The 237610-nt window shown below is 44.6% G+C and overlaps 3 long non-coding RNA genes and 1 pseudogene across 6 annotated transcripts, besides 9 other annotated features; 3 read left to right on the forward strand and 1 right to left on the reverse strand.

Annotated features, from left to right (window-relative positions):
* Positions 10537 to 10643, reverse strand: RNU6-500P (RNA, U6 small nuclear 500, pseudogene; annotated as a pseudogene).
* LOC105377732 (uncharacterized) lies at positions 33391 to 172836 on the forward strand. Of its 2 annotated transcripts, XR_007059057.1 has the most exons (18): positions 33392 to 33551; positions 92303 to 92697; positions 93731 to 93831; positions 99478 to 99953; positions 111987 to 112342; positions 115657 to 115751; positions 117872 to 118120; positions 125802 to 125880; positions 132651 to 133691; positions 138916 to 138978; positions 139091 to 139340; positions 139537 to 139666; positions 141479 to 141544; positions 145091 to 145232; positions 154298 to 154441; positions 154601 to 154775; positions 155800 to 155993; positions 171800 to 172836. It is a non-coding gene; the product is annotated as an uncharacterized LOC105377732 (long non-coding RNA). The 2 variants fall into 2 exon arrangements; XR_001743001.1 differs by lacking the exons at positions 99478 to 99953; positions 111987 to 112342; positions 115657 to 115751 and having other exon boundaries at positions 33391 to 33551; positions 92303 to 92563.
* Positions 61019 to 61520: an enhancer, noted in NCBI's record as "H3K4me1 hESC enhancer chr5:172839619-172840120 (GRCh37/hg19 assembly coordinates)". NCBI's record gives its function as "activates a minimal SCP1, AML or CMV promoter by ChIP-STARR-seq in naive H9 embryonic stem cells {active_cell/tissue: H9 hESC(naive)}" and the evidence as "EXISTENCE:reporter gene assay evidence [ECO:0000049][PMID:30033119]".
* Positions 103180 to 104379: an enhancer, noted in NCBI's record as "P300/CBP strongly-dependent group 1 enhancer chr5:172881780-172882979 (GRCh37/hg19 assembly coordinates)". NCBI's record gives its function as "activates an origin of replication core promoter dependent on BRD2, BRD4, P300/CBP, MED14 and CDK7 cofactors, with strong dependence on P300/CBP, by STARR-seq in HCT116 cells {active_cell/tissue: HCT116}" and the evidence as "EXISTENCE:reporter gene assay evidence [ECO:0000049][PMID:35650434]".
* Positions 117779 to 118048: a silencer, noted in NCBI's record as "fragment chr5:172896379-172896648 (GRCh37/hg19 assembly coordinates)". NCBI's record gives its function as "represses an EF-1alpha promoter that drives an FKBP-Casp9 reporter gene in an ReSE screen in HepG2 liver carcinoma cells {active_cell/tissue: HepG2}" and the evidence as "EXISTENCE:reporter gene assay evidence [ECO:0000049][PMID:32094911]".
* Positions 141599 to 141762: a silencer, noted in NCBI's record as "fragment chr5:172920199-172920362 (GRCh37/hg19 assembly coordinates)". NCBI's record gives its function as "represses an EF-1alpha promoter that drives an FKBP-Casp9 reporter gene in an ReSE screen in HepG2 liver carcinoma cells {active_cell/tissue: HepG2}" and the evidence as "EXISTENCE:reporter gene assay evidence [ECO:0000049][PMID:32094911]".
* Positions 147104 to 147770: an enhancer, noted in NCBI's record as "H3K27ac-H3K4me1 hESC enhancer chr5:172925704-172926370 (GRCh37/hg19 assembly coordinates)". NCBI's record gives its function as "activates a minimal SCP1, AML or CMV promoter by ChIP-STARR-seq in naive H9 embryonic stem cells {active_cell/tissue: H9 hESC(naive)}" and the evidence as "EXISTENCE:reporter gene assay evidence [ECO:0000049][PMID:30033119]".
* Positions 165876 to 166627: an enhancer, noted in NCBI's record as "OCT4-NANOG hESC enhancer chr5:172944476-172945227 (GRCh37/hg19 assembly coordinates)". NCBI's record gives its function as "activates a minimal SCP1, AML or CMV promoter by ChIP-STARR-seq in naive and primed H9 embryonic stem cells {active_cell/tissue: H9 hESC(naive and primed)}" and the evidence as "EXISTENCE:reporter gene assay evidence [ECO:0000049][PMID:30033119]".
* Positions 172837 to 191678: 18842 nt separating the features above from the next.
* On the forward strand, positions 191679 to 203936 carry LOC105377733 (uncharacterized). Of its 2 annotated transcripts, none has more exons than XR_941247.2 (3): positions 191679 to 191814; positions 193533 to 193617; positions 203735 to 203936. It is a non-coding gene; the product is annotated as an uncharacterized LOC105377733 (long non-coding RNA). The 2 variants fall into 2 exon arrangements; XR_941248.2 differs by lacking the exon at positions 191679 to 191814 and adding an exon at positions 192123 to 192386.
* Positions 192771 to 193270: an enhancer, noted in NCBI's record as "H3K4me1 hESC enhancer chr5:172971371-172971870 (GRCh37/hg19 assembly coordinates)". NCBI's record gives its function as "activates a minimal SCP1, AML or CMV promoter by ChIP-STARR-seq in primed H9 embryonic stem cells {active_cell/tissue: H9 hESC(primed)}" and the evidence as "EXISTENCE:reporter gene assay evidence [ECO:0000049][PMID:30033119]".
* Positions 204696 to 205424: an enhancer, noted in NCBI's record as "NANOG-H3K4me1 hESC enhancer chr5:172983296-172984024 (GRCh37/hg19 assembly coordinates)". NCBI's record gives its function as "activates a minimal SCP1, AML or CMV promoter by ChIP-STARR-seq in naive H9 embryonic stem cells {active_cell/tissue: H9 hESC(naive)}" and the evidence as "EXISTENCE:reporter gene assay evidence [ECO:0000049][PMID:30033119]".
* Positions 217151 to 218350: an enhancer, noted in NCBI's record as "MED14-independent group 3 enhancer chr5:172995751-172996950 (GRCh37/hg19 assembly coordinates)". NCBI's record gives its function as "activates an origin of replication core promoter dependent on BRD2, BRD4, P300/CBP and CDK7 cofactors, and independent of MED14, by STARR-seq in HCT116 cells {active_cell/tissue: HCT116}" and the evidence as "EXISTENCE:reporter gene assay evidence [ECO:0000049][PMID:35650434]".
* LINC02995 (long intergenic non-protein coding RNA 2995) lies at positions 228037 to 233471 on the forward strand. Of its 2 annotated transcripts, NR_027108.2 has the most exons (4): positions 228037 to 228085; positions 228632 to 228778; positions 231681 to 232311; positions 232513 to 233471. It is a non-coding gene; the product is annotated as a long intergenic non-protein coding RNA 2995 (long non-coding RNA). The 2 variants fall into 2 exon arrangements; NR_027109.2 differs by lacking the exons at positions 231681 to 232311; positions 232513 to 233471 and having other exon boundaries at positions 228632 to 230015.
* The last annotated feature ends 4139 nt before the right edge of the window (positions 233472 to 237610 follow it).

The following is a 237610-nucleotide window of genomic DNA, read 5'->3' on the forward strand; positions in this document are numbered from 1 at the left end:
CTGAGACAGGCATGATGTGCTTGATCTTTCAGACATTTGTTTGAATGGTAGCTACGGCTTCAGGGTTGTCATGCTTAGAACTGCATCTTGTTCATGGCTACCTAATCACGTTGGGGGTTCCCGCCCAAGTGGCCATCCCTTGGGTATCTCCAAGTTGTTCCAAGTGGAAAAACCACAGCTGTGCCTATGTAAATCCAAATAGCTCAGTAGACTGTGCAGAACAGCGGCATCCCGAGGACACCTCCCTAGTATAGGCTAACCGCTTCCATGTCCCTGGTGACATTTTGCCACACGGCCCCGGGGCCACAGTGAACATTCACTTAAGAAGTCTCTGCCTTGAGCTAGAGAACTTTTCAGTTGTAACAAAAGCCAAAGCCTTCCTGGGATTTTCTGTTAAAGACCCATCCATAACCCTGTTTTACCTCTGCTAGGATGTTTTGGAATTGACAACCCTCATGCTTTCTCTTTTAACCAAAAACACCACCCTCGTTGGTGAGTGAGGCAGAATGAATGAACACAAGGAGGGCATTGCAAATGACTTTTGAAATGGCAAAAATTCTTTTTATTTTGTCGTTTTTATGGAAAGGTCAAATAATTGAAAAAAAGAAGTTCTCGATGTTCTACTAAGGGTTTTCAAAAAAACACACTTTGTTGATAAAATATGAACTGTTTGAGAGATTTATAAGAGTCTAAAATCCTGCATAGCCCTTCAGAATTCGAAGCAGCAGGAAACCACTGTGATATTTTTAAAACAAGTATTTATAAAAGTAATTGGGTACTCTTGATGTGGAATAAGGAGGGGAGGAAAAAAAAACTGCTAAGGAAGCTATATTGGACTTGACATAAAAGCGAGGTATGTAATTTGGGAGCAGAACGGAGGGTGAGGAGCGTGTACACACAGTACCTGTGGGCCTCTCTGGTTCTGAAGCGCTAGAGGCAGGAACAGAAAGCCACGGGCGGCTGGCCCAGGTGGCCGCCTCCCTCGGTGCTGGGAGGGAGGGCAGCTCTTTGAGGCCTGAGGGAGGTGTGCAGGTAGGGCAGCTCATGTCTCAAACCCCTGTTTAAAACTCTGAGGCGCTCTCGAACTGATTACATGCAAGCGGGACAGAAAACACATGTTTCTGAGAACATTTTGGTTAAAATTAAAAATGTGGCAGGGACCGTGCCAATAATTTACTTGAGAATATCCGAACCAGATGTTGCTAGCCCGTAATTCCGAGTAATTTGCCAAAATTATGTATTTACTTTAATCCCAGAGATGAAGTTAAAATATGCACGGTTTTTGTTATTTGTGATGCAAAAAAAAAAAAAAATCTAATATGACTTCAGCTATTACTGGGTGGAGAATGAAGGATGGTCAGGATGTCTATTAACGAATACTTGAGCGTACACTGCGTTGACCAGACGGCTATCAGAAACAGATCCTCAAAAAGTAAAATACCCTAGGAGGTTTAGCAAACATTGTTGGGTAGGATGTTAATTCGTGAAATGACAACCTTGCATTAAGACAGCGTTTCTACTGGTGACAGAGCTCTAATTCCTAAGTGGCTCCCACTCATCATCTTGTTTGTGTGATGCCAAACATCTGGGTGAAAATGGAAAAAAATTCAGTCAGCTGTCTGGATTCCTGTTCTCTGTGGAGCCAAATAATTGAAAAGTGGGGCTAGTTGGTCAGTAGACAACATGTTTTTGTTCTAATTTGGATGTTCTTCATCTAGCTAGATTGAGACAACTTCGCGTAGTGCATAAGCATGAAAGCTCTGAAGTTAGATCGACTGGGTTCAAGTCCTGGCTTTGCCACAGATCAGCTTTGTGATGTTGAGGTGGTTATTGAGGTTCTCTCTTCTTAGTTTTCCTATCTGTAAAATGAGTGCAATAATAGTGTCTACCTTGTAGGGTTGTTGTGAAGATTAAATGAGTTAATAGTCATATGTAATACAATATCTAACTGCAGTAAGTGCCCTCCGTAAATATTAGCCATCTCCATTCTTCATGGTATTTGAGACCTAGGGAGGGTGGTCCTTGTCATTGCATTTATGACTTTTGTTTCTTTTGGCAAATGAGAAGTGTTACTTGGTGAGGGGGAGAGTTTATTTGTTTATTTATTTATTTATTTATTTATGAGACACATTCTTGCTCTGCCGCCCAGGCTGGAGTGCAGTGGTGCAATCATGGCTCATTGTCCATTGCAGCCTCGATCTCCTGGGGTCAAGCAATCTTCCTGCCTCAGCCTCCCAGATAGCTGGGTATAGAGATACTCACCTCCATGCCCGGCTAATTTTTTTTATTTTTACATTTTTCATAGAGATGGGGTCTTGCTGTGTTGCCCAGGCTCGTACCAAACTCCTGGCCTCAAGCAGTCCTCCTGTTTCAGCCTCCTAAAGTGCTAGGAATACAGGCATGAGCCACCATGACCAGCCTTTGTTTTTCCCCCTTTTAATTGTGGTAAAATATACAAAACATAAAATTTACCATTTTAGCCTTTTTTGTGTGTGTGAGAGACAAGGTCTTGCTCTGTGGCTTGGGCTAGAATGCAACGGCACTATCATAGCTCACTGCAGTCTTGAACTCCCAGGCTCATGCAATCCTCCCACCTCAGCCTCTTGAGTAGCTGGGACTACAGGCATGAGCCACTATGCCCTGTTAATTTTTAAATTTTTTTGTAGAGACAGGGTCTCCCTAAACAGGCCCAGGCTGGTCTCGAACCCCTGGGCTCAAGTGATCCTCCTGCCTCAACCTCCCAAAGTGCTGGGATTATAGGTGTGAGCTGCCGTGCCCAGGCCATTTTAGCTATTTTTGAATGTACGCTTAAGTAGCATGAAGCACATTCACATTATTGTACAACTATCACCACCATTCATTTCCAGAAGGTAATTTATTTTATTTCAACAATTTTTAAACAATTTTTATTTTTTTTGTAGAGATGGGTCTTGCTATGTTGCCCAGGCTGTCTCAAACTCCTGGCCTCAAGTGATCCTCCCACCTCGGTGCCTCAAAGTGCTGGGATTATAGGCATGAGCCACTGTGCCCAGCAGAATTTATGTGTAACATAAAAATATCTTTGGAGCTCCTGGCTGGCTATCCACAGCCTCAGCTTCACCCCTGTCCCCTCTTACCTAACTATTACAGTGGCCTGGTGGTTGGGCTTTCTGCTCACCTCTAATCCCTGTTGTGTCTGTAAACCAGTCCTTCTAAAATGCAAATCTGATCTCCGTTAGCCTTAGGGTCTTTCCATTCTCCACCCACACCTTCCCTCCAGAAGTAGGCTAGGCCTCATTAGTAGGGCATTTAAGGCATTTAAAATTTCAGTTCTTGGCACACAGGCCTCAAGAAGTGTGGGGAGTTCTCTGAACATGCACTGCCTGAGGGATAAAGGATCCAGGAATCATGCCTGTTTTGCAGACGAGAAATGGTGACATCTCCAGCCTGGGATTCCACCCTACTTAGGACGGGGTACTTTTCCGGGCAGCCTCATTGTGCATAATTTGATTAACACCAAGAGCCAAGCAGCATTCTCTGATTCCAAGCACCTGCTCGGGGATAGTCCTGCCATGAGAAATGGTGCCACCGAGTCTGGGTGTGGGAGATCTTGGTTCTACGGCCTCTGCCCCGGGTTTGTCGAGGGACTTGACCTTCCTGGGTCTCTATTCCTCATCTCTGAAAATAGAAGGTTGTTCTTTGCTGGCTCTGTGGGAGTGGATGAAGCCTGCGAGGCAGAGGGGTGCTAGCCTCCCTCAGAAGGGTAGAGAGGGATGGTCAGAGGGAGAAGGAGTGGAGTCCTTATTCACCGCTTTGCTTGGTGAGCAAACTGGCTCATGTCACCTGCTGACATTCAGAAAATGTGCATCCCAGGGCCTGGTCCAGAGCAGCTGTCAATGAGGCGTCTATGGAATGAAGCCATGATTTGGGTCCTCAGCGAAGCTTTCTGCAGTCATCCCTCAAGTTCTAATAATCAGCTCCCTCAGGCCCATATCCGCTAGCCCATCATACCTTGCATTAGCTATTCACAGCCTGCTCTTGTTCTGTAATTTACCTTCTTGGGGAAAGGACACCTTTCTTCTAGATGTTAAAAAACAAAATAACCTAAATGCTCAGTAGGTTCCATTCCTGCAGTGTGTTCCCCATTTCCTACACTTGGCTCCGTTAGTTTGGAAATGATCCCAGGGCTTTCTGGCTTTCAAGATTGGACAAGGATCTCCCCGGATGGTAAGAGTACAGGGAGAAACTTCTCTAGTTTCCCTCCCGGCCATCTGTGGGGAGGTTGCTCTTTAGTGATCTTCCCCATTTGACCTGTTTTCTGGGAGATTCCACTGTCACACTGAGTTGGAGTCTCCCAAAAGCTGCCCCTGGGAAAGCTTTGCCGGTTGCCTTGAGTCGAATAAAGGCTGCAAAATGACTTGAAAAAAATACTTGCAATATGCTTTGAAGTTATTGATGATGCTAAGATTAGACAAGGAAGATCCCTGCTTGCTAAAAAGATTTATCAGGTTTTGCTTTTCTGCTATTTCCAAGAAAACCTCAAAAAGAGGGATGGCCTCTCATGGGGACATGAATGGTACCACCTGAGGGAGAGGTGGCTGTCATCACAGCAGGGAAAGGCCAGCTCCAGAATGTGTGGGTCAAATTTTTCGCTTGAGCAGGAGGTGGAGTTGGAGATGGGCTGCCTTTGCTGCTGCCCTGCCTGGGCCGGTCTGTGCTTGTCATTTACACCCTGTGCATCTTCAGGGGACGGGGAAGTAAGGGAAGCTTTCTTCTTTTAAATCTTCTAGTAATTTGAGGAAGGCCAGTCGTCAGACCAGGAGAGTTGTCCACTACCTACGCCTCTGGCAAATGCATCTGCCTGCCTGCCACAGCCCCGCTTGCAGTCAGTCAACAGCTCGTACTGAGCCCTTCTGTCTGTGGGGCCCTGTGGGCGCATGAGGAGATGGAGGAGGAGACATTGCTGTTGTTTCCAGCACGGGGTTCAGGGCTGGCTTCTGGGAGATTGTTTATTTCTTCTGAGGAATTTTGCTGGCAATTAGGCCAGGTTGCTTATGGGAAAACACAAGTATGTTGGTGATGGTCTGAACAGTCATGCTTCTTATGGGTGTGGCCACTCATTGTACTTGCACAGCCATGCACACCCACGCACACACACACGTGGACACATACACATGCAACCATACCCCCTGCATGCAGGTACTCATGTGCACACACGTGTGTACCTACATGCAAGCTGCACACATGCACAAATGCTCTCATGCACAAGCGCGAGTGCACACTCACACAAACATGCACATATGTGGACACACACTCACCATGCCCCTCTTTAATTAAGCAGAGGAATACAAACATCAAACAACAGCTTATTTATAGAAACAAGAAACCTAGCAGAAATACATAAATAAATGCCAACATAAAATCTTATACTTTTCTCTCTACTCCTTAACTATGAATACTTCTTCATCCTATTTGTCATTCTGTTTTGAGAAGAGAGACCAATACTTCCTCTCGCTTTTACTTTGGCAATGAAAACTGCCTTCGAGTCTCATTCCTGCTCTCTGCCTGCACAAAAGCTCTGGATCTGCCTTCTCGGGAGGCAGCGGCCTTTGATGGTTAAACTCTCGGCAGCTGGTCTCTGAGGCCAGCTCTGATACTTAGTAGTGGTGTAACCTGGGGCAAGTCACCTAACTCTTTCTGCTTCAGTTTCCTTGCTTGTAAAATGGGGAAAATAATATCATTGCCTTTTCGGGATGTTGTGAGGATTAAATGAATGCTGAGTCCAGTGCCTGGCATGTAGTATCAGATAAATACTAGTGATGATTCGTTTTCCCCTGGCCCTGGTCATTCTCTGGAGAGATGCTTCTGGCTGTCTTGGGTCATCGTCCTTCTGTGCTCATCCCTCCCGTATTTTAGGAAAGAAGTTATCTTTCTTTTCCATGTGATCAGGGGAAGAAGGTGGCAGCAAGATTAGACACAGGCCGCATGATTCTTTTCTCCCATCCATAGACTTCTGTCTACCTGACTGTCAGCTCTGATTTTTACCCTTTTGAGCTATAGCTGGGATTACTCCTAATTTGCAGCACATGGTTCCTTAGCAACCTTCACTAATATAGGATTAGGTATAAAAATACTTTTGGTTAGAATTTTAAACATCTTCATTTATTATAGACCATTGCTTTTAAAAAATCTTTTATTTCCCCTCTCCTTATTACAAAAGTAATGCAAATTCATTGTCAAATAATTAGAATCCCCAGATAGTCAGAAGGAATAAAAGCCCGCCTTTCGCTGGCATCTTGATATAAATTCTTCCAGTTTTAAAAATGGTGATGCATATATATTTGTACAAAATGGGAACTGTTCTTCACATCCTTTTTGTAAAAAGCTTTCCTCTCATTTCACAATGACCTTGAGTCCATGATGTTTTAAAATGATTTCTAAAAGAATATAAAGTTTCAGCCGGGCGCGGTGGCTCACGTCTGTAATCCCAGCACTCTGGGAGGCCAAGGCGGGCAGATCACCTGAGGTCAGGAGTTTGAGACCAACCTGGTCAACATGGCAAAACCCCGTCTCTACTAAAGATACAAAAAATTAGCCAGGCATGGTGGCACATGCCTGTAATCCCAGCTAGTTGGGAGGCTGAGGCAGGAGAGGTATTGCTTGTGAGGGTTCAGCCTTTATTCAGACATGCTGGGGCCCTGTAGCCAACAGGGTGAACATGAGAACAGCAGTGGCAGGTGGCTGAATGGGTTCTCAGACTGGCAGCACCAAGCTGGAAGGGACTGGGATTCATACCCGGATGTTGACTGCCTGCACTTGGCCAGTGCTGATCACAACACCCTTCAACCCCAGCAGGAGTAGGCACCTCTTTCTGAGCACCCAGGGCTCCTCCTGTCCTATGTGGAGACCATTTCTTTATTGTATTAGTTTCCTATTGCTACTGTAACAAATTACGACAGACATAGTGGCTTAATAACACACAAATGTATTATCTTACAGCTCTGCAGACTAGAAGTCCAACACAAGGTTTCACTGGGCTACAATCAAGGGGCTAGCTAGCTGCATTCTTTTTGTTATTTTTATTTTTTTTCTTTTAAAGGCCATTGGTTTTGGATCTTTTTGGAGACTCTCAAGGGGCAATCTAGAGGCCACCTTTTCCAGCTTCTAGAGGCCGCCTGCATTCCTTGGCTCATGGCCGCTCCTTCCATCTTCAAAGCCTGCCTGGGTGTGTTGAGTCCTCTTCACATTTGAATCACTCTGATCTCCTCTTCTGCCTCCCCTTCTACTTTTAAAAACCTCTGTGATTCCACTGGGCTCACCTGGATAATCCAGGATAATCTCCCTATTTTAAGATCTGTTGATTGACACTCTTAATTCCATTGGCCACCTTAATTCCCTTTGCCACATAAGGTAACATAGTCACAGGTTGCAGGGATTAGGATGTGGACATCTTTGGAGGCCATTATTCTGCCCACCACATCTATTGCCTTAAATTGTGCTTTCCATCTCTCACTGTTAATACATCTCAGGTGGAGTGCTTATGGCTCACCTACCTGCCCAGATGTAAACTCATGACAGACTGAAATTGGGTCTTGTTCTGACCTGAATTGTTCATGATTTCATCTTCAAACCTTAGCTACTGATACCCCAGGAGGTATGGGAGAACTTTCCAAGGGCTATGTGGGCAAAGGTGGCTTCAAAGGAATTCCCTATGTGTCCTGTGCTAACACACGTCTGCCTGAGAATGTGCCTGTCGTGGAGGCTGGTTCTGTTTTTGCCTCCTACTCTTTCCAGACGTTTTTCTTTCACCTTAACAAAGAAAGACCCAGCCCTATCTCCCTGGAAGTACCAAACAGTGACATTCAAAACACCGATGTCTGCAAAGCCTCCATGTCCCCCTCAACCTGATTAAGACATATGTTTTCAATAGATTGTATGTATATGTTTATTACTCATATACCAAAATTTGTAATATGTTTACATTGCCTTGATCAAATGTATACAAATAATGGTTACAATGATATTCAATCCAGAGGAAAATTATTAGCACTCAGATCCTAATGGTCCCGGAGGTAAAAAGGAAACTAGAATTTCAACTTATATACATTTTTTTCTTGCATAGAATTAGGATAACAATGTGATTATAAAAGACTTACTAGCACAAAATTATATTAGAACAAATAAATTTGATTTCAAAGAGGAAAAAGGAAAAATGTAAAATTTTATGACTCATAAAGAAGAGTTTGTTCTTGTATTTTTTAAAATAGCTGATGGTGAGTATCAAATTACTATGGTATTTAGATTCCATTGGAAACATTTAAAAGAGTAATGTAACAGTTTTATTTATAAAATGTCAATATTTACAATACAGTGGGAATTGCATCGTTCATATTATTTAAATTTATGTTAATTTTAGATGTCAACCAAAAATGTGCAAGGACTTACTTAGTGTATCAAAATTCTTTAGGAGGTAACATGAGCTTAAAAGTTTGAAGACTTTAACTTTTAAAGTGAAAAGACTGCTTTATGGGACCTTATGCACAGTAAGTGCTTAAAAACGTTTGTAGTTGAAGTTTGTAAAACATTAGGATAAAAGTAAGTTGGTCAAAAAAAAGTATAAAGTTAGAAAGTTTTAATATAGAAGATTCTCTAGTGATCCCTTAGATGTGCTCCCTTTGATAGCTCATGAGCATCTTTGGGGACTCTGGGATTCTAAGAAATCTTTAACTTCCTTTCTTAGTCGGAGACGTTGATGATTGGCTTAAGGCAGTAGAGATTGGCTTAAGATGTTGATGATGGGCTTTGCAAAATCCCTGAAGAATAGTACTCAGGAAGGGAATGGAGATTTTGGTTGCTCATTCATCCATCCAACCAACCAACCATCCAACCAACAAACCAACCAACTACCCAGTCAGTTTCAAAGAGTGCTAGGTCCTAGGCTAGGAGCCTGGAGGTAGAGATTGGAGGGGAGACAGGAAGTACAAAGTTGAATTATGTATAGTTCCTTCCCTCAGGATCCTGCAGGCCATAATGAAGTACATAGCATCTTGGCCTTCCCTGGCTTCCCCTGGAGACACTGTCCCTTTCTGCTTTACTCCATCCTTTTTAGGATTGTGTCTGATCGACAAAACATGTTTCTGGTAGAAGGGGATTTTGCTGTCTATGCTAGTTGCATTTGGGAGCAGGGTCCCAATGTGGCAGCTACTCCTCCCCTTCCCTGCATATGTCTGTGAGGCCTCCTGCACCCTCCCTCACCTATGCTCCTGGCCGCCTTAGGTTGTTGATTCCTCGTTAGCAGGAGTGAGTCCATTTTTAGGAGTGATGAGTGGATGGAAAAATGTCACCAGTCACTCATGACAGATGTCGCCAAAGCTTAATTAAGACTAGACGAGACGGTTTCAGCTCAGTAACTTCATAGATGGTGTAGGAAGAATGCCTGATCATAGAGCAAGGATTCAGGGTCTCAGGCAAGATTTTAAAAATCAATCTGTGTCACCTTCATGCAAAGTGGTCTGCTCCACATTACAGGGGGTGCAAAATGTACAAGATGTAGTTTCTGTTCTCATGGAGGTTATCATTAAAAGTTTGCATGTGAAAAGAAATGTATAAGATATAAAATTGTGTTTTTACTCCTGCCTCAATATTCTCTCTCTCTGTCTCTCTTCTTAGGCTCTGTCTCTCTCTGTCTGCTAAGGGACCCGGCAGGGCTCCCAGGCCATGTATCTGATGGAGTAATCCTTGGGGAGAGGGGATGGTGATGAGTACTTGAGAGTAAAGAACCACTGGAGAGAAAAACAGAACAGGTCCAGGAAGTGGGCGTGGGGCATGAAGGAATCAAAAACCTTATTGTAGGATTTTGGGAGCAGTTTTGGTGGGGAGTTAGTCAAGGCCAGGCATGAGGAAAGAGGCTGCTGGGGGCTCTGTGGGTGGGAAGAGAAGTGGAGAATGAGAAGAGTGGAGAAGATGGCTTGATTAGGTGTTGGTATGGGCTGTGAATTAGACCCCCTTCGGTGTTCTAGCAGGGGTGCTGGTAAAGACTGGAATTGCTCACATTTAGGAAGACCTCGCTTCCTAAAGTGTTATCAGACTGTGTTAGTCTGCTAGGACTGCCATAACAAAGTGCCACAGACTGGATGCCTTAAACAACAGAAATTTATTGTCTTACAGTTCTGGAGGCTGGAAGTTGAAGGTCAAAGCATCCGTGAGGCTGTTTCCTTCTGAGGGCTGTGAGGGCAGGCTCTGTTCCAGGGCTCTCTCCTTGGTGTGTAGATGGCCATCTTCATGTTCATGTGGAGTGCTCTCTGTATGCATGCTTGTGTCCAAATTTCTCACACCAGACATATTGGGTTAGGGGCCCACCCTACTCTGGTATGACTTCATCTGAGTTAGTTACATTTGGAATAACCCTATTCTCAAATAAGGTCACACCTGAGATTCTGGGGCTAGGACTACAATTCAGGATTTTTTGTTGGGCAGACATAATTCAGTCCACAACACAGGTATACTCTGGACCACATGGTGCCCTAGCTTGTATTTGGGTTATTGTATATATATATTTTTTTAATGTCATGCTTCATGAATTTTTGTGTCATCCTTGCACAGGGGTCATGCTAATTTTCTCTGTATTGTTCCAATTTTAGTATATGTGGTGCCAAAATGAGCACTATATATACATTTTATTAAATGAATTCATGCATATAACAGGGTAAATGATTCTATGCATTTGTTATTGCTAAAGCTACAGTAAAAGCAATAATTTCTGGTTTAAATGAAGGCTAGCTATGCTATTTGAAAAACCTTCGTGATGAAATGTGAATTTCCTCATGTTATTTTTATGCTTCAAACCCTCAGTGCCTTTCCCTTGCACTTGAGGTAAAATGCCAGCTGCTTGTATTTAAAAAAAAATTAAAAAAATGCTAAAAAAATATTTTCTGTAGAGACAAGGTCTCGCTGTGTTGCTCAGGCTGGTCTTGAACTCCTGGCCTCAAGCAATCCGCCCACCTTGGCCTCCCAAGGTGCTAGGATTTCAGCATGAGGCACTGCTCCTGGCTGCAAAATGCCAGCTTCTTACTGTGGCTTCCAAAGCTTTCAGGACAGGCCTCTGCTCACGTTCCCAGCACATCTCAGGCCATTTTATTCGCTCTGCTCTTGCCACACTGGCCTTTTTTTCAGTTTTTGTAAACTCAGCTGGTTTCGGGGCCTTTGCACAGACTGTGCCCTCGGTCAGCAACGCTTTCTCCCTATGCCCAGTTCTCCCCTTCTCTGCATGTTGTGATCTTCCTCATTCTTCAAGTTGTGTCTTAAGTCTTACCTTCTCAGAGGCCTTTTCTGACCCCTCCACCTAAAGTAAGCTACCCCATTATTTATTATCTCCTACAATGTAGTGAGTTGAATGGTGCTGCCAAAAGATATCTCTACTTGCTGGAACCTATGAATGTGACCTTATTGGAGAGAAAGGGTCTTTGTAGATTCAATTCAATTAAGGATCTTGAGATAAGATCATCCTGGATTATTTGAGTGGGCTTTAAATGCAATGACACATGTTCTTACAAGAGACAAACAGAAGAGAAACACCTGGGGAGAGGAGAAGGCTGTGTGGCATTGGAGGCAGAGGATAGAGTGGTGCAGCCATAAGCCTGGGAGTGCCTGCAGCCACCTGGAGCTTTGGAGGGAGCATGGCGCTACTGACACCTATATTTTAGATTTCTGGCCTCCGGAACAGTGAGAGGATACATTTCTGTTGTGTTAAGCCACCCAATTTGTGGTAATGTGTGAGAACAGCAACAGCAAATTAACACACACAGCACTTTGTTTTTTCCCTCCATGTCACTTATGACAACTTACTTTCATGTCACAGACTTGGTGACTTGTTTACTGTCTGCTCCCAGCTCCCTTTTAAAAATTATTTTTATTTTTTTGAGACAGGGTCTCACTCTGTTGCCCAGCCTAGGGTGCAGTGGCATGATCAGGGCTTACTGCAGCCTTGACCTCCCAGACTCAAGTGATCCTTCCACCTCAGCCTCCTGAGTAGCTGGGGCTACAGGCATATGCCACCTCGCCCAGCTAATTTTTGTATTTTTTGTAGAGATGGGGTCTCACTATGTTGTCCAGGCTGGTCACTTACCTGGCCTCAAGTGATCCTCCTGCTTCAGCCTCCCAAAGTGCTGGGATTACAGGTGTGAGCCCTTCTTTAACATGCAACACACTGTCAATTCTGGGCTTTTCCATTCCCTGTTGCATCTGTGGTGCCTAGCACAGTATCTGACACAGAGCAGATGCTGAAGAAATGTTTGTTGAATGAATGTCTCCTTGTTTTGAAGCATTTAAGAAAGCATCATTTTCTGGGGAGGCTTAGGTACACTACTTGGCTCCTTGTGGGTGGAAAGCATGCTTTCCAAGTGCTTGACATCCCCTGAAGGCTGCTACTCTTTGTCAGGGGTATAATCATTTCCTCTGAAATTGAGCGCACACTTTTAATTTTCTTTGCTAATTCTTTCTTTATGGAAAGGGAGACATTCAACTTCCTCAAGGTCCTTGTCCAAATGGCCTCGGACTCCGATGCCAGTTAAGGGCAGCTCGGCTTGGAGCCTGGAGATAAAGTGCAGGAGGCCCAGGCACATAAAGTTTCAGCAGGATTTGATGCCAAATAAAGGACATTCTCTGCAGAGAAGGGTAATTGCTCAAGGCTTTGTCTAATGTTAAGGCAGAGGGGATGGACCATTTCGACTGGCTTAGCATTCATGATAATATATGGTTCAGGACTCAATAAAAGGGTATAATTCTATGGAGGGATTCCACTGATCTCATAAACCACGGGAGTGTAGCTTGTCAGCAGAATACAGAGATTGGGTTACCACTGAGCTTGTCAACAGGGACCACTGCTGATCACTTCAGAGAAAGAATTAGTACAGGGCTCCTCTACACTGCATGCTTAGAAAATCAGTGCCTAAATAACTTCATGAAATTTATTAGAAAGACAGTATGTATGTTTGGTACTGTAGTACCAACGTATACCAAGGGTCATAGTGGAACAGTTTCATTACATGGCATTTGTTAATGAAGTTTATGTACAAAAATCTGCCGCTAGAGATGCCATAAATAAGCAAGTGGATGTTTCCCAGAACTCTGAGTGAAACAGCCTTTTCTTTTACCCAGGAATAATGGCAGTAAATGTGAAAAGTGGCATGGTGTAAGACAATAGGGAATAGTGGAGACTGTGGTCAATCAGACAGTGCATATCTTGCTTAAACTCTGGGTTGGCCAAATAAAACATGTCTGCAGCAAGTGTGAGATATTGACTTACTTGCTTATCTTTCCACTGGACGAGGGATTCACAAACTACAGCCCTTGGGTGAAAATCTGTCCTGCCACCTATTTTTAGAAAGTTTTATTGGAGCATGGCTATGCCTGTTTGTTTGCGTATCGTCTACGACTGCTTTTGAGCTATGGCAGCAGAGTTGAGTAGCTGTGCAAGAGAACAAATGACCCTCAAAGCCTAAAATATTTGTCATGTGCCCTTGTACGCAAAAAGTTTGCTGACTCTTGTACTGGTCTATGAAGTTCAGAAGGCTGCTTGGCACATATCCTAAACTCAGTAATTATTTGTTTATGTTCAAGAGGGGATTTTATATTATCCACAATAGGAACTGTGGGTTGCTTACCCAACAGCCATTCCTCCCTCTTCCTTGCTAACAGGGTCAGCCATGAGTTTCAGGGCTGTGGGAAGATGGGCTTCTCCCCAGTCCCAGAGGGTGAATCTTGATTAGTTTAAGCCAATGGTAGTTATCCCACTCCTACTCATTCTGAGGTTTAGGCACAGTCTTGTGATGGAATTGTGGCCATAGAGATGTGAAGGGAAACCTATGGGGGGTTTCTGAGAAGGAAAGCCTATGAGTCAGTTTCACACTTTCCAAAGGGATCTGAGGGGTACTGCCTTTCCTTCTTTTGCCTCTGGACACTGTTGAGCAGGGATGTGAGGGTTGCAGCAGCGACAGCATCTTGGGACAAGCCCAAGGCCAAAAGCCAAAGAGCTGAGGATGGCGGAGTACCAAGATAGAGCCTGGGTCTTCAATGACATAATAAAATTCAAGTTAACCCATTCAGCATCTATCCTACTTTGTTTTTTTTTGGTTGGGTAAGTGTCCTTATTGCTTATTCACTTTTAATTGGGCTGATAAGAAGATTGAACCCTAAAAAATTAAAAATGTTGTTGGATATTTTTGCTCTCTTTCCTTTGGGGTTTCTGACTTTCATCCTTGTTTACTAGGAAGGCCTCCCAAAAATGTTATGAAAATGTTTTGTATTTTCGTTTTATATTGTTTTATTTGTCCTTGTAGAACTTCACTCTATCAGGAATTAATGGTTTTATATGGTGTGAGGTAGGGATCTAACTTTATTTTTCTTCTAGCTGCAGTAGTTTTTTTTTTTTTTTAGTGCATGATGGTGAATGAAATCCGATGCATGAATAGAATTTTCTTTATTTTTTCTTCTTTTTTGAGTTTTAGTTTAGATTCAGCAGTAGATGTGCAGGTTTTTTATGAGTAAATTATGTGTCACTGAGATTTGGTGTACAAATGATTTCATCACCCAGGTAGTGAGCATAATACTTGATAGGTAGTTTTTCAGTTCTCACCCTCCTTTCACCCTCCAGCCTCAAGTGGGCTCCGGTGTCTATTGTTCCTCCCTTTTTGTCCATGTGTACTCAGTATTTAGCTCCCACTTATAAGTGAGAATATGTGGTATTTGGTTTGCTGTTCTGCATCAATTTGCTTAAGATAATGGCTTCCAGCTGCATCCATGTTGCTGCAAAGGACATGATCTCATATATTTATAGCTGCATAGTATTCCATGGTGTATATGTACCACATTCTTTTTATCCAGTCCACCATCAATGGGCATTTAGGTTGATTCCATGTCTTTGCTATTGTGAATAGTGCTGTGATAAACATGTAAGTGCACGTGTCTTTTTGGTAGACTGATTTATATTTTTTTGGGTATATTGCAAGTAATGGGATTGCTGGGTCAAACAGTAGTTCTATTTTAAGTTCTTTGAGAAATTCCCAAATTGCTTTCCACAGTGGCTAAATTGATTTACATTCCCACCAGCAGTGTATAAGTGTTCTCTTTTCTCCACAACTTTGCCAACATCTGTTATTTTCTGATTTTTTAATAATAATAATAATTCTGACTGGTATATGATGGTATCTCATTGTGGTTTTGATTTGCATTTCTCTAATGATTAGTGATGTTAAGCACTTTTTCACATGCTAACTGGCTGCATGTATATCTTCCTTTGAGAAGTATCTGTTCATGTCCTTTGCCCATATTTTTGTTTCCAACTCTTATTTTGGGTTCAAGGTATACATGTGCAGGTTTGTTACATGGATTAATTGAATGTCCTGGGGGTTTGGTGTACTGATAATTTTGTCACCCAGGTAATCAACATAATACCTGATAGGTAGTTTTTCAGTTTTTATTCTCCTCCCACCCTTTACCCTCAAATAGGTCCCAGTGTCTGTCGTTCCCTTTGTGTCCATGTGTACTCAAGGTTTAGCTCCCACTTATAAATAAGAACATGTGGTATTTGGTTTTCTGTTCCTGAGTTAATTTGCTTAGGATTAGGGCCTCCAGCTACATCCATGTTGCTGCAAAGGACATGATCTCATTTATTTATAGCTGCATAGTATTCCATGGGGTATATGTACCACCTTTTCCTTATCCAGTCCACTGTTGATGGGCGTCTAGGTGGATTCCATGTCTTTGCTATTGTGGATAGTCTTTGCCGTTTTTTAGTGGGATTCTTTATTTCTTGTCGATTTAAGTTCCTTATAGATTGTAGATGATATGCTTTTGTCAGATGCATAGTTTGCAAATATTTCCTCCCATTCTGTTGGTTGTTTTTTTTACTCTATTGATAGTTGCTTTTGCTGTGCAGACGTTCTTTAGTTTAATTAGATCCCACTTTTTAAAAAGATAATATGTAATTTTCTATACTGGAGATGAATATGACAAGATTGGTTTCTTCTAGATATCTTTGAAAATGGCTAACCTTACTGATAGTTTTTAAGTGCAATGGTGATGCAACTAGATTGTTTTCTAATTTCCAAAAAGGAACTTAAAGTAACTTGAAAGTCTTTAACAGAGGCATCAATTTTAAGACAAACAATATAATGTGAGGAAAATACTAACCCTGCTAAGTATATCTGATCTGGTCCATCCCAAGAAAGATTGAGTTAATTCCTGGTGCTGATTAGGAATGCTAACAGAAAAAAAGTCAGAGTAAAAATGTATCAGCATCTTTCACTGTGTTGATTTTAAAAATCAAACATAATTAGTACAGGGAACACTTAAATCTTCTTAAAATTGGGGCTAATATTTCTTATCAAATCTAAAACAAACATGCAAACAAACAAACAAAAAACCCTTGACTGGTACTTGGTAAATTAAAAGCTACCTTCAATACATTGAAATGCTAACTTGGAGAAGATATTTGCAATACATACAACAAAGGGTTGGTGTCATTAATATGAAAAGAGCACCTACAAATCAATAAGAAAAGAAAGTAGAAAAATGGGCAAAAGACATGAACAGATATTTCTGAGAAGAGGAAGTGCAAGAAGCCAATCAACTTATGAATTCTTGCTCAGTATCATTAGGGTCAGGGAAGTTCAGATCAAGACCTCAATGAGGTTGCCCTCCACATCCATTTAGTTGGGAAACATGTACCTTATACATAACCAAATTTACATTATAATTCTAACTGTGCACTAACTCGTGGTACATACAAAGTAAGAATTAAATGTTTATTGTTTTGTGTTATATGTGTGTGATATTTCTAAAACATAAATTAAAAAAAATCATAAGGTAGCACTACCTGATATCAAGAGTCTTACCATAAAAAAGACCGATGTTGACAAAAATATTTGAGGACATCAAACTCTGATGTTCAAATAATAATTTTTTTAATCAAGTAAATATTTTTTGAAACTTTCATTTAAAAACGTATTCCTACAGACATTTCCTTTTTCCGTTTTAATTGTTAGCTAATTGACTTTGGCCAGATGCTCATTTGCTAAAGGGCCTGCATTTGATTTGAGCAGCTCTTCACCATTACTCTCCCAAATTCATGACTTCTTGCATCTTTGGGAATATTGTCAGTGTCACTTTGCATTAAAATGATATTGCATTGTAGGCATTTCATCTTCCTGTTGAGCTTGGCAAAGAATGTGATTTAGAATTGCTGAGATTAGAGGGATGGGAGGAGGTTGGCAGCTGGAGAAGCCCAAAGTTGCTTTTGTTTGTGTCTGTCTCAGTCTCTCTCTCTCTCTCTCCTATTCTTTTTTCTTTAGAGACAAGGTCTAGCTCTGTTGCTTAGTGCAATGATGCCATCATAGCCCACTGCAGCCTCAAACTCCTGGGCTCAAGTGATCCTTCTGCCTCAGCCTCCCAAGTAGGTGGGTGCATGCCACCATGCCTGGCTAATTTTTTTTTTTTTTTTTTTTTTTTTTTTTTTTTTGAGACGGAGTCTTGCTCTATCCCCAGGCTGGAGTGCAGTGGCATGATCTCAGCTCACTGCAATCTCTGCCTCTCGGGTTCAAGAGATTCTCCTGCCTCAGCCTCCCAAGTAGCTGGGGCTACAGTCGTGCGCCACCACGCCGTGCTAATTTTTGTATTTTTAGTAGAGATGGGGTTTCACCATGTTGGCCAGGATGGTCTTAATCTCTTGGCCTTGTGATCCACTGACCTCAGCCTCCCAAAGTACTGGGATTGCAGGCATGAGCCACTGTGCCTGGCCTGGCTAATTAATTTTTTTTTTTTTTTTTTTTTGGTAGAGATAAGGTCTTGCTCTGTTGCCCAGGCTAGTCTCAAACTCTTGGCCTCAGGTAATCCTCCTGTAATCCCAAAGTGCTGGGATTACAGCAGGAGCCACTGCACTTGGCCAGTTTTGTCTCTCTATCAAGCATTTCCCCCTTTTTGGTAGTAGCACCCTGATTTTCTTGGGGTGACCTACTCTCAACTCTCAGTCCATGAGGTTTGACTGAGGTCACTCCTATCTCCAACTCAAGGGATGGGCATGTGTCCCAGGCACTTCATCTCCTTGGCCACAGTGATGAAATAAATCCTTGGCTACAAAGGAGCCCTATTAGTTTTTTTTCTTAATTACATTTTTAACTGGAAATGGGTGATTTTATTAGTTTCCTATGGCCGCTGAAAGAAATTACCTCAATTGATGATTTAAAACAACACAAATTATTCTACATTTCTGTGGTTAGAAATTCTATGTGAGTCTCACTAGGCTAAAATCAAGGTATTGGCAGGGTTGAGCTCCTTCTTCAGGCCCTCTGGGAGAATGTTTCCTTGCCTTTTCCAGCTTCTAGAGGCCACCTGCATTCCTTGGCTCACAGCCCCATCCTCCATCTTCAAAGCCAGACTGGGCAGGTCAAGTCCTTCTTACACAGCATCTCTCTAACCTCCTCTTCTGCCCTGGCTCTTGTGGTTGCAGTGGATCCACCTGGATAACACAGGATACTCTATTTTAATATCCACTGATTAGTCACCTTAATTCCCTTTTGCCATATAAGGTCACAGAATCACAGGTTCTGGGGATTAAGACAGGGATGTTTTTTGTAGGGGTAGGGGAAGGAGGTGGTCATTTCTCTGCTTACCACAGCAATTCATTCAGCTATTCTAACTTGATGTAAATGGTACTTAAAAACCATGCATTTTCCTTTGCTTTAATTTTGTGCTAATTGAGAAATCTTCTGTATTTACAGATGTAACACTGAAGATGACCTAAGAATTTGTTTATGATGGGCATCATTGAATGTTAGGGCTGTTGCCCACACTCCTTCTACTTTGCACTCCTGTTCAATTTGGGCTTTTGAGTGGATCTATATACCTGTACAGACAACTGATTCTGGTCTTTAGACTTCTCACATCACTTATGATAAATCCATCTAATGGAATTAAGGCTTTTATTAAACCTCCCATCAGTTTGGTTTGTCTGAATTGATTTCCCCAGTCTGCTAACCCCGTTTTTGGTAACAGCACCCTGATTTTCCTGGGAAGAACCACATTTCCCCAACTCTCAGTCCACGTGCTGTGACTGAGACCACTCCCATCTCCCACTCTAGTGGTGGGCATATGTCCCAGACCTGGCAAATCAGAGCATTTGCATTTCCCTGGTCACAGTGATTGGTTCAGAGATGGGCATGTGACTGAATCCAGGCCAATGAAATTCCATTCTGTGACTTTTGATAGAATTGTTGGAAAGCAGGGCTCTTCCTTTTACCAGGGGTTGCTGAGCTGCTGGCCTGTAAGCCTGGACCTCTCTGCTTGTGGTCATCTTGGTTGCCACTTGGGGAGAGCAGATCTGAGAAGAGAGCCAACGCAGAGATAACAGTGTGCTGTCACAAAGGGAGATGGTTTCTTCTTGACATTTTTTGAGAACTTTTTTGAGAGGTTTTCATGCTCCACTGCACTTGGGTCCTTCCCCCATAGTCATGTGTTCCATGCCAGCCTGCTTCTGCATTTGTGATCTATCAAGAGGTGATATTATCACATGTGTAAGAAACTGCTGCCTATCCTGATGGAAACCTGTCCACATCAGTCAAGCAGGTCTACTGGGAAATATTTGCTCCATCGAAGGGTGGATGAAACTTCACTCACCCTCGGCAGGCTTGTTCAATCCCTTCAGAATGAAACTTCAGAGTAGAAGATGACTGGGAGCCAGGGCTAGCATGGAAAGTGTAAGCCTTCAGAGAGGGTTAGAATAATTACTATGTGGGTCCCACTTAGTAATTGAGATGCAGCTCGGTAAGAAGCCAGGACACATGATTGGGCTTTCTTTCTCTTCTTCTTTTACCACATTTTGTGCCATTGAACATGGCCAAAAATAGAATAAGAACGCCAGCATGGTGGTTGTGGATTTGGGGAGGAAAACAGACAATTTAGCAAACACTTATCTTGACCTTCCAACATGCAAAGTGCTGAAGGGAAAAGTGGGTAAAACAGGTTAGGCTAGGTTTTGCTGCAGTAACAAATAGTCCTTAAGTCCCAGTGAATTTTAACAACAAAGGTTTGTTTCCTACTCAGACTCCATGCCCGTTGGGGGTTGACAATGATACCCAAGGTGACAAAGCAGTCACCAGCTCCAAAGTGGTCAGTCAGCATCTCAGAGGGCATAAGAACTCTAGGGGCTCCTGTACTGGCAATTAAATGATGCATGTCACTTTCACTCACAGCTCATGGATCAGAACTAGGCCCGCAACTATAAGGGATCCAGAAAGAACATTCTTTTCATGTGTTGGGAGGTGGAGGCGTTGAAATAATTGGTGAGAAGCACTCATGAGATCCATGAAGTTCTGGCTTTGTCTTTGATGGAGGGGGGAATAAAATGTAAAAGGGGAATAGAATATGGAAGTGGGTAGAGAGGTGTTGGGGGGATGCTGGGGGTGGAATGAACAGGCCCCAGGTCCCTTGAGTCTGTTGTTCAGTATGCTGAACTTCAAGTTACTATTATTGCTTAAAAATGCAGAATTCTTGACTCCACCGAGATGAGAGTGAATTAGAACTGTTTTCACAAGACCCCTCAGGCGATCTGCATGCATATTAAAGTTAGAAAAGTTCTAATGTGTACACCAGATGAGAATATATTAGGTGGTTCAAGGACATCATTTTATTTTAATAATTATTTGTTTTATTATATTCTCTCTATAAGTGATACTATTTCTTTCATTTATGGAACTTATATGAGATAGAACAATTTATTTCACTAAAATTTAGTCAGTTTAAAGAAAAATATTAAGTAAATTATAGTATAGTAAGTCACCAATACGGGACGGACGAATTGTTAATGATTTGTTAATGCTCGAAGTTTGGGAAACTCCACCCCACTGGAGATGTCCCAAGCTTCCCCTACCCTGGCCTTCCTACCTCCCAGATGCCCTGGTTCATCAATTCTCTGTCCACTTGCAGCATGGTGGCTGTGGCTTTGTGGTGACCACAGCTGGTCACCTGTGACCAAGCTTCTACAGTTGCCAGGTGGGAAGAGGCAGCACAATGACACACCTGGAGCCTGTGCTTGGAAAGGAAAGTGGCCATTCAGGTTTAAACTACCTGGTGGGTGAGGAGGAGGTCATTTATTTGCAATATCAGGCCTAATATGTTTTAAGAAACGGAATCATCCAGCTAATTTCCTCATTTTCCTAGTTACGTGTATACTTAGGTGTGTATGTGTATACAGCCTGAAAACTCTGTGTTAAAGATTATCAGACTAAAATCTCAAGTCTCAGATGAGAACAACAATGTTAAGAACATTCCCCTATCAGTTTCCATTTTAAGCTGATCCATTAGAGACAGTGCCTTTCCAAGTCCTTAGTGGTGGGCGACAATGGCGTCATAAGGTGATGCCTTTGGTATTATTCCTCATGTGGCAGGCAGAATAATGCTCCCCCTAAAGCTGTCAGTGGTCTAATCCCTCAGACTTGTGGATATGTATGTTACATGGCAAAAGAGACTTTGCAGATGGGATTCAGTTAAGGATCTTGAAATTGGGAGATTGTCCTGGCTCATCCAGGTGGGCCCCATATAAGCACGAGGGTCCTTATAAAAGGGAGGCAAGAGGAGATGTGACATTGTCACATCTCCCAGGCAGACAGGAGATGTGACCATGCAAGCAGGGGCTGGAGTAATGTGCTTTGAAGATGGAGGAAGGAGCCACTAGCCAAGTGCAGACAGCCTCTAGAGGCTGGAAAGACAAGGAAATTGATTCTCCCACAGCCTCCAGAAGGAACACAGCCTGGATAACACCTTGACTTCAGCCCTGTAAGGCACATTTTGGACTTTTGACCTCCAGCACTGCAGGAGAATCAGTTCATATTGGTTTTGTTTGTTTGTTTGTTTTGAGATGGAGTCTCGCTCTGTCACCCAGACTGGAGTGCAGTGGTACGATCTTGGCTCACTGGAACCTCCACCTCCTGGGTTCAAGCAATTCTGTCTCAGCCTCCCAAGTACCTGGGACTACAGGTGCCCGCCACCATGCCCAGATAATTTTTGTATTTTTAGTAGAGACGGGGTTTCACCATATTGGTCAGGTTGGTCTCACACTCCTGACCTCAGGTGATCCACCTGCCTCGGCCTCCCAAAGTGCTGGGATTACAGGCATGAGCCACTGTGCCCGGCCATTCACGTTGTTTTAAGCCGCTGGGTTTCTGGTAATGTGTTACGGCAGCATAGGAAACTATCATACCCCAACATCCACTGCAGGGGGAAGGTTGCAGATGCTGACTCCAGCAGCCAGTGGGAACAAGCACAGAACCACTTTCTAAGTTAAGAACCCCCAGGCCCCCTCCACCAGATGGCTAGGATCCCATGAGTCTCATTGGCCAAGCTTCCACACCAACATCAGTATGATAACCTGTGCCGCTGAGTGCCCTTCACAAGAAAAAGTCATTTTAGCACAGAAGTCCGTTTTAATGCTATAGATGCCATCTAGATGAAGGACAAGGGACCAAAGGATCTCTCCTTTTCAAAGACCTTGTTAGCATAAAACAACCATTTAAATTACTCCCCCAGCTATGTCCAATTATTAGCATCTCCCCACCGGGCAGTGGGAAGGGGATCCTAGCTTCTTGCCTCAACTCTAGGTAGGACTCTGGGCTTTTAGGCAGAGGCATGCGTGGTGGCTTCCTAATCCCCCAAGTCTCCTGGTCCCATTTTGCAACATTTTTTTTCATGTTTATTCATGGACCCAGAGGTGGAAGGACATCTATTTCCTGCTTTCTGACAATGGTCTGAGACCTGCAGCAAATAAACTCACAGTTCCTGTTTATAATTCCTTAATTATAACAAGCAAAACTTTGTTCCGGGGCTTTTTGCTGCACAGAAACTCAAGTTTGATTTTCCACTCTGTCCTTCTTAGCTGTGTGACCTTCAGCAAGTCACAAGACCTCTCAGAGCCTTGTTTCCTCATCTATAAGATAGGGATGAAATTCCAACTTTGAAAGATTGTCGTGAGGATTAAATTGTCAAATGATACCATGTACGAAAAACTTCTTGTTCAATGACTGCTCAATAAATAAATTGGGGCTGGGCATGTTGGCTCATGCCTGTAATCCTAGCACTTTGGGAGACCAAGGGGGGAGGATTGCTTGAGCCCAGGAGTTCAAGAACAGCCTGGGCAACATAGGGAGACCCTGTCTCTATAAAAATTAAAAAATTAGCTGGGCATGGCTGCACACCTGTAGTCCTAGCTACTCAGGAGGCTGAGGTGGGAGGATTGTTTGAGCCCAGGAGTTCAAGGTTATGGTTAGGTATGATTGCGCCACTGCACTCCAGCCTGGGCAACAGAGAGAGACCCTGTCTCAAATAAATAAATAAATGGCAACCACTCTGGCACTTTTCTCCTGAATTAAATGTGGTGACCTTGTAATTTTTATTAAAGTTTTGACTTAAATGACATTTTTATAAGATCTTTTTTCCTGGATTCCTAGGCAGAGACATCACCCTGTCCTTCCTGTCCTCATGTGCCACAGTGGGCAGTTTTGGTTGAGGATCCAGCATCCACTCCTCCCTCCTCCATCCCAACAGAATCCATTTTCTGGTTTCCATCCTTCCCCTGAGAAGCCCCTGTGTCCCTCTGCACCTGAGCCCACCCCTACCCTAGCAATGGACCTGACTGGCTTGAGGGATTCCCAATTCCCTTGAGCCAATCAGCATAGTGTTGGCCCAGCAACTGGTATTGGGTAAGGTTGGGTGTGTGGCCTAAGCTGCCCCACTGGAATGAAGGTACTGAGTGTGCAGTACTCTCTCTCTCCCTAGATGTAACAAATATACAAATCTATTTGCTGCAGACTGCCATATGCCACAATGGAGAGTCAGACTGAAGTGCGGAGTCAATGTGTGCAGGAGGGCTGAGCCCAGAGCCACAGATAGCACCCTGATCATACCATACCTGAAGCCTACACCACCTCCCTATTACTTGAGAATGGGCATCTTCTGATTGTTCAAATCAGTTTGCATCAGGGACAAGCTAGAGGACCCTCTGTGGAGGAATTATTCTCCTCTATGTAAGTGAGCATATGCTATATAAAAATGCTACGCTCTGTATTGTTCTCAAGCTTACAGAGCACCCTTTGAAGGGTCAGGGCAGGCCTCACGACTGCAAGACCAGTTGAGTTTAAGGGAAAAATTTGGGGCAAGGATTATGCTTTCTCCTCAAGGAGGTAAGACATCCATTGAAGATAAGACAATGAACCCTGGGAGAGTTTCAATGGGAAGTGAAGTGAAACACCAACCTCATTTCTACCAGAACCACTAAATCCCCTGTGAGAGGTAGCAGGGCAGGAAGAAGACTCATTCAGAATCTGGATTCCAATCTAAGTCTGGATTCTGACTCCCTCACTCCCTAGCTGCATACCTTTAGACAAGTCACTCAGTCTCTCCAATTTACCATTTATTGAAATGTCTTTAAATATCTCTTATATGCCAAGCACTGTTATAGCTGCTGTCTGTGTATTAGCACACTTAATCCTCATGCCCACAAGGAGGGCACCTTTTACTAACAGGAAAACAGACTCAGAGAGCTAGATAACTCACCTAGAGTCACAGAACAGCACAAGTAGTACTGGGATTTAAATCCAGACAGTGGATGCCAGAGACATCTGGTCAACCCCACACTACACTGCCTCCAAGCTTTGAGGAAGCAGGGGTCACCAACCACATCTAAGCAGGAAGCTGAAGGTGAGTGGCAGAGAAGCTTCAATACTCAAGGCCCCTCTGTTCTTTTAACTCACTTCTTCATGTATGTCCAAAACCGTGAAAATGTATGTTCACATTTCCATTTTACAACATAAACATTTGTTAGGGGCCTCCTAAGTCAGATGTGGCAGGGAGGTGAGTTTCCTTCCCTGCAGTTGCACTTCCCAGTTCTTTTAACACCATTAAGTAACACCTAGACACACTTCCATTAAGGCCCAGACACAAGAATAGAGATCTCTTCCCGAAAACTACCAGGCGAGGCTGAGGGACCAAGCTCTTTCTTCAAAGGCTCTGGGTCCCCACACAGGTCATGTGCCTGGTCAATTCCAACCACAACCGTTCCCTCCAGCTTCAAGCTGACCACAGCCAATCAGCCTCATGCTGCAGACCAGCAAACAGTCCCACACCTGAAAGGGCAGCTCCGGCCAGGTCGTCACCTCCAGTGGAAAAACAAGACCATGGGATGCTGGGCCCAACTTTATCATGTCTTAATCCAACAAACAGGATGAGTGATAGAGGGTCTGCCTACCTCATACTGTTTGAGGAGGACCAAGGAGAACACTATTAAGTGTTCTACAAATATGGTGGTCACATGATTAGTAGCAATTTCAAATTCCTTCTTCACTTTTTAATGCCAATGACAAAAATGGGAATAGGCCAGGCATGGTGGCTCATGCCTATAATCCTAACACTTTGGGAGGCCAAGGCAAGAGGATTGCTTGAGCCCAGGAGTTCAAGCCCAGCCTAGGCAACATGGCAAAACCTTGCCTCTACAAAAAAAGTTTAAAAATTAACCAGGTATGGTGGCACATGCTCATAATCCCAGCTACTTGGGAGGCTGAAGCAGCAGGATCATTTGAGCCCTGGAGATTGAGGCTGCAGTGAGCCATGATCACACCACTGCACTCCAGCCTGGGTAATAAAGCAAGACCCTATCTCAAACAAACAAATAAACAAACAAACAGGCAAACAAAAAAAGAGGTCACAGAGAGCTAGTTAGCTTCTTCTGTCAATGAGGACACAGTGAGAAGACACCATCTATGAACCAGAAAGCAGGCATTCACTATTCACTGAATTTGCTAGAGTCTTGATCGTGGACTTCCCAGCCTCCAGAACTATCTGAAATAAATTTCTGTTGTTTATAAGTCACCCACTTTATAGTATTTTGTTACAGCAGCCTAAACAGACTAAAACACAAACCGTGATATTGGGACATTACTTAGGCTTTGAGGCTCTCAGCCTCTTTGTCTGAAACCTTGGAAATAGTGATACTCATGTTATGGTTGTGAGAATCCATTTGGACCTAAAGTGCTTTTGTGAACATCTTTTTTTGTCTAAGCAGTCATCAGTCACTCCCCTTCTTCCAGAAGCAGCTCCTTGCCTTCCCTCTGGTGAAGTTCCTACCACATTCAGTCTTAGTGGGGTTGCCAGTTGAGGAGCCCTGGCCTTCCCTTCTTTGCCAAGGCTGCACAAAACCCAAGCCATGCCAGCAGCCTCTCTGCTGGGAATCTGAGACCTGCATGACATGAAGAAAGGAAACAATTGGAGCTGAAGAGGCTGTGGTTTGGTCCTGCTGTTGGGAGCTGATCTGATTTCCAGTGGGAGGCCTGATTCTTCCATTTTCCCTCCAGTTCTGTGAGCTTCCCTGGAGCCTTCTGATGTCACCTATCTTTGACTGTTGCTAACTTCCTAAGCGACCTAATGAAATGATCCTAGAGCTCAGCACAGGAGCTTACCTGATACAAAATACACACGCAGCAAATCAGCTCTAGTAAAGCAGATTGAGTGACACATTCAGGTGACCCTGAAGCCTGTTTATTCCACCCACAACCTCCCTCGCCACCTTTCTGCCTGCCTCCATATGAGTGGTGTCCTTTCTATTCCCCCTCTACATTTTATTTCCCCCTCCATCAAAGACAAGGCCAGAACTTACCCACCATGGATCTCTTGAGTGATGCTCATTAAGCATTTCCAGTTCTGCCCTCTTCCTATACATGGAAAGATTGTACTTTCTGGACCTCTTATGTTTGGGGGGGCCTAGTTCTGGCCCATGAGTTGTGGAGTGAAAGTGACATGTGTCATTTAATTGTTCTTATCCCATCTGGGATGCTGACCAATCACACTGGAGATGATTGCTGCTCTATCAGCCTGGGTACCCCTATCAAACCACAGGAGACATGTATTCTATATAAGAAATAAACTTTTGTTGTTAAAAGCTACTGAGGGCTGGGTGTGGTGGCTCATGCTTGTAATCCCAGTTCTTTGGGATGCTGAAGTAGGAGGATTGTTTGAGCCCAGGAGTTTGAGACCAGCTTGGGCAACGTAGCAAGACCCCGTCTCTACAAGAAAATGTTTTTTAAAAATTAGCTAGGCATGGTGGAGCACATTTATAGTCCCAACTACTCAGGAGGCTGAGGTGGGAGGATTGCTTGAGTCTGGGAGGCTGAGGCTGAAGTGAGCTGTGATTGTGCTATGGCACTGTAGCCTGGGTGACAGAGACAGAACCTGTCTCAAAAACAAACAAACAAACAAATAAAAAAACCTACTGGGATTTAGGGATTATTTGTTATCACAGCAAAGCCTAGCCCAACCTGACTGATACACGCGCCACACTTTCACCCACTTTCCCCTTCGGCACTTTGCATGTTGGAAGCCCATGATAAGTGTTTGTCAAGTTGTGTATTTCCTCTCAAATATACAATCACCATGCTAGTGGTCTTCTACTATTTTTGTCCATGGTTGGTGGTACAGAATATGGTAAAAGAGGAAGAAGAGAAAGAAAGCCCAATCATGTCTTCTTGCTCCTTATTGAGCCATGAGGATGTGTAACACACCCTGGGAAGTGCTGTAGTGGTGTCCTGAGGAGGATGGGGCTCTCAGTTGTAGACGAATATCCCATCATTCAAGAGGGCACTCAGTCAGCCAACAAGTGCTTGGCTTGCACTCTGTGTTGGGTGCTGGGCTAGGTGTAGGCACTCAAGGACCCTCCAGGAGCCCTGAGTCTAATGGGGGAAAGTGTGGGTAGGAAACTGACCATCTCTACTCAGCACTGTTAAGGGCATGAGCCAGCTGGCCCGGGAGTAGAGAGGTGGGAATGACTAACCCCAGTTTAGGAGGCTCAGGTGACATTTGATTCAAGTCCTTAAAGAAAACAGGCCTTACCTAGGCGAAAACCAGCTTGGGAGCTGAGCAAGAAGCACCAAACCTGTTGATGGGCAGAATTGTCGGCTCCAGCTCCTCAGGGGCATTAGGCAGCAGACTCCCTGGAACCACTGTGCTCAGAAAGTGTGTGAGTGCTTGACAAGTTACTTCTTCCTGTGCTTTTTTATTGAGGGCTGTGGATAGGGGCAGCTGAAGAAGCACATTTCCACCAAGGATTTAGAAAAGGGAAGAAACTTCATCTAACATGATGCCAAAAGAAATGGGAACAGCCAAGGTTTGCCCCATGGTGTTTGGAGGAAGCTAGGGTCCCCAGGAGCTAGGAAGGTGTGGGGTTAGGACTTGAGGGGTGAAGAGTATGTGAAATGAAAAGGCTGGAGTGTTGCCTCGGCTTCAGGAGGGGCTGAGGTCACATTGGAATTACCATTTTAACAGAATGCCATAGCTGAGTGACAGATCACAGGGGTGAGGGGCTTGTGCCAAAAGAGGAGGCACCTCTTATTTTGGCAGACTCTGGAACACCCCTCACAGGAAACCAGTTTACTTGGGAGAAATTACGCCTTCTTCTCATTTTGTGCACAATGAACGTGAATAAAACGTGAATAAAATGATGAGGTTAACATTCTTTATTACTATAAATGCCAATAAACATAAAAAACATGCTCAACCTAGTCAGTAATGAGGGAAATCACGGGCAGTGATTCATACTCGAATTTGTGCAGGACGTACTGCAACCTCTGTCGTGTTCTTTCCTGCTGGATTTGAACCTGGGAGGATATAGGCTGACATTGGTGCCGCCATCTTGCCACCAGGAGGGGACAGCTTGTCTGAGAATGGAGCCACACTAGAGAAAGAAGAGGTAAGAGGTGGAGAGAGAGACCATGGCCTGACGGTGTCATTGGAGCCCCCGAATCAAGCTGTACCAGTGGCCAGTACTCCCCTGGACCTTTCAGTTATGTGAGCTAAGTTTGAATCAGATGCAGATCACTGACAAGAGTTCTAGCCAATACAAATGCACTGATGGAGGAGCAAACGCTCATGCATCTGTCACTTACTGAGTGTTTACTCCACACTGTTCTAAGCACTTTATATAGATTGCTTGATTTAATTCTCACCACAAGCCTATGAGGTAGGTAGGGCACTCTTATTTTCATTTTACAATCAAGGAAACTGGGGATATACACATATGGTTTAAAAACTTTGCCCAAGATCACACAGGCAAGCTTGGACCTAGATGGTCTGACCTCAGAGCCTGCCCTTTAAACCTTATCAGAGCTTTTGGGTCAGGCCATGAAGGGTGGGTGCTTCCTCTGCAGTTGATCAAGGCTGCCTTTGCCTACAGGTTCGTGCTTTATCATAGCCAGTGGAATCCTGGACATCGAGTCTGTGGGAAAAATCCACAAGATATTTTCAGATTCATTGTCTTTCTACATTTAGAAGATGATGGTGATTTTCCATCATGCAGTACAATGATATGGGATTAATTTGGTAATTCAATGTTTGTTGTGGGAAGGAATAAATTGTTCTCCATCACTAGGAGATTTTTGTCAACTCACTTTGAAGTTGGAGAAGCAAGATGCTTGCTTGTTCAATGTGGCATCCACTTCTACTTTGTAAGTTCATATAATAGCTGCTGACGGTGTTTCCCCATTTGCATTCCCTGAGAAGATGTTATTTATTGTCCCTGATGCTAGAGGAAAAAAATTAGGTCACTGCCTCACGCATCTTCCTGAAACCATCCATAACACGTGCTTCATCAGACAGAGAGAGGCATTTTTTGAAGAAATCATAACCCATGCTAAGTGTTTTTTCTTTTCTTTTTTTTTTTTTTTTTTGAGATGGAGTCTCGCTCTGTCGCCCAGGCTGGAGTGCCATGGTGCAATCTCGGCTCACTGCAAGCTCTGCCTCCCGGATTTATGCCATTCTCCTGCCTCAGCCTCCTGAGTAGCTGGGACTACAGGCGCCCGCCACCACACCCGGTTAACTTTTTGTATTTTCAGTAGAGACGGGGTTTCACCATGTTAGCCAGGATGGTCTCGATCTCCTGACCTCGTGATCCACCAACCTTGGCCTCCCAAAGTGCTGGGATTACAGGCGTGAGCCACCGTGCCCAGCCTGAGCCATTCTGTCTTAGCCCAGCTTTTCTCTAAAATGGCTGTGTTCTCAAATGTTTGCAGGTAGCATTCTGAAACAATGTTGAACGTGTTCCTTATTCATGAGATGCTTAACCTGCAGCCCTCTGAAACTGTAACATCATCATGTTTTATGAAGTACTGAAGTCACACTTGGCCCCTGAAGCATTGATTCTCTGCAGCTCGCCTCCTTCTTGCCATGAGGGGAACATTTCCAAGATGCTCAGGGTTCACGCTGCCCATCACACATAGTGTGGGCAGACAGACTTGTGCATAGAAACCCTTCCGTAAGCTCCATCTCAAATACTGATGTCTTGTGGATGACACTGTAAAAACGTCACTGATCTGCTTCATTTCTGCCATATGATATCAATGCGGAGTAAAGAAATTTTTGTTTTTTGTTAGGGGGAAGTTATAATCCTTTTGAAATGACTTATTTTAAAAAAATACACAGAACATTAGTATGCGTTTTTTTTGACTCATAATGCACCCAATGCACCCTAAAATAATGTAGAATTTTTATCCTTTCTAAAATTAAAAAAAAATCATGTTACATGAAAATCAACTGTTAAAGTCTCTTTGGAAGGACATGCAACATTTATTCTCAAAATATTTAACTCCAGGAGAGAGAAAACATGTATAGGCTTTGGAGTCAGACAGACTGGGGTCAAATCCAAGGGTTTTACTTAGTGGCTTTGGGGCTTTGGGCAAAACACTCCGTATCTCTGAGCCTCAGTTTCCCTTATCCATAAAATGGAGGAAAATAATATCTATGTACAAGGGATGAAGAACAGTATAAGTATCTGAGACATAGCTGTTTTTCTCTTTTTTCTTTTTCTGTTTTTTTTTTTTTTTTTTTTTTTTTTGAGAGGGTATCATGCTCTGTCACCCAGGCTGGAGTGCAGTGGCATGATCTTGGCTCACTGCAACCTCTGCCTCCCAGGCTTAAGTGATTCTCATGCTTCAGCCTTCCAAGTAGCTGGGACTACAGGTGCGTGCCACCATGGCCTGATAATTTTTGTATTTTTAGTAGAGATGTGGTTTCGCCATGTTGGTCAGGCTGGTCTCGAACTCCTGACCTCAGGTGATCCATCTGCCTCAGCCTGCTAAAGTGCTGGGATTACAGGCATGAGCCACCATGCCTGGCTGAGATGGCTGTCTTTATTATTACCCACCCTTGTGGATTTTCTCCTGGATAAGCTTCCCATAGGAACTTAAGGATCAACTTTAGGCCTAAGGTGGGGAAGCACGTGTGAGTGCTTGAAAGGTCACCTCTTCCGGCACTTTTTTATTGGAGCAGCTGAAGAAGTACATTTCCAGCCAGTATTCAGAAAATGGGAGAAACTTGATCTAACAGGATGCCAAAAGAAATGGGAATCGCCAAGGTTTGCTCCACGGTGTTTGGAGGAAATTAGGGGCCCCAGGAGCTAGGAGGTGTCAGGCTAGGACTTGAGCGGTGAAGGACACTGGGAGCAGTCATTTGCTTTCAGAAAGATTCCCCTTTAAGCTGTAAACTTCCCTCATTCATTTAAAACATGACTTCATCATTTTCATGCCACTTTGGGGACCATATTCCAGGTAGACCATGAAGTCTGTTTGTTGGGGCCCTGACAGACCCAGAAGAGACTGAGCTTCTCTTGAAAAGCAACTTTTTTTTTCCTTTTTTTTTTTTAGAGAAGTCTCACTCTTGTCCCCCAGGTTTGAGTGCAACGGCTTGATCTTGGCTCCCTGCATCCTCCACCTCCCGGGTTCAAAGGATTTTCCTGCCTCTGCCTCCCAAGTAGCTGGGATTAAGGTGCCTGCCACCATGCCTGGCTAATTTTTGTATTTTTTAGTACAGACAGGGTTTCACCATGTTGGCCAGGCAGGTCTCGAACTCCTGACCTCAGGTGATCTGCCCGTCTTGGCCTCCCAAAGTGCTGGGATTACAGGTGTGAGCCACCACATCTGGCCGAAAAGCAACATTTTAAGGTAGAAACCAGAGTGCTGCTGGCTCCTGGGAGGAGGTGGAGGAGCAGAAGAGACCTGGAGGAAAGAGGGGAGAGGAGCAGGCTTGGAGAAAGGGGAGCCTTGGAGGGCAAGGGTATCCCTGAAGGTCACCCTCAGCCGAAAGGCTTCCAGTGGGTGGGCGAGGACAGGAGAGACGGAGCCCTAGGGCCAGATGAGAAAGGCCCCACACAAATGGTTAAAATATTGCTCAATTCTATTATATCATGAAAAAATGGCAGTGACCAGAGCTGCCTGGATTAGGAAAAAAGAGTGTAATTCCATCTTGGGGCTTCTGGTGAGTTGAGCTTGTGGTTCTGTGGTTTATGATGTCACCAGAACCCCTGGATGGAATTACAGCCTTTTAATTTACAACTTGGTAAGTGGGGAGACTGAGGGTCCATCATGCCTGCTCAAAACGTGGCAAGGACTCAAGGGTCAAGGTTGGCCTGGGAGGTCAAGTTCTGGGGACTGCCCCCTTGGACCTTTACTGGGTAGATAGCCTTGGTAAAGGCATTTTTCTCTTCCATCCTCAGTGTCCTCTCTCCCTGTTTCCCTATCCCTCCCTCCTCATTTCCCTGAGTTGCACAGCTTGATTTTCCCATAATTTATTTTATAAAAAGCCCAAGTTAACCAGATTCCTCTGGCCTTCATGCTCATTTAGCTCACAGTTCAAACCTTTCCATCTCAAGACCCACCCAAGAAAGGCTCACATATGATATCTCTGACTTCTGAAGGAAGAACCCTACCATGAAGCGGGTGGCTCACTTCTGTCTTTTGCTCTGTTCCAAACCTCCCACTTGACCATACATGCCAAGGTTTGGAAGTGATGGAGATTGCACTTTAGCTCATCCAGTGACCCAATCTCTGTAGATGAACGTTTGTGGCCTCCTGAAACATGGCAGCATGTGCACCCCCTAGCACCTTTGATTTTGTGGCTTCTCAGCCTCCCTTTGTTCACCAACTTTTAAACATGTTTTCTGAATATGTACCAGAAGGCCGGGGCTGAGATCTGGGGGTGTAATGGAAGGCAAGATAGATGTGATCACTGCCCTCATGAAGACTCCCCCCCAACCACGCCTACCTGCCATGGCCAGCTGGGTGTTGCAGAGATCACAGAGTTCATGTGTCCAAGTCTGTATCTCCAATGCTGCTCTTCCACAAGGGGCGCCCATTCAGTGGATGCTACCATCCCTGCCTAGCTGCTCAACCCAGAGATTTAGGAATGTCCTGCCTGACTTCTCCCAGTCCCTCAGCCCCATCTTCCAATCCATCAATGAGTTCTGTCCATTCTACCTCCAAAATAGAACTCTTCTATTCTGGACCACTTTTCTCCATCTCAAGGGTATCATTTCACTCCACCAGCTCTGACTCACTGCAGCAGCCTCCCGGAGGCACCTCCCACTTCTTTATTTTTCCCTCCCACCCAAGGGTTCTTGAAGAGAAGTCCTCTGACCAGCAGCCTGATCACCTGGAAATTTGTTAGAAATGTAGGTTCCTGGGCCTCCCGAGACTGACTGCTCAGAAGTTCTGGAGGTAAGAACAAGCAGTCTTGGTTTTAACAAGCACCCAAGGTGCTTGGGATGCAGCTCATATTTGAGAACATCTTCCATTCTTTTTCTTTTTTTTCTGAGACGGAGTCTCATCCTGTCACCCAGGCTGGAGTGCAGCGGTGCAGTCTTGGCTCACTGCAGCCTGCGCCTCCCAGGCTCAAGCGATTCTCCTGCCTTAGCCTCCCTAGTAGCTGGGATTACAGGCGTTTGCCCCCATGCCCAGCTAATTTTTGTATTTTTAGTGGAGACAGGGTTTTGTCATGTTGGTCAGGCTGGTCTCGAACTCCTGACCTCAGATAATTCACCTGCCTCGGCCTCTCAAAGTGTTGGGATTATAGACATGAGCCAACGCACCTGGCCCCATTCATTTTTGACACAGGCAAGGTACTCAGCACCTTTTACACATTCTCTTATTTATCTCCATTTTAAAGTGGAGGAAACTGAAATCTGATCTTACAGGATACATTAGACTGTATAACTTTCAAGCTGAAAACCCTTCAGGAACTTCCCACTGCGCTTGGAATAAAACTCTTACGCAGCCTACATGATCCTGCACCATCTAGCTCTGGCCTCTCTCCCCGGCTTCCCCTGGAGAGATGCTTTTCCTTGGGCTCATCTGCCTCCACGCCTTTTCACCTTTCAGTTCCATGAGTGCACAATTCACCTTCCAGCCTTAGGGCCTTTGTGGACACTGTTCCCTCTGCCTGGAACACTCACTCTCCCTTTATTTTACATGGATAATGCCTTTACCTCATCATTCAGATTTATCAAAAATGTCACCTTCTGGATGACATTATAATATATTGCAAATTATATCGTCTGTTGGATGTTCATCGTGCACATTAGCATTTTAAAGCCCCTGATAAGTCCTGCAGTAAAGAAGCCTGTTTAGTTTGGTCTCATTTGGCATTTTCCAACTCTTTTTGACCAGGCACTAGTTTTACCTAACACCTATGACTGCCTTTTGATTCAGGAGTGCTGAGTCACAGTTCTCTCACCTCCACTGAGAACATGAGGTCATAGTCACCTCTTTTTCTTCTTGGCACTTGCAGGTTTCTATACGGTGACTTCAGAGTCCGTGTTTCCCTGTATTTGACAACTGTAAAGTAAACCTGGAGCCTTACAGCTAACTTTCATGTTGGTACAGATTTTCTGTGACTAGATTCATTTACTCTGCCAGCAAATGTTTTTCAGGTACCAAGGTACAAAGTGTTCTGTGAGGCACATTTGGAGGCAAAGAGGTGAATGAGGGATGGACACTTCCTTAAAAAGCCCATGGGTTTATGTGGGAAGAGTACATGCAAACAAATCACTAAAAAGAGGTAGAATGGCCAGGCATGGTGGCTCACGCCTGTAATCCCAGAACTTGAGGAAGCTGAAGTGGGAGGATTGCTTAAGCCCAGAAGTTTGAGACCAGCCTCAAACAGGGTAACGAGGTGAGCCCCTGTCTTTATTTAAGAAAAAAAAAAAAAGATAGAATGAATAGCAATAAACAGATGCTCCATGTCAGCCCCAGGATGGGCAAAGTACATGCTGTCTAAGGCACACACAAATTCCATGCATTATACCTAATGCTCACTGCAGCTCTGCTGTAGAGGGGCTATTTTCCCTTTGTACAGATACAGAAACAGAGAGTCGGAGAGATTTGTCTTTTGTTCTGTATCACACTGTTAGTGAGTGATGTTAGTGAGTTCAAAAGTTTGAACCATGTCTGGTTCAGACTCTTCTGACTCTGAAGCCCAGGGTCTTTCCAAATACCTGTGCTGCTGCCATTTCCTGACCAGGTTTCTCAAGGCCTAAATCCAGATAGTCTCTGAGACTGTCAAATATTAGAGTGGGCTCTAATATTTAAATAAGTACTATCTCAGGAAAGCTGAGCTGTGATTCTTGTCACTGATGGGAATTGAGAAGAAGACTTTAACCTTAAAAAAGTTATTTTTTTCCTGTTCTTTTAGGTTATCTTTATTTTATTTGTTTTTTTTTTAACTTTTATTTTAAGTTCAGGGGTACATGTGCGGATTTGCTACATAGGTAAACTTGTTTCATGGGGGTTTGTTGTACAGATTATTTCATCATCCAGGTATTAAGCCCAGTACCCATTAGTTATTTTTCCTGATCCTCTCCTTCCTCCCACCCTCCACCCTCTGATAGGCCCCAGTGTGTGTTGTTCCCCTCTATGTTTCCATGGGTTCTCATCATTTAGCTTTCATTTATAAGTGAGAACATGCAGTGTTTGGTTTTCTGTTCTTGCATTGGTTTGCTGAGGATAATGACCTCCAGCTCCATCCATGTCCCTGCAAAGGACATGATCTTGTTCTTTTTCATGGCTGCATAGTATTCCATGGTATATATGTACCACATTTTCTTTATCTAGGCTATCATTGATGGGCATTTAGGTTGATTCCATGTCTTTGCTATTGTGAATAATGCTGCAATGACCATACGCATGAATGTGTCTTTATAACAGAATGATTTATATTCCTTTGGGCATATACCAAGTAATGGGATCACTGGGTCGAATGGTATTTCTGTCTTTAGGTCTTTGAGGAATTGCCACACTGTCTTCCACAATGGTTGAACTCATTTACACTCCCACCAACGCGTATAAGTGTTCCTTTTTCTCCACAACATTGCCAGCATGGTACTTTTTGACTAAAAAAAGGTTATTTCTAATTGCCTGAGCAATTCATAAATATGTTCTTTTTATTAAAAATAAAAACATTTTAGATAAGCAAAAGTACTCTGCTATCCTGGTCTCCTCTCTTCTGTGACAAAGGTAAACTATGTAATCAATTTGGTGTGTGCTTCTCCAGACCATTCTCTATATATTACTTAGCGCAAATGTAGGCAATATGGGAAATATCACACAGAAAGATTTACCTTGTAATTTTTCTTCTTTTGCTCAACAGTGTATTTTGGAGCTCTTTCTATGCTAGCATGTATAGCTACATCATTTTTTGTTCCCAACTTTTTATTTTGAAACAGCTTCTTATTTTGAAACAGAAAAGCTGCAAGAATAAGAATGGTTAGAAGAATTTTCAAATACCCTTTCTTCAAATGTAATATTTTGCCCTATTTGCTATATGTATGCATATGTATGTGTGTATGTATGCATATATGTATATTTGCATATATGTATTTTAATATGTGTGTATGTATATTTTATATATCCATCACATATAAATATAAAATTTAATTTTCTTTTACAAATTATTTGAGAATAAGTGGCATACGCTATATTCCTTTCGTAAATATTTCACTGCATAATTCCTAAGACTAAGGATGTTCTTTTTTTTTTTTTTTGAGACTGTTTTGTTTTCTGTCACTCAGGCTGAAATGTAGTGGCATGAGCATGGCCCACTGTAGCCTGAATTTCCCAGGCCCAAGTGATCTTCCTGCCTCAACCTCCTGAGTAGCTTGGGCCACAGGCATGGGACACCACACCTAGCTAATTTTTAAATTTTTAGTAGAGATAAGGTCTCACCATGTTGCCCAGGCCGGTCTTGAATTCCTGGACTCAAGCCATCCACCCACCTTGGCCTCCCAGTGTTGGGATTACAGATGTGAGCCACCACATCTGGCAGGATATTCTCTTAAAAAGCCTTAACAGTTGTCAACTACTCTAAATTCAATATTGATATGCTACTTTTATTTCATTTATAATCTAAATTTTATTTTTGTCAGTTAATCAAATGAGGTCCTTTATAGTATTTGTATTCCTCCCTCTAATCTAAGATGCCATCTAGGATAAGATATTGCATTTAGTTGTCATGTCTCTTTGGTTGTCTATTAATATGGAACATTTTTAGTCTTTGTATTTTATGATATTGACACTTTTGAATATAGTCTCTTTTAATAAAATTGGCGCTTTCTTATTTGGGGTTTTGTGATGGTCTCTCATGATTAGATTGATGATGAGCTTCAAGGTAGGCACTTTCAGCCGGAATATTATATAGGTGATGAGTTCTTCTCAAGGTACTCACTCACAATGTCTGTCTGCCCCTCGTTGGTGATGCTAACTTTGATCATCTGCTTGAAGTGTTGTCTGATTTGTTTACCATATAGTCACTGTTTTTTTCTTTTTACAACCTCAACCAATATGCAGTCTGTTGGAGGATACTGAAGGTCATGCTAATAGCCTGCTCCTCATCACCATTTCTCCCCAGATTTAGCATCCGTTGATGATTCTTGCCAGATCCAAACTTTATTGTGATGGTTGCAAAATGATGATTTTCTAGCTGTAACATTTCTTCCATGTGTACCAGTGGGCTTGGCATTCTGCTGTAAGGTAGAGTTCTCCCTTCTCTCTTACGTATTTGTTTACCCATTTATTATGGACTCAGGGGTTCTGATTTTTCAATGGTCTGTAATGTTACTATCCTTAATTATTGTGGTGCTCAAATTGTCCGATTTTTGGCCAGTGGGCCCCCGCTTCCCATGTCCTTAGGGGATGTCCTCATCATTTTTTTTTTGGAGAACCTCTTTCCTTTTTGGCATTAAAAAATGTTCCAGGCCCATCTTGTATCTGCCCTGCCTTCACTCTGGAGTCAGCTGTTTCTCTGAGGAGCCCTGCTATTTCCTTCTTTTCATAGGAAATATTATCATACACCAGGATCTGCATGCTAGCACACTCATTGCTACTGGGTCTCATTGCTTTTACCTACTATATTCTATTTAATGACTTCCTGGCATTTCATAGAATAGCTGTGCAACTGTTTATTTATCCATTGCTCTATTAATGGATGCTTAAGTTGTTTCCAATTTGTCCCTATTTCAAGCAACTCTCAGTGAACATTTGGTTATACACTCTTTGTGTATTTATGCTAGGAGTATCTATCTCTCCAAAGATAGCTGATGAGAAGTGGAATTTCTTGATCATAAGATGTATATGTTTAAAATTTTACTTGATAGTGTCAATCTCTTCTCCACAGTGGCCCCACCAATTTAGATCACAGCAAGTAGGACATGAGAGTCCTCATCTTTCCAGACACTTTCTGATGCTGAGTATTACAAACATTTTGTTTTTACACAACCCCAGGGGTGAAAAATGTGGGCTGATTGGCCTCATGTTCATTTTCCACATTGTAAGAGAGGGTGAGGATCTCTTCCTGTGTTTATTGCCCCTTTGTCTTCTTGCTGGTGGGAGGAGAGGAAGCTTTGTGAGGGTCGGAACGGTAGAGCCAGACCTCACTAGATGGGTAGGCTTTTAGGAAGTAGGCAAGGAGGGAGGCTATTTCAGATGTAGGAAATGACAGAGCCAACCACCAGGCAGTGAAGGCCAAGTAGCTGTAGGTTTTGGATCCCCCACTTTCCCGGGGTGAGGCCTGCTATTTTGTCCTGGTGCCATTGCTTTCACAGTCTTCTCTATGACAAGCTTTGCAAGAGGCCTCCAGGAATGGGAGAACTACTCCCTGGGCCTCCATGTAAAGTAATACAAGAATTCACACCCATCTTCCTTGTCTGAGAGAGATTAAATTGTGGGCTGAGATAGTCAAATGTTTTTCTTAAGGCAGTGAAAGCAACTGTGTTCACCAAAAATTGGATCAAGTGAGGGTGCAGCCAATGAAGGAAAGAGTACAGAATAAATGACCTGTGGTGGGACAGGGACTGATGTGGTCAATGACATGAAACAGACAAAACCTCACCCACAAGTGATAGATGGAAACCCAACACAATATGGGCTGTAGCGATCAGGACCATACGAGAGGCTAGCTCTTCATTTTGGCTAAATTGTCAGAGGCTTGGAGGAAAAGCAAGGTGGCATGGCAGAAAGGACAATAGAGGTGGCTCCAGGGTCTTGATGAGGTTTTGCCAAGAGACAGGTGCAGACAATTTACTAAGCTATAGGCAAGGCTTTCTTTCATAGCAAAAATGCCTTTGTGGGAAGAAAGAGCAAGAAGAAGGGGATTAATTTAGAACACGAGGGATTTAGGTCAGAGATTTGAACTGACTGAGGTAATCCAAACCAGTGATTTGTCAGGGAGTTTGTGGAATGTCCTTCTCTTCTTTGAAAAAGGCGTAGGTTCTTTTCTGCTGGAATGAACTGGAGGAGTCCTGTATAAAAGACCCTCCAGGCTTGGATTCTCTGCCAAGGCAGGGCCTCCGTGGGTTGACTGCAGATGTAGCTGTTCTTGGCAGACCTGACTTGCCGCTCACAAGTTCACGTGCTTTCTCTGTCAAAGAAGGTTGGGGAGCCTCGCCAGCAGGACTCGAACCTCTCACAGGATAAATGGCCTTTGGGGCTGCAGGCATATCTGGGAAAATGGTAAAGGTGTTTTTTTTTTCTTTCTTTCTAATTGTTATCTCAACTTAATTTTCATACCAATACCATAGTGAACAATGATTATATATCATCATCCTAATTTTCCTCTTTTTTTATTCTTTTTTTAAAATTCAGAGTCTTGGTCTGTCACCCAGGCTGGAGTGCAATAGTGCCATCTTGGCTCACTGCAACATCCACCTCCTGGGTTCAAGTGATTCTTGTGCCTCAGCCTTTTGAGTAGCTGGGATTACAGGCGCACCCCACCACACCTGGCTAATTTTTGTATTTCTAGTAGAGACAGGGTTTCACCATGTTGGCCAGGCTGGTCTCGAACTCCTGACCTCAAGTGATTCGCCCGCCTCATCCTCCCAATGTGCTGGGATTACAGGCGTGAGCCACTGTGCCTGGCCCTTTTTTTAACCTTTCAATATGAGAACATTTAAATTTGCAAAGTTGAAAGTCTAATACAATGACTACTGTGCCACCCACCACCTAGATTCAACATTTTTCTTCTATATCTTTTATCTCAATATACATTTGTGTATGTGTGTGCGTTGCATATACAAGTATGTATATCTAACTAAATATCTATGTTTTTTCCTTTTGCAACTTGCAAACATTATGACATACTTTACCCCTTCAGGAGACAGAAACCATACCTGTTATTTGAATGGAAATAATTTACTATAATGATTTGTTAATTAGGTATAAAGTTATTAACTACATAACTGAAATAGAAAAAGAGAATGCCTTAGATTCCTTAGAATTACAGAGGAAGCAATTTTTATGAAGTAGCTACCATCCCTAGGGCTGAGGAGGGACCCTATGTTGCTGAAAGTCTGATCCTTGAGACTGAGCAGCTGTTAGTCTGGTGCTGGTCTCTGATCTGTGGGGCTGGGCCCCAGACCTCTTGAGAAAGGGGCTTAATTCAGTGGCTGCTACAGGAATGAAGTGCCTCTGCCAGGGTGAAGCACTGTCAGGTGACAGAACACAAACAAACAAGAAGTAGGAAGAAGCAAACCCTTTCCTCCCCTTTAGCCTTGCAGCCTCTCTCTAGCTCCCACTTTTGGCAGAGCCTATCACATGGTTTGCAGAGTCCTGGACCCAGCATCACAAGGTCAAGTATAGAAAGGCAAACTTGGAGCAGAAAGATAATATTTTAATAACTGTCATGAACCATAAATTCTTTGGTATGTGTCTCCTAAATTAAGAATATACTTCTACATATAGACAATAATAGTCTCATGCCTAAGAAACAGCGATTTCCTAATATCAAATACCCAGTCCGTGTTGCAGTATCTCTAATTATCCTCCAAGTGTTTTGTTATGGCTGAGATTTTAGTGTTTTAGGATGTGAAACCACTCATGTTTCCTGCATTGCATTTACCTGACATACCTCTTCAGTCTCTTTTGTTTTAGAACAGTCTTCTACTCCCTCCCCTTTTAAATACTGATGATGAAAGGCTGGGCCAGTCGAGTTGTCCAAAGTCCTATGGTCTGAGTATCTGAGTGTTTCTTCATGGTGTTGCTTTATCTGTTCCTCTATCCTCAGTATTTCCTGTAACCTAGAGGTTAAGTCTTGATCAGATTGAGTAAGTTCATTTATTTTTTTGTCAAGAATTCTTCATAGGTGGTGGTACACACTTCATTGCAATGTATATATTAGCATATAAATTATATTATCATATTTGAATATATTTATTAACTTCAGATATACTTTTGTACCCCTGGGAACAAAAGCCAAACAATTCTTATGGAAAGAGAGGGAAGAACATCAGTTTTCACTGTAACAGGTGTTGCCAGTTAGTTCTGATAGAACTTGCCCTGGTCCCCAAGCACTGAGCCCTGCCCTGCTGTCCTCGTGCATCATCTGGAGATGTTCTGTACTATGTACGGGAACCTCTGCTCATGTAGACTGTGTTTTGTCCCCCTGAGTATCCTGTTTTACAATCCTCCAGGTCTCCCACTTGCTCTGCAACCTACACTGTGGCTTGGCTCTCCACTGCCTTGCCCCTGAGTGTTTTGCTGCAGAGCCAGTGTGATGAGAATGGTCTGTTGGTGAAGGGGGAGTTTTCTCTTCTTTTCTTATCCCTGGTTGTCATTTTTGTGATTTCTTTCTGGAGCTGCCTTGTAAAACCTTGCCCTGTGTCATATTTTCACCCCATCTATAATCATACCTTTCTCACCTGAGACTCTGGTCTGTCTCAGCATCACTGATGTGTTCTCTGCTTTGCTGTTCAACACCTTGGATCTTAGCCATCCTGACTTCCCTTTGGGATCACTGAGCAAAGCCCTCGTTGATGATGTTGGATCCTACTTCTGGGTTTTATTTTCATCATCAAATCCATTTCACCTTCTCATGGGCATGAATAGAAGGGTCAGGCAAGCTCAGCTCTGAGCCCAAGTAGCAGAAGAGTTGTCAGTTTAGTTTCTTACCTTAGATGTCTGCAGGGGTCCAACAGGTTTAGGGAAGTTGAGGACGACCAGATGATGTGGTTTTGCTGTGTCCCCACCCAAATCTCACACTGAATTGTAATAATCCCCGTATGTCAAGGGTGGAGCCAGGTGGAGATAATGGAATCATGGGGGCAGTTTCTCCCATACTGTTCTCATGATAGTGAATAAGTCTCATGAGATCTGATGGTTTTATAAAGGGGAGTTCTCCTGCACACGCTCTCTTGCCTGCTGCCATGTAAGACATGCCTTTGCTTCTCCTTTGCCTTCCACCATGATTGTGAGACCTCCCCATCCATGTGGAACTGTGAGTCCGTTAAACTTCTTTCCTTTATAAGTTACCGGTATGTCTTTTTTTTTTTTGAGACAGGGTCTCACTCTGTTGCCCAGACTGGAGTGCAATGGCGTGATCTCGGCTCACTGCAATCTCTGCCTCCCAGGTTCAAGTGATTCTCCCGCCTCAACCTCCCAAGTAGCTGGGATTACAGGTGCGTGGCACCACACCCAGCTAATTTTTGCATTTTTAGTAGAGACAGGGTTTCACCATGTTGGCCAGGCTGGTCTCAAACTCCTGACCTCAAGTGATCCACCAGCCTTGGCCTCCCAAAATGCTGGGATTACAGGTGTGAGCCACCGTGCCTGGCCTGGTATGTCCTTATTAGCAGCGTGAGAACAGACTAATACAAGACTAATACTTCAGATATGTGAAAATCAGCAGCTCGAGTTCAAGAAGAAATAGCAACTGACCCCCAGTTTCTGTGTGATGGGGAGCCCATGAAAAAAAATACTATAAATTCTTTGCAGCTCTTCCTATCAAGAGGTGATGTCTGTTTCCCCAGACTTTGAATTGGACTGATCTTTTATCTTCCTTTATCCAATAGAACATTAATGAAAGAAAGGTAAGCAGAGGCTCAAAAAGTGCCTGCCTATTGGGGCTTTCCCCTCTCCTGATGATGGAAGAGCCCACGTGAAGGAGCTGAGCTGGCTGCTGGACAGGCCACATGGAGGAGAATCGAGGCATTCCACCAGCAGCCTGTCAGCCTCTGGCTGCAGCAAGTAGTATGAGTGAGGCTCGGCAAAACTGGCTGAAGAAATGCTCAGCAGAACCCAGCCCGAATTGCTGACACCCAGAATTGCAGCTAATGTATTATCATTGTTTTAAGCCACTAAGATTTGGGGTGGTTTCTTACACAGCAAAGGCTCACTGGTACATGCTCCATCTGAAGCGGGCAGCTCCCACCCAGTGGCAGCCTAGAGATGCCATGCTGGAATATGGCCCCATGTCACCATGTCTTCCAGTTCTTTTCAAGACAAGAGACAATTCAAGATAATTTTTATGTGATGCATTCTAACTTTAAATGATAGTACTAAAATTAAAAAATTTAAAAACATTCTAGAGGTCCAAAGAAACAACTGGGGGCTGGATTCCATCTCCCTCAGACCATCCCTCTTCTTGCTACTGGGTCCAGTGTTTGCCCCGATTATTCTCCCTGATCCAGAAAAGTGGACTTTGGGGGATGGGGGTGGGGGACACATGAGCAAGCAGCAGCCTCTAGAAACTGCCAGCAGAGGGCTGGACGAGGACCCAAGGCTTCATCGGCTGTGAAGCACTGAGTCACTGATGGACATGGTGACTCGATGGGAATGCTTCTAAAAATGTCTTTCAGGAGGGATTTTTTTCTTTTCAGACAAAATACCACCTCCTCTCAGCTTCTCCCCAGTATAGCTCATTCCTCTACAGGGCAAATCATAAATACTGTACTCCCCCCATATCTGTCTCCCTCATTAGATTTGGGGGAGCTCCCGGAGAGCCTCATGGGGAACTTGTTTACTTTTCCATCCTGATGCCCTGACTGGTGACTTGGCAGATGCCTGGAATGTTCTTTTGCTCCCCCTCTCCTTGTCCTCTCTGACAGTTCTTGACATAAGGCAGGCTGTGTGTCACAGTCCCAGTCACCTTTCTTTGGAACCCTACATCAGAGTCAGTCACTGGGCACAAATGTTCATCTAGCTAAGGAATTCGAGAAAATGGAATTTTCTCACATTTTTTGTCAACTTATGGAAAATCAGCTAACGAACCAAAAAAAAAAAATTTCCAAAACCAAACGCAAAGGTCCCCCACATGTTCAGTGTGTCAGAGGCAAGCTCTAAAGAGGGGGTGTCAGGCCAGCTCTCTGGCCTAGGGACAGCAACACTTGCCTCTGCAGAGCCTCTGAGCTGTGACAGGCACAGGGCAGTGTGATATAGGCCTCTGGAGCCAGATGATTGCGAGCTGGGAGTGCGAGGTTTTACTGGGCCTTTGCAACCCGGGCCAGCCTACACATCTGGATGATTATGGAAGAATAATCCACAAACTCGTGTCTTGTCTCCATAACACTCTGTATTCCCATTGAGGCAACGAGTGCCAACATGCTTTTTCCATTTTCATTCACATCTTTGATCCCTCACAGTCTAAGACTTGGCATGGATGGGCAGGCCAGGAAAACGTTGAGCAAATGCTGTCAGGCACCCTCAGGGAGGCCTGAGGAGGAACAAATGTGCCCGGCAGGGCTACCTCTTGGCTCTGCCTGGAAGTTCCTCCCAGCAATGGCTCTCTGTCCCCAGTGGCTGGAGAGATGGCCGTGTCTTGGCAGGCGCTGGGCCTGGAGCTGGGTGGGAGGCGCGTGGTTTTCCTCTCTCCACTAGGGGGTGGGGGAGTTTGGATGTTGGCACAAGGCTGCCTGCTTGCATTAGAACTCAGCCGGCAAGGAAAGCAGGCGGCTCAAAGACTGGGTCAGCCTCAGGGACTGGATGGGGATGGAGCTTTCAGAGGAGTGGCCCATTGGAGGCAGTCTGGATGGGCATTTGGGTCTGGCCCAGTTTGGTCCAAGGCGGGCCAGGGAAGGCAGCTACTCTAGCCGGGACCCCTAGCAGTCCTGACCTCTAGACCCATCTGCAGGCCATCTTCCCTCAGTGACAGCTCTGTTCCTTGTCATAGGCCAGCCGGAAAAGGTGGCTGGGCACTGGTTGGAGGCCAGAGGGATGGACTTCCTCTTGTACCACACCGCGACATGGGGCTTGAGGCTTTCTTTCCCACGGCAGGCAGGGGAGGGGGGCACCAGGAAGTAGGGTGACCTCTGTGCTATTCCCCAGCCTCCTTGCCGCCTGAATGTCCTGCATTAGGAATGTTATTCCTTTGAGTAAAAGTGTGCATGCTGCCCTGGGATCTCCTTTAAAAATGCTCTCTGAGAGAAGAACATTACGAAAGGGCTGTCATAGTTGCCTTCGTGGATGCATTGATCACACCGCCTGTTTCCCCTGGGCCTTTTGCTTGAATTGGAGGCCAGAGAGAAAGGCTCAAGAAATGCAAAGCACAAGAAATGTTTGGAGGTCTGGGGCCAGCGGTGAAGGGGACAATTGAGGCCTCTTGGCAGTTTTCTGTGGAGGGAAAAGTGGAGTAGAAAGAGTATTTCTAGAATGAAAGAGGGAGCTGAAGAGGGAGGGGACAGGGACATTGAAAAAAGATCCTATAATTTAATCTCTTACTGTTTTTCCGCCTGAGCTCCTTGAATTCTGAGCCGAATTGTTAGTCTGTCACTCTTCCCAACTTCCTTGTCATTTACTGAGGGATTGAGAGAAGGATGCAAACTTAAGTTAATCTTAACTTTCTGAGTCTTGATTTTCCTGCTGGGGAAATGGAGAGAACCATTAAATGAGGTTATGAAGGGAAGGAAGCAAGCACGGGGTCTGTCAGGAACTTCTGGTTTCTCAACACCATAAAAGAAGATCTAGAGTGTCTTCCTTTACCCGGATGTGGAATAGTACTAAAAATAAGAATGCTGCAATTGCTGGGAGGTTGCAGCATGGGCTCTGGTGAGAATAGAAAGACAGGAGGATGCTGGCTGCAGCCTGCAAATTGTCAGCCAGTTGTGCCAGATGTTGTCATCCGCGGAGAGTGGGGAAGAAGGACCAGGGTGGCTTCTGAGCTTTTCAGGTGAGTGGCCCCTTTTTATTTTGTTTGAGACGGAGTCTCGCTCTGTTTCCAGGCTGGAGTGCGGTGGCATGATCTCGGCTCACTGCAATCTCTGCCTCCCGGGTTCAAGTGATTCTCCTGTCTCAGCCTCCGGAGTAGCTGGGACTACAGGTATGCAGCACCATGCCCAGCTAATTTTTGTGTTTTTGGTAGAGACGGGGTTTCACCATGTTGGCCAGGATGATCTCTATCTCTTGCCCTCGTGATCCGCCTGCCTTGGCCTCCCAAAGTGCTGGGATTACAGGCTTGTGCCACCACGCTCAGCCGGCTCCAACTTTTTTATTTAGAGGCTGGGTGGGACCCATGAATGCCCAGGCTATAAGCACACAAGAAATTTTTTGAAAAGCTAAAATAGTCAAGCTATATACAAATACCACTTTTGATGATTTACGCTCAAACAAATAATTTGAGGAAGCCACAATCTACCAAAAGTATAAAAAGCAAACCACACAGAAATGCAAAATGTTCCTCCATGGGACAAACAGGATGTTTGCTTTCCTATGTGCAGTTAGGCCTTACCATTCTGTGGGCTGGATGCTCTTCCCAGCTCCAACTTTATGAAGTGAAAGAAGGGCCAAAACACCTATGGATCTATTCCTACATTATTTAAGACACCTTATAGAGAACAAGGAAAACAACAGGACAACCTGCGTAAATAAGATGTCAGGGCAAAGAAGTACAAGGGTAAGAAAATAAGAAAAAGCCAGAGGTAGAGTTGTGCACAGATATTTGAACCCTCAAGTCCTGCCCAGTATATAAAGGTAAACTACAAGTTTGGTTGTGAGCTTACTGGTGGCCAAAGCAAAGAGGGAAATATGATCTACAAAAGGACTCATGCTGTCCATCAACTTAACACAAGCCAGCTCACTTAGGAGAAGCACAATTCCTACTGGAACCAAGGCTGGAGAGATTTCTATGCCGGGTTTTCCTGGAGGAAACTGTGTGTGATGAAGTCAAATACTTCCTCACCATAGCTCCACAATACATGGGGCAATGAATTTCATATGCCTTACAAAAAAAAATCTCTTAATGGAAGCAGGTCCCTCCAATAAAACAACTGTACAAGGACCCCAGACACTCTGGCCCAAACATTCAGCTTTTTCATGATTGGATTTTGCCCAAAGGTAAAATTTGGACAGTGTGAAACAGTAACTTGCAAGGGAGTCCTGTGGGATAAGAATATGTGCGATGTGAAGAAAAGACCAAACAAAGGTAGGCAGGATTTTTTTAAAAACTGCAAGCCTTCTTAGAATCTGTCATGTGTGAATGCATTCATGTTTCTGTGATTTACTGCCTTTCCAAAGCCTACATGACTGAACAATCCTGTGTGTGTCTGTAGCATCTTGGGAGCCCAGTGGAGATGGGGGTCTAAAAGCAAGGAAAGGACCCACAAATCCAAAGCTAGAGCCACACAGTCTTGTTCCCTAACGACATCCTTACCTCAAGCTTGTCTTTGAAAGGAATGCTGGTGAGTGTCACCTTAGAGAGTACTCAACTGATGCAATGGTTTCTGTATTGGTTATAACTTTCCTAGGACATACAAATGAATAAGATAGATAAATTTAGAACTACTTTAAGAATAAGCATTCAATGAGGCCCCACCTAAAATGGTCTTGCATATGTTCAGTGGCAAACCTGCCTACCACACTTGGGAAACCGCCTTCTAGATGGAGGTGTGGACTTTACCTGTCCTTCCCCTAAGCCTCTGTGGATTTAGGGTCTCATCTCTGAGACATGATAAGGATTGGGCAGAGGAGAAGTCAGTGACTGTATTCTATGGCCCAGGCCATGGATTACCATGGTTTTGGGCATGGCATGACCATGTTATGGATCAGTTAAGGGCTAATCCATCCACTCGGGCCTTCCATGGAGTGCCTAATGGAAGAAGTTCAGGGAAAGAACCTGATGTTGCTTGACCTGGCTAGATATGAGATAGAAAAAAAAGAACATTATTCCCAATGTCTTAAACTTCCCAGTGGGTCCATTTCTTTTTTTCTTCTCTGTTTACATTTATTTTTTGTCTTCTTGAGGGGTGATTTCCAGATGGGATCCTTCAGGTTGCATGAGAATGAATCAGGTTCATAGCCTATCATATCTCCAGCATTTCCACCCGTTTTGTGGCCAAATGTTTGGAAATGTTTGCTTTCTAAAGACAGCTGTTCATTTATCTTTTTCTTCCACAAACATATAGTCAATGCTGACCATATGCAAAAAAGGAGTGAGCCAGTGCACACAAAGATATACAAAAGTCATTTAGAAGTTACATAAATCTCGGTATAAATAATAGAAACTAGATTTCCAGCCAAAAATGGAAAACATCATGTATTTGACAAAGAACATTTATACAACAAATCTGATTCTTTTAGTATAGTGATTTTTAAACAATTTACACTCAATGGTTGTTGCTTACCAAGCCAGGTAATTAAATATATCCTGATAGGACAAAGTGATGTAGGCGAGCTTTTGTCTTTCTGATGCCTGTCTTTTTTTTTTTTTGAGATGGAGTCTTGCTCTGTCACCCAGGCTGGAGTGATGCAGTGGTGCAATCTTGGCTCACTGCAACCTCCGTCTCCAGGGTTCAAGCGATTCTCCTGTATCAGCCTGCTGGGTAGCTGGGACTATAGGCACAAACCACCATGCCTGGCTAATTTTTTTTTTTTTTTTAAGTAGAGACAGGGTTTCACTATGTTGGCAAAGCTGGCCTCGAACTCCTGACCTCAAGTGATCTGCCTGCCTCGGCCTCCCAAAATGCTGGCATTACAGGTGTGAGCCACCACGCCCAGCCTGATGTCTGTCTTATATTCAGTTCTCTCACGTGCTCTGGTCATAAAACCTTGCCCTGTGTTTTCCTTTATACCATTCCTTAGGACTAAAACCCCTCGTACCCTGGCATAGTCATTCAGCAAACATTGATTGCCTGTAGTGTCTCAGCATCTTCACAGTGTTCAGCACCTTTGCACTGGACACATTTTCATCTGATCTCTAGGGGTCTTCTGGAACCCACCTCTTGCACAAAAACTTACCCTGGGGAGCTTTTCTATTTAGCTTTTTGCCAAGCAGGCCACTAAAAGAAAACAGAACATCCCCTTCCTTGAGATTTATGGTTAAGAAAAGTTTAGTTGCGATCATTTCCAACTGTGCTTATCTGTGTCTGAACAGTCTATGATTTGGTTGGTAGGAAATGTGCAAAAAGTGGGAAAATATTCTCCATGGCGGTTAAAAGCTAGTGGAGATAAATTAAAATCCCATTATTAAGTTAAAATATGGCATTAGAAATGAAATTTTATTTACTTATTAGGTCAAAGATCAAGAGGAACTATTGTCTGGATCCTGGGGAAGATCAGTAATGCAATCATAGGAAATTTGGTTGTAATTCCGTTGTGTGGACAATCATTCGATGACAATAGAAATTCACATATAGGTGAAAACATTCTTTCTACCTTGCCTGAAGGACTTGAATGAAACAAGGAGACCCTTTCCAGCACATTGATGTGTCTCACAAGCAATAATTAATGAATCTGCCAATCATTTTTCACTATTTCTGGAGGTTAGCACTGGCTTGAGAGACTATCTCTAGAGACAGAGAAGAGGTATTAGTGGAATAATTCATTAATGTCCTGTTTACACTGTTCTCATTGTCCAGTTTTCCCCTTCAGTGAGATGTGTTGTCCTAAAAGTTTCAGTCCTGTGGCCTACATGTTTTGTGCTGGACTCCATGAGATAGAAAATACTTCTGGTTATGGGTCAAAGAGGTGTTGGACTCCACTGAGAGAGAAGATACTTCTGGTTAAGGGTCAAAGAGATGTTGTGAGAGAAACTTAGTGAAAGCACTGACAACATTATTCAGCCAGTGTTTACTGAGCACCTACTATGTGCCAGGTGTGCATACACATGTGTGCGTGTTTTCTTTTTTTTTCTTTTATTATTATTTTACTTTAAGTTTTAGGGTACATGTGCACAATGTGCAGGTTAGTTGCATATGTATACATGTGCCATGCTGGTGTGCTGCACCCATTAACTCGTCATTTAGCATTAGGTATATCTCCTAATGCTATCCCTCCCCGCTCCCCCCACCCCACAACAGTCCCCAGAGTGTGATGTTCCCCTTCCTGTGTCCATGTGTTCTCATTGTTCAATTCCCACCTATGAGTGAGAACATGCGGTGTTTGGTTTTTTGTCCTTGCAATAGTTTACAGAGAATGATGATTTCCAATTTCATCCATGTCCCTACAAAGGACATGAACTCATCATTTTTTATGGCTGCATAGTATTCCATGGTGTATATGTGCCACATTTTCTTAATCCAGTCTATCATTGTTGGACATTTGGGTTGGATGTGTGTGTGTTTTCTAGCACCAGAAGAGTTACACCAGGCACTGAGGATCTATAATTCTCCCTCTTTGCTATTTTATCTCCTTCCTTAGCATTGCACCTCAGTATTTTGCAGCTTGCAAATAGCATTTGCTCTTCAAGACTATCCTTTTCCTTCTTTGGAAATCTAAATTTCACACTGCCACAAAGCAATGTCATTGGATAACCAAACTATCCTGTAAAATCTGGCTTCAGCCATTCCACCTTGAGTTTTGACAATACATTATTTTTTTTTCTAGAAAAATAAGGGAGCAAGCTTATTTTCTTATTTTCTGTGGGTAAGAGTAGGTTATGATTTTAGAATGTTGTCCTGGTCCAACGAGTTTTGCAATGCAATTACCTCATCTGTATGAACTCAGATCCTGTGGTCTTACAAAAAGAGGCATAAAGATTAATTGGAGGGGTTATTTGGAACAATTGATACTACTTTATCTTATTTGATATGTCCTTGGTTCTTAACTTGTTGATTTAAAGATGTTTGTTTCCTAATTGATTATTTGAAAATGATTCTTAGATGCATTTCTTTTTCTTTTTTTTTTTTTTTTATTATACTCTAAGTTTTAGGGTACATGTGCACATTGTGCAGGTTAGTTACATATGTATACATGTGCCATGCTGGTGCGCTGCACCCACTAATGTGTCATCTAGCATTAGGTATATCTCCCAATGCTATCCCTCCCCACTCCCCCGACCCCACCACAGTCCCCAGAGTGTGATATTCCCCTTCCTGTGTCCATGTGATCTCATTGTTCAATTCCCACCTATGAGTGAGAATATGCGGTGTTTGGTTTTTTGTTCTTGCGATAGTTTACTGAGAATGATGGTTTCCAATTTCATCCATGTCCCTACAAAGGATATGAACTCATCATTTTTTATGGCTGCATAGTATTCCATGGTGTATATGTGCCACATTTTCTTAATCCAGTCTATCATTGTTGGACATTTGGGTTGGTTCCAAGTCTTTGCTATTGTGAATAGTGCCGCAATAAACATACGTGTGCATGTGTCTTTATAGCAGCATGATTTATACTCATTTGGGTATATACCCAGTAATGGGATGGCTGGGTCAAATGGTATTTCTAGTTCTAGATCCCTGAGGAATCGCCACACTGACTTCCACAATGGTTGAACTAGTTTACAGTCCCACCAACAGTGTAAAAGTGTTCCTATTTCTCCGCATCCTCTCCAGCACCTGTTGTTTCCTGACTTTTTAATGATTGCCATTCTAACTGGTGTGAGATGATATCTCATAGTGGTTTTGATTTGCATTTCTCTGATGGCCAGTGATGCTGAGCATTTCTTCATGTGTTTTTTGACTGCATAAATGTCTTCTTTTGAGAAGTGTCTGTTCATGTCCTTCGCCCACTTTTTGATGGGGTTGTTTGTTTTTTTCTTGTAAATTTGTTTGAGTTCATTGTAGATTCTGGATATTAGCCCTTTGTCAGATGAGTAGGTTGCGAAAATTTTCTCCCATGTTGTAGGTTGCCTGTTCACTCTGATGGTAGTTTCTTTTGCTGTGCAGAAGCTCTTTAGTTTAATTAGATCCCATTTGTCAATTTTGTCTTTTGTTGCCATTGCTTTTGGTGTTTTGGACATGAAGTCCTTGCCCACGCCTATGTCCTGAATGGTAATGCCTAGGTTTTCTTCTAGGGTTTTTATGGTTTTAGGTTTAACGTTTAAATCTTTAATCCATCTTGAATTGATTTTTGTATAAGGTGTAAGGAAGGGATCCAGTTTCAGCTTTCTACATATGGCTAGCCAGTTTTCCCAGCACCATTTATTAAATAGGGAATCCTTTCCCCATTGCTTGTTTTTCTCAGGTTTGTCAAAGATCAGATAGTTGTAGATATGCGGCATTATTTCTGAGGGCTCTGTTCTGTTCCATTGATCTATATCTCTGTTTTGGTACCAGTACCATGCTGTTTTGGTTACTGTAGCCTTGTAGTATAGTTTGAAGTCAGGTAGTGTGATGCCTCCAGCTTTGTTCTTTTGGCTTAGGATTCCCGTGGCGATGCGGGCTCTTTTTTGGTTCCACATGAACTTTAAAGTAGTTTTTTCCAATTCTGTGAAGAAAGTCATTGGTAGCTTTATGGGGATGGCATTGAATCTGTAAATTACCTTGGGCAGTATGGCCATTTTCACGATATTGATTCTTCCTACCCATGAGCATGGAATGTTCTTCCATTTGTTTGTGTCCTCTTTTATTTCCTTGAGCAGTGGTTTGTAGTTCTCCTTGAAGAGGTCCTTCACATCCCTTGTAAGTTGGATTCCTAGGTATTTTATTCTCTTTGAAGCAATTGTGAATGGGAGTTCACCCATGATTTGGCTCTCTGTTTGTCTGTTGTTGGTATATAAGAATGCTTGTGATTTTTGTACATTGATTTTGTATCCTGAGACTTTGCTGAAGTTGCTTATCAGCTTAAGGAGATTTTGGGCTGAGACAATGGGGTTTTCTAGATAAACAATCATGTCGTCTGCAAACAGGGACAATTTGACTTCCTCTTTTCCTAATTGAATACCCTTTATTTCCTTCTCCTGCCTGATTGCCCTGGCCGGAACTTCCAACACTGTGTTGAATAGGAGCGGTGAGAGAGGGCATCCCTGTCTTGTGCCAGTTTTCAAAGGGAATGCTTCCAGTTTTTGCCCATTCAGTATGATATTGGCTGTGGGTTTGTCATAGATAGCTCTTATTATTTTGAAATACGTCCCATCAATACCTAATTTCTTGAGAGTTTTTAGCATGAAGGGTTGTTGAATTTTGTCAAAGGCTTTTTCTGCATCTATTGAGATAATCATGTGGTTTTTGTCTTTGGCTCTGTTTATATGCTGGATTACATTTATTGATTTGCGTATATTGAACCAGCCTTGCATCCCAGGGATGAAGCCCACTTGATCATGGTGGATAAGCTTTTTGATGTGCTGCTGGATTCGGTTTGCCAGTATTTTATTGAGGATTTTTGCATCAATGTTCATCAAGGATATTGGTCTAAAATTCTCTTTTTTGGTTGTGTCTCTGCCCGGCTTTGGTATCAGAATGATGCTGGCCTCATAAAATGAGTTAGGGAGGATTCCCTCTTTTTCTATTGATTGGAATAGTTTCAGAAGGAATGGTACCAGTTCCTCCTTGTACCTCTGGTAGAATTCGGCTGTGAATCCATCTGGTCCTGGACTCTTTTTGGTTGGTAAACTATTGATTATTGCCACAATTTCAGAGCCTGTTATTGGTCTATTCAGAGATTCAACTTCTTCCTGGTTTAGTCTTGGGAGAGTGTATGTGTCGAGGAATGTATCCATTTCTTCTAGATTTTCTAGTTTATTTGTGTAGAGGTGTTTGTAGTATTCTCTGATGGTAGTTTGTATTTCTGTGGGATCGGTGGTGATATCCCCTTTATCATTTTTTATTGTGTCTATTTGATTCTTCTCTCTTTTTTTCTTTATTAGTCTTGCTAGCGGTCTATCAATTTTGTTGATCCTTTCAAAAAACCAGCTCCTGGATTCATTGAGTTTTTGAAGGGTTTTTTGTGTCTCTATTTCCTTCAGTTCTGCTCTGATTTTAGTTATTTCTTGCCTTCTGCTAGCTTTTGAATGTGTTTGCTCTTGCTTTTCTAGTTCTTTTAATTGTGATGTTAGGGTGTCAATTTTGGATCTTTCCTGCTTTCTCTTGTAGGCATTTAGTGCTATAAATTTCCCTCTACACACTGCTTTGAATGCGTCCCAGAGATTCTGGTATGTGGTGTCTTTGTTCTCGTTGGTTTCAAAGAACATCTTTATTTCTGCCTTCATTTCGTTATGTACCCAGTAGTCATTCAGGAGCAGGTTGTTCAGTTTCCATGTAGTTGAGCGGCTTTGAGTGAGATTCTTAATCCTGAGTTCTAGTTTGATTGCACTGTGGTCTGAGAGATAGTTTGTTATAATTTCTGTTCTTTTACATTTGCTGAGGAGAGCTTTACTTCCAACTATGTGGTCAATTTTGGAATAGGTGTGGTGTGGTGCTGAAAAAAATGTATATTCTGTTGATTTGGGGTGGAGAGTTCTGTAGATGTCTATTAGGTCTGCTTGGTGCAGAGCTGAGTTCAATTCCTGGGTATCCTTGTTGACTTTCTGTCTCGTTGATCTGTCTAATGTTGACAGTGGGGTGTTAAAGTCTCCCATTATTAATGTGTGGGAGTCTAAGTCTCTTTGTAGGTCACTGAGGACTTGCTTTATGAATCTGGGTGCTCCTGTATTGGGTGCATAAATATTTAGGATAGTTAGCTCCTCTTGTTGAATTGATCCCTTTACCATTATGTAATGGCCTTCTTTGTCTCTTTTGATCTTTGTTGGCTTAAAGTCTGTTTTATCAGAGACTAGGATTGCAACCCCTGCCTTTTTTTGTTTTCCATTGGCTTGGTAGATCTTCCTCCATCCTTTTATTTTGAGCCTATGTGTGTCTCTGCACGTGAGATGGGTTTCCTGAATACAGCACACTGATGGGTCTTGACTCTTTATCCAACTTGCCAGTCTGTGTCTTTTAATTGCAGAATTTAGTCCATTTATATTTAAAGTTAATATTGTTATGTGTGAATTTGATCCTGTCATTATGATGTTAGCTGGTGATTTTGCTCATTAGTTGATGCAGTTTCTTCCTAGTCTCGATGGTCTTTACATTTTGGCATGATTTTGCAGCGGCTGGTACCGGTTGTTCCTTTCCATGTTTAGCGCTTCCTTCAGGAGCTCTTTTAGGGCAGGCCTGGTGGTGACAAAATCTCTCAGCATTTGCTTGTCTATAAAGTATTTTATTTCTCCTTCACTTATGAAGCTTAGTTTGGCTGGATATGAAATTCTGGGTTGAAAATTCTTTTCTTTAAGAATGTTGAATATTGGCCCCCACTCTCTTCTGGCTTGTAGGGTTTCTGCCGAGAGATCCGCTGTTAGTCTGATGGGCTTTCCTTTGAGGGTAACCCGACCTTTCTCTCTGGTTGCCCTTAACATTTTTTCCTTCATTTCAACTTTGGTGAATCTGACAATTATGTGTCTTGGAGTTGCTCTTCTCGAGGAGTATCTTTGTGGCGTTCTCTGTATTTCCTGAATCTGAACGTTGGCCTGCCTTGCTAGATTGGGGAAGTTCTCCTGGATAATATCCTGCAGAGTGTTTTCCAACTTGGTTCCATTCTCCACATCACTTTCAGGTACACCAATCAGACGTAGATTTGGTCTTTTCACATAGTCCCATATTTCTTGGAGGCTTTGCTCATTTCTTTTTATTCTTTTTTCTCTAAACTTCCCTTCTCGCTTCATTTCATTCATTTCATCTTCCATTGCTGATACCCTTTCTTCCAGTTGATCGCATCGGCTCCTGAGGCTTCTGCATTCTTCACGTAGTTCTCGAGCCTTGGTTTTCAGCTCCATCAGCTCCTTTAAGCACTTCTCTGTATTGGTTATTCTAGTTATACATTCTTCTAAATTTTTTTCAAAGTTTTCAACTTCTTTGCCTTTGGTTTGAATGTCCTCCCGTAGCTCAGAGTAATTTGATCGTCTGAAGCCTTCTTCTCTCAGCTCGTCAAAATCATTCTCCATCCAGCTTTGTTCTGTTGCTGGTGAGGAACTGCGTTCCTTTGGAGGAGGAGAGGCGCTCTGCGTTTTAGAGTTTCCAGTTTTTCTGTTCTGTTTTTTCCCCATCTTTGTGGTTTTATCTACTTTTGGTCTTTGATGATGGTGATGTACAGATGGGTTTTCGGTGTAGATGTCCTTTCTGGTTGTTAGTTTTCCTTCTAACAGACAGGACCCTCAGCTGCAGGTCTGTTGGAATACCCTGCCGTGTGAGGTGTCAGTGTGCCCCTGCTGGGGGGTGCCTCCCAGTTAGGCTGCTCGGGGGTCAGGGGTCAGGGACCCACTTGAGGAGGCAGTCTGCCCGTTCTCAGATCTCCAGCTGCGTGCTGGGAGAACCACTGCTCTCTTCAAAGCTGTCAGACAGGGACACTTAAGTCTGCAGAGGTTACTGCTGTCTTTTTGTTTGTCTGTGCCCTGCCCCCAGAGGTGGAGCCTACAGAGGCAGGCAGGCCTCCTTGAGCTGTGGTGGGCTCCACCCAGTTCGAGCTTCCCGGCTGCTTTGTTTACCTAAGCAAGCCTGGGCAATGGCGGGCGCCCCTCCCCCAGCCTCGTTGCCGCCTTGCAGTTTGATCTCAGACTGCTGTGCTAGCAATCAGCGAGACTCCGTGGGCGTAGGACCCTCTGAGCCAGGTGTGGGATATAGTCTCGTGGTGCGCCGTTTCTTAAGCCGGTCTGAAAAGCGCAATATTCAGGTGGGAGTGACCCGATTTTCCAGGTGCGTCCGTCACCCCTTTCTTTGACTCGGAAAGGGAACTCCCTGACCCCTTGCGCTTCCCAGGTGAGGCAATGCCTCGCCCTGCTTCGGCTCGCGCACGGTGCGCACACACACTGGCCTGCGCCCACTGTCTGGCACTCCCTAGTGAGATGAACCCGGTACCTCAGATGGAAATGCAGAAATCACCCGTCTTCTGCGTCGCTCACGCTGGGAGCTGTAGACCGGAGCTGTTCCTATTCGGCCATCTTGGCTCCTCCTCCCCTTGGATGCATTTCTGCACCGGGCATTTTTTATTAACAAATAAAACATTTTAATTACAAGAGGAAAACATAAAAATTGCCTGTAATCAGATATTTAAAAATTAAAAGCAGATATATATCTATATTTATTTATAAAAGTGGTTTTATATTATACATGCCATTTGTAATTAGCTTTTTCCCCTTAACAATATATCATGAAAATTTCCATGTTGTTTCATTTTTTTTGTCTATCAACATTTTAATAGCTGCATAGTTATTCCCTGTGCGTAGTGCCATAATATATTAAGTCAGTCCTTCATTGTTTAGACAGTGAGGCTATTTCCAACTTTTTGCTTGTATAAACAATGCTTCACTGAACACCTAAATGCATGTATCTTTAGCCATGATGATTTTCATTAGGGATAAATGCTTAAAAATGGAATTGCTATGACAAAGTTTATGCATATTTTAGAAGTTATTAGTAGATTTTGCAATATTGCCTTCCCAAAAGGCTTTACCAATTTACCCTCCTAGAACAGTGTATGAGGTTGTTTTCCTGTCTGGCCTCCTATCAACAAGTGCTTAAAAAATTTTAAGCATATTTGCTGGTTTGATAGGCAAAAATGTTATTTGACTTTTAGTTGGGTTTCCTGAATTATTAGTGTGAATGAATGTTTTCATGTTTATTGTCTATTTGTGTGTCTTCTTTCATGAATTGCTTATTTACATCTTTTGCTCATTTTTCTATTGGAGTGTGGTTTTTCCCTAAGTGTTTTTTATATGTTAAGGATAATAAATATCTACTATCTTTTATATTATAAACAACTTCTTCTCCTAATATAGTTTAAGGTAATTTCCTTTTTTATATTCAGAAGTTTTTTAATTTTATGCAGTCAAATCCATCATCATTCCTTTGTGGTTTCTGCCTTTGACATATGCCTAGCCGTGTATGTATGTTGCATTTTAGCCTTTTATTTTAAACATTATAAATGCAATGCACAGATCCTCCTTATGAAGGAGCCAAACGGGAGATACAAGTGTAACATAGAAAGCAGAAGTCCTCTCCCCTGCCCCTACCTCTGCATTCCCATGCCCCAGAAGTCCCTACCGTTAACATTTTGATTGCCCTTAGTCTTTAAAACAGATGTATTTGGTCTTTGGCCAATGGAACAATCTTTTTCACTGGCTCATGCTTTGAAGGTGTGGACTGCTGATGGTTGTGGCTTTTCACCCGACCTCTTTTCTATCAGCTCCTTATTGTCCACACTGCATTCTTTCTTCAGGCCCTGGGATTGGCGTGGTCCGCATATGTTTGGAGCTAGGGTGAGAGACTCTCTGCAGATAGGCTTTCTGGTTCCTGCTCTGGGACTCTGAGTGTCGCTTGTGTAGCAGCTGGGAGAATGAGATCAGGAAGGCAAGTCCAGCCGGCTCAGCCCCTCTCTTCTTGGGGCACGAAGTCTGGTTGCCTTTATTTTTGTGTGAATCAAACTTTCTAAAAGATGATACCCATGTGGACACTCCATGCCCAACCAAGTCAGGCTGTCGAGAGCCACACCTGACCTTGATTGTTGGTGACCCCAGCCCCTCTAAGATGCCTAAGGCCACTCAGGCAGTGGGGCCAGGACCCAAGGCCCTGTCCTTTCAGCTGATAGTTTCAGGATGTATTATTATAATGGATCAATCCTTGAAATGCTTTCATCAACACCACAGGAACTAAATGCTCTGAAATTTTCTGATTCATCTTTATGGAAGGTTAAAATAAAAATAACATTTTTTCCCACCACATTGAACAGAAGCCAGTCTCCAACCTTCACACGGTGTTCCTTAGAACAGGATTACACACTCCACTCGAGGGAAGTCAAATGCTCCTCTTCCCTCTGCGCCTGCCTGATTTGCTTTCCAAATCAAGAAGTTGGATAGAGTGAAAGGCTGGTTTCATTTGCAGAACATTTTGGCATCTGATTTTTGTTCCTGTTCAGTAGTTTTAGAAAATATACGGGTTCAGCTCAGGTTCAAGCTGGTCTACTATTTTTTTTTTTTTTTTCTGGAAAAAAACACTTTGGTTTGTTCCACTGTGTTTGGTAACAAAATTAATGTTTGGGCCCAGCTCAGGGTTCAGTGAACGGGTGCGGGTTGTTTTGGTCATGGATGGACAGTGAGAGCTCTTGATTGGGACTGGATTTCTTCTGCTGCAGGGGTGAATTGCTCGTCTGTTAGCCAGCCGCCCTCCAGCTCCAGAGTGTGGCCTCAGAACTCCCTGGATGACGCCTCACCTCCTGGCCAGATGGTGAATGGGGCTCTGTGTGGAGGGGATGCAGTCTGGGCAGAGCAGGCAAAGCTGGGAGGCAAGTGGCATGTTCCTTGGGATGCTTCCCCCACCAACTCACAGACCTGGGCTGCTGGGAGAGGCAGCCCCAAATGCTATTTGACCCTTCCTTTTGCTGGAACTGCATCTTCTGGAGATCTGTTCACCACAGACAAATCCATTGGCAGGTGTCCGGAAGGAAGCAATATAGAACAAGCAGCCCTGTGCCAGGGCCGTGTCTGTGAAGCAGAGCGGTATGATGCAGAAGTTTGTCATCTTCAAGAATCCCTGTCCTGGCGCACCTAGCCTGGTGACCTCTGCCAAGTGACTTGTTTCCTTCAAGCTTCCATGTCTTCACCTCTACGGTGGAGAGACTGAGCTAATAACTGTCTTCCACCTGCAAGATGGAGGTGAGGACCACATAGGAGCTGGCACGTAATGGATTTAGCATAGTGCCTGGATTATGGTGAAGTGCAACAAGCTTAGCCACTCTTGAGTTTTGAGGGACACACCACACATGCATGAACATATGAAGGTGGTATAAGAACCAATAAGTGCACAGGTGAATAAATGCTGCAGGAGTTCAAAGCAGGGAGAGAGGGCTTCCCTAGGGTTCCAGGGAGGGCAGGCATTCTGGTGATTTGAACTGGGCCTCAAAAGAGGATTCCATTGAAAGGAAGGTGAAGACAAACCTAGCATGTTCTTCTCAAAGCTTGGGAAGAGATCTATGCATCATATACCCACTGCCTTTGTTTTAGATGTTGAAGGCCTTGAGCAAAGTCATATGTCAAATTAGTAGCAGAGCTGGGGCTAGAGGCAGTGACTTCTCTTGTACTTTTTCCATCACACCTTGCTGGCCATTGGAATTTCTCTTAGTCACTATGCGTTTGTTTGCAAGTGACAGGAAAAAAACTCAGTTCACACCGGCTTAAGCAGAAAAGCAAAGAAAAACAACAGCAGCAGCATCCCAACAATAACAGAGAAGAGAACGTACTGACTTCTCCCTTGGACAGACTCTCCCACGGGGGCTCCTGGCATCTCCAAGCTTACCTGCTTCCAGCCTCACATCCAGGAGAAGGAAAGCATCTCGCTCCCTTCAAACAATCCCATGTCAAACAATCAAGTCTCACCAGCCTGGTTGTGCTCACGGGCCTCCCAAACCAATCACTGTGGCGAGAGTTTTATTTATTTATTTTGTTGTACTCTGATTGGCCAGACTTCGACCACCCGCTCACCCTTGGAGTCTTCAGAATGACACGGTCTGGGGTGTTCTTACTGGTAGAAGAGGGAGTGGCTTCTGGGCAGACAAAAACAGCAGTGCCCATTCAGTGTGGTCACAAGGTTTACACACTTCTTGTGGAGAAGGAGCAGGAGAGGGACCACCACCAAGAGGTGAGAGGCTCCTTTTCCCTCTGAGTTCTGAGTCAATGCTTAGCTAGTGGTAGCAGAATAACTATACAGTTTGCCCGTGCCCCCGGGAACAGAAGAAGCCGGGCGCCCATTGTGTGGTCCTGGCACATGCACTATGGGGCCGATCCAAGATGGGTCTGGAGAGCTGCCTATTAGAGCTCTGGGTCAGTGAACCACGGGAGTTGAGTTGGTGACTGTTGGAGATTCCAGAGGCAGTGTGGTGAGACAAAGGCAAGCTTGATGAGGGGAGGAGTCCACGAGCATGGTGTAGGCAGGCCTAGGGGCCAGGTTCAGAGCCGGGATGAGGAATTGCATGCCTGAATGACCCATGGCATGTGGCTGTTTTTCCCCTGGGCAGGGAGCCAGCTTGGCCCCGGTGGCCACTCTGGGTGGTGGTGGATATCCCGGAGACAGCTCATTCCCCGCTTTGGGGCTGCCGGGAGAGGAGGGAAGAAGAGCCCGCGTGGTTGTATGTTGTCTTCGGAGTGAGATGGAAAGCACGGGTTGGGAAAGGTGACCTGCAGGCACACCAGCCCCGGGCTGTGGGGGGGATGCTCAGAGCCCACCTGGCTTCGCCTGTTTGCAGCTCCTTTCTTAAGACATGTTCTGCAGAGAGATGAGGATTTGCACGCGGCTGATGTGTGGAGGAAGTGCTTCCAGGGAAACAGCGAGGAATGGGAAGCAGCACAGGGCAGGGGAAGAAGCCAAGGGACGCCTCAGCCGGAGGCCCATGAGGGTCGCTTCAGTCTGATCCTGCAGGGGACTCTGGAGTGTTAGCTACTACTCAGGGCTGGTAGAGAGCTGGGCTTTCATACCCCGGGATCGTCAGGCATTGGCTGAGGGCCACCCCAGAGGACTGTCAACTCCCAAACGCTTCTCTCAGGTTCAGACTTTTGGAACAAAACACATGGAAGGTGGGGGATGGGTACCGGCAACAGCAAATACACTTTCCTGGGTGAGGGGATGGTGGGGGGGTTGGTGTGGAGGGGACATTGGATGAAGCAGGGACACTCTCTGCTCCAGGAGTTTTTTTTCTGGTCACAAAACTTCACCACATGCGTTCTGGCTGAGAGCCCATGGGCAGACTTCTTCCCCATGTGGATGAGTCTAGAGAACACCCAGGTCTGTATCTCCAGGGCCCCTGTATTAACTGCATCTAAGAAAACTGACCTAAGCACAATGAGCTCATCACACTGAGCAGGACAAGGGCAGGCTGGCTTCAGGCATGGCTGCACTCAGGTGTCCAGATGGTGTAGCAGGGGCTCTGTTTCCTGCCTCTGCTTCCCTCTCTGTTGGCTCTGTCCTCAGGCTGGTGTTCACCTCATGGTGGGGGGATGGCCGCCAACAGTGGAAAAAGAGAGTAGAGGTGACCCTTGAACAACATGGGTTTGAACAGTGCGGGTCCACTTACATGTGGATTTAAAAAACTAAAAGTTCCACCGAGCGTGCCTGCCTCTTCTGCCTCTCCTTCCACCTCCTCCACCTCTTTTGCCTGTGTCACCTGGGAGACAGCAGGACGAACCCCTCCCTCTTCTTCAGCCTACTTGATGTGAAGGTGATGAAGACCTTTGTGATGATCCACTTCCACTTAAAAAACAGTAAATATATTTTCTCTTCCTTGTGATTTTCTTAATGACATTTTCTTTTCTCTAGCTTACTTTATTGTAAGAATACGGTGTAGGCCGAGCACAGTGGCTCACGCCTGTAGTCCCAGCATTTTGGGAGGCCAAGGCGGGCAGATCACCTGAGGTCAGGAGTTCAAGACCAGCCTGGCTAACATGGTGAAACCCCATCTCTACCAAAAGTACAAAAATTAGCCAGGTGTGGTGGCGCCTGCTGGTAATCCCAGATACTCGGGAGGCTGAGGCAGGAGAATCACTTGAATCCGGGAGGCGGAGGTTGCAGTGAGCTGAGATGGCACCACTGCACTCCAGCCTGGGAGACAAGAGTGAGACTCTGTCTCAAAAAACAAAAAACAGAAAACGGTGTATAATACATAGAACATAAAAAATATGTGCTAATTCAACTATTTATGTTAATGGTAAGGCTTCCAGTTAACAGTAGGCTATTGGTAGTTAAGTTTCTGGTAAGCCAAAAGTTACGTGTACATTTTCCACTGCATGGGCTGTCAGAGCCCCAACCCCTGCGTTGTTCAAGGGTCAACTGTGCTTTGCTTTTAGGTCTTCAGCAAGGGCCATGGAAGGCACTCTGACTGGGTCACATGCACATCCCTGAACTAATCTCTGATGCTCTGAGTGACCAGGCCTGGTCACCTTATCTGTGCACTGTGTGTGTGTGTGTGTGTGTGTGTGCGCGTGTGTGTGTGTGCATGCGTGCATGTGTGGCACTTTCCCAAGGAACATCAGGGCTGTGTGACTAGAGGAGGAGACTAGATTAAGGTTGGGTCCCAGATGGTTATACCACAAGGGTCTCATGTCCTCCCTTAATGCTCACGGTGCCGTGTCCCTGACCTCAGAGGCTGACCTCAGATCTCAGGGGCCAGAGTCTCCTCTGCATGCACGCAGTGGATGTTGCTGTGCGCATTCATTCACTGTGCTTTTCCATAGAGGATTTCAATAAAAATTAACAAAATCACATGTAGGTTCATTATAAACACTCAAACAGCATATAAAATATATAAATTCGTAAATATATAAGATATAAATATAACATTTCTAATATACTATATGAAGCATATTTATCTTATATTTATATAACTATATATTTATAAGTATTTATTTATATTTATGTATAAATGTCTACATTTATATAATTATAATTCATATTATATTTATTTATATTTACTACATAAATGTATATATTACACATAAATATTGATCCATGTTCACTATATATGCATAATATAAAATAGAAGTGCAAAGCACTCATAATCCCAACCCCATAGAAAATTGGCTGTTTGTATTTTTGAGACTATAGCTCTCTACATACCCCTTCCACCATCTCAGTTACCCAAATTTCCGCCTCTTTCTTTAATAGCCAAATAAAATCACTGCACCCCTGCCTTTTGTGGCTGCAGGAAAGCCCACCTCCCCTGACTGTGACTTAGCACTTCCTCCTCCCACCTCCATGTGTCCATTCCAACACTTCCTCCCTGGTGCCTGTGACATAAGGGGCATGTGTAGGCGCTTCAAGTGCGTTGTTGACCAACATAGGCTGAGATGTGTGCTGGTACAGAGCTTACATTTTGTGGGGATTGGACAGTTAACAATGAGCAAATAAATGACCTGTCTATTACCAGATGCAGGGTGTAGGGACTGAGATAGGCGATGGGGCAGCAGGTGGGAGCAGTATCTAGGGGTTGAGGGTGGGTCTCTCATGGAAGGTGAGATTGGAGCAGAGACTTGAAGCGGGGAGGTGGCTGCCTAGGGGAAAAGTGTCCCAGGCAGAGGGAACAGCCAGCGTGAAGTCTCTTGTGTTGGGAACGTGCATGGAAGTGTGTGTGTGGAAGGAAGGGAGGCAGGGCCACATGGTGGGGAATCTTGGAAGCTGGGAGGGCATGGCTTTAACGAGACAAAAATGGGGAGCCACAGGCAGGCTGTGCGTGAGGAGAGATGACTCTGGGTTCCCACATGAGGCTGCTCTTGGCTTTCTCCTGCTCCCCAGCCCCCAACGTTATCTTCAGCCTGGGCAGGGCTCCCTCCATTCCCCATGGTGGGCCACAGCTGAGGCAGACAAGGTGATGTAAGGACTCAGGGACCTTTATCACCATGTAAGCAAAGTATGGGCCTGCAGGTATGGGTGTGTAAATACGTAGATGTGTACACAGAAGAATAAGGAAGGACTGAGGAAATCCAGAGCTGGGCTGCAGCAGGAATTGGGCATGTGATATGGTTTGACTGTGTCCCCACCCAAATGTCATCTTGAATTGTAGCTCCCATAATCCCCACATGTCATGGGAGGGACCTGGTGGGAGGTAATTGAATCATGGGGGTGGGTCTTCCCTGTGCTGTTCTGGTGATACTGAATAAGTCTCATGAGAGCTCAGGGTTTTGTAAAGGGCGTTTCCCCTGTAAACACTCTCTTGCCTGCTGCCATGTAAGATGTGCCTTGGCTCCTCTTTTGCCTTCTGCCACAATTGTGAGGCCTTCCCAGTGATGTGGAACTGTGAGTCCATTAAACCTCTTTTTCTTTATAAATTACCCAGTCTTGGGTATGTCTTTGTTAGCAGCATGAGAATGGACTAATACAGCATGTAAGGGGAAACCTCCAAGACTGGCTTCTGTACTATTGCTTGTATCTTGTAGAAGGTTGTATTTTTGTTCTAACTGTGTAATGCTCAGGCCCTGGTTGTGGGGCTGTGGGCAGGGGCATGTAATAGGAGCCTCCCCCAAAGGGTGCTCTTGTGGCTGCTGCTGCTGGACATATTTTGGCTCCTCCACTCCTAGCTGAGTTCCTCCTGCCTTCTTCCCTCCATCTTAGGGTCCTCAAAATGTCTGTGGAGTTTCCAGGCCAATGGACACTGCTGGCCACAAAGCTTTCCTCCTCCAGGAAGAGGCTCTGTACTTGATTTTGCAGCTTGACCAAACTTGTTCTCTCCAGGCTTCCACCACACCTGCTACCACCACCACCTGACTTCTCTCTGTCCCTCTCTCTTCTTTACCAATTCCACTTTTGACCCTCTCTGTCTCTTTCTCTCTCTTTGAGTTCCAACTTCAGCTTCTTGCACCAGCTGCTGACCCTCTCTGTAAGTTTTCTTGTTCACATTCACTAAGACCAAGGATCAAAATAGTATGGTACAGTTAGCCAACCCTTGTTTCTAACCCAGGCCACGTGGTAGATCAATAAATTAGCTGAAGGGGGAAGAAAGGTGCCAATGTGCTATTTCAGCTTGTGGGATGGCGTGTGTGACATCCAGTTGTCGTTCCACACTCTAGGTGTCCAATGACCTGCTTACATGTTTGGGAAGACAGATATAAGTCCCGTTTCCTGGGGGAAGTGCTTTGATTTTTACCTGTAGCTACTGTCCAAAGAGTCTGTTGCTTTTTGTGATTTCTTATGCTGTACTTCAGGTTTCCATCTGTTAGTCATTCAACAAATATTTATGGAGCATCCAGGCCTTGTGTTAGATGTTGGAGATGTAGAGACAATCATAACCATAGTGCTGGCCACTGGGAGAAACATACTCATAAGCTGTGGAAAGTTTCCAGGAGAAAGTTGTTGTCATCCTCATCATCAACATCATCAGGGTTGTCATCATCATCATCTTCATTGTCATCTTCATCATTGTCATCACATCATAATGAACTTTATTCTGTTTTCAGAATTCCATATGCATAATTCACTTAATCCTTGCAACAACTCTATGAAGTCGATACTATTATTACCCCTATTTTATAGATGAGGAAACTAAGCACAAAGAGATTTAATAACATGCTCAAGTCAGACTGCTAAAAAAATGCTAGAGCCGAGATTTGAATGTCAGTGGTTTGATTCCAGAGTCAGAGAAGTAGCTATGGCCATCAGTGCTTTACTGCATCATTTAGTGTCCTGATGAACCTTGGTTTTATGAGACATTAATAGACATTCCAGAAGGAAAGGTGGGGTAGTTAAGCAGTTGAGAAAATGCTGGGCCAAATGAGGGAAACAAGTAGCTTTCTTTATTGCAGGCCTTCTCAGAAGCTTTAATTTGTTAAGTTATTAATTTCTAAAGGCAACGGTTTCTAAACTTAGCTGAACAGGCTTTCAGGGTTGGACACACCTATCAACATTGCATGGAGCTGGTATGTCACGGAATCCAATATAAGGAAGGCTGTTTTGTGGCTTGTTTTTCCTTGCCATTCCTACTTGTTTTTTTACTTCACCTTTCTATGACAACTGCATGGGCATCCTAATACCACTCACTCTACTCATGTGACCCACCCAGTGTAGGTGGGTGGATTTCATGTTGAGGATGTTCTGACACTCCATCCTCAATGGCGTTCGTTGTGTCAGTAATGAGGCTGGTGTGGAGTAGAGCAGACACTGAGCTGGGCTGGTGGGGTGGCATATAAGGGCAGGAGGGCACCAGGAGGCCAGCTAATAAAGACCACGTATGGTCTGCTGAAATACCACGTGACAAAGCAGGGCCGGTGTCTGGAGTCTCAAACAAGGTGTGGGGTCCAAGCTGAGGTTGATCTTCAGAATCCAGGCTGGGGCCAAGGGAGCAACTGACTGTCCGTCATGTCTGCAGGGCTGGCCCAGGCAGTGGGTTTGTCCATCCACATTAATTCTGGCCATAGCAGCTTTGCTGTTGATCTTGACTTTGGTAACTTCCCTAGTGGGCCTCGCAAGGCCCAGAAGATTTTTGCTGGTCCCTGCATGAAGCAGGAATGAAGCAAGACTCACATTTTTTATTTTGAGTTGTATTTATAGAAATCCTTCTGGAATGATCTACATGCCTGGTTTCTTATGACCTTCAGAATATGGGAGGCAGTTCATGGGGCAGGAGTTTAAGCCAATGTGTGTTCCTGACCTGGTGAGAACTAAACTTAAATCAGACTAGTGGTCCAACTTCTCAGAATCCCAACTCAGAAAAAAAAAAAAGTAAGATAATGAGTTTTAAAGGGAAGGGATGTGAAAATGGAAACTCTTTAAAAATAGGGCAGTGGCAGGATTGTGTGGGGGTGTGGATTTGTAGTTGCTGGAAGACTCTATGGGAGGTTATCAAATGCACTCATCCTCATGGCCTAGATGGCTGGTGGCCTTCCGAAGTCCATTCTTCCTTTTCAAATAACACTGCTGCCTCGCTGAAAAGACTTCATGTCCCAGCCTCCCTTGCAGCTAGGTGAGGTGATCTGACTAGATTCTGTCTGATGACGTGTAAGGAGTATTGTGTGGTAATTCCAAGAAATGTCCTTGAATGAGAAGGAATAACCTTTACCTACTCTTTCTTCATCTGGGTGCTTGGAATGCAGACATGATGCCTGGACTTCAACAGCTGTTTTAGACCATGAGGTGACCTGCCAATAATGGTAAATTTTGAAGACAGAAGGTGACACTGTGGGGCCAGCATACCAGCCCAGGGCTTTCTACCTCTGAACTTCTTTTATGTAAAGGAGAAATAAATTTCTGTCTTATTTAAGCTACCGTTATTTGCAGGGGGGCTGGCAGGAGGGAATTTTGTTATATCAGTGAAACTGACACAGCCATAATTTCTAACCAAGATGGCTTGAAAAACAAAATTCTGGAGACCTGAGGTCAGAGTGGAAACCCTGAAGTGGAAACCCCAAAGGCCTCGGGGTGGTGACAAGCTCTCCTGATGGGCCCAGGCTGCAGCTGCTTACTGCCTTTTTATCCTTCTATTTGGCTAAATCAGAGAAAGAGATGGACATAGGGTGGTGGGGAGAGGAAGCTATGACTGGTCCTAGTGAGGCTGGGCTGCCAAATGTCTTAGTCTGAAAAGGGAACAGGTTTCATATGGACAAGATGGAAGAACTGCTTGTTCCCTCTGGAAAGTTCTATTAAAATGACCAACCCAGACACACTTTAATATTAATGGGAAATTCCTCTCGTTGTTTATGAAATCATTTTAGAGTTGATTTTAAAAAGAGAGGAGAGAGGGGGGAAAAAGCTGTTTGTTAGCTCAACGAAGCCCCAGACAATTATTTATAGATGCATCTGAGTGGCTTGTTTTAACACGGAGCAACTGTCTGAAAAGACTCCACTTTGACACCAGTAAGCACCCCTGGCACCAAGAATAAATTTATGAATGTCTTTTATGAGAGTCAACAAACTAGACAAATAAGCCCACAGACCGTCTTCACTTCGAGAACCAGAACAAAGAGTCGTATTCGTCATTGGCTCTGGGCAGGAACCACGCCAAGCTGAGCAGCCCTCGCTCAGGCCGGATGTTCCCCTCCAGCTAATGTGATTTCTTTGGGCACTGCCACGGTGGCAGGCAGATGCCTGGTTTATTTCCATTCCTCCGCTTCTCTGATTTGTTTGGGTGGCTAAATATCTCTTTCCCAGGAGAACATCTGCTCTTTTAAAAATGGAAAAAAGCAGGAAGACCTCCAAGCTGTTGGGCAGGAACTCACCCTCGAGTGAGACCGACCAGAATCTCATAAAACGTTTCTTCTGGGGTCCCCGCCACATCTCAAGAGAGGGCCCAAGCAGCTCCTTTAGGGGTCCTGGAACCCTACCCGCTTGCATGTCCTTCAAGGCAGTTTGAATTCTGTGCTATGACGCCTGAGGCTTAATAACTGCTTTGGCCAAGTTTAGGTCATTTTTCTTGATGTCTCATTTATAGATGTCTTCTTACCATCACTAACACCCATGGTTTGGTTGGAAATGAATCCACAGCAATGCAGAGGTGCAACAAAAATATGGTGGAAAAACTTCTAACTTGGTAGTTAAAGGGAACTTAAATACTTCTGAATGAAAAGACTCTTTGGGGAGAAATAATCTTTTTTTTTTTTTTTTTTTCTGTAGAGATGGGAATCTCACTATGTTGCCTAGGCTGATCTTGAGCTCCTAGCCTTAAGTGATTCTGCAGCTTGGTCTCCCAAAGTGCTGGGATTACAGGCATGAGCCACTGCACCCAGGTGGGGGGCTGGGGGCTGGGATCATCTTTTAGAGCTTCTTCCCTCCCGCTTCTCCTTCCATTTTCCCCAGGAGATCTCAAGGGGCCAGTGGGTGCTCAATAGCGCTGTGACTGTGTGGGGAGCTTCTGCAGCCCTCCTTTGTACCCTGCTGTGGCGCAGCTGATGGGACCCAGTCCCTGACATCCTGCACGTGTCCTGAATGGAGGTTTTCACTTTTCCTGGTCTCTTTGGGGCCACAGAAGCACCCACTACTGACATCAGTATTTCTCCATTTCCTTGGTGGTGAGGTCCTTGTGTTTGGACGCAGGCTGGTCCCACTGTGTGGGCCTCTCTGGGTCTGCTGGTACTGGCAGATCCTGTCTCCCAACCAGTACTCAAGGGAGCCTCTGGGTCTCCTGACCACTGCCCACTAGGAGCACTGTCTCAGCCTGGCCTCTTGGCCTAACCACGACACGTGGCTATTTCTATTTTGCTTGGCCATATGATGTTGTAGCAGGGACATTCTGCGAGATGGTTTCTGTATTAGTTTGGTAGGGCTGCTGTAACAAAATGCTACAGAGTGGGTGGCTTAAGCAATGGTAATTTATCTGGAGGCTGGAAGTCCGAGATCAAGGGGCTGTCAGGGTTGGCTTCTCCTGAGGCCTCTCTCCTTAGCTTGCAGGCTGCCACTTTCTTGCTGCCTCTTCACACGGTTGTCTCTCTGCATGTGTGTCCCTGGTGTCTCTTCCTCGTCTTATAAGGGCCCTGGTCCTACTGGGTTAGGGCTCCACCATTAAGGCCTCATTTAACCTAATCATGTCTTTAAAGACCTTATCTCTAAGGATGGTTCCATTCTGATATCCAGGGGTTGGCCCTGAATGTATGAATTTTGGGGGAACACAAATCAGTTTGTAACAATTTCCTTTCCCTTGATTTATCTGGGGGTTCTTCTTGCTTGCTGGAGCTCTCCCTCACCCATCTAGCCAAGGTTCAGGAAGGGGTATGGTTGCTGGGTCTGCAGAGATCAGGCTGAGGGTGAGACCATCACCCCACCTCCTCCACCCCTCTCAATCTCTCTGCTTCCTCCGAGCCACTCTCCAGGCCAAAGGGGCTCTTCTTTCTTTCTGTGGGGGAGAGAGCTCCCCTCTTGTCAAATCCTGCCTTTTCTCCAACTAGTGCATTCAGACTAGCACGCAGTGTTCTTTGCAAGGGAAGCACTTTGGAGTCTAAAAATCCCTTTTCTTAATGAAGCCTGACTTTCAAAACTATTTTTTTTTGCTGTTGCCATCACAAATCTTATTTGAAATTCAAAGCTCAGCCATTGCTTGGCCCTCTGAGGCAATGAATGGTTGGGGAGCTGTAGGGTGACTTGATTTACAGGAAAGAAAAAATCATTTGATAGGATATTTTCAGAATTATTATTATTTCTGCATCATGGGTCATGTGATTGATGAATATACACAGCAGAAATAATTCTGAAAATATTTTTTATCTAGTTTAGACCTTTTAGTTTCTTTTCTTTTCATTATAAAATGCAATACGTGTTCATCTGAAGAAATTTGGAAAACAAATTCAGAGGGAAAAAAATTATGCTTAGACTTAACATCCAAAGACAGGTACTGTTATCATTTAGCCTGTTTCCCTCCTATCTTTCGTTTATGAATTTTTGGGGTTACTTTTAATTTAATTTACATATATTTAAAAACTGGTTATATATATGTTTATATATATGTTTATTTATATATACATATATATATTTTATATATATGTTTATATTTTTATATTACATATATATATTATATATATATATTTTTTGAGACAGAGTTTCACTCTTGTCGCCCAGGCTGGAGTGCAATGGCGCAATCTCCACTCACCACAACCTCCGCCTCCCGGGTTCAAGTGATTCTCCTGCCTCGGCCTCCTGAGTAGCTGGGATTACAGGCACGTGCCACCACATCCGGCTAATTTTGTATTTTCAGTAGAGATGGGGTTTCTCCATGTTGGTCAGGCTGGTCTCGAACTGCCGACCTCAGGTGATCCACCCGCCTCGGCCTCCCAAAGCGCTGGGATTACAGGCATGAGCCACTGCGCCCTGCCAAAACTGGTAATATTTTTAAATGATTAAAAATAAAAACAGCATACAGAGAGACATACAGTGAGCAATCTCACAACCATTCCGATCTCTGTCCACTCTGTTCTTCCCACACCCTGTAAGGAATCACTTGTACTAGTTTTTTTGTGCATCTGTCTCTCCAGAGTTTCTTTACCCAAATACAAATGGAATAGACACTCTTACTTTTACCCTTTCTTATGCAAATGGTATTAGAAGTATGGAGCGTTCTGCACCTGGAGAACTTTCCAACAGGACCTCTTTCATGGCTTCTTGCGGCCTGGATGCTAAGTTCTCTAGCTCCCTAGCTGTGATACTTTGGGCAACATCTTTGCCTATCTAGGTCAAACTTCAGCTAATGCTTCTTTTTTCTTCACTTGGTAACAAACTGCCACACCCCAGCGCCAATCACGAGTGTGGAGACGTGATTCAAGTTGGTACTGCCAAATAACTGCCCTGGTGACAGTTATCTGTCCCGGGAAGGTCTGTGAAGCAGGTTCACTGTGCACTGCTTACCAATCTGTCTGAGTCCAGAGAGACAGAACATACTCATATGCAACAAATTATGTGAAGTGGATCCACTATTTATAGGTAGGCAGCAAGGGACACAGAAGCCTAGGATTCATTGTGAGTTGGTCTCCCAATGCTAAGAAAGCTCCCTGGGGTGGATGGAGTCTGAACGGTGCATATCTGAATTGCACTGTAGAATAGGGACCCTGTAAGGACACCTACCCGGGTTACATACCACAGGGTTACATGACTCACTGGGCTAAAGTGTTGGGGGACATTCTGTTTCTAGGGGAGGCTGGACCAGAGCCCAAGATGTTCAGCCAGTCCCTCCGTATCTCAGGGTGTTACATTCTCAGTACATTCTATAGTTATTCATGAGATCTACCAGCAAGAGTGAGCAGAACTCTTGAGTGGGTTGGTCCAAGGCCACTCAGAACACTGTCCTGCAGTCATATGGTTCCAGATGGCCAGGACATTCCTCCTGGTGCTGGTGGGAATGCCTGCCTCTTGCCTCTGAGCTTGCTGTGTTGGCATGAAGTGAACTTGGGGCTTCTCATGGTCATCTTTCCCACCACATGGAGAGGGCCCATCACTAGTAGGAAACATGTAGCTAACATTCAGAGAGAAGCAGAGAAGAGAGATGCAAAACCCCAGCAACTCACTGGTGTCCTAGATTCAGTCCTGTCTAGTGAACCACCCTTTATCTAAATTATGGGAGTTTGGGCTGCATTTCTGCCACAGCTGGGAGAGACCTAGTTTGTATCAAGTTCTGGGAAGCCCAAGCCCCATGAGAAAGGAGGGGAACTCACTGAGAGGTGGGAGTTAAGAGCGCAGGCTCTGGAACCAGACTGGCTGGATCCACGTGCTGGCTCCACCACTTAGCATGTGGTCTCGGACACACCATGCAACAGTTCCGTGTCCATTTTTGCACCTGTGGGGTAACGTGACATGATTGAATGAGTTGGCATGTCAAATGTGTAGCCAATATAAGGGTCACGGTGAACTGCTTATAAATGCTATTACGTTGTTCATCTGTTCACGTTTCACAGATGTCACTGCCACTCTCCCCAGCTCCATCTTCATCCCGCCGAGTCCCATCTTCCTTCTCACCAGCCTGGTATTTTTGAACGTACATTTGAATTGCAACAGTCGGCATCAAGATGGTGGGAAATAGCAGTTGAGATTTCTCAACTAGAAGATTGAAAAGTCTAAGGCTGGACAAACAATCAAACAATGAGAGGTAGTAAAGTAGAGCAAAATTTTAAGGATGAACTGAGAATGTACAGCCCTAGCATGCAAGAGGCCATCTTTCCTTCTTCAAGAGTTCTTTCTCATCAGCAAGAACCTCTCATCAAGATGGCCTCCCCAATAACTGAAGAGTTATTGTGGTTGTTTTTAAATCCCTCCATTAGTTTGCTAGGGCTGCCATAACATATTGAGTGACTTGAGCAACAGAGATGTATTTCCTCACAGTTCTGGAGGCTGGAAGTTGGAGATGAAGGTGCTGCCAGGTTTGTTCCTCCTGAGGTCTCTGTGCTTGGCTTGTAGATGGCCATCTTCTTCCTGTGCCTTTACATGGATCTCTCTCTGTGTGTGTCTATGTTCTAATCTCCTTTTCTTGTAAGGACACCAGTCATTTTAATTAGGCAAATGAGGTAATGAGGTAATCATCTGTATTACCTCATTTTACCTTAATCACCTCTTTACAAGACTTATCTCCAAATATAGTCACATTCTGAGGTCCTGGGGGTTAGGCCTTCAACATAAGGAATTTAGGGGGACACAGTTCAGCCCATAGCACTCATGAAAGGGGCTTTTCAGTGCTGCTCCAGACTTCTCAGCCTTCCCCTCTCCTGCTTGGTAACCCCTCTCCTTGTTCCTGAATCCCAGATCGACACCACACTGCATGGTGTTTTGGTAGAAGCAGCTACAGGGTTTTCATCAGAGTCCTAGGACTCTGGACAACATGAACAGTATGAAAAGTCCTTCTGAATACGGTGGGTGTGGAGATGAAGAGGTGTGGGTGGGGTTATTTTGGGACTGTTTGTCTTTTGTCTGCACATATTAAAGGCTGGCCTAGTTTAAAATGTGGCCTTTCTTATTTTTTTTTTAAATTGGAGTTTTGAAGTAAGTGAATGATGACAGTGTGTGCATAGGAGTCTGTCTTGGGATAAAAGAAGTCAGTGGACAGTCACAGAACTGGGTATGGATGGTCTCAGAATGCTGAATAAAAGGCATAGCAAGATTCTTGGCCTTCTATTTCCTAATGCTCTCAGAATATTTTTAGTTGATCTGTCATCTTTAGCTTAGGGCCATAGGATAGACTTTATGTCATTTAGTTTCATCACCAGGAGAACAAAAATCGTCGATTGTGATAGCAACACATTGAGAATATCTGATGAGTAGCATCTGTCTGTCCTGGTTGCTGGGATTGCAGTCTGTACATGAGTATGTAGGGCTGGCACCATGGGTCTTTGCGTGCTAATTTTCCCTGACATCGTCCTGCTGCACAGCCTTCCTTTCCCATATCTATGATTTTATTCTCTTTTTATTATATTGTGCATACTTTTATAAGCTTTCTTCATATCCTTTCATCCATCTATTTATCCACACAGATGTATATGAATTATTTGGAGTATATTTTCGTGATTGTTGGAAGCAGTGAAGCTTCAACCTTTTAATGTGGGGTTGGACCCCATTAATATGCCATCCAGGTTCAACCATGTTGTTGTGGTGTCCTGCTATCTCCCACCCCATGTGTGATGTCGATCTGGGACTCAAGAACAAGGAGGGGGTTACCAAGCAGGAGAGAAGGCTGAGAAGTCTGGGGCAGCACTGAAAAGCCCCTTTCATGGAGTGCTATGGGTTGATTCATGTCCCCCTAAATTCCTTATGTTGAAAGACTAACCCTCAAGACCTCAGAATGTGGCTGTATTTGGAGATAAGATTTTTAAATGGCAGTCTCTCCTTTTTTAAAGGCTGAATAATATTCCACTTATGTATACCAAAGTACCTTTATCCATTTGTCGGTGGATGGATACTTAGGAGGACATTATGCTGACACAGAAAGAAAAGTACTATATAATATCATTTACTTGCAAATCTTTTTTTTTTTTTTTTTTTGAGATAGTTCTGGCTCTGTTGCCCAGGCTGGAGTGCAGTGGTATGATCTCAGGCCACTGCAACTTCCACCTCCTGGGCTCAAGTGATCCTCCTGCCTCAGCTTCCTGTGTAGGTGGGACTACAGGCATGCGCCACCACACCCGGCTAATTTTTGTATTTTTTGTAGAGATGGGGTTTTGTCATGTTGCCTAGGTTGGTCTCAAACTCCTGAGCTTAAGTGATCCTACTGCCTCAGCCTCTCAAAGTGCTGGGATTACAGGTGTGAGCCACCACTCCTGACAAAAGTCAAATAAGTACAAAGAGAAAGTAGAATGGAGGATAATAGCGGGAGGAAAAGGAGAGAAGTAGGTTAAAGGGTACAAATTTGCAATGAGGTAGGACACCTTAGTCTAGAAATCTAATGTATAGCATGAAGCCTATAGTTAATAATACTGTTTTATAGACTGAAAATTTGCCAAGAGAGTAGAATTAATAGATGTTCTTACTGCATGTGCGCGCACACACACACACGTGGTAACTATGGAACGTGATAAGTATGTAGATTTCACTATTGCTATCACTTCTCTATCTACCCCCCCACATATATATAAACACTATTTTGTACACCTTAAATATATACAATAAAAATAAAGATGTGCCATTCAATTGTGTTTTGCTAACATCTTTCAGATTACAATTAAAAATAAAAAACACAGTGCCTTTTTAAAAGGACAGGTGTGTTTTCTTTGGGTTTGAAAACATACTATGTGTAGATAAGGACACATTCACACCTTTGAGTATAGGTATATATGTAATTGCACAAACATAAATATAGTGCACAGTTTTTATTCAGAATTCTGTCATTTGACATGATTAGGACATATAGGATATTCTTATTAGTTTAATATTCTGGTTAATAATGAATTGCTTTTTATGTCATATAAAAACTATCAATTGAAACAAGAATGCAATAAGGCATCTAAGTCTAAAATTAGACTGCTCATAGTGGGATCTTTCTTTTAAATTCAAGAAGTACTTCAGTCCTGGGAATGATGGTATATAACTATGTCAATAGACAAGAGATAAATGAGTTAATCTTGAGCTTTAAGTTAGGGGAATATATACCAGAAATTGCAAATGTGTGTGGTTTGGAGGATGCATTTTATAGGGATGGCATGATGTTTGAAATTTTTTTAAATTAGGTGCCAATTTTTAAAAATTGAGATAATTCACATAAAAATCTAGATTTCAGGTTTCTCTTCAGAAATCACTGGGCCAGGACTCCAGAGGCCCTGAAGGTCTCTCTGACCTGCCTGGTCCCCATTGGCATTTGAAATCACAGTAAAGCATGCTGTATTAGTCTGTTCTCACATTGCTATAAAGAACTACCTGACACTGGGTAATTTATAAAGAAAAGAAGTTTAATGGACTCACAGTTCCACAGGCTGTACAGGAAGAATGGCTGGGGAGGCCTCAGGAAACTTACAGTCATGGCAGAAGGGGAAGAGGAAGGAGGTACGGCTTACACGGCCGGAGCGGGAGGAAGAGAGAGAGGTGTGAGGTGCCACACGCTTTTAAACCACTGGATCTCTTGAGAACTCATTCACTATCATGAGAACAGCAAAAGGGAAATCCACTCCAAAGATCCAATCACCTCTCACCAGGTCCCTCTTCCAACATTGGGGATTACAATTTGACATGAGATTTGGGCAAGGGCACAAATCCAAACCGTATCACATGCCTTACCAGTTTATTGCAAATTCCTAATCAGCAATGATTAAATTATCATACGAATTCACATTTTACATCTATTTGTACTTTTTATTTTTCAAAACAGTTTCAAACCCATTAGCTCCTTGTTGCAGCCCTGTGGGGTAGGCAGAGCAGTGGTACTACATTCATTTCCCAGAAGGAAAAATTAGGGTTCCTGGACAGGCAATGGCACCCTCTACGTTTAAGGGTCTCTAACTCTTTTCAGGAAGCAGTTTGGAGCTTTGTCACCCATGAATCTATAAAGCCTCTTTTGAGATTATACAGATTTTTTTCCAAAATAAAAATATAATTACTGTTTTTTTCTGGTTATATAAACAATGCATTCTCAAAGTAAAAAGTTTAATGAGTACAGAAATGTATAAAAAGAAAGTAAAAACTACCCAAAGTATCTCCACACAAGTATAATTACTGTTAATTTTGGTGAACTCACTTCAAAACTTCCCTCTAAGCACATGTGAAGATGTTCAGTTATGTAAGTGTGCCTAAATATTAATGATGCAGTTTTGTAATCTGCTTTAAAAAAAAACTCAGGAATACATCACAGAGAGCTTTTCATATCAGTACACAGAGATGTATCTAATCATTTTAAAAGTGACATTGCATTTCATTTTAGGTACACACTGAGATATCTTTAACCAGTCCTCCATGGCTAGCCATTTAGGGTGCTTCGTTTTTTTCCATTATAAACAAGGCTGTAATGAACATCCTTGAATATGTATCTTTGTCCACTTGCTCAATTAACTCATAATGGTAAACTACTCGTTTGAAGCTGTGTTCCTGTGCACATTTAACCAACAACAACTTTGGAGATAATATCTTTCAACAGATCACGTGAGCTCTTGGATTTGGGGGACAAGTTCTTATTGATGATGTCCTAGTGTCTCCAACTACAAACTGTGTGACTATAGGTATTAAAAAAAGAATTCCAACAAATCTTTATTGGCCATCTTTTATGTGCACCAAACAATACTATCCTGGAGATATAAAGGCAAATGAAACACAATTCTAGCCCTTCTTGAGCTCACCCACTGGTGTAGGAGCATTCTTGCATGTATGTGTGTGCACACGTGTGCATGCACACACTGTGCCTCCTGCCCCCCATCAGTTAACTGTAATACAGCATGGTAAGTGCTGAGCTTCCAGGTGAATGAGTCAGAAGGCAAAATGGATAATGATGCCTGGAAAAGTCAGAGGAGATAACATTTCTGCTAAGCCTTGAAGGAGGAATAGGATTACACCAAACAGAGACAGAGGAAAGGCATTTTGGATGGAAAGACAACCTAGCAAAACCTGGAAGTTCCAAGGTTTTGGAAGGCAAGTTGGGTATCCTGATGTAGCCATATCTCAGCAACGAGAAGTGAAAAATCCCCCTGAGAAGTGAGTCTGTAACGTTCCCTTTGCTTCAGCTTACTCACTTGTGGGTGATTCATTTGCCTATTTCATAGGGTTGGAGGGTTAAAAAAATCTAATGGATGTAAGGTGCTTAAAATGGTCTCTTGCACATAACTTACTAGGTACTCCACAAATGTTACTATGATGGTCATTATCTGTTCCCTTCACAATTTCATCTTAGCCCTCCTTTCAGACTTTGGCTTTCTAACAGTTCAGTGGCCTTCTTGGGCAGGCTTTGTGCGTCGCTCCTGTAGGTGAACCATCTGGGCCTCCTTCAGCCGTGTTGCTAACCCCCTTGAGAATTCCAGGCTCTGAGGTGGAGGGAGAGAGGGCAGAAGCTCACACTCTTTGGTTTTAACATTCATACTCTCCAAAGCCTGTTTCTGTGCTGAAGACTCTTAAACATCAAGCTGGGCTTCTAATTTGGAAATGTGGAAAAGCTGTATAATTTCACACATTTTCCATGAAGTGCTGTAAATTTCTAGGCCCAGGCAATAGTGCTGTGTCAGGGTGATGAAATGGAAAAAGCTATTGGTGTGGGACACTTTGTTTTGACACAAGCCACAGCCGTGCCATTTTGGACACATTCTTCATCTCCCTGGGCCTTAGTTTCTTGATGATGTTGATGATGATGATGATGATGATGATCCTAATGATGACAGTGATGATGAAGAATATCTACCACAGTGAGAAAGGCACCTGCCAGGCTCTAGGTCATTTAATCTTATTTCATCTCACAACAATTCTGTGGGGTTGGTATTATTATCCCCATTTTTCAGATGAGCAAATGATGCCTCAAAGACTGTAACTCAACTTTTTTGAGATCTTATGACTAGTAAGTATCAAAGTCGAGTTCAAACTTGGGGCTATCTAACCCTGAATATCAGTCATCCTCATTACCCCCTCCCTATGATTTTTTCTTCTAGGAAAATGAAGAGATTTGGTGGGATGATCTTGAAGGATACTTTAACCTCTAAACTCCATGGTCTATGGAAGGGCTTCCTTTCTCTCTTCAAAGGTTGTTGATGTTATTGAATTGATGTTATTGTGAGATCTTTGTCACAAACATGTTGTTCCAATGTACCTGGTGGAGTAGAACAAGTTGGTGTGCACAGAGGGTGGAAAGTTGGTGTCATGGGCATCTATATTTATTCCAACCCAGAAGAGGAAGGGTGGAGTGAATAGTGCCTGTCTATGCTTCCTGGTGCCAGGTGGGATTAAATTCATCATTGGATTTGGGATGTTTTGTCATTTTTGGTTTCAGCCACACCTTCTGAGCTAGTTGCTTTTTATAGACAAGGGAACCAGGTGTTTTCTGCAGACAGAGAGGCTTCATAAGCACCCTGGGGCCAGCTCAGATGCAGGAAGGACACTGGCTCCAAGTGACCCAGGTTGTTGAGCCACCCAGTAAAGAGAGGTCAGCAGCTGCAGCTGTCCCTGGCAAGCTGGGGACAGTCCTCAGCCTGAGCAGAATGGATTGACCAGCTTAGAAGAGAGGGGTTGATTTATAGGAGGGTCTTTAGTCCTGGCCTCTGGATTCACAGACCTGAGTTTGAATCCAAGATCTGCTACATGGCCTAGCAAAGTATCCTGGATGCATGGATATGGATGTGTCTTCTAATGGAAAAAAGGTGTTTACAGCTCTCAGAGTGTCAATGGGACCAACTACACTTCCCCATATCTTTTTAAAAAATTTTATCTATTTTTAAATAATAATAATAAAGATTTCTTTTTTTTTTTGCCAGACATGGTGGCTCATGCCTGTGATTCCAGCACTTGGGAGGCCAAGGTAGGAGAAGTGCTTGAGCCCTGGTTCACTACCAGCCTGGCCAGCATGGCAAAACCCTGTCTCTACAAAAAATACAAAAATTAGCTGGGCATGGTGGTGCATGCTTGTAGTCCTTGCTACTTGGGAGGCTGAGGTGGGAGGATCACCTGAGCCTGAGAAGCCGAGGCTGCAGTGAGCCGTGATTGCACCACCCCACTCTGGCCTGGGTTGACAGTGAGACCCTGTATCAAAACATTTCTTTTAGAGACAAGGCCTTGCTGTGTTGCCCAGGCTGATCTTGAACTCCTGGGCTTAAGCAGTCCTCCCACCTTAGTCTCCAGAGTAGCTGGGGCTACAGGTGTGTGCCACCAAAACTGACTTCCTCATTTCTTGAATTGAGGTGTAACATGTATATAAAGTATGACTTTTTGTGGTAAAATATACATAACATAATATTTAACCATTTTAACCATTTGTAAGTATTCAATTTGGTGGCATTAAATACATTCACGGTGTTGTGTAGTCGCTACCGTTATCTATACCCCCAATTTTTCCATCATCCCCAACAAAAACTCTGCACTCATTATCAGTAACTTCCCCTTTGTCCCTATCCCCAGGCCCTAGTAATCTCAAGTCTACTTTCCGTCTCTATGAATTTTCCTATTCCAGATACCTTGTGTAAGTGTAATCATGCAGTGTTTGCCCTTTGGTGTCTGGCATATATCATGTATAATGTTTCCAAGGGCTGTCTGTGTTGCAGCATACATCAAAATTTCATTCCTATTCATGGCAATAATATTCCATCGTATGTAGAGACCACATTTTGTTTATTTGTTGATGGACACTTGGGTTGTTTCCACTGTTTGGCTCTTGTGAATAATGCTGCTGTGAACACTGGTATAGGAATATCTGTTTGAGTTCCTGCTTTCTATTCTTTTGGGTATAAACCTAGGAGCCTAGGAGTTTTGGAATTCCTGGGTAAAGTGTACCCATCTAAAGTGTTCAACCTGATGCATTTTTTCATATGCTTACACTTGTGGAACCACTACCTAGATCAGGCTATGGAAGATTTCTAGTACTCCAGAAGCCTCCCTTGAGCTCTCCTACAGGCAATCCTTGCCCTCTCCCTGAGGGGACCACAATTCTTCCATCTTCTCAGCCTCAGGCTCCTTCCATGGGCCAGGCTTGGAGACTCATGGAAGGTTAAACAGGTCAATGGACTAAAGGGACACAGACACATACACACACAGACACACACAGACACACACACACACACACACACACACACACACACACACACACACACACTTGGTCTCTCTGTAACCTTGTAATCCAAAGAAATGCTTTTAGTCCATATTTTCATTTGGGCTTTTTTGGTTTCTTGTCTTCTGAGATTGTTTTAGAAGACACAGTGATTCCTGACTTCTTAGTTTTTCAAGGAGACTTGCATGTCTAAGAAAGTAACCTTGCCTGGCTGGATTTTGAATTCCTGGGTCTGAAATTGTAATGCTGATAAGAAGTGAACCACTGAAATGAAGGAGTTTCCCCTTGTAAGAGATGAGAAGGCACGTGGTCACCTCCTGCAGGACATCGGTCAGTCTGCAGCACTCAGGGGTGGAGGCTTCTGGGTGCTGGAGCTGGAGAAAGGAGCCCTCAGGAATCTTTGGCTGAACCTCGCAAGGCCCCTTAAAGGGAGGGGTAGGTTGTGAAGAATACAGAGGAGCAAAATGGGGACCAGGAAGTGTTGGGGACTGAGGAGGCCCTGGGGGCTGTGACCAACCCCCGCTGCCACTGTCTCTGCTTCTTGCTGAGTGTCTGCTCTTTCCCCCTCACTACTCTCTGGAGGTCTTCATCCTCTGTTCTGTGTATCTCTTCTCTGATACTTCTGCTCACTCCCAGGTTTGGCTTTCACATGGTTTGGATGCACCCTGAACCCCCATCACTCTACTCTTCCTCCCAGACCCTTCCAGCTTGGCTCCCACCAATTGTTGCCCATCATCTCAGTAAGCCCTGGTTCAGATTCCTAGTACAGGAAATGTGGCTGGCCCAGTTTCTCTTCTCATGCCAAGTCGAGCCAGAGGCAGCTGCTTGGCCTGGAATGGGCTGCTTCTGGTCCAAGCCGTTTTCCTGCTCCGTGCTTTGGGGAGAACATGCTCAGCCTTCTGCCTTTGGGATATAATTCCCACTCCACAGTGGAGGCAGCAGAGGCCAGAGAGGTCAAGTGATGTGCCTATCCGTGTCGACAGATCAGGTCAGATGTTGATGGTGGTGGTTAGAGGTGGGGTGGGATGAGTGGAGTAAATGGGGAATGAGGGGATTTAGGATAAAGTAGAGGGCAGCATTATTCTCATTATGATGAGTTCCATCTTGCCCTATGTTACATGGAGTTCCTCCTGCCCCTGGACCCCCATGGTTCTCAGTGAATTCCCCATCACTCCCCATCTCCCAGTGCAGTTATTATACAAAGCTCAAACCTCCCGGAGGTATGTGTACATTCCAGTTCCTCCACATCCTCCCCAACCCTCAATATGGTCAGCTTTAAAACGTTTAGCCATTCTAACAGGTAGTGAGCCCCTCTAATTCCTCACGTTGAAATGATTCAATGTACTTAAATTTGCTTCCCACGTGTGTTTACTCTAGCACTTGCTTTTATTTTTAGATGATGATGATTGCCCAAAGTAAGGTGATCATGCATAAAATCAGTAAGACATTGTGCTAGGAGTCTTTTCCTTGCATATGACAGGAAACTCAACCCCAGTTGGATTAATCATTAAAGGGAATTTGTTGATTTGCTTAAATGAACATCCCGGGGGACTTCAGGAGCACCTTGATCCAGAAATAATGTAACCTAGATGAAGAAACTCAGTCCCGTTTCCCCTGGCTTGGCTCCAGGTTCATGAAAATTCTCTCCTCATTATCACAAGATGCTTACCTATGGCCCTCGGGGCTATGGTACTTCCAATTAATATACAGCAGGGAAGAGACTATCCCTTTCTTCAATCATTAAACAAAATCTTGGATTTTGCTCTTACTGGACCAGTTTAGGGAGCATAAACCAGCTCTGCACCCACCTCCTATGAACGGGACAGTAGGATTATACACATTAGCATTTTTTTTTTTTGAGATGGAGTCTTGCTCGTCACCCAAACTCGAGTACGGTGGCACCGTCTCGGCTCACTGCAACGTCTGCCTCCTGGGTTCAAGAGATTCTCGTGCCTCTGCCTCCAGAGTAGCTGGGATTACAGGCACACGCCACCATGCCCAGCTAATTTTTGTAGTTTTAGTAGAGACAGGGTTTCACCATGTTGGCCAGGCTGGTCTCAAACTCCTGACCCCAAGTGATCCACCCGCTTTGGCCTCCTAAAGTGCTGGGAGTACAGGCGTGAGCCACCACACCCAGCCTACACGTTAGCTTTTACCCAACGGCTTTTACCCAACCCACATGCCCTACAGTAGAGCCAGAGGGGGGCACCTGGGGAAGGCATGGGGAGGGGTAGGTGCTGTAAAAGTCCATTGCTGCTACCAAAAGACAGAACGCACACTGGGCAGTCCAGGACAATCCATCTCTACTGAGGACATTGAGTAGTGTGGAGCTGGACCGGGTCCCTGTCCTTTTGTCCACTTAGCTTGCTGGATGAAAGGGCACCTTTTGAACGGAAGGTTCAACTGGAGAAGTCTCTGAATCAAGGAAAACGGCTTGCCCTGTCTGGCTTGCTGAAATGCTTCTCATTTTCCTGCTCGGGCCCAGACTGGGAAGTCCAGCCAAGCCCAGCGCTGTATCTCCCCCACTGCTTCATTTCTTTCCAATCAGACTCTTTTGTTTCCTGGAGATGCAGTTGCTTTGGCTACCAGGTTGAGGCTTTGGCCTCGCGAGTGTGGATTTACAATCATCCTCCCTTCAGTTGCCTTCACGGAGCTGTGATTTGTCCGTGGCTGCCTGTGAGAGGATTCTAATCCCTGTGGAGCCTGTGACACTCTCCTGACCTCCTGTTACTTCATGGCCTCGTGTGGGCTCCCCGAGGTAGCTCTGCTCCTCGAGCCCCTCCCTCCCAGCCCAGCTCCCGCCGCACCCGCGCCCTCACCCTGGCTCTTCCGCTCTCTGCTGCTCCGTCTTACTGCAGCTCTCAGGGAATCGTATTCCCTCTTGACTCTGTGCCCTGCTTCTGTTGCTCTTTTCTTTCTTTTTTGTTTCCTCCACCCTCTTTTTTGCTCTGCCTCCTTCTCTTTCCTTTATTCTGGCTTCCGATGAGAGGGAGGGCCTGTACTTTTTCCTGGTTTTGGTTTCAACGTTTCACATTATGGATGGGTGTTCCTCTTATTTCGTTTCCATCTTGAAAACTTGGCCATTTGTGTCCCGCTGGATCCAGACACTGGAACACTCAGACATTTCTTGTCCTTTTGTGAGTGGCCAAATGGCTGTGAGACCCAAGTCTCGTGGATCGAACTCTGGATGTGGAGTCAGGACACCCACATTCTAGGTTCGATCCCATAGTCCACTTTCCCTCTCCCTGAAAAGGCAAGTGGTTTCATTGACTTTTTTTTTTTTTTTTTTTGAGACAGGGTCTGTCTCTGTTGCCCAGGCTGGAATGCAGTGGCACAATCATGGCTCACTGCAGCCTCGACCTCGTGGGCTCAAGCGATCCTCCTGTCTCAGCCTCCTGAGTAGCTGGGAACATAGGCGCAGCTACCACTCTCAAGTAATTTTATTTACAAATTTCTTTATCGAAACGGTTTCTCACTATGTTGCCCAGGCTGATCTTGAACTCCTGGCCTCAAGCAATTCTCCCGCCTCCATCTCCCAAAGTGGTGAGATTATAGGGGTGAGCTGTTGCACCCGGCCTTCACCAAGGTATCTGAGATATTTGTGGAGTGCCCCTGGTGTGCTTACAGCATGTACCAGGCTCTTGGGAAAAGGACACTCAGATGAATCTAAACAAGCTGTCCTCTTGCCCTTGGGGGCTTTGCAGTTGTAAAGCACTGAGTCAGAGACACTGAGCTCTCAGTGCACTTTAGAGCAGCACTTGGGCCTGTGGAACCCAGGGCTGGGCAGCTTCTGATGGATGCTACACACTTCATTTGCAAGCTTGTCTGTTCCTCCCGAGACCAACCTCGATCATGAGCTTGATATCATTGCTCCATCTACTCGGTGAGGAATGGGAAGGCTCAGAGCCTTGCGTTGACTTCTTCAAGGCCATAGGTGGAGATACAGCAGCCAGGCCAGCATTTGAGCCCAGGCGTCCCTGCTCTGCCAGTTCATTCCTCTTTTCCAATTGACTGTGAATTCCTACCATCTACTCTTTGGCTTCCATATGACCCATTTCTTTTATGTTTGTGGAAAAGGAGGTTGAGGGAGACAAGTGTGTTTAAAAAAAAGTAAGAAGGATTGGAGTCTAAAAAAAGCTGGCCCAGACCTGCTGCTGCTGAATGCGGATGTTGTCACAGCCCAAATTCCTTAGGGGAAAAGGGATGACTGAGTATTACCAGCATCAAGATTCCGTTTTTCTTATGTGGGTGGTGGGACAGGGGGTGTCTTCTCTATAATACACCTGCATGTTCACGGAGGAAATAGTCACTGATTTATATTTACTCTGTGTGAGCCACACAGCAGTGAGAGCACAACAAAGATTGGGCTAAGTGATTTCTTTTCTTGAGCTGCCTCCACCTAGGGTGCAACAGTGGCTAGTTACAAGAAAGGATACAGTCTTTATCCTAAGGAATATAAGTAATAATAATAATAGTAAACACAGGGCATCCTTCATGTGCTTTTGTGTGTATTAACTCGTTGTTAGAGCACCCCTGAGACATAGGTTTTGTTAACATCCATGTTTTTTAGGTGAGGAATCTGAATCAAGAGAGGTTAGATTTCTCCTTCATGAGCACACAAACAGTAAGTGGGAATAGGGATTGGAACCCAGGCAGGCTGGCTCCGAAGTTCACCCTCTAAGCACAGCCACACTCTGCTTCTCCCAGTGCCCCCAGACACTCAGAAGACCACATTCGCTCCCATTAGGGGGTCTGATGAGGCCTTTTGGAGAGATATTTAAGCTGGCCTTGCAGGAGAGGAAGGAGGATTTCCCTCTATGGATAGGTTGGGGGAAGTTACTCCAGGCCTCAAGGCTGGGCTGGAACAGTGGGAAGCCCTTTACCTCCCAGTGGTGGGAACTGCAGCTTGACATTTAGTTTCTCCAAATAACCACACTGTCTCATGTAACTGTGATGGAGTTAGCAATCATAAATAACCCACACCTCTAAAACATCAGCTTTAGCAAATGTACATGGAATCCCAGAAGCTGATCCTATGACATCTCCAAAGGCATTTCCATCATTGCTTCTACAGTTCTTGCCCTTCCATTCCTGGGAGAGACTTTGCGTTCTTTTGGGGTAAGACAGGAGATGTATGAGGGCTTGGTGAGTTTTCACTCTGCGCTTGATTTGGTACCCTCTGGGGTACTTATATTTACGTTTTAAAGGCCAGAAGGTCTGAGATCTTTCTGCCTCACTTCCTGAGGCTGTGGAGGCCTCCCTCAATCCCTCCTGCGTGCATGTGTGGGTGTAACATCTCCTCTGTGCTATGCCATGTGCTGGGCATATGGATGGAAAGACAGTCCCTGTCCACAAAGAGGTTGGAGTCCAGTGGCGAGGGCATCAGATACACAGATTATCCTGGGTCAGTGTTGTACCCATTGGAGGTGTGTACCAGGTGCAGACAGATCAGGGGCCAGGGCTGGCTTCATGTTTCTTGGGGGTCAAGAGGCTTCCAGGACAGTGAAGTGTGCCCTGCTCACCAAGGACAGACGGGCAAGGTGGAAGCATGTGTTCCAGGAGTTGCAGCCTCAGCATTGCTGCCAGCAGGCTGTGAGGTGGGTGACAGATGAACCTGAGATGTCACTCATCCTCAAAACCTCAGTGAGGCAAACCCCAGGCGAGGAAAATGCAGGTTCTGATGATCACTCAGGGTTCTTGGGCCCTGGTTTCCCGTTCATTGTCCAGATTTTAGACTTCTCCCTTTCCTCTTTCTCCCTGCTGGCCTGCAGCCATTGCAAAAGCTACAGCAGAAGCTCAGCCATGGTGTCCTAAATGCACTGATTTCTCCACGCGTTCAAAACATGTTTAGGAGACTTTGGAGATCCACTAGGAAGGAGGCTCCAGAGGGAAACAAATGCATATTTTGTCTTATTTTTGGTAAAACTAATTACAGAGGATGAACCATTAGAGACACATCCTGTTGTGTTCTAAACAGAGCCAGTGCCCCCAGAGAGCCTCTTCACAATTGCCAATAGCCATTTTCAATTATATGATAGATTATGATTGCATATAGTCAGCATGCTATACAATAGGTCTCCGGAATGTATTCTTGTTTAACTGAAAGCTTGTACTCCTTGGCCAACACCTCCCCATTCCCTGTTTACCCCAAACTCACACCCCCAACCCCTGGCAACCATCATTCTACTCTTCTATGAGTTCCACTGTCTCAAATTCCACATATAAGTGAGATCATGCAGTACTTGTCTTTCCATGTCTGGTTTATTTCACTTAGCATAATGTTCTCCAGGTTTATCCATAGTTGTTGCATATGACAGGACTTCCTATTTTAAAGCAGAATATGATTCCATTGTGTATATATGTGTGTATATATTGTGTTAGGCTGTTTTTGCATTGCTATAAAGAAATACCCGAGGCTGGGTAATTTATAAAGAAAAGAGGTTTAATTCACTACTGGTTCTGCAGGCTGTACAAGAAGCATGGCACCAGCAACTGCTCGGCTTCTGGGGAAGCCTCAGGAAGCTTCCAATCATGGCAGAAGGCGAAGGGAGAGCCAGCATGTCACATGGTGAGAGCAGGAGTGAGAGAGAGGGGTAGTGGGGAAGTGCCACACTCTTTTAAACAATCAGATCTTGTGTGAACTCAGAGCAAGCTCACTTATTATCAAGGAGATGGTGCCAAGCCATTCATGAGGGACCTGCCCCCATGGCCCAATCACCGCCCACCAGGCCCCACCTCCAACATTGTGGATTACAATTCAATATGAAATTTGGAGAAGACATACATCCAAACCATATATCTATATATATCTCTATCTATCTATCTATCTATCTATCTATCTATCTATCTATCTATCTATAGAGAGATACCAAGTCTCGCTCTGTCGCCAGGCTAGAGTGCAGTGGCATGATCTCGACTCACTGCAACCTCTGCCTCCAGGGTTCAAACAATTCTCCTGCCTCAGCCTCCCTAATAGCTGGGACTACTGGTGCACACCACCACACCCAGCTAATTTTTGTATTTTTAGTAGAGATGGGGTTTCACTATGTTGGCCAGGATGGTCTCGGTCTCTTGACCTCATGATCTGCCCACCTCGGCCTCCCAAAGTGCTGGAGTGCTGGGATTACAGACATGAGCCACCGCACCCGGCCAAACTGTATTTTTATACACACACACACACACACACACACATGTACACGCACACCCATATATATATGTATAATTTCTTTATCCATTCATCTGTCAATGACACTTAGGTTGTTTCCATATCTTGGCTACTGTAAATAATGCTGCAATGAACATGTAATGAACGTGGGAGTGCGGATATCTCTTCAACAGGCTGATTTCTTTTCCCTTGTATATAGATCCGCAAGTGGGATTGCTAGTTCATATGATAGTTCTGTTTTTAATCTTTTGAGGAACCTCCATGCTGTTTCCATAATGGCTGTACCGATTGACATCCCCACCACTAGTATACCAGGGTCCTTTTATCTCCTCTGTATTTTCTAAGGTCAAACACCCTTCATCATTGTGTTGCACATAGAAAATAACACCATGGCCGTCATTTTCCCCCCAGTGACTATGCAGTCTTGTTTCACATGAGGAAAACATATCCCTCCTATTACCAACATGTTAAGCTTGTTCTGTATGAGGTGATAACCCTGGCAGGGGAGTTTGTCTCTTTCTTGGGCTTATTTCCATTATGAAGAAGTCCCCCCATTGACTCTGAAGGCTTCCAGTGGTTTATCCTTGAGGCCCACATTTCTGCAAGGCTTATGGTTAACTGTCTGCTCTGAATGAATATCCTGTCTGCTCTGGCTCCAAAATATACCTCCAGTCCCTCTATATCCTCAACTATGTGTGTCCCTCTCTGTAGCCATCTTCCTGGTCTGGGACACTGTTACCTCTCCCCTGGACTCCTGCACAGCCTCCTAGCTAGCCTTTTGGCTGGGTGATCTTTGTTCCTTTGTCTAAGACCCTTCAAAGACTTCGCTGTGCTGAGAATGAAATTCAGGCTTCTTGCCTCCTCCTGTATGGCTGCACTCCTCACCCCTGGCCCTTCCCCACCTTCTCACCTCCCCACTTGTCTCTTGTGCACTCCTTTTAGCCACAGGGCGCCTTTCGGCTCCTCAGACACTTTGCACTTGCCATTCTTCCTCCTGAAACACTCTTCCCCCAGCTTGTTGCAGGCTGACTTGCTTTCCTCTTCTTCCTCCCTCAGCTCAGCCTGAGCTGAAGGTTGAGGTTTTCTTTGGCTGCTGTATAGAATGGCCTCCCCCAGTGACTCTCTGACACATCATTTCGTTTAGTGATGTCTCAGCTCTCATCAGAGTCTATGTGTGCTTGTTTCTTTATGTGTTTATCTGTTATCTGTCTCCCACACTAGAATGCAAGCTCCTTGCAAGCTCAGCCTTACCTGCCCTATTCACCGTGGTATGACCTCTTGTCTAGCAAACATGGAATGCACTCAATACACATTGATCAGACTGGTGGGTGGATAATGGGTGATGCAGTAGAGGATTCCTGACAAACACTGATGCCAATGGAGGGGAAGCTAATGATTCTCTTGGTCAGCCACATCACAGGATACCTGCTGGCTCAGATTCCAAGAGGGCAATATGAGAGCAAATATCACAAGCCTGACATTGCAAATATACCCTGGTTGTATAAACCATGTGCAATTTTTCATGCCATTAATTATATAAATAGTACATGTTTATTGAGTGTGTAGTATGCATTCAGCTTTGGCAGTATAATAAACTACCACAGAATCTCAAGGGCATACAGATCCTATGTCTGCACGTTGGCTGGGGTTTGCCTGTTCTATGCAGGGCTTGGCTGGGTTGGGCTCTGGGCTGCAGGGGGGATCCAGGGCTTCTCTATGTGATCCTTATCCTTCTTAGACTAGCTGGTTCCTTGAGCTGAGGAAGGATCATAAGAGGGCAATGCCAGTTAGGCAGGTCCATTTCAAACCTTTGCTAACATCTCATTGGCCAAAGCAAGTGACATAATCACATCCAAAGTCAAGGGCAGAGAAGGCTCTTCCATGCTCCCTGAGGCCATGGCAAGGGTGTGTGAACCATAACACCACCACCACCACAGGGGAAATGGAGAAATGAGACCAATTCCAGTCTTTGTCAAGTATGTCATTTAGCCCTCCAACAACCTTACCGGGGTTATTAACCATATTATATTACTATTATATATTATGTATTATACTATATGCTATAACTACACTATATCAGTATCTATTTTGCAACGTGTTATGCTATAATTATCCTACAAGTGTATATTACATATTACACTATACTACTAATAATATAGTATATATATTATACTATAAAATATTATTTTTGTGTGATCATGCAAGGTCTTAATATTACCTTCATTTTGTAGATAAAGAAAGTAAGAATGAAGAGGTGAGGAGACTTGCCCAGGGTTGCAGTCAGGAGCAGAGCTGGAGTCTGGAGCCAAGATGTCAGACTCTAGGGTTTCATCAGAGACCCTTGTGATGCTGCTTCCCATGATTTTGATAAAAGAAGCAAAATGCCTCCAAATTGGGATGTAGGAAAAGTTGGCTGCTGGTGTCCTTCCATCTCAAATTCAGATCCTTCACTCTGCCTACTTCCTGGGCATCCTCTGGCAGCCCTCGCTCTGGTCTTTGTGTAAAGGCCTCTTTCCTTTCCATTAAAATTACACAACCAGAGTTCCATGCCCTCTGCATCTCTAACAGCCTTGAGAATCAATGGCTGCTAGTTATTTTCCCAAGAGAGAATTTGTTTGCATTTTTAAGACCCCCTATCCAAAGGCCTAACCAATGTGGGAATTTGAGACACCGAGCAGGCTCAGGGGGAGGTAGTAGGAGACAATGAAGCTTTTTGGAATCTTTAATCACTTTGAGATGGGAAGTCTATTGAATAGAGAGTCGAGATTTCCTTAGCATTTAGTTCCTGTTAATCTTGGTGGCGGGAGGTTGGGATTTGGGGAGGGAGGGAGAGAGAGAGCAAGAACCCTCAGGACTGATGTTGTGGGTGAACATACATGGATATGCAGTTACATAAAGGCATTCCATACCGAGCAGAGGATCTGCTTCAGTTACGATGGAACGTTTCAACTCCATCATTTGGCATGTTCTGTAACCAGAGGTCTTTCAGCACAAGGCAGGCTGGTGGGAATGGGATCTGATTTGAGGACTTAATGTCATGGCCTGTTCTGTGTGTATGTGTACTTGTGTGTTTGTAGAAAATTCAATACTTAATTGTATGCTTCGTCTGCTCACCACTAATTTCTAAAAGAGACATTCCAAAGCCTTGGTTACATTCGCTCATATCTCATAAAAGCCATAACTTGACTGCGGGTGCCCAGAACTAATCCTGTGTGGAGACAGGGGCAGCTGTCACCTGGGAGGGTTGGAGGTTCCGGAAGACCCACTGTCCTGAGAATTACCACCTCCCCAGCATCCATTTCCTTTCTTCCATCCTGAAGGGACTCCAAATTTCCCAGCATGTGGTTTGAGTGACCCACCTCCACCCCCAGATCTAGAAGTGGATTGGTGGAAGGCCGTTAACCTAATTCTTGCTACAGCAAACTGGTTTAGGAGTGGAAGTGTGGTGTGAGTGGATTAAAAAAGAGGCAGCCCAAGATTATGGAGAAAGAGAAACTCTTCCCCCTTCAGATATGAATGAGGATGAACCCTGTTAGTTCTCTTGTGACAGTGAGAGGAGCTGCCTTGACATAGCAGCTGACACTGGGAAGGTCCACAGAGAGATGGAAGCAAATGAATGAATGGGAAGGTCCACAGAGAGATGGAAGCAAATGAATGACTTGGAAGGTCCACAGAGAGATGGAAGTAAATGAATGTTTAGTGAAAATGTTTAACTGGATCAGACCCCACCTGAAGCCTGTTCTACCTCTAAGATCTTTCATTCTCTTTATAGGTTAAGCCTGAGTTTGGTCTTCTGTTACTTGGAACTGAAATAATGTGCATTGACACACCTAACAAGTCAAAGTATTGTCTTTTGCTGGTCTGCTCTGGTCCTGGAAACATCCACTGATAGAATCACTGGTCTGGGACAAATTGTGGTACCCAAAGACCTCAGGAAGCACTTAGAAGCATTACTCCTGAAGTCCCATTCGTCCCAAGAAGAGTTGCTGGCTGGAGGAGACAATATGTAAACATGTCATGACAAGATGGTGTGGTGAGTGCTATGTTGGCATGTTGGAGGCAAGCATAGCCATGCTCACAGTGAGGAATGACTTAGGAGCGCAACCACAGCCCCATGCTACCTTCCACCATTTGGATAAAAGAAGGAAAATGCCTTCAAATTGCGATGTAAGCTCTGTCCAGAGAATTTAGGGATGGTTTTACCCAACAGGATTTGTGAGGCATCGACCACCCACCAAGCACTGTTCTAGGTGGTGGAGTCACTGCAGTGAGCAAAACAAAGTCCTTGTCTGCATGGATCTTTCATTCCAGTTGGGGTGGGTAACAATAAACACATAAGCAATAAGCAATTGAAGACAGGAGAGAATACAAATGGCATGAAGAAAAATAACACTAGTGAGTGATTGAGAGCAGGGCAGAGGGAAAACCTGTCTAGGGAGGTAACGGAGAAGAAGAGACCTGAGGAGGGGCGCAAAGTGAATCACAGAGCCACGTCAGAGAGGATGCTCCAGGCAGAGCAAATACAAGAACAGAGGCCCCAGAGCTGGGACCACAGGTTTGATATTAGAGGCTGGGGTGGGGAGCAGGGGTAAGGCAGAGTGAGTGAGGGGCAGGGAGCAGATGAGTTCAGAGGGTTAGTGGGTGCCATGTCCTGGGGCAAGGTCTTCAAGGCCATGGTGAGGACCTTGGATTTTACTCTGATGAGTAAGGGCCTATGGAGGGTTTTAAGGCATTGCACAATTTGAGGTATGATTTAACCCTCCCACCCTCCTGCTGCCATATGAGAGCAGACTCTAGGGAGGTTTAGTGGGTTGACTGGCGGGTCCCCTAAAAGATATGTCCACATCTTAACTCCCAGAATCTCTGAAGGTGACCTTATTTAGAAAAGGGTAATTAAGTTAAGAATCTCGAGATAAGGTCATCTTGGATTATCTGGATAGGTCCTAAATCCCGTGACAAGTGTTCTTACAAAAGACAGAAAAAGAGAAGATGGGTGGTAAGAGAAGGCCATGTGAAAATGGGGGCAGAGATTGGAGTCTAGTAGTCACAAGCCAAGAAATCCCTGGCACTACCAGAAGCGTGTAGAGGCAAGGAAAGAGACTCTCCTAGAGACTCTGGAGGAATCAGAGTGCTGCTGATGGGTTAGTTTCTGATTTCTGGCCTCTAAAACTGTGAGATAATAAATTTTTGTTGTTTTAAGCCATCAAGTCTGAGATAATCTGTTATGGCAACGTAAGAAGCTAATACAAGATGCAGGAGTGAAGCAGCGAGGTCTGGAAAAAAGCTATTGCAAAAATACAGGTAAGAAATGAAGCTACCTTGGCCTAGAGTGGGAGCAGTGATGGGGCAAGAGGCTGTCCCACTGTGAAGGTAGGCTTTGCTGAGGTATTAGATGTGGGGTATGAAGGAAAGGAGTCAAGGAGGACTGTGACATTAATAGTGTCAGACTGAGTAACTGAAGGGTGGAATTGACATCTGAAAGGGGGAGACAGGGAGAATCAGGTTTGTGTCGGGGAAGGACAGGTGTTTGAGTTGCTTATTAGACACCAAGTGGCTATGTCGAGTAGGTAGGTGGATATGAGAGCCTGTTACCTGGATCAGATATATACACCTGGGTAACACAGGCATAGTGATGGCACGAAAAGCCAAGAGCCTGGATGAGCAAGCCAGGGAGTGAGAGTAGACACAGAGGAGGCATAACAGGGAAGGAACACTTGGATACACCCATGTTACAAGGTCAGGGAGGTTAGAAAGACCTGATGAAGGAGACTGAGAAGGAGCAACAGGAGAGATAGGAAGAAAACCTGGTGAGCATGGTGTCCCAGGAGGCACATGAAGAAAGTACAGGGTCAGTCAAGATGAATGGGGCACAATAACAATTTTATTATTCAGTAGTCAGAATAAAAGTTTTATCACACAAGGATCTTGGTTTGTCTCAGGTCTTCTTGCCAACCTCGAGGACATAAACAAATGTATTGTCACTGCCATTTCAATCATTCAACAGTAATATGTTACTCAGGTCTGGGACAAGTAACTTCCAGTGTCAACAAGGGCCATGTGACATGAGGGGTGCATATTGGACAATTGTAGGATGAAAGAAATATCTGTTTAAGCTCATTGAAGAATAAGTGTGGACTACCTCTTCATAATCTAGGGACTGAGTGACACATTTTTGAAAGTGTTTGATTCATTCTGGATCATGCTGTATTTCAAGAGGAAGAAGTGATCTTCAATGCCAAATGCTACTGAAAGGGGAAGGCAGTGAAAGATGAGCATTGACCATTGATTTGGGCATCGACACTGGAAAGAACAGTCTAGGGAGTGGTGAGGCTGAAAGCCTGACTAGAGTGGATTTAAGAGAATGAGAGGGGAGAGCCTGGGCACTTGGAATTCCATTAACCATTTAGAAAGTCTACTCTGTGAAAGGGAGCAAAAAAATATGAAGGTAGCTGGAGGAAAACATAGGATTAAAGTATAGAAACATTTTGTTTTTAAGGTATAAATAGCAGTGTGTTTGTAAGATGATGGGAAAGACCCAGCAGAGAGGAAAAGGCTGATGATGCAGGAGCCTGGGGGTTGAACTGCTGGAGAAATGCCCTGGAGGAAGAGAGAGGTGATGGGATGCAGGGCCCAAGGGGAGGGGCTGGCCTTGCAAAGAGCCCATTTAGTGATAGAAGGAAGGCGGGAATATGGGGACAGATGCAGTGAAGATGAAGGAGGAAGTGTTGGAAGTTGGAGGACAGAGAGGGGTCAGAGAATTGTCCCCCAGATGAGAGGGAGAGGACCTGCCGGGGGAAATGTAGGATTGCTAGACAGAGCCAAGAGGCATTTGGGGCTTTGATAGCTTAAGTAGGGCCAGTCAACACAGCTAGGGGTGTTTCTCCAGCCACGTTCAGCTGCTCGGAGCAGGCACAGAGTAAGTAGAAAGTTGAGCTTAAGTAGGCTTGGGGGTTTTGCTAGGCTACAATGAAAAAGGAAACATGGGCACGGTGGTTGAGGGTGTATGAAAGGCAGTGACAGACCAAGGAATTAACCAGGCAAGGAGGAGAGGTCCTCTTGGTGGTTGTTATTTCTCAGTTCTGGAGGCTGGGAAGTCCAAGATCAAGGTGCCGCCAAGGTGGGTTTCATTATGAGATCTTTTGTCTTGGCTTGCCAGCAGCTGCCATCTTGCCCTATGCTCACATCTCCTCTTTATGCGCACAGAGATGGGGGAGTGGAGAGTGAGTGTGAGCTCTGGAGTCTCTTTTTATAAGGTTATAATCTCGTCATGAAGGCCCCACTCTCATGACCTCATCTGACCCTACTCATCTCCCAAAGGCTCCACCTCCCAATACTACCACATTAGGGGTTAGGTTTCAGCATAAGAATTTTAGACAGGTATAAACATTCAGTCCATGACATGCTGTTATTGCCAATGACAAGGTCTGAGTCAAATGGGTTATGGAGTCAAGAACAGGGTTATTTGAGGCAAGAAGGTTGAGGAACTAAGAGGACAAGTATTGGGAGAAGTGCCTTCATGGTATCGAAATCGCTCAGCGTCATGACAGGACTGGTTTTTGGAAAGAGAGACAGGGAGGCAGGTGCTAAAATCTTCAAATATGGCGGCGAGTGGATGCTGTGGTCTCTAGAGTCTCTAGGGGCCAGTGGATGGAATGATTAGGAGGCTGGACTTTAGTGCCAACTCCCTGAATTTGAATCTTTAAAAAAATTCAATTAATTAATTATTTTAAGGGGACAAAAATTTTATATATTCCTCCTGTACAACATGATGTTTTGAAATACATAGACATTGTGGAATGGCTAAATTGAGCTAATTAACATATGCATTACCTCACATACTTACCATTTTTTTTGGTGGTGAGAACACTTAAAATCTACCCCCTTAGTGATTTTAAAGAATACAATACATTAACTATCATCATGTTGTACAGTATATCTCTTGAACTTATTCCTCCTGTCTAATGAAAACTTTGTCCCCTTGACCACCCCTTGTCCACAGCTTCTGGTTACCACCATTCTACTCTCTTCTTCTGAGTTTAACTTTTTAAAATTCTGTATAAATGAGTTTATGCCATATTTAACTTTCTGCGTCTGGCTTATTTCACTTGACATAATATCCTCTAGGTTCATCCATGTTGTCACAAAGGGCAGAGTTTCTTCGTTTGTAAGGTTGAAGAGTGTTCCATTGTGTATATGTACCCCATTTTCTTTATCCTCTCATCCTCTGGTGCACACTTAGGTTGACCCCATGTCTTGACTATTGTGAACAGTGCTGCAGTGAACATGGGGGCACAGATATCTCTCTGACATACCCTGAGCTTGACTCTTATCCTGTGATTTTCGGCAAGTGACTTAACCTCTGTGTAGCTCAGTTTCCTTATTTGTTAAGTGAGGATGATAATCATACCTACCTCATGAGGTTTTGTGAGGTTTAGATGAATTAATGAATGCAAAGTGCTTGAAATGGAGCCTGGCTCGTCATGAGCATTCTAAAACATTACTGTTATGTTGGTAAGAGTGCACCATGGTTGGGGCAGGGGAGGGGCTGGGTGGTCTGGCCCAGTAGCATGAAGTTCAAGGTCCATGAGCCTTTCTAGGAAGGTGGGAGAGACAAAAGCCAGAAAGTGGCCAGGAGGACATCTCCTCCATCTCCAGGCCAGTGACACCAGGAGTTTGGGGGAGAGAATGGCCATCCTTAAGCAAGTAGCAGAGGAAGTGGAGTCCACTGGGCTTTGATTAAGGGCAAGAAGGTGAAGGGGAGATCTGAAGAAGAGGCTGAAGACAGAGAACTTTGCTATATATGGACAGTGAAAGCCACTGGCTCCGTGGAGAGGCTAGGAGACTGGGGATGGTAGTGGGCTTGAGTCACAGCAAGTTATGTACAGAGATCTTTTGGCATGAAAGGCTAGGTGACGGGGATAGCTGGGAGTCATGGACTCTGGGTGGTGGCCACGGCATGATGGAATTTCTCTTGAAGATTCCTTAGACTGTGGTGTTGAGATGAGAAGTGCTGGTGTGTGTGTGTGGTGGTGGTGGCAGAGGGGCTGTCTGGCAAAGAGCATGCGGAGCTCGGTGGATGTCTGCAGCTGCGCAAAAGTTGAGCATGTCCCAGGAGCTGGAGTTAAAGGTCGTTGCAGATGGACAAGGACATAGGAGGGATAAGAACTGTGACTGGTGGGCTAATGGGGGTCAGATTGTGAGAGGTCTCATCCAATTTTTAAAGTGCAGGCCTTTAGCCAGAGAGTCAGATCTGTGCTTTAGGAGGATCACCCAGGATGAGGGTAGATGGTGGGTGTTCAACGGAGAGAAATCTGAGTCAAAGAGACCTGTTAGGGGGCAGCTACAATAGACTAGGCAGCCGATAATAAAAGCCAGCAATCAGTAGGTAGAGGTGACAGGAGAATGGAGGGTGGGGGGAGCAGACTGGAAAAAAAATTCAGAAGTAGAATCTATTCCCTGGAGATATTTGAAATCCCTGAGCAAACAGGACCCAGTAGGGTAATCAGAACTCAAAGATGCTGGTAGGAGACAGAAAAGTGGGCAAAGAATGTGGAAACCTGGCTGTAGATGCAGCTTAGTCACCAAGTCAGTAAGTTGCTGCCTTTAGTGACTCTCCTGAGCTTTCAAGTGCCTCGGTTTCCCTAACTATTCCATTAGCACAAGAAGGACATATCTAGCTTTCCCTGGCACTTCAGCAAGGGGAAGTAAGTGGATGGGATAGTGTAAGGCATTTGAGCATTTCAGTGAAAGATACTTTTTATTTGCATAATCGGGGTCATCTCAAGGCACTTGCATGTCCTTTACCTCATTTAATGCTCGTGCATCTGTCAGTCAATTGAGGCAGATGATGATGATGACAACAAAGATGATGATGAAGGTAGCTGGCATTTACAGTGTGCTTGTTAAGTACAAGTCACCCATACTAAGCTTCTTCCAACAGTCTTACTCAATTCTCACAGGAGTTCTTTGAGGTTCACAGCATTATGAGCTCCATTTTAAAGATGAGAAAACTGAAGCTTGGAAATATTGAGCAAATTTCCTGAAGGTGTACACTTACTAAGGGCCTGGAACAGGGTTTTTAACTCAGGCAGTTAATTGACACCACGATCGATTAACCATTTCTGCCATGTATGAAGGATGGGGAATGTTATCATTCTTGCATTGGATGAGGGGTGGGCAGGCCACATCCAGCCCACTGATTGTTTTGTAATACGGTTTTCTTGGAATCCAGCCACACCCAATTTATTTACGTGTCATCTATTACAGCTTTCCTGTTACAATGGCTGAGTTGAGTAGTCACGACAGCATTGCATGACCTGCAAAGCATAAAATCCTTACCAACCGCCCCTTTGCAGAACCCTGAGCTAGACTATTCTATTTTTTGTCTGTTTCTTCTTTCTTCTCCTACCTGTTTTTTCTCTTTCTCCCAGCCATCGGATAATATATAAAATATGAAAGTAAAGGGGGATTCTTCCTAATGCAGCATTCTGTGTTCTTGGGTATTTTACCAGTGCCAAGTTGAGAAAGACAGAGCCGTTGATGTATCATCAGTGAGCCTTTTGATGAGGCCCACTGCTAAAGTCATCAAGAGGACAGAAAGTGACACCAAATTCCCATAAAGTATTTATGATCCACCCACCCTGTTCCAGACACTAGTCTAAAAATTGCTGGGGAATATTTAGAATTAACGGGGAATTTTCTCCATTTGCAAAGTGAAGGGATTGAAATGAGAGGAGCTGGATTCAGGTCCCACCCATCTGAAACACATTCTAAGCCATCCTTTTGAGAAAGCCCTGTCCTCCAAGCAGAGGTCATGTGTACACAAGCGGCCCATATGACCCAATGTGCCAGTGAGGGACTCCTTTCTAGAGATCAGCTTTGTAAAGTGGGCTCATACGACAAACATGCAGATACTTGGTCTTAGGAAATGTATTTTGACTCTTTCAGTCTCAGCAAGGGGATAGAAGGAGCCCTGCATTCTCTCCTGACACGCTTGACAAAAACAAACCCAACTAGAGGTCGCCAGCAACGGAGGGGCATCCTGTGTAAGGACTTGGAAGAGGAGTTGTATTGTCACCCCCTGGCCACTAGAGGACTTCATCCTATTTCAGTGGAGGAAGGCCTGTTAGGGGCCTCTCTATACTGGTGGAGGTTTGGTCGTCTTCCCTTCACTTGATTTCTGCCAGTGGCCTTATGTGAGGATGCTTCATGAGATGTCAAGTATCCGAGGAGTCTGTGACACAACCATCCAGTGGTGAATTGCTAAGGAGCTCCTCTCCAGCCTGCTTGACTCTGAGGTTAAAAGAGTCTTCATGTTGAGCACAAGTCATCTCTTTGCACTTTCACCAGTTGTGTCCATCTGAAAAACACAGAGGTCTGTCTCACTTCTGCATCACAGTCCCTTCCAAGAAGCTCCACAATGGGTAAGGCACAATAAAATGGCTTATATTCAACAAACACATAACACTCTTCCTGTACTAGACACCATGCCAAGGGCTTTACAATTGCTAACTTACTTGATCCTCAGAGTCACCTTATGAGACAGGTGGATGGGATATTGCCCCTTTTACAGATGGGTAAACTGAGGTACAGAATAGTTACAGATCTTGCTGAGAGCTATGCACCTATTAAGTGGTTGGGCTGGGATTTGAACTCAGGCAATCAAGCTCCAGAGTGCACGCTGTTAACTAGCATGCTCTGCTATGCTGCCTCCCAGGAGATGGGCCAGATAAACAATGACATATTTTAAAAAACATCCTAACCTATTTTTTTCATTATATGCACATAACAGAAAATTTGGAAAATCAAAAAAAAAAAAAATTACCCACGTCTCACCACACCACCACAATCATAGCAAACATTCTAGTGTTTTTGTTTTAATTTTTAATGTGCATATGTGTTTTTTCATATCTTTGTGCAAGCAATTTGTATCCTACTTTGCACTTAACATGTAATATCCTAATGTTATCACACAATTTTCATAACCACTCTTTTAAATATTGCAAGAATGTGTGTATGTGGTGACATAATAAAAGTTCTAGGGAAACAGTTAAACAAGAATGGCCAAAGGAGGAAGAGAGCAGTACAAATTGTCAAGGCAAGGACGCAAAAAACAAAAAGGATGTCCGTGGAAACTCTGGACTTGCGCAATTACAGGAAAGGCCACTACGCTGACACATCATGTCAATGGCACTGAGCTAGGAGGTGGCAGTTAGGAATCCCGTGCCTCATGGCATCTGGGGACTAAAAATAGCTCTGTAAGGTGACAACATGTGGCAAAGACCTAGTGGGGAGAAAAGGGGCTTGTGTTGTGTTGTGCTGTAGTATACTGCACTAGAGCAAATTCAGAGGAGCTGCAATGAGAAGGCCTGCATCCCAATTCCAGCTTTATTCATTGTGTGACCTTGGATAGTTCACTTATATGGGTATCAGTTTCCTTCACCTAGCATGGGAACAATAAGAGTTCTCATGAAGAACTGTGGAAAAATATGAAATATATGGTGTGTCAGGGATGTTTTTGGTTGCAAGTAACTGAAAACTTGATTTAGAGTGGATGAAGCAATAAAGACTTTTAATGAGCTCACATCACAAGAAGTTCGAGGGTGAGGAGACTAAGGCTAGCGAAAAAGCTCAGCAATGTCATCAAGAAAACCCAGACTTGTTTCTCTTTGCAATTCACCATCCTTCGGGTGTTGGTTGTATTTCTTTCTTTCAAGTACTATTATTTCAATGACTAGATCTATGCTGAAGTGATATCGACCCTTCCTTATAAAAGCCCAGCTTCAGAGAGAAATTCTCATTCTGTCAAACTAGTAGAAAGCTCCCTATCTCCCCAAGAGACTTCTTGAAAGGGCGAGGAAGCTTCTCTGTGAAGGTATTACCCAGCACATGCTCAAAACTGCTTCCAACACCATCCACTGCTTTCTCACCATGCCCTGGGGAACATACACGGTGGCTTCTATAGCCCTGTCAAGGGCCTTCTCTGCAGAAAATGCACCTTCATACCAGCTGTCAAATTAGTATTTATCATGTTGTGTGATTATTTGATTAATGCCGCTCTAATCCTCTAGCCTATAAGCCCTGTGAGGTCGGAAAACTCATCTGTTTTGTCCATTATTGTAACCCCAGAGCCTAGCACGGTTCTTGGCTTGTGGTAGCTGTTGAGTATATATTCACTGAATGGGTGAATCAGAGTCTTCCATAGCCTGAGAACCTGTGAGTATTTTTGCATGCCTATGTGACTATCACAGAATCTGTTTGCCGAGTCACAGTGACCTGTTATCACAAGCCCTTTACCTGATCAATAAAAAACATTTATTTTGGAAGGCACTCCTTGATCTCACATTCCATAGCAGATGCTGTTGGTGCTTTTTCTATATCCACCCTGGGCTACCTGAGTTCACTTGAGGTAGTGGGCAACAGTTTTCAATTCACTGACAGAGTCCCATCTCCAGCTGCTTAAGGGCTTTCTCTGGGGGTGTTAACGCTTCCAGGGGAAAACCTCAACTAGTTGGGGATGAGAGTAGATGGATAATTGCCCAGTCCCCCATCCTCTAATGGGCCTAGGCTGAGCCATGTTCCACGTGGATTCTGAAGAACCCCCAGCAGGACGGAGCTCCAAGCTGTAATCTATCCCTTGCTGGCTCTTCTCCCTTCCTTGTCTCACTCTCCCCTTTTGTTTCTCCTGGAATAAACTCTTTATGATGTAGATATCTGACTTCTATGATATTTAGATGAGACTTGGGACTTTAGAGTTGATGCTAGAACCAGTGAAGTCTGTTGGGGCTGTTGGGATTGAATGAATTTTGAATGTGAGAAGGACACACATTTTGAAGGGCCCGGCATGGAAGGTTATGGACTGAGTGTTTATGTTCCCCCCATCTCATATGTGAAAACGCTAACCCTCCCCGTCATGCGACGGTATTTGGAAGGGAGGTCTTTGGGAGGTAATTAGGGTTATGTGAGGTCATGCGGGTAAGGGTCTCCATAATGGGATTAGTGCCCTTCTGAAAAGAGGAAGAAATACCAGAGTGCCTGCACACTGTCTCTGACAGATGAGGACATAGCAAGAAGGTGGCTATTTGCAAGCCAGGAAAGGAATCTTCCAGCACCTTGATCTTGGATTTTTCTAGCCTCCAGACTGTGAGAGATAAATTCCTCTTGTTTAAGTCGCCCAGCCTATGGCAGTTTGTTATAGAAATCTGAGCTAAGACACTGTATCTAAGTCCTTGTCTGAAAATCCTTGGACATTCCTCCCACTGGAGGTGGGATGTATGTCCTCTCCCCTTGAATCTGTGCTGGGACTCACTTATAACCAATAGGATGCAACAGAGATGATGTCGTGGGTGGTGTCAGAACTCTTTGACATTTGCTGCAAAATGTGAAGCCTAATGCCGTTTCCCTTGCGTGTGACCTTGGTGACTCATTTCTAACAAATAGAATTAAGTGAAAATGATGGGGTATGACTTCAGAGACTAGATTATAAAAGGCACTGAAGCTTCCTGCTCTCTCTCTCTATCTCTATCTCTCTCTCTCTATCTCTGTCTCACTCGGTTCTTGGGGAAACTGGCTGCCATGCTTTTAGGATACTCAGGCAACACATGGAAGGGCCCATACAGTGAAGAACTAAGGCCTTTTGTCAACAACCCTGAGGAACAGAAGCTTCCTGCCAATAGCCATGTGACCGAGTATCTTGGAATTAGATCTTCCAGCACCAGCCAAACCTTCAGATAATTGTAGCCCTTGCTGATATATTGACTGCAATCTCACAAGAGGCCTTGAGTCAGAGGCAGCCTGCAGAGGCACTTCTGAATTCCTGGCCCATAGACACTGTACAGTCCTAAAGGTTTGTTGTTTTAAGCTGTTAAGCTTTGAGAGAATTTGTTATGCAGTGATAGATAACTAATACACTCTGCTCTTTCTGAAGCTAGGTCAGGAAAAGCATTGAGTTTCTGCCTGGTTCCCTCCCCTTGGATCTGAGCCTTGAATGTAACTGGCTTGCAATCAGTCCAGCAATAGTGATGCCTTAATTTTTGAGGTTGGATCAGAAAAGGCCGTGCGGCTTCTGCCAAGTATTCAGGGACACTCCCTCTGGGAGAAGTCAGCCACCGTTTAAGACATTAGATGCCCTGAGATTGCCACGTGTAGGTGCTCTGGCATCTCTGCTGAGAACTCAGCAGATAACCAGTGACCATCAGTCATGTGAGAGGATCATCTGGGACGTGCAGCCCAGCCAAGCCTGCAGATGACTCCAGGCTCAGCCAACATCTCACTGCAACAAATAAGAGACCCCCGGCAAGAACCACTCAGCTAATCCCTTCTTGAATTCCTGATCTATGAAATCATGAGCAAAATAACATAGTCATCCTAAGACACTGTGTCACACAGAGATAGCAACTGGAGTAGTCAGCCTTTGAAGAAAACCAAACTAACGTGACTCATACGCAGTCACGGACTAGGTCCTTTTCTTTGCTTATGAAAATATTAAGCTTCGTGAAAGGTGCTCCCAAGGCCTTTGCCATGCACGCTATTTAGAAGGCAAACCCCAAGTAGAAAGTTTTAAGTATGTACCCCTCCACACGCAATATAAAACAAAATAGAAATTAAAAGAAAATAAAAATATCTAGAAGTGTGCAAGACCAGTGATGGTCAGGTTCCCTTTCTTGGACATACACACTCCCGCTTGGAGGCCTTAATGGAGGGTGTGCCTCTTGTTTCAGATATAGAAACAGGTCACTTTGACCTACAATATACAACCCCAATGTTTTCACTTGGTGCTTGATTTGTGGCAGGATTTAAATTTCCACCCACTTTTTGGACTAAAAGTTGTTTTTGTAATTGAAATGTATGCTTATCATAAAAGTATAAATACTATAGAGGAATATATGAAGTAAAAGATGAATCCCTTTTGTCTCCCAGCAATGCCATGGGTTGAATTGTGTCCCCTACTCAAGTTCATATGTTGACGTCCTAACCCCCCTGAACCTCAGAATGTGACCTTATTTGGAGATAGGGTCTTTACAGAGGTCATCAAGTTAAAATAAGGTCATTAAGATGAGCCCTAATCCTGTATGACTGATATTCTTATCGAAACGGGAAATTTGGACACAGAGACTTACATAGAGGGAAGACAGTGTAAAGAGACATAGGAAGAAGATGGCCATGTACAAGCCAAAGAGAGCGGAGTGGAACAGATTCCCCCCTCAGGGTTCCCGGAAGGAGCCACCCCTGCCAACACATTGATCTCAGACTTCAAGTTTTCAGAGCTGCTAGAAAATATGTTTCAGCTGTTTAAGCCATTCAATGTGTGGTACTTTATTATGGCAGCCCTAACAAACTAACATAAGTAATTTCTTGTGTCCCTCCAAAAAAAGAGTCTGACTATACCCATATTTGTGTATATGATTTTCTTCCTTACATAAATGAATCATTTACTAATACTTTTCTACACCAGGAATTCTTCACTTTCTAATTTATTGTGCTAATCTTTTCACAGTAGCCTGTGCAGGTGTATTTAATTCCTCTTAACAGCTGCATAGTATTCTGCAGTTGGGAGAAACTACACTTGATTTGCCCACTGTCCTTTTAATGGACAAGTTGCGTGCTTTCCATAATCCCCTGAGTTCATCAAATGCCTGAGCCTTAAGTACAGCAGGGTTGGTGAAGGATCTACACACAGCAAATGTTCAAGACCCACAGACAGAGAGGAGTGAAGCACAAAATAAATGTCTATTTTATATGCTACTTTGTGAACACTTCCTGTGACTCATCTGTTAGAGCTCAGCTGAGAGCCCCTCTTGTGGGTTCTCAGGGCACCTGCTTCCCTCCTTCCTTGCCCTTAGCACAGTTGCGGTTTTCCACTGGTTGGTGTCACTTTCCGAATCATGTCTGTCTCCTTCCCCAGACCCTCTGGCATTGCTCTTGGCTGTGACTCTGGCACTTGGCACATCGTGCTCAATCAGAGTAGGTTCTCAACAACTGTTTATCAATGGAGGGAATCTTTGTAAGCTGTAAAATATCAGAGAAATGCATGACGGAATCGATGCAAAGAGGAAGCAACTCCCCAGGAATGTGGGAGCAGCATCATTTCAGATCATGTGAACTTCCTTGAGGTCAAAGGTTTTATGAGACCCTTCCCTACCTCTGTCATTTGTCACTTTGCCTTCTGCTACTGTGGACCTTTCAGAATTTGCAGCAGCCGATCCTCTCTCTTCCTGTGCTGGATTGACTCAATGTACCATTGAGGGAATGAGTTCAGTGTACATTTTAGAAACCAGGCCATCAGTTACAGTAAGTAACAGCCAGAGTTGTTTAAGGTGAGCATAGACATTGGGGAAAGTGGGGTTAAGAACCATCATGGCCAGGGCAAACACTGGGAATCAAGAAACCAATTCACTAGGCATGGGACTTGGGCAACTTATTTCATAAGAATAAGAAGGCAACAACCGTAAGAGCTGCTGGAATTTACCAAGCCCTTGTCCTGTGGCAGGCACTGCATTTGGCACACAGCTTAACTCTCGCAGCAACCTTGTAAGAGAGACACTGTTCCTATCCACTGCGCTGTGAAAAGAAGCCAAGTGTAGAGGGGCTGAGAGACAGCTCCATGGTCCTGCAACTCGTGAGTGGCAGAGCCAGGTTTTCAAGCGAGATTTGCCCAGTTCATATTTCTTAACCACTGCATGATCCCTCTGGGACCTCTGTTTCCTTTTTGGAAAAGGGGAGGATGGGGCTAATCACTTAGGATCTTTGGGCCCCTGTAACTTAGCCTTAGAATATCTCTCTTAAAAGAACTTTGGCCTTTTGTAGTAAGTTGTTTAGACACCAAGGATCATTTATCTTCGAAGTGAAGGAAGCCCATCTCTTAACTATTAAAAGACCAAACTTGGTACAACATGAGAAAGTTATAGTAGTGACTGTTACAATAAGAGTAACAGTAAAAGTCAAAACCATAATGAGATATTGCCTCACACCCATTAGGGTGGCTACTGTCAAAAACCCAGAAAATAACTAGTGTTGGTAAGCATGTAGAAAAACTGGAATCTCTGTGCACTGCTGGTGGGAGTGTAAAATGCCACTGTGGAAAAAAGCATGGAGGTTTTTCAAAAAAAATTATACATAGAATTACTGTGTGATAGGCCGGGTGCAATGGCTCACGCCTGTAATCCCAGCACTTTGGGAGGCCGAGGCAGGCAGATCATGAGGTCAAGAGATGGAGACCAGCCTGACCAACATGGTGAAACCCTGTCTCTACTAAAAATACAAAAATTTGCTGGACGTGGTGGCGCATGCCTGTAGTCCCAGCTACTTGGGAGACTGAGGCAGGAGAATTGCTTGAACCTGGGAGATGGAGGTTGCAGTGACCCGAGACTGCGCCACTGCACTCCAGCCTGGGTGACAGAGTGAGACTCTATCTCAAAAAAAAAAAAAAAAAAAAAAAAAAGAATTACTGTGTTATTGCTATTCTACTTTTGGGAATATGCCCAAAATAATTGGAAGCATGGTCTTGAAGAGATATTTGTACACCTCTGTTCACAGCAGCATTATTCGCAATAGCCAAAAGGTGGAAGCAACCAAGTGTCCGTCGATAGATGAATGAATAAGCAAAATATGCTATAGACATACAATGGAATATTATTCGGCCTTAAAAAGGAAGAAAATTCTGACACATACTACAACATAGATGAATCTTGAGGACATTGTGCTATGTGAAATAAGTCAGATGCAAAAGGACAAATACTGTCTAATTCCACTTATAGGAGGGCCTCTAGAGTAGCCAAATTCATAGAGACAGAAGTAGAATGGTAGTTGCCGGGGACTGGGAGGAGGAGGAAATGGGGGAGTATTGTTTAATGGATATAGAGTTTCAGTTTTGCAAGATGAAACATTTTCTGGGGATGGATGGTGGTGATGGTTGCACAACAGTATGACTGTACTTAATGCTACTGGACTGTACACTTCAAAATGGTTAAGAGGTTCAATTTTATGATATGTGCATTTCACCCCAATTATTTAAAAAAGGAACAACAGTGAAGGCTGTGACTTCATTAGAATCAGCATTGCCAGTCTGGAGAGCCAGGATGCACCCCTGGCGTGTCAGCAGCATCTCTGTGGGGGAAGCTCAGTCCAGTCTTGGTGGCTCTCTGAGGGAGCCCTGGGTTGGGACTGTGTCTCAATCGGCCATGACAGCTGAGCAGGGGAGCACTGCCTTCGTGCCTGACGTGAGCCCTGCGACATCTGCCCTGGACATATCATTTCAGGAGCATGAGGACTCCAAGTGGGGATCCCTGACAGCTGGGGATGGGGTGGCCGGAAGAAGAGGCTGCTTTTCAGATGGCCCTCAGACAGCAGCCGATGGCATTTGGCCAGATGCGTGCATTTGTGCTATTGCTTTGGAACACGTTGGAGGGAAGAGGGCCCTCTGTGACAAGATAATTTTTTTGGGAAGGGGGATGAGCTGATTTGTTTTTAACTTTGTAAAGTTCAGAAATACCCAATTTAACTTTGTCATATCTCTGAATCCTGAGAGAGGCAGAGAAATGAGGGAGTGACATGCTCATTTTTTCCCAAGAAAAATGAAAGGTTAACCACTTGCTGAGACTATAATAAGAGCGTGGGTAATAAATACATGCTATGCAATATTCCTGACCAACAATGATGGGCTTTGCTACTCTAAAATGTTTGGAATCACTGGCCTAACAAAATGGCAGAGGCCAGCAACAGAAATGCCAGTGGAGGAGCATGAAAATTCTATGCCTTTTCTTCACATTAAATTTAAACCTCAACAATGGAAGGATGGAAAGGGGCAACTGCACAGTGTGGCTAACAAGGAAGCATCTCCATCAAGTCTCTTTCAGTGGGGGAGGGAAAGAACCCAACTCAACTGGCTGAAGACACAGAAATGTACTGGCTCACACACCTGAAGTGTTCAGGATATTGCTAAATTCAGGCATAGCTGGATCCAGGTACTCATCAGGTACTCATACAAAGTCTTTAGGCATCTGTCTCTTTCCATCTTTTTGTTTTCTTTTGAGACAGGGTCTTGCTCTTTTGCTCAGGCTGGAGTCCAGTGGCGTGATTGGGGCTCACTGCAGCCTCGACCTCCCCAGCTCAAGCGATCCTCCCACCTCAGCCTCCTGAGTAGCTGGGACTACAGGCACACACACACCAAACTGATTTTTTTTTTTACTTTTAATAGAAATGAGGTCTCTATGTTGCCCAGGCTGGTCTTTCCATTTTTTAGCCCTGGCTTTCTTCTGTGCTTGTTTCATTCTTGGGCAGTCTGTCCATTGGTGGTGGCTATAGCAGTTCCAGGCCTGTATCTTACCAATAAGAGAGCTCCTCTTTCCTTCCAAAAGTCCCATGGTTGGCGCTTTGGGTCTGGCCTGGGTCATGTGTCTATCCTAAACCACTCACTGTGGCCAGGGTAATGGAATATGTATGCTGAATGGCCAGGCCAGGACCATAAGCCCACAGGGACTGATAGGGTGGGGTGGCTCCCCAGGGAAAGCCTGGGAGATGGTCCCCAAAGAAGGGGTGCAGGGCAACAAACACACAGCTGTTCACACCATGGGGCCTGTGAAGGAAGGCAGAAGCCAGGTCCCCTGGAGGATTCTGATTGCTTTCTTTCCTTGGTCTGTTATCTTTGCAAAGTGTTGTGGGGTTGTTGATGGAGTGACCACTCTTCTCCTGTCCTGCAGATACCTCTTGGTTTGAGGCATTGAGATGCTCTGTGGTCAGAATGTTATTGATGGTGTTCTTGGGCAGTGGTTTTCCATTTTGTTTTTTTATTGTATACAAATAGCTACAAACATTTATTTTCTTGTTCATGGGTCCAGGTTTGATTGTGTCTTGGTTGGGACTGGCCAACCAAGAGCTCCAGAGCTCTTTGGAGCAGGTGCATACTTGGGACATGCATTTCTCATAGCAGATCATAGGAGTTAAAGGGGCAAACCAAACTGTGAACTCTTCTACCCTTGAAGAGCCCTGGCCCACATTGCATTTGCTAATATTCTTTTGGCCCAACAAAACACATAGCCAAACCCATTGCCAGTTTGCATCTGGGGTGGTTATTCTGTGTCTCCTGCTCTGCAAGGCCACATGGAAGAGAGAAGAGAGAAGAAATGGGAGTCTAATCTATCCCGTGTTGCCTTCGTGAGAGCTCATTAGTGTCTGGCTCCCTGCACAGAATTAGCTTCATGACCCATTTAGCCTTTTCTGTCTCTGATGGTAATGATAAGGGAGATATCTTTGCAACAGCTTGAGTTTCCTCCTTGAGGTCAAAATCAAGGTTGAGCTATGCACCCCAAGCCCTTCAGGAATTGCTCCACTCAGTGTGTAAGGGGATGGTCTCCACTCTTACTGTCTGGACTCCCCTGCTGGAGAGGCAGGTGGTCAGGGAAGGACTGGGCTGAGTGCATGGTTCAGAGAGGCCTGATCAAGGGCTGCTGAGCATGGGGCCAAGGGTGAGCTGGGAGAGCAAAGCTGACAGCCAGGCAGCCAGTCTGGGTAAGTCCAAGGGCTAGGCAGAAAGAGATGAAGTCAGGGCAACTGGCTAGATCCCATAGGACCAGGCCAAGGCAAGAGGGTGCTGGACAGATTGGAGGGTAGAGGCTCAAGAAAGCCCCCAAGTACCAGGAATTTGTAGCCTAGGGGAGAGAAGGAAGTTGTTAAGATCTGGGACAGGACCCCCCTTCTTCACTGGCTTTCACCCTAAGAAGGAAACTGTAGCTGGCCATTCAGTCTTCCCTCTCATCCCTATCTTGGCAAACTTCTTAAAACCACTTAAAAATATTAATATTGGTAATTGTTTCCATGACTTCTCACTGCAGGCTGAAGAGCTTATATTACATAGAAACACTTGCAAACAATGATAGTGTAGTAGTTATTTTTCTTTTTTGGCTCCTGAGGACATCATGTATTTTACAAGATGTATGGTTAATATTGAAATCATCTTTCCAGCAGCTCTGATATTGTTTCTTACAATTAACTTTAGTACTGCACAAATTGCTTTGGTACATTTGAGTACAAAAGTATCAACTGAAGCCCAAAGTATCAACTGAAGTGGGCAGAAAAAAGGCACACAGTTACCGCAAATGGGAATTTCTGTTGTGTAAGAGCTGTTTTGCTTAGTTGTATTACATATTCAGACTCTGGGGGTGGGCGATGGCTGAGCAGGTGGTGGTGGGGCCTCTGGAAAGGCAGAGAACAAGTGTCTCCTGTAGAGAGTGTGGGGCCTTCTGCACAAATGGGTGTCTGCTGGTGACAATAGTCATGTTTCCCAATCTGGTGTGAGTGAAGGAGAAGCAGACAGCCTGTACTTCCCTGTGCAATTGGAGGTTGGTATCGGTATGAGATGGAAGAGAACACGTTTATTATTATTAATGATAATATCAAGATCTACGAGGATCTTGAGTACCATGAAGTAGACTCAGACCTTATATGGTTTTTTTCTTTGAAACAACCCAATATAATAGTTACTATTATTATTCCTATTTTTATAGATGAGGAAAACTGAGGGTGAAGGTGGTGAAATAGCCTGCTCAGTGTGACACATCCAGTAAATAGTAGAGTGAGAATCCAAACTCAAGATCCACTGAAGCGGCCGGGCGCGGTGGCTCACGCCTGTAATCCCAGCACTTTGGGAGGCCGAGGCGGGCGGATCACGAGGTCAGGAGATCGAGACCATCCCGGCTAAAATGGTGAAACCCCGTCTCTACTAAAAATACAAAAAATTAGCCGGGCGTAGTGGCGGGCGCCTGTAGTCCCAGCTACTTGGGAGGCTGAGGCAGGAGAATGGCGTGAACCCGGGAGGCGGAGCTTGCAGTGAGCCGAGATCCCGCCACTGCACTCCAGCCTGGGCGACAGAGCGAGACTCCGTCTCAAAAAAAAAAAAAAAAAAAAAAAAAAAAAAAAAAAAAAAGATCCACTGAAGCTCATGGTATGTGTCCAGTATAAGCCCCCAGCTTGACAAGACTGCAAAAGCCACAAGTCAGGCTTAGCCAGTGTTCCTGGAAGCCCAGCAAGCTGGCTCCCCTGTACAGATTAGCGCCCCGAAGCACTGAGGCTAGGGAAGGCAGCAAAGCCAGAAAAGACTCAGGGATCTTGCCTAAGAGGGAGCAAGGAAGGGCTTGACTTTCCAATCAGGAAAGGGAAAGAGCCAGGGAGTGGACATGAGGCGACCCTGCTAACATTCACCATACCTGCCTCCTATTGGGTAAGGGTTAGGCAGATTGACCTTCAGCTTGGATGGGCCATGGTTGGTCTACAGCTAAGTCGATCAGAGAAGGCCCATCTCCCTTGCCTCTGTGATTGGATGAGAGATGGGCAGCTCTAAGACAGTTCAGGCCAATGAGATGCAGGGAGACGTTGGGTAGGGGCTTTTAGGAAAGTCAGTCTGCTTTTGATGAGGAGGTTCAGGAAGGCATTATTTGTCTCAATCTATCCCCTCTCCCCAACAGTGAACAAGAAAGCAGATATCCTTGCTGACTGTTGGCAGCCGTTGTGGGACCACAAAGGCACCAGCCTCAGGAGATGGGAAGACTGAGTTGCCAGGGACGTTGCTGAGCCATTAGAGCCATCCTTACCCACAAGCCCACCCCACCTTGGGACTTCCTCTTGGGCAAGTCTGTGAATCTCCATGTTGTTGAATCCGTTTTGAATTGGCTTTTCTTTTTCTTGAAGCTCAAGGCATTTTAATTGGCATAACCTAGCCTATAAAAGGAAGATTAATTTCCTTGACCGCAAGAAAGTGGAATTCGAATTAGAGGGAATGAGATATTGAGATATCTCCCTCCATAGCCAGAGCTGCCTTGCAGTGAGTGTCCGGCTTTGGAAGCACCCCTACTAAGGCTGGGCCATTGCAAGGGGATTCCTTTTTTCTTTTCTTGTCTTTTTTTTTTTTTTTTCTTTAGACAGTTTTATTCTGTTGCCCGGGCTGGAGTGCAGTGGGGCAATTTCAGCTTACTACAACCCCTGCCTCCTGGGTTCAACCGATTCTTCTGCCTCAGCCTCCAGAGTAGCTGGGACTGCAGGCATGCGCCACCACGCCCGGGTAATTTTTGTATTTTTAGAAGACACAGAATTTCGCCATGTTGGCCAGGCTGGTCTCCAACTCCTGACCTCAAATGATCCACCTGCCTCGGCCTCCCAAAGTGCTGGAATTACAGGCATGAGCCACCGCACCTGGGCTGCAAGGGGATTTCTAAGGAGAAGGGGAGACGTGGCCACTGGCAACCACACCACCATCAAGGTGGGGCCTCATGATCCACCTACGAGCAGGAGCAGGGCTCTGAGGCAGGGCACTGAGGCTGAATAACACCTCTGTGTTGCAGGACAATTTATCAAAGGAAAATGAGGGCATCCATTCAGTTTTCCTTGTCCCACCTTCAAAAAAGACCAGGATTGTTGAAATTATTCCTCTAAAATCTACATTTTAAGAAGGAAGGTCAAGCTGGTGCTAATGTAATGTGTGCTATAGCTAACATATTATAGCTAACATACCTGCTTTAGGTCAAGCTGGTGGTAGAGTTACATTCTATTTTTTACTTATGGTATGCTTTATAGGAAAATGGGACCCTTTGTATGATTAATATTGGTGAGACAATGTCCATTTTGTCAGAGACATAAGGTAAATTCTTATCACAGTACACTGTTATCAAGGTTAGAGGTTGTGATATCTTTGCTTTCTTGATTTATTAAGAATTGTATTTATGATTTAATTATTGCCAAGTCGATGGTCAGGAATGCTTCCTAACTTTGCCATGGCGATATGGTTCTAGGGGAGAGGGAAGCCGATTCATGTTATTTGTTCTGCTAATTTATAAACACACTGTCTGTTCTAGTTTCCTCTCACAAACCCTTTTGGATCTGACATCCATGAATTTATTTAAGCATTTAAAAATCATGACATGTTTCCACCATGAGCCATCTACTTGCTATGAGAAGGCATGCTTTCTTTTATTTATCCTAAACGTGTATTTTCTGAGCTTCCAGCAAATTCTGCACCATCCCCTTAGACTAGTCTGGAGTAGGACATGCACAGTTCTTGACCACCACTAGCTGTGGCCATCCTTGGCTAATGCCACCTTTGTTTTGTGTAAATGGCTTATTTACTCTTCTCTGTTGGATATCAAAGCAACTTAACAGTGTAAGTAGCTTTTGCTAAATGAAGACATGAGTAAGCAGAGACTGTGGAATATACTGGTGCTACTTCAGTGGGATTTTACATGGTGAAACAAAGGGAGAAGTTGGTTCAGAAGTTTAGCCCTTGCTGCCTTGCCCAGTATGTGATTTTGTGCAAGAAGATGAGCAAAACAAAGACATGTTGCAGGCCGTGTTTTCTGGACGGTTGTTGAGTCAAGAAGGATTCAGGTGAGATACTGGGGCTCCTTATTTGAGCCAGCAGAAGCAGCTTTTTAGTTCCCAAATCAAATGGCTGGTACATAAATGTAAGGCTCTTATGCTTATTTTGTGACCTGAAAGATGGGGAGCAGGGAAGGAAGAACTAGGCGTGGTCTCAGATGTTTGGGATAATTGGCATCATTTTCCTCCATTATCCATGCTTCATCTAGAATGAGTTAATTGAGCCTGAAGCCTTCCAAATCTCCTGTTAATTACCCTGAAGCAGGCATGTTTGTCCCTTTCTTGGTCTAAAGCTGCAGGCAGATATCCGAGGTCTTTTATCCTTGCCTAGCACCAAAGAGTGACCACAAAATCTGCCTCAGGTTTCCGAAGGAGCCAGGTTCCACACTTGGCCCACCAGCCCCACTGCTCTGTGTGCGCCCAGCTCTCCACTTAACCACCTGATCCTGTTGTGTGACTTAGAAGAACGTGACTTTTACAACTTGAAAGCTTATTCCTGGACAGGAGTACTTGGTAGTGGAGAATCAGAGGAACTAAGGACTTCAGCATCACACCCAGTTTAAGCCTTTGCGCTTCAGCCAAGAAGACAGCAACGCTTGTCACGCTTGTCTCTCTGGCTTTTGGATAATATACATAACTGGTCCTTATGGAGGGCTGACTTTGGCCATGTGTGTACTCTTTTTAATGATCCCAACTGCCTGACAATGTCTATACACTGCATGAAGGACCTCATGCTCTAGGGAGGCAGGATCCTTGCCTGGAGTTACACTTGGGGTGGCAGAAGTGGGACTCATACTCAACCCTGACATACCATAGCACTGCTTGTTGATTTGCAGACATATAATTGAATGTGCTGTTAAAGAATGGTGAAAGTAGGAATGTGTTTGCTCTAAATTTCCCTGTGAACTTCCTTGTCTGCACCAGCTGGCTTGGTTTGATCCTTTCCCCAGACTCTGATGCTTCTGTAAAGACAGAGCACATGCACATGCTCATGTCCTCTGGCCCAGGTAAGGCTTATCCACAGAGAAGGGAGCATTGTGCCCCCAGTGCCCGGGAGGTGGTATATTCCACAAAGAGGTGAGTGGAGTGGGGGCCTTGTTGTCATTGAATCTCATGTAGTGGAGGGCCTTGGGGAGGTGACACAGGAAAATGTGCTACTCTGTATTGTCTTGGGAAGGGTTGAATTTGATTCTGTTGTTTCTGAGGATGTGAGAATAAATCTTGATGGCTTTCCTCTTTCTGCCTCTAAGCATCCTTGTGTGTATTGCTGGTTTTACCTGATCATTTTCACCATCTTCCCCATGGTTTTAGTGGTCATTTTTCATTTCTTCTCTTGTAAATAATCAGTTCATGTTTTCTAGCACCAATTCTAAGCCTAGATTAGTAATAAGAAAAGTTCCCTCTTTTTAAAAGAAGATGTCTACTTTCTCTGCCCTCCTTATTGCCCAGAAAACAGGCATTGTGGAGACGTGGCCTTGATTGTCCTTCTTCTTGTCTCTTCCACCAATGTGGCTGACCTTTTTCTCCTCACTCTCCATTAATTAGCAGCAGTTTCCCTGTTCCTTGGCTCACAGTGGTACACCTGGGAGCCTTAGCACTCACTGAAAACCCCTTACTGCCTAACAAGAATTGACCCATGGTTGAAAACCCATCTCAAGTGCTGCTGCCTCTATGAAGCCCACCCTGAATTACGTTCAACTGGACATACTTCCTTATTTAAACCCTTTGGCACTGATATTCTATCTTTAATCATTATTATTATTTTAGAACATGTCACCTTCCCATGTTTTCCAAGTCATAAAAGTAGTACATGTCCATCACAGACAAATGGGGAGTGCAGAAAAGCACAAAGAATAAAACAGGTAAGACCCAGGTAACAGCAGGCGCCAGCATTTGGGGAGGATTATGTGCAGGTGCTCTTCCAGATCTTTACCTGTGTTAATCCAGCTCATTTTCACAGCCACTCCTCGAGGGCGGTATTGTTTCAATCCCCATTTTCCGTATAACGAAATGAAGCTCCAGGAGGTAATGGTGATGGATCTCAGATGGTAGGTGGGGTCCTGTGCGACCTGGAGATCTGATTAAACATGGTTGTCCTAGTTCCATGGCTGTGTGAGTTGGAGATCTCTCTGAGCCCCTGGGGTTTCTCTCTGTTCCTCCCTGGCCCCTGCATGCAGCCTGGGGTCTTAAGTGGGCATCTACTCCTCCTTGGTGGATGCTGTCGGGAGACTGTAACTTTCCGAAGCTGCCTCTGTTTTATTTTAGAAGTCAGGTTTTAACTGTGGGCATAAAAAGAGCAAGAAGTAATAACTGCAGCCAGCATTTATGGAGTGCTTTACACGTGCCAAACCCTGCTCTGAGGGTTGTGTGTGTGTGAACTCACTCTTCACACCATAGCCACTTTGAGGACCTGGACTGAGTTTACATAGTTAGAATGTAATGAGAGGGGCTGGTTTTAGAACCTGGTTTTAACTGCCTGCTCTCTTGCCTGCATCTACATCCAGTGATGAGACAACCAAAACAGGCCTCTGTGGATCACAAGTGGGGACTTGAGGGGAAATGGCACAGCTTCTTCTGCAACATTAGGATTAGAACAAGAATCAGGGAAGAGCCTCCCAGGCCTCTCCCGACTCCAGACTGTGGGAAGGCCTCCCATCTGGGAGGGCCGAGCATGGGACAGGGAGACCTGATGGGGTGTCTGGGCAGAGAGGAGAAGGTCAGCTTCAAGAGACCTGGAGCTGAGCCCATGCCCCCAGGGCTGTGCTGACATCTAGGGATGTCCCACGGCCAGGGCACCCTTGAAAGCTCCTTGTTGTGGTCACTTCAGCATATGGCCTAATGGTCACTTGTGGATCACCAACAGAATGGCACCCATTAGAATGGCATTGGAGACTTTGCCAAGTCCCATTCAGCTGGTGGACACACCCTATTCTCTCAAAGACCACCTGGAGATAGGGAGTGGGGGTCTTGACATCCAGAGGGATGGTGGCTGTGCACCCCAGCACCCACTTGGGTGGGAATAGACAGGGTGAAAACATTCCTGTTAGTCAAATGATTCCTTTGACTATCATCTGCTGATAGTCGAAGGTCAAGTTCTATGTCACCACCTTTACATGGGAGATCAGAGAAAGGGGTGGTCACATGGATGAAGGCTGGGAAGGCTTCTTGGAGGACAAAATATATGCCCTGGCTGTAGAAGGACAGAAATGAATTCAGCGGGAGGAGGAGGAAGGCAGGAGCACACATCAGGCTGAGGAGAAGGGGTGAGAGATGGAGTGGCTCAGGCCCAGGCCCAGGGATGTGGACTGAAAGGACCCTCCAGAAGGTGGGCTGGGGATGGCACCAAGATCCTGCACCTCTAATGCCTGGGATGGGGATGTGATGAAGGTCAGGCGAAGTGTGAGTGTGGGAGTCAGACAGCCTGGGCTTGAATCCTAGTTCTGGCACCTACTAGCTGTGCAATTTCTGTCTTGTGACATGCAGTCACCTGATCCCAGCCTCTGTTTCTTCATCTGAAACCATGACACCTATGTAAGGAAGCCACATTCAGGACTGAGATAGGAATTAGATAGTAAACATACAGTACCGAGCACAGTGCCTGCGGTGTATGTCATACTTGCTTAATAAATGGTATTCATTACTCGTGTTCAACTGGGAAATCCATTCTGTGGGTCATGGAAATCTCCACCCACTGCTACTTTGTTTCTGTGTCTTTGTGGAATGTCTCCAAGTAGCAATGAAATCACATTCTAGACTGGGCAACTAAAAGAAATTGGGAAAATCCTAGTGGATGTCCAGTTAGAGGAAAATTATGCAGTTTGCATAAATGAAACATTGGGATGCAATTTCACTGTTTTATTTGGTTTTGGTTTGGCTTTCATGGGAAGCTATACGCCTCTGGGTGATTTTTCCCAGCAATCATGGGAGATATATATCCGGTTTCTTCATACACAGCGACAATGTTTCCCTCTTCCATCCACAGAGACAGCAGGGTTCAGGCTTCGAGTTGTGGTGCAATTGGCCCACATCCACCCCACCCTCTCTTCACGCAGCAGATGACTGGGACATAAAGAAGCTGATGGGGCCACTGCCACCGAATTTCCACCTGCAGCCCTTCTCGGGGGCCACCACCATGCTCCTCAACAGCTGTCACTGACAGGACAGAGCTTGAGGATCTTGAGGAGCTACTGACCCTGCAGAACCGCTCTGAGACCAGGGGGAGCTTTTCCAGGTGAAACGATTCATGGCTAGGCTGATTTAACTAATGGGTTTTTCATCAGAGTAATACATATTCAGATATGTCCCATGCTCAGTGATGGCATCAAGCAATGTCAGGATTAGATGGGAAATTAGAGGCAATTTGCTCCAAGTGTCTACTTGTGTACCCTCCACAGACGTATCCATGCAATGGTCTTCTGTCTTCTAGGAAGCTCCCAAGTTCATTTTTTATTCAAAGCGAACCAGGAGAGTTCTGTCTACACTCATTTCTATGCATAGAACTTGACGCTTTAAAAAGACAATGCTGAATTCTAGTTTCCCTGCCCCTACACCAGCCCAATCCTCTGTTCTTATTCCCATCTGACGGTGTCACCCAGGGCACTAACCCAGTAGTACCAGGCACCGAATAGGCATCCAGTAGGTGTTGAATGTCGTATGTAGCGGACAAGGGCCACTTTGGAAAGTCATGTTTCATCGCTTCACTCCTCCCTGTGAGTCTGGGTGCTCTGAAGCCCCTCTCTCGATCCCCCCATGAGACACACAGAATTTAGACCCTGTCATCAATGTTAAAGGTCAGCTAACATGGTTTCCAAACCAAGCATGTGTCACCATGTATCACTTGGGCTTGAACCCAGGTTGGCTGAATTATCCATGCATCTAGGCAACCACCTATACATCCATTCATGCAGCTCATGGAAATGTTTGGAGTGCAAGCACAGTTCCAGGTGTTGTGGCAGATACAAAGAATATGATAGAGGGCCTGGTCCTGGTGGATCCAGGATGTTGTGGGGGAGACTGTTCTAATGAGCCATCTCTGTGTTGAGTTATGTGATAAGAGCTGTGATAGAGATTCTGCAAAGAATCCGGGCCTGGGCATTCAGGCCTGGGATCTGCACAAGTGGGTCCTCGTGCTGCCCTTATTTAAGGCTCAAAAGGTACCACTCTCCCAGACATCAATACCACTTCACTGTCAAATTTCCCTTCCCACAATCCTGTCCTGTGGTGGTGTGCTGGAGAGGGAGCATTACCTCCAGTGTCCCTTAACCATACCTAAGAATATAACTACACAGGCAGATCACGAGGTCAGGAGATCGAGACCATCCTGGCTAACATGGTGAAACCCCATCTGTACTAAAAATACAAAAAATTAGCCGGGCGTGGTGGCGGGTGCCTGTAGTTCCAGCTACTCAGGAGGCTGAGGCAGGAGAATCACTTGAACCCAGGAGGCGGAGGTTGCAGTGAGCTGAGATCGCACCACTGCACTCCAGCTTGGTGACAAAGCAAGACTCCGTCTAAAAAAAAAAGATATATATATATATACATATATACGTATATATGTATATATATGTGTGTATATATATGTATATATACACACATATATATACATATATACGTATATACATAAATATATATAAAGATATTTATATATATAAAGATATATATATACACACACACACACACCCAACTAAAGGTGTTTATTTCTAAATAGATGAAGAAATATGTAACATCCATTTATAAATTAAGAAATAAATAAAATATATAACATATTTATTTATATCTATATGACTTTGTAGAACACTTTGTCAGCCTAACATGGTTTCTCCAGGCGGGCAAGAAATAAACATATATGTATGTGTATAAATGTGTATATTGACATTAATGTATGTGTTAGACATATTTAAAATAAAGATATGCATAATTTACCTGATTACAAATACATATATAAATAAGTCTATGTGTATTTGGGTTCAAATCCCAGCTGTGCAAATCATTAGCTCTGTAACATAGGCATGTTCTGTCACCTCTCAGAGTCCAGCTTCCTTATCTATAAGATGAGGTTGATGTGGCCTGTGTCTCAGGGATGCGACAAGGAAATGGAGTCATGCATATTAAGAACTGAATAACAGGTAATCGGGAAGTGAGAGATATTATGTATTATTGCAGAAGGATTGTTGCCTGCAGACCCTGCTGTGTTTCTTCACACCAAATCATGGGCAAGTTTTTTCCCGCCAATCCACCTGATAGCACAGAGCTGTGTTGTGGAGGGCTTTAAAACAGTCCTTCTTGTGTTCAAGGACCCTCTGGGAGGGTCAGAGGTCTGTGCATGTCCTTTGTCAAAGAATTCTCTTTCCTTGTACATGCAGATGAGAAGTCAACTCTGAAACACAGGCCAGGCACAGTGGCTCTCGTCTGTAATTCCAGCACTTTGAGAGGCTGAGACACGAGAATCACCTGAGGTCAGGAGTTCGAGACCAGCCTGACCAACATGGCGAAACCCTATCTCTACTAAAAATAGAAAAATTAGCTGGGCCTGGTGGTGGGCGCCTGTAATCCCAGCTACTCGGGAGGCTGAGGCAGGAGAATCGCTTGAACCCGGGAAGCAGAAGTTGTAGTGAGCAGAGATCGCGCCATTGCACTCTAGCCTGGGTGACAAGATTGAAACTCCGTCTCAAAAAGACAAAAACAAAAACAAAAACCCCAAACAAACAAGCAAACAAACAAAAAACATCCTCTTAAACACAACTCAGGCGGCAACTCCTATAAACAAAAATCAGCATAATAAACATGGTGGCCCAGTGGTCTTTGGGCCTGTCAACTGGAAGTTAAGCCAACTCTGTTTGACTTCATTTCTGAAGGCAAATATAGCTCCAGCATTAGCCAAACTGGGCAGTGAGGAATTTTTCATGTTCCCAACACTTTCAACAATGCCCTATTATGCATGGTGACTCATGAATGGGCTCACATCCACGGAACAGCATGTGTCTCTCTGCAGTGAGCACAGTGCTTTGCTGTATGTTTGAACTAATTTCATAGTCTGGTCTCCACCACAGATGTTACTTGCCTTCTTTTCTGACGGTTGCTGTAAGCTTGTTGTATCAGAGAAAGCCAGAAAAGGAAAGAGCTATGATTCTTTGCACTGGGCAATTGAGCGTTTTGGAGACAGTGCTCTGGAGAGAAACTTAGGTTCAAGTTGAATTAAAAGTGAAGTCTTGGGTGTCTTTGTCAAAAGGCATTTACCTTAGTTGGCGGGTCAAAGAAAACTCTCAGGTCATGCATAATGGTTGTGGCTGCTGATGCCATCAGCTCTCTTTCTCTTGACATTCAGGGGAAAAGACAGCAGACTGTTTAAACAGCTCCTTGGATGTGGCAGGGTCAAGGCGGCACGGGAAATTGTGTGCAGAGGCAGCTGATTTGCCTCGTAGGTTATTATAAGAATGAAATTGGGCAATTTTATAGAGAATGAGAACCCCAGGAACACATACTTGGTTTCTAACATTCCAAAAGGAGGGAAGAATTACTGGCATCTAATCTGTCCCAAGGACACCCTGCCCTGTTGTTTTTTCCTCCTGCCTGGTACACATGCCTTGGCTGTGCTGAGCTTCAGCAATTTTTGAAGCTGTCATGGAGCAGGGTGGGCTCAGAGCCAGCCTTGCTTGTGCCACCTCAGACCTCTGCATCATTGCAGACCCTGGAACACCCACACCTCTTGGCTCCCTGGTGAACTCCTAGCCTACCATCAACAGCCATCAGAGACTGCAGTTTTTCCAGCAGGCCTCCTTGACTCCCCACTCCTTTGGTAGCTGCCTCTGGTCCCGGCACAGATTTCTGTTAGTGCTCTTACCACCTTGTGTTCTAATGTAAGAATAAGAATTTAAACTCCTCGGCAAGGTCTTTGCTTACTGCTCTGCCTCTTCAACTAGATGGTGGATTTCTGAGAGCAGTGACCTGGGCTGTCTTGCTCACTGTGTATTCTCAGCACCCAGGACATTTCCTGGCAGGCAGAAGGCACTTAGTAAACATTTGCTGAACGATCGAGTGAATAAATGAATAAATGAATGAATGACATCCACAGGCATTTTTGTGTGTGTATGATGAGACATATGAGGTTTCCAGGACACCAGAAACTCCTACAGTCATCCATTCTAGTATGTCACGACGTTGTCACTGGAAGGCCCTTTTAAAAATCACTTCTGTTACCTGTTATCATTCACCAATGCCTGTGCATGAATGAGGTTACAGGATTACAAGGTACCTGCGTAGATAGACCAGGTCTGCTTCTGTTTTGGGGTAAAAGTAGGGAAGTGTGCATGTGTGCGAGGCAATGGGTGAGTGAGAAAGATCTGAAGCTATGGGGTGTTTTTCAAAAGGAACCCTGAAGTCAGAGTGCCCTTGAAAGAGGAGGAGACTGGGAAAGGGAAGGCAAGAGGTCAAGGTTTTCTATTAGTCTTGAGCCCAAGCTTGGGGGGGACCTTAGACCTGCAGGGTCCCAGGTGAGTTCCTAGCCCTTGTTTCTGGCTTCTTAGACAAGAGAGTAATTCATTAACCCATCTTCCATTCATTTACGTGTTCATTCATTGGACTAAATCTCACTGACCATGTACAATGCACCAGAACACAGCAAAAAGCAAAACAAACACATTTCCTACCCTCATGGAACTTATATTCTTGTTAGGGAGAAATAGCCACAAAACAAATAAATCTACTACTATTCCAGATCATCATAAATGCCCTGAAGAAGAACGGAGCAGGACAAGGCAGTGGAGAGCCACAGGGGTTCTGTTTTTGATAGTGCGGGTTGACCAGAGAGGCTGGGGGTAGATACCTTGAGAAGGGGACAGCAGGCAGAAAATAAAGGAAGGGACCCTGATAGCTGAGCTGCTCATTGGTGGGAGACAAAGGCGTGGGATTCAATCCCAGCTCCATTGCTTTGGGCAAGCATATAGAATTGGGTCAAAGATGTTCTCTTTGAGAGTAATTCCTTTATTTGAGCTGAACAGGGGACTTTGACAGATAGGTGTACATTTTTGACTTGGAGTTCATTGCACCACTTCACCCCACTGAGCCCCACTTTACTCCTTTGTCAACTGGGAAGGCAATGAGGCCTCCTTCATAGGCTGTCTTGAAGGTTACATGAGATCCCATGTGTGACAATGGCCCTCGGTGATTTATGGAGAACCATGCTAAGGAGAGCTATTTACAGGTTCACCGCTTGTCAACCTGCAAAGGTATTAAAGTTCCACAAGCAGTCAGTGATTGTTGGCCAATGACTGCTGGGCCTGCTGAATCTTGGGTGCTGGTGGGGACCTTCCTTCATGCCTCTGCCACAGGACTCCCATTAGTCTAAACTTAGATTCCTACAGTCTAGAGGTTAAACGTGGTTAGTGCAGGGCTTGCTGAGTTTCAGCTGGTATATAAGAGCATCATAAAAATCCCTGGCATTTGTTCTGATTGGTTGGTGCCTGTGTAGTACCCGAGGTTAAAATTTCTTGACTCTCAGCCCTGTTAGGAGTATGGACTCTGGAGTCATAGGGCTGGAATGCAAATCTCAGCTCTATCGTTTACCAGCTGTGCAACTTGGGCAAGTTACTCTCTATTACTCTGTTTCCACATCGGTAAGTGGAAGTCATTGTTATGACTTACTATCTCTTAGGGCTGCTGGGAGAACTAATGAGTTAGGCAGTGGCACTGGAAGCAGTGCCTAGCGCACATGCCCATGTAAGTGTTTGCTATTCTTATTACTTTTGTTCCTCCCCCACTTCCACCGTGACTTCCTGTGGAGAAGAGGCCTGTTCTAGTCATCTCCTGGTTTCCAGTAGCTACATCAGGTTTGGCACAGGGCAGTCCCTCGGTAAGTGTGGGATGGATGGCTGAATAAATGGATGGCTGGAGCAGATTTTATTTCTCCTAAGCTTTAGAGTGGCGAAGAGAACTGTAGGGAACGCTGATGGCACAGCTTGGAAAAGGTGTGCAGTGCGGGGCAAGCTTCCCACCAAATCCCTCTCCTCCTGCAGGAACGCAGAATCTTCTTGGGGAAATTCTGTGTCTCTTCAGAGACATTTGGCTAAGTTCAGTCAATGCACCAGCAGTGAAAAAGCTGGTGTCTGGTAGTGCACACCCTCAATTTGGAAATATGATTTTAGAAATGTGAAATTGTGAACAAAGGAGGGGCATCTTAGAGCTGAGAAAGTGCACTGTTTACGGAGTGCTCACAACGCACCAGGCACCTCGGACACTTTCCTGATAGCCTTCACTTCACTCCTCAGTTTGCAGGGAAGAGACTGAGGAATGTTTTGGTTCACTGTCTTGCATAAGCCACACAGCTAATAAGGGCTCCTCCTGAGATTTGCACCTGGGTCTCTCAGGCTTTGGAACCCTACCCTTTTCACTGATTTTCACTGAGAATGTGTAGCTGCCTGTGACTGGGAGAGGGGTTCTCACAGGTTCATAGCTATCTGTATGCACAGGGTACAGTCTAATCTAAATATGAATAAGTTCACAATTGCTGCATTCTTGAATCATTTGACAGCTAAATGATTGACTCATTCAGGGGAAATTTCATTGCTAAAAAGTAGTATCAGTGGTATATACCCAAAAGAATTGAAAGTAAAGTCTCGGAGATAGATTTGCACACTCATGTTCATGGCAGCGTTATTCACAATGGCAAAGGGAGGAATCCACCAACTGTCCACCAACAGATGAATGGATAAACAAGACGTAGTGTATACATGCAGTGGAATATTATTCAGCTGCGAAAAAGAAGGAAATTCTGACCTATGCTATGAAATAGATGAAACTTGAGAGGATATTGTGCTAAGTGAAGTAAGCCAGACACAAAAAGACAAATACTGCATGATGCCACTTACATGATGTGCCTGGAATAGTCAAATTCAGACAGAAAATAGAATGGTGGTTGCCTGGGGCTGGGGGCAGTAAGGAATGGAAGTTATTTAATGGGTACAGAGTTTCAGTTTTGCAAGATGAAAAGAGTTCTGTGGGTGGATGGGGCTAATAATAGCACAACAATGTGCTCAGTGCCACTGCACTTAACACTTACAAATGGTTAAGATGGTAAATTTTATGTTATGTGTGTTTTACCACACACACAACAGAATAAATTCCAGCTGTGTGGGAGAAGTTTGATATCTTATGATGGGAAGGATTTGAACTTGGCTTTAAGGAACTTAGGCTTTTCCAAACTTTACCAGTTAATTGGCGGTGAGTGCGAGTCAGCTGTGGTTCTACTGGGTACCCTAAGTACGGTCAGTACTTCAGCAACTCGTGGGTTCTGGGACAACTTGAGTTGATAATCTCCCTCCCTGCCTTCCTTCATGTTTATCAAATGCCTACTGTGTACCATTCACCCTGCTAGACACTGGACATGAAAACACGTATTCTGTGCGCAAACATACTCATATTTTCTCCCATTTTTTCCTTCTTTCTTTCTTCCTTCCTTTCTTTCTTTCTTTTCCCTCCCTCCCTCCCTCCCTCCCTCCCTCCCTCTCTCTCTCTCTCTCTCTCTCTCTTTCTTTCTTTCTTTCTTTCTACAGAGCCTTGCTCTGTCACCCAGGCTGGAGTGCAGTGGCACAATCTTGGCTCACTGCAAGCTCCACCTCCCAGGTTCCCAACATTCTCCTGCCTCAGCCTCCCAAGTAGCTGGGACTACAGGCACTCGCCACCACGCCCGGCTAATTTTTTGTATTTTTAGTAGAGACAGGGTTTCACCATGTTAGCCAGGATGGTCTCAATCTCCTGACCTCGTGATCCACCCGCCTCGGCCTCCCAAAGTGCTGGGATTACAGGTGTGAGCCACCGCGCCTGGCCCATTTTTATTATTTCTATTGGTATATACACACTCTCTGTTTTGCTTGATATTGGTTCATGTCCCATTTATTTTCTGTGATGATTTATTTCAGTAGAATGAAAGGATTGCTTCTGCTTTAACCTCTGATGCTTTATCAAGGCCGAGCTGAGGGCTGCACTATCGGGAGCTTGGTAAGCTTGGGTGGCTGGCCCTGGCGTGGGGAGCGGGGTTGCTGAGAAGTGCAAGTGGGAAGGGCCCCAGAGAGTCACTGTGCCCACAGTCAACTGAGTGTTTTCACATTTTTCCCAGTCTGGCATCGTGGGAATTTGCCTGGCCTGCTTTATGGAGAGTCTGACTTGGATTCTGAGGGCTTGGAAAGATAGTCGAAAGATTATTCCCTTCCCTGAAATAGCCATGCATTTGTTTAAAGACTTGACACCGTTCTGATGCTGGAATTTCCCTCTGTGTTTATTTTCACATCTGGGTGATGGTCTTCTGCCATAGGAGGACTTTTAATGAATCACTTCGGAGATTGCTTTGAATGTTTCCCAGACAGGAGGGGGCTGGTGCTTGTCTTTTTTCTGAAGCCTTACAGGGCAGGACTGACTTGGCTTCTCGGCTGGCCGCCTGGCGCTGTCCCTGGGGGAAAGCAGACATTTCTCATCTTTCTGGGAAACCTGTGCCTGCGGAGTTTCTCATCTCAGGGCCCTCTTTCTACGTCAGCAGGGGAAAAAAGGTGGAATGGACTAGAAATACAAGAGATAGACTGGGTTTAACTGGTTCAAGATGTACTCGGTGGCGTTGCCTGGGGTAGCCACTGGTAGACACTTCCCTTCTGCTTCCATAGGCTCCCACCTGCCGTGTCCAGAACTCCAGGAGACAAAAACGGCTGGGGTCACCTTCCAAAGTGCAACTTGGGAAGTTATTGGCTACCAGGGGTCGTTTGATGGATGTTTGTCTCCAGGGCTTGCAGGACAGGCCGGGGTCTCTATGTCCCCGGAGGTCAATGTCCCTGCTCGCTCTCAGCCTGACAGGTCTTTTGCGGTCACCTCCCTGCTCTGTGTCCTTCTGTCTCCTGTCCCACCCATACTCCATGTTCCAGCCACGTCTCATGCACTGGGCATTTTCCAGTTACCTCCTCCCCAGAGCCTCACTCTATTCGTCTCTGCCCAGCTCTGCACCCCAGAAGTCTGACTGCAAGGGATGCTTGGCCGGGCTGCCCTGCCCCAACCTCTGGCTTGTGGTTGGGTTGGTCATTGGGGGAGGGGTCCCACAAGAGATCTGAGGAGGGAGGAGAGAGGTGGGGGGTATTTATTCCCTCAGCGGTGCCTTAGAAGTCTCAGATCCTTTCAAGGTGGCCCTCTCCACATAATTTTCTCTTTCTGTATTCAGATAACTGCTGCCTCCTTCCATCTTTTGCATCTAGGGGTCGTACGGCACCCCCCGCCCCCACAACTCCTGCACTGTCTCTTGTGGTTTCCCTGTAATGCACACACACCTTTGTTAATAGTCCATTTTCTAAACTCATCTTGAATTCTCTTGAGTATTCCAGCTGGAATTCAGACGATCTATACACAGTGTCATTTTACACACTGGTACATGTTCCCATGCTGTTTCTCCTTTTCTTTTCTTTTTTCTTTCTTTTTTATTTTTCTGAGATGGAATCTCCCTCTGTCACCCAGGCTGAAGTGCAGTGGCAGGATCTCGGTTCACTGCAACCTCCACTTCGCGAGTTCAAGTGATTCTCCTGCCTCAGCCTCCCAAGTAGATGGGATTACAGATGCCCACCACCATGCCTGGCTAATTTTTGTATTTTTAGTAGAGACTGGGTTTCACCATGTTGGCCAGGCTCTGGTCTCAAACTCCTGACCTCAAGTGATCTGCCCACCTCTGCCTCCCAAAGTGCTGGGATTACAGGCGGGAGCCACTGTGCACGGCCCCATGCTGTTTCTTCGACCCAGAATTCCCTTACGTTGGCTACCTGTTGGTCTGTTCCTTGTCCTTCAAAATCTGCGGAAATGTCACCTCTCTGAAGCCTGCCTTGAGTTCCTCATACGAGTTAATCACTCTCTCCTTGGCCATCTACCTCTCTGAATGGTGGCAGTCTTGTCCGTGTAGCATCCTCACGCTAACCCCGTGCTATCTAGGACATGTCCAAACTTTTCCTCATCAAAATTTTACAAAGTTTAATTTCTTTAAGGTCTGATTATGTGACTGTCTAAAGAAACTACTTAAATTCCTGGTTCAGAGTAGATGCTTCATAAAAAGATTAGACTACTCCATGCTAAAGTGTGGATGGGCTGTGTGGTTTAATACATTATTCCTCCCAGGGACACGCCACATTTATAAGGGAACTTTCAGAGTTAATATTCCACCCAATGAATCCTAAATTGGTAAGAAGTGAAGTGGGTCACTTCACGTCCTGCCAAGTCAAGGGGTCTTCTTCTGGGGCTCTTCAAACTGTACCAAGTCCAAGGCTTCCCTATCTGTAGGTTGGAGAAACAGAATCATGTCAGGTCAATCTCCAGCATGCAGAGGCTGCTTGGAAAAGTGAGCCAGGTTGCTCAATAGTGGCTTAGGGGAGCTGTGTCTGCGGAAAAAGATAGATGTGACTGGACACATCTCTGCTCAGCTAATATGTGCTTCCAGTACTATTGGAATGTGATTTTCTAAATTGTGACTGGCCGACTTTCTTCTCTTGTGGTTGAGTTTGCAATAACATAGACTATGACTCTAGTTTTGCCAAAGTGGAAAAAAATGCCATCCAATGGATTTTTATGGTGGTTCTTAAACATTTTTTAAAATGTTATTAAAGACGGAGCTCAGTGAGTCTTTCCTGTCCCACTTTGGGCTGATGAACCAAGGCACAGACTTACAAGGTTGGGCACGGGCAGCCAGGGATGCTACCTCAGGACGTGCCAACACCAGTTAAGTCGCCCTGTGTAATTTTGCCTAAAAATGGAGCTACCTACATAAGTACAAATCCAGAGTATTTTGACCATCCCTGGCTTAGGGCAGAGATCAAAACAAAGCATCTCAATCCTCATTAGGTTCAAGAATCCAGGGAGCCTGCTGTGTTCCAAGAAGCCCAGATACATCTTTCAAGGACTCCAGAGTCACAGCTCACATCTTAGGTGGTAGACAGAACCAAGTGAAACTACCTATTGCAAACTGCCCTCCTCCCTGCTCTGTGAAGAAGTGGGGACCCATCTGACATATAGTTTCACAGTCAAGATGCTTAGGGACATCTTTTCCAGCAGGGTCCTATGGACATCCATACAGTTGGCAAACTGGCAGGATTCTTGGGAAGAACCAAAAGTGATGTTTGTTGAGTGTCTTGGAGTAGTCAGGACAGATGGTTTCTTAGGGGGTTTCAGATCAGCAAAATAGGAAGCCTCAGGACTCTGAATTTCCTGCTCTTTCGTCCGGTTTCTCCTCTTATTAACATCGTGAATTCCCCTTTGCCTGGAAGCCGTCAGGTAGCCATTGTGAGGTCTCAAAACCTAGGAAGAGAAGTTCGTGAACTGGGCTGCAAACAGGGTTTGTCTTGGGATTAATTGCAACCTAAGTGGCCTCCTTTCTGCTGCCTACCTGAGTTCTTCCCGCCCTGCAGTGGGCTCTGGTCTCCCATGTAGTCATGTCCTTGTCACCCAGCATGGCTCTGGTTATACACACTTCCTCTGCTGTCTGAGTGGTCTCAGTTAGCACATAAATCCATTAAGGGCCTGGAGGGCAGCTTAGATGTTGCATGTCTTAGGAGATTGGGTACATGAGTGAATCATAGACCATGAGCTCTAAGACAGCTGAGCATTGTGCCTCCAGGGCTTGGCACTTAGTAGATGCTCAATAAATATTTGTCAACTGAATGATTCTGAACTGTCATCTGAAATGCTTTTAGTTGTTCATTTTACCTCTTCCACCCCAGTGCTTATTTTCCTGGCTTGGACCCAGTTTTGGGAGGCCACTTCCATTGGTCAAAAGTGATATGCTTGCATTGTGTCCCTGGCCTGGGATGCTGTTACGATGATTCTAGCTTTATGACCTGTGCGGTCTGACTCAGGACCCTTGCTTCGTGGTGTGGTGTGGAGCAGGGAAAGCTCTCTGGGGGGAGTGGCAGTTGAAATCCCCCTGGTTTCAAAAAATGGTCCAGAAATATGTTGAAGACATTTAAAAAATTTCTAGTCAAAACCTTTTGGGAAGAACAGCCAGATTTTGTAAAGAAAAAAAAAAAGGCAGTTTAATGGGCAAAGATGTTCTGAGCAATTCCAAGCTTTACTGACTCTCCAAGAGGCTGTTCAACAAGCATTTTCAGGAATCGTGAGCTCCAAGCTGACTTGCCATTGGAGCATCTTCAGTGGGTCACAGGGAGGCGCCTTGGTCATCTCACTGAGTGTTTGGACCTGACCAGAAAACCCTTGTTCCCCTTCCTTGCCTCCCTCCCACCCTTCCATGGCCCACCCCCTGCAGATTTCTACATCGGCAAAGTGACAGGTGACCATGATGGCAGAAAGGTTTGCTTTGGGACTGATGGTGAAGGGAAAATGATGGAGTGTGTGTAGCTTTGCCGGCTCCTCGTCTCCCCCAACCCGGAGGCTAGAATGCCTTCCCCGAACAGTAATGGCAGAGAACCAGAGAGCTGTTTGCCCACTTGGAAGTAGTGGGATGGGGTCAATGCCCTTTGCAGAAGCCTAGGAATGCAGCTCTTCTGGTGTTCTCCCTACCCCACTCCTGGGCATACCTGCTCTTGGCTTCCCACTGACTTCCTGTGCTTTAGGGCAGGTGCATTGGGTAGAGCAGAATCCACGGCAGAGATGGTGAAGTTGCTGCTCCTTAGTGATTATATTTTTAGAGCATTCTGTGACCAGAGGTAGGTCTCTAAACAGCTTTGTGCCTCAATTTTCCTATCTGTATGACACAATATGGCAGTGTTGTGATGCAGTCACTAGGAGACCGTGTTCAGAAAAGGGGTTTGTCCTTATCCAACCCCATTCCCCCAGCTCTTTAGTGGTGGCCTCTCACCTCTTATTATTACCCAAATTTATTTTACTGTCAGCTGATTGCCAGTTTCTCTGTCCCTTCTAGGTACATTGGTAATAATTTGAGGGGTGTTTTTTTTAAGGACACCCTAACCAGAAAAGAGGATTCTGGAAAGACAGAAGTCCTCAAGGTGCAAATGAATTCATCTCCAATGATAATATTTTGGGTGACATTTTTCCCCTCCTTTTTCAAAAGAGTGTCTTTTCTCAAACGCTTAAATTCCATCATGGTTGCAGAGGAGTCTCTATGTAGCTGAGATGGTTTAGTTTGCTTTTCCTGCTAAGGTTATAATATGACTATTGTTCTTGTCACTAAAATTATTCTGTAAGCATCAAGTTTTCTAAGAACTTAAAGATTTTCAAACAGTGGAGAAAGGTTGAAATAATTTTAATGCAAGCACTCCAATGTCTACCACCTAGATTCTACAGGCGTTCACATTTTAGTGTACTTAGCCTTATCTTATGACTTTCTGTCTAGCTCTGCTTCTAGCTATCCATCCTCTATAATTTTGGGGGTGTATTTCAGAGTAAGTTGCAGACATCAATACACACCCCCTAGCCAGTTTACTTTAGAATGGATATTGTAAACTAGAGTTCATTATTTTTTACAGTTATTTTCTTTTGAACATCAATAAAATGCACAAATCTTAGGTATCCTATTTATAGACATTGGTTTTTAAAAATTGCTGTGTCCATTTGAGTCCTGTATTCCCACACTTTCTTACTTAACAGTTAATTTGTTACTCAAGTAATAATTAATTCATCTACTCTGTCTTTTCCATTTGGAAGGGGAGGCTTAGCCTTCTTTATTCCTCAATAAGGAGAAGTAATTTCTGTCCTACCCAGATTCACATCCAGTCTGGTCTCTCAACATCCTGGCAATGAATGCAGACCCCTTCCCTGCTCCCTTCCAGCTCTAAACCTTGGTCCAGGAGGCTCAGAGCCACTTCCTGGTTCCATCTGATGCAGTCTGGCCTTGTCCTGTCAAACCCAGGACTGCTGACTCTCTTACCATGTAAGAGTTGAATAATCGTAGATATTAGCTACCACATTAGCAGGTGTGGTTCTTCTCAGTTTCTAAAGAGCTTGCCCTCATGTCGTTTCATTGAGACCGCACTACAGCAGGTAACTATTAGTAACACTATTATACTCATTTCTCAGATTGGGATACTGAGGCTTAGAGAGGGAGGTCATGCAGCTTGGGTCTGGATTGAGGCCTGAGTGGCTTCACACACGGAGTTCCTCCTGCGGCCCCACAGTGCTTTCACCTGAGCCTAATTTCCCAGGCTGTGACACAATGACTATGCATACTGCTAAAGGTGTGTCAGAGCCTAATTTCCCAGGCTGTGACACAATGGCTATGCATACCGCTAAAGGTGTGTCAGAGTAACATACTGCTAAAGGTGTGTCAGAGCCTAATTTTCCAGGCTGTGACCCAATGACTGTGCATACTGCTAAAGGTGTGTCAGAGTAACATACTGCTAAAGGTGTGTCAGAGCCTAATTTCCCAGGCTGTGACACAATGGCTATGCATACTGCTAAAGGTGTGGCAGAGTAACATACTGCTAAAGGTGTGGCAGAGCCTAATTTTCCAGGCTGTGACCCAATGACTGTGCATACCGCTAAAGGCGTGTCAGAGTAACTTTCTTGGAAGTTTGATTTGAGCATGGTGCTAAACTGGGCTGTGGGTTTGCAGGTGACTTAATTTGCTGTTCGTATGATAGAGAAACATATGGTCTGGTGGCTTTGCAGTCAGTAGACCTGGACTCTGCCATGTAGAAGCTGTGTGACCTCAAACGAGCCACTTATCAATATCAAAAACCAATACTTTTTTGGATGCTTAATATATGCTTAACAAGGTAGATTCATAATCTCATTTGACTACTCCTCCTAACATCCTATCATTGTTTTTAATTGCTTTATAGATGAGGAAACTGAGGCACAGAGAGATGAAGGAACTTGCCCAAGGTCACACAGCTGAGGAACCCAGGCACTCAGATTCTGGGGCCTGCTCTCATAACCACAATGCTACATCCCTGCCTCTAACATCGGGACAACCAGGCCTTCCTCACAGGCATTATCGGGACTATAAGATAAGATGCATAAGGTTTTATCTCCAGAGAGAAGGCAGCTATGGTCCAAGGTCAAACACAGAGGCTACAACTAGAAACCTCTAGACCAAGTTTGGTCCATGTGGTGTTCTCTATAGAGTTTCTTTCTTTTTAATTTGGATTTTCAATACTTTAAAATTAAGAGCACACACATAACAGTATCCTTTTTCAGCTTCCTTAAACCATATCTGAACATTTGGCCAAAGTAGATCCCTGCTGGGGCATGAAATAATCAGCTGATGCCGTTTCCCTCGGTCCTCACCATCCTCTCACGCCTTCCCCTCCTGAGGCTACCGTCAGAGGCCATTTCTCATCCTGCATGCACTGTAGCATTTCTGACACTAGGTACACTTCGCTCGCTATCTGCCTGGCCTCTGTGGGCATGAGGGTTTGTAGACAGAGCAAAACCAAGTAGTTTGTGGGGGTGCGTGCCTATCATTTCCAAAGGGAGCCACAGGTCGGTCATTTGCTATCTATGAGATTCAAAGCTCAGGGTCTTCTCAGAGAGTAAACTCACGAAGGTACGTAGGAATATCTTGCAGGCATTTCTTTCCAGCATGCCACAAACCAGTGGTCTCACAGGGCATGATGTTTTAGTGAGAGCTGGGGCTAAACATAATGTTTTCAGCTTTTTTTTCCTTGCATTTTTTTTTTCTCAGCTCTGGTCTTCTTCTTGGCATTTTTGACACATACCACACGCTGGCCCATCATTTCCTTCTGGTTACCCAGGTGTTCCAAAAGATCCCCCTCCAGTGATACACTCCGTTCTCCAGGGCTCAGATCTGAAAGTGTAGCTATGTTACCTGGGAGAGATGACATGAACACACCATTTTCCCAAGCAGGGCAACCATCAAGGTGAATATCAATTCAAACATTTAGAAATGTAAATTATAACAAGTTATTTTTATGAGTACCAGAAAAATATAACTAGCAGATCAAGTTTATGTTTTCAAGAAAACTACTGGCTAGGAGGAGGTTTTCAAAAAGAATTATTTAAAAGTCGATTTGAAGAAAAATAGTAAGTAAATACTACTACAGGTGAAAAGTCACAGCCAAAATACACGGGGTGATATGTAAATGACTGAAGTTTGCGGAAGACTGCACAGGGTCTCTGCTACCCTCTGAATCTTCTTTTGGCCAAGTCCAGGGGCAGGAGATGGGATACTCCTTTCTCTTCCTGTGCTTCATCTCCATCTCTCTTCCTTCCCCTGAGTCTAGGACACTTTGACCTGGATATATGGGAAGGGATGGAGAGAGTGGGAAGTTTTGCTATTCCTAATCATAGCTATTCCTTAGTCTATGGTGCTGTCTTTGCAAATAGGCCTTTTTAAATTTAAATATAATAATTTTTTAAATTATACTTTAAGTTCTGGGGTACATGTGCAGAACGTGCAGGTTTGTTACATAGGGATACACATGCCATGATGGTTTGCTGCACCCATCAAACCGTCATCTACATTAGGTATTTTTCCTAATGCTATCCCTCCCCTAGCCCCTCACCCCCCAATGGGCCCTGGTGTGTGATGTTCCCCTTCCTGTGTCCATGTGTTCTCATTGTTCAACTCCCACTTATGAGTGAGAACATGTGGTGTTTGGTTTTCTGTTCTTGTGTTAGTTTGCTGAGAATGATGGGGGCTATATGTACGGACAACAGTTGTTGGAAAGACCGTGAGGACCTATGTTGAATTGCGTAAATGAGCTCAGCCCAATTACTTCATCTCTTAAGCCTCAGTTTCCTCATCTGCATGACGGGGAATAAACATAATACTTGATTGAAGTGTTGTTGGAAGGAAGAAATGAGATACAGCATGCAGAGTGGCATGTATACATGGTAGGATGATGGTGATGGAAGGCCTGCAAGGGAGGCTCTTTCTTTAGGTATGGATGTTAAGTTAGGGAGAGAGAGAAGTTGTATCTTGAGGTTTTGTGTGAAGTTTTTGTCCATGAGAACATCTTGACAGAAGGCATAGTTTGTTGGCATATTAACAGCCATGCCCTGGGGCAGCCATTTTCTTATGCCTTTGTTTGGTCTGTGGGGACAGGGAACATTCTGTCCTGTCGGTCAGAAGGAAAGACTGTGGGAGGGGAGGGCAGCCCTGAGCACTTGGCTGCTTTCTAGATTGGGTAAAAACCAGCGAGGACTATCCACAGCCCATCATTTTCCCACCTAGCTCCCTTGCATGAATGCATAGTTAGAATTTTTAAGTCTCAGCCAAGGGTCCAGCTGGGGGAAGGGGAGCACACAAGCACATTACCCTGAATGGACACTGCTGGACTTCTCACCAAGATAGCACGAGCACCAAGGACAGAATGAGCAGAGAAAACTAGCTTGGTTTCTCCCAGAGAGAACTCCCCATTGAAAATGGATTCCTCTCCTTGGTGGGTTTTGATTTGGCTTGCAGTTATTTTCATTGACTTTTGTAATAACCACATTTTCTGGTTTCTATACTAGACACTTTGTCATGTTGAGATCTTGCAGACGCTGGAGGGCTTGGCCAATTCCTAAAGATACTAAAACACTGGACTGCAAATGTGCCTTTCATATGCAAACAAACCAATCCAGAGCCCACCACTTCCTTGGCATCACCACCGCCTTTATGTAGGCTTTTATGCTCTAGGCCACTGGACACCTGCCCCAATTATCCCAGGGCAGGACACCCACCCTCACAGCTCAGAGTCTGCTAAAATTGTTCAAACTAGCCCATTCTGAGCCTGCTTACCCTCTCTCACCCATACCTTCCCACAAAAAGCACAGTAAAGTTTCCCTCCGTTGAGACAAAATGAGACAATTATTGAAAATTGTTTCTGTGTCTGCGTGTTTTATCACACCTGATTAAAACAAATCCTAGGTAGTTGAGACTCTTTGGATAGTGAGCATTCCAGTTAGTAGGATCCAGATATGAACTTATTAAACTCGGCCCTGCAGTCTGCATGGAAACAGCATTATTTACACAGAGCTGGGGTTTTGTCTTTCTTGGGAATCAGATAGACCAGGTCTAAAGCCTGGCTCCAGTTGTTACCAGTGGGTTGACCTCAGATTCTTATTATTGATAGGAGGAAGAATACTTATGTCCTGTGGTTGTCATGAAACAATATCCTAGGACAGGTTTCCAAGAGATGGAAGTTCAGAGCATTTGTCTGTCAAAGGCCCATGGCCTGGAGGGAGTGGGAGGCTACAGCTCTGAGTACCTGCTTGCTGGTGGGTAGGATAGATTTCAAGGGCAAAAGGCTGAGTGCAATAAGGATAAGCCAATCTTGAAAGATCATATACTCTAGGATTTCATTTATATAACATTCACAAAATAACAAAATTATAGGGATGGAGGACAGATCAGTTGTTGCCACGGGTTGGGGATGGCAGTGAGCACGACCATAGAGGGTCAGTAACAGAGAGGTCTTTGTGGTGATGGAGCAGCTCTGTACCTTGACTGGGATGGTAGCTGCACAAATCTACATGTGATGAATGACATAGAACTATACGCATCTCTTGTATCAGTGTTGCATGGTTTTCAGTGATGATGAAATCAACCATCCCAATGGAGACCCACTCTCTGATCAGTGAAGAGCAGCTTTTACATATGTGTCAGGCGGTTTTGGATTCCTTTTCTTCTGGTTCCCTCATCCATCAGAACCTAAAGCAGGTGGCGGCGGGGGAGTGGTGGGGGGGTCCTCAGCCTGCTTCCTCAAATTCCAAAGAGGCAGGAAAACAAGTAAAGGGTAATCAAAGATATACCTTGTCCTCGAAGAAAGATGTTTGGGAAAGGAGGTGGCTTGGAGTTTTTGGCTGATTTCCAAGGAGTAGAAGTGGCAGTTTGGTGGCCATGAACGATGTCATAAAACATACAGCCCTTCGTTGTCCCAGCCAATGGCTGACTGTGGGGGTTTGTCACTAGGGAAGGAGTGACCACATTGTTGAGCGTTTGGTCGGTAGGGAGAGCCTTGGCTGCAACAAGTAGCAACTCAGCCCATGCTGGCTTCTGAGGCTGGGTTGAGACCTGCTTTTGTTCCAGAAAGGTGGGCTCAGGAAGTGCATGGACTTGCTACAAATTCAGCCTGGCCTGTAGATAGGTTTGTTTTTAATATTTGCTTTCAATTTTTTTTACTTGAAATAATTATAACTCCATAGGGAGTTGCAAAAATATTACAGAGAGGTTCCTCCTATCCTTCACCCAGTTTCTTCCAATGGTTACATCTTACATAATTATAGTATAATGTCAAAAACAAGCAGTTGACACTAATACAACAGATGTGTATAGTTCTATGTCATTCATCATATGTGTAGATTTGTGCAGCTACCACTCCAATCAAGGTACAGAGCTGTTCTATCACCACAAAGATCTCCCTGGTGCTACCCCTTCAGTGTCGTGCTCACCCCATCCCTGAGCTGTGGCAACGACTAATCTGTTCCCATCCCTATAATTTTGTTATTTCGTGAATGTTATATAAATGAAATCCTAAAGTATATGATCTTTCAAGATTGGCTTCTTATTTTACTCAGCCTTATTCCCTTGAAATCCATCCAAGTTACTGCATGTAACAAATTATTCATTCCTTTTTATGGTTGCATAGTATTCCAGGGTATGAATAGATGCAGTTTGTTTAACCATTCACCTATCAAGGGACATTTTGATTGTTTTCAGTTTTGGGGTCTTACAAATAAAGCTGCTGTAAGCTTTATGTACAAGTATTTTGCGTGGATGTAAATGTTCATTTTTCTGGGAGAAATGCCCAGGAGTGCAACTGATGAATTATTTGATGAGTAGATGTTTAGTTTCAAAAGAAACTGCTAAACTATTTTCCAGAGTGGTTGTACTGTTTTGCATTCCTATCAGCAGTGTATGTATTCAGTCCGTTCACATCCTCACCAGCACTTGGTGTTGCCACTATTTTAAAATTTTATCTGTTCTACTGGGAGTCTAGTGATATCTGACTGCAGTCTTAATTTGCCTTTTTCTGGTGGCTAGTGATGTTGAATACCTTTGCATGTGTTTATTTGCTATCTGTGTATCCTCATTGTGAAATTTGTCTTCGTGTTCTTCAGATGGAGGTTTGGAAATTTTTGGTTTGGTTAGCAATTCAGAAAGATGAACTTGAATTTGAATTTAATTTGAAAGGTCAACAAGTTAATATAGTAAACCCCAGTCTGAGAGTCTTAGTGTGGTTGTCAAAATGGCAAGCTGGTGCTGTCCTTTGTTATGAACAATCTGTAAGGGGAAGTGAGATGTTCAAAATAAACACCAATGAACATGGTATGTCAATTTAAGCATTTACTAGTTAATAAACATTACCAGCATAGTCTTAAAGTTAGTTAGTTCTTGTGGTTAGCAAAAGTTACAACAATACATGATTGCTACTGAAGACTTCCATGGACCAGGCCCGATTATGTATCATTGGTAATTTTAGTTCTCATCATAGCCCTTTAGGGAGGCTTTATGATCCTATCTTACAGACGACAAAACTGAGACTCAGAGGACAAGACGTGTTCACAGACACACAACTAGGAAGTTTTGAACCCAGACACATTTGATTTCAAAGCCTGTGTGCTTCCTTCTGTGTGCTTCCTTTTGGCCTCTGTTTTGGTCCCCATGACCCGATAAAGATGTTCGTTTACACTCTAGGCAACTTCCATTGCTCTGAGCACTGGGATTCTGTCCACATCTCAGACACTGTCATTGATCCTGGTGGGCACCCTTGTCTGTCAAACTATAAAAGAAGAAATACTCAACATTGGGTAATTTATAAAGAAAAGAGGTTTAATTGACTCACAGTTCTGCATGGCTGGGGAGGCCTCAGGAAACTTACAATCATGGCAGATGGCACCTTTTCACAGGGTGGCCGGAGAGAGAAAAGAGTGCCAGCAGGGGAAATGCCAGACGCTTCTAAAACCATCAGATCTTGTGAGAACTCACTCACTATCACAAGAACGGCATGGAGGAAACCACCCCCATGATTCAGTTACCTCCCACCAGGTCCCTCGCACAAAATGTGGGAATTATGGGAGCTTCTATTCAAGATGAGATTTGGATGGGGACATAGCCAAACCATACCACAAGCCAAGGTGATTTCATTTGAAACCTAGGTTTACTCTGATGGATACCCTGACTGGTCAATGGGCAGACAGGCCACCACCCCCTCCCCTCTGGTAAGTGACTGTATGTCATTGTTTGCACACTCCCTCTACCCCTGGTCTCCTTTGGAATAAAGCTCTTCTAATAAGGAACATGGGTTTTCATCTGACAATTTGCATCTATCAGGTCTCTGCAGGAAACAGGTGGCACACACAGAGGAGAGTTACATCAGAGTGCAGGGCAGGACAAAGGGGACCAGCAAGAAATGGAGAGGCACCTGGGGTCAGCCCTTGCAGGAAGCCCTGACCACTCCCAAACTGAATGGGAAAAGCGGGACAGGTGCTGTTGGACCCCAGAGACAGCTGGGGCATGGAAAGAGGCTCTGCTTTCCAGAAGCTGTGGGCAGACAGCCATGACCAGACCTGCAGTGGAGCAGGTGGGGAGTGGGACTGTGCCTCCTATTGGCCAAACCAAGCTGGGAACCACAGGGCAAGGGGCAGGTGACACAGGCTGTGAGAGGTTGGCCTGCCAGGGCACAGAGCAGGGCAGAGAGGGTGAAGAATGGGTAGGGGTGCCAGGGTGAGAGGTAGGCTGAGTAATGGCCTCTCAAATGTCCATGTCTTAATCCCCAGGACCCTACATGGCAAAAGGCTTGGCAGACGTGACAAAGTGAAGAGTCTTGAGATGGGGAGATGATCCTGCATTGTCTGGATGGGCTGGGTGTGGTCGTGACAGTTTTCATAAGAGGGCTGCAGGACTACAGTGAGTACGAGACGCGATGATGGAAGCGAGGAGTTGGAGTGATGGGAGGAAGTGGTCACGAGCTAAGGATTGTGGGCAGCCTCTAGAAGCAGAAAAAAGCAAGGAAATGGTTTCTCCCCTCAGTGGCTCCAGGAGGAATCTGCCCTGCGAATTCCTTAACTTTGGTCAGTGAAACTGATTTTTAAAAAATTTTAGATTCATGGGGTAGATGTGCAGGTTTGTTACAAGAGCATATTGTGTGATGCTGAGGTTTGGCTTCTGTCGCCCAGATAATTGAACAGAGTGCCCAGTAGAAAGTTTTTCAGCCCATCCCCTCCTCCCTCCCTCCCTCCCTCCCTCTCTCCCTCTCTCCCTTTCTACCTCCCTCCCTCTCTCCCTCCCTCTCTCCCTCCCTCCTTTTGGAGTCCCCAGTGTCTATTGCTCTCAACTTTACGTTTGTGTGTACCCAAGGTTTAGCTCCCACTTCTGAGTAAGAAAATGAGATATTGGTTTTCTATGAAAGAAACTGATTTTGGACTTCTGACCTCTAAAACTGTGAGAGGATACATTTCTAATTCTTTAAAGCCACTGACTTAATGGTAACTCATTACAGTGGCTGCAGGAATCTAATACACATGGTTTTCTTTCATTTGGTCATCACAACTTTAATGCATATCTTCCATGATGTGTCAGGGGGACTTTTTCGCATATGGTGCTTCCTGCAGGGGCAGCGGGAGATGCCACAGCCATTTGGTTCTAGCCAAGTCGGTGATTGGTGGAGTAACGTTGAGTGCCCTGCCCTTCACAGGCTCCAGCTGGCTTGGTCAGATCAGCAGGGCTCTGGGACCAAGCTGAGGGGCCAAGGTATCTTGGCTTCTGTGGAGTAGGGTGGCCATTGTGTAGCATCCTCCCTAGGAAGTCTGCTTGTGCTGAGGACAGGGGGTCCTGCTGGCCCATTGAGTCGTGGGACCTATATTAGATTTCTGTCATCATAAACTTAGCAGCTTAGAACAACATAGATTTATTCTCTTGCAGTGCTGGAGGTCACAAGTCCAAAATCAGTCAAGGTGTTGGCGTTCCAGAGGTTTTAGGGGAGAATCTGTTGCTTTTCTCTTTTCACCTTCTGGTGGCCACCTGCCTTCCTTGGCTTGGGGCCTCTTCCTCCATCTCCAAAGCTCATCACTGCAGCCTCTGCTTCTGTCACCCCATCGCCTTCTCTGACTCGACTCTTCCTGCCTCCCTTATGATGAGACAGAGCCACCTGGGTAATGCAGAATCATTTCCCCATCTCCAGATCCTTGACTTAGTCACATCACAGAGTCCCTTTCACCATATAACTAACATTCATAGGTCCTAAGAATTCGGATACGGGCATCTTTGGGAGCCATTATTCAGCCTAGCACATGCCCCGCTCAGAGCAGGAGGTTGCAAATGTCCTTTGAACTTTGGTAGACCCCTAGCCCACAGCTGTCCCTGGAAGGCCATGGGCAGTGCTCAGGGTCTGAGGCCAGCCTTCCTCTGTGTGCATGTGAACACTACTCAATTTGAGGGCCACTTGCAGCCACCATTTGGCTTTTCCTCAATGCATTTGCCCCCCCCCCGCTCCCCGCCCCCCGCAAAAGGGATCTTCAACAGCCTTTCCCAAAAAGAACATAGAAATGTGATCATGTACACATCTGTACACACATGAACAGATGTGATCACGAGATTTTGTAGAAATCACCCAGAGCTTGCTGTAGGACTCAGGGAGCTGGGTTTCAGCAACCTGTCTGAGAAGAATTCAAACACATCTGTGATGAAAGGCCTGATGAGTTTCCATGGTGCTCTTCCCAGCTTTCTTCCTGAGAGGGTTCCTAACTTCTCTGAAGTCAAGTTGAGCGTCCACATCTAAAGCCCCAGGTAAGTTCATGGTGACCAGGACTCCAGTTAGTGGTTACTTGTCTATCTCCACAAGGATATTTCCTACAACAACAGGAGTTTGGGTACCTCCAGAAGAAATGCTTGGGCCTCAGCAACGGTGCCACATTTAAAGGTTGATGGGGGTCACTGGAGGTAGGTGGGGTCTCCAAACACAGCTTAGGGAACACTGGGATGGGTAGTGAGAGAGAGTGAAGGGAGGGCTGCATTGTGAACCTGCATCTTTCTAAAGAGAGGAAGCCTTTGGAAGGCACCTGAGGACTGAAGACAGGGAACCCAAGCTATTTCTAAACTGCCATGATTGATTGTATTGTGTGCAGGCAGCCTTTGCTTATGAATGAGCTAGGAAATTTAGCTGAAAATGTTACAAGCCGGGCTAGGCGCAGCGGCTCACATCTGTAATCCCAGTGCTTTGGGAGGCTGAGGCAAACAGATTGCTTGAGCCCAAAAGTTCAAGACCAGCCTGGGCAACATGGTGAAACCCCATCTCTACAAATAATACAAAAATTACCTGGGTTGGATGGTTCACACCTGTAGTTTAAGCTACCCAGGAGGCTGAGGCAGGAGGATCACTTGAGCCCAGGAGGTTGAGGCTATAGTGAGCCACGATCACTCTACTGCACTCCAATCAGGGCTACAGAGTGAGACCCTGTCTCAAACAAGCAAGCAAACAAACAAACAAACAAACACACAAACAGGCAAACAAAAACAAAGACGAAAATGATAAAAGCATAACAGACTGGCTTATGCCATATCTTCATCCATTAGTGCTGCTATAACAAAATACTCCAGACTGGGTAATTTATAAAGAAGAGAATTTCATTTCTTACAGTTCTGGAGGCTGGGCAGTCCAAGATCAAGGCACTGGTACGGGTGTCTGGTAAGGGCTGCTCTCTGCTTCCTAGGTGGTGCCTTGTTGCCGCGTCCCCAGCCGGCAGAAGGAGGAAGGGCAGGAAGGACTTCAACTAGTTCCCTCCAGCCCTTTGAGAGGTCAGGAATCCATTCATGAGGGCTCTGCTCTCACGTCTTAATCACCTCCCAAAGTGCCTGAATGCCTTGTCTGTTAATACAACCCCAGAGGGATTACATTTCATAGAAATTTTGGAGGGGACACCTTCAAATCATAGCAAGCTGGAAAAAAAAAAAAAAAAAAAAAAAAAAAAGAAGCAGAGAGAGAGAAGGTTTTTTTTTTTTTTTTTTTTACACTCAAGTATCTTTATAGATTTACAGAATTCATAGATAGAGCCTGCCTCCTTCAGGCACAGCTGGATCTGGAGGCCCAGATGTATCATCAGGTTTGCATCTCTCCCTTCTGCCACATTCCCATTAGCACCCTGTTAACTCTGGCTTGCTCCCTATCACTAAGCAGCCTCAGTAGAAAGAATGATGTTTTTCCCAGTAATTTAACAGAAGTTGTTGGGCTAATTCTCACTGGCTTGGTTTGGGCCACGTGACCATCCCCAAACCAATTCCCAGGTGGCAGGGAGGATGTGGTGCTCTGATTGGCTGGGTCTGGGTCCCATGTCCATCCGTGTAGCCAAGACCTGGGGTCAGATATGGCTGAACCACAGGCCTGAAAAAGGAGGAAGATTGGCTTCCCAAGAGAAGTTGGGTGCTGTTAACAGAAGATGAGGTGCAGATGCTGGTGAGGCAGCAAATGCCCATGGGAACTTACAAAGTAGAAGAAAGGGCTTTATTAAAAGGCAACAATTATCTGTTAGATTGCTTGCTAGTAGAAGGAAGGGGCATATGTGTTGCTTTTACAAATCTTTCTAGAACATTTTTTCAGAATCCTTAGTCCTGCTCCTTAGTTATGGGAGGACATATTCCATGAGACTTTAAGACAACTGGGATTATTTATTTAGTAAACCCTACAAAGAGAACAAGACACTAATTCTTTTTTTAAAAAAGACATTTGCAAGGTTTTAGAGTTCAGAGAATGATCTTTCCCAAGTGCTCTTCAGTGGACAAAATGAATAAAAATTTATATACATTGCTTATCAATGTATACAAATTATACCCAGAAATTCCATTCATTAAACTGCTCTCAAATGAGAGACATGGGAAGGGAGGTCCTGATGCTCTTGGACACACAGGCTCTCCTGATGCTTTTAATAAGGGAGGCTTGTTCCAGCCAGTTGTTCTGGCTGTGGTCCAGTGAAGCTTGTTACATTCTATCATCTCCCAAATTCCTCTTCAATTTCCTGTGAACTTTTTCCTTTTTTTCCCCATTCCTTTTATCTTTTTTTGAAATTTTAAAAATTCCATTTTCAGCATGAATCTGCTTCCCGGCTATTTATAAGAGCTGTGTGCCACCAAGAGGTGACTGGTTTTTCAGAAAGAGACAGAAACATTTTGTTTTCTGTGCCCTTCCTGAACTTGAATGTGGAGTGAGATGTGACCAGACCCAAGGTTTCGCTCAGGTGCCACCGTGGCTAGAGGATGGCAGTAGCAGTTAGGACACATGGCAAGTAACAACAACAATAACAAACAAAAATAAAAAATAAAGCAAACCAATACAAACAAACAAACTCCTCAAACTGGCTAACATGTTACAGGAATGTATTGGCTCCTGTAATTCAAATGTCTAGAGACTGTAGGGCTTCAGGCACAGTTTGATCAGGCTTCAGCATTGCTTCTCTCCATGAAAGGAGAGATTTTCATCTGTTTTATTCACTAATGTAATTGAGGCACCTGGAAAAGTATCTGGAACAATAAATATTTTTTGGATGAACACAATTATCTCAACCTCTGCCTTTCTTTCTCTGTGAGTTGGTTTAGCCTCAGGCAGTACAGAGCAGTGGATGGTGGGATGATGTCTTCCCTCTCTCTCTCTCTCTTTCTCTTTCCTCCTTTGCTTTCTCTCCCCCCATAGTGCACCCACTTGCACTATTACCTAAATCTTCACAACTGCCCAAGGCCTCTAGCATTTTACAGAGAAGGAAACTGAGGCCAGGTCTCTGAAAGAATCTGCCTTTAGACAGTCCTTTCATTCTCCTGTGAAAGACCGTGGCAGATACATTTCCACTTTAATCTCTCAGCCCCTACCTTGGTTTACATTCCAAAGAAACAGCTGCCTCCCAGCCAGCTGGACAAGGAGCTGAAATTCATTCACTAGTCCTGCTGGACTCTCTGTTCTCAAATAGGCAACACAATTCTTTCTTATCATAACTGCTGTCAGTTTGTGAAAAGGGAACACGTGGCAGCTTGACCGCTCCACTGGGACAGCCGTGAACCACTGCCACCGCCACTGTGGGGAGAAGCACTGAGGTCACCCTAGGCCCCACTCAGGCTAGGTCTCTGGGGCTGATGGGCTCTTCTGACTACAGCTGCTTTGAATCTAAACTCTCCTCTGTGGAGCGTCCCCCAAAATCACACTGTTTTTTTAAAAAAATAACTAAATGTACCCTGATTGGGAGTTAACTGGATTTCCTGTTATTTAAATATTCAAATATTTAAATGTTAGTTAAATATTCAAACATTTAACACCTTTTCGTTCTCTGATTTGAGAATGTCTCATGTCCTTAGGATGAGCCTCCTGGTGGAGGAGAGTGCTCCTGCCTCTCCTGCCTCTCTTTATGGATTGTATGTCAAGGAGACACCCGCAAGGACTCTGGTGGCCTGGACATACTTCTGGAAGACTGACTCTTCCAGACTGATGAAACCAAAGGTGAGAAGGAGGCACGAACAGAATCCAACAAAAATTACACAGTTTGAGCTTCAGTCCAGACCCCAGGATCAAAGGCAGTGTGTAACAGACCCCGCGTAGTAGCCAGAACTTTTTAAACAGGACTGTGTTGCCAGGCTGAGAATCCACAGAGGCTGGCCAGAGATAACACAAGGAGAAACCAACAGTCTCTCCAGTTTTGGTGTGGAATTTGCAGTAGTAGCCTGGGCCAGGGTCCACAGCATTGCACGCATGCTCCACTAGGTCATTTTAGCACACTGCATTTTCTAACTCTTCGTGAACTCAAACTAAGAGAAGACATCATTAGCAACCTGATTTCCGAGTTGTTACTTCCTCTCAATCCCCTAAATCCCCCATGCAGGTAAAATGGGGAACTGTGTGATGGATAGCAGAGCGGGTAGGTGAATGTACATCTGTTGAACAACGCTTCTTGATGAATGGATGGAGACCGATCTGTGTGGAGGACTCTGGGTCGGGGGAGGGCTTTTCCTTATACAGCATTTTCATGAATGGTCTCAATAAAGATATGGAAGGCAGGCTTATCACATTTGCAGATGAAACAAAGCCAGGATAGAAAGGTGATGCTATAGACGATGGAAAGAAAATGCCAAAGGTCTTAGGCTCCAACCAAGTGTGACACCTAACAGAGATGAATGTCAAGTGTCACGTTTAGATCCATGACACAAATCTGTGAATTGATCCACATCGCTGGGGAAGGCCTGACTTTAACTTCCTTCCTGGTTTCCAACTCTTGGTGTCTTTTTGTTCTCCCACAAAGCTTCCTTCTTATCCATGGTTCCTTTCCGTGGATCCCTTTTCTCCCTAAAGTGATCCTGGAGCTGTATGGGAATGTTCCACGCTACCCCTGCTGTGTCCTCTTAGGACAATGCCTTCCAGCCCTCTGGGACCCACCTGGGGGACAGAGTGAGAACTGTGGTTCTCAGAGCCACAAATAGGACAAGCAACTCCATGGACAGAGGTCAGGCAAAGGCTTCATGGGTGCCCGGGAGGAGGCTGCGCCACCGAGCAGGAAGTGGCCACCACAGGTTGCAAGTGGCCGGCTGTGGGATGGGCCTTCGGGCTGCTGGAGACCCCGTTCTGCGTGGCTTCCCGCACCCGATGGCCCGTTCCCCAGTCTTGGAATGCTTGGATCATAAGGGCTCTGATCTTTTGTGAGCTCTGCCGTTTTTGTTTGTTTCAAGATCTTTATCACAGTTAAATAATTTTTTTAGGAGTTTATGTATGGGTAGTTTAAATGTTCTTGAATATGTTTTTTTTCATTTAAAATTTTTTAATCTCTCAATCCTAAATACACACACACACACACACACACACACACACACACACACGCAGACATACACATATGCAGCCTTCTGTGAATATTGGATATGGAACCAATTACTCTAGGTTGCAGTAATTACTTTTATATAACTAGAGTTGGGGACTTGTGAATCAATTCCATACCCATTAGCAATGTACGCGTGAGCCAAGATTTTTTTTTTCTTTCTTTTTTTAACAGGACTGGACAGTGTTGAATCCTTGGGGGGAAGAAAAACCAACACTTTTTTTTTAAGCTGACAGCACATTCCATCCACTCGGCAATGTAGAACTAATGAAGATATAAGTGTAAGAAAACCTATAATTGAATCCAGCACGTAGCAAGCATAGTTGAGCGGCGAGTACACCCAAGCTGAAATCACATGTGCTCCTGTCTAATCCTCTCCGGGCGCCCAGCACAGGGAAATATTTCTGGATTGTGTCTCAGGCTGTGATTTCTATCCAAGGCAGAATAGAAACGGCCTTTTCCCTGGGCAGAGGCTTTGGGCTGTCAGGGGACACCTGAGTTGCCTTTGATAAGGCTGCCGTTTGGATGGTGATTTAAAGAGCAAGTCTAGAAAAAAATAACCTTGAGAAAGAGGAGTGTTTTGGACTAGAGCCCTTCTTGCGCGCTTTCATTCCGCTTCCCTTGCCAGTGTTTCTCAGTTTCCCCCATGGTGGCTGGAGGTGCGTCTGTCCCCACAACCCAGAATTGGGGCAGTCCCTCAGGAGCTGCTTTTCGATCCCAGCCCTCTGGTGTCCAACATTCAGAGCAAGCCCGATCAACCCAGCCCACTAAGTTCCCTGCATCCGAGGACCCCTTTGATGCGTGGATCCGAGTGGGAGGGAGGCCAGAGTGCAACTGTGTTTTCCTTTCAACATTCCTCAGGAGTGATTCACTGCCAGGTGTCCCCAATACCCCCAGCTGCTCCGTCCCCTGCAGTTGTTCCGTAGGGATGAGGCTTTTTGATGCCCTGTCCTTGGCCCTGCCTGGCTTCCTGTCTGGGGCAGGAGAGAGCAGAATGGCCCCCAGAAACTCTGCTCTGGATGTAGGACTGCTTGCTCTGGAAGCTGTGGTGTGTGCCTCTGGCAGGCTGCTCTGACCAGCAAGCGGCAGCTGGATGCTTTGTGCACTGAACTAAGGCTGCGGTGGGTTGAATGTGCATACCTCTGCGTGGCTCCCACAGTACCCACCACTCCCTGTTGTTTCCTGCTCAGTGTAACGTTCTATTTCGTTATCTGGGTTCTCTGCTGGGCAGTGTTTGAGTTTAGACCCTGACCAGAGAGAGGGAGCAGGTGCTGTGCCATGTGGCCACTGTGGCGGATTTATGCAGGGGCACCCACTCCCCGGCTGCCCCTGCCTCCAGGCAGTTGAGCTGAGGGTGTTTGCTCAGCTGCCCTGGCGCCTAGCCTGTGGGGCCATGGCCTTCTGCTTCTAGGCCATGGAAGGTGGCATGGGCCCAGAGAATTGGGCAGGTGTGCTGCCAGGCCCAGTCCCCGGGGCCTTGGGGGCCTGGATTGGAAGCTGCAGGGAGGTCCCTGGGAGTCCTCTGAGCAGGCGGCCTGCGTTGGGACACCCTGGCCTTTTAGCTGTTGAGTCCTAGTTGGAAGGGGCATTCATTCCAGGGACATTCTTTCTGTCTGGAGCAGAGACTTGGCCTGAACCTTGAACCAAAAACCGGAACAAACTGCACTCGTTTGCTCAACCTCGAACCAAATCCAAATATTGTTTATATCGCTGAGAACCAAACCAGGGTTCTGGGGTTTGGTTTGGTTTGTTTTCCCACCAGAGAACATTTAGGGAACAAGGCTGAGCTGCAACAGGACTAGGAGGGAACCTGAAGAGGCCCTTTGTGTGGATTTTGGACTCAGCGAGCTCTCGGTCAGGGGAACACTGCAAGACACAGTTAGGTCTGCAGAGGTTGCACTAGGTGGACTGTAGGGCTGGAGAAGCTATGGGGCCAACGTCTGTCCTGAGGAGAGGACAGTCACAAGTCCACATCTCTGTAAACAGTGCTGTGTGGTGTGGGATGCCCCGTACATTGCTACCAGGCAGCAGTGATGACTAGGGGATGCCAACGGTGGGTACAGAACTGCATACATGGAGGGAACTTTAATGAAATCATGCACCGATTGATTTTTCTGAATTTATTTCCGGTTTACTCTAGGTCACTCAATAGCCATCTGCTTAGCACCTGGCGCCATACTGAGGCAGATCCCAAAGAAACAGCAAAGGGTTGGCCTCCACTCTCTCCGAGTCCTTGGTACACTTTGGGGGCTGGCGCTACAGTGTCTTGGAGATACACTGTCATGTTCAAATAGTGTAGCTCACAAATTCATGTCCCCTTGGAAGCTCAGGATGTGGCCCTATCTGGAAATAGGGTCTTTGTAGATGTAATTCATTAAGGTTCTCATGACAAAAGCGTCCTGGATTTTGAGTGGGCATGAACTCCAATGACTGGTGTCCTTGTAATAAGAGGAGAGGACACACAGCCACACAGGGAGAAGGAGGCCACATGAAGACAGGGGCAGAGGCTGGAGGGAGGCAGCCAGAAGCCAAGGAGGCCAGGGAGGAGTTGCTCCTGGAGTCTTCGGAGGGAGTGCAGACCTGTGACACTGTGAAAGGTGTCCCTTTCCTGTGGGAAAGTAAATATCTGTTGTTTGAAGCCACTCACAGTCACACAAACCAAATAGTGAAGCCCCCGAGATGCCACACTCACACCTCCTTTCTTTGAAAAAGTGAATTCTTCTGCATAATTAGCCACATTTTTGTCATGTGACCTTGCCACCCTGGTCACACATGGTTGGACCCAGGATTGGTTGGACATATGGCAATGCCCATGCTGGATTGGGAGATTTCTCATCAGCTTGTCCTTTGAGAAAAAGAGACACATGCACACAGAGGGGCATCTGGTGGAAGTCAAGATATGGAGCAGGAGGCAGAAACCTGAAAATAGGTTGATGCAGAGAGCGGCAAGAAGCTCTGATGAAGAGAGAGCGAGCGAGAGTGAGAGTGTTAGGGGCAGTCTGCAGAATCGGTGGCCATGTTGCTCACTCAGCAGAAGCACTGTTAGATCCTCCAAGAAGCCTGGGTCCGGCTACTGTGAATGCATTTGCTTCCTAGGCTCCTGCACTTCCTCTGGATTCTCGTAGTCCAGCCCCAAGTCCAGAGAGAACCCGGGCACTCCTCTGTTCCCGGCAAATGAAACAGCCCAGCCAACACCAAACACAGGTGACACCACCGAGAAAAATAGGCACTCACATTTGGTTGTGTTTCATCCAAGGCCAGCCCGTATATAAACTATTTCCTGGCTGTGTTACCCGTGCAGTTGCTTAACCTCTGTGAGTGTCATCTATCAAATGGAGTTCATGCCATCCTCAGAGGGTTTTGTGAGGATTAAATAAGCCATAGAAAACGAAACACTCACTCCAATGCCTGGCATCAAGCAGGGTCCTCATGGTTTCCTTTGCTTCGAGGGGATGCAGCAATTCAAAGTCTGGATTGAGGTCTGGGTCTATAGTGTTGAAAACTGACACATGCTTCCACATGCTTCCAGTTTAACCAGTCTGCAAGTGATATTTTGAAAACTCTTTGGAAGGGTTCAGTTCAAGTTTCCATAACACAATTGAACTTGGGTGGAAATTTAGCAAAGCAGTGTGTTCCTCCTCCCCGCCCTGGACTTTTTTTCTTTCTTGTTTATGGCTTGATTTTCACTGATGTTCCTGCAAGAACTCATCCATACAGCATTAATTAAGACATCAGCAGAGGCCCTGAAAGTTGATTTTTGGAGCCCATTAGCCTGCCAGAACATTTCCTAGCTTATGAAAAAATTTTTTTTACAAGTCTGATAACACTTTGTACATCATTGGACCTCAACAGTATCGCGCAACCAAATCAGCACTGGCCTCACCCTCACTGTTTCCTAACGCTGCGCCATTCTCTAGTGCTCCAGCTCTGGGCCACGCCCCCGGCCTGGGCACCCAGTCCTTTAAGAGAGACAGCATAAGATTTTTAAAATGTGGAATCATGTTCCTCACGGGCACGCGACTTAGGAAAAACAAGGAGAGTTGAGGCAAAACAGATCATATTATCTAGTGCAGCCTATCGTGTCTTCCGGAGGTAGAAATGCTTCTTTAGGAGGTCCCCAGTGCGGTTCCCAGGCCCTGTGCCTCCAGTTCCACCCTCTGATTTTCATCCTTGGTCTTCTCCTCTTCCTACCAGGCTGGCTCAGCCGCCAGCCTGCTCTGTGGCTGAGCAGTTCCGTAGCAGGGCTCTGCTGCATGCATTTCCCAGTGTGCTTTCCCAGTGATGGCTCCCAGTGGAGAGGATAAAGGTGTGGTGGGAAAGGAAAAAAGACCCCCATGTGAATGACCAAAAATAGCAGCTCTAGCTAGGGGAGGGCAAGGAGGCGGGGGGCAAGAAATGGGGATGTATACAGAGGCTGTGAGGGGCCCTGTAATGTTTTATTTCTTTTTTGAGATATGGTCTCACTCCCGTCGCCCAGGCCAGAGTGCAGTGCACCACCACGCCTGGCTAATTGTCTGTATTTTTTTTAGTAGAGATGGGGTTTCACCATGTTGCTCTGGCTGGTCTCAAACTCCTGGACTCAAGTGATCCACTTGCCTTGGTCTCCAAAAGTACTGGGGTTACAGGCGTGAACTACCATGCCTAGCCTGTTTTATTTCTTTGTTTTAAAAAAAGGTTGGTGGGAAAAATGGCATCATGATAAGACAATAAGTTTGGTTAGAGCTTACAAGATATGTGCTAGTATTCTCCCGACTTGCTTATATGTTTGAAATATCTTATATTTATAAAATTTTTGAATTTTTGTTGTCATTTTTTAGAGACAGTGTCCTGTTGTTGCCCAAGCTAGAGTGCAGTGGCACGATCATGGCTCACTGCAGCCCCAATCTCCTGGGCTCAAGCAATCCTCCTGCCTCAGCCTACCAAGTAGCTGAGACCACAGGCATGTGCCACTACACCCAGCTGGTTTTTTAATTTTTTGTAGAGACAGGGTCTTGCTATGTTACCCAGGCTGGCCTTGAACTCTTGGCCTCAAGCTTATAATAAAGCTTTATTTTAAAAATACTTGGAAAGAGATGTTGGACTTAAAAAGAATAAAATAAAAAAGAATTTCCTGTGTTGAGAAAGCTTTTAAAAGCAGTCTATACGGAATTTGCCCTACGTGAATGAGAACTGGGGTATTGAAATTCTTCTTGAGTATTTGAATGACTATTTGAGCACATCATAGAGATATAGATTGAAATAGCTTCCCCTGTCACAGAAAGCCACATATTTAATCCATTGACACAATGTAGACCTTTGAAGTATCTGACCCTGTATGAAGGTTTCTTCAAACGATGATTCTGCTTTAGGGCCCTCTTTGTGATGGGATTTTTCATTCTTTCCTCCAAAGCCAGTTTATTTCTCAAGATTGTTCTCTGCTGAATAAGAAGAGAAGTATTTGGGCAATCACTGCCCGTAGCTAGGACTCTTGTTCCTTGGGATCTGGGGCCAAAGCGAGGATTGTTTTCGAGGCTCCAGGATGACCGTGTGTCGTGAGAGCAGCTGTTGCGTGCTCAGCTCTTGTACGCTGGGCCTGTGTAAGTGTTCCTGGATCTACATCCTGGTGTCCTCAATGCACTCCTGCGATGTCCATGAGTGCTGGAGGTCAGGCAGGGCAGCGAGTTCATTCACACCCAGAAACTGAGGCAAGCTCTAATTTGCTTCTGAGATGGCTAAGGACTAGGGGAACACTATTTATGGAGGCTTGAACCCCTTCATTATGACCTGGTGCTGTTCGGATTTCTCTTTGTGTGTGCATCCCTGGAGGTATATAGTTACCTTTTCCTTGACTAAGAGCTTTCAGAACATGGAGAGGCCATGCACAAGAAGACCTCCTACAACCAGCGGTGACCTCTTTGATTTCTTGGAGGGTTTGTGTGGTGATTTTAGCCAGTCCTCCAGGACTTGACCTGGGCAGCAATGAAGGGCCCAAGGTGTGCTGAGTGTGCTGCAGAGGAGAGTCAGAAGCCAGAGAGGGGCTGTTGTGCCCTCTGCTTGTTACATCACTTGAATGAACACCCTTCTCATGGTGATGATAATATCCAATCAAAACATTGCCTAGTAAATGAAAGAACTCCCAGGGAACAAAGCAGGACCAATTTAAGCAACAAAATAAAGTAGTATTGCATTCTAACCTAAAATATAAAATAAATAACCACAAGTCCATTTTGATATAAACACATGATTGATATGTTAATAAATTGAGGAGAAAATAACAAATATCCTATGTGGGAAAATCCCAAGTAATTTATGTAGCTATTTTTGTTGTTGTTGTTGTTTTTAGAGACAAGGTCTCACCCTGTTGCCCAGGCTGGAGTGCAGTGGCACAATCATGGCTCACTGCAACCTCTGCCTCCTCAGGATAAAGGGATCCTCCTGCCTCAGCCTCCTGAGTAGCTGGGACCACAGACGCATGCTACCATGCCCGCCTAATTTTTGTATTTTTTGTAGAGACGGGATTTCACCATATTGTCCAGGCTGGTCTTGAATGCCTAGGCTCAAGCAATCTGCCTGCCTCAGCCTCCCAAAGTGCTGGGATTACAGGTGTGAGCCGCTGGGCCAGGCTATTCTACCTTAAAGGAGGTGGAGAATAACTCATCACTCCTCAAGCGTGGGTTGTGCATAGCACGTTTCTTCCAAAGAGTTCGCCATGCAAAGTGGGGAAAACTGGGCAGTGGGGAGTGGAGAGACCTGACAAACACTACCTCAGCCAGGCGGTCAAGGCCAGCACCAGCAGTCATAAACCATGTGGACAGCATGACCCTGGATATGATGTGCTGAAAATAGTGCTTTACTTCTGTGATCTGCCTTCCACAAACCCATACCCTCGGTAAAATTATGAGAGAAACACCAGACAAATTCTCATAGTAGGGCAGCCTGCAATATACCTGCCCAGTACTCATCAGAACTGCCAAGGTTGCTAAAAACAAGGGAAGTCTGAGAAACTCACAGCAAAGAGGAGCTTCAGGAGACATGACAGCTAAATGTGAGGTGGCATCCTGGATGGGTTCCTGGAACACGAAAAGGACATCAGGCTAAAACTAAGGCAACCTGAATGAACCATTGAATTTAGTTAATAATAATGTTTCAATCTTGGTTTTTTAATTATAACAAATGTACCACACATATGAGATGCTAGTAATAGGGGAATTGTGTGTGTGGGAGGGGTGGGTGGGGTATAGATGGGAACTCTGTATTCTCTATGCAATTTTTCTGTAAATCTAAAACTGTTCTCAAAAAGTCTATTAATTTTTTAAAAATTAAGGAAAATAGGAAAAAGTACACTGAGATGACAATAGCAGACATTTTTGTTCCATGCATACATAAATAATTAAGATGTCATATTTATTTCAAGCTTCTTTAATACATAAATTATAAAAGTTGAAAAAAATGTTGCTGCAATGGATCAACTAAAAATATGGTTGTAAAAATACTATAGCATCTGTGGTGGATTTAAGATGGTCACAGATTCTTTGGCTCTCTGTTTCTTCACCCCCTTGAATCTGGGCAGAAGTGATGTGTGCCAGTACAAGGCTTGTCTTTGACAAGACTGGCTGTTTCTGCCTTCTGGAACATGGCAGCCATGTTGTGAGGCAGCCCAAGCAGCCACGTAGAGAAGCTCACGAACTTTCTTCATATACTGACAGCCCAGTTGAACTTCCAGCCCACAGCTAGCACCAACTTGCCAGCCATGTGAGTGAATCATCGTGGAAATGATATCTGCCAGCCCTGGCCAAAATGCCCCAGCTGATGCCACATAAAGCAAAAATTAGCAGTTGCCACCAAGCCCTGCCTAAATTGCAAAATCGTGAGTAAAAAATGATTGGTGTTGTTTTAAGCCTCCAAGTTTCAGGATGATTGGTTATCCTAATAAAAGATGACCCAAACAGTACTGTACAAACAGAAATATTTGACCCTATGTCTTATCTTGTATTTGAGACTAACAATCCCATCCATTCTTCCATAGGTTGAGATGTTTCCCAAAATGCCTCACAAATATTCTGGGATGTCACCTTTTGCAATGGATCTGCAGGTTCCATCGTGCCCTAGCTTTTTGCCTGAGGGGAGGCTCTGGCCATGGGTCCCTTTTCAGGTCAGCAAGAGTGCCGTGCAGAGCAGGAGCCCCATCCAATGCTCTACAGGTATACCATCCAATACTGTCCAATATTGTAGCCATATGTGACTAATGAGCACTTGAAGTGTAGCTAGACTGAGATGTGCTGGAAGCACACAAAACACAACTCATTGTACAGGCTTATACAGTACTAGTCTTCGAGAGAATGTAAAATATCTCACTAATAATTTTATATTAATTATGTGTTGAATTGATAAAATTTGGATGTACTGGATTAAATAAAATACCTTATCAAAGTTAATTTCACCTTCTTCTCTTTATTTTTTTTTAATGTGGCTACTAAAACTTTTAAAATTACATAGGTGACCCATTATATTTCTAGGGGACAGCACTGCTGTAGAGAAAAGTGTTCTGGGTTGAACGTGTAGTTTGAGAAATGCTGCTTAGTTACCCCTTCCCGGAGAATGACAGGGCACAGGAGCACATTCAAGGCTCTGAGAAGATCTGCAGTAAAGGAACCTGTTTAACCCTGGGGCATGATCAGGATTGCAATGGACAAATAGAAATATTTAATTGGATCTTCTATGACCAGCTCCTGTTTGTCATTCAGCTCCCAGTTCCAATGTGTCTGTTCTCAGTGAGGCCTTTCCTGACTACTCTCTCTAAAATAACCCCCTCCCAACCAGTTACTCCCCATCACGTCATTTTGCTTTATTTTCCTTTATTTTCTTTCATATTTTTTTCTCCTTGGCTGGAATTAATCCTGGGTATCTATCAGGGTTCTCATAGGAAACAAGTGACACTCAAAATAGATGACTTGAGACGTTTAAAAAGGGCTGTTTATAAAGGTGGGGAGGAGTTTAGGGAAGCAATAGAGATGCTATAGGATCCTGGCCTCAGCTGGGAGCTGACACCGCCCCGAGCTTGAAGGGGCAAGTGGAGGGGACAGTTATCAGTACCCAGAGAGGGAGGCTGGGTGGAGGGATGGCCAGGTGGAAGCCGGGGCCTCCGTAAGGGGACATGGTCAGCCTGTGGCCACCCCACAGGGAGGGAGCTGGGGGAATGAATATACTAATCTTCTCCATCCCCAGCTCTGGACTCCTGCCAATCCTCCCTTGGCCAAGGCCTCCAGAAGTCAGAGAGCGAGGGAACATATGAACTATCTATCCTGGTCTACTGTCAATCTCCTTCCACTGAAATATCAGCTCCACAAGGCTAGTGGTGTCATGGATTTGCTCACTGCTGTAGGTGCCTAGTGAATATTTGCTGGAAATGGAATACATGGGTGAGTACATAAATAGTTGCTTATGTTCGAAAGCCAAAGGCCTCAGGACACTGAGGTCCTAAGTGACACTTGTCCTAAGTGACAGAGCTAATCTGCCCCCCTTTTATTTTTTAGTAAATCTTTTTGATATTAGAGCCTAAATATACAAAACATACAAACTATAAGGACATGCTTCCGTGAATTTTCACAAACTGAGTTCACCCAGGTACCTAGTACGCAGATCAAAGGAGAGACTGTTGCAGTGTCTGAGGCCCCATGTCCCCTACCCAGGCATTACCCTCCCCACTATTCTCTCGGATTTACCCCCAAAAATTGGTTCTGTCTGGTTTTGAACTTTAATAGAATCATACAATATGTGTACTTCTGTGTTTAACTTCTTTTGCTCAACCTTAGTTTGTGAAATTCATCCGGGATGTTGTGTGAGGTTATACGTTATACGTTCTCATTGCTGTATATTATTCAAATGTTTGAATATAACACAATTTATTTTTCCATTCTATTTTTGATGGGTATCATTAAATTTATTTCTAGATGTGTTCTTCCATTGATTTAAGTCTTTATTAATTTTTCTCATTAATGTTTGTATGTGTAGAGGTCCTACACATTACTTGTTAGATTTATTCCTATATGTTTTCAATGCAAATATAACATTATGCCAATAGTTGTTAGCTATTATGAATAGTGCTGTTAGGAATATTTTTGTATATGGCTTTTGAGGATATATGTGTGTGTGTCTGTGTGTGTATATGATATATATATATCATATACACACATGTATATATATCATGTGTATGTATCTCATATATGTATATGTGTATATATATCATATGTATATATATCATATACACACACAGACACACACACATATCTTGGAGTGGAATTTCTGTGTCATAGAGTATATGTATATGTATATATTCAACTTTAGTTGATATCACTAATTTTCCAAAGTGGTTGTCTGGTGATATACCTACTTCAGTGAATAGTATTATGGAGATTTTAAAAATTACAGCCATTTTGATGAGTGAGCATTGGAGTTGATATTTTCACTGTGGTTTTAATTTGCATTCTCTGATGGCTAATGAGGTTGAGCACCTTTTTATATTGGCTATTAAGATATCTTCTTTTGAGAAGTGCTTAATTCACGTCTTTTGTTCATTTTTCTGTTGGGTCGTTTTCATTTTCTTATATATTGCATATGTGTGTATTAGCTGAAGGACTCAAATATAGAATATATAAAATTTCCTGCAAGACAATAATATATATTGACATATATATGACACATATATCTCTTCTTACTTTGATTTGTCTTTTCAGTCTCTGAATGCTGTTTATATAAATGTGAGTTTTTAATTTTAATAGTTCCAGTTTATCAATTATTTCTTAAATGGTTAATGCTTGTGTGTGTGTGTGTGTGTGTGTGTGTGTGTGTGTGCAGGTGTCTAAGAAATCTTCGGTTGTAAAGATCTTCTCCTATATTTTCTTCTAGAAGGTTTATAATTATACTTTTTGCAGTTAGATCTGCATCTGGAATTGTGTGGTGTGAATCAGGGGTCAAAATTTATTTTTTCCATATGGATATCTAATTGACTCAATATGATTATTAAGTCAGACCGTTGTTCTCTCCCTCCTCCACTGTACTTCAGTGGCACCTTTGTCATAAATCAGGTGACTGCATAGTATGGGTCTTTTTTTTGACCTCAGTATTGTATTTCATGGATCTATTTTTATATCCTTTAGCTATTAACATACCGCGTTTGCAATAGGTCTTGTTATTTGATGGTTGAAGACTCCCAGCTTTGTTCTTTCTCTTCAGAATTGCTTTGGCATTTATGTCCTATTTCAGTATGAATTTAATAGTTGACTCATTAAGTTCCACAAAAAAAACCTTTCAGGATGTTGGTTTGAATTGCATTGAATCTATATTTAACTTTGAGTTAAATTGATATCTTTACAGTATTGAGTCTTCTAATCCATGAATATGGTATGTTCCTTGATTTATTTAGATCTCCATTTATTTCACTAATGTTTGTTTTATGCTAATATAAACAATATTCTTTTAAAGTTTGTCAGTTTTTTGCATTTATATGGAAATACGATTGAGTTTTACATACAATTGACCTTCTTATCCAATGACCTTCCAAAATTCACTTATTAATGATAATAGTTTTTCTTTAGGTCCTTTTGTATTTACTGTGAACAAAGTAATTTTTTTTTGCAAATAATGATTTTTTCCCCAAATTTTATATCTTTTTATCCCCTCTTTCCTTTTATTTTTGCACTGGCTAGAAACTGTGGTTCAATATTTAATAGAAGTGGTGAAAACAGGCATTCTTGCTCATTCTCATTCTCAGGCAGAAAGCTTTCAATATTTGCCGTTAAGTATAATACTTTCTGTAGGGCTTTTTTTTTTTCTTAAACACTCTTTATGGGACTAAAGAGGTTCCCTTTTGTTCCTGTCTGCAGAGGGGATTTCAAGTTTTTTAAAATCATAAACGTGTGTTGAATTTTATCAAAAGCTATTTCTGTGTCTACTGAGATGGTCAGATGATTTTCTTTTTATTCTGTTAATGTAAATTATAGTAATTTTAAAATATGAAGCCAACCTTTCATTCTGGGAACAAATGCAACTTTCTCATTCTTCATTATTATTTTTATATTTTACTAAATCCAATTTGCTAGTTTGGTATTTTTGCATCTCTGTTCATAGGACTGATTGGCCCATAATTTTGCTTTATGTCAAGGTCAGTTTTTGATGTCAAGATTACAATGGCCTAATTAAACAAAATAGAAAATATTTTTTCTAGTCTACGCAAATGTTTATATAAGTTTGGTGTGATTTCTTCCATAAATATTTGGAGAAATTCATTTGTAATTTATTTGGAGGAAAGCCATCTATGTCTAGAGATTTCTTTGTTATCTTCAGCTTTAATATCTCTAATAGAAATAGGACTATTTCAGATTTTCTATTTCTTCTTACATCAGCTTTTGTTAATTTTGTTTTTCTAAGGATTTTCCATTTTATCTAAAATTTTTAATTTATTAACATTCAATTGTTAATAGTAAGTTGTAACTATATTTTTAACATGTGCAGGATATGGAATGATGTTTTCTTTTTCATCAAAACTGGTAATTTTTGTCTCCTCTATTACTTTGCTATTACTTTGTTATAAGACTTCCCAGAAAGCTAACATTTATTTTACTTTTATGAGTGCCAACTTTTGGACATATTGATTTTCTATCTTGAATGTCTGTTTTGTATTTTATTAATTTGTGCTACTAGTTTTTTTTCTTTTTTCTGGTTTCCTTAGACATAATTTTCTATTCTTTTTTTTGACATAGATAACTAGCTTACTGATTTACATATTTTTTCTTTTAAATTTATGTATTTAAGGCTATAATTTCTCTCTAAGCAGAGGTTTAACCACATCCTCCATATTTTGATATGTCATATTTTCATTATCATTTAGTTAATGATATTTTCCAGTTTCCACTGAAATTTTTTCTTTGACCCATTTAAAAATATATTGCTTAATTTCCAAGTATTTGAAGAATTCCTACTTATTTTGTTATTGATTTCCAACTTAATTCTTCCATGGTCAGAGAACATATTTTGTATGATTTCAATCCTTTGAAGTTTGTTGAAACTTCGTTTATGGCCAGCATAAACGTTCCATGTACACTTGAAAAAACAGTATACTTTTTTGGACACAGTGTTCTGTACATGTCAATATATCAAATTTGTTAATTGTGTTGTTTAGATCTTACATATTCTTACTGATTTTTTTCTTTCTTGTTATATATTTTATTGAGAAAAGTTTGTTAAAGTCTCTCATTATTATGAGTGTGGATTTGCCTAGACTTTCTTATAATTCTGTCAACTTTTGTTTTTTATATTTTGAAGTTGTGTTTTTTACATACATATAAATTGAGAATTTCTTGGGGGATTAACGCTTTTATTGTTATGAAACTTGAAACTTTTGATCTTAATCAGGCTTTTTGCCTTAAGTCTATTTTGCTACCAGTATACCTATACCAGCTTTCTTTTGGATATTGTTTGCATGGTAAATCTTATATCATCTCTTAATTTTTAATTACTTTATATCCTTATATTTGAGGTGTATCTCTAGTAAACAGCATATAGTTAGATTTTGTTTTTTAATCTAGTTTGATAATTATAGATGTTTAATTGAACTATTTAATCGATTTACATTTAATGCGATTACTGATATATTTGGGTGTGTATCTACCATCATGCTATTTGGCCAAACTACTGCATCATAAATGGAAATGAGTCAGTCCCTCCTTCCGGTCCCACTTTCTTCACTCTCCTCTATCTCGTTCCTTTTCCTGCCTCATTGGCTTCTTCTTACCTTAGTTTGTTTTTTTTTTCTTTTTTGCTGTGCCTCTCTCTTTTCCTGGACTTCTAAATATTGAAGTTTCCTCTCAGTCCTCACAATTATTTCTTCTTCACTCACTCTTTAAGTGATCTCACCCCTTCTTAAGGATTTAAATAGGCTGCCAACTCCCAAGGTGATGGCTCCACCCTGGACCTCTTCCCAGAATTTCAGATACATATAGCCACCACCATACAGCGCCATTTTGGGAAGCCTACGTCCACAGGCATCTCAAACTAATGTTTCAAAAACAGAGGTCTTAGCATAGTGAGAGCTTCTGTGTTCTTCCTGAAGTCTTCCCCATCTCAAGAAGGAGCAACTCCGTTTTCCCACTCATCAGGCCAAAACTTTAAGGTCATTTTTGATTACTCTTTTTTACTCTTACAGCAACATCCAATCCATCAGGAAGACTTGTTTATGCTATCTTCAGAATATATTCGTAATATGACCACTTTCCACCACTTCCTTTGCTGTTGGCTTGAGCCTAGCCACTGCCATCTCTCACCTGCTGTATTGCAGTGGCTTCCTAACTGGCAACTTTGCCTCCAGTCTAGCTTCCGTGCAGCCTTTTTTCCACACAGCTGCTGAAATGTTCTTTAAAGGACATATGGCACAAGGCATCACTTCTATGCTCAACACAGAAATGGCTTTCTATCTCAATCAAAGTAAAGGCTGAAGTCTCTACAATGGCCTATGGAGCCCTGATTGATCTAGCTTTGTGCTACCTTTCTGATCTTAGCATCTGCCCATCCCCCATTCACCCTGCTTAAGCCAACTGCTCTCCTTGCGATTCCTCATAAACACCAAGCATACTGTCACCTCAGGGCCCTTGACCATGCTGTGCCTCCTCCTCCTTCATATCTTTGCATGACACACTCACTCACTTCCTTCAGGTGTCTGTTCTAATGTCCCAGTCTGAACCATCTTATATAAAATATCAAAGCTCCTTTCCTCCGTGGCTCTCGTCTGTTTTGCTCTGTGTGATTTTCCCCCAAAACCCTATCAACCCCTGGTATATTACATGCTCATTGATTGATTTATTTACACTGTTGCCCTTCAGCATAAGCTCTGAGTCACATAAACTTTGTTTTATTCACTGATGTATCTCCAGAACCTAGGTCAATATCTGGCATATAGTTAGCCACCAATAAATATCTATTAAATAAACAAAAGGCATTTTTACAGCAATCCTGTGATATTGACAGGGAAGGTGCTGTTTTCTGCTTCCTGAAGAGGAAGCCGAAACTCAGAGCCTTGACTGATTTATAGAAACCACACATCTGTTAAGTGGCTTAGCTGGAAGTCAAACAAATCTTTTCAGCTCAGTTACGGGCTCATTTCACAGCTACACATTTCTCAGCCATGGTGGATTCCACATTGATAGCCAATGATGACAAAAATTGTAAAGTGAGGATCAGGCAGACTCTGACATTTCTTTTGTTCCAGTTTCCACATAGATCAGCAATCCCTAAAAAGAAAAAAAAATTAAAGACCTTTCAATGTATGTGGTTTCTTCAGAGTTTGCTATGGTTAAAAAAACAAGTGGGATCTGAGTGAATGAGTTAGGAAGAGCTGAGCTTTGTGGTCAGGGATGCCCTCCCAGGGTTCTGGGAGGTGTCATCATATATAACAAATCAACAGGGAATATTTTTTTACCCCAATATCAAATATGACCTTTTTAAGATTCTGAGATAAAAGAAAAATTTATACAGTCATTTAGAAAATATTTATTGGGTTACTTGTGATGTATCAGGAATACTGTGCTAAGCACTGGGAATAGAGTGCTGAGCAAAACAGACAGGGCCTTGCCCTCCTCTAGTGGAGAAAAATAAAGTCTAAGTGAGTTATCACTGGATGAATGAATTTCAAAAGAACATGGCATTTGCTGTGGAAAGCACATTCAATAATTTCTCAGATTACTTCCTTGTTAAGATAAAGGACTTCTATTTAGAGGCCAGAATTAGGAAACCATATGGTATGTCAGGTTGGAGACATAGCTAGATATACACATGCGAAGTCACAGAAAAAGAAGGTTAGAAAAGGATATCAGGGCTGGGCGTGGTGGCTCATGCCTGTAATCCTAGCACTTTGGGAGGCTGAGGTGGGTGGATCACCTGAAGTCAAGAGTTCGAGACCAGTCTGGCCAACATAGTGAACCCCCATCTCTACTAAAAATACAAAAATTAGCCGGGCGTGGTGGCATGCACCTGTAATCCCAGCTACTCAGGAAGCTGAGGCAGGAGAATTGCTTGAACCCAGGAGGCAGAAGTTGCAGTGAGCCGAGATCATGTCACTGCACTCCAGCCTGAGCAACAGAGTGAGACTCTGTCTAAAAAAAAAAAAAAAAGGAAAAGAAAAGGATATCAGTGAGAGACATGCACAGTAACTGGTATTTGGCAGGTCTAGTTAAAAAAATCCAGGTGAACTATCATCTTCTAGCTATCTAGAAAAATCCATCCTTCTTTCCTTGTGCTTGGGATATAAACTACATTTCTTAGCTTCCTTTGCAGTAAGATATGGTCATGTGCATGAGTTCTAACCAATAGAATGTGAGGGGAGGTGATGAGTGCAACTTCAGGTCTGGACCTTAAAACCTCTTGTGAGAACTTTTTAATATGGCAGAACTGCCACTAGCCTGGCTCCCAGAATGACTGTATGGAGTAGAGTTGTTGCTGACCTGAATCCCTGCTACCCAGAAAGGCTTACATTTAGAAATTTGGAAGTTTTGAAATTCTTTTTAAAAATTCCATAGACTTTTTGGAGTCTATGAAAGAGACTCTTGGTATGCACTAAATACTATGAGCTCCTCTACATTTCCCAGCCTCCCTTGCAGTTAAGCTGGTCAGGTGACTCAGTTCGGGCAAATAGGTCGTGGGAAAAAAGACAGATGATACTTCAAAGCCTATGCCATAAAAGTCTCCTATGTAAAGCCATTTATTCTCTAGCCAGTTGGTACCAGGGCAAGTCTGAAGCCACAAGATGGCAGAGACACAATGTGAAGGGAGTCTGTGTCCCTGGATTAGTGCTTGGAGAAGAGCCACTTAGGAATACAACATCAGGCTTTTCATAAAGATAAATCAGTTTTTATTAGTTTTAGCTTCTGATATTTAAGGTTATTTCTAATGCAGTTAGCCCACCGTGACTAATACGAGGTCTATTTACTGCTGCATATTAGCCTACTTTAACTAATGCACCGAGTGTTCAAATAGACCCAACACCAAAATTTGAGAGCATTAGCTCTGACACTGCACTGAACAGGTACCAGCCATTTTACAAGAACCAAGAGAGAAGAGGTGAGGCCTGTTTTGTTCTACAGTGTCCCCAGTGCCTAGCATGGCACCTAGCACTGTAGTAGGTGCTCAAATGTGTATATTGAAATGATCATGACCAAATGTCCATTTTTCCTTTTTGACATAGAAAACCCCAAATCCAATTCTAAGTTTCACAATCTTAATTAGAATAATTATAACATGTGACTTTTAAAGAAAGATGTAAAATCTTTGGAGTCAGATAATCCTTACTCTGTTTGCCACCTTAAAAGCATGTCATCTTCTGGACCTGAAGTCTGATTTGCCAAACAGAGGTGCTGCTTCCTGTGTTTCAGAGGCACGGTAAGGACTGCATGAGGTGATTAAGGTCCTGTAAAGAATCTAGCTCTGTCTCTGCCACCAAGATGGTTTTGATTAAATGTTTGTTTACTCATGGTACTGACAAAATGTATCATTAAATGCCTTGAGTAGACCCAGGATGACTAATGAAGGGCTTACATGATAGGTCCTATGAAGAAAGACCAAAAAGTTACTCAAGACATTCCACTAGCTTAGAGGAGGCTCATTCCACAGCAGCACATGAAAAGCAACACATAAACAAACAACACTTGTTTTTAAGCATGTGAAAGGGTCCACCATTTATTTTACAAGAGGATAATGAGGGACAACCTGGAGCTGTGAAAAGAGATGGTTTTGGAGGCAAACCTAGGTTTGAATCTTGTTCATTTAATACTCAACCAGTCTTTATTAAGGGCTTCCTCTGTGCCAGCAACTGTTCTAGGCACCCAGGATCCAGGCTTGAAAAAGACAAAGGGTCTGCTCTCCTGATGCTTTCATTTTAGCGCAGGGGATCAACAATAAACAGCTAAACAAAGAAATAAATATGATCACATCTGTGCTATGAAGAAAAGTAACTAGCTTATTAACTGAGAATTTGTCCAAGTTATGTTTACCGCCATGAGCCTCATTTTTCCTCTGTAAAATAAGAAACAAGTCTCTGTTTTCCTTGTTGTAGATTAAAATGTTATATGTAGAGCACCTTACAGTTAATGAAGAGTCTCTTGCCAGGCGCAGTGGCTCACGCCTGTAATCCCAGCACTTTGGGAGGCTGAGGCGGGTGGATCATGAGGTCAGGAGATCGAGACCATCCTGGTTAACACCACGAAACCCTGTCTCTACTAAAAATACAAAAAAATTAGCTGGGCGTGGTGGCAGGCACTTGTAGTCCCAGCTATTCGGAAGGCTGAGGCAGGAGAATAGCGTGAACCCGGGAGGCGGAGCTTGCAGTGAGCCGAGATTGCACCACCACACTCCAGCCTGGGCGACAGAGCGAGACTCCGTCTCAAAAAAAAAAAAAAAAAAAAAAAGAGTCTCTTGTAGTTACTGTTGTTACAGTTATTGTGCAGCTTGAGATAAGTGGCAGCATTAGACTGGAAGCTGAACCCCTGACTCTGATTGCCTACATTGTCCCATATTATCGAAGACTGATTAGAGAGTTACTTGTGAAGATGGTAGCAGGAAAGTCTTTCTTGGGCAATGCATCTGTTGTGAATATTTCAGTAATAATTTATAGAAAATTTAAACTGACTAGAACAATAAAAGGACCTTATTGGTTCATATTACTGATCAGTCCAGAGGTAGGGCTTACTTCAGGTATAGGTTGATCTAGCATCCGAAACCAACAATCTCCTTTTCTTTCTCTCTTTCTTTCTCTCTCTCTCTCTTTCTTTCTTTCTCCCTTTCTTTCTTTCTTTCCTTCTTTCTTTTTCTTTCTTTCTTTCTCTTTCTTTCTTTCTTCTTTCTTCTTTCTTTCTTTCTTTTCTTTCTTTCTTTCTTTCTTTCTTTCTTTCTTTCTTTCTTTCTTTCTTTCTTTCTTTCTTTCTTTCTTTTCTTTTCTTTTCTTTCTTTCTGTAACTCTCTTCATCCCTCAGTGTAGTAGTCAGTTTTGTGTTGCTATCATGTAATACCGGAGGCTGGGAAATTTATAAAGAAAAGGGGCTTATTTGGGGTTCTGTAGGCTGTACAAGAAGCGTGGCGCCAGCATCTGCTTCTGGTGATGGCCTCAGACTGCTTGCAAGGAATTTGCCCAAAAACCAGGACTATCTCACTAATTTCTTCATATTGAGTACATGCTAAAATTATAATATTCTGGAATATTGAGTTAAACAAAAATATAAAATTATTTTTGCTTGTTTCTTTATACCTTCTAATTTAACCAATATAAAGCTTAAAATTAAATATGGAGCTTGCATTATATTTCTGCTGGGCAGTGCTGCTTGAGGCAGAACGATTCTGGGATTGGTGAGGTGGGGGAGATATGAAGCGTCCTTGTGACAGGGAGAGTACCTTTGTTCTAGGTTCCTGCCCCCTTGTATTAGTCCAAGGCTCACACTCCATTTTATCTTATTTTAATATACAGTAAAATTCACTTTTTTGGTGTTTTATTACTTTTGACAAGTGCATAGAGATGTGTAACCATCACCACCGCCATCAAAATACAGAACTATCCCGTCATCCACAAATAACTACCTTTGTATTAACCCTCCCCCCTGCCAGCAGCCACTAATCTGTTTTGCATCTCTATAGCTTTGCCTTCTCAAGAATGTCATATAAGTGGAATCACACTGTGTGTAACCTTCGAGTCTGGCTTCTTTCACTTAGCATAATGCATGGTAGATTCATCCATGTTGTGTGTGGCAGTAGTCCATTGTTTTGTTGTTATACCATTGAGTAGTATTCCATTATTGGATGTACCATAGTTTGTTTATTTGCCAGCTGAAACACATTTGAGTCAAGGTTTCCCAGAGAAAGAGAACCAATAGGGAGAGAGAGAGAGAGAGAAATGTGGAACCACCACTATCACTCTCTCTGTAGAGAGAGAGTGTCTGACTTGGAAGAGCAAAAGTTTTTAAATGTGAGGAAGTCCAATGTATTATTTTTTTCTGCATGGATTGTGCTTTTGGTGTCAAATTTAAGGACTCTGCCCAATCCAAGATCCCAAAGATTTTTTCCTAGAATATCTTCTTGAAGTTTTATTGTTTTAGGTTTTGCATTTAGGTCTATGATTTATTTTAACTTTTGAACAGGTGTGAAGTAGGAGTCAAATTTCTTATTTTCTTTTTTTGACACGTGAATGTTCAATTGTTTTAGTAACATTTGTTTAAAAAGATGATCTTTTCTTTAATAAATTCCCTTTGCATCTTTCTTACAAATCAATTGGCCGTATTTGCATAGGTCTATTTCCGGACTCTCTATTCCGTTCTACTGGTCTTTGGGTCTCTCATGTATACATAGCTCTGTCATGTATTTCAGCAACTGCTGTGCTGTGTCTTCACCCAAATTAGGATGTAACTCTTCCCAACTTACAGGATAGAGCTGGCATTATTTTAAGAAGTTTGTAATTCCATACGTGCACAGATTATTTCTAAATAACCCACGTCAACACTTAAGGGTAGCATTTTTCTATTTCTCAACCCACAGAATCAGTTGGGAAAGACATGTGGCTGTTTTCCTATAATGACTTGATCTCTTTTAAAGATGTTCCTATTCTATTTTATTAGGATTAGAAACAATCTTAGTCATTTTGGGGTCTCCCTCTGGCTCTCCCAGGGTCGCATCTCATTCTGAGGAGCTGAGGTTGTGCCCTGGCGTCAAGAGGAGAACAGCCCTCGGCGCTCCTGTACCATGCAGCAGCCTCAGAGACAAGGTCATCCCTACCCGCTCCTTGGCTGTCAGTTCATGCAGTCATCATGCAGTCTCTTGGTTTATCCCACACAGCCTGTTCCCACATGCCAGCAATGTGGAATATTTCCATGCCCCTCTTGGGGACCTAGGAGTTAGATAACACTCCTTCGTCCCTCTGGGCTGTGAGAAACTGCATGATATGATCTTGAACTCCTCTACCTAGATCTACACACTCAGATACCTCTTCAGCTCCAGCTCCATGCTGGCAAGGGCTGCCTTAGGGTCCTGCCAGCTGCTGGGCTCTTCAATAGGGAAGGGGGCACAGGTACCCTGAGCTCTCAGATCATGAAACCCACTCGTCAAACAGTTTTCTCAACCTTGTTTCTGGACTCACCCTGGGTGGTGGGCAGGGCGAAGAGCCTCTTCTTTCACACCTAGCTTCATCCAATGTCTCTTTCTGAGTCCTTAACCCCAATCCAGGCATGCTGCCTCGTTCTATAATTGGAAACCTTGCTGTGCTGGGCTTTTCCATCATTATGCAATTTCTGAATTTGTGTTCTGAGTCCTTTCTGTGGCCCTTTTACTGGAAGGGTCTGAATCTCCTTTGAAACGCATAAACTAAGAATTAATTTCTTCATTGCTGGTCAACACTACCTGGCTGGAGAGAATGCTTGTAGTCTTAGTGCCTAGACAGAGAGAAGGATCAATGTGAGAGAAAAGACTAGAAAAAAATAGATGTACTCTCATCTTACAAATATATGTTATGCTTTGAGATTAGGAAAATACATATTTATCTATAAGTGCTATTAAAGTCCTATAAGCTTATTGTTATTATGTATTTCTCAAATAATTCAAAGTAACATAAAAATAATCATCCTGAGTGAAGTCTTCAAATGTTTTGGCATTAAAAAGGGATACACCTAGTCAAAGAGTTGACAGTTATTACCATAACATATCTCAAAATCAAATAATTGTGGACGAGGGTGTTTTGCATACATGTGTATATGTGTCGTACAGAGTTTACATCCCTTTTTCTTGTGTGGGTAATTGTATAAAGTTACATTTCAAGAGCTAAAATGCTTTTGATGATTCAAGAAAAAATGTATTAGAATAAAAAACCAACTTGCATATTTGAACAGTTTTGTTGAAGTATAATCAGTGCATAATAAACTATGTATATATGAAATGTATACTTTGATAAGCTTTGGCACATGTATACACCTGTGAAACTATCACCATGATCAAGATAATGAACATGCATGCTTCTACTAAAAATTTCCTTATGCCCTTTGGAATTCCACCCTCACACCCCTCCCGACCTCTCCACACCTTCCTCTCCCCCATCACCAGGGAACTACTCATCTGCTTTCTGTCACCATACATTAGTTTGCACTTTCTAGAGTTTTATATGAATGAAATAATACAGTATATACCCTATTTTTGTAGTTTTTTTCACTCAGCATAACTTTTTTGAGCATCATAATATGAAGCCAGATTTACCCTGATACAAAACCAGAGACATTACAATAAAGAAAACTAGAGACTAATAGCTCTCATGAATATAGATGAAATAATGCTCAATGAAATATTAACAAATTGAATCCAATATTATATATAAATAAAATAAATGTAACTCACCATAATAAAAAAGAAAATCTACATATGAAGCACCTTAAAGTTTTCTTCATATTTCTTGTGCTTGGGGTTTGTTGTGTTTCTTAGATTTGTGAGTTTCAGTTTTAATCAAATTTGGAAAATTTTTAACCATTATTTTCTCATATTGTTTTCTGTCCTCATCCTCCTCTATTAGAATTCAAATGACACATAGGCTACTTTAAGTTGTTCAAGTAGAAAATCCTCTCTGATTTTTAAAAATATTTTTACTTCTGTGTTTCATTTTGCATAATTTCTATTGTTGTATCTTCAAGTTCACTAACTTTCTTTTTTGCAGTGTCTAAACTGCCATTAATTCTATTCAGTATATTTTTTATTTCAGACGTTGTAGTTTTCATCTCTTGATGTTTGTGTCTTTTTTATGTTTTCTGTGTCTCTACTTAACATATTTAATGTTACTTATAGTATTTGAATACATGGAACACAATTATAATAACCATTGACATGTCCTTTTTTTTTTTTTGAGATGGAGTCTCACTCTGTTGCCCAGGCTGGAGTTCAGTGGTGCAATCTCGGCTCACTGCAAGCTCTGCCTCCCGGGTTCATGCCATTCTCCTGCCTCAGCCTCCTGAGTAGCTGGGACTACAGGTGCCTGCCACCATGCCTGGCTAATTTTTGTATTTTTAGTAGAGATGGGGTTTCACCTTGTTAGCCAGGATGGTCTCGATCTCCTGACCTCATGATCCACCCACCTCAGCCTGCCAAAGTGCTGGGATTACAGGTGTGAGCCACCGCGTCCGGTGACATGTTCTTATCTAATATTTCTAGCATCTGTGTCATTTCTGAGTCAGTTTAAATTGATTTTTCTACTCCTTAAGTGCCATGTTTTTCTGCTCCTTTCCATGCCTGATAATTTGTGATCAGATATCAGACATGAATTTTACCACCTTGGTTGATAGATATTTTTATATTCTATATGTATTTTTGAACTTTACTTTGAGATGAAGTTATCTGGACACAGTTTGATCCTTTAAGGTCTTGCTTTAATTTTTTTTTAGGTTAGACTAGAGAAGCATTTTGTCTAGGACTAATACTTCACCACTTAGGTAAAATCCTTCCTAGTGCTGTAACCAATGCCCCATGAAATATGAGATTTTCCAGTGTGTCTAATTATAATAGGCATTGTTCCCACTAATTTTTTGAATGGTTCTTTCCCCAGACTTGTGTAGTTTCTTCACACACATACCCTGATTAATATTCTGCTAAATACTTAAAGAGACCTTCTACAGATCCCTGGAGTTTTCTCTGGGCAGTTTTCTCCTGTGTTGTATTGTGCCCTGCAAACTCTAGCTGCCTTCATCTCCATAGGCTCTTGGCTTTATCTCCTCAACTCAGGGAGTCCTCTAGGCTCTGCCTTGTTCTCCCCACAACTATGTCATATCCTGGAAATGCTCTCGAGGCAATAGGGTGAGGAAATATAGAGCTAGACCCCTGTGTTTTCAGTCTTGCAGGGGTCACTGTCATTTATTGCGCGGTGTCTTCTATGATTTGAATGTTTGTGCTCCTCCAAAATTCATGTTGAAACTTAATCCTCAGTGCAATAGTATTAAGCGGTGGAGTTTTTAGGAGATGATTAGGTCATAAGAACTCTTATGAATGGGATGAATTCCCTTATAAAAGGGCTTGAGGAAGTCTTTTGGGTCCTTTTTGCCCTCTTCCATGTGAGAACGCAGTAAGAGGCACCATCTATGAAGCAGAGAGTGAGCCTTCAGCAGACACCAGATCTGCTGGCACCTAAGGGATATTGGACTTCCCAGCCTCCAGAACTGTGAGAAATAAATTTCTAATATTCATAAATTACCCAGTCTAAGGCATTTTATTATAGTAGCAGAAAAAGACTGAGACAGTGTGCAATGTCTTAAAAGCCATTGTTTCATATATTTTGTCCAGTTTTGTAGTTGTTCCAGGCAAGAAGGTTAATCTGGTCCCCTTCCCCGCCTCATGGCCAGGAGTAAAAGTCTATTCATGCATATTTTATTCTTTGGATTCCTATTCTATCTGGATTACTGTTCAACTCTTGGGTTATGTTGAGTTGTAAAGCCCCTGATGGTCAGAGTGAGTTCACAATGTTCATAAATACTTCAAAAGTGAGAAAAGAGGACACATCAGGCCTTTTACTTTAACTACTTGTTTTAATCATTTTAGCATTTTAAAAGCATTTCCAAAGTACAATGATTGCATGGGGCCCTGAGGGAGATATAGTTCCAGGCCAATGAATGTTCTAATGAAGTTTTATCCTGAGAAGGAGACAGATTTCTGATCTTAGAATTTACTTTAATAATACAAACTAAACTAGTTTTAAAAGTTTTTAAATGACATAAGGACTACAGAACCACTGTAAAAACCTTGAAATAAGTGGAAGTTAATAAAATTAAAAGTGAAAACTTTTTCTCTGACGCCTGCTAAATCTTACTGCCCAAACAAAAATCATTATGATAAAATCCTTGAAACATTTTTCTATCATTACTGAACTGTGGAAGTGAGAATTTACAGGTGCGTTCTGTTTTTAAAGACCATTGGCTCTTCAATAAACTTGGTGTGTAAGAGAGAAATCATCCCCTGTCCCCCTCACTACTCTGCTGTCTGCTCCATTGCATGAAACTTCTATCCTAATCAGTGAGTACTCAGGCACCAGGTTCTTCCGCCTAGGACGGGGGGACCTCCAGAATGTCCGTTTCTCATCTTAAGCACTGCACAATGGTGGTAGTGGAGACAATCTTGTATACAGAATACTAGATTGATTCAGTGGCATTGCGTGCTTCAGTTTACCTCATCTTCTTTTCAGATAGGCTTGGAGCTAACTAGAAAAAGCTTGAAAAGTTCTTTGGAAGTGGAAACCGTTTCAGAAGACCTGGAGTCTTTCTCATCATGGTAGTCTGCAGACCCAATCAATCTATGAGAAACCCAGCAGTTCCACCTCACTGCTGCACACTGATTCCATTACCCAGGGCTTCTGGAGGTCTTCATTCATCAAGGCCTGTCTGCTCTCACTGAGTGCGCTACTTTACCCCAATGTTATCACAGACAACCAGGACTATATTAAACTTGTCAAAGTAAGAGTCTTTTAGAGGGATGGAACATCCTGAACTTTTTTTTCAAATGGAGACATTTTCCTGTTTCTTGAGTGTGTTAAGAGGGACAGGGGTCCCCCACCTTTAGTTTTTGGCCATAACAGAAAAAAAATTTTGATAAAGATCAGATATTATTATTACCATTTAAATATTTACCTATGAAATTTAGTGAGTGGCAATGAAACTTCTTGGCATTTAATTTTTTTGATGTTCTGCCATTGGGAACTTATCTTTGCAACACTTTTTGTTAAGAGATGTCATGATTCTGGGTTGGAGGAAGATAGGAATATCTAAAATGCTATGTCATGGTTCAATTGTACAGAAAAAAATAAGGTAAACATGAAAAGAAAATCCATTTGACCATGGTGTTTGTGGCTATTTCCTTCTGGCATCTCAAGGGTTGCGATGTAAGGTACTTAAATCAACAGCCAGTGGATGACTTTTTCCTTCACACTCCAGAGTGAGTCTCTGCTCAGAAACTCTGACCACTCAATCTGAAATTCTCCTCGTCTGTTACTGTCTAAATTCCTACCTTGCTTTATTTTCCTTTGTGGTACTTATCCCCACCTCAAGTTATGTGTGTTCATGTGTTTGCTGTCTGCCTCCCTACTAGAGTGTCAGCTCTACAGGGCAAAGATATCAGCTGTCTTCTTCATTATGCTGTATCTCTAGTGGCTAGAACAGTGCCTGGCAGGTGGCAGCACTCAGTGAGTAACTGTTGAATAAATAAATAAATAAGTCAATAAGTGGATGAATGACTTCTAGAGAAGACAATTTAATTTTAGTACACTACTTTGGCCAACACGAATAATATTAATATAATCATGTTAAGGTAAATGTTGTAGAGCGAATTGAAGTTGGAATGGGAAGTGCAAAAGCAAAGCCTGGGGAAAGAGAAGACTATTAACAGCCTCAACTTACAAAGTGGGTAGTTGAGATGTAAATGAGAAGAGATGAGACAAGAAAAAGAGGTTTAAGTCAGTTATTTAAAGTTGTAAAAGTGCTCCATTGATAAAATACACACACACACACACACACACACACAATCAAACTTTGGGAGGCAGAGAGGGACAGCAAAAGGGTAGTAGAATTGAGACACATGTTCATCTTTTATATTAGGGTTAAGAGATATTATTTAGAGTTGATAAAGCAAGGAAAAAGGACTAAACATATGTTCTGGAGTAGTCAAGGCAATGAGCTAAATAACTTTAAATGGAAACAGTGAACATACATCACATCGGTATCTAAACATGTTGCTCCTCTCCCATCTTAAAGCAAATTGCATTTGGCCTCTGATCCCCACTTAGCTTCTGTCCTATATCTCTGATCCTCTATAAAACAAAACTCAAAACTCCCTGATATGATTTGGCTCTGTGTCCCCACCCAAATCTCATCTTGAATTGTAATCCAAATTGTAATCTCCAGGTGTAGTGGGAGGTGATTGGAGCATGGGGGCGGTTTTCTCCTTGCTATCCTCATGATAGTGAGTAAGTCTCCCGAGATCTGATGGTTTTATAAAGGACTGTTTCCCCTGAGCTCTTCTCTCTCCTGTCACCTTGTGAAGAAAGTGCTTGCTTCTCCTTCACCTTCCGGCATGATTCTAAGTTTGCTGAGGCCTCCCCAGCCATGTGGAATTGTTTGTCAATTAACCCTCTTTTCTTTATAAATTACCCAGTCTCAGGGAAGCTCTTTATAACAGTGTGAAAATGGACTAATACACTCCTAATATCTACTTTCGCTTCTCATATTCCCTTTTAGCCCCTCCAATCAGGCTTTTGCACCTCATTACACCACCAAAATCACTTTGTCCATTTCGCCCTTGGCCTCAATGTTGCTAACTCCATCCATCAATGCTCAGTCCTTGTCTGTTAGGCTGCAAGCAGCACTTTCCCCAGCTGACCACTCCCCCAGAAACACTTTCCCTCTTGGTCTCCTCTTCTGAAGTTCTGCCTCCACCATTGGGTGACTCTTTTAGTCTCCGGAAGAATGTCCCATGACTTAAAGCCTAGCCTCTTCTCCTTTTCTAAGTATACTCGGGACCTGGTTTTCTCAAGCTCATAGCTTCAGTACTATTCATAGCCTCTCTCCTGTACTAATGGTTTCTATGTCCAACTGCCTGCCTGATGTGTCTCCTTAACACCAAAACTGAGTTCCTGATTTTTCCTGAATCCTTTTCCCATGCTTGTTGCCATTTTAGTAAATACAACTTCATCCCTCTAGCTGCTCAGACCAAAAACCTTGGAGTCATCCTTAATTCCCTGTTTTTTTTCCCCAACTCACTTATAATCTAAGTCTAAATCCTGTCAGCTATACTTTCAAAATATATGCCAAATACGACACCTTTTCACCATCTTCACCAGTCTGGTCTAAATGGTCTAGTCACCATCATCTCTCACCTATTGTAGAAGCCGGCTTGCAAGATGGCCTCCAAAGGTCCTTATTTCCTGGCATTCATGCTCTTCTATAATTTCTTCCCATGCCCAATCTGAGCTGGTCTGTGGGGCCAATAGAATATGGAAGTGATGGTGTGTGACTTCCGAGGTTAGGTCATAAAAGATATAAGCTCTTCTGCCTTGCACTTTTGAATCACTCATGCTGTGGAAGCCAGCCACCATGTTGTGAGAACATTCTAGCAGTCCCGTGGAGAGATCCACGTGGCAAGAAACAGAAACTTCCCAGTCAACACCAGCACTGATTTGTCAGTCATAAGTGAGCGATTTTGGAGGCAAATCCTCCAACCCTGGTAAAGTCTGTTTCTTCTGAGAGTGTAACATCATAAGGTTACGTATTTCAACCTTATGAAATACCCAAGCCGGATCCGTTAAGCTAAGCCACTCCAAAATTCCTGACCCATAGTAACTGGAAGACATAATAAATGTATATTATTGTTTCAAGCTGCTAAATTTTGGAAAACCTTGCTTCCCAGCAATGGATGCTGACACTAATTGCTCTAAACTAATCTTCCTATAGTTTATTCTCCATCCAGCAGCCAGACTGATACTTTCAAATGCAGGTCATACCATAAAATGGAAAATACACTGGATGGGGTTATTGGCAGATTAGATATTGCAGGAGAAAAGATGAATGAACTTGAAGGCACAACAATAAATTGGGCAAAATGAAACATACAGAAAAATAAAACTGAAAAAAAAGTCAATAGAGCATCAGTGAACTGTGAGCCACCTCAAGAGGCTCTTGGTGTTGGAGTGTCTGAAAAAGAAGGAGGGACATAAATAATATTTGAAGAAATAAGTTTGTCATATGTGACAAAAACTGGAAACCAACAGATCCAAAGTCCAGTGAACCCCAAGCACAGGAAACATGAAGAAAATGACACCGTGTTGCTGCAAGTTGCTTAAATTCAGTGTAAAAGAGAAAATGTTAAAAAGCAACCAGAAAAAAATGGAAACAGTAAGTACACTGGACTTTCAATGAGATTCTTGTTGAAAAAAAATAAGCAAAAGACTTTCCCAGACATTAAAAGGTAGAGTTCATCACCAGCAGATGTGTACCACAAAAAAATGCGGAAGGAAGTTCTTCAGGCGGTAAAATGATAGAAGGTGGAAACCTAGATCAACATAAAGGATTGATGAGCAGCAAATGTGGTAATTACATGTGTAAAAACTAAAGATTCTTTTTCTTATTATTTAAGTCTTTTAGAAGATAATGGAGCATTTACAGAAAAATTATAATAACAAGTTATTCTGTTTATGACACCTGGAAAAGTAAAATGTCTAATATTAGTAGCATAAAGGTCAGGAGGAGAGAAATGGAAGTATACTTTTGTAAGTATACACTGTATGTGACATAGTATAATATCACTTGAAGGTAGACTATGATACATTTATTGTAAATGTATGACCATCACAAATAGTTAAAAACAGAGTCAGAGCTAATAATCCAGCAAGAGGGCTAAAAGAGGATCATAAAAAACTACTCAATGAATGTTAAAAAAGGCAGGTGACACCTTGGACTTGTGATTTCTAAGTGGAAAGGTTCTGCGTGCTGCGTCAGGGCTCCAGGCCTTCTCTGTAAGTGATGATGAGAGGCTGGGCAGTGCGGGAGGATGCTGGGCAGTGGCAGCCACGGCTGAGCCTCGAGGTATCTGGGCAGGCAGAGTGGCAGGAAGAGAGAGGCACTGTCTGGGGTGCTCAGAGGCTAGGCCGGCTGCCCATTCATCCACAGGGCTGCCCTGCTGCAGGGAGATGCACCCAGGGGGCTCATGCCGGCAGCTGTTGACTGGGGCTGTTCCAGGGCCTTGGGAGCAGAGCAGGGGGCCCTGCTGACACAGACCCTGTAGAACAGTAAATCCTGCAGGCACAGGACTTCAGGAGAAAGGCTGCCAGCAGAACGGAACTCCAGTTCGTAGAAGGTTGCATAGAACTTGTCCTGTCCTCGGCTTGCTAAAAATCCTCTCCTCTTCTCTTCGTCCTGGCAGACACTTCTGTAACTCCAGTACAAGCCTGTGGATGGTGAAGGGAAAAGCACCCTGCCCTACGGAACAGCCTCTTAGCCCTCTCGCCACAGAACTTATTTGTGTGGTCCCACCCCCCATTTAACACTCCCAGGACAGGGGCCCCAGGCCCAGTGGCTTCACCCTGTTTCCCTGACTTGAAGCTGGTTCACAGGTCAGGGGCTGGAACCTTCCCTCAACCACCCCCTTTGAGTCACTGTGGGAGGCAACCTTTCTCCTTGGGGACCCTCTTTTCCTGCTGTCCTCCTCATGGATCCCAGCAGGTCTCCACCCCTAGCCTCTCTGGAATCCATTTCCTCTTGAGTGGAGGCCATGATGAGGTGGGCAGGGTTGGGGTGGAGGGTATCTGCAAGCCTGACTTCCTCCCAGCCCACTCCCAGCCTGGGCTCTCTCCTCTTTGGGCCCTGAGTGCCTGCTCACCACTTGCCCTGCAGGCGAAGCCCACCTAGCTGGATGTGTGCACATCCAGGAAGTGGGGGTGAAAGCCACCTTGCTGCTATATAGGAAACAGAGTGCTCGCAGCCATGGAGTCACATGCTGGAAAGGGAGTGCTGTGGACTGCATGTTTGCATCCCTTCAAAATCCATATGCTGGAACCTAATTCCTAAGGTGACAGTATTAGGAGGTGGGGACTTTGGGAGGTCATAAGGATGGAGCCCTTAGGAATGGTATTAGTACCCTTATAAGAAAAGATGACAAAGAGATGATCTCTCTCTGCCATCTGAGGGCACACAAGCAGGTGGCTGTCTCCTAACCATAAAGAGGGCCCTCCCCAAAAACTCCGTCTCAAAAAAAAAAGTTGTACGTATTTTGGGGGATACATGTGATATTTTGATTAATGATTAATATATACAATATGTAAGGATCAAATCAGGCTAATTGGGATCCCCATCACATCAAACTATTATCTTTTCTTTGTGTTGGGAACATTTGAATTCTTCTCCTCTAGCTATTTTGAAATATACAATAAATTATTATTATTATTTTTATTTATTTATTTATTTTACAGAGTCTTGCTCTGTCACCCAGGCTGGAGTGCAATGGTGCGATCTCAGCTTACTGCAACCTCTGCCTCCTGGGTTCAAGTGATTCTCCTGCCTCAGTCTCCCGAGTAGCTGGGATTACAGGTACCCACCACCACACCAGACTAATTTTTGTATTTTTAGTAGAGATGGGGTTTCACCATGTTGGCCAGGCTGGTCTTGAACTCCTGACTTCAGGTGATCTGCCCACCTCGGCCTCCCAAAGTGGTAGGATTACAGGCGTGAGCCACTGCGCCTGACCTAAATTATTGTTAACTATGATTTCCCTACTGTTCTATCACATACTATGAACTAGTGCTATCTAATTGTATTTTTGTACCCATTAACTAATTTCTCTTCACCCCCTCACACCTCCTCTGTTCCTGGCCTCTGCTAACCATTCTATTCTCTACTTCCATGAGATCCACTTATTTTATTATTATTTTTAGCTCCAACATATGAGTGAGGACATGCAATCTTTGTCTTTCTGTGCCCGGCTGTTTCACTTCACATTGAGCTCATTCCTTTCTAAAGAAATTTCCTCAAAGTTGCTATCAGATTCACTGCCCTCATTCTCTCCCTCCTCCTCCCCCTCCACTAAGAACTCCAATTTTGTTGATGATGGTTCAAAGGTAATCAGGGCAATCCTATCCTCCTTTGTCACTGATTGGTCTGGGGGCAGGTGTGCTTCCCAAATCTGATCAATGAGATGTGAGAAGTCTGTTAGAAGACTTCAGGAATTTTTTTTTTCTCCCTAATAACAAGATGGAGTCCAGGCCTCATAAAAGAGAGGGCCTTTTGTTCCATGCATTTCCTTCACGCTTAGGCTGCTGCAAGTGAGCATGTGGTATTTGAGGCTGCAACAGGCACCTCGTGACCATGAAGGACGGCCTGTGTTCAGATGGGAAGTCCTGAGACCTTAGCATCATAGGTCTACCTCTGTACAGCCCTGCCTGCCTCTGGGCTTCTTGCAAAGTGACCTTATAAGGGTCTATATTATTCTAACCACCCTCCATTTGATAATCCATTACTTGTAGCTGGAAGTATTCTAACTGCTGCACAGGGTATCCAGGCTAATATGACCATGCCTGCCTCTAACCCTTTAAAATCCATTCTATATAGGTAGCAAAATTCTCTTTCTGCAATAAGACCTCAATCACATCACTTCCCTTATCCAGAGTTGGCGGCAGCTCCTAATGGTCTATCAATTTGAGTCCCAGCTTCTCAGCAGGTCTGGCTTGAATGGAGGACCTCTCAGCTGGAGCCCGCAGTGAATGAAGTCACAGTGAGCATTTCTAAGAGGCCTTAGAGGTCCACATAGGTACTTGTTACACTGAGCATAAGTAGCTGCCACCATGACCCAGATAAATCGTTTTCAACTCATCATCACAATCCCTTAGGGGGCTTGTTATGAATAGATGGTTGGTCCTCACTGTCAAAGATTCTGATTCAGTACATCTGGGGAACAGCCCAATAATTTGCATTTCTGACAAGCTCCCAGGGGATGCTGATCTGCTGGTCCAGGGACCACCCTTTGAGAACCACTGGCTCCCTGAATTTCTCCCCTCCACCCTGCTGCCACCAGGGGCCCTCAGCATTCAGTAGGAACTGCACTTACATTCATTGTCAACCCACAGCAGGAATGAAGGCTAAGTGCCGAGGGGAGGGGCTAAAGAAAGAGAAGTACTTATGGAGTACCTACCACATTCCAGGAACTATATGGGCAAGCGATTTGATGGTGAGCACAGGCAGATATTGCTCCTGCGCTCATGGAGCTCACAGACGAGTGACTAGACAAACAGCAAGTGAACAATTAAGGAAAACATGCTCAGATGTTTTAGGATCTGTGTAAGAAACACAGGGGGCTGCCTTACACAGGAGACCATGGAAACCCTCTCTGAGCAGGTGACTCTTAAGTTGAGAGAAGCCAAAGTGATGGGGAGAGGGAGCAATTCACAACAAACTAGGAAGAAGAAACAAGATGTTCAAAGGCCCTGAGGTGGGGACGAGCTGAGTATGGCCAAAGCTCAGAAAGTCAGATCGGCTGGGGATGGGGGAGCAAGGGGAAGCGGCATGAGATGCAACCGGCGAGTAGGCAAAGAGAAGCAGCATAGACGGGGATTCATAAAACACACCACAAAAGCCCTGCCAAGCACATGCTGTCTCTCCACTGAATGTCAGCGCTATGGCAGAGAATCCTCTATTCTGCCATGGGGCCCAGGACACACACCATCAGCATGAGGTGCCCTCTTCCTGGAGTCAGATACCAGACATGCCACTCAGAGGCCCGGGAGGACGGTCCTGGTCCCACCCAGGATGTGGAGAGAAAGCAACTGGTTGTGGCAGAAATAACATGGAATCTGGGAAAGAAGAGCTGGGTCCAATCCTGGTTTTTGTAGCTGCAGCCAAGTCCCTTGTCCCCCCTTGAGCCTGATGGCCTCTCTGGAGAACGTGGATTAGAATGCCATGTTTGTCACCTCATGTGTACAGGCTCTTTGCATCTGTAAAGGATTATTTTGCCAGTGCCTGTTCATCTATTTCAATATTCTAATGAAAAATTCACAACCAAACCATCTGGCCACCCCAACCTACTATGTGCAATACATGCTGTATTCTTCTGGTGCTCAAAGGGGCATGGGGACACTTGGCCCATTTGAAGAAGGCAGGAGGACTTGGAAAAAGTCTCCCGGAATCACATTTTCACTGGCCTGGAAAAATGTCCCTGAATATTTTCTGATGGAGGCCTTGGAAGCTCCCTAGAGTTGAACAGGAATAGTCCGCGGCAGACCCACGTGTCTTGTTGCTTCTGAACCTTTGGAAAAATTAGGAGCAGGTTCTCCTGGCCAAGAAGGAATGCTTTATGATGTGCTGACACCTCGAGGAGATGTCACAGGGAGCGCCAAGTGCCATCTCCGAAGCATGTGAGTTTATGGCTTTCTCTTTTTCACGCTCCGGGAATGCAGACTCCTCCTATGCCTGCTGCTTAGAACAAAAAGGAAATCTGTGAAGAGTCACCTTTGCCCAGGCTCAGGCCATGCCCAGGCCCATTCCTTGAGATTTTGGCATTCAAAGGAAAGAGCAAGTCCTCTCCTGGCTGCACACGCTGCTTCCCTCCAGCACTGCTGCGGCTCCAATAAAGGGGCACCGTGGGCGTTCCCTGTTGAAGGACACGTCAGAGCTCATGAGCAGAGCCAACTCAGGCCTGGGTTCCAATTCTGGCTCTGTCACTGTGAGCTATGTGACCTCGGCAAACCGCCTTGTTTTCTCTAACCTTGAAATAGGGTGAATGGAGCATACCCTCTAGAGTAGCAATCAGATAGCTACTAGTAGATGGTTATTGACTGAGGTAGCTGTTATTGATTGAGAGCTTCAGCCACTGTGCTAAACTACTCCTGTGAATTATTTAATTCAGTATTCACAAGATTCCTATGACATAGGCACTGTTTTACAGAAGAGCAAATGAGGCTCAGAGCCATTAGGAAAGTGGCCCAAGGTCACACAGCTGGCAGGATTCAAATCCACCAGACTGCAGGGCTGACCATTGTACTGAGAGTCTCCTAGGTTTTCTGTTGAACCCTTGCAAATGTCAGATGTTACTGTTTAAGGAGCCTGGCTACAGGCGTGACCTGAGATGCGGCTCCATGCTCACTAGTTCCCTTGCCATATGCCCATCTGCTGAGTAGAGAAGTCAGAACAGTAGACCATGGCTGCGGGTACTGAGGATCAGAGCTGGCAGGGAGCTCAGAGAGGCCCAGCTCCCACAAGCACCTGTGCCAGGTTTAGGCTGATTCCCCTGAGATATGGGCCTTCAACACTCCTCTGAGTAGCTTTTGTTTTCTTAGGCTTGAACAGGAACCTGCCAGAGCTGAGCATTTGATGGTGAGGAGCTTGGCACCCGCTACGGGATAGTCCTGGGCAAGTTAGTTTGACCTTCTGAGCCTGTTTTGTCATCTGCAGATGGGGCCATGATAGTTCTTATTCTTCAGGGCCTGAGATGGAGCATATAGAGCTCGTAGCATCACATCTGCTATACAATAAGCACTGAGCAGAGGGGAGCCTTATCATCCTATCCTGAAGGCTCCAGACAGAGGGCAAAACAAGGGTGGGGAAGCAAGCCCTCATTATGAAAATATTCTAGGACACAGAAAGGCAAAAGTCAAATAAAGGAAGACCCAACTATAATTTGACACGCAGCAGGCCCTCCCTGGCCTTTGTGTTCTTCTTCTTTGTTTATCTATTTTGACCCTTCCTTCTAAATGTATCTAACCTTTTCTCAAATAAAGCAAGAAGTCCCTTCCCCACTTCGCCCCGAGGGACATGTGAGAGATTCTAAAGATGCTGTGATGTCCAGCTTCTTCTGAGAAAGGCAGAGCATCCCATTGCCAAGAGCATGGGCTGTCCTGAACTCTAAGTACCCTGGTCACAGTTTGCTGTGTGTTATGTTTAAGGCACATAATTAGTTGTGCCTTTTTCCTGAGGTCTTAAAAAAATTCTTAAATTCCCACAGAGTCTCTTTAAATCAGCTAAACAGTAAATTCTTTTTGCATTAACCTTAAGGGAACTGAGTGGTTTGTAGAAATGTCTCTAAGAATCAATCATTTTCCCGGGGCTGAACTCTGTTTTTGAGTCTACATCACCAAGAATTCCACCCAAGAGGGCAGCAGAATTATATTGCCCAAGGACAGCGATACAGTATCCATGGCCCTTGCTGACAGCACCCTGATTTTGTTTAGAGCAGCAACAAACTCAGTTTCCAGTGGCAGACTCACTTTCCCAGACACCCTTAGAACTAGGGGCAGTCTCGTAACACCTGGTGGACAAGGAGATGTGCACATCGGAGAGCTTTGGGAGCTCTTTGGAAGGTGTGCACTTTCTCCCTTCTCCCTTATTTCTACCTTGAACACAGACATGAGGTGTGGAACCAAAGCTGCCATCTTGAAAAGACTATGAAAAGCTGAAGAGAATGGAAAATAAGTTGTCCTGACATCCCTGAGCTGCTGGACTATCCCAGCACTTCCTGCTTCCAGCTGTATGATAATGTGAGAAAAACAAACTCCCTCCAGGCTGCGGTGGGAGTTGGGTTGCCTAGATGGCTGAACTGCTCTGGGGCAGATACATGAAGTGAGGCCATTGTGGGGCAGGGGGAACCCCTAGATATGAGCATCCCACCTCACCCTGGGCCTTTCATGTCCCACTGGGGAAAAACTTGTTTAAGTCACTTTAGTTGGATTTTTTTATTACTTGCAGCTTGAAGTATTTCTAAGTGGTAAGCAGAGCTGGATGTAACCTTTGAAAACCGAGGTAGGGCAAACTGGGGAGTAAATTCAGGGCTGGATTTTCCTCTTTGATCATGGTCTTTCCACTCCTTCCGAGTTAGAGATTGGCTAAATCACCCTTGGAAAGCAGCAGAGTATATCCAGAAAATCTAGATCAGGAAGTTTGGATAGGTCACAGACAAGACACATCTAGAAAAAGCAGTGAGGGTCCCTGTGTCATACATTTGCAGCTTTTCAGGGGAGGATGTCCTCAGAGACCACCCAGATCCTCATCTCTCCTCCCCTCCTTGGGTTCCCATTCGGCTATGTCAAGCTATGTTACATTACTCACCATTTCCTGAACATTTTGTGCCTTGGCTAAGCCATCCGCTTGTCTCCAAAGCTTTCATCATCCCTTCTTCCACTCCCCTTTTTGGCTCATCCTTCAAGACCCTACTTGGTGACCTCTTCTGTCAGGTCCTCCTGATCACCCCCATGTGTCCCCACCCACACAGGATGTATTGCTCCTTCCCCTAGGTCATATCAGAACTCTACTCTGACATCTTTTCTAGCTCTCCTTCATCCAAGAAGTGCTTGTTCCTTGGAATAGCAGGATAGGCAGTTGTTAGCACATGATACTGTTATTCATTGTAGACACATTTATTTCACCCAGCAGAACAGGATTTCCTTCAGGACAAGATCAATTTATCATGACCACTTAGATTTTTTTCCAGAGCCCAGTGTGGTACACAGAAGACAGAAATCAGGACTTAAATGTTCAAACTTAGTGATGCTCAAAGTGTGTGCATGGGAATGTGGTTTCCTAGGAAGACTGCAGAAACTGCACACCAATAGGATTCCATGGTCAAACAGATGTAGAGAATGCCAGAGTGCACAAGGCCACAGGTCTCTACTGCCAGGTTTCTCAAAGCCTTAACCACTTGTGAATCACCAAGATAGAGACTGAGTATGCAGGCTTGCCCCAGTGGATTTGACCATGGGATTTCTTTCTCATGGAGAACCTCAAGGGGCTAAAGTGTGGAGGAATGTGTTTTGGATGCCCAAAGTCAGACACTCATTCATTTTAAAAAGAAATAATCATCTGGTTCCTTTCTTAAGGTTTCCTAGCTGGTTGGAGGGGTAGATGGGACCTAAGATTGAGAGTTCTTGAAGGTATACCATGGGAGACCTCAGGGGTCATCAGATAGATGGTCAGTGAACTGTGGTTGACAGGCAACAATTTGAGGGGTCAAGAAGACCTGGGCTCAAATCTGGATTTTTCACATACCTGAGTCACATAAGCAAACACTCTAGACTCTTTCAGCCTCAGGTTTCTCATCTTTAAAATGTGGCTAATAATACCTATCTCACACAGTACTTGTGATGTCTCAAGGCTCAAACATGTATCAAAGGCTCAGTAAATGGTCGCTATGGAAGCCAACAGCATTCTCCAGGCTGCCTTGGATGTAAGGACAGATCCTACAGATATTGGAGGTAAACATTAAAGAAAAGTTAACATCCCTTTGGGTACACATTCCAAAGGTGCATAGAGATATAGCCAGGAAAGGTTCCCAGGTGAGAGTAAGAACTCTCCAGGCCGATGTTACCAGTGGAACAAGGGGCTGGTTCATTCTGGAATCTTCCTTCCTATACCTGGGGGCTGATGCATGAACCAACATCCCAACATTCCTTGGTCCTTGAAGCTGGCTTCCTTCCCCATCCTGGTGGCCATCTGTCTGAATAATCTGCACTCCAGGGTGGGTGGATGTGACATTCCTGTGACCCCACATTCCTCTCCTCCTCTTCAATCCACCTTAACCTGGTCCCTGCTCACCTCTTTAGCTTTTTTTCCCTTCACTCTTTCTGTCACTTAGTGTCTTAAGAACACTGCCCCTCCTTTACTTCCTGGCACCCTCAGGGCTCCTCCCTTGTGTCTGGAAGCCTTCCCTTCTCTTTGATGGTCTCACTCTTCCTTCAGGTCTCATTTCCAATGTCAGGCTCCTAAGAGAAGCCTTCTCTAAGCACTGCCATGATGAGTCACTCCTTTGTATAGCTTCCTCTGCTTTTTCTTCCTACCACACACTATTAACAACGATATACTTTAGTGATCTTTAAAAAATAATGTCTACCTCTCATTCCTAGGAGGGAAGCTTCATGAGGTGTGCTTTGCCTCATGAAGGGAGCCTCATCCCGGGGGCCCCTCATCCCGGGGGTCTCAGTGGAGCTGAGCACACCCATAGTTACCCATCAGATATTTGGTGAAGGGACTGATGCATGATGGGCTCTAGACAACATTTTTTGTTATTTCGGGGGTCCACGGATCCCCCAATTTTCTGAATGAGATCGCCTCCTTCATGGGTTTGGAAGGAGTGGACTGGAAACGATGGCCAAGGCTGCTTCTTCCCAGAGAGGGTTGTTTTTTTTCCAGCCTTGGCGTGTGAGTGGCCAGACACAGGAGTCTGCAAGAGGCCCCATCGTCAGCAGGAGCCTGGACCTCTCACACTCCACAGGGGACCTTTGGGCACCCCGGGAGAAAATTATCCCAACCTTTAATAGAGCATTTTCTGAACACCCAACACATTTTATTTTTAGACACTGCAAATTTTGGAAAAACTTATATTTTCTGTTTTGCTTCAGCTGCTGGGAATCTCAAGTTGGATTTGTAGCCGCTTCTTACAACCGAATAAGAGCTAAAGGCTTCCAGCTTGGGCATTAACCACACCCAGGATTCATTTTCCTTTTTTACCCCCATTCTCCTTTTATTCTGATTTCTTACTGTAATTATTCCACATCCTGATGCACGTATGTAACACCGTTGGCCATATCAAATTTTTTTCTGCAGTGATTCAGGTACTTTTTAAATTGCAGTGAAATCCACATAACATAAAATGAGCCATTTTAAGGTAGATAATTCAGTGACATTTCGTGCATTCACAATGCTATGAAACCACCACCTCTATCTAGTTTCAAAACATTTTCATCACCCCACAGGAAAACCCTGAACCGCTTAAGCAGTCACTCCCTATTCCCCTCTTCCCCAGCACCTGCAACCATCAATCTGCAGGCATTGTTTCTATAGATTTGCCTATTCTGGATATTTTATCTAAATGGAATATATAATACGTGGCCTTCTGTGTCTAGCTTCTTTCATTTGGCATAATGTTTTGAGGTTCATTCATATTGTAGCATGCATCAGTATTTCATTCCTTTTTTTTTTTTTTTTTTTGAGATAGAGTCTTACTCTGTCACCCAGTCTGGAGTGCAGTGGCGCAACCTCAGCTCACTGCAACCTCTACCTCCTGGGTTCAAGCAATTCTCCCACCTCAGCCTCCCGAGTAGCTGGGATTACAGGCGTGTGCCACCACACCCGGCTAATTTTTGTATTATAGTAGAGACGGGGTTTCACCATGTTGGCCGGGCTGGTCTCAAACTCCTGACCTCAAGTGATCCACCCACCTCAGACTCGCAAAGTGATGGGATTACACACGTGAGCCACTGCGCCCAGCCCTCATTCCTTTTTATAGTTTGTGTTGATGGATCAACTGGTTCAAAATGTGGGTCAGCAGAAGCTGGGAGCATCAAGGTCCTGCTAACATGTGACAGGCAGAAAACTCCTCCAGGTCTTTACAGAGTACACAACAGAGAGGCTCCCACCCAGAAAACCAGCGTGCCATAGATGGTCCAATATTACATTCCAGAGGTCTTGGGACCTGGGCACGAGCCGCTTCTCTCCTGAGATATTCTCCCGGAATAGACAGAGGTGTCAGTCAGCATGAAAATAACCTTGGCAGAGATCCCCACACCAGAAAGATAGCCACAAACATGTGTGTCAAGGCACATGGTTGTGGGGAGGGGGTTCTAAATTAAGCCTTGGGCTCTGTGTTCTATTGACTTGGGCCTGGTGGGGCCGACCAGTCCGTTCTGCCCCTTTGGGTGCACATCCCTGGTTTGGCAGATGCCAGGTGAGAAGGGTCTTGGGAAGGCCAAGGTGGAGGTGCTGCCAGGAGCTGTGGAATGACTTCCAGCACTCAAGCACTACATCCAGGCCAGAGACAAACCAAAGAGGGAAAGATAAAGGGAAGCAAATGAAGTTCAACTTCTTGAATGGAACTTAGAGAAGCAAATATAATGCCATTTTGGCACATGGAAAGGGTGCCATTAACATACTGACTGATTATTGAGATCAGAGATGATCAGAGGGATGACAGGGAACTGAGTTAGATGAAAATGATTGTAGAAACCACTGTGGGCTGAACCTAATTTTCCTCTGTGATGTAGCATGGTCTTCTTTTTAAATTTCATAATGATGTGAAATGGTGTTTTTGGCATTTGTGGGATGCCTAGGGCTAAGATGAACCTGAGAACTGGCCCCAGCTGTGTCGTCTCTGGTTATGTCAACTTGGGTGCATTTCCTCTCTGACTCTCAGTTTTCTCATCTGTAAAATGGAGATGATAGCATGGTTATCTTGGAGACCTACCATGTGGCTTGAAACTGACATAGCTGAGATGCCTGGCACTTGCAGGTGCTCCTTCAAGTGAAGCTTGATCTCTTCCTCCTTCTTTCTCTTCTAAATATCAAAGGAAAAATAGGCCTTTAGCTGAATACAATAAAGCATAGCTATCAGTGATGCAACGTTACCCCTAATGGTGGGCTGCAGTGAGAAAGCAAAGGAGTAAGACACAGTGAACACCTGTAATTGAGATGGCTTCAAGACTTCAAGTTGGAAAAGATAAAATAAATCCATAAATCATTCTACTATAAAGACACATGCACACGTATGTTTATTGCAGCACTATTTATAATAGCAAAGATGTGGAACCAACCCAAATACCCATCTATGATAGACTGGATAAAGAAAATGTGGCACATATACACCATGGAATACTGTGCAGCCATAAAAAAAGAATGAGTTCATGTCCTTTGCAGGGACATGGATGAAGCTGGAAGCCATCATTCTCAGCAAACTAACACAGGAACAGAAAACCAAACACCACATGTTCTCACTCATAAGTGGGAGTTGAACAATGAGAACACATGGACACAGGAAGGCGAACAACACACAACGGGGCCTGCCGGGGGGTGGGGGGCAAGGGTAGGGAGAGCATTAGGACAAATACCTAATGCATGCAGGGATTAAAACCTAAATGACAGGTTGATAGGTGCAGCAAATCACCATGGCACATGTATACCCATGTAACAAACCTGCACCTTCTGCACATGTATCCCAGAACTTAGAGTAAAATTAAAAAAATCCATGGGAGAAACAATTTCAGAATAACTCAAAACACTGCACAGTGTGAAGCAGGTACTCCCTCCTTTGGTCTCAGTTGGTGCCCTCTCCTCTGGATAGCCTCATCTGAAACCTGCGATGGGTGAAAGCCACTCCATCCCAGCAGGTTTCCCATCCTGGCACTGACACCACATCAAAATGATCTAATTGTGGTTCTGGGCCTCCTGCCTCCAACCTACTGTGAAGACTGCCTGGCACATAAACACTTCTTAAAATATGATAAGCTAGCATTTAATGAACACTTAATACATCAGACAGCCTGTACCAAGATCTCTGTATTTGCCTCTTTTTTTCATGACAAAAATGCTAAGGTGCAGGGCATATTATTATCCCTAATGTGTGGAGGAGAGAAGTGAGAGTCACAGAGAGAATATACTTGCCCAAGGTTAGTAGGGTGGCAGGCAGCAGAGCTGAGCTTCAACCCAGGAAGCCAGAGTTCAGAGGCACTGCGCAGAATCTCAGACCCTTTGCAAACCATACATCCAATAGGGAGTTACTATCCAAAACATGTAAGGAACACAAATAGCAAGAAAACAAATAACCCAATGAAAAAATGGGCAAAGGATCTGAAGAGACATTTCCCAAAGGAAGACACACAAATGGCCAACAGGTACAGTCTATGAAGAAATGCTCAACATCATTGATTATCAGGGAAAAGCAAATTAAAATTATAATGAGATCACCTCACACCTGTAAGAATAGCTTTTATTAAAAAAAAGAGAGAGAAAACTAATGTTGGAGAAAATGTAGAGAAAAGGGAACCCTCGTTACATTGATAATGGGATAGCATAAATTAGTACAGCCATTATAGAGAACAGTATGGAAGTTCCTCAAAAAATTGAAAATAGAACTATCACATCATCCAGAAATCCACTTCTGGATATATGTCTGGTATGGTTTGAATTTGTGTCTCCACTCAAATCTCATGTTGAATTGCAAACCCCAATGTTAGAGGAGGGTCCTGGTGGGAGGCGACTGGATCTTGGGGGCTGACCTTCCCCTCGTTGTTCTCATGACAGTGAGTGAGTTCTCATGAGATCTGGTTGTTTAAAAGTGTGCAGCACCTCTTCCTTCACTCTTTCTTCCTCCTGCTCTGCTCATGTAAAATGTGCCTGCTTCGTCTTTGCCTTCCACCACCATTGAAAGTTTTCTGAGGCCTCCCCAGCCATGCTACCTGTACAGCCTGCAAAATCATGAGCCAATTAAACACCTTACCTTTATAAATGACCCAGTCTTGGGTAGTTCTTTATAGCAGTGTGAGAATGGACTAATGCAATATTCAAAGGAAATAAAATCAGTATCTTGACAGATGTCTGCACTCCCATGTTTATTGCAGCATTATTAACAATAGCCAAGATACAGAAACGACCTAAGTGTCCATTGAGAGATGAACGGATAAAGAAAATGTGGTATACGTATACACAATGGAATCCTATTCAGACACAAAAAAAGGAAATGCTGTCGTTTGTGACAACATGGATGAATCTGGGGGACATTATGTTAAGTGAAATAAGCCAGACACAGAAAGACAAATACTGCATGATTTCACTTACTTGTGGAATCTAAAATAAATCGAACTCGTGGGAGCAGACAGTACAATGGTAGTTACCAGGAACTGGGGGTGGGGATGGGGAGATGCTAGGTAAAAAATCTCATACCCAACTTGCTCATTTCCTTCTGCATCCATGCCTACCGGGTGCAGTAGGATGGAAGCAAGGTTAGCAGGGCCCTGCACAGATGCTGAAGGTTTCAAGAAGACACTGAGAGACCGCTGGGCCCATGTGCACTGAAGGCCTGGATGACCACAGAGACGTGGACATGCGGAACGTCCCTGTGAAAATAAATTGCTATAAGCATTTAAAGCAGCAGAAGTGAGCAGCAGAAGTAGGAAGACTGAGGAAGTTTCTATCATGGGAAACAAACTTCTCAGAGAAGTTCTTGCTCCATCACACAAGATGGGGGGCACTGGCTTTGTGTAAGCTCAGCAGGTAAGGTGTGGGCATGGCCAGGAGCAGGAAGGGCACCTGAAAGAAAAAAAGAAAGAAAGAAAGAAAGAAAGAAAGAAAGAAAGAAAGAAAGAAAGAAGAAAGAAGAAAGGAAGAAAGAAAGGAAGGAAGGGAGAGAAAGAAAAGAAAGAAGGAAGAAAAGAAAGAAAGAGAAAGGAAGAAAGGAAGAAAGGAAGGAAGAAAGAAAAGAAAGAAAGAAAAAGGAAGAAAGAAAGAGAGGTACTTGGGGGCTGATGTCAACCCTTGGAGCCAGATCAGCCATCACGAGCTGGGTGACTGAGAAAGTCACCTTTCCTCTCTGGCCTGCAGATTTCTTATCTGTAAAATAAGGATAATAATAGTGGATACCCAGTGGAATTATTCCCATCATTAGAGATAATGCAAGCGACGATGCTTCCTCCATGGATATATATGTTGGTTTTTGTTTTTAGAAATTGAGAGGTGTTAATATGAATATTAATATTAGCATAAGTATTAGTATAAGCCTAGGTTTTGAATGGCCCTGCAAGCTCTTGGTGAAAATCAAGAGTGCCCACCTTTTTAGTAAAAGCTTTGGAGCCAGTCTTAGAGTGGAAGGTGGAGAAAGTTGCTGTGTGTGCACGTGTGTGTGCACGTGTGTGCACATGTGTGAATACGTGCGTGCCTGTGTGTATGTGCATGTGTGCATGTGTGTGTGTGTGTTGCAGAGGTGTGAGTAGTTTCAGACATGGCTGAAGAATATGGTAAGTGCTATAGAGCAGGTCTGTACCCAGTACAGTGCAGCACACAGGAGGGAATTGTTACCTCTGTTAAAGAGCAGAGAAAGCTTTCAGAGGATGTGACCTCTGCATTAGCTCTTGGCAGATAGGAAGGAATCATCTGGGTAAAGAAGAGAGAGAAGTGCCAAGGCATGGTCTTGGCAGAACTTGGCTTGTTCAAGGAACAAGTTCAGAGGGAGCAGAGGCAGGGAGTGTAGAGGAAGTGGCAGGAGAGTGCTGTAAAGGTGGTCCAAGCCAGAGTCTGGCTTCTCAGCACAAGGCCCTCTTGGACATGCTGCCATGGGTGGACCCACCCTCCATCCTCCCAGCCACATCACGTGAGCAGCAGCTCCATGTCCAAACATCCATGTCTTCCTGGCTCTACATCTCTCCCAAGGTCCTTGGAAGTGGGGGGCATACAAATGAAGGAAGCAATGAAGGAGGCTTGAATCCAGGCAAGAACTCAGGGAGGGGAGTGGAGAAGACAATGCTTTTTGAGATTCCAGACCTTGAGGGCCTACACAGTCTACACTATGAACCCTGGCAGGGTGACTTCCAACCATCTGCAATGTCTCCATGGCAATGGGCCATGGAAATTGAGGGTGGAGATAGTTCTTGGCGAGGCACGCCATGATCTGGTACGTCTCATGATTTTCCTTGGAGGCATCGCCGGATGTGCTGTCTGTCATAGACGGTGCTGTCCACAGGGCCCTCATCAGCAAGCCCTGCCTCTGACTTGTTTTCCCAAAAGTGTAGCTTGATTTGCTCAGTGCCATCTGCACAACCTCACTGGTCACCCCGCCCGCCATCTGTTTACAGGCTGAAAGACAGCTGGCTGCGGTGAGGGGACACTATGTGACCATAGAATGCACAACTTCAACTGCCTCACCCTGGGGCCTTTACATCTGTCTCCCTGGGATCCCAGTTGAGCAGATGGACTTCAGGTTAGCATCCACTGTGACCCTGGCCTATGGTAACAGCAATGACAGTAACAGCAATGCCAGTGATCTAGTGAAGGTCAGTTAGGTACTAGGTACATGCGTATATCTCACTTAATCCTATAGCAATTCTGCAAGGTAGAGATCTTCCTGGTGAGGAAGCTGAGGCTCAGAAAAGTGATATGAATTGCCCAAGGGCTGCAGCCAAGTGGCAGAGCTGGGAACGAAGCTCCCGACTGTCTGAATTCAGAAGTACAGGACCTTCTAAACCAGAATGAATCTTCTCCTCCTCCTGGTGTTCAGGGCCCTTCAGGGGAATGTGCTGACCTCCCCATCTGGCCTCAGCCCCTGCCCTGCCCTCATGTCTGCAGCACAGCCATGACACTCTGCTGGCCCTTCCCAGACACCACACCCCCTTCCAGCCTCCACACCTGTGCCCCGGCGGTTCTCCCCACCAGCTCTGGGAGCAGCTCACAGAGGGACTCTGCCTGGTCTACAAAGTCAGCAAAGGAGTCCATTCCTTGGCATTTCCAGGGGCTAGCACTGCAGAGTCGAGGATGACACTTTTTATTCTAAAGGTATGTGCTCATTGTTAGAGATTCCCAGAGTACAAAAGTGCACAAAGTCACATCCGCCTCTCCTTCTCACACCTCCTCCACCTCCAAATTCCACTCCCCAGAGGAAGCTGCTGGAGATGGGTGGTTTGCTGTGTGTCTCCAGATGTTTTCAAGACCATGAAAAGACACATATGTATTTTTTACAGAAACCACACTTACAGTGGTCTTTCTCCCTTTGCCTCCCCTCCCCTGGCCCGGGAACTATTCTCTGTCTTTCCTTCCTGCCCTGCTCTGTGTCTGGGAGGCCAACCCCTACAGGTGGCAGCACCCTGCCCCCATGGCCTCTGGCTTCTGGGTGGGTTGGCTGGTGGGAGGCACTGCTGGGGGATGGAAGGGCAGGTGGTGAGAGAGGCCAAGGTATGTACTCTGCCTCCTTTCCCTCCTGCTTCTTCCCTAGCTGCCTGTGGTTCTCAAAGTGGTGGGACTCCCCGGAGGCCACAGCTCCAGCTCCCACTGGACTCCGGGAAACTTTTCCCTTCCCCAGGCCCCTGAGGCTGAGGCATGGCAGGGGCCTCCTGAGGTCACTGCTTCCTGGGTGCTCCACAGCTCCATTGATTCCTTTACTCCAGCCTCAGCATGGTGCCTGGCCCCAACACGACACCATTTTCCCACCTTTCTACAGGTCTCATATTAGTACCTTCAGATATGCTCACAAAGCGAGCATGGTGCTTGTGTCTGTGAAAATTATAATCTAGAGTTTGAGACTGAAAAGAAACGGTGACCAGGTAAAGAGGCGAATATGTTGGCAAATGCAGATGGTAGCAAGGGCTGTGGGAGACGTGAGTGAGTTTCAGTGACAGAGACTAGCAGGGCTGACCGGGTGACTTCTGCCCAGCTCTGGTAAAGGTTGGCCAGTCTCCAGTCATACTGGTGGACTGTAGTCAGTTTCACCCAATGCCCCATTGATGGACACCCAGCTCTTGTCCACGGCTGTGCTACTTCAAATAATGCTGCACAACAGACATTCTTGTGCCTACGTCTTCGTACCTTTATCTTAACATATCTCAAAAGGAAGTTCCAGGTATGGAACTGCTGGAACTGTGGTTGGATGGGTTTAAAATTTGCTGGATTCAATAAATGATGCTGAAGGAGTGTCTCTCCCCACAGAGGCCCACGTGAGAAGTAGCCACAACTTGTTTGCCCTCTAAGGAGCCAGAGGAAGTCTTGTCCGGGACTGAGGGCTTGGCCAGAGGTAAGTCCATCCAGCCTTCCTGGAACTGAAGCCACTTCATAGACTTTCCCCTTTTAAAATTACTTCTCCTTTTCAAATCTTTAAAAATATTTAGGCCGGGTGTGGTGGCTCACACCTGTAATCCTAGCACTTTGGGAAGCCGAGGTGGGTGGATCACCTGAGGTCAGGAGTTCGAGAGCAGCCTGGCCAACATGGTGAAACCTCATCTCTACTAAAAATATAAAAACTAGCAGGGCTTGGTGGCGGGCGCCTGTAATCCCAGCTACTCAGGAGGCTGAGGCAGGAGAATTGCGTGAACCCGGGAGACGGAGGTTGCAATGAGCCGACACGGTGCCACTGCACTCCAGCCTGGGTGACAGAGTGAGACTCCATCTCAAATATATATATATGTAATTTTTAAAAATACTTTCTCCTTTTAAGTTATTGTAATGGCAATAACACCACTTGCTCACCATCACCTTTCCTGCCCGCCATGACCATCTTTCTTCCGACGAACCTTGGTGTTGATACAAGAATGTGGCAACCAAATACCAAAGAGATTTTTTTTTTTTTTCTAATGAGATTCAAGAAAAAAGCCTGGAAGCAATGACTCCTTCAAACTTCCCAGTGATTCGGTTTGAATGAGTGAAGTTTTAAGGAGCATCTCCTCTGTGCCAGGTTCATGCTGGTGCTGAACATGAATGAATGAGATGCTGCCCCCCTCCCCTCTTCCCACAAGGAGCTCATGGTCTGGGGAGGAGAGTGGAAGGGAGTGGGAGAAGTGGTTTCCAAACCTGTATAGCAGAATCATCTGGGAGGTTTTCAAAGACACGGGTCCCTGGGGCCCACACTGGGTGCTTTCAGTTCAACAGGCCTATGTCTCAGGAGTGTTCAAAGCCCCTTAGATGCCTCTGACACCCAGGGCAGGGTGTGAGCTGTGGCTGTGACAGATGTCTGCACCAGTAAACAACACGGTTGCTTGTGTAATGTAGAGGTGGCCGACCTGGATGATCCAAGTGTTGAGCCTGGTATTTTGCATGATCCATAGTTTGGGCTTGGAGATTTTAAAAAAAGAAATTATTTTCCAGCTTCTGAAAATCAAGGGATCTCTCATTCAAATCCGGATTTCGCCTCATTAGAAAGATCCGGACAACTAGCTACAATACTTGGCCTATCAGATGGGGCACCTGCTCTCAGTTTTACAGTCTCACCATTCTCTAGCCTCTCTCTCTTTACATTGCCAGTAGCCCTGTTGTCAGTGGATTGACATCACTCTCTTTCTTATGATAGAACTCCAGGAAAATGAGATATTTCTTATCCTCTTGTTTATATCAAAAGCTGAAAAATGAAAGACAGACCAAGAAGTCTAGGTCATTACTTTTTTTTTTTTTTTTTTTTTTGAGACGGAGTCTCGCTCTGTCGCCCAGGCTGGAGTGCAGTGGCGGGATCTCGGCTCACTGCAAGCTCCGCCTCCCGGGTTCACGCCATTCTCCTGCCTCAGCCTCCCAAGTAGCTGGGACTACAGGCGCCCGCCACTACGCCCGGCTAATTTTTTGTATTTTTAGTAGAGACGGGGTTTCACCATTTTAGCCGGGATGGTCTCGATCTCCTGACCTCGTGATCCACCCGCCTCGGCCTCCCAAAGTGCTGGGATTACAGGCGTGAGCCACCGCGCCCGGCCTTTTTTTTTTTTTAATGAAAGAGAATATGTCTTTCTGGAAGTGTTTAATAGACACAACAAATGTGTCAAAAGAATATGAGCCAGCCCATTTTCCTCATTTATTTGCCCAGCCTGCCCTCCAGGCACCAGAGCTCAGATTCCTTTAGTCCCTTTGGTCATTAACTCACCATGTCACCTTGGACACAGTATTTAGTATTTAGTTTCTCTTGGTTACTTTGTAAAACAATGGTTCTTGACTGAGGGAAATCCTGTCCCCTCTGCAAACGTTCAATGTCTTGAGGCATTTCTGGTTGTCACAGTTGGTCAGTTGGAGGGAGGAGCTGCCATGGGCATCTAGTGGGCAAAGGCCAGGGATGCTGCTAGACCTACTGCAATGTACAGGGCAGCCCCCTACAACAAAGAATTATCCAGCCCCAAATGTCAGCAGTGTTGAGGAGAAAAACCCTGCTCTAAAATGAGGGGGCCCAACCCTTCCAGCTTGGATGGCTTTCAGTTTTGGGGGCTTCCAAAGCCTCAGGAGCAGGTGGAACCTGGAAGCGTAAGTAGAATGGGAGGCAGGGAGAGGGCGTTCTGGTCGAGATGGGGCAGGCAGTGGATAGAGGTGGGGAGAAGGCCAGTGCAGGGTCTGACCAGGGAATGAGGAGTGGTCTGGTTTGTCTGGGTATGGGGGCTGTGTAGAGATCGCTGTCCCTGGAGAGGCTGGGGCCCAACTAGTTGCGGTAGTGTTTTCAGTGCATGGGGTGGGATGGAAGTCAGTGTGGCTGTTTACAAGATATGCCAGCTGTCTGTCCTGGGATGTGGTAGGTTGTACTTCCTGCTCAAGTAAAGTCAGGACTAGCAATGTGACTCACCCTTGCCATGGAAGAGTGAGCAGGAGTGTGTATTCACTACCGGGCAGAAGCATTCAGAGGCAGTGCAATGCTTCATGACACTCTCCTTTCCCTCTGACATAGTGAACCTCAGCATTCAGGACTGTGGTTGCCATCCTGGGATCTGGGGCAACAAGAATGAGCTGGAACCTTGCCAACCCACAGTGGCTATGGAAAAGAGATAATTTTTGTGTTTTAAGCTACTGAGGTTTGACGGTTGTTTGTTACTGCAGCAGAACCTGGCCATTGTAACTGATTTAGGTGAAAATCACTGATGTTACCTGAGACGATGGTAGATGGTGCACAGAGGTGACATTAAATTATACTATATTCCTCAGAGAGAACACTCTTCCCTTTATAGCTATGTGGATTACACCAAGGAGTATGTTTCAGTGTGGTGCTAGGTTGTCTTTCATGCTTTTCCAATACGTCCTATGCTCCCTTTTTAACAAAGAGAGAGCAGGCACAGGTTCAAGTGTCTGTATTTAGCTAAAATTTCATAGGGTAGTTTTAAAATGGAATTTAATGTTAGGGTTGCCTTCCATTTATGGTGAGGAATTATAGTTTTCCATTTACGGTAATGATGTAAAATTTTTAAAATTGTAAGTAGAGAAAGTGAGTCATTTTAAAGACTTACATAAAGCTAATAAAATGCAGGTGGTACACATGTACAGCAAAAATCATAAAGCTGACTTGCAAATGACTGAAGCCAGGGGAGTAGAGCTCATAGCCTATGGCAACATCTCTTGCAGAAGTGAAAGCGTTCTGTCAAGGCAAAAAGTATAATAATAATAACAACATAACATTAATAATATTTCCAGACATCCTTCTAACAATAAGGTAAAAGCAGCCATTTCACCATATAATTCAGAGAGGTATATAGTATAATCCTATGTCCACTACACCATCCAGTGCTGGGTGCACAGTAGGTGCCCAACCAATGTCTGTTAAATGAGTATCAGTTAGCAGCACTCGATAAGATTGAAATGCTCTCTCAGATGGGTGGGCTGCAGTCTTAGAAAGATGTTAGCTCTGCTCAGCATGTTGAAAAGCTTCTGCGAGCACATCTGGGAGAAGAGGCAGAGTTCTGCAAACAGAGGTGAAGAAAGCGAGGAACCCCCAGTGTGGCTTGTGGGGATTGGGGATTGGACAATGGGAAGAGAAGCCACAGATGCTGGGGGCTGCTGGCCAGGTGGAAATGGGGAGAAGTCCCATGTGGGGTGTGTGTGTGTTGTGGGGGATTTGGGAAAGGATGATGGAGAACATCATCAACCTCATATGAGTTTTAAAGCTGTTTGCATGAAGTATGCAATGGAAATCCACTCTTTCTCACCCTCCACCACCAATGGTTGTTTCACACCTCCATTTGCACAGTCCCACTCCTGCTTAGCAAGGGAGAAGGGAAGATTGCAGGAATCTTGGAGAGGCTCAGGCTTTCCAGGGCTGTGGAACTGTAGGTAGTTCTATTGTGATTTCAAAAATTGATGAGGCTGTGGCTGCCTCCTGGGTTACACAGAAGCGAGTGAGTGAATGAATGAATGAATGGTGACGATTGCACACAAGGGTGTGATGCACCCAGGGGCACTTCTGACTGTGGCCATGAACAGTGGGTGGCAAGTCTTATTTTTCAATGGTGGCTGTGCCAAGATGTTTCATCACACATGCTCTTCCATAATGTGACCTTGACTCTCCTTTCATGGGGAGGTGGTGTCCATGTCCCCTTGTATGTGTGTATGTAAGCTTGTGATGGCTTTGACCGATAGAATACAGTGAAGCGATTACTGACCAAAGGATAATACGGCTTCCTCATTTTGGGACATTCATCCTTTGAACCCTGGGTTACCACATTAAAGGAAAGCCAAGCCGTATGGAGCAACTGCGTGCAGGTGCTGTGTTCTGCAGGCTTAGCTTTAGGTCATTCCAATGCAGACTTTTAGAAAATTCCAGTTTATAGCTGTCAACTCTCCTCCAGGCTTCAAGTCTTCCCAAGTGAGGTTCCAGACATCTAGGAGCCAACCCTGCAGTACCCTGTCTAAATTCCAGACCCAGGGAACATAGGAACATAATGAAATGATTGTTTTCAGCCGCTAAGTGTTGGCGTAGTTTGTTATGCAGCAATTGGTATCTGAAACACAGCAACTGGGTGCTCCCCACGTCAGAGTCCTCAGCCTACAGCAACAAGCCTGAAACCAAGCAGGGGCTCAATAACAGCAGTTGAGTAAATGGGGAGGGAATATTGGAATGAATCAGCATGCACCTTTATGTTTTATATTTTATTAATTTTATTTCATTATTTATTTTTTATAGAGATGGGTGTCTTGTTATGGTGCCCAGGCTGGTCTCAAACTGCTGGCCTCAAGCGATCCATCTGCCTTGGCTTCCTTAGCAGCTGCTATTACAGATATGAGATGCCGTGACCTACCCAGTATGAACCTTTAAACTCTGTTCATATGTGGGTTTGGTTTCCTTCGGGGACCCCTTCCATCCTCTTACTGTGTGACTACGTAAACACACGGGGCACCAAAGCTTTTGTGGTACCTGGATACTCCAGAACCATGAAACAGTATCTCTTTTTCAAGGGGCCTCTGACATGATTTCCGCTCACAGACTAACTTCTCTGATTTGACTGAGAAATTTGGTAGGAATGAGAAGATTGCCTGCTAATGCAAGTGGGTAAAGGTGAAGGGTATGCAGAAAGGAAATATGAAAGGAAGGGATTTGAACACTCAGCAAGCTATGTTGTATCATGGTATTTTCTACCAAAATGAAGTTCTGTGTAGCAGCTTTATGAGGCCACTAACAAAGTGCACTAAAAAGGCTGTTCACAAACTCTCCCCTCTAAGTCACTACAGCCCACCTCTCCACCCAGCTGCCAGGATTGGGGAAGAAATTGCTCCTGGTGAAATCCACCCACTTTCATTTAAGTCTCAGTCCTGAGTGGAAGCAGTATGTTAGCCAGGATGACTTTTCAAGTGCCGTCCAATGCCAGTTTACTTGACTCGCCCCAAAGCTGCTTTGCAATTGCTGTTAAGAAATCTAACCCTGAAGAGGATTTACAAGGAGCCAGGAGTTTCCCTACCTGGACAACACCAGAGGGCAACGTCCGGCTCAGGCAGTTGTCTCCTGGCTGAGAAGGAATCATGCTGCGTTCCCAAGTCAGGAGGCCAACTTCCTTCAACAGAGGGCCACACCTGCACTTTAATAACAAAATTGCTGCATCCAGGGTCTCGCTGCCCTTGGAGGTTTCCCTGAGATGTGACCCAAGAGGAGTTGGGAACATTTGCTGACTACAACCTGGTGGAAATAACTGAATGAGGCCGAACTGTGCTGTGGGGAAGGGATCTCTTTGAGAAATCCTCACATTGTAAGTCAACTGTGAAAGTGTGTTGTCAACTAGAGCCTTGGAAAGAGGGAGTCTAGTTCAGCTACTCTCTTACTGGCAGGATATTCAGTAAATTTTGAGTTTCTCAAAGCAGAGAAGTATGCAGCTAATTCATTCCTCATAAACTGAAACCTCAATCTTAAAATATGTTTCATGCTGATTTATCAAAAACTGTATAAGCTGGTGGCAACTATGGGCCAACTGTAATGCTACAGCATTGACATTAGATGTTACAAATGTCCAGACAAAAAGTATCATAAAGTCAATAGATAAAAAGTGCAAGAAAATTTCAAAAATATTATACAAATATAGATATTTGGTAACATAATTTTTTTACAGGGGGGAGATGAAAGCTCTTGGAAGTGGAGACAGGAGTCATTACTTGTCTGCAAGAAGATGGAGGAAACTGTCTTAGAGAAATTTCTCTAAAAACAACTGTGTGTGTTGAGGACATGAATTCACAGATACGTCTCTGTGGTTGTACAGTCAGACCCCAAAGGCCATTCTCCAGTCTCTAGACTGCCTGCTAAGGATGTGTATTCTGTTAGCTAGCCACGGTTAACCAGGATGGGGAAGACATGTTTTGGGGAAAGGCTGCATTGCTTGACCCAACAGAAAGGAGACGGAGCATTTGTGGGGAAGCTTGGAAGAGGAATATCATCAGAGGAAGCATGAGAGAGGGGAGCTTGGGCACTAGGCATGTCTAATAAGAACTGGAGGAACTGTTCTATGGGGGATACAGAGTAACATCTCCTGCATTTCCCTCATGGAAAATCCGCTTGAATTTCTTTGTGGAAAAATGGATTAGAGATAAGAGCCTGGGTTGACTTGGATTCTAAATAGAATCTCGGAGTTGAAAGGAATTTTAAGAGGCTACCAAGCCCATCCCCGATAAAATTAGGAACCCTTTCCCAGACACCCCTTGGAGGTATGAGCAGTCTTGTTCAAACACTTCCAGAAGGGAAGGCTCACTTCTTTAGGATGCAAACAGGGCCATGGAGGAACTTCCAGTATTGGGTTTGCTTGTTTGATTCTGAAGGATTGTAAATAATGAAGCAACTATATACTTCATGGTGGGGAATGGAGGGTGTAAAAGTAAAGTCATAGTAAAGTCACAATAGCTACTGGGTACAGGATTCCTGGTAGGTGTCAAGCATTTAACTTATATTATGTCATTAGGGTCTTAAGGAAGGTCATTCCCTCTGTTTTGGAGATACACAAATGAAGGTCTTGCAAGCCCAGCTTATTGTCCTGAATTCACAGAGCTAGTATGAGGAGTGGGGGAGTCAGGATTTGAACTCAGGCCTCTTTGAGGTTTTCACCCCATCACGGTTTCTTCCGTGTTGTCTTTATTAGGAAATCCCCACTCTGCCAACATTTGTGAGAAAACACTTGTTCTGCAGAGTGACAGGCTGGACATTACGGCTGACTGTGGTCTCTGCTCCTTAAGAGGAACAGAGAGAACTTCAACTCATTTGTAAAGGGAACTTGGAGAATATATAATCCCTGAGAAAAGTTTAAAATAACTGAGATGATTTCACTTGGAGAAGACTGATTATATGAGTCTTCAGGTTTATAAAAGATTTTTAGGGACGGTGGCCACCAGCTGTTCTCCATCTCCACTCTGTACAGGAGAGAAAAAATTGGCTTAGCCTGAGGGTGTCTATATGGAAGAATTCCTGACCCTGGAATGGGTCAATGTGGAAAACAAAATAGGACAGACCTTTCTTCTGAGTCCACCAAACGGAGAGCAGCGTCACCCTGGTGTGTGTGGGCTTTTTAGAAGCCAACATCTGCCTTACTAATAGGGCTTACTGGGTGTGTACCTCAGGATTTTGTCTCTGACAGAAGCACACAGGGTTGGAGGGGGAGTGTCGTGGGATCCTTCGAGGATCTTCCCTGACAGAAGCTCCAATGGGGCTTTGTCTCCATTATAGCCCAGTACCGCTTGATAATGATGGACACCACCTAGCACCAGGGGATTATGCTCAGGTACATGCCAGTGTCACCAGCTACGTACCTGGCTGGGGAACACTGGACAAATTATATAACTTCTATGAAGCTCAGTTCCCTGGTCTGAAAAACTGGGGCTCACAGTACCTCGTAGGATTCTGGGAAGAGGTAATGAATTCATCTGTGTGTAGGTCTATAGAGCACCTCCCGCATAGTTGGCACTCAGTACAGGATCATCCCTGCCCTCATCACCCAAATCTCTAGGATTTAAGTGCAGTCTAAATAAACTCAATTTTTTTTTTTTTTGAGATGGAGTTTTACTCTTGTCGCCCAGGCTGGAGTGCAGTGGCGCGATCTTGGCTTAGTGCAACCTCTGCCTCCCAGGTTCAAGCGATTCTTCTGCCTCAGCCTCCCAAGTAGCTGGGATTACAGGCACCTGCCAGCACAGCCAGCTCATTTTTGTATTTTTAATAGAGACAGGGTTTCACCAGGTTGGTCAGGTTGCTCTCGAACTCCTGAGCTCAGGTGATCCGCTGGCCTTGGCCTCCAAAAGTGCTGGGATTACATGCGTGAGCCACTGCGCCCGGCCAATAAGCTCTATTTTTGACAGTGATTTTGAGTTGAAGAGTTCTACAAGATTACTCTCTCAGAGACCTAGTCAAAGATTCAAAGGGTGCAACTTAGATTTGTGATATGGGAGATTTGGTGATGGAGTTTGTGTCCACTCTCTCCACGATCCTCATGTAGTTCAGACCTTGGACCTCGCTGCTCTCAGCCGAGATCTTCCTGGACCAGAGCACCTAGGCTCTTTTAGAGCTCACTTTGCTGCCTCACACTTCAGTCCACCCACCAATGTTGTTGTCTCTAGTCCCCTCTGGGTCTCTAGTCCTTAGATACAGATTACAGGGAGGCTCCGAGTGATCTCATGTGAGACTCAGTTCCTACCCCACCTCCCCCACAGCTTGCCGAATGGCCTCAAGTCAAGACACTTAATCTTCCTGAGCCATGGTTGCCTCATCTGTAAAGTGGAAATGAAAATCTTGCAGCCTGTCCTATGGATGGAATTAGAGCTGGCAGACCACCTGGCACAAGCCTTACATACCGCTGCCAAATAAATGTTGAGAACAGGGCAATGTTTTCAGGATTGTTCCCAGCTCCAGGCCATCGCTGAGCCACGTGGGAGGGTCTCCTGAGTCCACCAGACTCTGAGCATACATCAGCCTGAACTGGCTTAGAAAGGAACCCCCTTTTCTCCTCTCCCTAAGTCCTTCTCTTCCACACAAGAGGAGCTTCCTACCTCCTGCAGAGGTGTTAGGAAGAGAGCTTCTGCAATCTTCTCTTGTTACCTTAGTTTCCCTGGAAACATGCCTTAGTTTCTCTGGAGCTGCTAATCTGACTGGCCAGTGTTGTTCCCAGGGGACAGAGTCACTGTCTTGGCTGACTTCGCTGGCTGCGGCCAGGCCTCTGGCTGGCCCTGTTTTCTTCCTGAGATCTCTGCTATGGACGTTGCCTTCAGGATCTCACACCCCCAACACAGTCTTCCAGGAGGCCAGCCTGTGAGGGGGTGATTAGATGCTTACTTAGCCCTTAAGCCTGCACTATTGACATTCTGCGTGGGCTAATACTTCGTTGTGTGCATCGTGGGGTGTCTAGCAGCATCCCTCTCTATCCACTAGATGCCAGTAGCATCTGCCACCCCAGTTATGACAAGCAAAATTCCCACGTCCCTGGGGTAGGGGGACCAAGGAAGGGGACTCACTCTTGACTGAGAGCCTTCGAATTAAGCTGAGACTGGGATCTATGTTTAGATGGTGAGCCTCCTGTTCATTGTCTCTATCAGGACTAAAAAGAGGGAGAAGGGGATTTTACTCCCACCAACCCTACAACTGTTGACTGTGCTACTGGGTGGCTAAGTGAGAAGCCTTCTTTAGTTTCTAAATAGCAAGAGAGAAGCAGAGAAAGAGGCAGAGAGACAGAGAGAGAAAAAGAGTGAGGCAGAGAGGGAAACTGAGGCAGGAGCCAGCAGCAGAGGACTTCCATGAAAGACCCAAGGGCGCCGGGCATGCAGGAGCAGAGTGAAGAGGCGGGGCTGCCTGTGCCTGGGTAAATATGCTCTCTGGGATGGAAGGGCTGGCAGGTAAATATTAGTGACCATCTCGGCAGCAGCTCTTGGGGCAACCCGAGGCGAGGAAGGACACACAGCCCCTTTTACAGAAACCACATTTTTTTTCCTCCCTCTGTCTCCCTGCCCAGCCAGTCCCTGCGAACTGCCCGGCGCGTCCTGCCTTGCCAGACCCTCTGCCCGGGGTCATCCGCAGCCCGCGGGCGCCATCGGCTCCAGGCACACATCACCCGTGCTGGAACCCCAGCGTGTGGAGACCGGAGGCCAAAGAAACGAAACTCCCCACGCTGCGCCGTGGAGAATAATCACTGCCTTTTCAGAGGCCGACTTCGCCCCCTGCCAAGGCAAGAACTGTCTCGCCACCTTTCAGTTCTTGTTAAAAAGCAGAAGGCATGTCAGGGCCAGGCCGGGCCTCGGGACAGAGAGGGCTTTCTTCGCAGCCCTGGATGAATCTCAGTGTCTTAATGAAAGCTCTTATTAGCCCCAGCTGGCGTCCCATTTTCCCGAGCTGGAATAAAAAATTGCCTCGGTCATCCTTTCCCAGACTAATTTCAAAAGCATAATTACCATCATCATAATTGATTACTATTTATTTTGGTCATTAATAGTCGTGCACTCCCTTGTTAGGTGTGGATTAAATGATCCAAGAACATTTAGGGCACGTGGCAGCTGTATTTGTTTTCCCTCATTCCACACACCTCCCGCCCCTGGCCCTTTCAGGGTAACCCCTTGATTTCATGACACCCAGAGAGTCTCTCCCTGGCTTTAATGTTCAAACTACTGAGCCACGGTGGCTGATCGGAGTTGGGGTGAAAGGCTGGGGGTTCTAAAAGGAATGAAGAGGGTCCTATCGGGGCTAGAAAGGGCAAGAGGGGTGCATCGGCCTAACTTGTCTTGGGGGAGAAACAAAACAGGAGCGGGCAGAAGAAAGAGAACTTTACCATAACCAGAGTGTTGTTTCTTCTCTCTGACCCCTTGAGAGAGGCAGTTCCCAAGCATCTCTCACTTACTTGGGCACTTACTTTGGGATAATTGGTGTCTTTTGCTTTCAAGACAGGGAGCTTGGGAGATGTCTGCGCAAGGATCACAAGGTCCCCCCGAATACTCAAAATAGGTGAGTAGCTCCCACTTTGCCAAAACTCTTCAGGCCCCATCAGATGAACGTCCTGGAGGAGGTTAGCTGAATTCACACCCACTCCTGAGTTGTAGCAATTTTACTTCCACATCATCCCATCTACTGTTGGCTACTTAGCGCCTGAAAGGCTCTGGAGGTTCCGAAAATAAAGACAAGTAAGTAGAGGTTGAAAGCTTTAAATTCCCAGAGGCCAGGCTCTTAAATCTCTTGCCTCCTGCTAGGCAGAGACAATGGGTCCAGGATGGGAATTGGATTCAGGCTAAGCCAAATGAAACCATTCTTCAGGGAGAGGGATTTCGCCAGTACCCAGGGAGAAGCTGATTTCAGAGATGCAGACAGGGTCTTGGTAGCATTTGAGACCCTGCTTTCAGTTATTTCTGAAGCCTGGAGTAGAGACACAGAATAGCTAGACAAGTTGTATCCTGCATAGCTCCAGGAAGTGCCCTTCATCTGGCCACTGTGAGATAGTGGCCATTGGGGTTGTGCAGCATGCAGCCTGCACAACTGTACATGGCGACCCCATCTGGCAGCATCCCTGCTCTTTCTTCAGCTTACTTAGAGCTTACCCTGATACCCTGTTATTAAACTCCCCTTTCTGCCAAATCCAATCGGAATTGGATTTATGCCACTCAAACAAAATGAGACCTAAATAATATGATGAGAATAGTTATCTACAACCACAAAGAAAAAAAAAAGATGTAATATCTTCCCACTCCCACCCCCAGTTCATTCTAGATCACAGGAAGGAAGTACTTGTCTTTCTTAGCTATTAACTCTCAATTACTAGACATTTAGGGAGTCAGGAGTGGGGGTGGAGAAGAAGCATAGATGCCAGTTTGCACCCCCACCCTCAGCCACAGTCCTGGGGTGCCAGGCCCTGTGGAGCTGCCAGGCTGTGCCATGCAGAGGGTGGGTGAATGCAAGCACTGTCTGGAAGGCCTTCAGGCTGGCTGCATGGGAACAGCTGCACAGCCCCATGACGGGTGTCAATATCAAGGGAGACTCCACACTTTCCAGGGGGAATGGGGCTGAGAGAATGCGGGACTCTGGCCAGAAGAGATGGAGCTCCGGAGGGGCGGGGAATGCGGAGAGAGAAGGAAGGTCGCCAGGCAGAATCGCTGCACATCTAGACCCAGGGGAAAGAGAACGAGGAAGAGTCTTGAAGAAACTTTAAATTCACAGTTCCTGCATTCAACTCCTCTAAGGGCTTTCTGAGTCTCCCTAGTGAAATATGTAGACACTAAGTTTCAGGAAAGAACAATAATAAAGGGCATTTTTAAAAGCATGTGTGTGTATGGGGGGCAGGGGGAGCACTGGCAGAGTTCTTAGTGAGAAGACAGAGGGGAAAGAATTCAAGCAATCTCAAGGAATGTAAATAAATGTTCTACAAAGAGATGCGGGGTGGCGCAGGGTCATTAGTGTGGATTTTGAAATCGGCCTCACCTGGCTTTTCAGCACCTAGTCCCTGAGGTCTGCATGATCAGTCCCACTTTACTCTGTTTATTGGAAATAAGTTACTAAGTCTTGGCCAGGCGCAGTGGCTCACACCTGTAATCCCAGCACTTTGGGAGGCTGAGGTAGGAGGATCACCTGAGGTCAGGAGTTCAGGACCAGCCTGGCCAACATGGTGAAACCCCGTCTCTACAAAAAATACAAAAATTAGCTGGGTGTGGTGGCGCGCACCTGTAATCTCAGCTACTTGGGAGGCTGAGGCAGGAGAATCGCTTGAACCCAGGAGATGGATGTTGCAGTGAGCCGAGATCACGCCACCGCACTCCAGCCTGGGCGACAGAGTGAGACTGATCACAAAAAAAAAAAAAAAAAAAGAGTAAGTTACTAAGCCTAGCCCACACTGGAGGAGAGTGAAATTAGAACCCATCTTTTGAGGAGAGGAGTATCAAAGAATCTGTAGGCATTTTAAAGCCACCCCAAAATCTAGGTTAGTCAGCCTTCCCATGATGTCTTCACTTTCAGGATTTTAAGGTTTATCTTCCCAGCAGTCTGCAGGGCACACACCCATTAAGCAGGAGTTTCTCAAGTTTGGCACTATTGACATTTTGTGCACTTAATTCTTTATTGTGGGGGGCTGTCCTGTGCCTTGTAAGATGGTTAGCAGTGTCCCTGGTCTCTACCCACTAGACACCAGTAGCACCCCCATCCCCAGCTGTGACTATGAAGAATGCCTCTAGACATCAGCAAATGTGCCCTGAGTCAGGGGTGGGAGGAAGGCAGTGGCAAAATTGCCTTTGACTGAGAACCATGTTAGCCGACTTTAGAGTTTCACCACAGAATATTTTAATAAGAATATGTACTTATGGCGTAGGCTATAATGCACAATGCTGTCTATAATTTGGTCCAGTGTGTGCCTTTTATTCTCATTTTGCTTTTGTCTAATATGTGTAGTTCAACTAGTTTTACAAGGTTTGTTAAGACAAATTACATTCCTCAGTTTTCCTCCCTCCCATTTTCCCATCTCCAGGAACAATGTTTACGACTCTTTTAGTGTTCACTCCCTATCTCTATATATGGTTGAATTGCTGTTTCCCGCTTTTTCATTTTTGGTATTACCCATTAACTTGCCACTGTGGAAGACAGGGCTTATCACTCCTCCTTCCACTTCTACCTTAAGACTTCCCATCCCCCCACTTTCTCCTTATATTTATATTGTAATTTTGGCTTGAGAAGTATTCTTTGTTTTTTTTTTTTTTTTTTTTTTTTTTTTGAGACAGAGTCTCGCTCTGTTGCCCAGGCTGGAGTGCAGTGGCACAATCTCAGCTCACTGCAACCTCCGCCGCCTCAGTTCACGCCATTCTCCTGTCTCAGCCTCCTGAGTAGCTGGGACTACAGGCGCCCGCCACCATGCCCAGCTAATTTTTTGTATTTTTAGTAGAGATGGGGTTTCACTGTGTTGGCCAGGATGGTCTTGATCTCCTGACCTCGTGATCCACCCGCCTCGGCCTCCCAAAGTGCTGGGATTACAGGCGTGAGCCACCGCGCCCGGCCAGTATTCATTGTTTCTTACAGAGCTTTATATATGCTTGGCAGAACTATGCCTGAGCCAATCTTTTATTTTCCCTGGAATTAAAAATTGCCTTGTTATTGTTACTATTTTTTTTTTTTTGCTCAGTTTTCTCTGTACTTAAGAATTCATCTCCTAAAGCTCCTTTCCGTGTTCCCATTCTCATAAATTCTTTCAATTTCACCTTCCTGAAGAAATCTCACCTGCTCGGTCTGGGCTAGTTCATCTCCACCCCTGTACAGCTGTCAGCCTGGGCTAATGCTTCACCCTTAACCCAGCACTTCCTCTCACCTCTTGTTTCTGTACGTTGTAGTGGGTGAATATTGTCTCCCAAGAACTCATATCCTTCCCAGAAGCTCAGAATGTGACATTATTTGGAAATAAGATCATTGTCAATGTAATTAAATAAAATGAGGTCATGCAGTTGTAGGGTGGGCCCTTAATCCAATATGATTGGTGTCCTTACAAGAAGAAAAGAGACACAGAGCCAGATACACACAGAGGGAACACCATGTGAAGACACAGACGGAAGACAGCCATCAGCCATGTGAAGAGAGAAGGCAGGGACTGCAGTTCTGTTGCCATAAGCCAAGGAATGCGTGGGCCCCACAGAAGATGAAAGAGGCAAGAAAGGATCTTTCCCTAGAAGCCACAGATGGAGTGTGGACTTGCTGCTACCACGATTTCAGATTTCTAGTCTCTGGACTAGAATCTGTTTAAAACTGAGTTGTTTTAAACCACTCAGTTTGTCGGACTTTGTTGTGGAAAACAACAAAACCCTAGGAAATTAACACATATGGCATTCTCTTCCTTTTTTCCTCCTTGGTTTCTTCCCTCATTTGGTAGAGCACACCCTGCAATAGCTTTCTTGGAAAAAGCATGTAGAAGTCAAAATTTTGTTTGAGAGTTTGCGTGTCTGAATTGCGTTTATTCTGCTCTTACATATGAGTGATAATTGGGCTGGATATAGAATTCTAGGTTGGAAATATTTTTTCTTTAAAATGTTGAAGTCACTGTCCTGTTTTTTGTTTGCTTTTTTGTGGGATTTTCTCCCTGTGTGCTATTGAGACTTCTGAATTCATTCTAATTCCTGACTGTGGCATGTGACTTGTTTTTCTCCTTCCCTTCAGAAACTTGGTAGGGTCTTTTCTGTAATCCCAGTGTTCTGGAAGTTTTATATAATATTGTACCTTGGTGTGAGTATATTTTCATCCAGTATGCTGCAATCTTACAGTTCCCATTCAATCTGCAGATTCATCTTCTTCAAATGTGGGAATACTCTTGTTTTGTTGTTGTTGTTTTTGATGAATCTCCCTTCTGCCCTATGTTCACTATTCTTTCTTTTTAATACTCTTCTTATGTGCATGTTGGACTTCTTGGGCTAATCTTCAAGTTATTTTCTCTTTCCTTTTCTTTCCATCCCTTTGTTTTTCTGACTTCCTTTTTTTTTTATTTTTTTAGACAGAGACTTGCTCTGTTACCCAGGCTGGATTGCAGTGGTGCGATCTTGACTCATTGACGCCTCTGCTTCCTGGGTTCAAGCAATTCCCTGCCTCAGCCTCCTGAGTAGCTGGGGTTATAGGTGCCCGCTAATTTTTGTATTTTTAGTAGAGATGGGGTTTCACTATCTTGGCCAGGCTTGTCTTGAACTCCTGACCTTGTGATCCACCTGCCTTGGCCTCCCAAAGTGCTGAGATTACAGGCATGAGCCACCGCAACCCGGCCTCTTTCTGACTTCCTTTCTGAAAATGTTCCTCAGTTTTATCTTTCAATCTTTTTTATAAGGTTTTTTGCTCTTTTTACATTTTTAATTTTCAGCAAATAGTTTTTGTTCCTTACGTGTTCTTGTTTTATAGCGTTCTGTTTTCCTTTCATGAATACAATGTCTTTTCTTACCTCCCAAATGTTATCAGTGATTATTCTTAGAAGTTTTCTTCTTGCATAATTTCTGTTTCTCCCAAGTTGCTCTTATTTGTTTGTTTTGTTCTCTGACTTTCCTAACAGAGGTTTTCCTAAGATGTTTATTCATCTGTGATTGTCTGAATGGGTGGAGTTTCTTGACTGTGAGCTTCATAGGGTGTTACATTGTGCCAGTTTTGAGGGGAGTCTCAGTGATTATCTTCAGATCTTTCTACTTGGGCTTTCCAGACTTTGCAGAGAAGATCCTTCCAACCTACTGTCTAGAGGGCAGAGGCAAGGCTGCAAGCATTCCGGAAGTCCAACAGGGGAGGGAGAGTGGAGGAAGGAGGCGTCTCAACATCTGGTATGTCCATACTCACTGAATACTCCTGTTTCCAATATGTATGATATCCCTGGTCTCAACTAGATCTGATGTCACACAGTCCAGATTTCCTATGTTTTACCCTCCTTGGAAAGCAAATGGTCAGTCTTTTGAAGGGTGGAGAAGGAGCAGACACCTAGCAGTTTGGAGTTGAGGTGGGGATCCAGGCATTTAATTACTTCTAAACAAATTTCAACCAACCTCCATTATTTTATACTCTTTCCCCACAGCTTTGCTCTCAGTTCCAGAAGTACCTGTTGCCACAGACTCCTGAGTTCTTCTGAAGCCAGTGGGTTTATGCAGTGAATGCTCAGAAAAACCCAGGAATCTGTGGCCACAGGTACTGCTGGGACTGAGAGCAAAGCTGTGGGGAAAGAGTATAAAATAATGAAGGTTGCTTGAAATCCAGGGTTCATGGATTTTCCTGCCTGTTGGGTTGGGATTCACCTTTGTTAGGGCTGCTCAGTCAGTTACTTCTCATCCATGAGCTTTCCAGCTCCCAAAGTTTTGTTGTTTTCACCTCTTTCATTTTTTCTTGTAAGTTTATGTCTTTAAAGAAAATCCCATCGTGATGGTTGTAGCAAGTTTTCCTGGGGAACTGCAACCAAATGTTTGCGTTCAATCTGACCTCTTCCTTCAGAGCTCCTAGTTTGCATTTCCAACCTTATCTCGGGTGTTATTTTGGAAAGGAGGTTGAGCACTTCTCGAGTTTGTTCTAAAATGCCTTTCTCAGCATTACTTGGTCCAAAACAGCATTTGGACCTGACCAATCATGTGCTATTCAGCAAAAGCCATACAACATATTTATCTATATAATGTCTTCCTATATTACCAAAGGAACCATATTTCCATCAGATGTGTTTCTCAAGCACTCTGCCACTCCTTTCTACCTCTCCTGCGTTTGATCTGAGGACGGCCCGTTCCACAGGTAATACCGGGAAGAAGTGAAGAAAGCAGAGTCGGGGTGGGGGGAGGTTTGATTATTCATTGGTTTGTGACACACACAGTCAAAAGACAACTTCGGGCTTGTTTCCCTTAAGATGGGCAGGGAAACCTGTTTTGATGCAATGCTGTGTGAGCTGAGACCACAGTAGGTAAAGGAATGAGGCATGCAGATATCTGGGGAAGAGTTTTCAGGAGTAAGAAAGACAGTGCCAAAGTCTCTAGGAGGGAAAGCAGGAGACCCATGGGGCTGGAGAGGAATAAACAAGAGGGGGCGTGGTAGGGGATTGGCTGTTGGCAGGTGGGCATGATTGGACCGTTGACATTTTCTCTGGGTGAGATGGGGAGCCACATGGGGTCTTGAGTAGGGTGACATGATGCCTCTTGTGTCACATGCAAGAGCAGAAGCAGAGAGCACAGCCAGACAGGGCTTCTGGAAGAATCCAGGGGAGATATTTCTCTCGATGGTGTTGGCTTGGACCAAATGGTATCAGTGGAGGTGGTGAGATAGGGTTGGACTTCGGATATATTTAAAGGTAAAGCTGAAAAGAATTGCAGATAAGTTAGATACGAGGTGTGAGGGAAAGAGACATATCCAGGAAGATTCCAAAATTCTTGACTTCAGCCACTGGAAGGATACAGTTGTCAGGTGCTGAGATGGGCAAGACTGGGAGAAAAGCAGGCTTGGAAGGGAAGATCTGGAGTTCAGCTTTGGCTCTGCCAAATTTGCGTTGCCTACTGGATATCCAGGTAGGTGTGCTGAGGGGGTGGGGGATAGAGATGGTAGAGTCAACGAAAACACCCAGTGTTCATGGAGCTCGTCCAATGGGCCAAATGCTGTCTGTGTGCTTTATCTGTATAACTCATTCCATCGCCATGACAATCTGATAAGAGATGATTCTTCTTATGCATGCCAGGAACACAAAGGCACAGAAGATGAAGTAACTTGCCCACGGCCACACGGTTGGTAAGTATTGGGGCTAACTTCCACCTGAGCCATTTGGCCCCAGAGCCTGCCTTTCTAGCCACTGGGGTCTCTGTGTCTCCTCCCATCTGGCCAATGCACTTAAGGTCTTCCAGGTTTGACGTGGGTACCAGGATCTGAAGTATCAGCCTTTCAGTGTTAGCACAAAGCAGGCAGAAAACTCATGCGATTGTTAAAAGTGAGGCTTCTGGGGCCAGTCAGGTCTGGGTGTGAATGTCCGTCATTTACTGACCCTGAGGAACTTATTTTCCCCCTTCTCAGCCTTGGTCCCCTCCTCTGTGAAGTGAGAATAATAATGGTATTGACCTCAGAGAGTTGTTGTGAGGAGGAAGTGAAGTAATGCGTGCAAAGTGCTCAATAGATATTATTTGTTATCATTATTATTCTTAAAGAGCAAAGATTGCAATGTCTCTCAATCGGACTCTCACTCCACTCAATTCCCCAGAAGGTAGTGTGCTGGAAAGGTAGGAATTGTGAAAGGGGTTTGAGAATCAACTATGATAAAGTAGAGCTTGTGGAGTCTTTGGAGAAAGGCTCTCTTGCTTTCAGAAGTCCAGAGTAGTTCAGGGCATTATCCAAATCCCATGATGTTAGGGGTACTTGGTGGCCAATAAAACCACCCCCATTCTTCTGGCCCAATGGGCTCTGTCTTAATCTTCATGACTCCAGGGCCCCAGGGCTCAGGGCTACAGGAAGGAAAAGTACTCCAGGCTGAAGATGGGACTCATAAAGAAGCTTCCTGTCTCCCAAGGCCATCTCAAACTTCACTCAGAGGATGCTGGGGGTAGCTTTAATTGGCCCTCCTCGCCACACGCGGTGCAAACAGCCCTGGAATGTTTCCTTAGATGAGGCCGTCTCTGACTTACAGGAATAAAGAGTCACCTTTAATTCCTGGGTCCAGAAGGAGCCCAAATGAATTTAGAACAACTAAAGACTCAGTTCAGAGGGACACTGAAAAAAGCAACCAATAATTACAGCTTGGGAGCCATGAAGTAGCCCAAAGAGACCGAGGTCTGTCCATAGGAGACCAAAGAAAGAATTTTGTTTACCAATTTTTCATTTATACTCCACCTACTTCCCAAAAGAATTTGGGGTGGCTGACAGGAGAAAGCAAACAAGAATCCCGGCTCTAAGACTTTACCCACTGGTAAAGCTCCTGAGATGGATCTAATAAAGTGGGTTATTTTGCCACGAGAAAAAAGAGACAGATCATGGAACCAAACAAGTCACATGGAGGGACCAGCTACTCATTTGCATGACGCACATTGAGAAGAGAAACCATTGTGAACACTTCTTTTTCTAGCATCATCAAAGAATGAAATTTTTCATTCAACCTTGCCATCTTTAAATGACTGATTCCTCTCTGTTCTGGGCTCCGAAATACTACCGTTAGAATTCTTAGTGCAAACGCGACACAAGTAATTGCATCGATTTATCAGGTGGCTTCCATTGTGGCCGTTGGTGCAGGACTGGATGCTGGTTTGGGGTAGAGGAAGCGAACATCTAGATTCTCCAGACTTCTAGGGAAAGAAAGGATGGGCAGGCATGGGGTACAGGTGGGGTTGGTCTGACTGCAGAGTGGGGAACATGGAGAAAATAGAAGGTGGGCAAATGCATGGCAGCAAGAAACTGACATTTTTTGAGCATCTATTTTATGTTTAGGCCTTTCCAATGTTACCTCTACAACAACCCTGTGAGAATGGCATTTTTACTCCTAATCATACGAAGGAGGAAACTGAGGCTCAGAGAAGTGCAGTGATGGACCTAACTCACTCAGGAGAGAAGCAAGTTCTGACTTGTTCACAATGAGATCCAGCTCCAACCGATTTAAAATCGTGGGGAGCATGACACTTCTTGGCTGCTGTGGCATCCTGGAAGTCCAGACCTGAGGGTGCTTTAGGGATTCTCTTAGTACAACCTTCTCCTTTGACAGATAAGGAAGCAAAAGCTCAAGGGCCTGAGGCCTCTTGCCTACTTTGTGATAGCAGAGGCTCAACTTGAAAGTCAGCTTTAAATTCCAGGGTCCTGCTGCTTTCTGGATGGCCACCATGACACCACCTCACACAAACCTCCCTAAAATTCTCCCAGCCCGCAACCATTTTCAAAAATGGAAAGTTTCAGCAGCCACACCTGCTGGGAAGTGGAGTCTATTTTGTGCTGGAAGCCACTATATTTACCATACCTGACCTTGGTCTACATCAGACAACATTCTTCAGGATCTAGAGACCGTTACAACCAGCCTTCAAGGGGGCAGACGTGCTTCATTGTGTCAAGTATTTGCAGGCATAAGTGGCCTGGGGCTTGGAAATATTTTCAGCATAGTATGCTTTTTGTTGTTTATGGGATTGGATATTTTAGGTAAATATCAGCATGCATTCCAATGCAAACACAGACTTGCCTATAGCACAGGCAAGGACATTAAAATTAACATCACATTCACTAGTGTTTGTTCTATTGACAAACACTGCCCAATTTAGGTAGTTGGGATATTAGAAAGCAACTAGTTTAACAGCCACTGTGGTGTATATTAAATGCAGTTAGGTCAAGGGCATGTAACTAGTTTTTGGTGGGCGGTGGGAGGACCCATCCATGTAGGTGTTCAGAACTATGCAACTAATGAGCATATAATAGCAGCCAAGAGCTGCCATTCTCTGAGTGTCTTGCCTGTTCTGGGCACTTCTTCCCCTACAAGCTATCATTTATTTTTATTTTTATTTATTTATATATTTTTTTGAGATGGAGTTTTGCTCTTGTCGCTCAGGCTGGAGTGCAATGACGTGATCTTGGCTCACTGCAACCTCCATCTCCTGGGTTCAAGCGATTCTCCTGCCTCAGCCTCCTAAGTAGCTGGGATTACAGGCACCCACCACCACACCCAGCTAATTTTTGTATTTGTAGTAGAGACTGGGTTTCACCACATTGGCCAGACTGGTCTTGAACTCCTGACTTCAAGTGATCCACCCGCCTCGGCCTCCCAAAGTGCTGGGATTACAGGCATGAGCCACCACGCCCGGCCCAAGCTATCATTTAATGGGAGATAGTCAGATTGCCTGGGTTCGCCTCTCGCTGTGCCATTTACCAACTGTGTAGCCCGGGGCAGTTTACTGATCCTCTCTGTCCCTCTGCTTTCCTCATCTGTAAAATGGGGATGAATCGTGGTCCCTGCACTCATGGCAGAGTTGTGAGGGTGAAGTAGATTCTCCTTCTGAGGCACTGGTGCAGGAGTTGGCTTATAGGAAGCACTCAGCACGCATCCGCGCTTGTTCCTACCTTGTGACTTTCATAACTATGCCATATATGTTTTCTTTGACTCATTTAATAAGTGTATGCTATGGGCTGGCAAAGGGTTGACACACCACCCAAAGCCACATGGCTAGATTGAGGCAGAGCTGGGACTTGATCTCAGACCTTTGTAACTGTGAAACTAAACCCAATGAAGAAGCAGAGCAGGCCCACCTGTGATTTCAGGCAGGTAGATGGGGGACCCAGGAAAAGTGGCTTTGAGCACTCACCTGTTTTTTGTCCTGGGGTTGTGGGAGACAAATTTAATGAGAAGAAATACTGTTGGCCCCAGGGGAACTCCACTTTGGAAAAAAACTACTCTTGTGGCTAGGAAAACACCTCCATGTGCTCATTTGACTTGGAAAGTGAGGCCCTCTGGGCAAAGCTGATGACATGGACCACGTGGCTCCTTCATATAGCAAATATTTTGTAAAATCCCCTTACCATCTTGCCACTAAATAAAATGTATTTATACATATAATCCCTTCCCAAATTCATATAATTCCCAGGTTGTAATAGGAAAGAGACATTAAAGTAAGGTGATTTATCATAAAATAATATGTGTGCCAATACCTAGGCACTGGGCAGGACCACCTGAGAGGGTATATTTAAAGTGATCAGATACATGCTCCAAGTTACAAAGAATGTGTTGGGATTGAAGAGAAGTTAGACACAAATCAGTTGAAGATTGTTGCATCTTTTCCTTAATAGTTAACAGTTTGAGAGCCAGTGAAGTGTGTGTGCACATAAAGCACAGAATTCCCTAGGATGCGGCCGGGCACAGGCATGTTATTGGGGACTCATGTGCCTCGGGCAGCTTCCTTGTCAGTGGTATTTTTTCTGAAATGGTGATTCAAATCTTGGTAAAGTTCCAAATAAAACAAAATGTGATCTTCTCTAAATTTACACAGGAGTTACATTCTGGGAAACTCAGTGTGTATTAAACAGTGCAAAAACGACTTGGTGTTTATGTGTAAGGCTGAGTTGGACTCTAGTCAGACAATTATAAACAGGTTTCTCACCTACATGGGTGTCCGATGGATCATTCAAAAGTATTTGGGAGATGGATTGCACATCAAAATACGAAAGGTAAAATTATGACGTTTGCAACGTTTCTAGAAAGACACAAAGGAGTAGGCAAAGATGACTTAGACAGGACTAAAACTTATTAACCATAAAGAAATGGTTGATGGATTTTATTACTTGAAAATTGACCCATCAAATGACACTCTTATGAGAGTGAAAAGACAAGTCACAGAATGAGAGAAAGTATTTGCAAACCATATATTCATCAAAGAAGTCATAGCCAGAAGAGAGCTACAAATTAGTAAGAGAAAAAGCCTACAACTCAATAGAGAACTGGCCAGAAGACTTGAGTAGGCCCTTTGCAAAGGTTGATATCTGAATGGCCAATGAACATAAGGTGATACCACAGCATAGTTTCCAAAATGGCTAAAATAAAACAGGCAAATAATACTAAGTGTTGACGAGGAAGTGGAGCAATGGGAATTCTCATATTGTGCAAGTGGGAATGTCAAATGACTAAACTTTGGAAAATTCTTTGCAGTATCTACTAAGGTTGCACCTATGCCTGTCCCATGATCTGGCTATTTATTCTTAGGTATATTCCCAGAAGAAATGTGTACATCTGTGCATCAAGAAACATGTGAAAATGTTCAAGGCAGCATTGTTTATAATAACTTCAAGCTGGAAACAACCCATGTGTCCATCAAGAACTATACGCAGCAACATGAAGAATCCACAAACATGAAAATGAGTGAAAGAAGCCAGATGCAAAAAAGGGCACACAGCGTGATTCCATTTATGAGAGGTTTAAAAACAAGCAAAACAAATTGCAGTGCCTAAAAGAGCAGCAGATGTACACAATTGTGCTGATTTTTCTCTCATTTAAAACGGTTCCACAAGTAGTTAGTCCAGGGCTGGTGTCATGGCTCCATGGTCACTGGGGCATTGTGTTCCTCCACGATTTCTGCTTCACCAGGCTTAGCCTTTGCTTCCATCCTCTAGTTTGCCTCATGGCTCAAGATGGCTGCTAGAGCTCCAGCTGTCTCTTATGCATTCCTGGCTGTAGAATGGAGGAAGGAGGAAAGGGTAACGGGACGCTTTACTGGCTATTCTTGTTTAAAGGAGCATCCTTGATCATACTTAATGAGAATCTGGAGTAATTTTCAGGAGATCTCAGAGAGGGTACAAGAGCAACAGGGCCTTGCAAATACAGAAAAGTAGCCTTCCAGGCAATTATAATAGATCTGGGCAGGCATTTTGCAAAGACTATTGCAGGAAAATGGAGCTTATTTAGAAATCGATAGTTGAGTACTCTGTGATTTTAAAATGAGCACAAGGAGACACTGTTGATGCCCAGAATCCTCTACAATTAGCAGCAAGAGCTCTGGAAAACCCAGGGAGGGGGTAGAGGGAAGAAGGTTAGGTTCAGTTGAATCTGGATGCTGGAAGAGAAAGAGGATCCAGCCAGATCCAAACAGACAGCATCCTCAGATGCACCTGCCCAGGGGGCCCCCCACTCCTTAGCAATGAGGGTCTGGTGTGAATGCTGGTTCACTGACACGTGACAAGCACACCTGTGTCCCAGCCATCCCACCCAGGCACCAGGTAAACATCTTCCCAGAGGGCTGACAGGCCACTGAGCCCGTTCCCAGGATACTCCGGACTCTCCCCAGGGCAGTAGCCTCGTTACAGAATTCTATCTGTAAATTTAATCAGTGCAAAACCATATCCATGGTTTTGTGGCGGGATGTAAAGATGACAGCCTTCCTCCTGTGGGGTTGAGACATTCTGGAGCTTCGTGAAAATTCACCATCTGGCTTCTTCCTGGCTGAGCATGGGGACAACCTTCCCATCCAGATGTCCCCATGAGGCAGCACGTTGCCACAGGTACTTGGGTTGGATCTAGCCCCGCTGCTGAGCTTCCTGGGCAAGCCCGGGCAAGTCAGCCAGCACCGTGGGCCTCAGATCCCCCTTTTAAAAGGTGAAGAGGAGAGTACCTGCATCACAGAGCTGTCACAAGGATCAGAGGTATATGTGACAGGAGGAATCGCATGCAGCACTGGACATTAAATGGCGCTATCATGGTGTGGCAGCACACTTCTGAGGCTTCTGGAGTTGTCGTGTTTTGTTAATAATTTATTCAGCTCTCATTCACATACCATACAATTCACCCCCTTAAAGTGTACAATTTGGTGACCTTTAGTGTATTCAGAGCTGCGCAGCCATCATCAGAATCAACTCTAGAACATTTTCATGACCCTGGGCAGAAACCCTGCACTTCACAGCCACCAGCCCCAGCCCCTCCATCCCCCAACCCCAGCCCCCCAAGTTCCTCTGTTCGGTGAATATCTTCTGAATATCTGAATGCCAGCAGTGTTCTTGGTGCTGGTGGGAAGCTCTGTCCCTGCAAATGCAGGGCACGGGCAGGAGTACAAAGAGGGGACCACATATCACAGGTCTCAACAGTTCAGAGTTCAAATCGAGCTAACAGCTGTTAAGTAAAATAGGTCTTAAGGGCTCCCTTAACAAATGTGCCTTTCCAACCATCGGGAAGGCCAGGTTCAAATTCCAAGTTGTTAGACGTCTTGAATCTCTGGTTGGAACGTGGCCCCGTGGGGAGGGTCATCTCGGCCAAGGGCAGCCCACTTCTCTTCTCATGCTGGCTGCATCACATGCTGTGAGGGACCCTTGCATGGTGTGTGACACCCAGGCTCTGTTTTTACCTGCTGTGAACACCCATCCTTGGCCAGGCGGCAGAACAAACCTGGGGCACATCCGATCCTGCGGTCCCTGGAAATAGGCTTGAGCCTTTGGGGGTCTAGGATGAGCTCCTCCAAAACCCTGGGTCCATTTAGATTTGGGGATGACTTGGGGTTATTTGCCCATTCAGCCTCTGCCCTCCGCTAACCCTGGAGGTGAAGGGCTGGGGCGGGTCAGGGACACACGTGATGCGGGGAACCTGCCCCAGAACAGGGTCAGCTGCAGTTGTGCAGCTCCTGGCCCAGTCGCCTTCCTTCGTGACATGCCACCTGCGGCCTCGGCTCTCCTGCACACCTCCTTTCCTTCCTGTCCCGTGAGGCCCTCACGGCCGTCCTTCCGTGACTGCATCATGACCCTGAATTCTGCTCTTGGACCCCAGGGCGTGCAGGCCTTTTGTAGAATACTCCAGACAGAGGAACTTCCAGATCAAGTGTTGAAACTCAAATTAGCCATAGCTCAGACGAACATGGAGGAGTGGGAAGACCTCAGCCCCTATGTAGGCAGAAAGACCTGGGTTTGGGGAGGTCACTGGTACCTCATACCTGGGCAACCTAGCATGGGCTCTTCATTTCTGAGAACTCTTTTCCCTACATGTTCTTCCTCCATAGGCTTGTAGAGGGGATTAAAACAGGGTGACCCCTGCAACCGCTTAGCCCAAAAGCCCAAAGCTGCTTCTCCCTACAACCTTCTCTTTAGTTTTCGTTTTCAGATTTTTCCTGATTATCCCCAATTTTATGAATAATAATTATAACACTTATTTGCTAGACACTGTACTAAGTACTTTATACATGTCTACTCTTTAAATACTTACCTTGACTTTTTTGCAGATAATCAAGTCAATGTGTAGGTACACTTTTGAAATTAGTAAGTGCCATGGTTTGGATGTCTGTCCCCTCCAGACCCCATGTTGAAATTTGATCCCCAATATTGGAGGTGGGGTGAATGGGAGGAGTTTAGGTCATGGGGGCAGATCCCTCTTGAATAGATTAATGCCCTCCCTTGGAGTGAATTCTTGCTTGGCTAATTCCTTCTAGAACTGGTTGTTAAAGAGCCTGGCATCCGGCTCCCCACTCACTTCCTCTCTCACTACGTTTTCTCTGCATACCAACTCCCCTTCACCTTCCGCCATGAATGGAAGGAGCCCATGGCCCTCCCCAGATGCAGATGCCCAACTGTGAACTTCTCCAGACATCAGAATCATGAGCCGAAGAAAGCTTTTTTCTTGGTAAATACCCAGGCTCAGGTATCACTCTACAGCAATACAACATGGACTAAGACAGTCAGTGTGCTCATGCAAATAGCATATCAACAGCCACCTGTGCACTTGATAAAAATGCACATTCTCAGGCTTCAGCCCACACCTGCTGAATCAGAAACTCTGAGGTGGGCCCAGCAATCTCTGTGCCCACATGACCTTCAGGTGACTCTGATATGCACCCAAGTTTAAGAACTATGGCCTAGTTTCCCCGTGTACTCAGCTACCCTATGTGATTAATACAGGCTGAGTATACCTTATCTGAAAGGCTTGGGACCTGAAGTGTTTCAGGCTTTGGATTTTCAGATTAGGGATGCTCAACCTGTAATTACTACTAATAATAGTAAACGCTTATTTGGCTCTTGCTATGTGCCAGGGGCTCTGCTAAGTGCTTTGACATGGAGTGTCTTCCTCATTCTCAAAGCATTTGATGAGGCTATTAAAGTCCTCATTTTACAAGCAAGAGAACAGGCACAGAAAGGTTGGGTGACTGTTTAAGGTCACACAGCCTCAAGCATATGCCTCCTTTTCCACAGTGGTTGTAATGATGACAGGGAGGCAGGCAACATTTTACATAATTTTTTAAAAATTTATTCCCAGAAAGCCTTGCAATCTCAAGGATTTTTTCTTAAAAATGGTAGTTGACCAGAAAATGTAATTGATGGGAACTGGCCCATTCTCAGGGCATCTGGATAATTTAGGTTTTCCTGTGGTCTAGGTGGCAAAGCCAGATGCCTGCAGGGCCAGGCAGGAGACATAACCCAGTGAGGTGGTGCCAGGGTGAGGACTGTGGTGAGCTGGAGAGTGTATGCCCAGTCCAGGGGGAGCAATGGCTGGCTCCACAGCTCTAGAGAGAGGGAGGTGTTGTCATGGGGGGATGTGGGTGTCTTTTACCTTATTTTGTAAGAAAAAAACCAACAGGAATCTGGGTGTTATATGAACTCTCCCAAGTTTAAAAAACTCAGTGTTAAACTCTCTGCATTCTGTTTTTTCAGACACCATGAAGGCTGAACAAAGGATATCTGGGGGCAAAATCTGACCCATGGGCTGCCCATTGCCACCTCTGGGCAGCCCTCCTTGATGGTGTGGAGTCCGCGGTCCGCATTGGTTAACTTAACTGTGCTTCCTCAGATCCAGTCTGGAATTAATTATTGAATTGTATGCATTTTCAATGCCATCCTCAAGCTAACAGCCAACTATGCGGGGGAATAAAACGGAGCAGAGAACCGAGTTGGGTTCCAGAGACCCCAGATTGTCTTCATTTGCAGTTGCCAGGTTCCCTGCAGCCCGGGTCTGTGGATTTCCCGCGGCTCAGCGCCCGCAGCTCAGGCTCCGTGGAGCCCGGCGGCATGGACGAGGCGTCGCGCGCGCCCTCTAGTGGAGAAAAAGGGTCACTGCCGAACGCCAGCTGCGGACCGTCGAGAGTTCCTTGGGCCATGGCTCCTGCCGGGAGCAGCAGCCCTGGGGCCGGGATCCAGGATGCAGAGGCGAGAAAATGAACTGCCCGGCCACCACGAAGACAACCCACCCCTTGCCAGTCACCCCTCAAACTACTGACAATGTCAACAACAATAATTATAACAATCATATTAATAAGTAGAATGACAAATATAATAATATTTAACAGTTTGTGATTTTCAGCCCACAAGGTTTCGCCTACTGTGTAGATTACTCGGGACTCTGCAGGCCAGTAGGCCATGTATAGATGGACAGAAAGAGGTTTGTTATCAGAAATGGGCTCACATGACTGAGGATACTGTGAAGTCCCACGACCTGCTGTTTGCAAGTAGGGGATCAGGGAAGCCAGTGGAGTAGGTCAGTCCAAGCCCAAAGGCCGAGAACCAGAGGAGCCGACGGCCCAGCTCAAGCAGAAAGAGTGGCACTCACCCTTCCTCTGCCTTTTGTTCTCTTCAGGCCCTCAGCAGATTGCAGGACGCCCCGACACAAGGAAGGGCGATCTTGACTCAGTCAGTCCACGGATGCACGCTAACCCCTTCCAGAAACACCCTCACAGACACACCTAGAAATAATGTGGGGTTTTTGGTGTTTTACTTTTAATTGCATTTATTTTAATGCCGGATGTATTTCCGCGTTGCCAGCTCCTGAGCATCTCTGAGCCCAATCAAGTTGACACATACAATTAACCATCACGCTGTGTCAGTTCAATCATTAAAAATACGCAACACTCAGCCGGGCGCGGTGACTCACGACTGTAATCCCAGCACTTTGGGAGGCTGAGGTGGGTGGATCACAAGGTCAGGAGTTCGAGACCAGCCTGGCCAACTGGTGAAACGCCGTCTCTAATAAAAATACAAAAAATTAGCTGGTCGTGGTGGCAGGCACCTGTAATCCCAGCTGCTCAGGAGGCTGAGGCAGGAGAATCGCTTGAACCCGAGAGGCAGAGGTTGCAGTGAGCCGAGATCACGCCATTTCAGTCCAGCTGGGAGACAGAGCAAGACTCCGTCTTGAGAACAAACAAACAAACAGACAGACAGACAAAAAAACACGCAACACTCTATTAACGCATGAATGTATTCTCACCGAACAAGATTCAAACAGTATGAATGAACATATTGCAAATGTTTTTAAGTGTTTTTGAAAACTTTCATTTTGAAACAATTTCAAACTTAGTTGAAAAGTTGCAAGGATGGCACAAAAACCTTCTATTAATACATAGCTTTTAGCAGGATTCCTCAGTTGTTAACAATTTGCCACATTTGCTTTATAATTTTTGCTCTGTCTCTACATACTTTTAAGATCTGAGCCATTTGAAATATAATGCCCCCTTATAATAGTTCCGTGGGTCTTTCCTAAAAACAAGTCATTATCTTCCATAATCCAGTACAGTTGTTCAAATCAAGAAAATTAACATGGATGCAATAGTATTATCTCATCTGCAGACCTTCTTCAAATTTCACCAATTGTCTCAATAATACCATCCTTTTTAGCATTTTTTTGGCTGATTCCCACTACAAACTATGAAAGCACAAATGTCTCTCCTCTGCCTTGCCCAGAGGTTCCTCTTTCAATCATAGGGGAGGTGCCGATAGGGTCTGTCTTTCATTTTTCTCAATGGAAGCACATTCCCCACTTCTCAATTTGCCTTGGGAGCTCTTATTTCAATCTCTTCTCAATCCTTCGAAGCAGGACTCCTCCCTAGCCATATTCTACACAGAAGGAAACAGAAACTCAGCGTGAGGACGGCTCCTGCCCTGCGACCTCAGGTCCCCCAGCTGCCTTGCTAAGAGTTGAACCGTGCCCCCAGCCCCTACCCTGATACATTTCAGCAAATTGATATGCAAGGCCCCTTTCCAGGCCCTGGGAACATGAAGAGGAAGTTGCTGATGGCTGTGCTCAAAGACTTCCCAGGCTAGTGCAAGGGACAGGAGAGGGCGGCCCTGCTGGAAGCTCAGTGAGGAGCCCTGCGGTGGGGAGTGGTTGAAGCCGTTAAGTCCTCTGGTGACCTATGGGTGTGGAGGCTGGACCAGAGGGCCTTAAGGGGTAGCCCTGCAGGTCCCAACCCCATTCTTGGTGGAAGTGTTGGCTGAGGTCTCTGGAGTTGAGTGGGGTGGCAGAACTGGGCACTCTCATGACAGGAGAGGGGGGATGGGCAGGAGAGGTGTTCAGAAAAGGAGTGCAGGGAGGGCGGAAGAGCCGCTGTGTGAGTTTCCCCCAGCCCCTTGAGCAGCTGTGGGCCTCCTGCCCAGTCCCCATGCTGGGACCGAGAGGGCAAAGCGTGCAGAGAAGGCTGCACACCCTGCAGCCTCAGCCAGCGCGTGATAGGGGAGCTCTGGGCAGGGACAAAGCTGCAGTCCCTGTCCCTGAATGTCGGGGCGGGGGGGGGCGGGGATAGAAAGGAGAAAATGGGGCAGAGAGAAAAGAAAGCGGTGGCGTGCACATGCCCAGGCCCTTTGCTCCACTTTCCATGCTATATGAGACACTTCCCAAAATTCACACTCCCTGGGACCCTGAGGATGGGGGCTGTATCAGAGGAATTAATTCAGTCACAGGAGGACAGGAGTCCAGCTCTGACTCAGTCCCAGTGGAGCATCGTAGAAAACCGACAACCAGTGTCCAAGGAGCCCACTTTGGTGTCTGATGGGTCACCAGGAAGAGTTTATTAGATTCCTGAAAATCATAAGTAAGCATCCCTGCTTTGTGGAATTTCAGTTGGTGAGTGACAATGCCAAGTATGCAATTTGTCCTTCAACTTTTCATTTATGCCACACCGCGTGCTGGGCTCTCTGCAGGTGCTGGTGAAACAGACATGAAAAGGCACAACCCCTGCCTCGGGATCTGGTGGCAAGATCAACAGGTAAACTGCAGGTCTGATACGGATTGACAGGTGCCACTCAGAGTGAGTACGGGTGGCAGAAACTCAGAGGGGTCCGCCTGCCCAGTCTGGGATTGGGAAAGGCATCTGATTAGTTTCTCATGGCTGTTGTAACAGATTACCACTACCTTAGTGGCTTAAAACAACATAAATGTATTCTCTTATGACACTGAAGGTCGTTAAGTGTGAAATCAGTTTCCCTGGCTATAGGTGTCATCTGAGCTGGTCTTTTCCGGAGGCTCCAGGGGAGAATCGCTTCCTGGCCCTGTTCAGCTTTGGGAGGCTGCCTGCATCCTTGCCTGCAGCCCCCTTCTCCTTCTTCAAAATGCACCCCTGCAACCTCTGCACCCAACATCACACGGCCTTCCCTGCTGCACTCAAATGCCCGTCAGCCTCCCTCATTATGGACACTTGTGATGACATTTAAGGCCCATCTGGATAATCTAGGACACTCTTGCCATCTCCACATCCTTACCCACACCTGCAAAGTTCCTTTTGTCATAGAAGGTAGCATTCCTGAGTTCCAGGGATTGGGACATGGACATTTTGTGGTGGGCATTAGTTGGCCTGCACAGCTGCCTAGAGCAGACATCTCTGCAGCGGCAGGCCAGAAGAGTGAGGGTGCTCCTGGGTGAGGGCCTTGGTGGAGTGGCAAAGGCAGGGAGGGAGAAAGCCTGGCATAGTCAGGGAAGGACAGATGAGCAGGAAAGGCTGGCAGGGGCCAGATCTCATAGGGTCTTGAAATCTCAGCTTAGTCCTGAAGGAATTGCGTCTTGCACAAAACCTAAACATTGAGTGAAGGCTGTTGTCTCAGCCAGGGCCCTAACAGGACACAGATGACACACTAAGATGGGTAACTGAAGTGTGGGTTGATAAAGACGCTGTCTGCAAAGGGGTGGACGGGGTTAGGGAAGCCAGCAGAGCATGGAGCATGCCTGGGACTGACACAGCTGTGAGGTGCTACTGTCTCTTTGGGGAGCTGTGCCTACCCCTAGACCCGAAGAGAGGAGGCCAGGGAGTGGCTATCAGAACCCAGAGAGGGTGGCTGTGTGGAGAAGCACATATGAGTCTGCAGTAAAGGGACACAGCCTACCTGTGGTAACCTGGCAGGGAAGGACCGGGGGTAACAGATGTCCAAGTCCATTCTTCCTGCCCTGTGAGGGCCTGCCCATGCTCCCATTGGCCAAACCCCACTTGAAGCCAGAGAGCAAGAGTGATTGTCCCCATGGCATGGCTGGGTGGGCACAGCAGGGAGGAGGAAGATGGGGTGGGGACAGAGACACCCAGCGCAGGTGTCACATGGGGAGTAGCACCACCAGATCATTGTGGAGAAAGATCACACTGGCCGTGATGTGGAGGGTGGACCCGAGTGGGACAGAGGAGGAGGTGGGGAGGTCAGGGCATTCCAAGTGATTTAAAAAGCACATTAAAAAATGCATTTCCCTAGTTAGGGGTCCATTTACCCGAAGAGGTATCTGGGATTGTTCTGCTCCCAGCTGTGTCTGGTAGAGTGGAATTCGTCCCAAAGTTGCTGTTATATATCACACCAAATGTCTCCCTTGCAAAGGTGCAGCGCCAGTAGAAGGCCTCAGGCAGGCTTGGTTGCAAACAACAGAAACCACTTGTATTGAGTTTAAGCAGAAATGGGATTTATCACTGGCTACTTGGGGGCCCCAGCATCTTTTGAATGACCTGGGAACTGGGCTCTAGAATATGGCCCAAACGTGCCACCTACTGCAGAGCAGCTCCAGGAAACAACACGGCAGCCTGCCCTGAGTAGGGCAACTGCAAAGGGGCTTCCAATGTCGCCTCCCCGCCAGGGTGGAGCCCATGGGACCTTGCTTCGTCCTGGAGCCCCTGGCTCTGAATCTGAGTCTGGTGCAGGTACATCTGTATGGTGAGTTTGGTCACATGCCTGCACCCTCCTGTCTGAGAAATAGAGTTTCTGGCTCCTCTAGACAGTCAGGGACTGAGGAGGCAGGAGCTCCCCAAAGAAAAGATGTTTGAAGCACTGGACAAGAAGAAAGCGGGACGAATGTTCATTACAGGTAAATAAAGGTAAATTACTTTAAAGCTCAGACCGTCAGGTATCCCAAGGAGAGACGGCATGCGTGTGAGTGTCATGTGTGTGAGTATCATGCATGTGAGTGGTTCCATCCTTAGGAAGAAAAACATGGGAGGAACCTGCAGTGTGCAGCCTCTGTCCAGACCCACCTGCTGAGGGGCCCAGGCACCCCAAAGTATACCCTAAATATGATCAGATCCAGGGAGCATTGTGACTGAGTTTTCAGGTTAGCCTCTGTGCAACCTGACTTCCCATGGGCAGGGTGGAGTGCTGGGAGCATTGATTCAATTCTTCCCTTGAGCACTCTTCACCCCCATCTCTCTCCAGAAATGTACCGAGAGTCTAACTGCTCTATACTCTGGGAGGAACACGAACATGATTCCACCTCAGTTCCAAGCTTTCTGAGAACCATCCTGGGAACCAGCAAGCATGACAACTCTCCACCTTCTGCATCAGTCACTTGCAAGGAGGCCAGTGGGCACAGTTCATGCTACTGAGTGAGATGGCGCCCAGAGGCCAAGGCCAAGGGCAGGGCTGCATTTTCTGGTTCTTTTATATTTGTAGCAAGATACTCTTAGTGGAAGAGCCCAATATCTGGGCTTGCCTAAAAGTCTCCTTAGCTAGATCATTCAATTTATGAGCTTTCCATCTTGTTGCAGTGTTGCTTAATTTCTGCCTCTCCATAACAAGAATCACCTTTCTTCCAGTCTCTAATGCATTGTTCTCACTTTCCTATAAACCCTCACCAACATTCTCCTCCCACTACTGGCTTCTCCAGTGCCCTTTAGGCTTTCTCTGACACTTTCTTCAAAGTCCTTTCAGCTTCTGCCCTCTGCTCAGTTCCAAAGACGCTCCCACATTGGTAGGTTTATGTTCCATCAGCACCCCACTTCTGGTACTAAGCTTTATATCAGCTATCTACTGTTAGGCAACAGCCAAAACTTAGTGACTTAAAACAGACACAAACATATATTATCTTTCACAGTCTCTGTGAGTCGGGAATTCAGGAACAGCTTAGCTGGGTGTTCTGGCTCCAGGTCTCTCATGAGGTTGCAGTCTAGATATGAGCTGGGACAGTGGTCATCTGAAGGCTGGAATGAGGCTGGAGGATCCACTTCCAAGGTGGCTGACTCAGATGGTTGGCAAGTTGGTGCCGGCTGCGGCAAAGGCCTTGTTTTCTCTCCAGGTGGACCTCTCCACAAGGCTACTTGAGCAGCCTCACAACATGGTAGCTGCTTCCCCAGGGCAAGTGATCCAAGAGCAAAGGTTGAAGTCACAATGCCCTTATGACTTAGCCTTGGATGTGACACACCATCACTTCTGCAGTATTCTACTGGTAACACTGACCAGCTCTGATTCAGTTTGAGAAAAGAGGACACAAAAGCATGAATAACAGGAGGTAAGTTTCACTGAGGGCCTGTGGATCATCTGGGAGCTGTCTACCACCAATAGTCAAAAGAAAAAATTAGGTATAAATATATGCATACGTGTGTGTATATATATATGTATGTATAATTTTAAAAATATATATTTATTATAAAAGTAATTAATATTATTTGTAGAAATTTAAAAAAAATTTAGAGTAGCAAAAATAAGACAGTAAAGATTACCCCATAATAGCTCCATGCAGAGAAAAATCATTATCAACATTTTGGGGTATATCTTATCAGCCTGAACTTTAAACATTTTTACAAAAATGGAATAATACTGGACAAAATCTTTCATGCTATCAATTTTTTCATTTACTAGTACAGTCAAAAACACAGTTTTATTGCATCTTTTTTCATGGTAACATTATATTCCTGCCAGTGATTAAGATGTAATTGATTTTTCCAATGCGCTATTACTGGACATGTAAAGGTTCTCAAATTGTTACATCATTAACAAAACTGGAATGACCATCTTCAGAGCTAACTTGCTGTCTTTATCCCTGATCTTTCCTTAGGATGGATATAGAATACCAGCATCAGCAAGTGTACACGATTTAAAGCACATTTGGTATCTATTACCAAGCTGCCCTTCAGAGAGGTTGTCTCGTTACACATTCCACAGCTGTGACTGAGAAACCGTCTTGTCGCATTTGACAATCCAGGTTACTATCTAAAAACTTGAGTTTGTAAGAGCAACACGCCATGAGATAATATTCGTGCAAATGTAACTGACAAAAGACTAACATCCCATAATACTAGAGCACCTACAAACCAAGAAGATAAACATCCCATTGGGAAAGTGTAAAAATATGAACATAAAGTTTACAGAAGAAAAAACACAAATGGCTCATAAACACACAAAAAGATGATATTGCTTCCTGGTAATTGGGGAAATGCAAACAAAAACTACAATGAAATATCGTGGTATCGTGTATCAAATTTGCAGAGCATAAAATAGATTACATTCGCAACCAGCAACTACAACCCAACCTTCAGCCTCACTGGACTTCTTGCCATTCCCCAAACCATATCCACGCCCCTCTCCACAGGCTGTTCCTTCTGCCTGCATGCCCTCGATGGCACCAAGGGGGATGGGCACACTAACACAACTGCTGGGAATGGGAAAGTTTCAACCTCTTGGGAATAAAATCTAACAGTATTTATTGGAATGTAACCTGTGCATACTCCACAGCTGGGCCACTACCCTGCAAGAACCCCTCTGGCTGCTGCACAAAGCTCTTCTCTGCATCCTTTTTTATACTAGTGGAACCCTGGACACAGCCTGCATATGGATCAAAAGGGCAGTGGTTATAAATATACTATGGTCCATCTCTAGGCTAGACTGTGATGCAGTGGTTAAAGCCAAGTATTGCAGAAGAGTGATTAAGCATTCGTGCTCCAAAGCCAGATAGCCTAGGTTTCAATCCCAGCTTTGCCACTTACTTGCTGTGTGATCTTGTGCAACTCACTTAGCCTTTCTGTGTCACAGTTTCTCCATCTGTATAACGGACGATAACACTAGCCCCTACCTCATAGGGTCATTGTGAAGAGTAAATGAAATTAATATTGCCTATGTCACAGAGTGATCCTCCTCAAAATCTATTAGATGAAAAAAGAAATTTCTAGAAATTATCTACATACATATTCTGATGGGATTTGTGTAAAGAATTTAACCAACAAACCCATATTACACACACATACACACACACTCACACAGACACACTCACACACACACACACGCACTCACGTGCGTAGAAGTAGATCTAGGAAGATCCATGACACACATGCGAGGCAGGTGAATGGGGACATTAAAAGGAGGACTTCCACGTTTAATTCTGAATGGTCTATTTTATTTGTGCAATTTTTAAAAATCAAAGCAATAAATCACTGTAAAAGAAACCTGCCAGGTTTTGAGTCTTACCATTCTACCCCGGGCTCACCCTTCTCTCTCATTGAATCTCAGGTGTCTTCGGGATCATTTAGTTTAGAAGAGGAAGAAATGTCCCTGGACCCCACCAGTTGAACACTAATGCTCCTTTGGGGATTGCGCCCTCACTGTCTCTCTAAGCATCTGTGGATTGGGGTCTTGTCCCTGCGGGCTCCTCCCGCCTACTCAGAGTGCGCCCTCTGGTGGTGATAACTTGCAGTACTGCGCGCCCACAGCACGTGTGGGGAAGGCGAAAAGCTTTGCTGATTCTCCCAGGGGCCTCAGCCCAGGAGCCCTGGGCTTTGACTCTGGGTCTAGTGCTAGTGGTGGTACCAGATCTCTGTCCCTTGTCGAGGAAGGACACTCTCTATTTGTTTTTAAGTTGTCTCTATCTAGGATTGTCAGATTTAGCAACTAAAAACACAGGATGCCTGGTTAAATTTGAATTTTAGAGAAATCACAAATAACTTTTAGTATGAGTATGTTGCATGACATCTACTAATTTTACACAACTCATACTTATATTAAACAAAATTATTTGTGGTTTCTCTCAGGCTTAAATTCCACTGGGCGCCTGTGTCTTATCTTGTGACTGTGGGAGGAGATCTGTTGGGAAGCGGGTAGGGGAGGTGGTGAGAAAGGAAGGGAGAAGGCCTGGGTATGGTGTGTGATGGAAGGGCACGATGGTTCAGGCGAGTCTTTGGTTGCAGGAGACTGTAAATGGCATCTGCTCTCCAGGCAGCTGGAGCTGTCAGGCTGTAGAACAATGCTGCTCAGCCCTGGGAGCTTTGAAAACCTGACGTGTGGGTCTGATTCCCACAGATTCTGATGTCATTGGTTTGGTGGCATTGGGGTGAGGGTAGGCTCTGGCATTTTTTAAAGCCCCAGGCAATTCAAATGTGCAGCCAAGGTTGAGGACCACTACTCTAGGGGATCTGCAGTGTGTGCATGTGTGCGTGTGAGTGTGCATGTGCGTGTGTGCGCATGTGCGTGTGTGCACCCACTCGTGTATCCCAGATGCCTTCAGCTTGCATATTCCCAAGTTCACCAGTCTGGGGTCCTTCCCGAGAGCCTCCCAGTCCACATGTTATGGAAAAGCCTTGGGCCCTTTCCAAGATGTTTCTAGATTCCCCCAGGGCTTATATTTTACTGGTCATCCCTGGCTCTGATTTCCTGTTCACACTGAGCACTCCCATCTCATTCCTTTCTTCCCCCGGGACTGTGTTTTCTTTCTGCCTGTCAACTTAATGCTGGTCTTTCAATGACCACCAGCAGCTCACAGCTGTCAAGTTTAGCAGATGTTTCCTGCAGGTCTGCAGTTAACAAGAGGTGTCATCCCCAAAGTAAATGATTCTACACTGAAGTCCCCATCTGGGCGGGGAACTCCTGCTAGGAGGAATTTATCACTGGCCATTTCCTCCTCCAATTCCCTCTGCCTCATTTTTACTTCTAGGCCCTCTCATTCTCTTTCAGAAATCACTTTGTCCCCTCCCAAAAAAACAAAGAAACAAAAACAGAAACAAACCCTTCTTCCTCTAGCAGTCAGCATGCAGCTGCTGATCAAGTTCCAAATTGCAGTTCCTTTCTTAATCAGAACAACTCAACTCATTTTTCCTATACCTCTCCTATGTGTCCAGGTATTTCCGAGAGTGATGCATGCTCCTTGGGAAGCATTGGGAATTCTGCACTTCTGGGCCAGCCAGCTCCAACTGCAGCCAATGTTTAAAAAATAGCATCTCTCCCTTCCTTCTATATGTACAGATCTTCAGGGATTTAGCAAATTCTCTTAAATAGCTAGAAGACCTTGCTGACTTCGATGCAAATATTCTGGCCAGAGAACTGAGGTCCTTGGATGAAACCCAATAATCAGAGGGGTCACAGTTTCCTTAGCCCAGGAGGAAGGCAGCTGGTGTCTCAGCAGATGTTCCTAAAGGCCTGGCTTTTTCCACATCTGTTCTGTGTGGTAGACAAGGAGAAGAGGAAGGGAGGAAGGGAACAGAGAGGAAGCAGAGAGAGCTGAAGATTAAAACAATACTGTACAGGTCCCCGCTAAAGATGGACTCTCTGGCTGCCAGGAAAGGACTGAGAGATAAATAGGAGGAGCATAAGAACCTGGGAGCTGGAGGCTGGTCCACCTCCCTCAGCTTCCAGGACCCAGAGGGAGGCAGGCACAGCCAGCCTTGGCCCTGTGGAACCAACACCTTCCAGCCAGGCTGCCAGGAAGCCAAATTCCAAATGTCTAAACTGTATTTTGCACTTTTCCACAAGGTGACCTGCAGCTGCTCTGATGGCCCCTAGGATTCTGTAGGGTACTGTGCAGTCCAGAAAACTTGACTTCCCAATTCTTCCCACTTAGCCAGCTGCCATTTCCTTCCCTCCTAACCACTTTCCTTCCTATTCTTTTCCCTCTGTATTTTCCCCCTTTGTTTTAAAAGTTCAACATGAAACTTTACTCTGTACACTCATCAGGTCAGCAAAAATTAGAAAGTCAGCTAATGCCAAGTGTTAGCTGGAGTAGGGGGGGAAGAGGAACCCTTGTTCTCTGCAAGGGAGTATGAGAAGGTGCAGCCACTCCGGAGGCTGTCTGATGGTGCTGGTTCAAGTCGACTGCGTAAGTCTTCTGCCCACAGCAATGCCACTCCTCGGTATGCGGCGCAGAGACACTTTTTGTCCAAAAGGGGCATGTGGGGAGGTGCTCATTCAGCATTGTTTCTGGCAGGGGCGTTGGCCACTCAGGCACCCATCCCTGGGGAAGACAGAAGTAAATGTGGTGGGTGTACACCTTGGAGAAGCATCTATCAGTCAGAAGCAAGGAAGGGGATGTCCACACAGATTTAGGTAGCTTACGTTAGACACTATGTTCAAATTCAAGGACGCACATCAGATACACAGAAAGGCTGCCTGTGGGGGAATTCGGACTGCAAGTGGAGAATGGGGACTGTAGTGGATTGAAGATGGTCCCAAATTCCTTGTCACTCCCTGCATGGAGAGGTGAGGTGGGGTGCCCTGGGCAGGCTTGTGACTACTTGACCAACAGAATACAGCAGAAGTGGTGCTTGTCAGTTTCCAGGCCTGGGCTTTTTAGAGGGTGGCAGTTCACTTCACCTCTCTTAGGACACTCTCTGGGAGCTTGAAGCTGCCATGTAATCAACTGCCCTAATACCACCAGGTTGCTGAAACCATGTTCAGGAGCTCTGTTTGTGGTCCTAGCTGAGCCCAGCCTTGCAGCCAGCCCCCACCAGCCAATGTCACCAGACATGTAAGTGAAGCCATCCTGGGATCTCTAGACCAGCCCAGCACACCTACAGGCTGATTACCATGGAGTGACCTCCGTTGGCACCACATTCATCAAGAGAATCAACCAGCTGAGTCCTGCAAATCCAAATCCACACAACTGTAATATGATAAAGTATCTAACTTTGGGGGTATATATTAGCCTGTTTTCATGCTGCTGATAAAGGCATACCTGAGACTGGGAAGAAAAAGAGGTTTAATGGACTTATAGTCCACATGGCTGGGGAGGTCACACAATCATGGTGGAAGGTGGGGAGGAGCAAGTCACATCTTACAAGGATGACAGCAGGCAAAGAGAGAGCTTGTGCAGGGGAACTCCTCTTTATAAAACCATCAGATCTCATGAGACTTACTCACTATCATGAGAACAGCACAAGAAAGACCCACCCCCATGATTCAATTCACTCCCACTGGGTCCCTCCCATGACATGTGGGAATTGTGGGAATTACAATTCAAGATGAGAGTTGGGTGGGGACACAGCCAAACCATATCATTCTGCCCCTGGACCTTCCCAAATCTCATGTCCTCACATTTCAAAACCAATCATGCCATCCCAACAGGCCCCCAAAGTCTTAACTCATTTCAGCATTAACTCAAAAGTCCACAGTCCAAAGTCTCATCTGAGAAAAGGCAAGTCCCTTCCACCTATAAGCCTGTAAAATAAAAAAAAAAAATTAGTTACTTCCTAGCTACAATGGGGGTACAGGCATTGAGTAAATACAGCCATTTCAAATGGGAGAAATTGGCCAAAACAAAGGGGCTACAGACTCCATGCAAGTCTGAAATCCAGTGGGGCAGTCAAATCCTACAGTTCCAAAATGATCTCCTTTGACTTCATGTCTCACATCCAGGTCATGCTGATGCAAGAGGTGGGTTCCCATGGTCTTGGGCAGCTTTGCTTCTGTGGCTTTGCAGGGTATAGCCTCCCTCCTGGCTGCTTTCATGGGCTGTTGAGTGCCTGCAGCCTTTCCAGGAGTATGGTGCAAGGTGTTGGTAGATCTACCATTCTGGGGTCTGGAGGACAATGGCCCTCTTCTCACAACTCCATTAGGCAGAGCCCCAGTAGGGACTCTGTGTGGGGGCTCTGACCCCACATTTCCCTTCTGCACTGCTGTAGCAGAGGTGCTCCATAAGAGCCCCGCCCCTTCAGCAAACTTCTACCTGGACATCCATGCATTTCCATGCATCCCCTGAAATCTAGGCAGAGGTTCCCAAACCTCAATTCTTGACTTCTGTGCACCTACAGGCACAACACCACATAGAAGCTGCCAAGGCTTGGGGCTTCCACCCTCTGAAGCAACAGGCTGAGCTGTACCTTGGCCCTTTTAGTCATGGCTGGAGCAGCTGGGACACAGGGCATCAAGTCCCTAGACTGCACACAGCAGAGGGACCCTGGACCTGGCCCACAAAACCATTTTTTCCTCTTAAACCTCTGGGCCTGTGATGAGAAGGGCTGCCACAAAGGTCTCTGACATGACCTAGAAATATTTTCCTCATTGTCTTGGCGATTAACATTCGGGTCCTCATTCGTTACTTATGCAAATAAATTTCTGCAGCCAACTTTAATTTCTCCTCAAAAAATGGGATTTTATTTTATATTGCATTGTCAGGCTGTAAATTTTCCAAACTTTTATGCTCTGTTTCCCTTTTAAAACTGAATGCCTTTAACAGCACCCAAGTCACCTCTTGAATGCTTTGCTGCTTAGAAGTTTCTTCTGCCAGATACCCTAAATCATCTCTCTCAAGTTCAAAGTTCCACAAATCTCTAGGGTAGGGGCAAAATGCCACCAGTCTCTTTGCTAAAACATAACAAGAATCACCTTTGCTCCAGTTCCCAATAAGTTCCTGATCTCCATCTGAGACCACCTCAGCCTGGATTTATTGTCCATATCATTATTAGCATTTTGGTCGAAGCCATTCAACAAGTCTCTAGGAAGTTCCAAACTTTCCCATATTTTAGTTTCTTCTTCTGAGCCCTCCAAACTGTTCCAACCTCTGCCTGTTACCCAGTTCTAAAGTTGCTTCCACATTTTCAGGTACCTTTTCAGCAGTGTCCCACTTTACTAGTACCAATTTACTATCTTAGTCCATTTTCACACTGAGATAAAGAATATCTGAGACTGGGCAATTTACAAAAGAAAGAGGTTTAATGGGCTTACAGTTCTACATGGCTGGGGAGGCCTCACGATCATGGTGGAAGGCATGGAGGAGCAACTCACATCTTACGTGGATGGTGGCAGGCAAAGAGAGAGAGCTTGTGCAGGGGAACTCCTCTTTATAAAACCATTAGACCTCATGAGACTTATTCACCATCATGAGAACAGCACAAGAAAGACCTACTTCATGAACTCGGAGTTTCTGTAGCCTTCTTAATGATAATATGATAACATGATGCTATTATAATATATATTTAAATATTTAGTGTTTTTTTTCCAGGGTGAAATCTACTTATATATTATCCTTTTTCCAAAGCAGCATTTTGAAGAATAATGGTTGCTATCAACATTTTTGTAGATAATTAAATTACTAGAACATCAGGAATTTTTTCCCTAAAATTTCTTCACAGAAAAAAATTATTGTCAAAATTCGATACCTCTGAATTAGTTGAGAGAAAAAAGACTATATGAATAGAGCATAAGTTCTATTTTTTAAGTGTGTTAATTTAGATCCTATCTTGTTCCAAAAATAATTTGGGATGGCTTACACAAATGTGTACCACATGAAGAAAAAGAAAATTGTCTTGATACAGAAATCAAGACAAAAGAAAATTAATAGGAAAGAAAAGGAAATAAAAGGCATCCACATCAGAATAGAAGTAAGCTATCCATACTTGCAGATTAAAAAAAACCTAAGGAATGCACTAGAAAACTATTAGAACTAATAAATGAGCTCAGCAAGGTTGCAGGATACAAGATTAATATACAAAAATTCATTGTATTTTGATACAACAGTAATGCGTAAAAGAAAAACAAAATTTTAAAAACCTCAATTTACAATAATAGCATCAAAAACAATAAAACACCAAGAAAATACTTAACAAAATAAGTGCAAAACTTATACTCTGAAAGCTATAAAACATTGTTGATTGAAATTAAACAAGACCTAAAAAAATGGAAAGACATCTCATGTTCATGGATTGGAAGACTTAATATTGTTAAGATGGTACCATGGATTAAACTGTGATCTCCAAAATTTTGTTGAAGTTAGTCTTAACCCCTAGTATACCTATGAAGGTGATCTTATTGGATATAGGATCTTTGCAGCTGATCAAGTGAAGACCAGATCATTAAAGTGGGCTCTAATCCAGTATAACTGGTGAAAGGGGAAACTTAGACACACAGACAGACATGCACACAGGGAGAACACTATGCAAAGATGAAGGCAGAGATTGGGTTGATACATCTAAAAGCCAAGGAACACCAAATACTGCCAGTAAAGCATCAGAAGATAAAGGAGAACGGCATGGAACAGATTCTCCCTCACATTGCTCAATTGTACCAACACCTTGACCTGGCAATTCTAGGCTCCAGAACTTTAAATAAGAATAATATTTTAAATAATAATATTTTTAAAAGAATAATATTTTGTTGTTTAAGTCAACCAGTTTGTGGTACTTCATTATGGCTACCCTTGCAAACTAATACAGATAGTGATATTCCCAAAACTGATCTATTGATTCAAAATAATCACTATCAAAATCCCAGTTAGCTTCTTTGAAGAAATCAACAAACTGATCCTAAAATTTGTACGGAAATGCAAGGGACCTCAAGTAGTTGAAACAATTTTGAAAAATAAGGACAAGATTGGAGGACTCATACTTCTTGATTTCAAAACTTACTACAAAGCTATAGCAATCAAGACAGTGTAATATAGTCATAAGGACAGACATACAGATCAATGGAATAGAATTGAAACTCCAGAAATAAACCCTCAAATTTACAGTCAACTGATTTTTTACAAACTTGCTAATTAAATGTGGAAAGAAGACTATTTTCAACATATGGAGTTGAGATAGCTAGATATCCACATGCAAAAGAATAAAGTTAGACCCCTACCTCACACCTTATGTAAATACCCCTAAAGTGGGAGAGCAAAATAAGCTTATCATCATCAAGATGCCAAGGCTGGTAAGAAGGGGATGTGGCCAGGCGCAGTGGCTCATGCCTGTAATCCCAGCACTTTGGGAGGTTGAGGGAAGCGAATCATGAGTTCAGGAGTTTGAGACCAGCTTGGCCAAAACTGGTGAAACCCTGTCTCCACTAAAAATAAAAA

Source organism: Homo sapiens, chromosome 5 (genome assembly GCF_000001405.40).
Source record: "Homo sapiens chromosome 5, GRCh38.p14 Primary Assembly".
Classification (NCBI taxonomy): Eukaryota; Metazoa; Chordata; class Mammalia; order Primates; family Hominidae; genus Homo; species Homo sapiens.